The sequence below is a fragment of the Xiphias gladius genome, chromosome 14, assembly GCF_016859285.1.
Source record: "Xiphias gladius isolate SHS-SW01 ecotype Sanya breed wild chromosome 14, ASM1685928v1, whole genome shotgun sequence".
In the NCBI taxonomy this organism is placed as follows: Eukaryota; Metazoa; Chordata; class Actinopteri; order Istiophoriformes; family Xiphiidae; genus Xiphias; species Xiphias gladius.
This window is the reverse complement of record NC_053413.1, coordinates 8996285-9213800: the sequence shown is the minus strand read 5'-3', so window position 1 is coordinate 9213800 and position 217516 is coordinate 8996285. Positions and strand designations below refer to the sequence as shown.

At 41.2% G+C, this 217516-nt stretch overlaps 12 protein-coding genes across 26 annotated transcripts; 8 read left to right on the top strand and 4 right to left on the bottom strand.

Moving 5' to 3' along the window:
- The first annotated feature begins 1112 nt into the window (after nt 1-1112).
- On the top strand, nt 1113-2723 carry LOC120798934 (type III endosome membrane protein TEMP-like). The gene is made up of 2 exons (XM_040143727.1): nt 1113-1128; nt 1249-2723. Exons 1-2 carry the CDS (start codon nt 1113-1115, stop codon nt 1641-1643), a joined length of 411 nt encoding a protein of 136 aa, XP_039999661.1. The 3' UTR covers nt 1644-2723.
- Nucleotides 2724-3310: 587 nt separating this feature from the next.
- Nucleotides 3311-3997, bottom strand: LOC120799371 (transmembrane protein 125-like). The gene has a single exon (XM_040144494.1). It carries the CDS (start codon nt 3995-3997, stop codon nt 3311-3313), a length of 687 nt encoding a protein of 228 aa, XP_040000428.1.
- Nucleotides 3998-13777: 9780 nt separating this feature from the next.
- On the top strand, nt 13778-90206 carry LOC120799222 (low-density lipoprotein receptor-related protein 8-like). Of its 2 annotated transcripts, none has more exons than XM_040144209.1 (18): nt 13778-13920; nt 14614-14730; nt 41795-41917; nt 52707-52835; nt 61347-61736; nt 63919-64041; nt 65543-65665; nt 69399-69518; nt 70243-70368; nt 73727-73898; nt 75519-75746; nt 77598-77716; nt 78263-78402; nt 81433-81574; nt 82385-82537; nt 84386-84673; nt 85625-85693; nt 87596-90206. In XM_040144209.1, exons 1-18 carry the CDS (start codon nt 13854-13856, stop codon nt 87934-87936), a joined length of 2970 nt encoding a protein of 989 aa, XP_040000143.1. In that variant the 5' UTR covers nt 13778-13853; the 3' UTR covers nt 87937-90206. The 2 variants fall into 2 exon arrangements, with proteins under 2 accessions (XP_040000143.1, XP_040000142.1); XM_040144208.1 differs by having other exon boundaries at nt 84383-84673.
- Nucleotides 90207-91549: 1343 nt separating this feature from the next.
- Nucleotides 91550-106262, bottom strand: LOC120799496 (KN motif and ankyrin repeat domain-containing protein 4-like). 2 transcript variants are annotated; one of them, XM_040144735.1, is made up of 10 exons: nt 106047-106262; nt 100452-100531; nt 98838-100364; nt 97379-97454; nt 96348-96677; nt 96069-96153; nt 95375-95594; nt 95144-95286; nt 94257-94457; nt 91550-92993 (listed from the first exon to the last, which is right to left on the bottom strand). In XM_040144735.1, the coding sequence occupies exons 2-10, from the start codon at nt 100465-100467 to the stop codon at nt 92901-92903; spliced, it is 2691 nt and encodes an 896-aa protein (XP_040000669.1). In that variant the 5' UTR covers nt 100468-100531; nt 106047-106262; the 3' UTR covers nt 91550-92900. The 2 variants fall into 2 exon arrangements, with proteins under 2 accessions (XP_040000669.1, XP_040000670.1); XM_040144736.1 differs by lacking the exon at nt 91550-92993 and having other exon boundaries at nt 94327-94453.
- Nucleotides 106263-112549: 6287 nt separating this feature from the next.
- Nucleotides 112550-116710, top strand: LOC120799144 (angiopoietin-related protein 3-like). The gene is made up of 7 exons (XM_040144084.1): nt 112550-113124; nt 113620-113730; nt 114648-114768; nt 115168-115281; nt 115783-115878; nt 116112-116384; nt 116484-116710. The coding sequence occupies exons 1-7, from the start codon at nt 112618-112620 to the stop codon at nt 116693-116695; spliced, it is 1434 nt and encodes a 477-aa protein (XP_040000018.1). The 5' UTR covers nt 112550-112617; the 3' UTR covers nt 116696-116710.
- Nucleotides 116711-118523: 1813 nt separating this feature from the next.
- On the top strand, nt 118524-126472 carry LOC120799143 (phosphoglucomutase-1-like). 2 transcript variants are annotated; one of them, XM_040144082.1, is made up of 11 exons: nt 118524-118796; nt 121167-121329; nt 121656-121802; nt 122066-122191; nt 123314-123504; nt 123637-123791; nt 124055-124170; nt 124267-124402; nt 125361-125544; nt 125720-125848; nt 126077-126472. In XM_040144082.1, the coding sequence occupies exons 1-11, from the start codon at nt 118539-118541 to the stop codon at nt 126164-126166; spliced, it is 1695 nt and encodes a 564-aa protein (XP_040000016.1). In that variant the 5' UTR covers nt 118524-118538; the 3' UTR covers nt 126167-126472. The 2 variants fall into 2 exon arrangements, with proteins under 2 accessions (XP_040000016.1, XP_040000017.1); XM_040144083.1 differs by lacking the exon at nt 118524-118796 and adding an exon at nt 120498-120530 and having other exon boundaries at nt 126077-126471.
- Nucleotides 126473-128221: 1749 nt separating this feature from the next.
- LOC120799433 (leptin receptor gene-related protein) lies at nt 128222-131686 on the top strand. Of its 2 annotated transcripts, XM_040144644.1 has the most exons (5): nt 128222-128542; nt 128932-129007; nt 129720-129906; nt 130112-130277; nt 131075-131686. In XM_040144644.1, exons 1-4 carry the CDS (start codon nt 128275-128277, stop codon nt 130226-130228), a joined length of 648 nt encoding a protein of 215 aa, XP_040000578.1. In that variant the 5' UTR covers nt 128222-128274; the 3' UTR covers nt 130229-130277; nt 131075-131686. The 2 variants fall into 2 exon arrangements, with proteins under 2 accessions (XP_040000578.1, XP_040000577.1); XM_040144643.1 differs by having other exon boundaries at nt 128234-128542; nt 130112-131685.
- Nucleotides 131687-134617: 2931 nt separating this feature from the next.
- On the top strand, nt 134618-185200 carry LOC120798668 (cAMP-specific 3',5'-cyclic phosphodiesterase 4B-like). 6 transcript variants are annotated; one of them, XM_040143136.1, is made up of 19 exons: nt 134618-134671; nt 137447-137515; nt 138871-139067; nt 147702-147869; nt 151875-152122; nt 157424-157618; nt 157719-157755; nt 158700-158770; nt 159548-159597; nt 170398-170510; nt 178406-178499; nt 179940-180157; nt 180262-180360; nt 180821-180985; nt 181380-181479; nt 181732-181886; nt 182013-182135; nt 182246-182428; nt 182526-185200. In XM_040143136.1, exons 4-19 carry the CDS (start codon nt 147828-147830, stop codon nt 182901-182903), a joined length of 2271 nt encoding a protein of 756 aa, XP_039999070.1. In that variant the 5' UTR covers nt 134618-134671; nt 137447-137515; nt 138871-139067; nt 147702-147827; the 3' UTR covers nt 182904-185200. The 6 variants fall into 6 exon arrangements, with proteins under 6 accessions (XP_039999070.1, XP_039999069.1, XP_039999071.1 ...); XM_040143135.1 differs by lacking the exon at nt 138871-139067; XM_040143137.1 differs by lacking the exons at nt 134618-134671; nt 138871-139067 and adding an exon at nt 134715-134733.
- A 5778-nt stretch (nt 185201-190978) lies between these two features.
- Nucleotides 190979-197144, top strand: fzr1b (fizzy/cell division cycle 20 related 1b). 3 transcript variants are annotated; one of them, XM_040143876.1, is made up of 14 exons: nt 190979-191093; nt 191578-191757; nt 192021-192122; nt 192254-192317; nt 192440-192567; nt 193419-193501; nt 193602-193785; nt 193986-194051; nt 194168-194270; nt 194565-194746; nt 194923-195156; nt 195466-195570; nt 195974-196066; nt 196448-197144. In XM_040143876.1, the coding sequence occupies exons 2-14, from the start codon at nt 191680-191682 to the stop codon at nt 196487-196489; spliced, it is 1464 nt and encodes a 487-aa protein (XP_039999810.1). In that variant the 5' UTR covers nt 190979-191093; nt 191578-191679; the 3' UTR covers nt 196490-197144. The 3 variants fall into 3 exon arrangements, with proteins under 3 accessions (XP_039999810.1, XP_039999809.1, XP_039999811.1); XM_040143875.1 differs by lacking the exon at nt 190979-191093 and adding an exon at nt 191111-191485; XM_040143877.1 differs by lacking the exon at nt 190979-191093 and adding an exon at nt 191114-191228.
- An 11-nt stretch (nt 197145-197155) lies between these two features.
- Nucleotides 197156-206829, bottom strand: LOC120799037 (importin-13-like). Of its 3 annotated transcripts, XM_040143873.1 has the most exons (22): nt 206618-206829; nt 206344-206470; nt 205578-205703; nt 204782-205422; nt 204553-204693; nt 204316-204457; nt 204037-204203; nt 203454-203574; nt 203182-203329; nt 202861-203042; nt 202706-202732; nt 202446-202580; nt 201153-201299; nt 200752-200832; nt 200476-200613; nt 200267-200363; nt 200142-200194; nt 199986-200052; nt 199106-199164; nt 198907-198996; nt 198538-198719; nt 197156-197539 (listed from the first exon to the last, which is right to left on the bottom strand). In XM_040143873.1, the coding sequence occupies exons 2-22, from the start codon at nt 206410-206412 to the stop codon at nt 197446-197448; spliced, it is 2907 nt and encodes a 968-aa protein (XP_039999807.1). In that variant the 5' UTR covers nt 206413-206470; nt 206618-206829; the 3' UTR covers nt 197156-197445. The 3 variants fall into 3 exon arrangements, 2 of the variants coding, with proteins under 2 accessions (XP_039999807.1, XP_039999808.1); XM_040143874.1 differs by lacking the exon at nt 206618-206829 and having other exon boundaries at nt 206344-206590; XR_005708776.1 differs by lacking the exons at nt 197156-197539; nt 199106-199164 and having other exon boundaries at nt 198611-198719.
- A 267-nt stretch (nt 206830-207096) lies between these two features.
- LOC120799375 (mucin-17-like) lies at nt 207097-213898 on the top strand. Of its 2 annotated transcripts, XM_040144499.1 has the most exons (6): nt 207097-207271; nt 208089-208403; nt 210465-210752; nt 210874-211040; nt 212464-212544; nt 213004-213898. In XM_040144499.1, the coding sequence occupies exons 1-5, from the start codon at nt 207205-207207 to the stop codon at nt 212506-212508; spliced, it is 882 nt and encodes a 293-aa protein (XP_040000433.1). In that variant the 5' UTR covers nt 207097-207204; the 3' UTR covers nt 212509-212544; nt 213004-213898. The 2 variants fall into 2 exon arrangements, with proteins under 2 accessions (XP_040000433.1, XP_040000432.1); XM_040144498.1 differs by having other exon boundaries at nt 207098-207271; nt 212464-213898.
- A 105-nt stretch (nt 213899-214003) lies between these two features.
- Nucleotides 214004-216063, bottom strand: mgst3a (microsomal glutathione S-transferase 3a). Its single transcript, XM_040144500.1, has 6 exons — nt 215936-216063; nt 215564-215690; nt 215310-215383; nt 215139-215196; nt 214773-214845; nt 214004-214677 (listed from the first exon to the last, which is right to left on the bottom strand). Exons 2-6 carry the CDS (start codon nt 215678-215680, stop codon nt 214538-214540), a joined length of 462 nt encoding a protein of 153 aa, XP_040000434.1. The 5' UTR covers nt 215681-215690; nt 215936-216063; the 3' UTR covers nt 214004-214537.
- Between the last annotated feature and the right edge of the window lie 1453 nt (nt 216064-217516).

Here is a 217516-nt window from a genome sequence, read left to right as displayed (position 1 = left end):
ACAAGAAGATTTTGTGAACTGAACAATGGCATCACATTTTATAACCAGTAACTTCAGGTTTTTAAAAATTACCCGTTACCCCAATATTGTTCTCAAGTAATGTACTCGAGGTGTCTGACTTTTCAAGGTTAAGTTCCCCCCTAACAAAGGGTTATGACCATTAATGATGATGATATGTAAATCAGGGCAATCTGGAAGGTACAATTAAATCTTTTGAAAAAGAAGTAAAAAATAGAAAGCCCAAGGACTATAAAGATGAATTTGTATCTATATTTAACAATGTAATAGGTCTCTAATTTGTCCGATCAAATCTCAACATGCTTTGAGTATTCAAATGATGTTAACCCTCTGATATTCCAGTGTCTGTTTTAAGCTTATCAATAGCCCTAACACATGGGCTAATCCTTTATTGGCATTGAAATATGAAACATGAAGTATGTCACCCTCAAAGTACTGTACATGTCATGGTGAACTGTTTCGTCAGCCATATATTAAAGAATAGTTTTAAAGTTTTTTTTAAAGTTTGTTTTAAAACAAAACTGACAATCCCATATGGACATTGAAAGAATTGTTGGTTGCTTTAATTGTTCCTCCTCTACATACTGGCTTTAAATGTATCCTTCCTATAATACGATTCCAACAAGAGATAGGAAGCATCTTCTTGTTGCACGTACAACTATATTGTGAAGATCACTGGAAACTGTTCAGATCAAGTGCTTATGTTCTATAGTTATGGTCTATTTAGTGTAATTCTCCCTCTTTGTGTTTCCCCAGAGTTTCCCTGCTAAACGGGAGGTTGAGGAATATTAACACATAAAGGATATTCTGTGCTTTTCATGATCCTCAGTAAATGTGATCAGTTGACAGTTTCATTTCTTTAGGTTTTGCTACAAGAAAGAGAGATGGGTCAGTGGAGCTGCAGCATCTTTGTGTTTTTTTTCCTTTGTGGAGCTTTTCTCAGAAAAGCACATCCTGCTGTTATATCTGATGGGGGACTCATAGACTCTCAGAACCATCCTCTAATGGAAGATGATCACACCAACAGTAACAGCAGTGAAATTAGAAGTAAGTAACAAAGCGAATTCTGCTGAATATTTTACCATTACCTAACAATGTATTTACAACTAGGTGTGTCAGAGGAACTTTGAGCTCTGTAACACTTCATTTACAGGACACATTTCAAATACACTAGTGTTCACCCCTCTGTCTTTACACTTACAATACATATTTTTCCTGCTGTTTCCCCAGGTGCCGCCAATCCAGATGAGAGCCCAAAGACGCTGGAGTGGTCCTATCTGGCCGCAGCACTGGGCACACTCCTCACTATCTCACTCTTCATTGTGATGGCAGTCAAGTTTCGCCTCTTCCATCGCTTCCTGGCAAGCTACAGACACTCCCTGCTCCAAGAGGCCGACGGGGTCAGCCAGTACGGTCAAGAGGAGGGGTCTTTCCCCAACAGCGTGTCAGGTAGAATGGGAGAGATTGGAGGGACTATGAGTCGGCTGGATGAAGATGATGATGGCTTCATTGAGGATAACTATATTCAGGCCAGTGAGAAACACAGGGCAGAGAGAGGGAGAGAGGGAGAGGGGGAGGAGGAGATAGAGGACAGCGACGATGATCTTCAGTTCAGTATAGAGTGACTATATGAAGGGAGACCTCGTTAAAAACAGCTGGTTTACAACTAAGATGAAATGACACTATAGAGAGATCTTGATTTTAAGTTTAAAGCAATGGAACCCAACATTTTTGCCTTGTGACAATTTAAAATGAAGCAGTGTCCACTTGCAACCCATAATCACAGCTTGTACTGTTCTAAGAACTGTGAGCGGTTCCACCAAAGAGTGAGTTCCAACCAAAAACTCTCATATTATATCATTTAAATAATCGTTAGAGGTCAGAATAGGAAAAGTTATATATGTAGATATCACAAGAAAGAAGCCAAACTTTAAAGAAAAGTAAAAAAGAAACAAATTATTTATAGTATCTCCTGTTCCAATTAATAATTGGAAAGATTATCTTGTGACCCCTAGCTTGGGAACCACTGAAAGTGAACAGTAGATGTATGATAGATGTGAAAACCAGATGAACCACAGCTTTAATAACGATCAGACTTGAGTTCAAAATGAGCAGATTTAAATGGTATGATATGATAAAAGTAATAACAAAAATGTATAAACATCGTATAAACAGAAGCACACAGAATTTTTTGAAAAAAATGTTACTGCTTGTCGCTGAGTTCATTTGAGTATAGTATAGTAGCTGTGAAGGAACAAGTAAAGATTATCAGCACAATGGATTATAGTGTGCAGTGACCACACTTTGCTGATATCATGTTTGCCTATATATTGTATATCTTGCCCTTTGTTGTTTTGGCTTCTTACCCAAAGAAGATCTGGTAAGTCGAAATGTTGCCTGTCACACCATCTCTATATTTTCCTTTTATGCAGAGAAGAAATTGTTCCCATTAAAGCTAAAATTGTAATATTTTAAATTAATGTATTGTGTGTATATCCATCCATAAGTCGACACATTTGCACACTGAGGTTGAAGTTGCTGTTCATACGCTGTTAATGAGAAATTTTGATTTCTGATACCTGTCGATTGCTTGTGTAAAGTAACAACATGACACTCCGTCGTCTTTGTTGTGGGTCTGAATATGCAGAAAGTTACAGATGTCAGCTTAAAAGTATACAACGTGTGTGAGAGGCAGGAACTTCAATGTATTCATGCAAGATAGAAAAAAGCAATTTGAACACATTTGCATGTATAGTCTGAAATCATTTTATTTGAACATGAAATTCATGAATAAATTCATTCTGATTGAAATTACATCATCAGTCATTGCCCGCCTGGTTCTTTGAGTCCGTGCTACAGAACTCACAAAACACATCCAACACAGTAATGCTTTGATTTGATGCGAACACTTACTGAGTGTATTTTCAATCATAATTACTCAGTTGTATTAAAAATTGTGCACTCAGACAGTAAAAATGGGGGAAAATCTGTGCTTATCAAATTATTGAGCCATTGTTGACAACAGTCTGTTGCTCTGGTACAAATAATGTGCAAGTATTCTTTTGATGATGTTCAGTAGTTGTCAGTTTTAGGATAATGGCAACACAAAGACAGAAAAAAAGAGCTGTAATGTCTTAAATGGGGTACTGACAATACTGCACATTTTCCCCTAAATTCCTCCTCTTTGCTATTTTTTCTTTGTTTTCCTTTAACACCTATATATACTTGACAAATTATGCAATCATCCTTTCACAGACTCTCTTTTCTGAGTGTTTTTGCCCATTTAGCCCATTCAGATCAGGTTGGTCCTGCTCGAGGACGTCTCTCTCCTGGCTTGGCTCATCTGTCCTCCTGAGACAGTGAACAACAGCCTCCTGGCTCTGTTCATTCTCATCATCCTTCTCCTCCTCTGCTCCCTTTGCCTCTTAAGGTAGTCCAGCACACTATAGCCCACTACAGCTAGCGCCATGCCGGTCCCAGCAGTCATCAGCACCAGACCAGACACCAACATTTCCCTGCTGTCATGACCTTTGCTGCCAATTGTGGCCACACAGAGCAGCACTGTCCCACAGAGCATCACTGCCAACCCCACGGCAAGAATCAGCGCCGGGTCAGCCCTCCCGCCACTCTTCAGCTGGTTGATCCGACGACGGCTGTGCACACAGTTCATGTCCTGGATGGCAGAGCTCAGGAGCTGCTTGAGCAGAACAGCGAGGGCTAAGAGGCAGAGGGTGGTGCCCACCCCGAGTCGCCACTCCCCGGACAGGCTCGTGGTGGTGGAGAGGAGGCCCACGCCGCCAAGGCCCAGCCCCAGTATGAGGGCAACTGAGGCACAGTAACACAGCAAGGAGCGACGCGGCTCTCTGAACCACCACAGCTCCACCTGGTCTTCAAGGATACGTCTCTGCATCAAGGTGGGCTCCAGGTAGAGACTTGGGGACCGACGCACTGTGTGGTAGAAGGTCTGCATCTCAGTCATGGTAGGTCAGCCAGCCCAGACTGACCTTGTAAGATTTTGCAGAATTTGGTTTGATGATCAGAAAACAGCACTGTATCTGGATTCAAACTTTGGTGCTCAATAGAATAATCTTTAAAAAGATCATATTTACAGTTACTTCTCTGTTTCGCACAACTATGCTGACTATTACCTGGAGAAACATCCTGTGCTTCATCTCAACTTCTGTGAAAACAATTACTCACTTTCTATTGAATGCGTGTCGTGTTGTTGTCCATCCATCTGAATCCCATCAGACAACCTTAGTCAAATAGTCATTACAATAGTTAGTTTGTAAAATCCCACAGCTGGTACTGTTGTTTCATTCTGTAGAAGAGATGATGTCTGCCTTAATTAAAAATAATCCAGCTTGTAATTTTCAGTTTGTTGTTGGGATCAACTCTTCTTAGTATAGATGGTAGAAGTATCCTGACTTCAAGCTGAAGGCAGAAAAGCAGCGAGGATCCAACGGTACATAAGCAGGGACCCCCACAGTGTAAAAATCCCTGGCAGGGTTTTGTGTACGCAGCTCATCCAAATAGTTTCTCACCAAGCCTCACCACAGTGGCTGTAATGGTGTCACAGATCAATAATCAGTGCCTTCGTCAAGTTTTCTACCACAGTGCCAGGCAGACCCCCCCCCCCCCCCATCACACGGGACCACCATCTTGTCTGGTTAACTGGGAGAGCGACGGGTAACAATAGCAGTGTTGGATCATGGTTTCGACAGAGATCGGAGACATTGTCCACCATGCCCCCACACAGACAATGGGCCGACATATGAACACAATGACTGTGTTGCAGAAGGCGGGTGGTGGTGTGTGTGTGGGACATGGAGGGGTGTCGCACTGGTGTTGTGGATGGCTGAGTGATGTCAGCATGTACTGATAATGGTGTTTCTGTGATCCCAAGGATACGTCATTCACACACTGAGCTGAGCGTCTTAGATTGGCCGGAGTGAACGGTGCATCTCCTCAGGGAAACACACAGTGACCCAGGCCTGCTCATCCGTGGCTTCCAGTAACACACCTTCCAACGCTAAAAATATTTCTTCAAAACTAAACATTAGTTTGAGATTTTGGGAAATGCACTTGTTCACTGAGAAGATCTGGACCAAGCAGATATTGTGGCTGAATGGTGTTTGTATATATACATATATATATCAATATATATATATGTATATATTCTCCTGCACATGCAAACTCTATCAATTAATCCAGATGAATTCATTGGTTAAAAATAAAACACATTTAACTGCCTGTATTGTTCTTTATCTGACAAGAATCATAGCCAGTTTGTTAGTGAGTCTGTGTCTGCTGGATATGGAAGTAAGCAAGTGTTTGCTAACATGTTGGCCTTATCAGCTTTAAAAGGTGATAAGTCATGTGGTATTTACAGCTCTGCTGCCTCAGTTATATCCAGTTTGAAGTTCTGCTGCCGCAGTATAATTTCAGCTACAGACATCATTTAAACCTTCAATGGGTTACAATATTTGTAACTTGTATTAGGGTTTTTGATATCTTTCACCATTTTTGAATGATTACAGTTTAAGTTTGATGCCTCTTTTCGGTCCTTTTCTGAGTTTATGATTGTGTATTGTGCTCCTTGCGAGTGTGTCACATGACTTCTGTTGTCAGCCACTGCTCCTCCTCTGCTGTTTCGTTTTTTCATTTGATGTCTTCAACCCTAGTTGCTCCCACAACTTTCTCTTTTCATATACAATTTATACATCAGAACGTAGACAAATGTTTTCCTCTTTCACACAATATAACTATTTATGCAAAAGGACTTACAGTTTTTGAATTTTCTGCCTTAAAGCAACAAGGGAGCCCTTCAACTGCCCCATTGATTCTAATGTTATTATCACGGTAAAATTTCACTAATACAACCTATATTTTTGGAGTTTTGGCGTCTTGTTTGACAGGCAATCATTTCTTTATATAACAACAATCTCACAATCAATGCAAAGCATTTTTCTTTCTGCATTTTGTCATTTAGCTTTTCCAAAGCAAAGCTGTTCAGCCCCCTTCTTTTTAAGGCAACACATTTCAGCTAGGTTTTAAGTGCAAAGCAGTGTCGTTCATCTGTCTGCTTTTCCTGCAAAGCATTTTTCTTTCTACATTTTGAGGCAGTTGATTTCAAATTTCAGCTTTGGCAGTATATCAGTTCAATGTATTTCAGCTCTCAGCTTCTTTTGATAACACACTTGAGCTTCCAACTCTGCCAATAATACATTTCAGCTTCCAGTTTCGTTTTTGTTTTTTTGTTTTTGTCAGATACACGGTACATGCGAGCTTACAGATTTCACATTCATTTCAGATCACAGCTATTTCAAGCATTGCTTTTCAATTTATTTCTGCTGTCAGCATTCACATTCATTTTCTACAGAAAATGCATTTTCTAGTAACATTTTCCACAGAATCAGGGCATTTGAGAAGATGGTACACTTCGGTTTAGGTTTGTATTTAATCAGTTGTCTTCTATAGGCACAACTGTTGTTCAGTAGCCCCAGATTTAGAATGTTTTTGACAGCTTGTGAATACATTTGTAATTGATAGCAGCCAACATTTGGCATGTTGGCGTCTAGTAAATGGCTGCATTTATAGTCCATTTATCCAAAGTGCTTTCCATTTTGTCTCCCTTATGCCTCCATCTGGAACTCTTGTTGAACCCCGAGACTCTAGTAACAAGTCATACAAAATGACAAAGTAGAACCTCGGGAGCATGTTCACACTGATGTATGGTGCTGGTCCCATTGCCATCTAACTTTGTTTTCCTATTTTAGATCAAACTTAACAATTTGCATTGCAACATTACCAATGATGAGTTGATCCTTAGCCTCCTTGGAAATCTCTTATGGACCAGCCAGGCCCCTCACCAAAGGAGTAGTGGGACAGGGACACAAAATGCACTCCCTCCCCCTAGTGGACGACATTATTAGGCATACAATTCAGCCTTTGAATCTATGGTATATGAACGTTTAACTCAACTGAATTGAAACAAATGTCAAAAAGTCTTACATGTATTTAAAATGTTTATTTGTTATCATGAGAAAAAGAAACCTGATGAGGATAGACAAGAGGATAAGACAAGAAGAAGAAGGAACAAATGACAGGATAGATACTGTAGATGGATAAATCTTGTAACTTTACTGCACTAATAAGTAGAGACAGTTGCAGGTGGCTCTACCAGGGCTTTTGGTCTTGTTTTCTCAATGCTACAATATACAGTTTCTATTTGTTATAAATACTGACCTTGTACAAAATTCGTGGAAGCAATTAGCCCAGAAATCAAGCAAAATACAACAATATTTGTAGTAATGACCGTGACAGGTTATTATGTATTTGGCATCTTTCTGAACAGCTGGTTAATGTGTACGTCTGTCTGTTTCTTAGGCTTGTGACATAACATAATCTGTCACTTGCATGTGGCACTCTGGGAAAGACTCCAGAATACAACAGGCTCTGAAAAAAACAGAACAGGATGTAGAAAATTGACGGACAAATGGATTAAGAGATGTGTGAATAAATGACATATTATGAATTAATGAGCACGAAATACATCATTTTGCTTTTGATTAATTACTTTACGAAAGGCGAGTACAATTCTGGTATGATATGAAGAGTGCAGTCCACATGGGTTTGGACAGTTTTTTCATTCAATATCATGTCCTACTGTCCACTGTCCACAAGTTAGGACTTTTATAATTCCTACAGCACACCCTTAAACCTCCTTCAAGTTGAAAGGCGGGACTTTAACCTCATAGTCACTGGGTCATTTTAAAGAAACTGAATATAGAGCCACATCTACAGAAAATGTCAAAACTGTTTTGGGAAAAACAGTATTTTCTATTCTCTATAGACTCTATTCATTTAAATATGGAGGGTTTGTATAAAATGTATAATTTCTTGGTAGGTTCATAAATGCAACTGCTCCATTTACTGTAATAATACCTCAACAGCACGGTTATGCACAACTTCTGTGTTCCTGTGCAAAATGTGTGATGACGTTGTTGCCGAGGATCGACCTGTAGAGGGCAGCAGTCTCCAGATGTGGACAGCAGCCTGCTGGATGCCCATACAATAATAAGAACAGTACATGGTCGCAGGCGCAGTGGGGCAAGTACTCTTTTACTTAAGTTACAGTGTAAAAATACTCAGTTCCAAGTAGAGTCCTGCATTCAAAATCTTACTGATAGAAATATGAGCATCTAAATGTACTTAGTAAAAGTATTAAATATGCAGAAAACTGGCCCCTTTCAGTGTTATTATAGATTTTATTTATGGCTCATACTGATGCATTAATGTGTAATTTTCATTTTGCTGTTTGTTGTTGTTGTTAAGGTGGAGTTAATTTTAATGACAGTTGGCAGTTGAGTGGTTCAATCTATAATGATACACTTTATTTTATGAGCTTTGCATGACTGCAAAGTAACTAGTAACTGTATCTGTCCAATCAAAACCAAAAAACGTCCCTCGGAAAGGATTTGGAGCTGAAGCACAACAAAGCAGACAGTCGCCGCCAGTGGATGTTCCCTCCATGCACTCGCCGTAGCATCGCCACCGGTCTCCCGTCTGCTGCCCCAGTCAATCCCATTCAAAACTCCAAACGCTCTGGCACCGACAGCAGCGTAGACGGGCCCTTCTCCGCTAGCATGAGCCACATTTACTGTCTCTCTTCCCACTGCCCCCTTCCCCCCGATCTCCCCTCTTCTAATTCTTTCCCTTGTCCTGAGCACAAGCACGAATGGCCCCTGTTGCTTCTCGGCTGGAATGGTCTGTTGTCCGGCCCGTTCCTTGCCACTTTGTTTGTTTCCCATTTTCAGAGTGTAGAAACACCTGAATTTTTTAGGTTTATTGGATTGGAATCGCTGACTCTACCATAAAATAAACCGATCTTCTGTTATGGTTAGATGAGGGTAGGGGGCTGTATGAGTGCTGGGCAGAGACACGGCCTCCACAAACCTGCAGCAGTATGTGGTTCACAGTCTTGCAAACTGGTGTCCAAGCATGTGCAACAGAGAGATTTTGTGTGAACAGTTTGTCATTCTGGCCCAGCACTCCAGCAGCTGACTTCACTGACAGGTGCAACATCAGCCGAAGAGGATGAACTAATCTCACAGCTGCAGACCACTGGGTTAGACAAACAGGGCTTGTGACCAGAGCATCGTTGATCCGGTTTCCCTCCACCAGCTGGTGAAAGGTGGGAGGAATCATTGAGCAAATGTGTCTTTTTCATCTCTTTCAGCAGCTGTTGAGGTGTTCTTGGGAAAGGTACTTAAACCTAATTGCTTCAGTGCTCAGAGGCTATCAGTGTATAGCTAAACTGTAACTGAGCCATGAAACCTGTTGATGCCAGCTACTGCAGCCGTGTGAATGTGGAGCAGAGAGAGGAAAAAAAATAGGATGCATGCTTAGCAAATGTCCCCTAAAGGTTGATTAGATAAGAAATGTGGCCAGAGTAGAACTCACACTTTTTACTGAAATGCACTTCACATGCAAGAGTAACTGCAGATTTCCATGATCGCCGTGACTGTATGGGAGGATGATGGAAGCCGCTGCTGAATCCACAATGTTGAGAAAATGTGGCAGAAAATGTTGGTTCTGCTGCCAGTTTTTCAGGCTGCTGACAAAACGGGACACACTATGCAAACACAGGCAAACCTTACCAATCCCGAATTTTTAGTCTTCCCTACAACTTCTTCCCAAAATTATGAACTCCTGCACGGATGTAGTTTAAACCAGCTGTCACTCTGGCAGAGACAGACATCTAAAGATGTGTCTTGAAGTGACTTTATTTCAGTAACAGAAATGATAATTCTGAGTGATCTGGAATGAGCGCTACAGCAGTGTTATCTGCAGGATAATAAAAAAGTGTTTTACAGTACACATCTGAAGGTTATCCATTTGTGGGGAAATTATTAGGCAGTTCTCAAAATGCATGACAACCATACGAATAACCTCCTCAACAGTTGTTACGTGGAAAATATTGGGTAGTGAGTAATTATGGATGTGAAAACTTTCATATCTAGTTATGCTAGCAGTGTGACTTCAGAGATGGCTGTGTCGGTTGTTTGCCACTACTTTCTTCCAGACTGAAATACAGTATCTCAGCAAGTCTACGATGGATTGCAATGAAAACAGACATTCATGGTCCCCAGAGGATGAACCCTGCTGACCGTGGTGATTCCCTGACTTTTCCTCTAGCGCCACTATGAAGTTCGCATTTGTTGTTTTGAGTGATGCTTTGAAAACTACGGGGAGGATTGCCATGAAAATTGGCACAGACACTCATGTTCCCATCGGGATGAATTTTAAGAACTTTGTTGATCCCCTGACTTTTCACTAAGAACCATAATCAGGTCAAAATTTTTAACTATGGTGTATGACCAAATACCTTCAAAATAATGACATTCTAATCAGCCTCAACTGCACTTTATGTTTAGTGCTAATTAGCAAATGTAAGCATGCAAAAGCGATAAACATAGCATACACCTGCTAAACATTAGCATGTAAGCATTGTTATTGTGAGCTTGTTAGCATTCTGATGTTAGCATTTAGCTCAAAGTACAACTGTGCAAAGATCGCTACAACTTCATGAAGCTGCTAGCATGGCTGTAGATTCTTGGTCTTGTTATTTAGCTTTTTAATTGAAATAACTATGTGTTAAGAATGCAAAATCTGCTGTGTACTATTTCTATATTTCAGTTGCTTGACAATGTCTCTCTCTCTGAGATGTACCTTTTCTCCTGCTTAATCCTTGGTGTGCTCAAAGCATTGTCATTTTTCATGATAGCAAATTGATTGTAAACTCAATCCAGTCCGTGTTATCTCTGATGGGTTTGAATCAGATTAAACCAAAAACATTTCTTGTGCTACATCAATATCGCTTTCGCTTTTACTCCAGCAAGCCATATGGGCCCGAACGATAACACATACTGTACTTAACATCCTATAATTGCCCTATGAGGTACCAAACCCAAAGTGTGTAAGCTAAGAGCAGCTTGTTACATAGTGAGCCTATATTGCATTATGGGGATCACAGACCTTAAGAAGATTGAAATTAAAGCTAAAAAGTCATTACTTTGTGATTCATAAGTCATTTGCCTCACAGCTTGCAGAGTTTTTCAGATATTTAAAGCGTTGTTTGTGTTGGGATGTTTTCCTGTATGACTAAACACCCTGGTCACGCCTCATAATCAGAATTTGTTGTGGGTAGGTCTGGAACGAGCTAATATCACATTGGCTGATATTGCTAACGCAATCATTTTCAGACAGTAATTCTTGTAACAGATTTGAACACCTGTTCAACAACAACTGCGTTTTTTCCTTTGACTCTGCTCCGGCTGCCTCATTCTTGCTGGATGGGTTGCTGTGCAACCATGACAACAGTCCCCAGCTACAGTACCATGATTTTCTCCTCGTTGCCATGACTTTATCGGCTGTGAATACAATTGTATGGACAAATACGTGCATGTGTGTGCCAGTGTCTGTGTGTATTTACTATATGTTGCGGTTGGGAGGGGGATTAAGCTATCCTTCAGCTTATCGCCATTAAAATGACTGATTATGCTGTCAGCAATGCTCCTGGCCTACATTTGAAAGACAGCCTCTTTCGCACTGGCTGGGAGCCACTAGACCTTGTAAATACAACTAATGCACTTTTTTTTGCAGACAAGTATTACCTCATTGTGTTTAGTAAGAGCAATAACACTACAGTTTGGTTATGAAAGAGGTACAGGGAGGCTTTTCCTGTTTCTGCTTCTGAGAAACTGTATAGCCTGCGGTTCACCTTAGCATTCGAATAATTTGCATATAGATGAGAATCATATCACATTATCGCTTAAGGGGTATATTAATAATGGGGCTGTTAAAAAGGATACTGTGCAAGAAACTTCTGCAGATGCTGAAACAGTGTCTTCTCTCCGTCAGCTACACCATATTTCTTTGTTTTTGTTGTCCATATTTTGAGGGATTTAAGGAGATCCAGTGCCACATTCCTGAGTTGGCCTCTAGGCTAGCCACTTTACAAAGCATTTCTAAATTACTCCCCCAAAACTGAGCACAAAAGCACCACAGGGACACAAAATTGCTTGACACGCTGAACTCTTCCTATCTGCTCCTGCTAGTCCCCACCACTGTACCACGATTACCTGTCTGTCATGTTGTCATGTGTCTAGCCAGGCAGCTGCACCAGAGGACAGCTCAAACAACTTATTGGTTTGCTGTTCAAAGGGGACTGAAGGTCTCTGATAGTGTTACCTTTGTAATGTTAAGTTGATATAACTTACGTATTTACCAAATAATTATAACTTCCCAGACCCCACTAGAACAAGTTTTCAGGCTGATGTTGGAGGTACACAGTAGTTTGCGCCAATGATAGAGATAGAAATATTAAAGGAATATCATAGTCCCGTCTCCATTACTATGATAAACGAAGAGCATTTAATGTTACTGTAAGGCCTGACTACTATTGCTTGGGGCGGGAGGTAGAGCGGGTCGTTCCCTAATTGGAAGGTTGGTGGGCTGATTCCTGGCTCCTACAGTGTCCTCCTCCGCATGTTGAAGTGTCCTCTGGCAAGGTACTGAAGCCCAAACTGCCCCTGATGGCTGTGCCGTCAGTGTGTGTGAGTGTGTGTATGAATGACATGTATTTGTGTGTGAAAGGCATGAAGTGTAAAGCGCTTTGAGCGGTTGATAAGACTAGAACAGTGCTATATAAGTACAGTCCATTTACCATATTCAGTATAAGCAGCAGAAAGAAAAAAAATTGGTATTTTTGGGTTTGTTTTCAGTCATCAACCTACAAGTAAATACCACAAAATAAAATTTTTATCACATATGATAATGTAATGTATTTTATTTCGTATGTATCATTATGTTTGCCTTTTTAATCAATACCACTTTATGAACGTAACAAGGAGAACACAGGCTTGAAGTACACCAAACAGGTGTTTATTCTTAAGGCCCTTTGTCCATAGTCCTTTGTCCAAGTCTCTGGGTCCACCCACACAGGTGCTTTCACTTGTGTTGCCTGATTAGAAATCTTCTCAAGACTGTGTGGGCGTAAAAAGTTCCGAAGAGGTCTACATAGTGGGCCACTGCTGGTTTTGTGGCATGTTTTAGGGTGGCACAAATTAAGCCACTGCCACTGTTAGAGGTTCGCACACTTTGCCGACATGACGTAATTCCGCTGCAACCTGACAGTACTGCAGGTCTAAGCAGCCAGAGTCACAGAAAACACACCTGTGTGGCTGTGCAGGGTCTTTAATAAATCCAAACATTTCTGGTGAACTATGAGGTAGGTTTTGCAATAACCAAAATGTAGTGTAATATAGACAATTTCTTACTATTTAAAGCTGACTTTTTATTAATATATGAAGATTTCATATATTTTAAGGCGGACAGTTGTTCTGTTTTTTTTCTATTCTATTCGAGAAATTTGATTTAAAAAAAAAAATCAAATCCGGGACCATTTACTAGCTTTTAAAATATTGATCGAAAGCTCAGCTACAAAATGGAACTTGTGAGAGATTTTGTCAACTGCTGTTACCAGTGTCTCGAATAAAAAAAAAAAAAAAAAAAAATCAATCTCGAATATGAAATATGAAGAAGAACAAATCCGGCAATTATTGTGTCCTATTCTGACCCAGTCCCCGCCCTGCGCCGTGTCGTCACGCTCCGGGCAGCCAGTGAGGCGGAGGCGGAGGCGGAGAGACGAGGGAGAGAGGGGGGGGGGGGGTCTCACCGCGGAGGGGCAGGCAGCGGCGTCGCAGCGCCACCAGAGCGGCTACCGGGCTTTGTTTTGTGGATGTGAATGAGCTCCATCACCTCCGCCAGAAATGTGGACGGATATAAGGACACTGCTACTTTTTCATTTGTTGGTCCCGAGGCTTCATCTGTCGGAAGGTCAGTGCTATTTGTTTTTTGCCCGCGTATACGACAGGAATGACATAAAACATAGCCTAAGCGCTGGTGTGTGTGTGTGTGTGTGTGTGTGTGTGTGTGAAGGTCTGTAGAGGTGCGAGACTGGAAGCGCTCCCGGTACTGTGCGCGAAAAGACAAAATTCGTAACTGTTATCACTGAAAAACACTAAACGCGGACTTCCTTACTCTTAAATCTGCGCTATCTTGGCCCCTGAAGGAATTGGTGTGTGTTCAGGATGGGAAAAACCCCCTGCGAGTCTGTCATGTGTTTCCTGGCTGCGAGCATCCATACTGCATCCGAGGCGGTATGGATGTAGTAGCCCACACTGAATCTTTGTCTTCGTGTTGTGGAGATTTCTGTCCGGCAGACGCGGGGCCTCCCGCGCCGCCGTCTCCCTCCTTCCCCAGAAATGCTTTTAATTGTCCTTGGGAAAAAAAAAAAAAGTAGATCAATACGCGAAAGAAAAACACGGACCGTGACGCTGCCAGCGCCTCAGCCAATTGACCTGAATGAATGCTGAATATCAATTAGGCATTCATTTGCAAATGACAGTTGAACTACTTGCGGTTACTACTCCACTATATCCGTTTGTTGCTGACCCATCTGGATGCTGGTCTCCCCCTCTTGCCCCCCCCACACACACACTTCTCCTCCTCTTCTTCTTCTTCTTCCAGCAACGGATGAGTGCGAGGATGGACAGTTTCAGTGCAACAACAAAAGGTGCATACCGACCATCTGGAGGTGCGACGACGACGACGACTGCTCGGACAACAGTGATGAAGAAAACTGTCGTAAGTGTTGAAATCAGCGGGGAGACCAACACAGACAAGGGCCGTTCAACTGTGAAAAAGACTGGTGATGGTTGGGGTTATCTTGCACGTATCGCAATGGAGGGGAATGGCCTGTTATGTCGAAACAGTTCAAAATCATCATAACCAGACCACGCCAAGCCCACCTCCTTGTCTTTCCAATGCCACCCATCCAGAACAATTTAATGACACATAAAAACACCCCATTGTATTCATATGATCTTAGGTAGTCCAGTGACTATGTTTTTAACCAATGAAAAATGTTTCACAAGTGGAAAAAAACCCCCCCAAAAAACTAATTAAAGTTATATCATTAATCTCGTCTGGAGACCATACCTGGAACTGCTCCCATCAGGTCTCTGTTTGAAGCTTGACTTAATGGTCTGTTCATGACTGGAATGTTTATTGAAGCTTCTCTCTCTTAATGAGCTGTATGTTCTCAAAATGTTGAGAGTTTGAAGCAGGAAATGCACCCATGTTCCACCTGGGTCTCTGTCCTCTTATAATTACATATATTAATGGTGGATTTACTACGTTATTAGCAATTTATCTATTTTGTAGTACCTTATCTTCAGGGAGACATAAACGCTTGTTGATTACAGTTTCCAAAGAGGCACAACTAAAATCATGCTTTGAGTGGGGATTAGTTGTGTGTCTGTGTGTACGTGTACTTGTATAGACACTGTGAGGACCAGTTTGAGTTTTAAACCACTGGTGTGAGGACGGTTTGGGAGAGTGAGGACATTTTAGCCGCTCCTCACCTTCTCACACACCTTTAAATGGCTGTTTGAGGGTTAAGACCTGGTTTTAGGGTGAGGGTTGGGGTTAGGCATTTAGTTGTGATGGTTAAGGTGAGGGTAAGGGGCTAGGGAATGCATTATGTCAGTGTGTGTCCTCACAAAGATAGGAGTACAAATGTGCGTGTGTGTGTGTGTCATGAGTGGGTGATTTCATCCCGCTCTTCCTCTACTTACAGAAAGCTCAGCGAACATGTTTTCTTAAAACGAGGCTTGATTGGGTGGAACCATTTGCTAATCATCGTCAAATAAAAAGCTGCCCAGCTGAGAGACAGATTGCGAGGTGCGTCGGTCCGCTGCGCAAAACCCTGACAGGTATCCTGGATGTGTTGTTCTGCGCGGAAATGATATAGAATTCCAGTTTCCTTTCTGACTGCGAGCCAGTGGCCTATATTTGGGAGGAATGCTTACGCCGAAGCCAGTGAAGATGTGCCAAAGCTGACGCCAAGCTCTGCATGTTTTCCATGCAGCTATGTTCTTTTGTGTCTGGGTTAATTGTGGCTCGGGAGGAATTCCTGCACCTCCCCACACACGCATACATACATACGCTCTCCCTTTCTCCTTACACCTCTCTCTGTCTTTGTTTGTTCCCGTTTCTGTCTCCCACGAACTCCCGCTCACACCGAACTGCCGTACGCGACCACCTTCTGATTCCTGTACGCGGAGGTCTTGCCATTGTCCCGCTGTCTGTGAGACCAGCAGGACGTGTCCTCGGGCATGCCAAAAGAAGCAGGCCATTTGGAGCTTCTTTGCTCCTTAGACATTCATGTGTCATTGCCTCACACACACACACACACACGTACAAACCCCTGATGTTTGGAGAAAATTACTCTGCCAGGCTTTATTTCCTCAGTATTTCTTTTATGAATGAAATAGGAAATTGCCAGTGAAGTTTTATTACCCCCCGTGTGTTTTCCATCAGGCAGAGCTCCTGACACATTTAGGGTTTCGTGAAAACACTCCTCCTGAAAGCCTTTTAAGCTGAGACCTCTGTCAATCCACCATTTGATGAATATGACAATTCCAGCATTACTTGCCATAATAGTAGAAAGCGGCCTTCGCTCTGTGTCCATCTCCTTTCCTCGCGTGGCTTGCCGTATGTGCGTGGGCAGGCGGATGAAGCCGGTTTGCCTGCGCAGAGTCGGATCGGTCCCTGCGCTGGCCTCCTCATAGTGTTGGACCACTGATTGGCTATAAGGATATAGTTGATCAACTTTTACCTTGTTTGATTTGGAGAAGAAGTTCTCTGGCACACTTCTCAGCTCTGGCAATATTTAATGAATGTGGCTCTACCGAAGTCATTCTCAGGGGTTGCTTCCGTAAACCCTTTTTCCTTTTTCTACATCTGAGCAGGCTAAAGGACAGTGGGTGTGGCGCAGTGAAGTGTAAACCTACAACATATGCCTCACAGGGGGAGAGTACGGTGAGGATTTAGCTTGTACACACAGCAAATCCTGTGCTGAAATTACACAGTTAGTTTCTCGTTGACTATGAAGTGGCTGCATTTTTAAATTAAGTTTCTGAGTGGTTGAACGGCTGGTCTCACTTTTTTATCCCTCTCGTGTTCACAGTATATTATTTTACAGCACAAAGCCAAGCACAAGCGTCCAGTGACTGAATGTGTGCAACAGACCATGGTCATGAAATGTGCTGACAGGAAAGAAGCTTCGCTGCAGATCCTTATGACCGACTGACGGGTGCTTGAAGCGGAACCTCACAGAACATGTGTAAAGGCCTTAAAACACTGTTGTTGCTCGTACCGGTATCAAATCCTTTATGCATCATAATTCTCCTCCATCCTCCACCCTGTTTCCGTTAACCCCATCCCCCACCAGCCCACCCCCAGACTGCACTCTCATCCCATCCGCCCCACCATCCCCCATCATCCAAACTCTATTCCCCACTGACCAGTCACTGGCTGCATGCACCCATACATTCATACATGCATAATCACACTCATGAGTATGCATGGACATAAGCGTGGACCAGATGAATGCTGGCATAAATGCATACGTACAGAATATCAACATAAATGAATGCATACCACGAAACACTGTACTCCTAGTTTTCTGACAGAGAACTGCAAAGTTGAATCCACAGGAACCATAATAAAAACTGTATATTTTGTTTACTGGTTGCATAATGTTTCTGGTGAGGATGAGATGCAAAGCCAGCCTGCCTCTCGCCTCATCTGGAGAATTCTGCCTTGAATGCTCAAAGTCAGATTTCTGCCAACTCTGACACGGAGCTGCCGTTTAATTCTCACCCTGATTATAGCGGTATATCACCCAGTTTCCATTACATCGGCATTACCTTCAAAGTACACCATGCCTGCTTGAATTTCTTCTCATCCTTGGATGTGATAACGATCTGTTTCATCCCTGATCATGAATTTAACATCTATACCTGCAAGGAGGCGTTTCACATCGCCACGTAGAGCTCAAAGTGTTCTTTTGTTTCCCTCTGTGCTCCAGAGTCAGCAACAAATTGCGTGCCTCCTCCCTCTGTGTTTTTTTTACCTAATACATCTGCACTACTCCTTCAGAGGCAAACTCACTTTGGAAACTGCTGGCGCTCCTCCACACCTCCTGTAGTCATTGTTTATTTTTTTAATCCTAAGCCTTTCAGTGGATGCAGCCTTCTCTGCTGCAGTGTTGTACCCAAAGTCCTGCTAACACACCATGAGCAAAGTTTCGGAATTGGTAGAAAAGCTATCCTAGCACCCTTGAATAATGCTTCGTTAATGCTTTAGTCTCCAGTGTTTAAAGCGCAGCTGGCTTTTGGTCAGCTTACACCTGACACCAGTTGAGGTCAGAGTAAAACCACGAGTGTGAATCCAGTCTTTTATTTATGTTGTTGTCTCGGTAATATGCTCTGTTATTTGGGTGTTCTCCACTTTCTTGCACTGTCTGTAAACTGATTAGAAAATCTGTTATCACTTATGGCTTCCAGCCACAAGTGCATTGTTCGACTTCTTGCTGAGTTCCTGGTAGGAGCGGATCACGTTATGCACCACTAAATGGCACCAAATCCTTTCTGAGCTCTTTTTCATCACCTGAGAATAGTTACAATTGCTCACTGACCTTAACTTTCAAATCCTATCATATTTTTGTTTGAAAATACTTCAGGTATTGCTTTGGATACAATGGCAGAAAATTGAGAAACAGTCTATTCCGTGGTAGTTTAAAACAAATGGACCTCACCGTATGGGATTTGCTTTTTGTGTTGCTTATTTTTCAGTCGCCCTTCTCCTGTTTCAGAAACAGATAAGGGTTTGCTGTCTCTCTTTCTCTTCTCTTCTCTTCTCTTCTCAATCCCGAGTCCGCAGCGAAACTTGCTGCCGCATCGTGACTCTCTTTCTGTTGGCACTGATGGGCGACAGCATTGGTGGCTCTGCTTTTATTGCTCTGGCCAGCAGCAGTATTTTATAAATGTAATGTCCCCTGATTAAACATGAAGAAGCAGTTTGGCCACCTGCTGAGATCTACTTGCAAATGCCGGAGAATAATACAGTAACGCGTTCTTCTGTTTGTCATAGAGGTTTCAGGAAAAGAGAGAGACCCATCGTCCTGTGAGGCTTTTGACTAATCAGTGTTAAAAACATGTCTTGGAGTGTATTGTATTTGCCCAAAGTCGTTGCGTCTCTTTGTCTGTGTTGTGTGGAGGGATGTGTTTGACAGTGGAGAAGTGAGGGTTTGTTGACGATCTGGGACTACAAAGAGAGCAGGATAAAAATGAGTGAAGCTGAAGTGATAGAAATGGGGGAAAGAAACTATTTTGACCTGCGGGGTGAGTTGGGGAGGTTGTTTGTGTTCCTATCAAATTCTCTTCATAATCTCTACAACTGTTGACAACTGTACACAGCATGGAAAGGATTATGCCTTTATCTCTTCAACGCATTGGGGAGTGTTTTCTGTTCAGTCTGTGGTCAATTTATTTTCTGTTAACTCAGTCAGTTGCAGTTCACATAATCATGATGGAGCCTTAATTACTATAACAATTTTAAATAGCCATGGATAAAGCAAACTTTTTATGGTAAAAAGTGGTTGAATTTTGGAAACCTTTATGAACTGAGTAAGTCAAATTGACCTCTATCATAGTATCTGTAACTTTTATCTTTTTTCATTTAAGCAAGACGCTTGTGTGAATATCAAGGAGTCATTAAAGCTAAGCTGATATATAAATTCTCTGCACATTTTTATGTAAGGAAATAAAAACTATAATGATTCTTCAGCGATTGTGCTGATTACATTTCAAAAAATGTAAAAACCATTCTTGGACACGGCCTATTTTTGGAAGCAGCTTCTAAGCTCTAACTCTCTGGGTTAAAGACGTCATAGCCCCGTATGGCCTACGATACGATTTCTCCCCTTTCTTCCAACAAGCCCACATAGTTTGTGTACCGTTAGTAATTTAAGACATCTGTCCCTTAACAGCATTTGGCATGAGGGAGGGCCCAGTGTGCTATTAAGTTTGTGTTTCACATTTACCTTCCACTCAGAAGATTGAAGTTGGTTAGCTGGTAGCTGCACTGATTCCCACTAGACATTACTTTGCTTTTGTTTCAACACCTGCTGAGTCACTGGCAGTTGCTGGACACTCGGTGTTGTGTTTTTCTCTTTGGGTCCTTGAGCCGTTACGATCTTTGGCTCATGGGTCCTAATGTGGTGATGGCAAAAGACCAGACTGTCGAAACTCACCTAAAAATTAAGGCAGAACTGAAAATTCACATCCCTGCAGAACGGTATTGAGGGAGGCTCTAGCACTGCAGGAAATAATACAACTACAAATTCCTCCTTTTAGTAATGATAATTTTGACCTAATAAGTACACAAGTCAAAACACCAGAGGATAGAGATAAAGAAAAATAAGCTTCAACTATTTTGATAATCAATTAATCAGTGAAGTCATTTTTTCAGGAATAAATAACAAACATTTACAGGTTCTAGCTTTTTAATTGAGAGGATTTACTGCTTTTCTGTTTTTTATATCACTGCAGAATGAATATCTGTGGGTTTTGGACTCTTGGTCAGACAAAACAAGCAAAACAAATTGTGACTTGCATTTTTCATCATCTTCATAGACCAAACGATTAACCAATTAATTGAGAAAGTAATTGGCAGAGTAATCAGTAATGATAATAATCATTAGTTGCAGCCCTAATGTACTGATTCTTAGTAAAGAGGAATTTTAATTTCAGTTTGAATTTAAGCAAGATGCACATAGAAGAATAAAACAGCACATGTATGTAACAAAGTCATAAAATGCAAATACTTTACCTTCAATCATTAAGCAGTAAATGTGGTAATTCATGTGATTCTTTTTCAATAGCTTAATAAGGTATTAATCAGGTTTTAAATCAGCTTCCTTTCTCTGACAGCCAGACACACTGACTGGACATTTTTGAGCAGGATGCTCTGCTCTTTGCATTTTCTGGCATCAAGGGAAGGAACACTTGAAGGCTATAGCTCTTAGACAGCTTATGTCTACTGCCACATGTGTGTGTGTGTGTGTGTTTGTCTGCTGTGCGTGACTGTGTTTGTTTGCTTGGTCGCTTGGCCCTACTGGCTCGCTGCCCTGTGTCTACATGTCTCAGAGCCACCTTGCCCAAAGTCATCATTAAGAAGTCTGCAGCTCCAATCGAGCTATTATCTCAGATTAGCGTGCGTTGCTACACAGAGATGCAGAAAGAGAGAGAGAGAGAGAGAGAGAGGATGAGGGGGGATTAACGTGAGGGTATAAAACATCACTCAACCTTAACCTCTTGCACTCGTCCACCGTGTATTAATCCCCAATTCCACTTAACTTTTTACTTCTCATCACCTAAGAGAAAGCACTTGTTTGGATCATTTTAAACATTACCCCTCCCAGAAATCTCTGTTCTTTTCAAAGGATAAAAAGCAGATATTTCTCTGGGGACACTCTTAGCAGTGTGTCTTGCCTCATGAAAAATGCTGTTTCAGTTCAGTTGAATCATTGAAATACTGCCTTGGAATTAAAACAACAGTGTAAACCGTAGTCTGCGCAGCAGTGTTTTTTAAACAGAATAATCAACTTTGTGGTTTCAACACTGGATTCTTGCCTTAAATTTTAATTGTTTTTAAGTCAATTAAGACTTTGTTGTGCCTTTATTTGAATCATGTTGTTTAAAAGCTGTCACGAACCCAAGAGGTTTCGAATGCAAGATTTTGTGTCACATGCCTCATGACAGTAGATCACTCATATTTCCATTTGATCTGCCCTTCTTTTATATTTAGAGCTTCCCTGGTGGTCTGTTAACACTGCAAAATGTATCCCCTTAATAGCAGAAAAGGGTGGTTAACACACTATAGTAAATGTCAAATAAAAAATAGAGGTTGCCGACATCAAGCGGTTAATTCATTCAGATATTAACAACAACTGACAATTGTTGTAAACTTTTAAGAATAAGGACAGTTTGTATATGCATTTGGTGAAACCTTGTTGGTTTCTTTAATGAGATGAAAGCTGAGCGAGTTTTGAAATCCCACCCTTCAGTTTACATGAAAATGTTACAGGTAAAGTGATGCTGCTATACATGGCTAGAGTTTTTGTAACCGTGATTCAGTAGTGGCACTGAAATGAATCCAGGTTAGCTTGAAAATCAATAAGACACATGCTGGATGTTGGAGAGCGGCTGCCTGCTCTGTGAACCCAGACCTCTGGGCCACAGGCATCCAGCCATACAGCGCCTTTCATCCACAATCACTGCCAGAAAAAAAACAGACCCGCGAGGGAGGATGTTGGCTCATACTGCACGAGCTGTGGCCCCCAACTTGTGAGTCATTTTTGTGAAAAATGCCACTTCCTGTGACTCAACAACCGTGCTTGTGAATCTTTGCTGACAGCTGACTTTAGCTGTGACTCTAACTTTGTTTTGATTTATCTGCTTGTGGATGAGCACGCACACTCATCACAGACCTACAGAGGACATTATTCCACTCTGAAGTCAAGCCAGGGTAACTGAAAAAGTGAAAACAGCACACATGGTAGTGAATTGAAATGATGAGCAAATGGCTACGACACAGAAACAAAGCCCTCAGTCTCTTTCTTCTTATTGATGATTCAGTGTAGCTGGTGAGTGTCTTGCCTCCACATTCGCCTCCTCTTGCCCACAGTGACTCATTACATCGCCACCATCCCATTGTTAAGGCTTTGCATGCAGGCCGTCGCTGCTGTGAAATCATTCCACCTGCCTAGGTGTCTCCTCCATCAACGCAGCTATCAGGCCCGTTGTGCCTGCTTAGACATGAACTGTGACCAATGCATTTCTATCAGATGGCCACAGGGGTATAAAGACAAAGGGAAGGGGTTGAACAGGGGTTCAACTAGATGCAGCTATTTGAGATATATATATATATATATATCTCATATACCTTCATCATTATTCTATATACACTTACTGTTTTGTGCTGCAACTGTTGGTTATTTTCATAATCAGTTAATCAGCTGATGTATTAAAAAAAAAGCCCATCACAAGTTCTGTGAGCCCAAATTGAGGTCTTCAAATTTATTGTTTTGTCCAACCAACAGTCTAAAACCCAAAGATATTTAATCAGAATTTGATTCAATAGCCAGATAAATGTAGCACAAAGTTTAATCAAATTTTCAGAAATCATCAAAAACATCAAAAGAAAATGCAAATTAATGCGCAGTTCCATCCATGGTGGTTCTAATTCTGCAGTTGGGTGCTATTAAAGCACTGCAGAAGAGGACCCAATGAGATGACATAATGAAGAGTGCAGGTCAAACTTTAAATGGTGATAACCAATCAAGCCCAGCATAAAAACCTTTCTGTTATATTTCTTGTCTTTTTTTCCTTTGAGTTCTTGGTGTTTCCACTCAGATTATATTTATGCACAAATTGAAAATGCTCATAAAAACAGATGGAAACAAATGTACACAGTGATATAAAAAAGCAGCAAACCCTCCACGCTTTAGAAGCTGGAACCATCAGATGTTTGTCATTTTTTTCATGTAAAATGACTTAAATGATTAAGTAACTATCAAAATTGTTTGTTTTTATCCAAAAAAATCATTTTATACGCAATACTCATATCAAGCTTTTATGGTTTGTGTGAATTGAATTTTACCAAAACCTGGGGTGGTACAGTATGAAATACCTAAAGAAATACAATGTTTATATATTTATTAAAAAAAAGAACATGGGATTCAGTGGGATGAACATTTTATTTTGAAAATGTGGTCTAGAACACTAAATATCATCAATCCTGTAACATTAATAGATAGAACTGTGATAATTATCGCAGTATTCATTTTGACCATATCACCCACCCCTACTTATCGTCAAGCAGGAAAGAATAGCTCTTTGTTTCACATGACCTCGGTGTAATTTCATGGAAAACCTCAATTAAATCACATTTTCACAATAACATGTTATGAATGGAATGAGCACCCTGGGTCTCCCTTGCGCTGTCCATTCCTGTGTGACTGTGAAGAAAAGATGTATATAAGGCTTTTAGTCATTGTAGAAGTAAAGTGAAACCAGTTTCCCTTTCCTCTCAAGGAATGATGTGTGATAAATTTTCTGATCAAATGCAGAATTTATGAGCTATACCTAAGTTAAATGGGGATTTAATAGTGTCAAACACAGCATTACCTTAACAATGGTCGCAAATAAGAAGCCAGGCTTAGGCTAATTTACTCAGCAGTAGGGTTTTAAGTTAAGTTAAGTTTTTTAAGTGTGGGAAGCGTTGAATCCAGCCAGACAGGGACTACCAAATCATGGACCTACAAAACCAGCTTTCCAATTAGCGGAAGACTGGATCTACTTGTGCTGATCCAATGTCTAGACTACAGACTCATGATGCTTCAAACTCTGCTCAGTGTAGAGCTGTAAGACAAAAAATGTGACACTTTTTGACTAGAGGAATGTAATATAACAGACTCCGAGAACAGAGCTTTTCTGCAGAGCAGCTTTTTTTCAGTCTCCCGCAGGCCTGTTTTTACACCAAAGTGTATTTTTATGACTTTCACTCCTTCGCTCTTCTAAAAATTTGGATTTTAAAGCAGCAGCCAGCATTTGATTTTTTAGTTTTCTTTGAAATGTTCATAGTAAATGGGTGGTGTATGAATCAGAGGGAATGGAAATGTCATTAGTTAAAACACGCTTAGTTTTGTCATGATTTAGATTTAGAATATGGATGTGCAAAAACCCAGATTGCCAAATCTTTCCGAATGCTGTTGCCAGAAAGTGATTTTGAATTTGAAAAGAAGTACTTTTTCACAATTTTTATCGTTCATCAGAGTGTCATATGGAGCCTTTAAAAGATTTCCTCACCCCTTCAAGAATAAAAAGAAGTGCAGATCTCATATCAGAAAAGGTCGGCCACGCCTGTTTAACTTGGAGAGCTTATATTTAAATCATAGACTACATAAGAATTTAATGCGTTTTTAAGACTCACCCTGAATTTGTGTGTCAATATCAAAGTTGTAGCTCAGTACTTCAGCAGGCGTTTTCTTGGAAGTGTGATAAAATACATTGCTGATTGAAAGCAGAGTGTTGGGAAATGGTAGCTGCAGATGGTTCCTCTGAGTTGTGCCTGACCCCATGTGCTTTCGGGAGGAATATTGTGATCAAAGCTCAGCAGCTAAGCTCTGCCTAGTGAAAGATGTGTTTTAAATGCATAGCCATCGGCCACTGGCATCCACAGAAAAACACTGTATGTGCGCACACACTCATATTGTAGGCTGCACACCGAAAGACTCTAATACACAAACACACATACACAAGAAAATGGGGGCTGATTTATCGGTTTGTGTGTACCTATTGTGCAAGAGAAATGATGTAATCTTTAGTGACATGGATCACCAGAGAAAGCTGAACAAGAGTGATGGAGATGGGAGAAAAGTAAAAGGAGAGAAAAAAAGAGGGAGGGTAGAGGCGAGCCAAGCAGGGTGTTTTTGAGGACGGGGGGGCTGAATAGTGCTGCAGCGTCATTGATCTTAGAGTGTTAGTTTTGCAGTGTTATTGTTGTGATGCAGATCAGATAAAGAGTATCAGATGATAAGATGGACAGCCCATTAAAAATCACCTGTTACCCCTCCTTCAGAAAAGCAAAAGTGGAGGATGTGTTTTCTGTTGCACGCTGCACAATCTGGATGTTTCCATGTATGCACCGAACAGAAAGAGGTGATCTGCAGAGTTATGGGGAGATCAACCACCGCAGCAACGAGACCGCAAAGTAAACAAAGCGCACAAAGTATTGAAACCAATGGCAGTCGTTTGGTTTGAATGAAGACAAGCAGAGCATCTTTATGGGAGGCGCCAATTCACTGCAGAACATCTGCTCATCCTATCAGACAGGCAGACAGCTGGGATCACCTGGCATACATGCAGCTTTCTTGCTCTACTTACAATGCTGTTTGAAGTACATTTTCTGTATTTAACAGAAAATGTATCAGTCAAAACAGTGGCAAAGCCGGCTTCTTTTATTTCCATTTAAAACAATATCGTTTATGTATTTGAATAGCAATTAAAATGCTACAGTACATTGGCAAAACAATAGCTTGTTCAGCCTAAACCTAATAGCAGAACCTATAAAGGGTGCACATGCATAATACATTGCAATAGCCCTGCAGTAAAATCCTTATTTAAAAAAAATTCCAAATTTGGAGCTTCACAAAGATATTTGATGCAGGATTATTACCAGCAGGGACAGCGTGACTGGTATTGTTTTCACTGTGTGTGTGTGTGTGTGTGTGTGTGTGTGTGTGTGTGTGTGTGTGTGTGTGTGTGTGTGTGTGTGTGTGTGTGTGTCTGTCATCATTGCAAAATGTGTTCGTGGAGACACCTACTGTAGTGGTAACTACCAAAGAGGTGGTTTTGAGAAATTTGGGAGGTGTTTATATGTCTGTCTGTGTGTGGACAGATTTTGTCACCCCAACAGTGTCACAACTGTGTAAGATACAGTCACGAAACTTTAAAGGTTTGTAGTTGAGATCAAAATGAAGGCTGAGTTCGAAGATTGGTGTGGTCTGAGCAAGGGCGCCCAAGGTAGGGGGGTTTAAAGTAGGGAAGGGAGCATTTGTCTCCACACTGTACGCACCTGGCCCACATTCCTTTTAAGTATCCCAGGTTCGGTCATTCCGTCCACTCATGACAATATGTTGAGTTTCACACAAGACATTATGTAAAACTACAGACCATCTTGCAATGGTATCACATCAGCTGCAACACCCATCAATAATGTAGTATTGACTACTGAGCACTCATGGATTGGAATGTCAGCCTCTTGATGGTCGTTGCGGCTGGTTCGATCCCATCGCAAGATGGTCTCTAGTTTACGCTACTAGATTGCATTATATACAGGTGTTCTTCACCTACTACACCTCCTTCAATATTGACTTCTGACCCTACTCTAAAATCAGTATTTACTAAATCTTTTAATTTTTAGTGATCCTCAAAGATGTGTTTCTTCTTTGTATCCACACAGCAGAAACCTTACTTTTGCGTACCGCACTACGGCCTACTTTGAATCTTGACACCGCATATATTATTACAGGGTAGAAATAGCAGCAAAAATGCCCCAGAGAAAACCGTCATTAAATTGCCTCATGCAACAGGGAGCTGCTATTGCATGCGAAAGCCGCATCTTATTTCACACAGTGCATTGTAAAAATTGTCATGATCTTGACATTAATGTAGTAGCTGGCATTAGTTTTATGCCAAAGGCTTGTAAAAATGGCTTTGTAAATGCAGAAACTGTGCTAACAAATGTGATTCAACACTCCTGCATTAGCACTAATGTTTACAGCGGCACAAACTCATGTATTTATGGTATAGACTTGCACCTGCTTTCAAATTAGTCTTCAGAATCTTGACCCACTGGCAATGTTATGCTGCCAAAGCCATCTCACCTTCCTATGACTTTTTGAGTCAATGCCTGTTGGGAGGTTTGCTTGATCAGTCTACCCAGTACTTCATTAAATCAGTTTTCTGTTGTGCCACTTTGGTCTTCAGGAATGTAGACATATGTGGCTGTAATATTCTTCAGCCCATTAAGGCTCAAGTAATATGTTATGAAAACAGCTAATGAACCCCTTCACTTCTCTGCTATTAGTTGAAGTGGGGCCAACAAAAGTACTACATCTCCAATGCGTAACAAATGTACTGTGATTTTTAATGGAGCCATCTGAGCTATACATGCATGAAAGGAACAGTAAAGCAGTAAAGAGCCTAGTTTCTGTGTCACCTTCAGCATTTTTCGAAAGACACTCACTTGGAGATGCAGGGTACTTGTTCATACTGATACTATATGCAGCAGATGCAGATATATAGTCTTGCAATACAAAAAGATCATGTAACCAGCCTGTGCAGTAGCTGCATTGTGATACTTTGCTAATGTTCAGCTGCTCTGGTGGTGAGAGGGTAGCCTTTAGTCATGGTTTCAGTAATCTGTGTCTATGGTGGGTGGCTGCTGGACTCTTTGATTGGTTCCTTTTTACATTGGGCATTTGGTGGGCCCACACTAAAGGATACTTGTCTGTGACTTTGTTCCTCCTGTCTGGCCCCAGTGTGCTGTTTGTTTCTGTGGGTGAGAAGAAGAAAAACAGATAAAGTTTGACGCTTGAAACACGGAGATACAAGGTCTAAAGTGGGCAAATGTGCATGTGTTGTGTTTGCATGTAACTGTCGGGTTATGTTCAAAGGCAAGCAGCAGCTGGGACTGAAATCTGAGTGTCTTAATTACGCTCTCTTGTTGCTAGGGGCAGATTTTCTAGAGCAAGAAATTTAACCTCGGGCAGTATTACACTTATGCTAATTTTTGTCTGCAGCGAGAAAAGTAAAATCCTGCTCTCAGTGCCTTGTCACAGCAATTTCAATTCCTTAGTCTTCAGGCCAGTGAGGGTCTTTCTGAAAATTTGGTCTGCAGCTGGCTTTGTGTTTAGTGTTATTAGAGTTAGGTTTTTGTAGGAAAAAGAGAGAGGGATGGTGAGATGGAGAAAAGACAGAGATGTGGTTCATTCTCTTTGCAGGGTAAAAGGCTAATCCCCCAATTCCCATTACAGTCCCTCGGTTAGTAGTCACTATAATCCAGTGTGGCACACATTTCCAAATACAGGAGTGACTGCGCTGTAGGCTCCCCTAATGCATTTGGCTGCCTGTGACATAGAGTGGCAAGGCACTGTTGAGCATTTAATCTCAAATCCAGACCTATTGTAAGCTCAAAAATGAATAATGAAAGACTACTCGAAAGTAATGAGACTAGACGTAAACCTTTCTGAAGGCTTTCACCAACTATCTTATTTTTCTGTGTTGTCTTCAGAAACAGGAATGTAATGACATACTTAGGGATGCCAGCAAGAACTTTCATAGATTAATTTAAATCATTTAAGATCAGCAGTCTGATTGCAGAGAAATCTCAGACACCCAAATATCCTACAGTTATGTCTTAATTAGCAAGATGGCAGTCTTGATTACATTTGTCTTGGTAAGACACAGGGGAACACTTTTCGAAGGGGAAACAGAATTTGACATAAGATCTGGCTACATGCAAATCAGGATCGACCCTCCTGTAGTCCAAACAGTGGTGGTAATGCAACTGAAGGTAACAGAGAAAAACACCAGAAGAAGCAGAATTTAGAACTTCAGTTACAACGAAAACTCTATGTAGATACAAACTATCAAGAATTTAACAAAAACACATGTATAACTCACTTCGATAGACTTTCCTATGAGACTGAAGTTTTCCTCATCTTCATGGGCTCTCACTCATGCCATCCCCTCACCAGTGCAGCTTATAAGGGATCAGATAAACCCTACAACAGCATCTTACACTTTCTGTATGACTGTACAGTATGTATTGAAATTAGTCGAGCGGTTCTTCCTTTAGCTTTATATGTGACAGAGAGAAGGATGGATAATTGAGCTGCAATTATCACAGGGGAGAGACTCCCTAAGTGGCTATTTCCACAGATCACTCACTGACCTAGTTACACTTGGGAGGAGTACGATCATGACTACATCTTGGAGAGTTAGATACATTTAAACCTTTTCAACATTTCAAGTTCTGACTTTTGGAGACACTAGCAGTGTGGCTCTATACGTGGCACTTTTGGTCCACCATTTCGGTTGGATGGGTTGCCGTAAAAATTTGACATTTGTGAATCCTACTGACTTTGGAGAAATCCCTGACTTTTCCTTTAGTGCCACCATGAAATTTCTATTTTTGGTTTTGAGTGAAATGTTATGACAACTGTCGGATGGATTGTCATTAAATGGTAACTGCCAATGAAATTTGGTAATTAGCAAACTACAACCTACAATGGTGAACATGGTAAACAGTACCGAGACTGCGTTAACATAAGGATGTTAGCATTGTCATTGTTAGCATGCTGATGTTAACATTTAGCTCAACGCATAAAACAGCCTCACAGATCTGCATAGCATGGTTATAGGCTCTTGTTTTATATTGTGTAGATATCTGGTTTGACGTCGTTACGTTAAAAGGGGATGAACTATTCCAATCACAATCTCATGTCAAAATAACAGCCCCACCAGCGCTAAGATTGTTGCAGACTCTGTGGACATTGTCAGTCAGGTTTCAATGGTGAGTGACGGCATTTTGTCCTGGGGTTATAATTACTTCTGACAGATGGATAATGGTTGTTAAGAAGAATGTCTCCTGTGTGTAGCTACAGTACATTGAAACTGAGACGAGATTGTCCAAGGGAAGGGGAAATCGCTTTGGGATCCCCTTCGTTAATTTCCAGTCACGTGATCGCTAAGCAGCACAGACTTTCAATTCTGAGTCATACTTGTTCTCAAATTGCTGGAAACGAGGGTTAAAGTAAGAGTGAATATAAAGATAAATGTGTGTTCACATGCAAAAGCACAGTTGTAATTGTGTGCTGGGGTGTAGGGACACTTCAGATGGTAGTTGTTATCCCGAAGTCAAGATGTTTAGTAGACAGTCTTTTGAACTGTATGCTCATGTGAGTGAATTTGTGGTCTTAATTACTCTGGGAACTTGCAGTGTGTTTTACTGTAAACTCACAGTGCTGATATATTCCCCCTGAGATCTCCTACGAAGCTTTGAAAAGTTCTCTGCTACAAATTTCTTACTCATCTTTGTAGTGTAGGCTTTAATTTAAGATGTCTTTTGTAACTTCAAAACTAATTCTGAACTATATGTTTAGTAGTCAAGATGTTAAAGATGTAGTCTTCAGATATTGGAAATTTGAGCTCTACTTTTGGAAAAGTGAAATGCCCGCCCTTTATTTTCTCAGATATCTTTGAGTATCTGCCTTAAGCAAGCCTCTGAACCCCCAGCTGTGCCAGAAGAGCTGCTGATGGTAAATGTACTTCTGCTGAATAGCTGCAGGTTTAAGGTGGTGTAAATAGTTTAAATGTGAAGCAAATCATTGCTGAATAGGATTATGTGTGTGCAGTCATGCTTCCCTGAATCATTAAAGGTTAAAAACAGGGAGTCTGATTAATACATCCCTGAGGAAAAGGTCTCGGTAGATTGTGATGAGAAATACAAGACCTCAGGACTCAATAATACACAACTCAACACAAAGCAGAAGGGTGCAGCCACTGCAGAATAGCAAAGTTACGTTCACCAGGATCTTGGTTTGAAGTCCAGACTGCAGACTGTGGCGTTTCAGGCCAGGAGGAAGGAGCATCTGTGCTGCTGTGTTGATTTGGAGTCATTTCCACTGAAGCGTGTAGGAGACGCTCTGGAGGGAAGAGCAGTGGTGAATGTGTCAGCTGTTTGGCTTAGAGACCCGTCCTCAGACTGTCTCTCTGTGTTTTCTAGACCAGGGAGACCTTATTACCAAAAACTGTGGTGCGGGTGACAGACTGCACCAACCAGCTTGTCTCCTTTTATTTGGATGGCACTTAATTTGGTATGTCTCCAGCTATAGATGGGTGCTTTATTATATTTATTTGTTTAAAGTTTACTTCAAAAATACTTCTAATTCCTTTTACATTTTCTTTTTTTAAAATTCCTTTTGTTTTTGTGATTTTTGTGTGACTTTTTTTTTTTAAACTTTTTTAAAATAAGCTTTCAAGATGTTATCTTACCATAAGAGGCCCGTCCATCTGTTTAGCAGAATTAGTTTTAATTTAATTTTTAATTTAGTTTTAACGTTTCCTGTTTTCCTGCTCTTTTCTGATAAAAGTAGGATTTGGGGGGTTCACTAGCTCCAGCTGTGGAAAAGTGAACACTATCTGACCCTTGCCAAGGATTTAGAAACAGCAGTAGGGGCTGGTTCCTGCAAACACCTGCTGTTAAAACCTTGCCTGCTTCCGCCACTGCCCACCATAATTAGATTCCTCTGCCAAAAGGCTTTATTTCACTCCAAGCACAGGTTTCTCAATGAAATGCTCAGTAATTGCTCGGCTTAATCACAGCTGCTCATATCTTTCGAAGGCACAACTGTCCTCACAGAAACATTGCCCCAGTCAGGTAGAGCATTGGTGCCACATCAGCTCATTCTCAGCTACTCTACCACAAAGCCCTTTCAACACATGAAGCAAGGCCGTTAGTGTAAGGTGTATCCCTGCAGTCCCTACCTGCTGCTCTGCTGTAGACAGGTTGTGCAGTTTACTCCCTCCACCATCACAGCTTCCTCCTGTGTGGTTCCTGTCGTCTGTTTCTGGAGGCATTTCTCTTGAATATATGCCTTCCATAGCTTAGTGATAAGTGTCTTCTGGGCTCTGTTCTGACTCCCCTCGGATTTCATTGGGCTCCCCGCTGAATCATTAGAGCGATGCTGGAATTCTTACTGGGAACACCGCAGAGAGCAGAACCCGTACCTCCAAATATAACTGTGTAACCACTAGTACAACAATTTTTTTAACTCTATAGTGAGATGTGAATCTCCTGGCTGAATCTAGGTTAGACTTTCCAGCAGAAGTGGTAATTACATAGGATTGGATGACATTGCAGCTAGGTTTCATCACTGATAGTGCTTTAGAAATACCTTAATATAAGCTGTAAAGGAGGTACGGTACATTCTGAAATGTGTTGTATATTATCTCAATCACCCTCCTCTGTCTGATCTCATCTCCATTCTTAAATTTTCATAAATGTGGGATAAATAAGTAATATGGGCACTATTTCCATGTTCGATGCCTTATTCTTTGCTGATGAACAAGATGCCTCCTTTTTACATGGATACCATGTCACGCCAAATCGCATTTTCTATGGTGGCTGTATAGAACCATGGTGGAATACAACTGGTAAGCACTGTTAGTTAACGTAGGTTAGTTCATTATCTGATTGCACTCCTCTCATTCAGCAGCCTACCATGAGTCACGGGGACCTTCAACATATCTACAACATTTCCACATCAACCAAACACGTCATTGAACTCAACAGGGTTTGATTGCTTCCTCCTCTGTGTTTGATACAGAGAAACAAATGATTGTTTCCGGCAGATTTATTTTATTTCCATAACTGATCATGTGCCTCCATTCATGTCCAAGCATTTCAACAAAGTCCCTATTTTGATTCTCTAAATCAGAAAGTACAGGAGAAAGGGAGTGTAGCAAAAGGTCAAACAAATGGAGAAGGCATCATGCAGTGAAGGGCAGGGATATATTTGTGTGTGTGCACGTGTGTATATGTTTCCTGATATTCAGAGCAGTGGCAAGCTTTTCTTGTAAACAGTGATGTATGTGGTATTTCAGCAATATTTGTCAGTTTGAGTTCTGTGGTATTTGCATCTTGTGTGTGTGTGTGTGTGTGTGTGTGTGTGTGTGTGTGTGTGTGTGTGTATGTGTATGTGTGTGTGTGTCTGTTTGTATGTCTGTGTGTGTTTGGGTCCACCCCCAAGCGTGCTTGGACAAAGCTTGATAAATCACGGATTGTTGTGAGTGTCGATGTGGCTCTGCGTTGTCCTGTTGCCTTCTCAAAGACTCTGTGTACAACCACCTGTACCTCTGTCTGATATTGCTTTGTCGTACTTGAGGCATTGTGGTAAATCTCTTGGGGTTTAACAAGTTGAACCAAACCGTCTTCAGTTTAATCACTCTCAGGCTGCCTCAAAGGGACAGTTAGTTGAATTTGCCCAGTCTCCTTCTTGGTCAGGAGGTGTTTGTGCCAGAGTGACCTGACAGGGGGAGAGAAAATATGTCTTTTAGCAGGCTGAGGGCTGTAACTAGCACAGTATGTGTCTTTGACCAGTACACAAGGTCAAAAGAAATGCTGGGGAGTGAGCAGCACCAAGTAGCCTCCCTTACCTCTGGCATCCTGAAGGTATTGTGATGCAGATATGATAGCTGGCTTCAGTGTTGTTCATGATTATATTAACATTGCAATATTCAATCAAGTAATTACGGGTGGTGAAGTGCGGATATACGGTTATTTATCAGCGCTACTTTTCATTCGAATTCCGTTCAAAAAAATTAATTCATCCCTCAGGGATATTTGAGGTAAGTGGGTTTGCAAACACAAAAACAATTATTTCACACACATACAGCAATCTAAAAGTACAAAATACGACAGTGTAAAGATGAAAAGAGAGGTTAATGACAGGGACCTATCTGTGGCCTCGCCAAAAAAAACAAATTATCTATACTATATATTTCAGGTGAAATCACTTTTTAAAGTAGAATTTTATGCTGTCTTTTTAAGACACAATCTATGTCAACTTAACTCAACCAACAACTAGGACAAGTTGTTCCCTAGTAACAACCAAGAATATTGTCAACCAACCTGAGCAGGCCCTTACAGTATATCCTCTTTTATTTTGTTCAGTGTCTCTCCTGTCAAAATCCAGTACTTTTTGTGAAGTTTTCTGGCTTCATGTTCCACCTCCACAATTTTGTCTTCTGCTTCCTATTCCTTCCCAAATATACTTCTTGTTTTAGGATTCATAGCTTCTACTTTAAGTACAGTTAGCAGTTTGAGTATAAGTTTTATATGAATATGCGTATTAAGAATGGTCAAAAGGATGTACCATGATAAAATAATGCAAATCTTTGGCCCAATCAGACTAACCTTAAATCAGTTTTATTTATATTTCCCTAAATCACACATTGACCTTGATTTGGAAAAGGAAAAACTCCACCAACAAACAATTACCTGTGATTAAGTTGGCAGCCCAAATTGGTTCTCCCAGGGGAGGGTAAGAAATCTGATGTCATACCTTTAGCTTTATCTTTAACATTTGATTTGTTCAATTTGTCCAAAAGGGCAAAAGGTACAGCAGGAGAGAGAGGGAGAGCGACATTTATCTATAGATGCCACTACGCTTTGGCTCTGTTTCACATCAATACTCTATCAACCAGTGCTGATTTAGAGCATGGTCCCATGTGGCTTTTTGTCTTCCCGTTGGCTCCAGTGGCTCACTGCTCTCCACACAGGCCTGTCTGCCAGGACACAATACATAGTGACCTCCTCTATTAACAGATAAAAGCACAGAGAAAGGAATCAACAGGAGAAATGATTTACTCACTCTAAGGACACTTCTGAATTCAGCTAATTGGACATTCCAAGTATATTATAACATTTTCATATTAGAAATGTTATAATATAAGTAAAATGTATCAATGTATGCCTGTGCATCTTGCACTTCTTGCAAACCTCAAAACTCAAATTAGCCTAATTAAATTCTATAATCATTCGCAAAGGCTATTTCAAGAACAGCTTGTCCGAAGCCTTGTTGATGCCATGCTGTATTTTGTATGCAACCACGATATCCCATTAATTTTGGAAGGTTTAGTCATTTGCATGCTGCTTTAAGCCAACAGGATACATAATGTTTCCTGCTTCGACAACGCTCCCCTTCTTTACTCTGAGCTAATGAGGCCATTTGTCTTCTGATGCCCAGGAGAATGTGCTTATCACTGCATTACCTATTAAGCTTTTCATGGCCTCCAAATGGAAAGAGCTGTCATTAATATCCTTCAAAGTAAAAAAAAGTTTAGGCTGGGTGGGTGGGTGTGTGTGTGTGTGTGTGTGAGTGTTTGTGTGTGTTTTGTACAAATATTTAATACCTTTTGACTAACTTGGTTAGGTTGTATTTAAGCCCCTGTATCCTCACAATGCACAGACTATATCATTTTGTGTATCCCAGTTACTTCTGTCCCACATAGAGGGGGCTTGTTGTAACTACTTGACATTGACACACTGAGACACTGGCTGTTTGTTATGGCTGTGACCTCCTCCACTGGAGGCTCTGGCTATCTTGCCTCTACTTCTACATGTGTAGGGTCTGTACTACATCCTTGGTTGCAGTACAAGCTCCACTCCCCTGCAGTTGTGCATAATCAGCTATGCTAAAGATAAACAATAAACTATTGTCTAAAGTAGGTGACGTTTGGGTGTGACCTGTGTGCAGACATCGCCTGAATAAGGGAATACAGACTAAATGAAAGAGAATAGATTGAATGAACATAAATTCCTTCACACTTGTCGCAGTGAAAAATGTTCTGATTGTAGAAACTGAAAATCAACAGAACCAGTGTTTAAACAAGGAATATGAGTCTACAGCTGTGTCGGTGGCTTTGTGAGGCTGTACTTATGCACAGCGGTGCTTTTAGCTAAATGATAATGTCAGCCTGCTAGCATGATGCTGATGTTTCACCGTCTCAGTATAGTCTGTTAGCATGCTAACTTTTGGTAATTAACAATTAATTTATTACCTTTGCGGATATAAAGTTGTGAGACTAAGAGGAGCCATTTCAGATGCTGCAGGTTCCAGAAGCAAAATTCCCAGTCATTTTTCCCATAGACAATGTTACGTGACTAACAGTTGGAGCCCTTCTATGACTTGAGTGGGAATGAAACTTTCCCGGTAGAATCATTAGTATAAAAGATTAACAAATATATCTGGTTCTTTGTTAAAAAGTTGAAGCTGCAGGGCTGGGTACATAAAATTAATTCAGGGGAGATGTTAACTACGACTCCCTAGGTGCACTTCGGCAAGAAACATCCAACCAATAAGTTTAAAGGTTTGATTTATATTAATTTTGGGTGAATTCAGCAACAGAAACGCCAAAGTGTTTTGAATTTGCTACTGCTCTGATTTGCACTCCTAACTGGCTTTTTCTCCGTGGCAATGGTGGCCAAGGCTTATGGGTGTTGTAGTATTTTGAACGGTCTGCCATGCCAGACTGACGGATAAAACATTATTTCACAAAAACAAAGTTAAAATTATTAAAACTGGTGGCTATAACATAAAACTATGTGATTGTTACATTATCCAGGAGAGTCCCATGTTTCAATGTTAAATAACGCTGACAGTATCATTAGATTGGAATACAAAATGGGGTAAGACATTTACAGACCAAAGCGGTGGACTGACTAACTAACCAACCGAAAAGCTGACATTGCCGTTCCATGAGGCATGCTGCTGTCTTGGCTAAAAATGTAAAAAGCTGGTTAGCAGCTCCTCAGGAAGGGCTAAGACAGATTTCATTTCAGTTTTTACACTCTGACACACCTGAAGCTGCAGAGGAAAATTATCCATCAATCACATGAGCAGTGAGCCACACTGACTAGTCTTATCTGATGTTCATATACAGCAAAGCTTAACATCAAAGCAATGTAACACCAAACTCCCAATACATATAGGTGGGCCGTGCACATCCGCATGAGTGGCTTTTAAGGAAGATAAAAAGGAGTAGAACCAGTGGAATGCTGACAGCATCGGCCCCTGAGGAGAAGGCTCCAGGTGGGGCTGTCGGAGCGTGGCGCTCCTTCCCCCTGTACCTCCTCCAGGAAACATAACATGGCTGGGTGAACTCCCCAGCGCAGGGCCCTCATTCTGCCTGTGTCACATCCCATTTGTAATGCTCACCATAGGTGACACACACAAGACTGAATAGTTTTTTCTTAGAATTTTCTCATATGTACATGAGCTGTGTCTCTGTGTAGAAGTCTACCATACAAGAAGACACTGTGTGTATACTATACAGGTGTGTGTGAGAGTGAGTGGGTTTACATGTGTGCCTGTCATAGGGATTCATGTTCAGGAAGTGATATCCCTCACCTCCCTCTACAGTACAGTAATATTGCCTGTTTTTATTCAGTATCACACTTTCCATTAGGATTCCACAAAACATAATTACTGTGTATGTCACTCTCCATCTCTGCTGCTATTTCTCAATTCTGTTATTTCTCGGCTTTCTGTCTACGGAAACGGCCTCTTCTTCTCGTTCTCCTGTCACTTTCCCCTTCAGCCCCCCCCCCACACACACACACACACACACACACACACACACACGCAAGCCTAACATTTTAAAACCACTACTAATTAAAACAGAAAGTCACTCCAAGCAGATGGCATGAGATGGCCTGGGTAATTATTGCCAAGCGAACCATGACCCCTGCAGACCTTCACTGATATGAGTAGCAAGATCAGTTGGATTGGGTAAGAAGCTCAGACTCTCTGTCAGAGAAACTGCATGACGTGGGCACATCTGACCTGCAGAGGCCACGCACTGGATCAACCTGAGATTTTCAAGGTCTTTGTCACGCGATCAAATGAAGTCTTAAGCACAGTCTTAATCAGCACATACTGCAGCGCCGTTGCTTCTCAGTGCTGCCCTCAACTGTACTTTTGTTCATCTCGTGGGAGTCAGATTAATCAACACATCATTAATACCCGTGCAGGGATTTGGATGTATAGGAATGGAAGGTTTGTTTGGGAAGTTAAAATGTTCGTCTTGGTCCTGAATAAGAATTTTAATGTGCTGTATCCTCTTCCAGGATTTGTAGGGAAGATCTTATGAGTCTAATTATTCTGTTGAGGAAGGTTTTGTACTTCTAAAACTTGTACCACAGGGTCTCTCAGTTTGCCGCCCCACCTACCTACATGAGCGATAAATAGGTTTTGAAAATACGCATGCAAAATGTATGCTTGTGTAGGTGTTGTAGGAAACACCAGAGGTTTTTTTTTTTTTTTTTTAATTATTAGTTTACCAGTAATGAGTTTATACACTTGAAGGAGGTGTTGGTTAAAAGGTTGTCACAATGCTCATTTGTCCTGTCATCCGGCTTCACCTTTAACAAAGGCCCACATTCCAGCTCTGTAATGAGGACACAAGTGGCACTTAAGCTGCTGAAAAATAACAATCAAAAATATGTTTATTTTTTTTGTGGTGGTAGACTTACACAAGGGACTGGGTATTAGGGAAACGAAGTGAAGAAAAAAAAAGGAGAGACCTCCGTTTGAAGGAACAGAAGGAGGAGAGGGAATGTTTGTAGTTCAGTATCTTAATGGGGTCAGTTCATTATGTTTCGCAGGAAAGACGAGAAAGAATGTTGATTTACATTTTTGAAGTGAAACGTAACAGAGGTCGCTGATAGGGGTTACAGGCTGAAAACACATTTACCGCTGAAACACACGTCCTTTCAGAGCGACGCTATGAGGTATTTCATAATTTCTTTTGATAGCATCAACACGCCAAGATGAGCCGTTATTGGTTTGACTTTGGTACTCTGACCCAGGAGATAATTGAGAATGGTGGCAATTAAACGAGATTTAGAATTAGAAAGCAGTCTCTAATCTGAGTGCTTCTCGATGGCTGGCTGTCGCTCCGGACTGCAGTAAGAACAATTACAATCACATCATAGGTAACTCTTAGGTGACCCATACTGTAAATGTGAGAATTAGCCAGAGAAAGAGAGACAGATGGTTGGTATATAAGAGAGGTCTATGGAAATGTCCCCTTCATTTTCAGAATCCCACTTTTTTCTTCTCTACATTTAAAGGTTTGCTGTTTGATTTACTCACTAACGTCTCTCTCTGGCAAGCTGTCATTATTGAGAGAGGACTATATGATGTCTGTGTTGATTAAAATACTATAACGCTCATCTACAGTAGGTAGTAGAGGATAGGCGGTAGAAGGGAATCAATCAAAAAGAAGGCAGTAAAGGAGAGTTCAGTCGATAGAAGAATTGATTTTGTAGAGAGTCAAATTAAACATTATTGTTGCACCAGCCAAATGCAAATTTAACTTAATTTTCAGTTGCACCATCTTGACTTAATTCGCTACAACTTAACTAAAAATGTGATGTTTCATCAAGTGCAGCACTAAGGATTTTTGGGGCAGAAAGCCACTAATGACTAACATGGAAACTGAGAGTTTTACTGTTGACTTTTTCATTAAAAAACAAAGTAATATACTGTAATGTCTAAACCACACACTATAACATACTTTACAACTGTTACCTCCTTAATAATTCAGCAATCATTTATCTGTTGGACTTGGATGCCTTTTCCAAGGTGACAATAGCTGGATCACACATAAATATGCTCATAAATAGTGCTTATTTACAAGTAATCTCCTGATTATTTTCTTGATCAATTGACTTAAATTTAAAATCCAGTGACCATATAACCAAAACCGGTTTGACTTTGGGTGGGTAACTTTGTTGTAAGTCCTCCACCCTCTCTCATCCTGTGTCTGCACAGTCTCCACCAAATAAAAAGGGAAAAATCGTAAACAAAAACAGTCAGAAAATACTGAAGCATTTCCATTATAATTTCTCAGAGGTCAAAGTGACATGTTTAAAATAAATGCATTAACAAAAGTGTCTTGAAAACTTTCATCTTGGCGAAGACATTTTGGCTGAAGTCGGCACCTTTACATGTACAAGTCTCTCTTACATGCAACCAAGTGGTGCCAGTAGAAATCCCCATCTCTACTGAACGCAGCATAAAATCACATTTGTGCTCTTGTTCATTCCAAGAAATGGCGGCTGCACAACACAATACCAAGTGTACATGTCAGTGTCACCAAACGTAAAGGGAAGTAGTCTGTCACAGGAAATGTCCTCCCGATGTAAATATTGAAGAAAATTTGATCTGAGTCTTTTATCATTAGTCCCTACCATATTTTTAACCATTTCACCATGACAACGGTTAGTAAGGAATGCCTTACACATGCTCAGTCTTAAGACTATGTTGTAACTTATATAGTGCAACCCATTTTTTCTGAGTTGAAGTGTAACACTTCAGCTACACTCAAACTAATGCTGTGCTTGAACTTACACGTAGCTGATGAAACAGCCTGCTGGTCTGTGTCAGTGAGACCAAAAGGGATTTTAAGTATTTTTTCCTGGTTGAAGAACTCACCAAAGAAACCAAACCTACATCTGTGGGATTTAAAGTAGGACATAAGGAAAGACTATATGTGTCTTAGCCAACTGAGGACACCACTTATCTTTATTTCCTTCGAAACGAAGGTCAAGAAAGAGCTGGAGTTGGAGTTAGTAGTGAGAGCTGAGTGGCAGTGGTGTGAGCTGAGAGCAGCAAAGAAAGACTTGAAAAATCACTGCTTGCTCTCTTTCCCTATAACCCCTCAGCTAAGCTTAAGCTCCCTGCACATCTCTAAATGCTATATCTAATTTGAAGCATGAGAGTCAAGATGGGGCCAGCTTAGGAGCAGTTGTGGCTGTGTAACAACACCGGAGGGCTCAGCCGAGGGCCTTTCAGACAGTAATTTATTAGACCATGCTGGAGGTCCACCCAGAGTAACAGGCTAAGGAAATTGAATGGCTCTGACATCTGCCTGCTTCTGACACTCTGGTTGAGCTTGCAGCGTAGATGCTACAGGTGGACAGTGTGTTTTTTTATGTGTGTCTGGAGTACGTGCGTTACGTGACTCTGCGTGACAGTAGGTTGGGGAGATTTTGGTAGCAACTGTGATAAGCTCTGGGCTTTTATGTGAAAGTTTTGATCACTCCTCAGGTTTCTTCTTGTTGCTTAAACAAGCCTTCTTTCACATGTTTTTCATTCCCAATCTCCAACACACTTGGCGTGTTTATCAGCCCGCAGCCTTGCTGGCTTGTAGCTTTCTGTGGTAAACAGGTTTGCGAAGTAAAAGGTTTAACCTCCCTGAGCTTGCGGAGTTCGGCAATCAGAATCCATTTCGCTGCTCTGTGGTGGAAAACCTGAAGGAGAGATTAGACTGTTTTTGGAGACCAGCAGATGGAGGGTGGGGAGGCAGACAGGGGGTAGGGCAGACAGCACAATGAATAAAAGTCAAGAAAATATGGAAAGTGGAGATAATTAGTGAGGATTATCAGGAGAAACAGCTCTGGAGAGGGCTGTGTAGGGATAATGTAAGAGATGATGAGCCTGATCTCTTCTGATGAGAGGGGTGATTGCTGGGATTCAGATAATGTGTCTTTCATGACAGAGCTTAAGCCCAACTGCAGACTGACCATGCTCTCACCCTGTCTTCAACTTCCTGTTCTCACTCTGTTATTCTCCGTCTGTGCTTTTCTCTCTCTATCGGAGCAGCCAGGAAAACCTGTGCCCCTGCAGAGTTCGCCTGTTTAAATGGCCAGTGTGTCCCAGGACGCTGGCGCTGCGACGGGGAACCAGAGTGTCCCGATGGGTCTGATGAGGCAGAGGAGACCTGCAGTAAGTGAAACCATTCAGCTGCTCACATCAAGGACATCTTCAGACAATCATTTAATTTATTTAATTCTTTTTTTTCTCAGTACAACTTGAGACCGTATAACAAAGTCCGACGGGGCAAGAAATGCAAAATGCTGTAAACAAGACAACAGTTTAGTCAGTTTATCTTAATCAGTGGTTTTCAATCTAAGGGGGAATGAGTGCCATAACGCGTCGCAAGATGAATCTAAGGGGCCCTGAGAGGATTACTTATTTATATTTGATAATCATTTGAAGTCTCATATGTAGAGCCCACTTTGTGGAAGCTAATGGGGATCCAAATAAAGAGTAAAGAACACTGGTAGGATTCTCCTACATATAATCATGAATATTTTTCAGACTTTCCTCTAATATTTTGATTTTGTCTTGCGAAATACTGCATAGTTTTATCTCTTCAGGCTCCAAAAAGTAATTAAATGAACATATTAGTAAGGAAAAATCACTATGTATTTATTGACATGCCACTGAAACAAGGGGTTCCTAGTAGGTGATGCATCACATTAAGGGGTCACAAGCAAAAGAAAAAAAAATTTAACCAATTTATTTGAAGGTAAAACTGAAAGTGAGTGCACCCATACTGTTAGTTATTTTCCCATTTTGCACAGGGAAATTTCGAATCTATGGTAAGTACAGTAGGTCGAAGTTGAACTAGGAAGATGTTGTATAAAGTCTGGTAGATGCTTGAATATAAATTTGACCTTTTCTTCCAAGTAAGTCTCACTAAAAGCTGTATGTCTGACTGCTTGTGCTGCTCGCCCCACGGGACTTAGGTTTAGGACTCGTTAGTGATGTAACTGCATTACCAGATCTCAGCACTTAACCTGCTGAATAAAATGTTATAATTAGTAGAAATCAGGAAAAACCAGGAACTACAAAAAACGAATCAGGTTGAATGAAATTTCCCAATAAGGTTTTTCCAGATTATGTTATTTTTGATCTTAACTGGAGCATCTGAGAGGCATATTGGGATCTACTGTCAATCAGACTCTTTACACTAAGAAAAAAAGGAGAAGCTGTGGCTGGCTAATTATGTTGGCATTTAACGTGTTGCGTCTGGATGGGGACTCACACCTACATGTCATTTTAGACAAGATTTCATTTGACTTTCTTAGAAGCTGTATTTAGGTTGCTAATTTCCCTTGTTATCTCAGCTCCGGTGGTCGTTCAGCCGCCTCGTCTGCTTCTACTCGCCCACACACTTCAATACTCAATGCTGTCTGATGGTGAGTGCAAGAAAGGCCTCGATTACTTGCCTGCCAAGCTGTTAGAGCTGAGGATCTCTGGCTGGCTCACTTTTAGCTGGTGCCAGTGTAGTGCACCCACACACAGGCCCTGATGGGGGTTAGGCGAACTGACATCGCCACAACCAAGCAGGGACTCATGAGTGGGAGGCTTGCACCAGTTACTAATTGTTTTCTTTATTTCCTAAATGCTGATGTGTCTTTCTCCCCTGGCTGCTCACTTCTCTCTTGGGCTTCCAGAAATCAGGTGGATCTTAAAGTGCTGCACTGATATATAATGATGTCTTAGGGAAAGCTGGGAGTATCCACACACTGAAATAATAGCTATTGAAATCTGTTTCAACCCTACCAGGTCTTCTTTGGACAAACGTTAATAACACAATACACCACACTGCCTTTTTAGCTTTAAATTGTGGGAAGATCTGCACTAATAAGGAACCAAACTTTGGTGACTGATGAACAGTTGTTTTAAAGGCCTGGGAACTTTTTTTTTTTTTTTTCAGCTTCTTACTATGAGTGATGATCCTACATGAGCGAACAGCTTTTCTACCAAAATTTCAACCAAAACAGTTTGGGTTATTTCACACAAGGAATTTCTGCTTTTCTATTTTTTCCCTTCTGTTCTCTTCCAGCTGGTTTCCGGTGGGTGGGGCAAAGTTAGAAAAAGGTGATAAAAGTTCATATACTTTCATGCACCACAGCAACATTTGAAACAAATCTGATGACACTTGGTGGGTTGTCTCACCACTTTCAATCAAATCTGAACGAACCACACCCACATAGTCCTGATGAAGCACATTTGTTTAGTTTTTAAGTGCTAAATTATAAATTAATGGTATGTAAATAAGTTATTTTTTCACTTCTGTTGACGTTTATGAATATTTAATGTTATTGAGAAATGCTAATGATTTGAAAAAAGTTTTTAAAGGCTTAAACAGTCGTGTGTTCAGCTGTCTGCCCTCCACGCATCACTGCTGTTTGATGCAAAATGAACGTTTGGATACCTTCACACAAGCATTATAAATGGGTGTTTGGTCCGTACTTGGCTAAACGTGGCCTTTGATTTGGGACCGTACTTTGGCCATGACTGATGATATTTCACAATTCCACAAAAAAGTAAAAGAGAAGTAAAGAGAAGAGCACAAATTAAGAAAGGTACTATTGTCAAAAAAACAAAAAGCAGACATCACAAAAATGATACATAGAAAACACTTAAATATACTTGAAAATATTTTAAAAAGGACCTAATGGCATAACAAGGAGAAATCCCCCCAAAAAGAGGAGGAAAATGTAACTACTGATATCACAGCTACAGGATGATCAGGCATACCACCAGACCAGACAATATTTTACCAAATAAAAACAACCCAAATCTGGTGAATAATGAACCATTTATGACTTGCAGAAGAAGGACGTAGAAGAGGAGTTCACAAGAATGATTTCATGATGTGCTGTCAGAATTTGTAGCTGTAATAAAGCAGGTTGATGGTGATGTTGTTGACTGATATTGTCTAGCCTGTTTGAGAATAATATTTTTGTTCCAATCGCAATATCCTGCTTTGATCTTTGAACTCTTTCTTAAAGTTACTGTGGGATGGAATTAAAATGCATCCGACCGAGTGGGAAATGAATCTAGACAAAGCGAAATGAATCTTTCAGAGGATATTCATTCTAGTTTTGTTACATTTTACTGGCTGTGGACGTGTGGGTCGGTTCGATGAATAATGTAGCAGCCAAGCAAAGCTTCTAATGTCACCCCCAGAAAGTTGAGTGCAAGGAAGGAGACACGGATGGATCTCTGAAGGATAACAAGTTTTTTTTATTGGAAATCCAATTAAAGATAAATGAAGGAAGGATTCATCTCTTGGCTGCAGAATAAAGAGAAAGAGATCTGGGCTGAGAAGAAAGCCATTTATATGGAAATCCCTTATGGATTCACATGATGTTGTAATGTAAAAATTTTCTGAACACCAACACTGGAAAATGATGTGGTTTTTATTTTTGCTCTGCAAACAGTTCACTTTGATGCAGTTTGACAGAAATATGGTGGTTTTGTTATAATCAATGACCTTTTCATGTGTGGATGGGTCATTTATTTGCTGTGCTGTAGGCAGAGCAGAAACATTTATGTCCTCTTCCTCCTTTCTCCTAAAAGTCCAACTACAATACAGGTAGCCCTTACCCTGCAGCATGCGTCCCTCTTGCTTATGTGTTCAGATGACAAGTGATAGAGCAGGGCTGTATCCCGAACAGAGGGATTGCTAATGAGATCCACTTCATCACAGCTGTCTTTCTGTTTGACTGGATCCGAATGTGCCGTAATCACACTGAAGGAAAAAGAGGAGGAAAGAAGGACTCAAGGATGGACATTGTATGAATACAGCATGCATGCAGTATCATAAGCCACAGCAGCCAACCTACTACTGAATGGCTCTCTTATCATATGTCTCCTTAACCCCATTTCACTGAATTACCTGTCTGCGGCAGCCATTTGGAAAGATTACAAAGCTATAATGAGAACTTCACATCTGTCAGCGAAAACCTCTTGATGTGCTGCGTCTTTCTGATCCGACCGAAGAAGACGCAAAAAACATGAAAACATGAAAACTGAGCATATCCGCTCTGAAATGCCACCAGCAGTAGCATGTTGCTTAACAGCCCAATCCCATGCAACACTTCACTTTGAAATCAAAAGCTACCAAGCTTCACTTTTATCAATTAAACTTTGCTGAAGTGGAGCTTGTTTTCCTGCCTTAACAACGAAGTGAAGGGTGGAATTTCACACAGGCTGCGTTCAATCTCTAACGTGATTGCTTGCGATGAGATGAGATTGCCATTATGTAAATAGCAACTGGTGACTGCACGACTGTTTTACACGGGCTAATTACATATAACGCTGCGTACACCCTAATGCATCATGCTCTGGTTATGCTAAAGCCTGATAAGCCATGCTGCTGTCTCTCACATGCAGCGACCCTCATCTTGTATTTCATTCAATTTGCCCTCCAACTCTCCTGTACTTTCTGTCTATTCCAGTTTCACATGTGCACAAACATTACACGGTACACACTCACATTTGCACACACACTCAGCTAAGGCATTTTGGACCCAGTGCTGCAGACATCTGTGCCACGATGATTCTGGCTCACTGAGTGGATTCTCAATTACACGCTGGAGTAGCGTTACACCGCTGTGTTAAGAATTCAAATTTGGGCCACACGGAGAGTGAGTTACTTGTGAGCGCTGAAAAATGAATGACTCTTTGGAAAAACGCGATGTGCCAGAGCTCATAGTTTTTGTATTCGATTAATGTGTAATAAGGGAGGAACTGGGCCACTGCAGCCAGCTGTGCAGCTGCTTCTCTGCTCCCCAGGCAAAGCAGTGACATTTTATGTGCTCTTAGTTGCCCGAGTCACTTTTAAGGATTACCAAGAGGAGGGTGAATGTTAGCTACTTGACGCTTTCTGACAAAATTGCTGAGTTCAGCTCAGTTCTGCATGTCAGTTTGTGCTCTGTGCTTTTAAATTCATTTCTAGGAGTTGACAGGCGTGAGGAAACTTCACAGTGTTTCTTCTTCCTTGAGAAATCTTCATTATATCAGGACATAACCCTGAACTGGTGTATGGAATATTCAAACAGATGGAACTATTCTTTTTAAACCTACCATATTGTGCCTTCAATTTGGTCTTTTAGGTGGAATGTAATTTGCAGTGGATTATAGATATATCCCTGAAAGGGGTTCTATGAAAAGTTCCTTCTGGAAAACCTCCTTGTAGATATAGAGACTCAAACTCTGAGCTATTTCTGGTGGAGTAAATAATAAAGCTTCATTTTTTATTGACTCTATAATGGGGGAAGATTTTCTTTGTAAAGATGTTTGTGTTGCACATACACTGTTTGCTACATTGCTACTGCTCTGTGTGCGTTTAATCCTTTGGATTTGGTTCCATGTCGAGTTGTGGATTGTTAAATAGTATGGAAGGAAATTTTTAAAAGGTAAATTTCCTTTACGCTGTTTACAGAGACCGCTGTTTTGTGGAGACTGCCTAGAGTAAACAAACACACTCTGAGAGCACTGCAGAAACGTATCGTACATTTGCTATGTGGCTCTTATGCATAGTCTTGCCATTAAAGTGATGTAAGACTGTTGACTGTCTCTGTCTCCTCTTTGATACTTTGTTGCACAGTATACTGTTGATGTGTCACTACAAAAGTAGATTTTGCTTCAGAACCAGGTTCTTTTGCAAGTTCCAAAGTGGGGAAACTCAGGACTTCGGCTGATGACAATTTCATCGGCTGCAGAGCCCGACGACGTTGATATTTTGAGGTCAATACTGTTATTCTTATACTGTTACACTTTATAGAACAGATTCCATAAGAGCTAAACAGGTGCACTTCACCTGCACTAAACTTCAGTTGGTTTCTCTGCCTCAACACAGGAACTACAATGGGACTGTTTTCCCAATACAAAATCCGGATGCCGACGTTTTTCGGCATGAAAGTTAGGCTGTACCTCAGCAGTGTTATCACTCCATTAGTTGCAAATCAGATTCAGAAAAGTGATGAAAGGCATGAGGATTCTTTTACTTTTTTAAAATGTTTTCTTTACTTTTTAATCTTCAAAATCTTGTTTTCTGTTAACTGACAATTGACTAATGTTGATTGAGGACAGTAAAGCCTGAACGGTAATTTTGATAAAAAATGAAATCATAAATAATTGCTATGAATTAAAAAGAGGGGTGTCGTGGTGGTTCTTTGCTTAACGCTGTCGCCTAACAGCAAGAAAGTCCTGAGTTTAAACTCCCCCCTTGGCAGTTTAGTTTGAATGGTTGTCTATATGTGTTAGCCCCGTGACAGGCTGTACTCATCGCCTAGTGTCTGCTGGGATTTGAAACCAAAACACATAAAAAAATATTTTAAACTGCCAGTATATTAGTCTGGCTTTATTCAGCTAATGTATATCCCATCATACTGAGTAGGCTCAGCTACAGCACTTGATGATAACCAGAAGTGCGTGCCACAGTACATTACCTGCTAATGCACTTTGCTCCAAATAACAATTTCCTATCTTGTAGTTTGCAGCCAGCTAGTGTGTTCTCCACTGCACCCGATCTATAATTCAGAGAGGAGGACATGACCACTCTAACATGGTTTAATGAAGCAGTGAATCTGAGTATGACTCACGTTATCGGAGTGTTTTGCGCCTCTTTAAATCTGAGGCAGAGAAGCCAATTTATCTCCTTCACTATCAGAACCCTTACGCTGACATAAACAGGGGCAGTTGGTTGAGAACATGCCCACGGTACACAGACATCGAAGCCTTTATGTTGAACTGATAACTCTGCTGAAGTGAAGCCTAACTTTCATTAACTTTCATTACATTTCAGTAACTTTTGGACTTTGTATTGGGAAAAAAGTCCCATTGCAGTTCCTGTGTTGAGGCAGAGAAACCAACTGAAGTTTAGTGCAGGTGAAGTGCACCTGTTTAGCTCTTATGGAATCTGTTCTATAAAGTGTAACAGTATAAGAATAACAGTACTGACCTCAAAATATCAACGTCGTCGGGCTCTGCAGCCGATGAAATTGTCATCAGCTGAGGTCCTGAGTTCCCCCACTTTGCAACTTGCAAAAGAACCTGGTTCTGAAGAAACTTCTGTCGTGACACAACAACAATTTATCAACGAGGGTCAAGGGGGTTGCTTGGAAATAGGGTTTTGAGACTTCAGGATATTTGTCCTTAAGTGTTTAACAGTTGACTGTTTCTAAGTGGAACCAGCTACATAGAGAAGTCAGGCTGTCACAATATTCTGAGTGCACTGATTCACATCTAAGAGCTGTCAGGAACTGGCTGTAGGATGAATCACCACTGTCAAATTATTACTTACATGTAATGCTGTAGCGTAGTGTTACATTTATTGTTAAGCTGCAGTTCTTTATATCACATCAGTTTAACACATTTTTCAACTCCGCAGTGCTTATTAGGTTTTCCTTTTTTTTATATCACATGCCTGGTGACAATTGACAAATTGAAGAGCCTCTCCACTCCTTCACTGAAAGCCCGATTTGGGGTGAAAGGCTGTCGGCAATAGCAGGGTCAACTGTGATGATACAATAAAAATAGAGCTATTACACCATCGCACTGAGGAGATGAAGACTTCCTTGGGTCTTGTAAAAGGTGATGAATTGTAAATAGATCTCCTGCCAAAACGCCACAGTGGAGATGAATCCTCATTTTTCACTCTAATGGTAAATAACAACCAGGCAGTCAGTTGGTCTGTGAGTAATTGGTTTTTATCTCAAGTTGCCTCATTTTCTAGCAGAAACCCAATTACCTATGTCTCTATAAAAATCTGAGGTTTCACCAATCAATAGCTGTCATTAGAGGCAGTGAGGTACCACTACTTTGTCGTAGTGAAGTTTGGTTTCTGTGTTTGGATTTGGGGGGACGGCGTTCACGCTTCATTAAAGAGTCATCAGTTAAAAGACCAGGACAGCTCGCCGATTCTGCTAGAGTCTGCGCTCCACCTGCCTTTTCTTCCTTCATTTATTTTTTTTCTATCGATATGGATGGCTTTTATTTTGCTATAGGATAAGAATCTGAAAGGTCACGCAGCAGTTTGTCACATCATCCCTTCACCTTTATACAGTATCACTCTTGGCGTGTCTCCTTTCTTATGGATTCCTTTTATTTCTTTTTTCTTTTCCTGCTCTGCTCTCTGTCACCACCTTCTTTCATTTTGTCTGTCTGTTTCTTGTTGCCTGTCAGGTCCTCTTTGGACCTACATTTTTTTGAATTCATTCTGACAGCATGTTATTTCCACTGTCGGAGATTCCACTTCCTCGCCTCTTTCATCTCAGATATTTCTAAGAAATGTGTCCGGTATTTCCTCTCTGCCCAGCCAATATGTCGTTTGGTTTTCAGACATTGCTTTGTTTTAATCATTCATTGTAGCTCATCATTCCTCCCCCTCTTTAGTTTCCTGGGTTAGTCCCTTTATTAAGCTTGTTTGCTCACTTGACAGTCGTGTCTAGAAAGAAGTGACTCATTTTTCACTGGAAAAAAGCATCAAAGGGCATATTGGTCTGTTGTGTGTATAGAGAATTTAGCACAGCGCAGGTAACATCAAAGACTGCAACACATGTTGAATTGATAGTTTTTTGCCTTTGTAATACACTTTCTAAACTTCCTTACACGTGAAACAGAAAGAGAAGAAATTAAATATCATTTTTATGACTCGTTTATGTATCTAAGCCATGAGGGGAAAAAAGGTTAACTGTGTGATCACTCCACTTATCTCTTACTACCTTGCTTTTTTACTCACTTCACCAGTGTAACAGGAGGACATTGTGTGACAAATATAACCTTCCCTGAGTCCAAGCTGTTCCTTGCTTTAGAAACAGCCTCCAAACACTGCAGTGGCCAACATTTGTTTTTTTTTTCTGTGCAGTCAGGGCCTGGCTGCATCAGCCATTCTCAGTGCTTGGTCTCCACAGGCACCAGCTGCCTCTCCAGCCTCCTCTCCCCACATCTCTTCTGTCACCCCACCATGCTGCAGGGTCAGTAACATACCCAGGCAGCAATGAAGGGCTCAGAAACGTACCTTCATAAACAGCTGGCGTCTATTGATGGTTACCTATCGATGGTCTCCTCACTTATCTGCCAAGCTGATACATTGGTCAGAATTAGCTTATCACAGGCATATATGTTGGACGATGAGTAACATGAAAATCCAGTACAGATATGCCAGGGGTAGCGGTGTCACACCACTCCTCTTCTTCTTTCACTACACTGGCTCCCTGTTGCAGCTAGCAACGGCGAATGACAGGAATTGATCCTTCATACCCCCAAGGCAGGGTCAAACCACACTCTCCAGCCCAGCCACTGTGCTCCTTCGCCTTTACACGAGTGATTGTCCAGTCAGTCCTTGTGATTGCTCATCTCAGTCAACAATGACTGCTCTTCTCTTCTTTTCTCTGTCCACAGTGGTGGAAATAACTCTCCAATGAAATCAGGACAGCAGAGTTGCTGCCTTTCTTATGCTGCAGGCGGAAAACCGACCTTTTAAGGCTAGCACTTCCATTTGTTTTCTTTAAAAGAAACAAGCAAAACGCAAAAAAAGTGTGTCACGCAGACAAGCAGTGTCGTTTTTTAAGCTGTTTATTTGAGAGGAATGCGCTTCCAATTTTGAGTTAAAATGCACCAATCATAAGCTGCTTTGGACCAAAGTGTCTGCCAAGTGAATGTAATGTAATGTAATGTATCCAGGTGGCCTAGTGGTTGGATTATCATAATCAAATGTTTATAAATCTTGAGAGCATTGAAACTGTGATTTTTAAACACTCAGATAATATATATTGGTATTCGTATTGGTATTAACACCCAAAATTGGGTTTTAATCAGGGTATACTCTAATTGTTTACAAAGCAAATTAGAATTGTTATTCTGACTTGGAAGAAAAGGTTCTTTTCCATATAACCGTAAATAACTGCACTGCACTTCAGGGTTATTGTTATTATAAATGATTTTGTCACTGATACCACAGAACATGAATTTACACTGCAGTAAATTAAAATTAATACATCAACACACACATTAACATAAAAAACGTTCAGACTCAGGATGAAAGCTAAAACGCACCCTGCAATTTAAGCTAACTCCTTAATTCTCACGGAATATATACAGTAGCTCATTTAATAATTGAAATCTACTGCATATCGGATTTACATTAGATAGAAAGGAGTTAACTTTTAGCCTAAGTGCAGCATTCTAGTGAATGTATTTCCATTTGAACAGATGTGCTTTGTATAGAAATCTGGCTAGGCAGATCTTCTCCCTGTCAGGTCCAATTACCCACAATACAGTTTACACCTAACATTGATAGTGACAGCATCAGATATTCTGTTCTAGCCTCATAAATGGTATTCATTATGGAGGTTGTTCTCAGTCATCCTGTTACAAATGATTGTGTATGTATGGTGTTTTTTGTCAGCTTCAACAAAGCTACGTTAATTTAATGAAAAAATATATCCACGTAGAGTCAGCTGTAATCTGAACACTACGTGCTGCAATATAGGGTGCATGAAAGCTAGTTAGCAAGTGAAAAAGCTGTTGCTAAAGCTATTGCGTTATCTAAAAAAAACATGGATAAATGGTTGAACTATATTGCCCAATGTAGCCTCATGGATAAATTGTTAAAAAGCTTAGCTAAAAGTAATGTATATTATATAAATATAATGTATAATTAACAGCTAGAGCAGATTGGCGGGGGGGGGGGTCTTTTGCTCTACAGCCAACTGTGCATTTGTTGTATTTCATGATCTCTCTGCATGTCTCTTTAGATGTAGCCCAGACAGTAAAATCCATTGGCCAGAGTGGTGGAGTTTTAGATGAGTTTTAATGGCACAGTGGGGGCGACAGAAATCGAGTCCAGTGGTGGCTTAGTTGTTGCTGCCTTTATGGGACCATAAAACCACTGCAGTAATCTCCCTATCTCTTTTATCTCTTCCCACAGGCAAACAGACGTGCCCTCCGGAGAAATTTGACTGTGGGGGATCCACCAACAAGTGTGTCTCGTTGTCATGGAGATGTGATGGGGAGAAGGACTGTGAGAACGGGGCGGACGAGGAGGACTGCGCTTCTGGTGAGTTTGTCAAGTCGGGTATCAGTATTCTACAATAATCGAAATTAAATAAATGAACGATTGTTTCGGCTGGTTTTACTTCTATCTTTCAACGCTGACTGTATTTCAAAAGGGTATTTTATTTCAAATAGTGGCAATGACAGATGCTCAGATGTGCATTAGTGATTGACTTGATGAGGCTTGAAGACAATAGACTAAGGAGAAATCACATTCTTCCTTTCTTGTATTTTATAGGGTTTCATCCTTTCCGAGCTCACATATCATCCAGGGGCTTAAGACACTGAAGAACAGTAGGGAACACTCTATATAATTAGAGGGATTTGAAGTGAGTTTTCATTTAAACCAGCTGCACTCAACAGCAAGGTCCCCTTTGATGTGGAATAATTTTTGGGAGATTTTTTTTTGAGAATATCAGATATTTGCAACTTTCCAATAATGTTTGGATGCTTCTGTCATCCAATTTTGAACCTTGAGTCTTTAGCAATTCCACTGAAGGACCCTCAGGACCATCAAAAATGACATCACCTCCTACACAGCCAATCAGACAACTCAACCATGTGGCTGCCCCCACCCCCCACCCCCTGCTGGGACTATCCTTGCCCTACTTCCGAGGTGCCGTGAAGAATCGGCTCCTTCTTTTCTCTCTCTCCCTTGCCTCTTCACGTCAAGAAAATTGATTGAGGCAACAGAGCTGTAGGGGTGTGGTGTTTAGACTTTGAAGATTGTGCAAAATGGCACGTGGCGGCACATGCACAGAGGGAGAGAAAAAAGCCATCTCCTTATTATCCTATAAATGATGTTCATTTTTTCAGGCAGCTGCTCCCTTTCAGTTGTTTGTGTGTGCGTGGGTGTTGAGATTGTGACTGCCTGGCGTCTAAGCAATTCATATTTATTTGTTAAGAATATACTCAGTTTTTAGTTTTTATTTAGAGAGGATACCAGATCAATTTGGCATAAAATTAAAACATAATTTAGAGAAATGTCTTCTAGGATAGATATTTACCCTCTTCTCCTTGAAAGACATATGATACAAGTGATTTTAAGTTGTTTTTCTATAAGATATTTTTTCCAGATCAGCCTACAAGTGGTCCTTCAATGACTTCCTGTCACAAAGTGGCCCCACACACTCATGTCACAGCAAGTGGTAGCGATTCCATCAACTTTAGATCTAATGCCTTCTTAGCTAAGATGGCTTTTCACTGCGCTGTCCACTGAGACCCAGTCTAGCCTGTGCTAATCCTTTTTTCATTCTAATGTCTGTATTGATGCTGCAGTCTTAAGCTTCTCAGTGGTGACAGGAGGGTGGCCAGCAGGCCTCCGCCCACCCATGCAAAGGCTGAAATCCATCCAGAGGTAAACGCTGCTCAGCGTGACCAGCAGGAATAGGCTGACTCCATCACCAGCACAGTGCTGGATAGCATCACAAGTTAGGTCTATTAAAGGTGCTATATGTAAGTTTTTGCTATCGATGCATAGCCAGCGTTAGCATTAACAGGTGTTTACTTATCAGTCTAGAGGAAGAGTGAGTTCAGCCTAGAACTTCATTCCTTTACTCGCCCCGAGCTGTCCCCAGCGGTGGAAAGCAACACCAATGTCAAGCCTTGTTTTGCTTCTATTTCTATCACGTCTTTTCTTCTACTGAAGTTAGCATGCTAAAGGGCTAGTCCCCGGCCTGTCCCATCTCCTAATGCCACTTTGGGATATTTAGTCACTGTAGTGTCCAGTCTGCCCTCAGGTCAGCGTGAGAGGATGAAGAAATAGCACTGCCCAGAGGACGTATTCTAACCTCTTGTCTTGTAACGATAGTTGAAGCTCTTTGGGAAGTAAACAGCTGTTAATGCTAACGTTGGCTATGAAGCGATAGCAAAAACTTACATATAGCAACTTTTAAGTGCTGCTCCCAGCCTGAAAAATTATGTTTAAATCGAGGGTAAGAAGCTTTTTAAAGTTGCCTAACCGCAGAGTAGTCCTATGATACCAAGTATTAATTCTTCAATGTTATGTTTGTGGTTCAGTCCAATAACATAAGGAATGACATTCGTTTTGTACACAATTTATGTTTAACGTCAAGGGTCATAAAAACGCAGAAAGTAGTTTGTGATGTACGTATAGACCTGTAAGAAAAAGTGACACCTTCACTTTCTAAGCAGAGGTTTGCTCAACAATTAGATTAATTTTACCTTACTAATACTTATTTTTGCAAATGCCTAAACTTAACCTGAACTCCACCATACTGTAGCTGTCATGCCTGGCTAATATAAGGGTAAACAGTGGAAAAACATTGAGAGAACACTTGAATCGTTGTCCTTGAGCATAATCCAGGTTTTGCAGACTTGTCATATCAGCGATCGCAATGGTGAGCCTGGTGTGTGGTTAAAAGTGTTAAAAGTGTAAATGACACAAAACTAAATTGAATGCAAGTGAATGCAAGCTTAAAAGAAGTTATAGTTCACAGAATTAGAACTGAGCACTTATGATAATTGCCTTATTCAAAAACACTGTAGACCGAAGGCTTTAGATCTTTCACATTTACAGTCATGACATGAGGTGAGGGAGGAGAGATGGAAATTACCAACTGGTTTGAGTGCATGTCGGTATGTCTGTTTGTTGCAGGCTAGCTGTTGGCATAGGGGCAGCTGGAAAATTGAATTCAAAGTAGCATTAACTCAGCTGTATGTTTGAGGTTCAGAGGGAAAGGATGACTGAATTAAACTGTGTAAAATAATGCAGCAGTGGTTGTACAAGAGTGAGAATAAAGCTTTTTGATGAACAGTATAGGTTTATTACAAACAAACCAAGAGTTGTAGACATGAATTCCCATGAACTGACAGGTAAATCATTTATTGGAGGGTTTTGGTGACCTGGCATCCTGCAGCGCTGTGTGGACCCACCGGGGAAAATTAAAAAAAAGTTTATTTCAGTGACTGTCACATCGAGTCATGCTCCCCTTCACTGCACCTTGGCCGTGGCTTCATTTATCCTCTCTGGTGACCAAAAAAGTTCACAAAGTTACAGATATTCTATATACAGTACGTTACTCTTTCCCTTTCATTTATCATGCATGCATTTGTTTAGATTAGCCTTCAAACTCATACAAGTGTCACCGAACGTGACTAAACCAGTAAGTTGTGAAAGCATCACCATGATCTTCTTTTAGCTGTCTTTCACACTCATGCTTTTGCAGGCTTGCTCTTGCTTAGTTCTGCTCACAGTGACCAAAACATTCAAACGCACTTTACACTTCCACTTGCATTTACCCAAGTGTGAGCAGAGTGGTTACACTCCTAAAACTGACTGAGCTGGAACCCATTCAGTTAGCCTCGGCGCCCTGCCCAATCAGTAGAAATTTACAGAGTGCATAGCTCACCCCAGACTCGAAAAAGTAAATCTTGCAGAGGCATCCTGCTAATTGAGTCATCCTCATGTTGAATTATGTATTAAGTAGAATCTAGCCCTCACCAGAGGAAGCTTTCCCTGATCAACATTACATTAAGCAGCAGCTCAAGAGAGGCTCCGCAAGAAAGTTGAACTGTCCTCAACCCTCAGCGATGTGGGTATTAATGTGCACTTACCCAGCCGACATCTTTCCTGAGAACGCGTGTCTGCTAGGATGTACTGCAAGGCACAGGAGCCGCTGTTTTGTGTGTTTGTGTGGGTTTTTTTTGTGTTTGCATTGCAGCGTCAGGTTTAGTTGACTGCCTGGTGTATGCATATGATATTCCTGTGTGGTTGTATTTTAGTTTGTTTTCTTTATTCACATTTCACACTGCATGGATAGTATTAGGCAAACAATTACTTCCTGCGCTCCTTACAGCTGTCTCCCTGCCTCAGTAGTGAAACTGAACTGGCAGATACTGTGCATCACCCATTGATGAAGATTTCATGTGGGACCATTTTACAGGACAAAAGTGCTTCCACTGACAAAATTTCTTCTAATCTAATGAATAAATCTAGGTTTTCAGCATTGCTAAACAGCGGGTATTTTGTCTCGTCTCAGCACTCATTCTGTGTCTCCTTTGCCATCCCCCACTGGCCCTCAGTTAGCTCACCTTTCCCAGTCAGTAATGATAACAGAGGAGGTTAAAAACTCCCTTCACTTTGACTCGCATCTTGTCCTCTATTATCTAATCTTGGTTTTTACCGTAAAGAGAGTTGTTTCTACTCTATTGCAGCTGTGTTTGCTCAGTAAATGTGTCTGTGGCATCACAGGAAAGGTCAGCTTTTGAGCTATTTCCCTGGTGACTCACTGTGTCTGTCTGAAGTGTGTCTGTCTGTGTTTCTACTTTTCTGGGTTCTTCTTTCGTGGATGTTGTTGTATGTGTGTAAGTTCCATTGACCTTGCTGCAGTGGCTGTGGCTGCAGCGGACCTCAGCTCTCTGAGCAGAGCGGACAGGTCTGAACTGTCCTTTCATTTTAAATCTGTGAATACCTATGAGAAAGCTGAGAGGACGTTAGACTGCACAGACAGTGACCGATATTTTTGGAGGTATTCGTGCGTGTACAGATAAAAAATAAATGATTGTTTTTGCATGCTTACACTCGACCTGTATGCCTTTATTTTTATTTCACTTTTTTCATCCTCTGTCCCTCCTCCTGCACTAAAAATTATTTCCTGACATTTCACGCGTTTCCTTCATTGCACAAACACATTCACACAGCACACACTCATCAGCTGTAATGCTAATCTGAGTAGAACGACCAGTCATCTCTCGCCTCTATGTCTGAGCCACCGGTTGCTGCTGGAAAACAATCTCCCATCGTCAAAGCTGCCAGGAAAAGTAAAGCGGGTTGCACTGCCAGCTTCTGACTACCATGGCGGTAGTCATAGAAAAGGTTCTCCTACCCAAGAAATGAAACGGAAGGGGCAATATATGAAAGACTGCCATCAGTGTATTCATTATAGCTTGCCTTGATGACAAAAAGAATCAAGGTAGCTACCTTGTTTGTAGAAAACTTAAAAGCTGAGTGGACTGTTTTTGGTAATAAACAGTAAAAGTAAACTTAGAAATAAAACTAGGGAGGAGAAAAGTTGCGAGTCTATCAACAATTTCAGAAAGTTAGCACAAGTTTCTCATTTTAGAGTTAATGAGCAGCTTATGAGTAATGAGTAAACAGCACAGTCAGAAGTCATGTCAACAACAATAATGAGATGTCTGCTGTGCCCCATGACTTGTAAATGATCAGTTACTTGTGCAACATTATTCCAAAAGTAAACTGAGTCAGAATAATTGTTTACGTTTTTGTCAGATTCTTCTTTTTTTTATCTGATGCTAATGGAAAAATGTCTTTGGTTGGCTGTCACCAGAACATGAATAAGAGTCAGAAGCCACGCCGGCGGGTCTGTGAAGCTGTACTTAGGCACAGCAATGCTTTGAGCTAAATGTTTAAGTCAGCGTGCTAACATGGTCATGGATGTGTGGACAAAATTATATGGCAGTCCATCCAACAGTCGTTTAGATATCTCATTCTGGACCAAAGTGGTAGACCAACCGAGAGACCAACAAAGCCGTGGCTCAATTTGAGCGCAGAGCAGTAGTGCACACTAAAGGATACATGCAATGTATGCCTACATATTCACAGTGGCTTCAAAAAGTATTTAGACCCCATCCTATGTTGTGCACTTTATTGTGTCGTAGATTTAATTTTAAATGGATAAAACTGCCATTTTTGCCCATTGATCTATACTTAATAACCCACAATGACAAAGTCAACTGCAGGCCCAACATTTTTTTTTAGAATTTTTTGCAAATTTATCAAAAATCAAAAACTGAAATCTCTCATTCACAAAAGTATTCAGACACTTAATTCAATACTCTGTGGAACCCCCTCAGGCAGCATTTACAGCTTTGAGTCTTCTTGGCTAAGTCTCAAGCTTTGCACACCTGGATTCGGGCAGATTATCCCATTCTTCCTGGGATCCTCTCAAACTACGTCAGATTAGATGGGAAGCATCTGTGTTCTCCCATCCTCAAGTCCCTCTACAGATCTTCTTTGGGGTTTAAATTTGGGTTTTGGCTTGGCCACTCAAGGACAGTTAGAGACTTGTCCTAAAGCCACTGCAGTGTTTTCCTGACTGTATGTTTCAGGTCACTGTCGTGCTGGAAGGTGAACCGTCGACCCAGTCTCAGGTCCCCTGCACTCTGGAGCAGGTTTTCTTCTAGGACCTCTCTGTATTTGGCTGCATTCATTCTCCCACAAATCTGACCAGTCTCCCTGTCCCTACCACTGAGAAGCACCCCCATGACTTGATGCTGCATACTTCACAGTTGAGATGCTATTAGCCAGTGTAGTCATTCTATCCTAAAGGCCTGATTGATGGCGTGCTGATGAGATAGCCATTCTCCCGGCAGATTCTCCCATCTCCGCAGAGGATTTCTGAAGCTCTGTGCAAAAAGTGAAGGGGTCTGAATGCTTTCTGAAGCTACTGTACATATCCGTTTAGTGTTTAGTATGTTACGTCCTGTTTTTTTTTTCCCGATTCAATAGATGCGCGATAAATTTGACAAAACAACCCACTGAGTGAAAGGCTGGGTCCCACTGAGGTTTATTCATCATTTAAAACCCACTCACTTGTACAACATCATGCGTGGACAGTCTGCGGGCTCAAGGTTGCTCAGATGTCTTGAAATTCATTTACACAGTGCCCCCACTGGAAAACAAAGTCTCTTTCAAGTTTAACCAGGCCACTCATGTACTTTACTAATGGTTTTACCCTTGTGTAATAATGTACATGTCTATTGAATGTCCTTAATTATTTAGTGCCAGATTAATATGGAGTGAGGGTAGGGGCATAACAGGGGCAGTAGTTATAAAATACATCAGAATCAGATGGAGTTCGTTTAATATTAATGAATATAAACCCCTTCACTGAACTGGATCCACAACACTTGTTTTTCATTGCGCTATCATGACCGTAGCAGTGAATTAAATGAACACTGATGTTTGCAACAAAAAAAACACAAAAAAAAAACAGATAGGGACTTTAACATATGGTGTAATTACATACAGTAGGATAGTAATGAGGACAGTATCTGGCATCCAGTGTTTTTACTAGCTGAGGATATGTTAACCCAGTTTAACTTGGCATGGTTGATGATCTTCCATTCTACTGTGATATTTAATTCCATTCTGCTTTTAATGTTTTAAACAACCCACTAGGGACAAGCACTCACCTTATCATTACTTTTAACTGGAGCTTAAATGGTGATGCTTCGAATTTCTGTTCAGAGGAGGAAGTTCAAACTGGTTCATTCTGTAGTCATTTAAATGCTGATCCCTGGTTGGGTCCATGTATAAGTATCTGTTAAAAATGACTGTGTACACACATAAAATCTACTAACTAAAATCTACTAAATCTACTAAGTAAAAATGGATGTGCAAGACGGCTGATAATTGGGAGATGTGAGCTTTCTGCTGCAGGTCACTGTGACAATATGTTACCACTTCACAATGTGCTGGTTCTGTGTAAAATTTTTGAAAACAGCAGTACCTTCCGCGCAGCGGGTTTGAAGCCGAACTCCCTGTGGTTTGCGTAAATACCAAACTACGCTTCTCCCTGTGCTGGCCTGCTGTGGGCTCACAGTAGGAACCCAGACTCTCTTTACAGCCTGAGTGATTTCGGCCAGACGTGACTAGAGATAGAGAAAGCTGGAAAAAGCAGGGAGAGAGTGGGAAAAGGATTTACAGATGCCTTGAGGTTGGCTTTGTGAAGAGGAGAACAGACTTTTCCTTCCTGCTTAGAAACATTTTCAGTCATGCAGGAAGAAACACGGCCAGTGTTAGATAATGCTCTCAGGCTTTGTAAGGTAGAATAGCTTTTATTGTCTATTGTAACCTATAGTATGTTGGCATTTGTGCTAATAATCCATCACAGAGGGAGGCATAAGCCCGGCTGATGGCAGAGAGAGCTCTTTTGTCTTTCACTCCTCAGGAGAGGAAGCCTGTCACCACCTTCTTGTGATAACCACCATCATACCCTCTCCTACCTCTTCAGCTCTCTTTCTGTCTTTTACCCGGTTATGATTCCAATGTTGATTCACAGCCTGCCTGAGAAACTCCATTCCTGTCTCTGTGCTCCTCTATTTGAAGCTAATTTAAGCCAATAAATTTCTCACCTCATCTCATCTACCTACCTCTGGCCAGTCTTGAAGCTTCATCTGTAATTTCATGCACTGCCAACAAAAACTGAAACACTTGTGTACAAGTTTATGTTTGCAAAATTGTTTGTTACATTTCAGTCTTTCAGTTTTTATGTTGAATAGTTTTATGTTGAATAGTTACATCTGCAAAGGGATGGTTGGGTAGCTACTCATTTTAAGGCACAGGCCTTTAATCACATTCATTAGCTTCCACTTTTCAGCTGTTAAATGCGATAAGGTAACAGTATATTGAACAATCTTAAATTCAAAGTAAATGCTTCCCTGCTTCAGTATTGGTAAGACAGCAGATGCAGGCCCTCATTTGCTCTTCAAACATCTTTCTAAGCTTTTGTTCCTTCTGCTGGTCCTGCAGATGCCAAGGCCTGCCCCAGCGGTGAGTTCATGTGCGCCAACCGCAAGTGCTTGGCCACCGTCTACGTATGCGACGGTGACGACGACTGCGGAGACGGCAGCGACGAGCTCAAGTGTATCTCCCCTCTTACCTGCGGGCCCAACCATCTCCGTTGTAACACCTCAGAGTGTGTGCCACTCATGTGGAGCTGTGACGGCGACCCCGACTGCTCTGACAGTTCAGATGAGGGGCCAGAGCGCTGCGGCAGGGACGGGGTCCCGTACCTGCCTAACCGCAGGACAAACTGCACTGCTGGGGAGTTTCGCTGTGCCAATGGGGAGTGTGTGCGACTGACCTGGAAATGTGACGGAGATCCAGACTGCAAAGACAAATCTGATGAGTCTGACTGCCGTGAGTGTCTCTTCCGTTCTCTTCTCTTTGCCTCTTTTTGTCTGTCTCCACATATACTGTACTCTCCTGTGTGGCTTTGTCTCTCTCTTTTTTTATCTCGCAAGAGCTTATGCATGCTTTCTGTTGTTTCGTAACTGTCTTTATTTAGAAGGCTGTTGTTGTAATTTTAGTTATACATATGGAATACGTAACTGGTCTGAGGGATAGATTCAGTACAATAGAAAATTGTACATGTGTAACCATGGTTACATGAAGAGGCTATAGCTGTGTCCCAATTTCATATTACATACTAATTCTAAGCAGGTCGGAAAATTGAGGAACTATTTAAAGTTGCAAACATTAAATTAAATTGCAGGTGGTTGCAAAACATCTTGACAGAGATAAAAAGTCAAAAATCTTAAGAAAAAGCATTTTGTTTTCTCTTTGAGAAGTTCAATTGGCAGCGGCTTCCAAAGTTGCAGTTTGATTGATTTCTCTTGGCACACATGTTACATTATTTCCTGTTAGTACAAAAAAGTTAATTACATGGAAATTGTGTATATTAACTGAAAAGAGAAACCACAGTTATACTATGGCAATTAGTATGTAGTACATTCTGTTTACAATTAGTATGTAGGATGAAATTGGTACACAGCACAACTCTCCAGCTCGAGGCTGCTTGTAGAACCATGGTTGTGTACATGACCTTCTGTTCTTGTTTGCAACGGGCAGTTTGGTTAAGATTTCAGTGGGTTTTCATCTTATTTACTGTAAGTCTAACAGATCATGTAATGCTTGGGTTAGGGTTTGAGTTGTTGTTTTTTCCTTGATTTTATACTGTATTACCCCTACAAGTATTTTAACCAGTAGCATCTAGAGTTTCTAGACTAATTAAACTCATCTTGTAAAAATATGGCTGCAGCACAATGAAAATCCCACAACACATGCATATCAGTAATATATCTGTTTGCTTTGAGACTGGAGACTGGAAAAGCTCTCAACAAACAATATTTCCTTCCTCTTCTGAGGTGTTACTTTGTCATTTAGCATTTTTCCACTCTGCTGGGAGGTGGGGTAGATGTTTTTTTTTCTAAATGTGTCAGGTAAACACCGCGCAAAGATGGGGCTTTGTGATAAAACAGTTTTTCCTATTAGCTGGTCATGGATGGGGGAGCCCTGAAGCTCTTGTCTCACTAAGCCAGAGTGTGAAGCCCAGATAGTCCCACTATTCATTATCAAGATGTGTGGTGCACACATCAAACCCACCGCTCACACTCTCTGGTGTCATATAAACAGCCCTTAAAAGAGACTGATGTTTTGTTAGCCAACTGGATCCCTGCATCAAGGGACAGGCCTTGAGATGATTTGAGGCACAACCTCATATTTGTCCAGAGGTTACTATACATGTATGCATATCCGCTCTTCCTTCGCTACCTTTTCTATATTCAAATACTTTTATGTCTATGTGAGCATTGCCTTGCCAAAAAATTAATTCTGCAATAGTTGTGTTTCATCTGTATATTTCAGTATTTTCTCCCTGTCCGTTCTTTTAAATACACAGAATGTGCATGTGTACGTAGGCAGCAGTAGGTTATTGGACAGTCAAATCTCTAGCTTGATCTCCCAGATAGAGAGAACCACTATATAGAGAAGATGACGTTCTGTATATGTATGCGCACACATTTTGTGCATGTGTGTGGAGGCTACAGCAGCCCTGTCTCCATTACATTCCCCGTGTCCTGTTCATCTTGTGATAACACTAAATTGTATCCCCCTCAGTCATACATAGTGCCTTGTAGTGGGGTTTAGAGAGGAGTTATATGAGCATACTGTGCCCTGTTGATGAAAAGCTTGTCTGTGCTTGAGATATTAATGAAATTTGGTCTGGCTGTTTTACTATATTGAAAACCATCACTCACACCCTTTGAGGTTAACAGTCTCTGTCCTAGGCAGTATCTAACACAGGCTGTGAATGGATACAAGTACAGAATATGTTATTGAACATTTGCGATTTTCTTGACTTTACTAAACAGGCAAAAGTAGAAAGACATGATAAACACTGATGGGCTGAAATGCAACAAAAGGTCTTGATTTGGTTTCAACCTCAGGATGTTGTGTTCCTCTTTCAGGGATTAAAGGGGATTTAAATTTTGTGTGTGTGTGTGTGTGTGTGTGTGTGTTTGTGTTCGTCCACCCCTTGCAGCCCTGTTGACCTGTCGTCCTGATGAGTTCCAATGTGGCGACGGTTCCTGCATCCATGGCACCAAGCAGTGTAACAAGGTCCATGACTGTCCTGACCACAGCGATGAATCTGGCTGTGTCAACGGTGGGTACGCCTGTCATCACAGTCTGCATGTCTGTCTGCCACAATCTGTGCTCCTCTCTGCCTGTTCACCTGTCTTCTTCTTTTATGGATGTGTCTGTTTGAATCTCCCTCCCCATTTGCTGCTGTGTTTACTGTATATTTGAGCCAATGTGTCTCTGCCTTTTGTAAATGTCGACCTGAGTAGCACTGTTGATATCATTTGGCCCTGTAGCTCCTTAAAGTCAAATACTGTAAAACAAGAGAGAGTTTGCAACAGTCAGTGATGACTTTGTGGCAACAGCGCCCGTGTTATAATATATAACTGTATAATATAGTTGACCAGAAAGCCTCCCGGCTGCATTTGTTGTGGTTTTAAAAGGAAAAGTAACATTGCTTATATTACATGATACAACCCTGTTTGCTTTCTTGTTTGTTCTTTATTTTTTCCAGTTATTCTAACTTTTTGGCCACTTGGGGGCAGTGGGAACAAGCTGTGAAAACAGCACTTATATATTATTACTTTTTTATTGATGCATCTAGCAGTTGCGGGGCAAATGGATTATCATTTATTTGGAGTCAAGTTTCTAGCCACGTGATGAATTCAATTCCCGAATTCCTTCTTCTTTTAGCTCTGTTTTTATCTTTGCTAACTCCTGAGGGGAATATTTGGTTCTTTAGTTGCTAAAAGTTCCACATCAGCTAGCTGCTAGTTTTGTCTTTCTGTTGTTTGACGCTGGGCAGAGTCAGGTGATAATTCTGATTTGCTCATGTGACGCAGTATTAGTATAAAAACATAGATTTTTAGCCGCTTTAAAACAAAGAGAATATGTATTTGCAAGGAACGTCTTTGTAGCTACAAGACCTGTTTAATCTTTGTAATATGGTTTACCAAAATCTGTATGTATTTTTTGTGGAATTAAATGGAATTTGTAAAGAGTACATGGTTAATATTATATGGTCCAACACCTTCTATAATTGCTTGTCTGCTCTGTTTTCTCCCTTCAGTTAAAGTGTTTCTCAGCTTGTGGTTTGAGTCTAACTTCAGTGAACAAATGAGAAGAAAATCAATGACTATAACCTAATGGGGATTTTCTGGACATACAGTATTTCTGAATCATGTGCTATAATGACCATTGATGTTACTGTATGTTGTGTGGATCCAGCCCAGTGCTTTTTGTAAGCCAATTTCATTCCTTCTCCCTCCCTCCGACTGTGATGCATAATTTACCAGTGTGAAATTAAGCGCTAGCGCTCTGAAACTGTACCAAATTAAAGTTCCGTTTCTATGACACTAGGCTCTTTATGGGGGATAATATGAATATCTGAGCGGGAAGAATATTTTGCTGCTACTTGTTTCATGTAAGCCTTCAATAATTCGGCAAACCATTGGAGATATTCAATTTGACCTCGCACACTTTTTGATGCATGAGGTTCTGAATCCGTTTGCAGTCGCTTATGCCAATAAATGTTGATGAAGTTCATGATGTACATGCTGATCTATCACCTGCTTTTTTTGTCACAGCCACCAAATGTGAGGGACCGCTGAAGTTTCTGTGTAAAAACGGAGAGTGTATTGATAGCTCCAAGGTGTGTGACTCTGTCAAGGACTGCAAGGACCGATCAGATGAGCCCAAGAAAGAGTGCGGTAAGAGGACTTTCTCTGAACACATTTGTAATCCTCTGTCAGCTGTAACCAAAAGCTCCTGTACCCTTGACATAAATAAAGTTTATTGCTTTTTGTCTGGTCAGCTTACAGGGCAAGGCTTTTTTGCTCATTTCCCAGTTGTATGAAACGCTCAGCTGTGAAATTACAGAATCATTTGTTACATGTGTGTCAGCCGAGCTTTTGTTTCAGCCCCGTGCAGGAAGAGGGCATGTACTTATCTATTGTAAATGGATTTAAGCAGTTAATGTAGCCACGTAATCATGTTTGCCATAACAAAATACGTCTACCTCCCTCCTATTACCTTGCATTTCAAAGGCTTCGGAGGCACACTCAAATTAACAGCAGCTTCCGTTGATCATAACAAGAGCCCGCATGTACTAATTACCATCAAAGGGTAGAAAAAGGCTTCTTCTGCTCCGCGATAATCTCCCCGTTCTCCATCTCTCTTCCTGTCCCCATGCACCTTCATCTGTTAACCTATTTATTGACCATGAATAAATGAAAGTGATGTCTCAGTTGCAGAAACAAAACACTTTGTGTGTATTAATTTTCCTCTGTGTTGAAGACGTCAGGAGAAAGTTTCTGGCATCAGAGATAGTGACAAGCAGACATACACTCATAAAATGAAATTTCCTCAGAGGAACATTAAGTTGAGAAGGGAGAGGAGACAGCTGGCAGAGTAGACTGACCTCTGCCAGGGACGGAAGACCAAAACAGGTATTCCAGAGAGTAATTCTCCTTTTCTCCCTTGTCTTCCTCCACTCCTCTACCTCCCTCTCTCCTTCAACTCAGGTCTTGTTCTCAGCTCATTAAAAAAGCGTGTCCGCACACACCTAGCTCATCGCTCTGCTCACTCAACCATTTACTCACAAGATGTTCCCTGGTTGCAACACACACACACACACACCGACAAAAAACGCACACACCCAGACAATAATACTCCCCGCTGCACTGAGACACACTTTTACGTAGATGTTCAATGTGATTGCATTTTCTGCATCCGCCTCATCAAAGAAAATAAAGACAATGCATTACTCTGTTTTTTTCTGTTTCCCATCTCATTAGAAATAATGGCATATTACCACAGCACTCAATCATTACTCGCCATACCATTCATTTCTTAACGCTGCACCATCACTTTCTGCTTTGACTCAGAGAAACGGCTGAAAATAGGTAGTGCATAATGGGTCATCATGGTGAGAGAGAGAAAGAGGATGGAGGTGGAGTAAAGGAGAGATGTCATCGTTTTTTGCCCATGGGAAAGGAGAGGTGACCTCTAAATCATGGCTGTCCTTGGAAGCAGCCTGTAAAAAACTGTTCATGTTTTCACACAGGGCCTCTCCTAGGGCATCTTTGATACCCACCCAGCTCTTCTCAGAAAAAACAGGAATGAGCGAGTCCTCAAATGCAGCTCGATCTTGGTCTTTTCGTTCGTCTGCAGTCAATTCTGAACTGACAGAAGGAAAGTAGAGGGAGCTACTGTGAGTGGCAGATTGCAGTCACCATTCCAGCTGAATTAGAGATAAGAATTTAATGTGGCCGGTTACAGTGCGCACCTACGCAAAGATAAGATGCGTGTTTTCCCACAAAATTAACCTTTAGTTAATCTCTGGAGAGTCAATTTAATCTTTACTGTTGTTACAATAAATAAAAAATATTGTTATGTACAGTAGCTGAGCAAAAAATGTTATATTTTGTCTTTCCTCAATGCACCATGGGTGAGGTGAACTGGTCATCTTAGGTCCCTGCAGTCAATGTATTGCTGGTGTACTGTGTCTAACTTTGCGTACTCTCTGAATATTGGACAGTTATCAGGAAGCCAGAGAAAGGACGATGCCAATGTTGCTCCATATCTGCTAGATGTCTAAATAGGTAACGGTTTGCTAACGTGTTGGCCATATCAACTTAAAGGGTGATAATAAGTCAGCGTTGTGTTCACAGCTTTTTTACGCTGCCCCCAAGTGGAAAAAAAATTAGGTATAGTAGGTTTAAAATAAGTAATGCTTTAGCTAAAGAGTGTAAACATATCAGTACATTCCATTTAAAGTTGTTTAAAGTAACTTAACATCACGTATACAGCAAAAATACCGAAAGTGCGACAAGATAATTCATACCTTCCCAGAGATAAGTCCAGAGCAAAAGGAGGAAGTAAAGGTAGCAGAACTGCACACATACAGCTTGTAAAATAAAATGTGGTTTGGCTCTCTGTCTAAACACAAAAGAGCATATGAATTTTGCATGAAAATATTTTTTTTATAGTTAATCCCATTCATTATTCAACACAATAACACACACACTATTACACTAGCTCAGACAAACTTCCACAAAAGGAAAGCAGTAAAGATTTATGAGGTGTGAAAACGTGAAACCAAAGTGATGATATGTAAAAGGTTTGTGTATTTTTCAGTGTGCTGTTCATATATTTAACTAACGAGGTTTCATCTTGGAACCTGACTCTGTTTTAGTGGGAAATTCACTGATGCTGCTCTTTGCTCTAAGCCGACTGTTCTCACTCACTAACTCACACACGTACAGTAGCCATGCTTTCAGTTATTGCTGATATAAAGATCACTGGCTATTGACCGATGAGTTAAGCACTGTTTAAGCACTGTCGTATCGAGGAGTACACTTTCTCTTGCAGTTTAATCCATTTTTCTCTGTATTGCCCCTTTCCAGCTGTCAGTTGTTCATTGTGCAGCCATGCTTAATTGTTTATGTAAAAAGCAAAGCCTGTATGCCACTGAATGAAATGTTGGAGAGAATGTTATTTCTCTGGTGATCTTAGTTTTCACTCATTGGCTTACCTTCTGTGATGCCTTTAGACAATTGGCTTTTTTTTTTCAAACCAAACATGGACAGAAAAGTGTTTTACAGGGCATAATAAATAATTCATATACACTCCTAATAAACGCTGTCATTGCAACAGTGAAGTGATACAAAAATGCTACTATATGCACCATCTTATGATGACATTTTATCCTCAGCTATACTGACCAAATTTGTGGGGGAGATTGAAAAGCTGATCTTGAAATTTCAGCCACTGACTTCTGAGCCCTTCATGCTACGAAGTAATCCATAAACCCATTGTGTGTAGCAGAATCAAATCTAACTGCCTCTGCTTTTTAAAATGAGATGGTTATGTTTTTAAATCTTGTTTTTACTTTTTCTTTAGCTTCTGTCATTTTCAGAATGCGTTTACTCCACTCTGCCTTGGCCCAGTGTGCCTGATTTAATTTTGATATCCTAACTGTGATATATCCTTATGGGACATCTCAGAATCCCAGTTCACAGCATTAATCCCCTCTACACACATATTTCATGTCCCTGCAGATGGACGTGACTCGCCGTTAAAGAGCTTACGGCGTGTGATGTTGCACTCCTTTGATTCCTTTTCCACTTTTGAGAACATCTGACAAGGAGTCAAAAAGGATGGAAAAGAGCTGAGCACAAGAGCTGAGATAAAATGACGATCATGAAGATGATATCCATTTTCCCAAACTGAGTGCCACACGTATTTAAACACCTTTATCAAAGATCAGAATCCTTTACACTGCCCTTTCCCTCACTCAGAAATATTTTATAGTAAGTGAAGCTGAGGCCTTTTCTAAATCAGATATTGCCCTTTCAAATGACCTACTGGACGACCATAACGTCCCTTCCTCTTCTGTAATTGGCTGAATTTGACCACTGGCTCCTTCTTTTTGTCTCCCAGGGCTGAATGAGTGTGTGATCAACAACGGTGGTTGCTCCCATGTCTGCATGGACCGACCAATCGGCTTCGAGTGCCAGTGCCCCACCGGCTACCAGCTGCTGGACAAAAAGACTTGTGGAGGTAAATAAAAAAAACATACGTTTCAGATAGATAGATGGAGAAAGATGGATAGTGCGGTCGACTGGCTGCTGACCAAGCTAGTGTGTGTGTGTGTGTGTGTGTGTGTGTGTGTGTGTGTGTGTGTGTGTGTGTGTGTGTGTGTGTGTGTGTGTGTGTGTGTGTGTGTTTTTATTGCTTTGGGCAGCTCTCAGCTCTCTAGCTGTCTGTCTTTGTTTAGTGTGCCCAGCCTGTCACTCCCAAAGGGAACCTAACACAGTCATACTACTCTCTTGCAGACTCAAACACACACACACACACACACACACACACACACACACACACACACACTATGTCCTTCACGCCCCCTCTATCCTTTTAACACTACCATTTCCTCATCCCAAGCAACAAGCCTGAGATTTGCTGGAAGGAAGCAGATCAGAGAAGTCAACAGGGACACACCCTGTCTCCCTGTCGACTTCTGTCTTCTTAATGACAACATGTCTGTCTGTTTGTCCACATTGTGTTTCTCCGGCACTTACAGCCATAGATGTGCACCCCCCCCTTATTATTCATATAGCTCTCATTTTTACTGAAAAGCATTAATATATTTATATTTTAGGAATTTAGTTGCCTTTAATCTGTTGCAACTCATGAGGGTCTGTCACTGGCTGTCTCTGTCTGATTGTTTCTGTCTCTCTCTGTCTTTCAGCTGATTGATAACTTCTCTTCCCTCTTCTTTCTGCAGACATTGATGAGTGTGAGAACCCTGGTGCTTGTAGCCAGATCTGCATCAACTACAAGGGGGATTTTAAGTGTGAATGCTATGAAGGTTATGAGATGGACCCCGTCACTAAGACCTGCAAGGCAGAGGGTGAGTTACAATGATCAATGATCAGCAATGCAATTACAAGTTGCAGGGTGCCGGAGATGGTACGGTTGAAGTATGGGGCTGCTATTTTGAATCTAAATTGAGAATGCTGCAAGAACATAGGTCTGCCTTTAGTCAAACTCTTCTGAAATTCTGAGCTTTAGTTGCTTTTTGAAATTTTTTGGGGTGATTTCATAAGTGCACAAATACTGTATTTTGTCTGTTTTATATTTATGGCGTTTATAAATCCATTTAACCCACTAAGTTGCTGACAAAACAAGCTTGGTTTGTTTAGGAAAATTCGCCTACGCTGAAAGTGTAAAAAGCTGTGTTGTACTGTTGATAACAAGACAGCCTCTCAGATATTGCGCTGCCTCATTAGTGCAACCCTTCTCTCGCAGCTTCTGTGCCTCAGTGTCGAACTTTCCTCACCACATAAGCTGAAACATCATTCTGCTGTTAGGTTCTTATCATTGCTCTGCACTCGCTTTTGTACTTGACATAATTACTGAATCACAAAAAAAAAAAAAAAAAAAAAACCCCAAAAAACCGCAAGCATCACCAAGGCAACCACACACATTTTCCCCGGCCCAAATCTGACCTCCAGGGGCCCCGTCCCATTAGACAGTTTCATGAGTGACAGGCTGATGTTTAGCCGTGCTGAACACTTATAATTAGGTACAGCAACTCTTCGGGGGCACCTGGCTGAGTCACGGTGGAGGCTGATTACATCAATTTAATCCGGTCCATTGACAGACTTGTTGACAACAGTTGTGAGACTGGTGGAGAACAAAGTGAACTGCTAAGAAGCCAATGAATTTTCCTTTAACTTCCAGTATGGCCAAAAGCCATTAGCAAGAAGATTACAGAGAGAAACCAGTTTATATGTTTACACTTCATTTCCCCCAAAATGTTCATTATTTAATTGGCAAGAAACACTAAGTCAAATGAAATTTGGTGATTTGGTCCCTGTGGCTGTCAAATGCTGTGATTTTTATTACCCTCAATTAAACTGAGCTGATATCAAAGCTCAGCACTTGTGTATATATGTGTGTGTGTTTGCATTTGTTCACACAGTATTTGTGTGCGGATTGTATTTGCCCCCCTTCGTTCTGTCTGCATTTGTGTATTTCTCTGTGCATGACTGCCCAGTGTGTTTGCTACCAGTTTGTCATGGCCAGGAGAAAAATGTGCGTCTGGCTGAGTGTCAAAAGCAGCCGAAGCAGAATCGCAGTGAACGCAGCAGTTCCACCGCTTGGTTTTGAGGCAATGAAAACTACTGCTGCCGTGACAGCCCATAAAACCAGCAGGGGACCAGTTTCCACATTAGAGGGGTTGGAAATGTTGTCATTGTAATGGCCAGTTTTGGAGAACATTTAGTCCTGAACAGTGCTGTCATCGTTCAAACTTTGGGCTGGGAGGGGAAGGAAAGGGCAGAAAGAGGGAACAAGCAGAAGTATGACTCTACAATGAGGCTACGACAGAGGCTGTCAAAAGGGAAACTGAGGCAAGCGAGCCATTAATGAGAAATTTCCATATCTGCCCCTGGATAACTGACTGTAGCTGCCATCCTATTACCATACAGTGTGAGAAAGATATAGGCTCAGTAAAGATGTAAGTACTCAAAGGTGGGCTGTAGTTTCTAGGTTGAGTGATGACACCTTCCCCGCAGGCTCCCACTGTATCTGTTACCCACTTGACTTTTTCCTGTCAGAATTGTAACAGAATCAACATAAAGAAGTGATAATAATTTGTGTCTAAGGCCCCTCTGCAGATCTGATTCTAATTAAAATGCATCCTGGGTTACCTTATCACAAGTCGACAGCTCTAAAAATAGTTGTGAATGCAGCCAAAGTGAAACAAGGGCACTCTGGGATGTAGGCGTTGAGGTGCAGGGACTTGTGTCCATGCAAGGAAATGGAAGGTCGACTCTTTAGCACAATTATAGCATTACACAGCTGACAAATTAACTTTGTACACTTATCTATGACAATGCATTGTCATATCATAGTTTTGGTGATTAATATATGTCTTTTGTGTTTTTCTGTGTAGTTTTATCCAGTAGGCAAATATCCACTGCAGTCTTCATCTCTAGCTCTGTGTGCTACTGTATGTTTTTTTTTTTTTTTTACCTAGTAGCGGTCACAGTTACCCTACTGATGAAATCAAATGCTAGCGCGGATTGGAAAATCTAATCACAAGTGATCACATGAGATGCATGGAAGGTGCATTCTGCTGCCGGGTGAGACCAATCCATAGCTGCTCTTTTAATAGACGCAGTGCAGGTCTCAACATGTAACTTTATTCTGTTTCATATATGAGTTAAACTTTGTTGCAGCTGAGTTCGAGAGAACTCAGTAACTCATCATTATTTTATGTTGGCTAAAATAAGGGGAGGACATCTGTCTGATTTAACTTTGTTCAAGGTGATTTATCAGCCTTCCGAGGAAATGTGTGTGTGTGTGTGTGTGTGTGTGTGTGTGTGTGTGTGTGTGTGTGTGTATTCATTCGTGTCTATTTAATTCATTCGTGTCTATGTGTGAAAGTTGGCAGTTTGCCGTTTAAAGAGGTGCAGCCAAATGCTAAGATACTCCTGGTCTTTATTTATGAGGAGAAAAGTAATAAGGAGCGTACAACTTAATGATGCATACAGACACACTGATCAATACTCCAGCTATTCAGCAGTTTTGAAAGAAGCATTATTGTCCCTGCACTCTTGTTAGAGGAGGATGTTGAGCTGTAACACGCAAGCTTTGTTGAGTTATTTATCTGCGTTAAAGATCACATTCAGAGTATTGACTTTGGTGCTAGAAATGTGCAGCAGCAGATTAAGCTGCGATGCTTTTTGACAGTGGTGAAACGCTGGTGTTATTACTGTAGAGGAATGTCTACATCATTTCCTGACACACAGCATTTCCCATCAGGCTCAACGTTCTTGAGACCAGCACACAAACATTTCGATGCTTTGCTGAGAAACCAATCTCTCTGGTTTATCGGCCTCTTCTTTTTTTTATGTCCTTCCTTTACCCCAGAGTAGGAATGTATGTTTTGAGTTAAATCATTGACACAGGTGCAGGCACAGCCATTTGTCCTGATTTTATCGAAATCCAAACCATGTTTGCTCAGAATGTGTTTAGAACTTGATCTCACTTGGTAAAGGTTAGAATTATTTAAATGCACTGCACTTGCTGCTGAATTTAAATCATATTAGCGATACAGAGAGTCCTGCTTCAGCCCCTTTTATAATTTGCCTTTCACTGTAAAATTTAGTTGCATGCGCTCTTTGACCCTGACTTCATGATTGCTTTTGCACCCATCGTCAACAAAATAGAGTCTTAAATATTCTTTGCTTTGTGTGCAGGGAAAAGCCCTTACCTACTGTTCACCAACCGGCATGAGATCCGACGCATCGACCTGGTGAAGAGGGACTACAGCCAGGTGGTTTCCACCCAGAAGAATGCAGTGGCTCTGGACCTGGACGTGGCCAACAACCGTGTGTTCTGGTGCGATCGCTTTCACCGAAAAATCTACAGGTAAGCAAAGAACGGAAACCTGAGTTACAGTTAATTTCCTGATTTCATTTCGGAAACACGGTCATAGATCAGAGGCTTGATCTTGATTTGATTTTGTATTTTTGAATTTAGATTTAAGGTTTTAGATTCTAAACATTAAAGGCACCAAACAAAGACAAACAAACTGTTTCTCGCCAAATGCATTGTCTGTATAATCAATGGGGTAAATGTATTCCCTTCTTCATAAAACATTTGCAGAGCATATTTTTCGAGGAATTTGAAACCTACACTGTTTAGATCCATGTTCACTTGCTAGCAGTCTACTTCTTCCCTGGTTTGTCGGTACATTGCTACATTACCACCGAAAGCTTTCAATCAGTGGAATACGGTGAAGCCATAGGCTGGGTCATGTCACTCAAATGCATGGGCATCTAGTGGTCAACACCTCCACCAGGATCCTTTGGTTTAGACCACAAACTTGATCTTAGATTAAAAGTCAAAATTTTTCTTAGAGACTGAGGCTAAGTATAGAAAGGGAAGCCTCCCTATACATTGGATACATTATTTTATAAAAGCTTGACTTTGGCCCGAGTCCCGAGTGATGCATGATTTTAACACAGAAGTTTTTTGGGGGTTTTTTTTAATGCAATTATCAGATGTAGTACTTTGCATCATTAATCTATCTTTATATGTGTTCATAATCTTTTTTTGTATACTTTTCATTTAATTCTGTTAAAGTCTGCATCCTGAAAAAAAATGTTTTGGAAATTTAATCAACTGAGTCGATGGTTTAGACTTGCTATTGTTTCAGATTACTTCCACCCTTCCTATAGTTATCCCAACTTCGATGTCACCCTACAGTGTATTCTATTTGGAGCACTGTGTTCTCCTCATAAAATGGATGTTAAGAGAAAAGATCTCTGGGGAAACTAAAATTGAAATTCCTGTTCAGGAGTACATCTGCCTGGCCCTCACCACACCTCTGCTGGGGCCAAGTCATTAGCGCGCAGGGCAACTCCTGAGTGAGGCCTTGTCTATTCTGATAAGTGGTGTACCTAAGAAGGACGCTAACCCCCAGTTGAACCTGCTCAGCGCATGGCCCGAGGCTACAGCTCAGATACCAGTCCCGCCCTCCACTCTGCTTTACAGGGACAGCGGAGGATGGAGAATTAGTTTACATGTCAGCAGTGATCATACATAATCTGTATGGTATCCACTTGTCCTGTGATTGTCCTGTATGTGCTCATACATCCACTTTATATCCACTCACAGTTTATCAAATGAATGCACCAAACAGTATCATTGCATACCTCTACATTTTCTACAGTTACTTTTACAGTTTAACTACCTTTAACGAATGGTTTGTAATATGCTTTAGCTTGTAAGTCAATAATAAATGTTTTTTGCTAGGCTGCTATGTAATAAGGAGGATAATGTATACAGACTCATTATCACAAAATAAGGCCCACCAGGCTGTCAGCACCCCTCCACTTCACATCGATTTTGCAATAATGGCTGGTTTGCTGTAGATTATGCCTTACATATTCTCCTTCCTTCAAATTACTCCTTGCTCCCTCGCTGCCTCCCCTCCGCTCCTATTTCTCCCGTGTCGCCCTTTACTGCCTCATCCTTCCCTTGCAGTGCCTTCATCCATGAGGCCGGTGACCCCTCCCAGCAGGTGCCGCTGGTGGATTCATCCCTGCAGACCCCCGTGGGCCTGGCTCTGGACTGGCTCCAACACAACCTGTACTGGACCGACTCTGGAGACAAATCCATCTCTGTGACCTCAGTGGACGGCACCAAGAGACGTGTCCTCATCAACACTGACCTTAGTGAACCCCGAGCCATAGCGCTGGATCCCCACCACGGGTAAGTCGTGTATGTCAAGTGTGTGTGGGTACGGAGTATGCTAAATACTAAACTGTATGCGATAAATCTACGTAAGTTTACAGTATGCCAGCATAAAATGGTATCAGACTGTTTTATAAGAGTTACCCTCCTCTATATCTCTTTCAATATGATTTCAGACACTATACTGATCTTGTTTATTCCTTATCTATAATGCTGAAGATGATGCTTGATGACCCCAGATAAAGATTGGTGAAGCGATTTCAGCTTGGGACCAAAAAACTGAATAAACATAATTCTTTTCTGGGACCATGTCTATTGACAAACATAAGAGAACTCTTTTTGCTTTAGATGGGAATCCAGAGTAGCAAGCCTGTGACCCATATAACATCCTGACTCACTAATTTTTTAGAAATTCTGTCCTAGATGATCGCTGCTAATCTGGGAAGCTTTATGAATTTGTGCCAGCGTGTGCTTCTGCAGCTTTTGTGTTGTGGGGATCCAAACCCGGATGAAAACAAACATACACAAAAATAAACTAAAATAAATAGGCACATAGGCCCAAACAGAGGCATACACACAGCGGGATTTTCTGCACACTACAGGCCCAATCATAACTGCCCAACAGGAATCCAACACACACCAGAATGCTTGCTGTGATGCCAAATGACCTTTCTGTCTTGTCAGTAATAATCTGTGTAAATCACTGTGTGCTTTGCTGCTATGATCTCTGCCTGATTGTCCAATAACCATTCAAACCATACTGGACTCACACAGTAACAGCATTTATATTGACTGGTTTAGCAGAGTATTTACTAACACTGATGACTTAGCACAGCCACAGAGTTAAATTGAACATAAGCCTACTAATTATGACATAAAGGGCTGTTTGTCTTGGACCCATCTGGAAAGCAACTATTGCACAAGAAAATAAAAAAGTTTCCTGCTAATACATTTGAAATGTTGGGTGGAAGGAAGGGAGTAATAAACATTTTTTCACCGTGATCACATACTCCATCCAATAAGGAAAGAAGCAGTAAGGAAATAGTTAAATATTACTGTCACTTGTCAGAGGTCAGAGGCTTTATTAAGTTGTAAAATAGTAGGAAAAATGAAAATCTAAGCAGAAAGCAACTTGGAGATCACTTGACTTCAGTTGTGGTTTTGTGGTGCTGAAAGGACAGCTCCCATAAAATGCTCTCTTTACAGATCTTGCAGTTTTGCTGCTTTAATCGAAGTGTCTGTCACTACTTCTTCCATCACAAGCGGTTTCATAATATACCAGTGGCTATTAAAAGAAATTTGTCCCCTTCTGTGTCCCCTTCAAAACAACAGTTTCACAAATTTTACAGGTGGTTTTCCCAGACGTTAAATCACAGACAGCATCACCTCTGCAATACTGTTGAGTCTGAAGTTTTTAGTTTTAGCAGCGCAGCTTTTTTTCATCCTCGCTCGCAAAAGTCGTGGTGCAGTCCCCATAATAAATACAGAAGAATAATATCTGACTTTTACCTGAAAAACTGTGACATAAAGTCCAGAAAGCAACCCTGCTGGTGTCACTACCTACTGTATAGTAACTCAAAACTTCATCAACAAAAAATTCCATGAGGGAAATGTCTAAATACTGGACACACTCATTGTTTGACAGGTAATGTTAGTGCAAAGCCAACAAAGATGGGACTACTTGGCAGACCAGTGTCATCAGGGTAGTAACTACATTATTAAAGACAATTTTAAAAATGCATTATAAACAGTATAATACTTGTATACTATAGCATTATCATTTTCACATTTCTTGCTGAGCACAGCAGCGCTACATGAGCGCTCTATAATAACACAATAAATTTGCTTTTTTTTTTTTTTTCAATCCAGCTTTATGTACTGGTCAGACTGGGGCACGCGAGCCAAGATAGAGAAGGCTGGGATGAATGGAGTGGACCGACAGGTGCTGGTGGCTGATAACATTGAATGGCCCAATGGCATCACTCTAGGTGAGAAAAGAACAGCTGTTTTACCAACCCATGTTCTTGCATTAGGTGTTACACTGTGCTATGTTTTACACTTTTCTCACAATCGTTGCGTGTTGCTAGATGTGCCTGAAGTACAGTCCCAAAAGGAGCTAATGCACTCAGTCAACTCATTGTAGGTAAAGGTCAAAAGTAATCGAAATAGTAAAGGTAAATGTTGAATGATAATGGCAAAAAATTGATATATTAAGTTATCACATTTGCTTTGGAATGATATTTGAAGTGTCTCAGAAGTTATGGATCAACACAGAAAAACTTGCAGTGATGAAATTGTGCGAATCTGACATTTAAAACACAATCAATATCACCTGAAGGGATTTGCTGTTCAGAGTGCAAGAGTGCCTACTGTGAAGAAAATCAATTTCTACTCACTTTGGGAATTGGGAAAGTTCTATATATGTGTTTGTGTGTGTGTGTGTGTGTGTGTGTGTGTGTGTGTGTGTGTGTGTGTGTGTGTGTGTGCGTGTGCGTGTTTGTGTGTGTGTGTGTGTGTGTGTGTGTGTTCCTCAGACGTAGCCAACAGGCGTCTATACTGGGTGGATTCAAAACTGCACCTCATAGCCAGTGTGGACCTGAACGGAGCTCACCGCAGAACACACATGTCGTCTTCAGAGAGACTGGGGCACCCCTACGCTCTGGCTGTTTTTGAGGTTTGTGTATGTATGTGTGTGTGCCACATCACAGATTTATCTCAGTCTCTCATGTTGTAACACTCAGCGATAGATTAAAAAGATTTTGGGCAGTTGTCCATGATATCATGCAGCGTCCCACAACTCATCATATCCACATCTCTCTTATTAGCCTCTATGGGGCCTGCAGTGTAACTGGGAATTTGAATATGACTGTTGAATTCAATTTTTTGTATGCTCAGTCTGTGTGTGTGCGTGTATCTGTGTGTGTGTGTGAGATCCCTTTATAATGTCTGTTTTCCCTCAAGGGATTGACAGGCTGACTGGCACACTAAACGGAGGGACAGATATACGGAATAGAGAGCAGCCTAAAGCAACACACACACCCACACACTCTTGTGCTTTTGGTCGTCAGCCAGCTTCCCTGTGTGTGATATGTCAGAGCCATCAAAGAACTTAAATCTGGTTTGCTGCCAAGCAGTCCAGCAAATCTGCTGCCTTGTAGCGTCTGTGCTGTGTTTGTGCCTGTGCGCAAGCAAGGTTTTGCTTACAAACTCTTGTCTGGGATGACCCTGTTGTTGCAGCTGCAGCAATCCTCCAGCCAGTTTCAGATGGGTGGTAATGAAAAAAAAAGCAGAGGTGGAGCAAGAGTATTCACAATTTCTTTACTTAATGTAGCAATACCACATTGTGAAAATATTCCACTATAATTAAAATTTTATCCTAGTAAAAGTACACAAGTATTATCAGTATATTAGATATGAGTATTTTATTGTTAGTATTTTAAATGTATTTAAAGTGTCAGAAGTACAAGTACTTGTGCAGAATGACGCAGTTCAGTGTTGTATTTGTACACACTATAATATTGGATCATATTAATGCATTAATGTGTAAGCAGCGCTTTAATGTAGGAGCTGGTCATAGTTTAAAATGGAAATACTCAAGTAAATAACATGAAATTAAACATTGTAATTAAGGTTACAATCCACCACTGCTATAACGCTCTTCTATAGCAGAAACAGTATTTACTCACAAATCTTGCAAATTCGCAAAATCTTTGCTCACACATTTTACTCTTCACTATACTGTTGGTCCAGCCTGCAGCCAGCACTGTAGTGTAACTCAGAGCAATGATGATAAATGCCCTTTGGGGTAGTACATCAGTTGGGATTCTCTGCCCTCTGCCCTGTTGTGACTACAAGGTGACCCTCTCGTTCAGGAAGTTGAACACGCACAACCTCCGCTCTGTTATGGAGTCGCGCTAGTTGTAGTGTACACCATCTCAGTCTAACTGGCTCAACACAAACACACACATACACAATCGTGCGGTGAGGCATACTGTTGGGCCACTCACTGGAGATTACCCTTTAGTTTCTAAGGCAACAACTGTCTTTTTAAGCTGTTGAGGGAGTGAACTAAGGAAACAAAGAAAAACAGATCAATTAATAAACAAGTTAGGTTAAAATTTGCCTTTAAGCTACTGTACTTTAATCTAAATAGGATATGTTTTAATCATTTAAGACCTAAAACTGTAACGAATCCACAAAGGATATGCCAAATGCTTAAAACCTAGAAAAGAAAACTAAATGATAGATTGAATCTCCTTCTACAATGTGTCACTGTCCCATTTACCACGTGCCTGCTGCTTCCTGTTGCACTGCTGCTCCAACTGAATAAAAACCTGTCTTAGTTTCCACTAAACCTGCATTTCCTTGATGCATTCGTCCCCTCATAATATTTGCAGTAAAAGCCAAATGAACATCCTCTCTCCTCTACAAAAGATATCGAGTTTGACTTTGTGTGGCAACAAATATGAATTAGTGCATATTTCCTTGGTTTCATTTCAGTCATCTGTGCTCATGTTTTATTTTAGTGTTCCTCTGTTTCATTCACCCATTTTCTGTCACCTGAACATAAACATATTTTTTTAAGTAAAGTCTGTCTATCAAATAGAAGGATTCTTTACATGCACGACTTTCAGAAACTGGAGTACTTTATCAGCAGTGTCGATACATTTTTCTCTATATTGTATACTGTCAAATGTTATGAAATGTATACTTTTGTTAGTCGTATTTTAGTTTATTTGACATTATGAGGAGAAGGAACTAAAATCATAGAGGATGACATGATGAAGTCCAAGACTTACTTCCATTGTGGTTCTTGATGTAACAAGATTAAGAGTCTACATCCCTGTTAGCAGCTCTGTGAGGCTGTACAATGGCACAGCGGTGCTTAATGCTATCATAGGCATGCTAACATGCTCACCATGACAAGAAGCTCACATACTGATGTTAAGTAGACTCAGTGTTTCCCATGTTCACCATCTTAGTTAAGCGTGTTAGCATGCCGGCATAGGCTAATTGGCACTGAACACAAAAGCACAGCTGAGGCTGATAGGATTGTCATTAGTTTTTCAACTGTTTAGCATTAAAAAAAACAAAACAAATTTAGGTATTAAATTGAGCTGGACAAATTGCAGACCAGATGATGGCAATATTATGACAATCCCTCAGACAGTCGTCGACACATGTCACTTAAAACCACAAATTTTGACCTCGTGGTGCCACTAGAGGAAAACCACCAAAGTACATAGGATTCATCGTCTGGGGACTATGAATGTCTAAATAAAAAATCATGGCCACCCATGCAATAATTGCAGGATATTTCAGTCTGGACTAATGTGTCAGACTGACCGACAGACTGACATTGCCAATCCTACCCATTAGCATGGCTTAAAAACGCAAAGAGTCCAGGTGACTAGGCGACATCATACTACCAACAAGCCCAACAGAGCTAATGCCCACACATCATCAGTAGAATCACTCCAAGTCGAACAATAATATTTTAAAAATGATATGCAAATTTTAACTAGAATGGAAAGTTTTCACTTCCAAGTTTCCCAAAAGCCATAAAGTGGCCATGCTTTCTTATGAGATGTAAAGATTAGATCAGAATTCTTGTTTGCCAATATGCGCTATTGGTTTCAAGCCCAACACAACCCTGATGAACTTGTCATATCAAGGCATATTTTTTCCTGGATTTCTTTCTCAGGATCGGATCTACTGGACAGACAGAGACAGGGCAGCAGTCTTCATGGCCAACAGGCTGACCGGTCAAGACATCCACACACTAGCTGAAAACCTCAACGACCCCCACGACATTGTGGTCTTCCACCAGCTCCGGCAGCCGCAAGGTGTGTGCACAGTATGAGTGAGGGACTTGGCTTGTGTGTCTGCATGTCTGTTCGTGTGCCCCATCACACCCCATCTCATTGCGATTATGTGAGCTGAGTCGTATCTCTGTGACCACCTCCGTGGGCCCGTGTCAACCCAGGCCCATGAATAAATGATGTTGAGGCTTGTGACTGTGGTAGAGTGATCAAAGCTGTAGGAGCAGCAGTACATTTTCATGTCTGTCAAATTCCTGCCTCCAACCTGGTTTTCTCTAACAGGACAATCCAGATTTGAGTTGAACTGAACAGAGCACTTAATCATGAATGTGATGGCTGGTTGTACTTTCTCTCTGTGTCAGTTTTGATATCTATCTCTGCTTGCCTATCTTTTTTATTTTTACCTCCCAGTGGATAGTCCATACCCTTTTCTATTTGAATCTCTCACTGTATTTCATCATCATCTTTCCAATTTGATCTTCCTACATTCCTGTCTTTCCTTGTTTAAATTTAAACAGGACTTTAGGATGAACACAGTTGAGCTGTACCTGGCGCAGTAGCACAGAAACTGGTTAATATTTACAGCAAGTTTCTGTGTGTTGCCAGATTTTATTCTTTGTATTCTTTTAGATTTCATTTATGCAAAGTAATGGGCTTTGTTGAAAGGGAATTCAGCATTCTTGTCATTGGGGAAAAACAGAGTAGAGCAACTTCTTCTGTCTCTCTCTGACTCTCTACTATTTCCCCAAGCTGAATAACTGATAATCTTATTTATGTAACCATTACTGTGTAACTCATCATGTCGCTTGTCCTTCTCTTTTTCACTGTCTCCAGGCCCAGACAGCTGTAATCTGGGCAGCGTAGCTAATGGAGGCTGTGAATACTTGTGTCTTAAGGCTCCACAGATAACCGAACACTCGCCCAAATACACCTGTGCCTGCCCTGACGGACAGGACCTGGGGCCTGATATGAGGGGCTGTGTGCCAGGTGAGTGTGTTTATGAGTGGTAATTGAGTGTATTAAGTAATCATTAGCACCTAAAGGGATTTGTTGGACAGAGCGCCAGCCTGCTTACTGTGCAGATAATCAGATTTTGCGTCACTTCAGGAAGCTCTTGCTTTTTTTGTGTGTGAGTCAAGTGCCGTCAGAGAGAAAACTTTGGGGCAGTAGTCTACTATATTAAAAAGAGACCTTAGACCAGTGGTGACAAGTTTTTAGTAACTGGGTAGTGTTATAATAAGAATAATAATTAAGTTTTTATTGTATAGAACTTCTACATACAGTTATAAACTGTTTTACAGTAAAAACAATGAAGCAAAACAGAGAAAATGTAAAATTTGCTAAAATATTGAGTTATCAAGGTAGGGAATATAAATAAAATAAACACGATAATGACTTGAATTATATTCATGGCAAATCTCAAAAATGTATGATTTGGTAATCTTGCATTTCTTCTATATTGTTTTATTACCAGCTCAGTATAAGTAACATAATGTCAAAGTTTAATAAGGAGGCAAACTTTAAAATACTACATGTATCATGATTGTCATAAATCATTTATCTGTTATTTCACATTTTATCGAAGTAAGCATGTAACTCGAAATGACTGGTTTACAAGCAATAAATGGCTGTATGCATTTTGTAACAAAATAAATAAATATTTTATTTGTAGTCTGTAATTATTGATAATAACTTATTAGATATGCTCCCTCCAAGCAACATACTGTAGCTATTGTACTAAAAAAAGGTAGTTGCTAAGCAACACATACAGGGGGTGGATACAATGACATGGGCCACCATGCGACATATTGCAATCTAACACAACATCTCTGGACCAAATACTACCTTTGAATAGCCTATGAAATTTCATCATTTTGCTTCATTACATACTGTATGGTCTTCATGCTGTCACCTCAGTGTTTGAACACTAGTGTATTTTGGGTTAATGTTTTGATCTCTTTAACCTCTGTAAGCACAAGGCCATATGAGTGGTAAATGTTGATTTTTGGTTATTTAGTTGTTTTGATTATTATTGATCTTGCAGCGTAATTATGCCAATCGCAACAGATGACCACAGCCATATTTCATTTAAATATCAATATCAAAAATATCAATGAATATATTCATACGAAACATTATGTAAACAAACCACAGTAGGAGCAGATATAATAAAAGGCCCTTACAGCCTCTTACTAGGTATACATTGGAGATATCTATATTTGTGGCATTATCTCTGCACCTCTCACTGGAACATTTAAATCAAAATGTGACGACAGTTGTGGCATTGTTTGCTTATGTAGGCAGGCCACTGTCAATCAAATTTGATCCACAATCCGCACCCACACAGTCCTGATGAAGCACAGAAGCTGAGTTTTGACTGTTAATAGTAATGCCTGTAAGGATTTTTTTTTTTACCCCAAACTTTAATGTTGAGATTATTAGTTGTGATATTTAAAGAAAATTTAATGGGATAGTTTAAAATTTGGGGAAAACACACTTTTTTCGGTTTCTAGTTAAAGCACTAGACCACTAGCTTTACAGGTGCTAGGTAGATCTTGGTACCTTTGGACACAGACAGACTTGCTGTTTCCCCCTGTTTCCAGTCATGCTAAGCTTAGCTGTGACTTTGAGACTTAAATGAGAGCGGTATCTATCTTCTCATCTAAGTCTCTGCAATAAAGTGATTAATCATGATTCCCAAAATGTCAAAGTACTACTAAAGATATAGAGAGATACTTCAGACTTGAAACTGCATTCAGGGGCTTTAACACATTTACAAGAATTCATTTTCTTGAACTAAACGTTGCTACCGCGCTCTTCCTTTCCCTGTAGCAGCACCAAGAAACGACATGACACCGACGTCCACACCTCCCACTGGGCTTACACCTGGCACCAGAGCAACTGTTGCCGAAGACATTCCTCCACCTTCGGGGGGAATATCACAGGCAGACGCCACCCCCCACTTGACCACAGCTCCCTCTGGCACCCCAGAGCCCCTCACACCCCTCTCCACACTTAAGCCTGTGTCGTCAAAGGAGTCAAAGGCGCTGGGCTCCCACTCTACAGCTACCGCTATGGTCGTCCCCACCACACCTGCAGGGGATAGCAGCGTGTCACAACACTGTAAGTGGACTGTGAATTCAAAATAGTTTTTATCATTCCTGCCTGTGTGATTGCTGAAAATACTACTATAGATACTGTAAATAAGTCTCATTTACAGTTTTAAGCACTCATGCCTTGATATCAGATTTAAATTTCAAGAGGTATCACTTTAAAATCTCCAGTCCTATGTGATTAAGATTTCTAATGTGTCCCCCCCCCCCCCAGTTCTCTGTTTGATTTGGAAAGAGCCGAGTGGCCCATTCAAAAATTAACAAGAGATGGGGCCCAGTGTTCTGATAAAGCACCACTTTCACCTGAGCACCCACGTCTCCTGCCAAGCACCCCGTCCTCTAGTCCCACTCATAATGTAGCTAACAACCTCACCCTCAGTGTAATGATGAAATTAAAGTGAGATATCTGCAAGACCCAACAACCACGCTCGACTGAGTTTAACAGGAGTGATGTTTTAGTCGCTCCTGTACCTTGAGCCTAGGAGATGCCGCCTTTCCCTCCATAAATTGTGCTCTGTGTGGGCTGTGGGGTGTTGCATTTGTGCTTTTGTGTAAGTGTACGTAGTGCAGGTGTATGTGTTAGTAAGTGTGTGGTATGTAAATGAGTGTGAGCTGTGAGGTGACACTGGCTCCTGATGGAGAAGAGATGAATGAGGTGTAGAAGGTTAGGGGCTATTGTCTAGGTCGCACTCCTTATTTTTCCCTCTCTCTTTCATTTTTATTTCAACCTCTATTTCACTATCTGTCTCTCTTTGTAAAGCCTGATCAGCCGCTCCCCGCCTCACTGTTTCATCTCCACTCTCTCCCAACAGCTTTCCCTACCTGCTTATCTCTCACTCTATTTCTCACACTTTTTTTTTTTTTTTATCCTGTACGCTTTCTCACTCTTATCCTCTCTCGCTCCGCTGTGTTTTCATCCTCTTGCTCTAACTCCTCTTTCTCGTTTCATCTCTCTCTACAGCTGGAGGTGAGCATTTCCTGCTAGGTGAGAATCTGACAGTGGCTGTTTTGGGAGTGGTCATCCCCATCGGTAAGTCACCTGAGGCTTCCATGTCTGTTTGTCTCCCCACACTAAAGGCCTACAGGGCTGCATAAAGCTGCTGTCTGCCTGCTGCCTATGGCCACTCTGTCGTCCATTCACACTGACCCTGCTGCGGTAGGATGAGAAAAACCTGGACCGCAGGTCTTCCTCGCCAAGGTTTCTCATGAGTCATTTTGTGTGTGTCTGACATTGCTGCCACACTGCATTATTCACTTCGCGCTGTGTTGTTGTGTTGGGTTCTGCTACAGCCAGAGGATCCCTTGTCAGTAGACAAGGAGACAAGCTGCCGCCGCTACACCTGTCAGTCTTTTCGTTCACAGCACATATGCAGTTTACACTGATAATGGTGGCAGATGTATCCTTTAAAAGTCTCAGTAAAACAAGGGGTCCTTGATTTCAGACAGAAGTAGACAAAATCCATCGATTCTGCCAGCTAAAATCACCACTGTCGCTGGCAGGTTTTATTAGCTGTAGCTAGCTTGCGAATTAAGCTAATGTCAGCTCCATTAGTTGGTTGAAACACTGTAATTGTCCAGTGTGTTTGCAGGTAACTTGTTTTAAAATGAGAATTTTAAAAGAGATTTTAAAGTATTGGATAGCTACATATACATGATAATATGCAAATAGACTGAGGCTAAACTTGAATACCCCAGGCAAAATGGCAGCATGCTAACCAGTAAATGGTGCATGTGGAAGGCATGGAAATAAAGAAACAGCATTGTTCTTTTATTACGATGTAGAACCGGTTAATCATATAGCCATACATTATAAGAAAGATAACAAAAAATGACTGCTTAGCTTACATCTTGTTTGTGTTTTCAAGTAGTATGTTTTCACTTTTAAAGTTACAAGACAAAAGACTTTTAGGATAAAGACTATGTTTTTGCTAACTGTAACACTATTTCAGGTAACATTGCTTGGGTCGCTTGAGTGTAAACTTCCTTAAATCCAGTGAAAAGCACAACAGAGTCGCTAACATTAGTCTAAACTCTCTTAGCATCCATAACCAGCTTTCACACATTTTTGAAATACTATTTTATTGTATTAATGTGACTTGTAAACCCAATGTATTGAGTTAATGATATGCCTCTTAGCCTCCAAAGGAATGCTTGTTTACTACTGTAAGTAGGAGGCCAGTTAGCCAAAAATGTTAACAACTGCAGAATAAATTAGAGCAGATAAACACACTGTTTAATCCATTCTTTACACTTTAGGACAAAAAAGAAACCCACTTTTTAGAGGATACGATTTGATTAAAATAATCATTTCCCCAGGGAACATTTTCTCTTGAGCAAAGGTGGTCTTGCTTTGTCACCAGTATGTGGAAGATTGATCATTGCAGACGTTTCCTCTGTTCAACTAAAGTTTGAGGTATAAGCAGGCAAAACCCATGCAACACCAATGCATAAAGTATATGAGCCTGAACAAAATGAGTCAGCCAATTCATTCTGATAGACTCTTCTCATTATATACTTCATAAGTTGAACAGACAGAACAGGAGAATAAAAAAGACATGGATAAAGCATAGAAGCTTTATTAGTGCTTTATGAGAGTAATTTAAAAAAGCATTTTTAAATTACATTGCTTATTCTTATTATTACGAGTTCCAAAAGGATTGTGATATAATGTGATAGTTTAAATTTTCCTCCCCAAGGATAGTCAGTCAGGCCGCTAATGGTGCTTTGCACAGCTGACTTAGTCTTGATTTGGTTGACTCGATATTTAGCTGAGCCACACACAACCTCTTTATCGCTGTCCCCCGCCCTCTCTGTCCCCCGCATGCCTGTTCTGCTCCTCTCTGTGCCTGTCATTTCATGCCATGGACTCGTTATGCCTCGTTAACGCTCCCCCCTTCCCATTTCCCTGCCGCTGTGTGTTAAACGCATGCAGTTCCTATCGTTGCCACAGTGGTGTTCGGCCTGGTCTGTGCCGGAGTCTATCTGGTGTGGCGTAACTGGCGCCGCAACTCCACTAAGAGCATGAACTTCGACAACCCCGTCTACCGCAAGACCACCGGCGAGGGCGAGGAGGACGAGATCCACATCGGGCGGACTGACGGCATGGGACACCACGCGCACCATCACCCGTACCCGCAGGGCGTCAGCATGGGGGTTGTGGGAGCAGGAGGTGGAACTTGCCCGCAGTTCATCGCCCTGCCGCTCGGGGGCAGCATGCCCGATCCAGGGACCCACTGGTACACGGAGCAGCCCATGCTCTCCACTGCCAAGTGATCCGCAAGGGTGACTTCCGGAGAAGATGGCCGCTCAGGCACACGCACACACAGTGAGGTCAGGGGTCACTTGGACTGAGTTTGCTAAAGGGACAAACAACATATCATCAATTGTTAAATGCAGCCATTCGCAGCCACGTACTATGCCAAATCCCATTTGAAAAACACCAGTATTAAATGAAAAGGAACGATTCCTTATCTAATTAATTGCATACCTTTTCTTTGCTGGAGCTGGATCTATTTTCTCTCCAGTAAATGCTGAAAATTGATTACAGAACTATTAATGTGTGCTAATGCGTTGCCAACATTGACCTAGGCTAGAAAATGGAGTCAGACTGGTTCCTGTTTTGAGTCGTCTTTCACATTGATAACTGAGTGAGCTGTGTGCTGTGTGTCTTATATTTTGTGACACGGCTAGTGAGAGGTTATGTTTTGTCCTTGATGTATTAATTTGGGCTCTGTGTTGTTGCTATGGAGCTCTTGGAACACTGGTTAGGAAGGAGAAGGAGATCTGAAAGTGGTTCTGCACCTGCGTTGATGGGACAATCTGTACAGATTCATGTCAGAGTCAGTCATAAATGTCATTACTGAAGCTGTCCTGTGTAGTTTTCCTGGATGGGTTTTTTTTGGTTTTTTTGTTTTGTAAGATTATTCCATTCTCTGATTTTAAAAAAAAGTTACCACCCACAATGTGTGCTTTCTTGCTGGTTCAGAGCCAAGCCTGTAAGGCTGAGTTGTCTAAAATATCAGAGTGCAGTAGAACACAGTTGATTTGAAGGGTTATGTATTTCTTTGACCTCCAACACCCCAGAGTTTTGGAAGAGTACAACAAGGTTGCAGAATGAAAAGGAAAAAATGGACATATACAGTATTAAGACCTTGGTTTTCTATGAGCAAAAAGGTTGTGAGGTTAGAGAGAAGTGGAATTTTACGCAGTAGTTCTTTTTCTTTACTCTGACTTTTTTAGATGTTAAATGGTTTGGGAGAAGCAATAGGCTGCAGTGCTACGTGGTTGACAGAAATCCTTGAGTGTTTAGAATTTTATTTGATCACATGCTCTTGACTGTGACAAATGCGCATATAAATAAACACGGGGCGCTGTGATAGCAAACTCATGCTGTTCTCCAGAGGATGGACACAATGTGCACTTGCCCTCCGAAAACACAAACAGCATGCATAATTGCTCATCAAGTGACAATGCAGCCATTCATTGTTCCAGGCAAGATACACACAAATGCACTCACACATTCACAAAAGCAAGCTAGATTCTGTGCCTGCTCTCCTACTCCTGAGATGGCTGAGATCTGAGCAGACAGTTTTGGATAGTGCCATGTGGGGGGGAGCCCAGCTGGTGGCTGCATGATGAGAACGACTTGCTATGTGATGTAACCACAAAAACCAAAATCAGACTGTGATGTAATGAGGTTGAGGCCAGCTTGTCCTGTCAGTGAACATGTATCATGTTGGTTTAGTTCCGTTATTAATGCTGTTACTCCATTCATAAACCTTAAAAGTCTAGTTGTGTGTGTGTGTGTGTGTGTGTGTGTGTGTGTGTGTGTGTGTGTGTGTGTGTGTGTGTGTGTGTGTGTGTTCATTATTATGCATGTGAGTGCTAATGTTCATCCCACAGCCATATTTGAAACTGTTTTGTATGCTCTTTGTTGCACAACCCTCTTAGAATGCCTTCTGTATTGTGCATTGCATGGAAGAAAACAGTGTGTGAAGGTGTGTGGATACACAGGTGTGTAAGTGCGTTTGTGTGTTGTGTGTGTGTGTGTGTGTGTGAGAGTGTATGACACTGGAGAAGCTCTGAGGGTGCTTTTTGATTCATTGATTTGTAAATATGTTTTCATAAGGTTTTTGATAATGTATTATACAATTATGTAAAAGAAAAGATGTACATAAGATTTTAGATAAAGTGTTGACAGGTATATTAATTTATTTGTATAAAGAGCACTGCATTCCCTGATTGTTAAACATTTGGATTATCCACCAAAGTGGTTTGTGTTGTTTCTTGCCGTGCATCATTTAGCATCCTTTTTTGTGTGCAACCCTTCTTTCTTTGTTGACCCACGTAACACATGGTGTCCCCTCTCAAAAAACTCCCACATCTTTGCAACGCTTCCCAACCTCGGTGTTACTGAGACGACGATTTTTTTTCTTTGTGCCTTTGTTTAGTTTCTTCATTTTCCTGTAGGGTTTTTCATTAAAAGGACAGGGATCAGCCAACTACTGTACATACAAAGATATACTGTAATAAGACCAAACTGGTTCCACTTTTTGATTTTCTGTAATGGATTACTTTTGAATATCTCTATATATTGATACATAAAATCTGACTGAAAATTTCCTCAATGCGTTCTTTGTCATTTTTTTCTGCAAATGATCAAATATTACACCTATCATGGACCTACTGCTCAAAGAGAATTCTTTAAAGTGAGCCTACATAACATTTGCCGAACAGCGGCCATTTTTCAAGATTCTCTTAAATTAGTTGCCTCAAAGCTGCACTAGTTGATATTTTCATATGGGTCCATTGACTGTGTGTAATTTAGCCCACAAATTTACAGTTTGTTGTTATCAGCAAAAAAAAAGGTCTGATAAACCAAATAGCTGAGCATTTAGCAGCTAATGAGCCAGATATTTCCCTCAGGATTAAAAACAGAGCTAAAAAGCGTTTTGAGTATTGGCTTTACATTCGCCAGTCACCCAAACGCGGCCTCCACATGAATGCCAATATTGCTACGTGTCTGCTGGATTTGTAAACAAGGAATTATTTGCCAACACGCTATGATATGTCAAACATCTTTAGGCAACCTGAAAACTAGTGGAACCACAAGCAGGAAACAACAAACATGTATAAGGTATGATGTGTTTTCGTCTTGTTTTACTTATCAGTGAATTGCTAACATGTAGCACAAGTACATCCAGCAAAATGACTGAATAATGAACTGTTTACAGCAATTTTTCTAAGTAAGTTTGATTTGTCTTAAGTAGCTGCTACGGGCTACTGGTCATACCAGACCAAGCAAGGCTACATCAGCAAAACCCCTGCACGTGTTGAATTGAGCAAGGTGTGTTTTGCTGTTCATGAATTCACATTTTTATTTTTGAAAAGGAGGAATGTGTGATTTCTTCAATCAAAAGCTACACAGTCAGGCTTTAAACCAGTTCAGAAGCTGCTCCCCTGTTAGGACCCCACGCTGCCTGAGATGCGTTTTACATTCATCCACTGACAAAGTGATCCATCAGCAGACAGAAAAACAGTCGCAGATAAATCAATTCCATTATCATTATTAAACTGAAGCAGAGCAAATGCCTCCAGACTCAGACTCCTTGTTTTACCGGATCCCATTAGGATATTATGTAACAAGTATTTTTTATTAGTCCAGTGGTGTCTGCAGCAGGCAAAAGAGGTGTCACAGATATTCACTGGTCCACATAAGCAGAAGATGTAAGCCTTTATTCACTGTGGCGTGAAGGTCTGTTAGGGTGGGGGAGGGGGCATTTACTCCTATATATCTATGGAATGGGCAGGCGGCTTGTGTACACACATGAATACATATTGTCAAAATGCTTTAATTCTAAGGTTCATCTATAAACATAGGTCATCTGTTCAAAGCACAATGTTTTATTTGATATAGCAGTACAGATTTCAATACTTGCATCATTTTATCATAGAATTTCTCTTTTTCTGAGGATATGTATTTGCTCAGGGTCATTACAGCACCAGGGCAGTCAGACTGAAATCAAGCCTCGTCCTAGACGCTACACGCAACCCTTTTTGCCTTATCTCACAAACATAATCTCAAGTCTTCGCATCAAAACTAAAGCGCTGCCCCTTACTGTGGGCTAGAGGAACACAGGCCCACTCAGATACATCTGCTTTCATGCCTGACTGGGCCATTCCAGCTGCCGTATAGTTGGATTGCAGGTGAATTTCATTGTGTCTTCTCGCACAGTGGAATAAGTGCACTTTGGTGGGTGTCATGTTTATAATTGTCTGTCACACTTGAATTGGATTAGATCTAATCCCTTGGATATGCCCAGTTTAGAATTCCAGATTTATGTGTATCGTTTCTCTCTGTATGTGTGTTATTGTATTTGATTTGGCTGGCGGTAGCGATTCTGGAATGGAGAAGCTGTGCCACCTGCTGGTCAGGTATGTCACTACAGCAACAGCACCAAGGTGATGACTGGGTTTTCAGTGCAGCCTGACAGCTCCACCACCGCATGTAAGAGAATGCTTGCATATTTGAAATGACACAATATCATCAGTTTTCTGTCATTTTATTAAAAACAAACAACATCATTATAGGAATTGCTAGTGAGTGAAATCAACAGGTTGGTTTAGGTTTGTCTTAATTTATGTTCTCGGCATGCAGCATCGGACAAGCACTTTGCATTTCTTGATATATTTTATGCACATTTTATTTAAAAAGTGCTGAGCTGCTGCAAGAATGCAAATATCAATCTTTACTTTTCCTCTATAAACAGAGAAGCACCTGTGATAGGAAACATTTCATCATAAGCACAGACCTTTTGATAATTCTCAGCATATTCTTGTGACCAATACAATAAACATATAATAAATATATATTTTCATTGCATAGTTTGCAGAGTGAAGCTGCTACTTGGATGTGCAGAGATCAGACCTAACTATGGACATCCACAGTAACGACAATAGAAAACTGCACATTTACTGCACCAGCAATCATGACAAACACACATCTAAGGCTTTACCTGACTCACTGATGATATAGAGTCTTGTTATAATGATGTCATCCCATTCAAAACTCAAGATAATGCTCATGCAGAAGTCCAGGATTCACAAACAATATGAAAGAAACAGCTCAATCCAAGCACAGGTTATCAACCTTAAAATGCATTTCCGAGTGCCTCAGAACAAAAAGAGCGCATGTAAGAGGACCACATATCTGCAGATTCTTTTCCAGTTTTCCAGTACTACAGAGCTCGAGCTTTAGCGTGGGCCTGCAGGAGGGCAGCTGTATCACTGTGGGAACCTTTCATGGCGATACACAGCGCAGTTTGACCACGCTGGAGGACAGAGAGAAAGAAAATCTTAAATTCTGAACTCATATTAAGTTGGACACATGAGACACAAGCTTACTAAAAAACATCTGTAATTTTAGCCATGCTAGCAGAATGTCTCCAGAGATGGCAGTGTCTGTCGTTAAGTCAGTCCACACAGAAATATTTCAATAATTACTGGATGGATTTCCTTGAAATTTTGTAAAGACATTCACAGTCGCCAAAGGACAAATCCCACTGACTTTGTTGATCCCCTGACTTTTCCTCTGACGCCACCATGAGGTTGACATTTGTTGTTTTTAGAGAAGTATTATCATGTAAATGCTGACATGCTCAACTAAAGCAGTGGAAATAGGAAACATCAGCATCTTAACATTGTCATGCTTAGACGAGCATTTAGCTCAAGGACAGCTTCACAGAGCTGCTAACATGGCAGTGGTCTCTTAGTCTTGCTTTCATATGACCAGTTTCAAGGTGCAGAACTGAGGCTCCCACAGGACAGATTAAATAGCCACCTTATGAGCCAGGTTGCATTTTCAGTTCATAAGATAAATGGGTTAAGAATTAATTTCATCAGAGTTTAATTAGCCTAATTAAACTGGGTTTGTGTCAAGGTGAAATGTGTTTTAGAGTCGAGACAGTATGCCTGCAGAGCTCTCTTTTTTTCTCTTAAACTCTACTTTAAACGCAGACTGTGTCAAAAGTAGAAGATACATATGCATGCTCTTCCCTGCCTCCACTCGCTCCATACTGGCAGATAAGGTACTGTTGGCGGATTAGCTCATCTCAGCCCAGGGAGATTTGTCTTACTGTAGCCCTGATTAATCCTGGGAAAGCTCTTTTCTACTGCATCCAGACTGTCAGTCCACCCACGTTCACACAGTGTGAGTCAAAACATTCAAGCTTTCATACATCTAAGCCTCCTTTTGTGTTCACTTATGTGAGTAAAAAAGTATATACGCCACTTCGTTAAGAAATATAACAGGATTTCACAAGAGAATTGGCGTTGGTGTCATCATTTGATCTCTATGTCCTGAAATTTTATTTACTAAGGGTGCCGCCTGTAGAATTTGAAAAAGAAATATTGTCCAATTAACTGTTATTCTTTTTTTGTAATGACCATAAACAATTAATACCGCGAACAAGGCAACTGTTAGCCTATATCTCAGACTAGTGGCAGTTAAAACTTTTTATTGTTTCTCTGGTCAAAGTGTTAGATGATAATATTGAAAGTAAATAGTCCACGGGACTTGTTTGCTGCAGAATCACCTTGTCAGTGATGGTGAGATCACACTGGCTCCTCTCCAGGAGCAGCCTCGCGATGTGCGTGTGGCCCCTCTCAGAAGCGAACATCAGGGCCGTGGTTCCCTGGCTGTCCTGGATATTTGCGTCTGCGCCGCAGCTCAGCAGCAGGCGAACCATCACAACTCGGCCGTGTCTCACCGCCAAGTGCAGAGCTGTTTGGCCTGTCTGTGTGGAGAGGGAGAGAAGATGGCACAGAGACAGAGAATGAAGATTTAGAGATCTGTTCCTGCTAAAGGACCTTTTAGAGGGGCACTCTAGCAATTTAGGATTACACATTCATTATGTTTGGGATCTCGCAAGAGACAAATTTAAAAAAGAATCATCAAAATTGAAACCGCAGAGGCGAAATTATTGTGATTTTGAGTCCCTAGTGTGGGTCAAGCTTCAAAAACACCTCATCCTACCCTTCCCATAATGCAACTTAATAGTGTCTTTCATTAGAAGCTCCATGCCTGTTACAATCCTATATCTTTAGCTGCACCCCCAAGTCTGTAATAGGCTTTCTGTTGAAAATTTGAAGTCTCAAGCCCAATTTGATGTAACCTTTATGACATCCTCATATCCTCATCACACTTATTTTCCTCCCTTCATAGCCAAAAAATTATGCTTATAACTGTTTTGTACTGTTTATCACATGTAAACTGATATTCAGGTGTAAAATCAGTGGAGTTACCCTTTAACATTGTGTGGGATTGTTGGATTAGATGCACTCTTTCATTTACTACTTAGAAAACTGGAAAACAACCTGCAAAGCGTGCTGGGAGTCAAACTCACAATCTTACGGGAACTGCTCATTTTCTGTCCTTGACTCCACCCTTTTAATTCCTCAGTGTTCGCACTGGTTGCATTACCTGGCTGGAGCGAATGTTAATGTTGCCGATGTCCATTATCTTGCGGACCACCTCCATGCCACCAGGACCATCAGGGGCCGTCAGCGAGGCCAGCATCACTGCTGTGTAGCCAGCGTTGTTCTGAAGGTTCACATCGCTCACACCTGTGGTACGGAGAAAATGTCAACATTTTGGATATTTACTAGCCAGCTATTCCTATACATATTAACTCTGGTCTCATGGTACTTTTACCTGTGTCCAGTAGCAGGCTGACGATGCTGTAGTGGCAGTGGGACACACTGTAATGCAGCACTGTGTTGCCGTTGTCATCAGCCAGGTTGACGAGGAAGGCCAGCAGTGAAGGTGTGGCTTTCCTCACCTCTTTCAGGTACACAGCCACCCTGCTGGCCACTGAAGCCTCTTCTGCTACTGCACTGAACCAGTGCTGAAACAACACGACCAAGGCCTTTCTCTGGAAAATAGATGGGAAAGAAGAAAGGATACTAACTTTGGACGTAGCTTTCTGACATGGATTTAGCCAGCACAGTGTACATTAAATGTTAGAATAATAATCTTTAATTTAATAGACACACTTTAAAGCAGTATTCATTTATTTGTTTGTCTACAGAACACAACATTGATATATTATCACTGTATAAAGTTGTGATGGTGAACATACCAACAATTGCCTATTTTCATATCCAGCAAACATGTGGCAACATGAGCATTCATCTGCTGTTATGCTTCTGTCCACCCGTCCAGTGTAAGTCCAATAATCACTCTGTTTTGGTCTCCACCGAAAAACATCTGGCTCTTTAAATTTAATTTAAATATATGCTAAAGGCTCACTAGCTAGTCATTAACTATGTTTAATTAAACACCTTTAATTACTTAATTAAAATTGTTTAATTAAAAGTTTCTGTGTGAGAATCTAAATGTTACTTACCATATCATCATTGGGATTATCCATGTTGTCCATGTGGTCATTGAGAAACTGACAGGCAGCCATAAAATCTGCACTCACAGGCTCCCTAAAAGAAAGGAGCATGTCTGTTTGGTGTACCGTAGAAAGAGACATTAAGGGAAATTTTGCCTCACACCATTAGGAATATACTCCCATGAGATGAAATAAACATTTAGATTAGGAACTATTCCCCTAGGACTAAACAACACTATTACATTTTCTAAACCAACACTAATAAGGCATTTGTTCTGGTCTTCTCACCTGCCCCCTGTGGTTGTTTCTGAGCCAGAGTACCTCTCCATCTGTTCTCCTGGGGGCTTTGGTTTCGTCTTTGCCATTTTCTCTGGAGCCTCAGGTCCCACAGATGCTTGCCCTCCATGTGTAGGCCCTGATCCTGTTCCACCCGATATCATTTGTCTGTCTGGGCTCATTTGCCTCTCTCCCTCCATCCGTCTCCTCTCTGGGTCTGAATCCTGGGCAGCAGCCATCTCTCTAGGGCTGGTGCTGCCCTCCTTCTGTTCCCAATCACCAGGAATGCTCTGGTTCATGCTGTCACGCCCAAGTAGATTTCTACTTGCGGCTGCTTTACATCTTTATAAAAATTAAGGAAAAAAAATGAGGCAGGAAAATTCACTGAATTCTGGGATCTCTAAAACACTTGAGATTTAAGAATGAAAATGTTGTTTAAATCCCTCAAAAATATCACTAACTGCTTTGCATAGTTGACATTGACAGCATCAGGTATCAACACTAAAGCAAATCAGCCATTTTCCTCGTAATGTCTCATTTAGCTCATTTAGGATCAAAGTTTTTGGATGAGATTTCTGATGCATTATTCATTTTTAGGATAATTCAATCAATACTAATGGTCCTATCCTTTTAAAGTGTCAAAGGCTGGACATTAAAGACAAATGGGATGCCTGTTTCTTCATTTCAAAAGAGATAGAAAATTCATCTGATTATTACAACTAAAAAGATTTTATACTGTATATTGTTGTAATACTGAGATAGATAAATATACTCTTTGCTGTCCTGACTACTCTAACTTAGAAGGATGAAGTAAATTCTCATTTGAGGTTTTGGAAAATGGTGAATGTTCACTGTGACACTGTCATCCTAAGACATGGGAGTCCACGTTTTAGAGGGAGTGGTTTTAATTTTTCAGCTCTAAATTATGATGCTTTTCTCAGTCAGAACCATGCAACTGTAGCTTAAAGAACCTCAAGTTGAGTCGAGTAACCAATAATCATTACTTTTAAGGTTGCTAAACTCGATGAGAGTTATTTACAAACCCTTCATTAACACCCCAAGAATGTTGGGTTTTTGACGTGGAGGTACAGCCATCTTTCTTCATGATGGATTTACAGGCTGCAGGGAGGACAGACACAGAGGACATGATGAAATATCAAAATACAGCTGAACAATTTTTTTAACATGATTTATGGCTTATTATGATTTTTTCAGACACAAAAGTTTCTACACAAAAGCTGCGAGTCACCCCCTTGTCAACTATAAACACAAACTACAAAGACCCAAACCACCAACTACCATCACATTACATATGGTAAGTAAATTGTGGGTCTGATTTTGACAGAGGAACTTCAAGATGCAGCCCTTCTAAAGTAAATTTTGCAACCCTTTGAAGACGTATAGTGTGGAACATTTGGTTTTTAAACAACACCCAGAGGCTACACATCAACCTGCTCTTATTCCTGTGTTGATACAGCTGTTAAGCTGCTACAGCTGTTAGCATTGAATCCATGGAAATGGTTCCTATTTTGTGTCACTATAACTTATAACTCAAGCTCTATTTTACACAGATTTTGCACTATAGTGAGCTCCACTAGCTCATGCCATGTTGAAGTTTGGATAACCCTATTCAACCCTATGAGTCTTCTTATATAAAAGCTATAGCAACACTGTTCCTCATCCACTATGTCTGTAGTGACTACTGTATGAGCTATGATCGCATTCCTAATTAATAGAATTTAAAGGTTGATAGTAACATTTGAAAGGTTTAATTTTAGTTTTAAAGTTACAAAGTTTGATTTCAAAATTTTTAAATAATATTGTCTCTTTCATATCCATATTGTTTACAGTTTTTGCAATTTAAGTTGTTTCTGAACATGCACTCGGGAGAATACAGGAGTGTGTTGAATATACACTCCTCTCAGAGATTCACATCTGCTTTCTCAGCTTTGCATGCTGGAAAATATGACAGGGAAAGGGGAAAAGCTCTAAAACCGAAAATAAAAGCAGTTCAAAACACCTAAAACCAGCCTTAGTGGGAAATAACTAGTCGAGTCAACCAACCATGTGCTCCAATTATATACAACCCGTCAACTAACAGATTTCTAGCTAAACAAGTGACTTAAATCGCTACATTACTTCACCTTCAAGAAATGAGTGAAGTCAAGAAAGGAGGTCCAGCTATAGTGGTTGTTCTGCCTCGCAGCAAAGATATTGACTTCTTTCCCAAACCAAGTCCAAACCACAATATTAAGATACAAGTCTCCCTTCATGTAATCTGAGAGCACTGCCTCTTAGCATGAAGCCTCTAGTTCGTGAAGTCAGAGTGGGCTTCACTGTAACAACCGCAATCAAAATACTCCAAAGGCAACAGGGCAACAATCATTAGTGTCTTCATAATTCAATCAAGTTTTTTTTCCCTCTGTGTGCATTAATTACAATCCTGCAAAACAGATTAGGTCATTACATAGATATAATGTAGAATCTGTGGTATCACAGTACCTCTATGTTGACCTATTTCTCCATCACTGCGTCCAGGCTGGGTGTAATAGGAAGTGAGGATGTCAACAAGTCCAATCATCTCCTGCTGCAGGGAGTTGACTTTAGGGTCTGGGTGTTTTAGAGGTTTACCCTTCTCTCCTGCCTCCCTGTCTGCACACAAATACTCCCACTGCTGATCCAGGAGCCTCTTGATCTTCTTTATGTGGTGAATGACCACTGCTGTGTCCCCAGCTGAAGCCTCTCGAGGTTCAGCAGGCAACGTAGGACTCCTTTCAGTAGACGTGGAATCAACAGAGTCTTGTTGTTGATTTCTTTGTCCGTTTGTGGTAACAGTTCTTGCACCACTGAATATGACCGGGCTTCTTGAGGAAGACACTTTATTATAATCTGGTTCAATGGATGTCACCACCATCTCATCTCTGTCCTGATCTACCACCACCCTCTCTGCCCGGACCCATACATCAGGATTCCTGATAAGGTGCTCCATCTTCTCATCTTTCCTTCTGCTCTCCTCCTGCTGCTCCCTCAGCAGACCTAAGGCCCTCTGGAGCTCCAGGCCAGTTTCATGGAGCTTCTGCTCCAGCACAGCTACCTTAGCCTGCAGGGATGTCACCGTCAGCAGCTCATCCAGATCTGTACTAGTCCTCCACTCATGTGTTGGATTAGAGTCATCTTGGCTGACAGTGTGATTTATAGGAAACATGATATGACTTTCATGCCGAGGCCTTTTGATATCTACGGTGCCGTAGTGGGACAAGGAGTGCGGGTCTGTGGTTCCATTCATCGAAGGGGAATGGATATGTGGATTCAGGCCCAGACGGAGTCTTTCTCTTTCCTCTTGGAGGATGCAGATCTGAGCCCTGAGCTCTGGAATGACCCTCACCTCCAGCTCCAGCTCCCCCACACGTTCAAGGGCCTCAGTCAGGCGCCTCAAAAGCGCAGAGCAGTCCTGAGGTCGAGGGCAATCTGGGGTGTAGAAAACATCTTCACAGGACGTGTTTCTTCCTCCAAGGTGATCCCTTGAACTCCGGAGACTTCCAGGGTCATCTGTGGACTCTGAGCCCTGTCTTAGTAATACTGTGAGAGGCAGACTGGAGGCACGGAGGAGATGAGGTCTGATATGCTCACCTAGAGGTTGCTCATCAAACTCCTTTATTCTGGCCTCCATCTCTGCCAAGGATTTGAGCCCCGTTGGAGAAAGGGGTGACCTGTGTTCATATGCCCAGGAAGTGTAGCCATGATGATTTGCATCTGACAGCCGGGACCTGGGGCCAAGAGCTCCAGTAGATCCCCAGGGGCTTGGGCGGAAGCCACATCCAGAAGGGCTGAGGTGCCTGGGAAGAGTGCTTGCCCGGGGGCCCTTGCTCCGGCGCTGGATTGGGACTCTTTTGATGGTGTTGCCTTTCTCTATGTCATCTACATATTTCAGGAAGTCCAGGTCAAGTCGGAAGCCATAAGGAGTTTCCACTGAGTAAGGGGGCTTCCCTTTGATTCCATTCTGTGTTGTTTTATGAGATGAGATATTTCCTGTAAAGATTAAAACACTGTTTTAGTAGTCATCGCAATTAATGTCTGATTTAGTAAAATTCTGTCATGTTATGGACTTTTGTTTACCGTTTTGTCCTTCCATCGTTTTGCTCTGTTCACTTCTCCAAACAATTTGTTGTCACATTATCTGGTGGGACCTTTGGTACCTGACAAAGCAAAAAAATAAAATAAAATCAGAACAGTGGAATTAATTGAGCCAGCCACACATGATAAACACGTTAGGGCATTTTTACAAGTGGCAGAAGAAGTTATTGTGTGGTTATCTAATAAAATAATGAACATTCAACAAAGTCATGATTTCTGGTGGCACAACTGACGAATTTTGGAAATGACATTTACTTGAAGTATAGTTGTGTTATTTTTTGTGAGAGACTCAATCCTAATTTTATGATTAGATGGAACAACATTAGTCCTTTCTGGTACTCTATTCACAATCTCCCTCTTATAAATTCTCACTCATGTAGCGCAGTGCACAACACACAAACATCCAATTACACTCAACTGCTTTCTCTCTCCTTTCCTCTCATTCTCTTCTTCTCCAAAAGATTTTTGTTTTTCTCACACTCTCACTACTTCATTTCTTCCATGCATCAGGCAGCTATTATTCAACAGTAGCAGGGCTGATATTCACTTGATTACAGCCCTGCCATCCAGGACTAGAGCTGAAAATAGCTTGAGACTGGCTTAACCCAGCAGCAATGGCAAGTGGGGCAAAATCCACTCCTGCAGACACAAACACAGACAACTATTGTTCTGACTCACTACTTTCCTCCCTTCCTGCTCTCCCTTTGCCTCCTACTAGGTCCAAAGTCTTCTTTCAGAGCCTTGGTTTATTTTTACTGAACTGTTGCTGACAGTAACTTCGTTTTACTCTCTCGTGTTTCATTTAAGTATTTGTACTGCGCAGTTTTTTTCAGTACATGGCTCTACTGCCCTTTGAATCTGCTGACTTTCCTTCCCTTTTTCTCTTTAAATAGTCTATACGATAGCGAATCGTTTATACTCTATGTAGTCATTGCTTTCTCTACCTCACTCTGTCAGTGTCTCTCCCTTCCAGACTCACTTCTTCCCTCCCCTCTCCTGACCACCAGCCTTTGTGGCAGCTTTCTGTCCTCTTCAGGCACCACAGCCACCGAGCCACAGCCCCAAACAATGTCAGCTATGCAGTAAACAGACAAACACCAGATGGCCCTGCTGAGTTTTTTGTCTTCAATCATTCACACACTCTCCGACGGCCAACAATAACCAGCAACTAATGTGCAAATTACAGGCAGGGATGCGCACATTTTCACAAGCTAAGATGCAAACAAATGCGGCAAAATGCACACTGAGATATGTACATTTACATATCTCAGTGTGAATGTTGCCACTGTACATGCATGCAGGACCTGCATACATACTATGCACCACTTGTCTGGTAGTTTCCAGATGAGTGAAGTTTGTCATATAGGATGTTCAAATATCACAAGAAAATGTAGGTAATTCCAAGAAAATATCTGAAATTCAAGTTAGCTAACTTTTCCGTGAGTGAGTGTGAAGTTGCCATTGGGGCTGCATGTCATTACCACCAGCCAATATGATTTCGGCACTGATTCTAAAACAACAGTTTTTTTGATACCGCACTTTAAAACTGCATTAATTGAGCAGTTACCATTTAAGTTGATATGGTCTTTGACATTTTCACAGACAATGAACAAGGCTAGCGTTCAGCTGGAGTTGTTTCTGTCTATAAAGCTGATTATAGCAGCTGCAATAAATAAAGGGTTTTTCCTACAAATACATTCTTTTCATTTAACAAAACAAGCCTCATTCTCAAAAGTTAAGATGTTGTGCAAGCAGCCATAAAAATGGCAAATTATGATTTAATTCTGATCAAATAATAAGAAGAGAAGAATACGAACCTTAGCAAGCAACAGTGTTCCGTATTTGACAGTTTTCAATACTCTGTTCAGTCAGTTGCCAAAAAAGTGCTTAGTCTAATATCCAACCCTGTTTGTACTCTGTACGGTATGGAAAATCCCACCCATCTGGTAGCGTATTTTAAGAAAAATAAAATAAACACTTGAAATGATTCTGAATGAATGAATGAATCCTAAATCTGTTAAAATGATCTATCATAGTAGAGTTCCCTCTAGCTCTATGTTCTCTTCTGTTGTCCATACAGAAACCTAATACATGTGTTACATTGAATACATATTGCAACTGATACAGTAGGCTGTATGTTGTTATGCCAGAGGGGTTTTATAATGATAAGAGGAATCTTTCAGCACTCGATCTGAAAAGTCAAAGTTTAGCCTATACATGTGGATGTAAAGCTACATGTCAACAGAGGAGGCCCAGACATGTCCTCGTTTTACAAGCTAATAGAAGATAATTCAGTTGAACGTCCTTCGGGTAGAAGGACGAACCAGGAGGACAACACAGCATATTTCCATAGAGCTAGTGAGGCATTAATATTATGAAAAGAGCCTAATGTTGACTACAGGCAGAGGCTGTATTCAACATTGCTTCTGTCAGTCAACGCTGCACAGCAGCGCACCTGTTATTGCAGACCTTTCAGTTAGTCTCTTCGCTGGCTCTGTCATCAAATTATGAAACCAGGCTGCTGGCTGGACATCACAAGAGTGGCAACACTTCTAGGAAATTCTTTTACATTTGCGCTTTGTACTAAAAAACTCAGTTTCATCTCAACAATGGATGTCTACTATGTGAAAAATAATATAGTTAATGTTATTAGATAATATTAAATTAGAGGGCTGTAGTTAAAGGAGTAGATTTATTTGAAATGAAATACACGTCTTTTTTTTTTCTTGCTGGGAGTTATATGAGGAGATCAGTTACACTCTTACATCTGTTCATTAAATCATTAAATATGTAACTACAGCAGGAAACAGTTACCTTACCTAAGCATACACAGCTATTCTAGCTCTGGTTGCAACTAACAACCCACATTAAACCACAACTTGCCATTTGCCAGTGGCTACGAGAGTGGTGTCGATCTTCTCATGTAACCCCAAAATGTCAAACCATTCCCTAAGCCTGCCCTTGGATTTTTGGAAAATGATGTACCACAGCTAATCAAAATTTCAAAAGCTGTATATGTAGCACTGAGAAAGAGAAATGTTAGCTTTTAGGCTATTTATAGCCCACTCTCAGACAAACAAAGTGAAAACCAAACTGCAGTAGACTACATGTTTCTTAAATACAAATATAGAAACACTCATTCATTTCTTCCTGCCAGGTTACCACAGAGGAAATAATATAGCAGAATTACAGTTAGGCAATTTCCAAGAGTCATTGCCTAACTCTCTCCACATATCCGTGGCACAGAGGCAATAGGCCCACCTCACAGGAAACCCAAGAAATGAAATGTAAAATATTCGCCCTACCCTAAACAGGCCCCAGCCAAACAGTACTTCACAGCGCTACAGTACTGCTATCTCTGCACACGTTGATATCAATCCAAAATCAAACATTAAAGTGAGGTTTTTTGTTTTTTTTTTCTAAATCAAGGTTTCCTTTGTATCAAGCTAAAGCTCTTGTTGTATTTTAACCAGAGGGAATATTACAGTTTTCCAAGTGGCCATTTTGCATTATTTGAGTTCTTTTCAGCTCTGTGTTCCCACAACAGCTGCACTCCTCCTCTGGATAAATGTGTTCCTTCTCACACAGACCTTTAGGCTCTCCCTGCATCAGCATAAACCTCATAATCACAACATCTCTATCCACAGCATTCTTTACTAAAGCCACAAATTAAATATGAACTCATGACACAGCAAGAGGCAACCTTCCTATGTAGCAATGATAAATGCTTGAACCTCAGATAAGGGAAAAGGGATCATTTTAGATTTAAGGTTTAAGGTAGTAGCTGTTAAGATTAGGTTAAGTCACTCATGGTACAAGGAAAGTTTTTTGCAGTGCTCATTTTTAGTCATGCTAATGGTGTCTTTGGGGATGGCAATATCAGTTGGTGTACCGGTTGGTTGGCCCACCATTTCGGACCAGACTGAAATATTGAGACAACTATTCGATGGATTGCCATGAAATTGTGTACACACATTCTTGGTCCCCGGAGGATGAATCCCAATGACTTTGATGATCCCCTGACACTTCCTGTAGCACCACCATGAGGTTGATATTTGTTGTTTGATCGATGTCTTGTCAGCTATTAGATGGATTGCCATGCAATTTGATTCTGACATTCATGTTCCTCTCAGGATGAATTCATAATCACTTTGGTGACCTTTGATCTGGCGCCATCATCAGGTCAAAGTTTGAACATACACTCTGGTTTATGACCAAATACCTGCAAAACTAATAACATTTCCATCAGCCTCAGTGGTACTTTTTGTGATAATTAGCAAATATTAGCATGCTAACAAACTAAACTAAGATGGTGAGCATGGTAAACATTATACTAATTCTAAACATCAGCATGTTAGCATTGTCACTGTTAGCATGTTGATGTTAGCATTTAGCCTAACAGAGCTGCTGCAATCTTTTTACAACCTTTGGAATTTGTTCATACAGTCTCATATGTTTTTGGTTTAACAAGGGACGAGCTTGCAGAGCTGTCTGTTTGGATTCTCTATTACATTGTCCCAACCACCCACCCACTTGTACTCTGTGATTGGACAAAACCACCTTTTGACACAACTATACAGTGTGAATGCCTGACTTCTATCATTTTAAACAATTAACAAAATACTGAATTCTCGACCAAACGGTGAGATTTAAAAACAATGAAACAGAGCTCTCTCTCTCTCCATTTTGCCCGTGGCTCTTTTCTTCTTTCCCCCTCTCCATCTGTCTGCACTGTATATATGTCTACATGTTTCCCTGTCTATGTTCTGTTCCTGGAAAAATGATTCTTCTCACTTTTTGGCTGTACAGACTGTGGTTTTTCCAGCACATAACTCTAAACCTTGTCTTCTGGTCGGAGTTGATTTAGAAATCAAAGCCAACTGTTTGGACTCAAGCTGCCTTTCCCCTCCTGGTCTGTCTGTCTCTCCTTTTTTCTGTCAAACTCACATGTTTCACTCACTGTCTCCAAAAAGACTTCCTAGAACTCCTTCAAGTTCTATGATGTTTTTCAGTTTGTATTTCATCTTGGGATTTTGGACCACTGTCCTGGTCCTATTCCAGTAAAAACAGGGCCAGAGTTGCATTGTAGCATCTAAGCCTCATTGAGTGGTATGTGGAGCCAAAGCTCATAGGATGAAACAGCTGCCAGTGGCTTCACGCAAGGAAGAAAGCTATGGTATGTTAACATGGCAGGATTAAAACAGAAAGTGTACTGCCTGGATGAGTGTTCACATGGACATGTGTGTTTGTATTGGTTCAAGCGCATATCTATAGAGTGTGTGTAAATATAGATGTAATAAAAAGTAAATACTGTATAATTCAACATTTAATCTTTAACAGTCAGAATTATTCCCCTGAAATTCTGATTAGTATTCAGCACAGGCCCAGAGGTCCACTATGCACAATTTGTTAAACCACTTTAGAGTCAAAAGCTTTTCTGACCCTAAATTTAAATCAACCAGTTTCAGATCGAAGACTTTCAAGGTCAACATTCAGCATCTTGGGTTTGATTAAATATCCAGTCCAACAGTTCTCAACTGGCTGGATAGATGAGATAAATATTTAATCAGATCTTACCTTGTGACATATGTTCAGCAGTTTCCTCCACTTTGTCCTGCTGATGTGAGGGCGTGTTTGCCAGACAGTCCACTACAGTCTGTTCTCAGCTCAGTTCTGTTTGTCTGTCTGTCTCCTGAGAAGGCAGGGAGGTGCTGTCAGGGAGAGTGGCATGCTGCGGCTGTTTGGTAAATGCCAATGTGCAGCCCCTGCCATAACAGAAGCTGGGTTTGCTTGTGTGTAAAAGAGTGCATGGAGCAGGGAGTGGCTTGTGAACATGCCTTCCTACAGTACCCACTGTCCAACGAGACTGACAAGTGGGAGGATGGACAAGAACCACACCCACTCCTTCAGACAGCAGCCAATAGGAGTTAAGAGGTGTAGCCGGTTGGGAAAGACGACAACTCTTCTGGGACCCTGGTGACAACATTTCAAAATATGGAGTATCTGGTATGAAGCAAGATAAAGTACTAGAGTCACCTTTCTGTGTACCATCCATAATCATATCAGATTACATCAGTGACTATGCAATTACTCATAGACCTCCCAGTCACAGAGTGTTACCCTGTCCAGTGTTATGTGGTGTCTGTCCTCCCTAATCAAGTAAATAAGAGGGGAGAGCAGAGGGCTTAGTGCCATCCATGGGGGTTTATTCACTCAGTACATACCTTTCATTCTTCATGGATCTTCTTTCAGCCCATTACCAGCATCTTCCTCTTGGGCACCACCACCATGCCAGGAAAGCCTATCATCTGCCCTTTATACGGGCAATGGACCATAAGTAACAACTGTCTGGTCTTACTGTCCTTTATCACTAGATTTGTTATGAAAAATTAGAAGTTGGTTCCAGGGATGAAAATGTTGGTATGTTGAACTGTTTGTCTGTCCAACACCTTGATACAAGCTAAAATATCTCAACAACTTTTAGATGGATTACAGTGAAATTTTTTATAGATATTCATGGTCCCCAGAGGATAAAGCTTCCAGAAACTGGTGATATTCCAATCTTTTCTCTAGTACCACTAGCAGTTTTCATTTATCCAGTTAAATATCCCAACATTTATTGATGAATTGACACAAAATGTTGTTCCCAGAGGATGAATCCTTTAAAATTTAGACAACTTTAGTGATCCCCTTATTTTTCCTCCAGTGCCATCATGAGGTTGACATTTTTGTTTTTTTGTGAAAAGTCTCATTAATTGGCTGGAAATTACAGTACAGACAATCATTGTACCCAGAGGATGCATCATAATGACTTTGGCAACCCTATTTTATTTTTGTAGTGCCACCAGCAGGTCATCACTGGAATGGATTGGCACAAAACCTTGTACAGACATACATATTCCCCTCAGGATGGACTCTTAAAGCTTTGATGATCCCTGACCTTTCCTCTAGTATCCCCATGAGATTAACATTTGTTGTAATGACTGAAATGTCTCAACAAGTATTGGATGGATTACCATGAAATTTGGTAAGATATTAGATATTAGATATTCAGGTTCCCCTCAGGATCATTTTCAAAAACTTTGGCGATCCTTTGGCCATATCTGGTTTTTATATTTGTTTTTTTGTTTAATACTTTTGTTTATGACCATCATCCACTATACTTTGTGTTTAGTGCTAATTAGCAAGTGTTAGCATGCTAATATCCTAAACTAAGATGGTGAACATGGTAAACATTGCACCTGGCAAACATCACATGTGCGCATGTTAGCATCCTCACTTAAGCATTTAGTGTAAAGCAACATTGTGCCTGAGTACTTTCTCTTCTCTCCATCTCTTTTCACTGTGTCTATGTTTGTGTTGGAGTGCAAGTGGGTCAGTTTGCCTCCTAAGGCCAAAAGAAATGTATTTCCCACTGTACTGTATGTGCCCCATTGTGAAAACTGTTGATCACAGTCTCCAGCTGGCAGCACCCAACTTGAAAGTAAAATAAGCTGGGCAATGTTTATGAAAAGTCAATGACATGATGAGACAAGAGAGCCCCTCAATGGGCTGCAACCACTGTGTTGTGCCCCACCATGGATGGAAAAGGAATGAGCAAGAATTAGCAAGAAATACTCCTTTTCCATTACCCATGCAGACAACTGACTCCGAGAGGGATTGTGGTTTGACTCGAGGGAGAGAGAGAAAGAGAGAGAAAAAAAACAGTCTTTATTGGACCAAATGACTGCTGAAAGCCTGACCACATACTGCAGAACTTGGCCAAAAAGCAAAAAATGTTCTCAAAGGCGGTTTCAGAGAAAGATTTAAAGTTGCATCATATTTGAGTAGAAATTCACTTTGTAATTTAATTAAAATATTAGCTGAAAAATTAGTTGTTAATTATTAAGTTATACAAATAGATGTTTTGAGCCCACACTGAAATGCCTGAAGCAGGAGGCCTGCCAGCTGCAGGGTATTCATTTTCTTCCCATTTGACTGTTATTACTTGTGGAAGCTGCCTCCTGGTGGAAAGTATAGTTGGAGGTAATTTAAATACTGCCAAGAGGCAGGTCCTCTTTTTAGCAAAAATCATGTGCTGTTTGTGGAGATTGCAAAGTGTTCACTACAGTCTGGTGTCAATGAAATAAGCCTTAACATTTTGCAAGTCATACAAATAATTCTAATCTGTAAATTTCCATATCCATTTTATTACTGTGAATGATTTTTTTTTTTTTTGGAGGAGGAGTTGGACATTTAACTGAAAAAGCACAAAATAGATGGAAAAGTTTAAAGAAGTTAAGTCCTCCTAAAAGTTTGTCACAGCCTACATTAACTCCCATTTGACATTGACATCCATTATGTAACTGTGGCTTGTGGTCAGGGGAGTCACAGGTTGTGCTGTAGCTGCATTGGCTAACTAAAATGGTGTAGTCGTGTAACTGTGACCTGTGAATCGAGACCAAGGCCGCAGGCCCTTGACAGCTGAGGTTATTTAAAATTAAAGATGCATAAGGTTTAAGTAAAGCAGCTGGGATTCATTTGAATCTATAGATGTCAGTTGTGGGCTTTAAGTAATTCAGTATAACTGTCGAAGTTTACCTTAAAGCTGAGGCTACAGTACATAAGATGTGTTCAAGAATGGTATAGTTTGCGGATCTGTGTCATACAAATCAGTTTTAAAAATCATAGCTAACCATTAAGAGTATTATTTGTGGAAATATGTATAATAACCAAACAGAAGATAAAAAGTAGTTCATTTTCTCAATCAGACAGTCAAATCTGTCAATAGAGTCAGTGTCCATGTGATTTTTTAAAGTCAAGATTTGTTTATTGGTAAATCACTATCAATTAAAAAAAAATCATCATCTACTAACCTACTCATGTACCCACTTTTTCCATGACAGAAAACTCAAAAATCTAAATGTTGAAGGTAGTGGTTCTGTATTTGTTAATGTGAGTTTGAGGAAAATATTTCAACATCAATATTTTCCTCAAACTCAGACTATGTTCTAGGATTACTTCAACATTTCATAATATTCAGGAGTGACTGACATGTTTAAAAATAGCAGATATCTCCCTTTAGAAATAAACTTTGGACTGTTTCTTCCCAGATTACTGACCTCAAGCCAAGAAAATGTAAAATGCAGATATTTCATTGTGCTGTTTAAATCAGCAACAGTATGTGTGTGTGTGTGTGTGTGTGTGTGTGTGTGTGTGTGTGTGTGTGTGTGTGTGTGTGTCTGTGTATGAAATGTGGATTGAACACAAATGTGCCAGCTGCACAAAAATCTATTTGGCTTTGCTGGTTTGAACAAACAAGTAAACAGTCTCTGTGTATAAAAGATAAACAGTATTATGAAATAACGTGAGCTGTTATCTGTTTTTTAGCATGTGACCAAATGGCAAAACAGATAGAGCAATAAAAGTTACTGTAACAGCTAAACCTGTCTGTGCTGCTGCATTTGTCCATTTGGGCTGGAGAAAACCTGCTAAACAATTTTATTACATTGTATTATATTTGGGTCACTATAAAGAGAGAGACGCAGAGAGAAAAATGCATGTGCATCATCATATGTTCTGAATATCACTCTCAACAGTGCACCAAATGACATACTGAGCAGTCCACTGTGTACTATGTGCACAAAGCAATGCAGATGTTGCAGGAGACTTGCTTCGGCAGGTTCCTCCAGCAGGAGCTGTTTGGGAAGGCAGAGCTGTACAGTCTTGCCCCTGAGGTAGTTTTTGAAAATTCTCCATCAGATCACCACTCAGAGTTTTATCAATTTGGGGTTCGGAGTCCATGGGGGGGGGGTCACTTGCATAGACAGTTAGAGTGCATGTCTAAGACTGATGTATTTAGTTATCTTTAGTTAGATGGTATTTAGTATAAATTTAGTTGTAAATAAACCAGTTGGAAATACAGTGTACCTCCATGGGCCTTAAAATAAAAAATATATGCCATACTGAAATTCCCTTGGCAACTCGACATGTACAGTATTTGTAATATAAAAACACTATACTGTCATAATAGTATATTTGTATATATATATATATATATATAAGAAACTGAAAGAATATCATGATGTAGCATATAATAAAATCTAAAAGTACAATAATGTGACAACATAGTCATAATATATTATTATGAAATCGTGATACAATTAATGTAATGCAGTGGCATACAGTATTAGATATGTTACCACAACTCATACTACTACCCCATGGTAATAATAATGTAAAGAGTGTAGGAGGAGTTGTTTAGGATAGATTTCAGTATTGTCCTCATCCTCATCTCTAGAGTCACCCTGCAACGGAGCCGGCATTTGCTCTCATTTGGGAGAATTCTGCACGTGGCATGACCACTGTTGCCAGTGACAAAAAGTAAGACATTACATTTTCCTGTTGAATCCTGCACTACCCTGCAGCACATGGGAGAGCCACGCTGCTCTTTGAAGGCAGACAAACTGCTGCCTCATGATGAGACAATCCGTGAATAACAGGGCAATGACCACTTGTTTGACACTGACCTTCTTCTTGAGCAGGAGAGACTGGATGGCCCTACATGAATGGAAAAAAACAAAACACAATTAATTAATTTGTAATCATGCTTCGAGGCCTCCCCCTATGGAGGGGTACATAATTCACCATGGAGTCTATCACCAGTGGTTTGAGATGCCATAGAACCAGTTTCTCATCCAGTAGCTCTTGTATATGTGTTGGGTTGTGTGTGTGTCTGTATTTACAATAATCAATAGAATCAAAATCCACAATGATGAATTATGTAAATACGTATTAATGAGCTCAATACTCCATCTCCAACCCTCATACAAGTCGAGTATAATAGTCACTGGCTTACTCCCCCTTCATTGTTTATCACACTCACACCCTTGCACTCCCCATGGCCCCTCTACTGTCCGTCCCTTTGTCTTTCAAGCTGCTGCTGCTCCATTAGATGTTTCATACAATGCGCCACTGTGCACCCATACATCTTGCCTTCCAGGGAGCAGGGCCCCACGGCTGAAGTCAGGGTTGCGAACTGTGTTTACTGTGTACACACTGTGGGGATCACGCAACCCTTGTCTCATATGGGTAGTTAACATTTAACAGAGCAGAACCTAGGTCACCACCGTACAGTATGTGGATAGGTGGTTGTATCTCACTTCATACTCCCGCTGAAAATTGCAGGGAGTGTGCACCAAAATTGTGTCTTTTGTTTTCTTGCATTTTTTTTGTGTGTGTGTGTGCAGAGTGAGAGTTGTGTGTGTGTGTGTGTGTGTGTGTGTGTGTGTGTGTGTGTGAGTACTGTTGCAAGAATGCAGGTTAACCTTTTTTGCACAATAATGAATGGAATAATGTTTGATTGCAGGGCAATGAAGCAGATATTCCTTTATAAATAAGAGGCAAAATGTTGACTCGGATAACTTTTTTGTCTTCAGATTTACAGTGGAAATGATCCATGTTGCTTGATTTCATTTTCTATACTTGCATAGCATCTATACTGTACTTACCCACCACTGGATCAAAATAAAGGAAGAAAAACAAGCTCATAAGTGATATTTCTCAATCGATCCTATATGAAAACTGGGTCATCTTCCTGTTTAAAAATAAACCAGCTACACAACAATAACCGTGAACAGCCATGGCCTCAGCACAGGTAACTACCAGTCAGGAGAAAACCCCATGTCACACCATCCTGGCTCAGAAAAAAAATCATCCTCAGACAGAATAAATGAAACTGAACTTGCAGCATTTTCACTGTGGCTTAACATCGCTGCAGATGAAAAGTTAAATTACTCTCCTTTCACTAAATTCAATCATTAGATGGAGCAAAACTGTAAGCACTGATAACTGGGTAGAGCATATTAAATACAGAACAATTCCAGTGTAAACATTGCACCTAACGATAATATCAAAACTAACCACTGAAATTTGAGTATAGATGAATATGAATTAAATTTCAATAGTCCACTCAGCAGGAGGAAACTACATCCTGCGTACAGATATTGATCAGATGAGGTTAATCATTAACCTGATAGCAGACAGTGTACATTAAAAGCCCAAGATCTTGACCCAGTTGCTATTCATCCAGTCACAGAGGAGGGAGAGGGCTGCCAGTTGTTCCCCTGAAAGCACTGACACACGGCTGGTGAAGCACCAAGACACCAACATGAGAATAACACTGATTCCCGTATTGTTTGTCCTGTCTGCTGCTTGTGTCCCTGCCCTCTGTGGCAAAGAGGAGCCTCCTGTTCTCCAGCTCGGGGCCTCGGCTGAAACCCGCTCCCATTTTGCTGCTCTGGATGATGTGCGTCTCCTGGCGAATGGCCTCCTCCAGCTGGGCCAGAGCCTGCGGGAGTTTGTGCAGAGGACGAAGGGACAGATAAACGACATCCTGCAGAAGCTTAACATCTTTGACCGCTCGTTCTACCAGCTGTCAGTGCTCACCAGTGAAATCAAGGAGGAAGAAGCAGAGCTGAAGAAGACCACTGTGGTACTGAAGGCCAACAACGAAGAGATCAAAGGCCTGAGTGTTCAGATCAACTCCAAGTTGGACAGCGTCCTGCAGGAGAAGAGTCGACTGCAGAACAAAGTGGAGGGCCTGGAGAAGAAGCTGAGCAGTCTGTCGCAGGGCCTGGTGACCAGCGAACAAGTGGCAGAGATCAATGGCCTTAGGGTGAGTCACCTGTTCTCGAAACCTACACTGGGATTTGTTTAAATGTTTTTTTTTATTGTTGCTGAGGTGAAAATGTCTGCGAAAGATCATTTAGATCATGCAACAGTAAACATATGAACTCCTTCTAGGTTGGATGGCAAGTTTTCTTTGGGCTGCCTATTCTTAAGCATCGTTTCTGCACAGGAAGAAAATAGAAAAGAAAAAAAATCGTTTTATACTTATCCTTTATACTTACTTTTGAAATGTCATATGGTACCTTGTTTCAAATAGATGGAGACAGGCTTTTAGTAAGGTGCCAGGATATGCTTTTTGAATACTTAATGACACTATTTAGAAAGAAGTAAAGTGTATTTTTATCTTTAACTATGCATTGTTTTGCATTTGTTCATCCAATGTATGACTGCTATAATACTGACTCAGAGTATTATGTATATTAACAATTAAATAACACCATTGTTTAACAGATCCCATAATTCCTACTTTTTCCATGACCAGGATGTGATCCACAGCCAGGAGCAGAGCATCATGGAGCTGCTTAAGGCTGTGAGGGAACAGAGCGACCAGATCAACCACCAGAAGACGAAGATCAAGATTCTGGAGGATAAGGTACATGTTAGGGACTGTACGAAAATTATTAGGAGGGGAGAGGGGGAGGGTGATGTATTTTTTTCTTTTTGCTGAAGGGAGGTTAACTGAGCAGGGGACGGTCTTTTAAGATTTTCTCACCCAGATTCATTCTTCGCTTGTGGTATTTATTTCAAAAAAGAAAGAAAAAATCAAATAGTTAAGTCACAAATATGGCTCTCAGTTTGATATTTAAGGAGAAAAAATCCTGTAGATGCCCGTCCATGCAGCTCAGGGATCATGTAATTGATCTGATTGATGGAAAGACATCTGAGGCTATAGCATGTTCAAATCTTATTTATTTATATTATAAGTGGAATATCCACCATTTAATTCTTTTTTTGTCCAAAATATAATATTCTTATGAACATGAGCAGAGGGTATTGCTTTTTTTTTTAGGCCCCCTCCCACAGTTAAAATAGATGGTAAGTTCCACTCAAACGGGCTCTTAGTTTATTTTTTACTTATGCAAAAGTATGCATTTCTTCAAAAGTTCCCCAAAATTATTCTGCCTACTTTTTGAGTTATGAGCTGTCATCGTCAAGGCATTGCACTGACTACGCTGGTAAAAAGAAACTTTAATGGAGTCTTGCTACTGTGCTATACAATTTAGACTTTAAACCTTTGGAGGGTGCAGACATGATGAAGGAGCTCCCCATATTTCTAATAACCTCAGCCTGTGCCTGAGTGATGAATGCATTTGTACTGAGTCTTGAGAGCTGAAATAAAGATTATTACAATAAAATAAATCAAAAGCCTTGGAAAATTTCTACTTTTGCAAAATAACAACCCACAGTTTATTATGTGTGGAACTGCAACTTAATCCGCACTTTTTCTCTAGAGTCAGTCTGAGGGTTATGTCTGCACGCTCAAGTTTTTCCCCTTCAATTTTTTCCCAGCTAACAACCAACACATTAGCCCAGGAGACCATTGAGAGGATGCCTGAAATCTTCAACACAGAAGCACCCACACTCACCCCTTTCCTGACCTCAAGCTCTAGCAGCACCACCGAAATGATGAGTAAGATGGATAATAACAAAATGAGGAAATGTTGCGAGTGATATCGGGATTTGGTATCTTTTATTTAGCATACAGTGTTTCAGCAAGGACTTAGGTTAAGTATTCAGTCCTTACGTGTCAAAACTCATGATTCATGAATGTGTCCAGGCATATTCCAGCAATTTTCTGCTTCCCATTTATACAGTTTCTAAAAGTCACAGCACTGAGCTGCCTGGTACATCCACAGTACCAGTACTTACTGAGCAATCAGTTATCCAGCACACATTTCCTGTTGAACTGTTGACTCTCTGGTCACACATGTACGCTAGCTTCTCTGATCTCCAGGTCATGGCTCTGCAACTAAACTTTATTCGAGTCAGTTTCAAGTTTGACACTAACACTGTGGTGATTTTTAAATAGATCTGCCGTCAGACTGCAGTGAGCTGTTCAACAGAGGGGAGCGAGTCAGTGGCGTCTATGCCATCAGACCCAACGGATCGGAGCCCTTCATGGCCTTTTGTGACATGAACAAAGGTGCTCCAACTCTCACAAAAATTAAACTTTTCCACAGTAAAGGTCCACTTTTTAAAAAAAATATATCAAGGATAACGTTTTAATTTTTGTTCGGTGTTGTTGTAATTCTTAATGTAAAACAGCAGCAAATGTTCACTTTGCATTAGTAGTAACTTCATACAGCTGTGATACAGCTGTGGGAGAGTGAATAGTTAACGCTGAGGTCGAGAACAATGAGATAAAATAACTGACAGTTACACTGGATTACATGCTGGATCATTTCCTGTGAATCCCTCATGTGCATGAAGGCAATGTGAATCCAGCACGGGAGTGGCGGACTCCGCCTCTAACGATGAAAAGTAATATATACAGATGTAATTACAGAATATAAATACCAAGCTTTTGAATGGCTATTGCTGAAGAATGGTTAACCAAAATAATTTTTTAAAACTATTTGACTAAAATCTTACAGATTATAACTTTTAATTTAGGCATCCACCTTTTCTATATTTTTCCATTTAGACTACGGAGTAACAGTCATCCAGCGAAGGAGGGATGGTTCAGTGAATTTTGATCAAACCTGGGAGAAGTATGACAATGGGTTTGGAGATTTTCAAGGTAAGAGACACTGCTCTCTGTGCTATTACCCATCTAATGTTGGTCAATCAGTTTTCAGCGGCAAAATTAACTACTTTTGTTTCATATCATGATTACAAGGTTTGTCACTTTATAACCTCTGTAATTAAAATGACGTCCGTCCCTCTCCATGTAAGTTTGTGTGCATCACGTTTCTGCTGGTCAAGCCAGCTCTGAGCTCTCTCTGGCTCTCTCTCTCTCTCTCTCTCTCACAGGAGAGTTTTGGCTGGGTCTCAGGAAGATCCACTCTCTAGCTGCTCAGGGAAACTGTGTCCTTCACATCCAGCTGGATGATTGGAAACAGGGCAGACGCTTCATGGAATACAGATTTTACCTTGATGGTCCAGAGAGCAACTACATCATTCACCTCACGCATCTGTCTGGAGATTTGCCGGACCTCATGGGCAACCACACAGGCATGATGTTCTCCACCAAAGACAGGGACAATGACAACCACCAGGACTTCAACTGTGCCCACAATTACACAGGTACAGCAGATGTTTTATCCCAATGTTATGCAAATAAGGGGATTAATGAATGCTTGTCATCCAGTATCAACTGCACAACATGTAATTTCAATGTCCCAGGTGGATGGTGGTTCAATGCCTGCGGAGACACCAACCTGAATGGGAGATATTTCCACATGAGACCAAAGGGGCGTTCAGAGCGTAGGAGAGGAATTCACTGGAAGCCCACCCGGAAAGCTTCCTACTCCCTCAAGCTCACCCAGATCTCTGTCCACCCTGTGGCTCCACCCTCCTCCACTTCAGCTTCCTCTGAGACAGATGTCTTTCTCTGATCCAGCTTCAACATTCTCCAGTGAAAATATTCCCAAAAAAAAACCCAAAACAGCATTAAACAGTGGCCTCTTGAGGGGAGCCTTGGCAATACTTCTTGTGGGCAGCCATGGTTTTAGAAGGCTTGGGCAGAGTTTCAAGCCCTAATAGATTAAAGTGAGTCACATTGGACACTAACAAAGCTATACAATTCTGAGTGCCCCTGTGTCCTAAACAGAAATCCAAAAGAATGAGTTACCCACGATGGCCGGGATATTGTGGATGTAGTTTTTTTTTACATCGTAGAACATCAAAATGTTTTGTGAAATGTAAAATACACTAAAATGCAGTTAACTTGTTGTTAAGAACCTCATACCATGGCATAAAATATATCTTCACTCACAGTGTCTCAGATGTCAAAGGTTATAGAGAAGAAACTAAAACAGCCCGCCATATATGAGCAGTTTTTGTATTGGGTCACATTGACTCACAGTGTACTGCAGTGATTCCCAACATGGGAGGTGGGACCCACTGAGGAACATCTAAGGGGCTGGGAGAGAATTAACAGGATATGAAAGACTACAAAACATAGTTCTGACTTTTCTTTAATTGTTTCTTTGTCTTGTGAAATACTGTACAGATTTACTTCTTTTGTCCTCTTAAAATGATTTAAAAGTAACAATCTGCTTACAACTTAACATGCGCAACAAGTAAAGAGGGGTCCCAGATAGACAATGCTTCATTTTGAGGGGTGAAAAGGCAACAAAAATGAGAAAACACTGCCAGAAATAACACTCATCTTTACCTTATATGCTCTATTTTTGATACACTTGCTATATTTTATTTAACTTAAATAAATAAAAGTATGATGGTGACTTCATATAATTCTAATATGCATTTTGGTCTGGATATAACTTAAAATAGATGGAAATGTTTTCCCAGATCAGACCGTCACTGACCAAGACTATATATATAATATCCTGTTTGTTATTATGAGCTGTCAAATGTTTGCATTCCTGGCACCTGTCAGACCCAGGATGGTCTTTCTGTGTCAACAGAGATTTGGCCCAGAGTATTGTGAACTTTGTTTTTTAATGCTAGAGTCTGGTAAACAAATGAAATACATGTTCATGCTGTTACCACACACTAAAACGTTCTGTATGTTGCAGCAGGAGGTTGTGATGCCAAACTCTTGTGTACCATGTTATAAGGTACCCTGATTAAAGCAGCGTTGTGCTGTTTCACGCATATGCCTTCCACTCCGATTTGATGTTGCTTGCATAATTAGATTCAACAAATTATGTTTGTTTTTTAAACAGTCACCTTCTTAAAACCACATATCAGTTTGCGCTTCTAATGACTCTCTAATTGCTCCTCTCAATCTCTTGCTCTCACACTCAGCTTTAAAAAGAGTAAATATCCTCTCCTAAAATAGTGCTAAGTGCATCTTTGATGAGAGATGTCATCCTTCTTTTTGCATATCATTAGTCCAAGCACAGCTGCAGCCCTTGATGGACAAATGGCCCCCATAATACCTCAGTAACTCCCAGTCAGACACACCCAAACACACACATGCCTTTGTGACTGGGCCTGCAGCCTTGACAGTGATCTCCCTGCACATGTGTGAAGGAGTGTCTTCAGTTACTTCCTCTGCACACACATTAGTTTGAAAGGTTATTTTGGGCTGCAGAAGTACCACTGTAACCCTGTTCTTCCAGTGAAATAATAGGAGGAGTCTGGATTTTACCCTCCCATTCTGCCCCTGTGTACCATTCCCCATGTCCACGGACGGGGGATTTCCCTCCAAACAACAGGTTCCCTGGCCCTGTACGCCACAGCATTAGTTTGGAGCTTCCTTTTGAAACAATGGATGACAGTCCTTTGCAGGTGCTGACTGTCCCTACAGCACCCTACCCTGACCAGAGACCTGGCACCAGTGGCCTGAGGAAAAGGGTCTCTGTATTTCAGTCCAGAAGGAACTACCTGCACAACTTCATCCAAAGTATCTTCTCTTCCATTGACCTACGTGACCGCCAGGGTTCAACAGTGGTGGTGGGAGGAGATGGACGCTTCTTTAATGGAACAGCTATTGAGGTCATTGTGCAAATGGCAGCTGCCAACGGGGTCAGTGTCACCATGTGTGTGGATTTACTTGCCTTGTGTGTGTTTGTTAGTGTGTGTGCATACTGTTTAGTGTGTGTATGTGTAGTTGTGTGGGTGGGTGTGCCCATGGGTAAATGGGTCACTGTGTGCAGATCACTTCATGTATGTCAATGTAACCTGCCCTCATCACCTGTTATTATCACTTTGTTGTCGTTGGTTCTACCAGCTTAATGTCTTAATAGCATTAGTTTTTGACACAGTGTAGTATTCTGAGTATTTTGAATGAAAGATTATGTATCCTGGATGCAACATGTTAAAGGTACAATTTGTAATCCAAATGTAAACAAAACAGTAGGAAACAGATTATTTGAACTTCAACATTTATTGGCATTTTTTAAGAATATTACATTATTATAGAAAAACATGATTAAATCAAATTAAAAGTAAAATATAGTTTACACTCTGTCAAGGGACTCACTGTGTGCATAAATTCTTAATATCTGTCAGTTGTTAGAATGTATTTTTGCATTGAATTAGCTGGGATTGACAAAACCGTCTGAACTCAAGGTCCACTTACTGTCTTTTACTGGTGTTTTCAACCATATTATACCGTCCTCCTAAAGTAAAAATAGGAGAAGTCAAAAAAGTGCTATGAATGAAATCATGCAAGTTATTGATCTGATCAGACCCATGTGCATGAAAACTGAGCAAACGCCATCAGCTGATGTGAAACAGATGAAAGCTCTTGAAAAAAAACATAAGCGGACCTTGAGTTGGGTTTGCTTTGCCGAACTGCATCTGTATTTCCGAGGTTGAGAACTTTTATGCTTATGGAAAAGTTGCTTACATTAGGGAGAGAATTTGAAAGGTTAGTATATTTTATATTAGCATTGCTCTAGAGATAGCAGTGTCAGTCAGTCAGTTGGTTGGTCCACCTGTTTAGTCTGGACTGACAACTATCGGATGGATTGCCATGAAATTTTGTACAGACATTCATGCCCCCCCATGATAAATTCTGATAACTTTGGTTAACCTTTCACTTTTCATCTAACACCATCATCAGGTCAAAATTGTATAATGTCAGTACTTTGGTTTATGACTAAATACCCACAAAAATAATGACATTCTCGCATGAAAATGTATAATGTTCAGTTTTTGTTGAAATTGAGGTGTTGGTTCCACTGTATGATCATTTTGGATTCTGCAGTTTGTGGTGCCGTTGAACTGTATTACTATATTACTATTACTAACTATATTACATTACATTATATTAACTATATTACATCATTATTCAGTCATAAAACTACTATTCAATCAGAATATTTTTAATAAAATGTCCAAAGTTAGTGAACAAAAGAATAGTAAAACTACAATAATACAGACATAAAATGTACCACAGACTCAATTATTGGCGCCCTTCACTAATATTTGTTTGCAGAACCTTTGGCAACACTGACAGAGACTAAACATTTCTTGTAGCCATCTAGAAGCTTTTTCCGTCAGTCTGCTGGTCATTTGTGCCACTCTTCCATTGCTATGTGTTCAGGCTCTTTTAAGTTTGCAGCAGTCCTCTTAGCAATGGCAGATTTCAGCTCTCTCCAAAGGTTTTCAATGGGATTTAGGTCAGGACTCATTGCTGGCCAGTTTAAAACAGTCCATCTTTTCCTTTTCAACCATTCCTTTGTCCTTTTTATGCAGTAAAACCCTCATTCATTGGTTAATTCAGGTCATGTGAACAATGAAAATTAAGCACAGGTGAGTCTTTTATTTTGTTTGAGGAACTAATTTAAATTCATCAAAAGGGTGCAGATAATTGTGTCGAGTGTACATTTTATGTCTGTATTTTTTTATTTCCCTTTATGAAAGCATTTTTTGTTGTTGTTGTTCAGTAACTTTGGACATTTCATTAAATATTCTGATCATACAGAATTGTTTAATTTGCATTATTTCTGAAGATATTCTAATCTTTACTTTATCTTTATCTGTACTTAAAATTCTGTAGGTAGCTGCTGCTGTAACTGCAGCTTCTGCTCTCTTCAAAAAGAGACATATGAAACCTGCTTTGTTTTCTACTCTCTTGCCAGCAGCATCCGTGAGCTCTCTGTTGTCCTCAGGTTTAAATTACACAAGCTCTGAGCTTCTGATGCTTCCTTGGATGGATGATACACTTAGTGGGATTCAAAATACACTTGCACGTCACAAAACTTGCTCTTGATGTACCGTAACTGTCATTTATTAAATGGAATTCTAATCCCACTTACTTTTAGGAAGAAGCATGACACACCAAACCTGATATTCAGTGGCATTCCCACTCCTCCCCCACTGAGATATATTTAAGATACACAATCATGCCATGCCACACTCACACACACCTGTGTGACATTTCCTCAGGTGGGTCGTCTGATCATCGGACACCACGGGATAATGTCCACACCAGCCATCTCCTGTGTGATAAGGAAGTACAAAGCTATTGGTGGCATCATCCTCACTGCTAGCCACAACCCTGGTGGACCTGATGGAGACTTTGGCATTAAATTCAATACTGCAAATGGAGGTATGGTAACTGGAGAGGAGGATGCATGCAGGGGCATCAGCCAAGTGCAAAATAGTGTTACAAGAGAAGTCAAACATTTTAACAAGGCTGTATAAGGCCTCATTCAGATATGTGGCACAGACACAGCACTGAGAGATAAAGTTTGAGACTCTGTGTGGACATAAATCTGGACCTAAGTTAAAGCAAATCAAAACAATGAGCACAGTTTTACCAATAAAATCCCAGGTAACGCTGGATATTACCATCAGTATACTGACTGTATGTAGCTCTACAGAACACTACCTGTGAATGTCAACGTAAAACCAAAGTTTTTCCACTTCATCTAGGACCAGCCAAGGAGGCTGTCACAAATAAGATCTTTCAAATCAGCAGAACCATCGAGGAGTTTGCCATCTGCCCCGGACTTCGAGTGGATCTGACAACCCTGGGAAAACAGACCTTTGATCTGGAGAACAAGTTCAAACCCTTCACAGGTAAAGTGTCGCATTAGTCTGTCACCATTCACTTCAAATTGGGAGCCGATAGAGGCAATGAGGGAAAAACAGATATGTGGATTGATTCTAGAGCACTGCAAAATTCCCCCTTATTGTTGTATATATAAAAAATACTTTACAACTCTTACGATCAAATGTAAAATCTGACTCATTTGATTAATTGTTGTTATAAGACACAAGCTCAAATCAAAGATTCACTGACAGCTAATACAGTTTTATCTCTCATCTGTGGTTGGGTCCAGTGGAAATTGTGGACTCCGTGGAATCCTACGCTAACTTGTTGAGGAATATCTTTGACTTTGCGGTCCTGAAGGAGCTTCTGTCTGGAGAGAACCACATCAAGATAAGACTAGATGCCATGCACGGAGGTGAGAGAATAAGCATGTCATCTCATGAAGATATTCTCCATTACGTTGTTAACGAATGACAGAAAGATTATCACATTCAAATTTACAAATTTTGCATTAAAAAAAAAATCTTGATTCTGATGGTTTTATTTGCTGTATCAATTAAGGTTTTTTTTTTTTTAAATGTTGTTCTTTTAGCTCAGTTAATTTAGGGGGTGTACATATAACTCTTATGGGCTTGAAAGCAGACTGGGCCTTTGGCATCATGTCAACTTCCAATCCTCTTTCTTCCTCCTGTTCCTCCGCTCTTTTTAATTTCAAATAAAGGCAAAAATGCATTCCTAAAATTATAAAAGGGGCATACCGGCCAGGTTATGTAAATTCTTCTCACAATGTAGGCTCAGAGCTGTGTGACTTTCTGACTGAGTCATGTGTTATAAGGATAAACAACATGTTCATGATGCTTATGTTCCTCACTTGTTTGCATAAGGTCAAATGCAAGGGACAAGTCAAGCCACAAGTCAGTACACAACCGTCTGTATGCTCTCTCAGTCATCAAAACATCCAACTATTGCTTGATTTTTTAGTGTGTCCATTGACACAAGTGCTTATCAATCCCAATGCTATCGAAATACAAACCATTTACAGTAGTCATATCAGTTCTGACAATGAGCAAAGTGTGCCACTATGACAGAGAAATCAAATTCACAGAAGTTTTCAATCCTGTTAGAGAGTGTTGTTCTAGATTTTCTTCTAGCACTGGACAGGTGACATGAGGTTGTCGGAACTTCAGAACAGTCTACAATGATTAGGTTACTAAAGCTATTTCGAGTGTCCCCAAACAATGGAACTGAAAGTAGTGGTTGAACGGTCTCACCAACCCCCTCAAGCTCACACACACCCAAACCACCTCCACCGCAATGACAAGTATTGCGACTGATAGGCTAATTTGACTAGATACCACAAATCTCCGACACTATAAACCTGGCCTTACTCTCAGTTTCGATCACTCTCAAAACATAGCTACATTGTTCATGTTTGAAAACTGTTCGTACAACACCAGATCTGACTTCAGTAGTTCATTATTGTCCTTATATCAGTCTTCTCTTATCCCTGCCTCTGTCACCTCTGTCTGCTCCCCAGTGGTAGGACCATATGTGAGGAGAATACTGTGTGAGGAGCTGGGCTGTCCTGCCAATTCTGCTATTAACTGTGTGCCAATGGAGGATTTTGGTGGTCAGCACCCAGACCCTAACCTCACCTACGCTGCAGATCTAATTGACAGCATGAGTGATGGACAGTATGATTTTGGCGCAGCTTTTGATGGCGATGGGGTATGTGCGCTGATTTATTATTTCTTTATTTCTGCTCTGAGAATTTATAAAATGAAATCCAGTAAACACGATATGTCACACTCCACTTCTGGGCCTTGACTTCAAACCTCTGTCTGCCTGTCGGCTGTCTAGGACCGTAACATGATCCTTGGTAAACACGGCTTCTTCGTCACCCCATCTGACTCTGTGGCTGTGATTGCTGACAACATCTTCTGTATCCCATACTTCCAGCATACAGGGGTGAGAGGTTTCGCTCGCAGCATGCCCACAAGTGCAGCCTTAGACAGGTAAAACTTTGGTCTGGCTTTAACATATCACTGTCAAAACAGCGAGCCTTTGATTTTCCAAGTTTTGGCCAAGTCAAACTTAGAGTTCTTTAAAAATATATCTGATTATATGATTTAATCGTTGCATTTCTGTTGACGTACAATGAAGACATAACGGGCAATGTATATATTAATCATGTTGTTATTTAAATATTGCCTTCTATTGGTGTTTCAAAGGTTCTCTATGCTTTCTTAGAATACCCTTTCACACTATTTCCCTTCAGAGTAGCCAAGGCAACAAAAATAGAGCTATATGAAACTCCCACTGGGTGGAAGTTCTTTGGGAACCTAATGGATGCCGGCCGACTGTCTCTGTGTGGAGAGGAAAGCTTTGGTACAGGTACTGTAATCTCTTCAGCAAGTTATTAGTCAAAAGACGTTCCATCTCAACTGAAATACTGTGGGGGGGGGGGTAAAATATCATGTCGTCTTTCAGGTGGAGACCATATTCGGGAGAAGGATGGGCTTTGGGCCGTGCTGGCATGGCTGTCCATCCTGGCCACCAGAAGGCAGAGTGTGGAGGATATTCTTAAGGACCACTGGCTAAAATATGGTAGAAATTACTTCACCAGGTGAGGTGTGGATACTGTCACTTATATAAGAAAAACACCAGTGTTATTCCTGAGTTTGTCTGAATTCATGGTTGTACAGCACCCACCATCATAAAGCAGTGAAAACCACTGACACTGAAGAGGTCTCATACCACAGAACATACTCCTGCTGGCTACTTTGACAATTTGGGCCGAGTCTTTCCCTCATCTCACTTGACACAAAATGTTTTTAAATCACAAGGATGTAATTCAAGATGACGGCAAAAAAGAATAAGTGAGAAACAGGGGTTTAATTATTTCTGAGCAGGAATATATATATATATATTTTTTTATTATTTATCTAATACAGATGGAACTATTATAAAAGGTGGTCTGAGAATCCCCAGTGCTGCTACATGTAAAGATGCATGCAGGCCATGACTGACATCTAGTGGACAACATGTGCCATTACACATTCTTTCAGCTCTTGCACTGTACAGTAGATGAAAACTTTAAAATGATGATGTCAGGGACTCTGTGGTCTCTTAAAGATAGATGTGGATATACTTTCAACCTGAAGCTTATGATATCTGTCAGTTGAATTATCATAAATGATTTTAAAAAAAGTTTAACTGTCCTACAAATGTTTCCTCTGCTGACTTATCTTTGGTTATAAATAATCTTAAAACACTGCACTAGCAAAGAAATGTACATCTGGTGGGTATTGTAGCTATAGCTGCTCTACGGCGGCAAACGATCTTCTTGTAAAAACTATTGGGGTTCATTTGAAATTTCGGACCGTTTTCACTGCCTGAATCAAGATAAAATCACAAAGTGCTAAATACGAAACTCTGACCGTTACAGGCAAATCAATAATTCAAAACCACAATGTCTGTGCCATGTAACTAAAAGTGAACATCCAAATAAGGATTGAGATTTTAGAGCATAATAATAAAGCACTTCTAATTTTGTTATTAAAATCAGTTGTTGTTTGGTCCAGATATGACTATGAAAATGTAGACATAGATGCAGCCTGTGAGATGATGGAGGATTTGGAGATCATTATTGCCGACAAGTCCTTCGTGAAGCAGAGATTTGCTGTGGAAGACAAAATCTACCAAGTGGAAAAAGCTGACAACTTTGAGTACACAGATCCTGTAGACAGCATCATCTCCAGGAACCAGGTACATGGCACACACTGAGCTGTATTCCTATAATGATGAGGTTGTTATGTGTACAGATACAGGATGTAGCCAGTGGTCACTGGATATTTGGGCTCTTTCAGCATCAGACCCACCCAGCTGTGCCTGCAAATCCTGAAAGCCTCACATGGTCTGTGCTGGGCTGTTTTTGCTGCAGGGTCTGCGGATAATCTTCTCCGATGGTTCTCGAATCATCTACAGACTCAGTGGGACAGGCAGTGAAGGGGCAACAGTTCGAATATACATTGACAGCTATGAGAAGGAGCTCATTTTTGAAGACACGCAGGTAGAGTATCTAATTGAATGTATAGACTAATTTGGCCAAAATAGCCAAATCTTTGAATCCACAACCCCAAAAAACATGTTAATTTGAACATTCTGGAATAAAATATCTCCAAGTCAAAATACTCATATTCAATATTGCTTCTAGTTAAATACTAATGACAAAATGCATTAATGGCATATGGCAGCCAGGTGCGTAGGTCTCTAACCATATCGTCCTCCTTTGGGACAGCTGATGCTGGCACCCCTGGCAACAATCGCTCTGAAGATTTCCCAGCTCCATCACAGGACAGGTAGAAGTGGGCCATCAGTCATCACATGATTCCTTGATCATGGCTAAAGCAATGCCCTTGTTGTTTTGTTTTTTTCCAGATTTTTGTATGAACTGAGCTTAAATTCCAAGTGTAGCTGCACGACGTGCTTTCGTCTGCATTCTAGGTTGAACTATACTCAGTGGATATCCCTGTAACACATTAAACAGCTTTTTATTTTTGGTTTATGTGTGACGTGTGTGTTTTTCTCATACGGCAGCAACTAGGCTATATGTTTTGGTCCATGTGGATTTTACTTTTGTTACCTGTAATTGTAATTGGTACCAATGAGTCTCTGGCAAAAAGAAGCAGGGGTTTCAAAATCATCAGCACTCCTAGAGATCAAAACAACTAATCATGACATAATGTTGTCTTATTAAAAACAGCATGTGGTTTGAAAACACCCGTTTCATTTCCTGTCTGAAACTCTTTTATAGAAGCGTCTATTCTCACATTGTTTTCTGAAACGTTGCTTTGCACGGTCAGGGTGTCAGCTTTATGGGTTTGCAGAGAGCAGTGCTAAAAAATGTTGACAGGTTGATTTTGAAGAAAATAAGAAAGCAGCATACAGTTTCTCACATGAATAACATTTCCTCTTGCACACAGTGCTCATTTTCAAATTAAAGAACTGGGTGTTTCCTGCCATGAAGCTTCAAATTATTATTTGGATCATTCTTACTCTGTCATTCAGGGGAAATTAAGACTCATCAGCAAATGACGACCTGAAACTGAAGTCGAGCATGTGGGTGCTTGAAGATGAGCAACGACACGCCAGCTTGTGCAAGCGTAAACACAAACATATCCTTCCGTTTTTGGCATTAACTGTCCTGAAATTTACAATGAACAGCAAAAAGGCTATTTGAAGGAAGAGGTTTTAAATCATTTTGCACAGTCTATCAACAGATTTTATTGATCACACTCTGACTCCATCTTCGTTACTACACCAAGGTGAAGCAGAAGACGTTAAAGCTGTGGCAGGAAACATTTTGAAAGGAACTTATCCAGCTCTGGTGGCTACATGATTTCCATCGGGACAGCAGCAGCAGCGGACAGCAGTCCGCTAACATCTGGTCCAGCTCTGTGATCACTCATGCCCTTTGAAGTACTGTACCTTTCTCGCAGTTTCATTTCCATATTACACTGAGCCTGAAGCCCAACAGGAGGGAGACACACCGCGTTTAGCCCTGGTTCCCCTGAGGTGATTTTTACTATGGGTTTTAGTTCCCCCGATAGGTTTCAGTGGAAGTTCAACCATTTTTTGAAAAAAATAATGGATAAACTGTCATTTTTAAGGTACATAAATAGCATGGAACGTTTTAGAAAGGGAACTATGGGTTAATGGAAGAGAAAATCAAAGTTGCACCAGTACCAGAAAATAAATAAAATAAAACAAAAGTTAAATGGAATTCAGCCTTCATTAGTGTTACTATTTACAACTGTGCTTAAGATAGTGGAGATATGTGCCAATAATTCTGGCAAATAGGCCTTCTTCACAGACATTTTAACAAAAATCGTGAATAATGGTGTATACTGGCTACATATAACACACAGGAGTTGAGGAAATATCCAAATCCTTTGATAAAAAAATAGCAATGCAACTATGTAAAAATACTCCATTACCAGTAAAAGTTCTGCTTTCAGAATAGTAAGCCAAAGTACGTAAGTATTATCAGCAAAATGCAGCAAGAATAGTAAAGTAAAAGTACTCATTATACAGGAAACGGCTCCTCCTAAGGTTAACATATATTATCATAATTTATATTATATTACAAGCTTAGGCAAACGTGTTAGCAATAAGCGGCATTTCCATGTTGTAGCTGGTGGAGCTGGAGCCGATTTGAACTCACTGTTGGGTAGTTCAATCTGTAATCGTGGCATTTTATAAAATGATATGTTTTGTGTGTAAAAAAGCGAATCTGAGTTTAAAGTGGCACACGACGGAAACAATAGTAGCCCAAAACACGTACAGCAGTTGCGTAGATAGCTACGGACAAGCCCCCGGGGGGCCTCTCGCTGCATGGTCTCATGCCCCTCGGGGCGGGGGCTTTGCGGCAGCCATGGGGAGCGAACTTCACTCGACCGACGTGAAGATTCGGGTCAACCTGCCCACGAGCTGCCAATGGCGCGCGGGCGAGGAGCCGGCGGCGCCCCGTGGCGGTCGGGCGAGGCTGGACGTTCCAGCACGCGGTCAGAAGTCGCCGGCGCGCCGCTGAGCCGGGGAGCTGTAGCTTTAAGGCAGTCACCTGACGACAGAGAAGGACCCGATGGGGGAAGCAGGAAGTTCGTCTACCAAGAAAGAGAGCCCGAGCACATAAACAGTACCGAAAGAAGGGAACAAAAGTCGAAGAGAAAGTTTCACCCACTTATCGCCATGGCCGGCATCAAAGGTATTTGGTTTTATGCGTGAGTGAGGCAGTCGACAGTTGAGAGTTACGTTTGATAAGGAGACGCTTTTCTTTGGCGGCAGTGCTTGAAAAACTTTCTTCACCTAGTCTTAAAATCTTTGAAAACCTGTGCCGAATAATCTCGACAGCTATCATTACAACGCCGTCCAAACATATTAAGATTACGAGTACAAGCTATGTCATTCCACGATTAAGTCAGTGGCCGGTTTTTTAACTTTTGAGTCACTGCTGTTTTTCACAGCACATTAATTTTACACGTTCACTTAAAAACACTTCATAGCAAGTGTTACAAGTCAGCTTCTCACTTCAAGTCTGGACAAAAGCATCCCTGCCAATGTCATTTGATGAAACTAATGCTTCTCTTCTGCCAGCACTGGTTGGTTTATCCTTTAGTGGTGCCATTGGACTGACGTTTCTTCTGCTGGGCTGCGCGCTGGAACAGTATGGGTAGGTTCTTCGTGATAACGAGGCATCTGTGTCATGGTACAACCCAGACTTGACTTAACGTTGATTCTTGAGTCTTTAAGGGGCGGTACAGATATCTCTGCCGGTGAAGTGGAAATGAACAACAGCGGATAACAAAAGCAACACACGACTCATAAATACCCTTAAAGGGGCGCTCCGGCAATTTATTGTTACAGTTGAGGGACTTTAAAGAGGCAGATTAAGATCAGTGCAGCAGAAGTCCAGAAATTTAGTCCATGTTGTGGGTCAGAAATGCTAAATCCTACAATTTCCATAATGGGACTCAATAGTGTCTTTCATTAGAGCCCCCTGAATGCCCACTTCTATCAAACCCCACGCTCCCAATTTGTAATGCTCTCTGCTCTCTGTTAAAAATTTTAAACCTCGAGGCCAAGCTGAGATAACTCCAACGTCATCGGGATTATTTTGTCAGACCTTGGAAAGCGCCTCGAGAGTCCCAGAAAACATTACACAGTGTTTTGTTCACAGGCTTAATAGAACTTCTCGTGAAGGGTCAATTGAGCTTCAGTGTTTCACTCTTTTGTGCGTAGTTAAATTTTTTGAGTGGTTTGTTTTGGTGTAACATGTTTCCTGTTTTAGTTGCACCTGTTTATCAGACGCGCTGCGAACTCATGCCATTGTTCATCATAAAATGTGAACCATCCCTTTAACTGTTCTGCACCTGTTTTTGTAGGGTGTACTGGCCGCTGTTTGTACTGATTTTCTACATATTAAGCCCCATCCCGACATTCATATCCAGACGCCTCAGTGATGACACTGACTCCTCCAGCAATGCATGCAGAGAGCTGGCCTACTTCTTAACGACTGGCATCGTCGTATCCTCCTTTGGGCTCCCTATTGTCCTAGCCCGCAATAACACAGTGAGTTATCTCAACCCATGTTGAAACATTTTGGAGGCTGTTTGTCTGTTTATGTAGATACATCTTTGCCGCCCGCACCACATCCGCTGTTATTAACTAGATTAGTCTCGCACTATATCTTGTATGCCAGCAGTGCATTGTGAAAGCAAATAGGTGGCTGTCGATCTCTCTTGGCCACCCCAATTAAGATATTTCTCTGTTACAGATCCAGTGGGGTGCCTGTGGCCTGGTGATGACAGGAAACGCTGTCATCTTCCTCACCATCCTTGGCTTTTTTGTTGTGTTTGGAGGTGGGGATGACTTCAGCTGGGAGCAGTGGTAGAGTCCTCCAGAGTGACAGTGGACAGACAGAAGGATGGATGGATAGATAGGTGGGTAGGTGGATAGTTGAATGGATAAACTGCAGATTGAGGGGCACACGTGTCCTGCACCCCATGGGGATGATGATCAGGCTGCAAATGTCAAATTTACTGGACATGTTATCAGGCCGAAGTTTATATTTAGGGGGTATTAGAGACAACACTATGTACCCTATAAATGTGCCTTATGTCTGGAACCAGGGAAACACTGATGCCTATACCCTGCTTACGCTTTAACACCATCAATATCCACCTTAATCTGTGTATTTTAGCTTGTCTCGCTTTATTTCAACTCCCAAATGCTTCAGTTAATCGATATCATAAAGGGATCCTAAAGGGTAACTCTGTTTTAATGCACACCACAATGCTCACTTCATTATCTGTCCTCATTGTTCAGGGGGAAGTGACTATACTGAATTATGGCTTGCTTATTATGAGCACTATTTGCTGTTTAAAGTGTAAAGGCAGGGCAAGTTATCTTAATCCATGCTATCTGACAAGTAGTTGTAGGACTTCTAATCAGGTAAAAAGTATATTTGTATGGAAATGTTGTGTGTTTTTGTTTTCAAGGCTTTAAAGCCTTACTTTTTGTTTTGGTGCAATTGTTTACATTCTCACCAAAGATCATTTTAGACTGCAAAAATTGAGCATATTCACCACTGACCTGTAGGTTTTGATCTGTACTATGCAGCAACATGATCCTCAAAAGCTAACAGAGGCATTTGAGAAAGCACTGTGTATCATACATCTAAACATTTATGTTCAATTGTTGTGTGACCCATACCCACATTCATTTTATGTTCCTGCAGATGGCAAAGAAAATCATCATAATGTCAAAAGATCAAGTTAACAGTATGTGAATTATTTTTTTATATGTTATATGGTAAATACTGTACATCTATGTTTTAGGCCAAGTGTACTTTGTCCTAATGGAGAAGGGGTGTAGCCTGCAAACTCAGTCATGAGTGCCTGTGCAGATTGTTAATGGAAAAATGACTGTGTTTGAGATTCGAGTCAGTTTTGTGTTTTATCATCAGGGGCCACTGAAATCTGTATCTGTAAATCAATATTACATCCTCATGTTCTGTTTCATCATTGTCAGTAACTGCCCTTTAAGGAGGTTCTGATTTTTGTATTATTAGCCCCACTTCAGAGACTATCAGCGATATTTGTTGAAAATTCTGTTTCAATGTCCTTTTTAATTTCTGCTTGACTTAATATCTGATATGCAAGTGCTTCACAAGGAAAATATTATGCTCCATGTCTCACAACCAACACGTTCAACAGGAAGAAATTTTGTTCTGTTGTGCCTCCCATACCCCACACATTGAAAACGCTAACAAGTGCTGAAGAGCTCTGAAAGGTTATTTTATAAGTTCCTGACTGCATTTTGTTTTCTAACATTGATTAAAAGTCTCTGTATAGTGAAACAAATGTGTGGGCTCTGTCCTGTTGTTTTACTGCTGATGATGTGACGAGAAGAATGCCAGTATGAAAAGTGACTCTTACAGTGGTCAGTGAGGTGGATGGAAAACTTGATTTGGCTTCTGTAAAGCTCATCTCTGTCCAGTGCTGATGGTCATGCATTCAAATAGATACTTGCACACTATTTATACAGTAAAGCAGCAATAGTGACTGGAGCAAGCCTCAGTAACAGCCTCCCACGAGACACAGACTAGAAAAGAAAGAGAGGGGGTGTGTGGTTGAGTGTGTTTTGGTGGTAGGTTCATTTCTGTCTGGTCAGACTTTGCTAGCGAACCTTAGGCCTGACTCACAGAAATTCAGGTGTAAACAGCTGCTAAATAATTTAGATATTTTGCAGTATTCAACAAGCAGCATTTAAAACAGCCCCTTGTTGTGCCTTGCAGCCCATGATATTTACTGTCTGTTTTGCTCTTTGCAAGGCACACAAACATTAATATTAAATACAGATGAGCAATATGGACAGTACTGAGAAAGCTTCAAAACAAAAGTGATAAAAGCCAACATTATTTATTCAGGGTTAGATAGAATGTGATAGAAATCAACCATGCAGCGGAATCAAAATTGAGTGGATTAATTTCATTCTCCGTTCACGTGTGCACTGAAGCTGCCTCACCAATTTGCGTGTGAAGCAGAGTGCATTGCCTCCACAAACAAAAGGAGCCCACGCTCTGCAAATAAATGATTTCTATGAAAAACATCTGTGCTACCCACCTCCAGTGATCACATTTCACAAGGGGGGAAGATACAGCATGTATGGACTAACATCCCACAGAGAGGTTACTGGCTGTATCAACGCTGCTGTGTGAAAAGCGCTTATCAAGAAGAATTTCAAAGGTGAGTATGTGCAATATACAACATATGGTCTATATGGCATGGAAATACTTGGTTTGTCAAGTTTCTGAAAATTTATGACATACCAAAGATTGACAGAAAAAGGGTTGGCTAAAAGTTTGTCCAGGGATGTAGCTCAGATTCCCCAAAACATTTAAAATGACTACACAAAGGCCAAACATGCTGCCCTCTGAAACATTAAGACAGGTTAGATCTTTGGTGCAGATAGGCTCAATACCCTGTCGGTTGTCAGCAGATGTTATTCTGATGCTGGAACATCTGTAAGATAAACAGGGCCAAGTACAACTACTATATGGAACAGTGCCAGAGGAAGGGGTGACTCCTTTACCCACCGAGGGTACTCTGCAGAGGGTTTCAAAGCCAAGTTTCCACTCCTAGGACAGTATGTGCAAAATGAGGTCCATCACAAACTGAGAGAGCCCTTAAGGTGGCTGCGGATCAAGACAAACCATCTGTGTACTACATATTTCATGAAGAAAAGCTGGGGATTCATCAACTCTGACTCAGTTACTGAAGTAAGACTGGTGTTGGCTTACATTAGCGCCATTGAGATCACAGGAATTCGAGTTGTCCTATATCACACAACCCGTAACACCTTGACGGGCTACAAGTACCTGCTCAGGCACAAACTGCTAGAAGGTGATTTATTCATACTGAATTTACAGTATACACAACCTTATCTGCGTGAGTATGAGAGAATGAAAGAAAGATGAAGGTAAAGATGGAGATGAAGAAACAAAAGACCCCAGGGACACCCATTCATCTCTTTCAGGACAGCTGTTGCCTGGCAACATGAAATTATTCTAAAAGACAATGCTGAGTCTGGCCTTGAACACTACATACATATACTACTACAACACAGTGCAACACAGTATAATACACAGTATATTGCAGCCGTAGTGGGTTGCGGTGTCAAACACAACATACCGTAAAGTGCAGCCAAGTGCAACCACAGGGCTCAGTGCAACACAGCACATGATGAAAAAGAACTGAACCATGCAACAGTGCAACACATCTCAATGCAATTCTGAATTGAGGAACACACAGTGATGTAATGTAAATTATCAACACTGCAGCCCAGACTAGCACAAAAAGTTGCAACATTGCCCAACACAGGTCAACAACTTATAATATCTATGGGGCAGCTCAGGAGGTAGAGCGGGTCTTCCACTGATCTCGGGGGTTGGTGGTCTGATCCCAGGCTCTTCCTGTCCATATGTAGAAGTGTCATTGGGCAAGACCCAGAACCCCAATTTCCCCCTTGATGAAAGGCCAGCTCCTTCTGTGGCAGCTCACTACCGTCGCTGAGTGTGCGAACGGGTAAACGAGAGGCAAATTGTAAAGTGTTTTGGATAAAATTTCTATATAAATACACCCATTTACTATGTAATGTAAAGCAGTGCAACACTACAGAACCGGCAGATGCATATCTGGATAGATAGCTAGATAAAAGCGATGGAAAATGTGGTATATTTAATTATATCAGTTTTAATAACAACATTTTATTTCAGCTTGTAGCTGGAACGGCTTACTAGGCCTTCAGCAGTAACCACTGCTCTTTCTAATGAGCCACGTGAGCTGCCTGCAACATAGTATAAAACTTAAAACACTTTAATTTAACTTTGCCTCACTATATCATACCCAGAAAGACACTGTGATAACTTTCACTGCATTAGTATACATTCAACTGCTATTTCAAGAGAAAATCAACTAAACACCGCGGGGGTGGGGGGTCAATGAAAGACAGAGCCGGGAAGCTGTCGCGTCGTCTCTCTGGCGAAACAGAAGCAGATCCACAGTCCGGGCGGAAATCCAACGGACGCACGGGGGGCAGCAGTGGGACGGCAGAGAGGGCGTGAGCACTGACGGCCATTGGTGAACGGAAGGATTTGCGTGGCCGATGTCAAAGCCAATCGATGCGCTCCCGGGGAAGGGGAAGGAGCGCGAGCGGCACAAATGGAACCTGACAAAAAAAAAGGGGCGCGTGCTTCTGACGCGCGGCAGAGGAACAGGAGACCGCGCACAGTATCGCCACGGTATCGGAGCGTGGGGAAGCGGATGTGGCCCCGGTAAGAGACTGAATTTACCCGTCCCGCCCTGAAGGTTTCCTGATTGCCAACGATTTTTAAAAGTATTGTAATCTTTCTAGAGCTTTTACCGACCTTTTCCTATTTACACTGTGTAATTATGCTTTTATTTTTATCCCCTTGCCTACACCCTATAACCGCGCGACATTTTAAAAGTTTTGCTAAATTTGCACAGTAGTAAGTTTACTATGCTAAAGGGATTTCGTTGGTCCAGAGGTTTGCAAAAACTGATGTTTAGCGATGCTCAGGTGGCAGGTCTCCTTCATTTGAGCTGTACAAAAGCTATTTCCGAGGAAACATAATCGGCAGGCGAATTTCTCGAGTTGCCCTGAAAGGTCTTTCGATCCGGTCACATCACGCAGCCTTCTCGTCCGTCTCCTCATCCCTCTCTGGGGACTTTTGCTTCGCGGGCATCTCTCCTCCTTTCGACAGCCGACTTCGTCAGTTTTGTCCGTATGTGTCTAGTTTGAAAAACACGTTTCTAACTAGCGACGTGCTGCTCTGGGTACAGTTCACACAAATGTTTCCCACGAAGTACGATGATGAGATCAAACGGGGCGAAACCCATTCAACAGTTAGCGTTTCACTTGCCACGGTGGAGGAGGCGCGCATGCCGAGAAGTCCGTCAGTTTGAAATATATTTGAGCTTGCGACGGTTAAGATGTGGTTTCGGAAAAGGGGGTTATTTTTTGTAAATGCTGTTATGGAAAGCTTTGGTAAACCCAGATTAACACAGTAATGGCAGGGCTGCCGGTTTGGTCCATGAACCAAGTGTTACATTGCCATTACACGATCAATCACTGTCCATTTAGCAGTGAAGTCTGAGTCGAATGAGGTCAACGAGGACTTGCAGCAAATAATTAGCCCTAGTTAGGCTCATTATTTTACCCAGCTGGATAAATCAACATAATATTCCAATAAGAGCTTAATGTGTCTGACTTGAGTCGATACGGACACTCGAAAAGTGACCTTTAGTAATGGGTGTAATAGGGGAGACTGGAGACGACTGTGACAGTTTCCCAGTCATCCTCTCCATTTTCGTGTGTCGAACCTCTCGAAGTTAGAGCAGAGGCACCGAGGTTTTGTCAGCAAGTCATTTGACATCTTCCGCAGCATCACACACAGTGTGAGGCAAGGTATGGAGAAACCCAAAGTTACAGCAGTTACAACACTGTTCCAGTGGCACAAAAGCAGCAATTGTTTGCCACATAATAGCAGACGGCTAAAATATCAGACAGATATCAATATCCAACAGACTTAGCTGGAATGGGGATTTGTAGCTCATTACTGCCTTTCATCTGTAAATGCAGTGTTCACAATGGATGCTATTGTGAGTACAGTTTAAACATGCGTGCAGGAAATTTTAGAAATTCTTATAACGTTCCTTTACAAATATGTTATTGAAAATAAATGTGTCCTTTGTTCTCTGTCAAACATTTTTAACATTTTAAATACAAAGTCTCATTTAATTTTCATTTTGTCTTATTACAACTTTTCATTATGTGTGAGCATGTGTGTGTGTGCAACATTATTTGGTTGAGATTAGGAAGGGAATGTTAAATGTGTGTGTATACTGGTCACGCCAACGTAGACAGTGTTACCACCAGCCGTATGTCCCGCCTACACCTGTAATATTCCAACTCTACTGTGATTTATTATCTGTGAGACTCCCCTATAGGGACTCCTGCTACCAGCAGATCAACTACAGTTATTCTAAATTTGCTGCTGACTTGAACATGTGCTTGATCATCTGTTAGCTATATTTCAGTTCCACAACATAAGAATTAAAAACATAACTTTGATTCATCCCTAGAATATTATTTTGGCATTTTCTCTCTATTACAAATTTCTTTTTCAAGCGGTGCATCAGTTTGGCATCCCAGATAAACTCTTCTATTATGCCACAGTAGTTACATTTCACTGGCATGCGATACTATTATGTTACACCTCTGAAATTCAGCTGTACTTCCCTCTACACCCAGTTTATAGAATTTCTGTAGCGCGCCCAGTCATGTTGTGTGAACTCAACTGTCCACTGTCTCTTTTATTCTTTGTCAGCTCTGAAACAACAAGGCACATACGTCCAAGTTTTTGTTAAAAGGGCTCTGGCTGCCAGACTGATGACTCACTTACTGGCTACTTAATGGCTTAACTGGTGAAGTGGTTACTATACTGCCATTTCTGTTGCTTAACATTGATGTTCCCGTTCTAGCTAATGAATACATGCCATGTCTGCGCTAGGCATTTAGTGTTTCAGACTGGTTCAGAGTTTGTCATACTGGGAGCAGTGTGTGCAGTGTGTGTGTGTGTGTGTGTGTGTGTGTGTGTGTAATTAAATGTGTATGTATGTATGTATGTGCTGGATAGTAAATTGAACTGTGATTGTAATGACTGTCATGCATTTAGGAAACCATAGCAATAATGCTAGATTACTAATGTGCTGAGAAGAAATTCAGCAACTTTTACACCCTCTGACTTATCAAAACTAGTTTATACTGTCTACTATTAATTACATTGTCTGTGAAAAAATGTGCAAATATCAACGATCCCTTACATGTTTGTCAGAGAGAAGGTGCTGTGCCCCTAAGAGATTGTAATATTGTGAGGGGTCTTATTTGCCTATCTAGGATCAATCACGTAGTTTCAACCGGCCGAAATACTGTCAATCGCTCAGTTTTTGTTTTTTTTTTCATTCCAAATATTTTGTTGTGCTGTCTGATCTGTGAAATTGTAATCCAGACATTGTCTGTCCTTCAGGCTGACAGTCTGCTGATGTGAATTCTCGCTTCTCCTCTCACCACCGGCTCAAGGAGAACAGCTTCATCTGTGAGTACATTTCTTTGGTATCTGGGAGCGAATTTTGTGGTCAGAATCAGTTTTTTACTGCAAGCGTTATTGCTGACTAAGTAATGTATAATATATCTTCATTGGTTTCTAAGCAGAAGAGATCAGTTTTCCTATGAATTTGCTTGAATAAATATAAAATTGAAATGATTAATCAATAAAATCAAAAACTATTCTGATGATCAAATAACCATGTAAGTCATTTTTCAAACAAAAAGGCCAAAAATGTGATTGGTCCAGCTTCTTAAATGTGAGAATTTTTTCTTTGTCTAAAATTATGGTAAACTGAATATCATTGGGTCTTTGAACGCTGAAACAAATCAAATCAAACAATTTCCAATTTCCAACCAAGATGTCCCCTTGGTTTCTGGGAAATTGTGGATGGCCTTTTTCACTATTGTATGGCATTATATAGACTCAAAATTTAATTGAATAATCAGAGAAATAATGGGAGGATTATAAATAATTGTTAGATGCAGTCCTGATTTTGATATAGATGCAAATGGTGAAGATGAAGTGGTAGGTAAAGTGGGTGTGTGTGTGTGTGTGTGTGTGTGTGTGTGTGTGTGTGTGTGTGTGTGTGTGTGTGTGTGTGTGTGTGTGTGTGTGTGTGTGTGTGTTTGCCTCAAGAGTATCTCCAAGGAACACAGGTCAGAACTGCACGCTGATTCATTTCTGTCTCATTTATCATCGGAAGGATTAACAGCCATGTTGACATGGGGGTTGCCAGCTGGTGACAGTCACCAAAGGCGCGCTCTGTGCCTTAAATCTTGCAGACTCTGCCAAGCCTTCTGTTACCTCCTTACTCCCCACGTCATTTGTTATTTTTCAACATAAAAGCTTTAGCACCATGTAGCAGGTAATGGAAAGTTTTGTTTAGTTAATGGTTAACTGATGAAGTGCTGGCACAGACAGTACTTAAATCACAATACCTCAATGGATGTTGGGGGGGGAATTCGACAGGGGGACACTCCCTCTTAATTACTGGACTTTTTCAGCAACTCCAATCACACAGTGACTCATCCAGAGTCACAGTTGCCATGTATCTTGGCCTAACAGTTATTTATCCTTTCTTTCTTTTTCTTTTAAATAGCTTAATAAGCTCATGATGAATTTGCATTTATTCATCGCTTTCATCAAATTATAAGAAAGAAAAAAAGGATGTGATGAATGCTGAATATGACCAGTGTTCTAGCACAAAAAACGTTTTACTTGTTCACTAAATTTTAAACCAATTAAGTCAGTTTGTAAGACAGCAGCTTGAAATCAGCCTGCTTCCAGCAGCTTTTGTTGAAAGACTGTCCTCCTTCTTACATGACTTGTGATGATATTTACAGTGCCAACATGACAAACACATGGTGTGACAGGAGAACAATCCCAAAATGGTCGTATGACATGTGGCCCAGTGGCAAAAGGGGCTAGCCTGTCCAGTCTGTCTGTCTCTCTTTCCCTCTCTTTATGTCTGCACAGTTGGGCAGTGGGTTCCCTGCATGTGGCCTCCACAGTGACGTCATCCTTCAGCTGCCACAAATTGGTGTGTTGTTTCTCTCCCTCCTCAACAAACTCCTCTGTCTTCACTTGTCTGAAAAGCTCATTTCTGCTGGAATCTGCTTCACTGTGCTGAATGCAAATACAAACAGCAAAGTTTCCACTCTGACTTAATTTTGATTTTTCAGTGACAAGTTATCTAAGTGGACAAGTGTTGATTGGCATTTTGTTTTCTTCAGTCATAGAGGTGATATGGCTTTGGGGTGAGTGATTAAAAACAATGTAAAACTGTTGAATGATCTTGGATAGGTGTCTGCCCATATTACATGATAGAAGAAATTATGTTGGCGTTTAGATCCTGAGGGTTAAATGAAAATTGACAGTTTTGCTTTACGCTAATACCCTATTTGAAGACATTTTTAAAACACTAGCGATTTGGTGTATAAAATGTCAGAAAATGGTGAAAAATGTTCGTTACAAAATCCCAATGCAGAGCCCAAATTATGTCTCCAAATTAGTTTTTTCCCCACCAAAGTCCAGAACAACAAAATATTCAGTTTACTGATATTTAAGACAGAGAAAAGCATTGGCTTTAAATATTACTTAAAAGATTAATCAATTATGAAAGTAGTTGCTGATTAATTTCCTGTGAATCAACTAATCACTTTAATGAATAAAGGTGTGCTCTGGTGGACCCATATTTTGCATGCTTGTAATCTATAATGTTGTCTGTTCCTCCCAATGGAGTGACAATTCATATTTATAGATGTAACAATTTCATTACACTGGAATATATATAATAATCTATGGTTTAAATCTAAGTCAGGCTTAGCCAGTCAGTGTAAAGACACCTGCATGAGGTACAACAACTGCTCTGTGTGTAGGACATGCCCACACAAAAAGTGTGGGAAGAAGGGATGAGATTAGCAGAGCTAACAGAGTGTGTGCCTTATTGCAACCTTCCAGCACGTACTTTTCTTGATATACACTTCCTAACCTTATACATTAATACAAAATTAACCAACTAAATCTCCACTGAACACGTCTGGCCAAATATTGATTGGCATCATATTCAGTGCTGTATGAATTACATTAAGATGGATGGGTCTAAGAAGGCAATGGGCCAGGCAGGTTTTAGAGACCTTGAGCACAAAATGTCTGTAAGTAAGAAAACTAATTAACAAATGTGGCCTTGTGTACTGTCATGAATGCAGTAGAATGTTTTGTTGTTTTTGTAAAATTTCCATCTAGATATTTCAAAAATTAGAAGTAAGCTGTATCAGTGAAAAGCAGGTACTTCTATGTAGGTTAAATAGTTTTCATTTAAAACCGATTCAGGTGGTAGTCTATGGCTAGGATGTACAGTATATGTTTTTAGCCAGAGCCAAAAGATAGTGTGGAGGGAAGCGTGGTTGCAGGTGTGATTTGCATTATGAACAGTTATAAATAGCGTGTATCCTCGTGGCCATTCATCTAACACTTGCTTTCCGTTGCCTGCAGCTACATCTATAGAGCACGTTACAAAACAAATGAAACAAAAGCCTGCCCACCTCAGTATCTTGTTAATGGACTAATGAAAACAATACAACAAGCACTGTTTTCCATGCCACTTGTGGTGTTATACAAGTGACCTTGTAACGTAAAGTGTAGAGAAGTAATTACGACAGTGACTTTATTGCCTTTGTGCTGCAGGCAGCTCATTCTATGACCAGGGGGACAAAAGAGTCAAAGGCCTAGCTTCTTTTCTCTGTCTCCTTTTTCCTTTAGTTGCTTCTACGGATTGTCGATGGTGATTTTCTTTTTTTCTTTTTAACCTCGAGTTGCATTTCTGAAAGATGACATGATAAACAATAAAATGTTCACATGCCTTCAAAATGTATCAATAAAATGATTCTAATGTAAAGGCTAGATATGATAAAATACTGAAGTCTTGTCTTTGAACTGAATACAGTATAAAGTTTGGTGGCTGATTCCTGAGTGAGTTGCATATCAATTTGAAGCAGTCTTTTAAGTCAGAACCACAGCTATTATTTTCAAGGTCAGAAGGAGAAACTGTTTTATCCTAGATATATCTCTAGATATATTAAGTTAGTTCAGTGTCGGAAAATAACCCGAAGGCTCTTTTGAGAAGATTTGACAGACATTGTTTCTGTGGACACTGAACATCAGTGACTGGGACTATATTACTCGTCTATACCAATTTAAAAATTGCCATAGACGAGTTATGTCATCAGTGGACATGTTTTGTGTTTAAATCTTTATTCACACAGAGGTGTGAATAAAGAGGGTGTGGTGTTATTTAGTTTGAATAAACCTGTGTGTGCCCAACTGTCAAACAGGACCTGCTGCTGTTGTGGCAGCAGCCGTCGTGTCTTGTGACTAGTGGTGTTTACTTCCCCATGTAGCACCCGCTCTTTGACGAGTGACTATTTGAAGCCTTACATCGAATACAGATTAATCCTCCACTAAATGGCTCAAAGCTGAGTAAGTCTTAGTAACTGCATAGCATGTTTTTTGATTTTTGCTCTTAATGACCCTTAATTTAACAGTAGAATCTGACTTCTCTGGGTGTTAATGATTGACCACTGTAAAATGAATGCATCATGGTTGTGGCACATAGATGGCTTTGAACGCTCTCATTGTTGGACCACAGGGTAATTGAACGAATTATTAATGCAGTTCCAAACATTATTTCTTGAGGCTCCTTTGTTTTGGTGACACAACAGCTACTTTTGTGTGGGTGTCTGGCGATTTTATATGTATGACAGCTACTGACTCACCCTCTACAGCTCTCCATTGTGCATGGACGCCGTGTGACAAAGTTTGACTGGTCAGATGGGCAGCAATGCAGCCTTGCTTACCTCGTATGTAAAATATGTGACAACAGTGGAAACATTGGTTATCGTGATAGCGTAGCAGGTTGCCCAATTACAGTACATGCTGTCAGCATTAAGTGTGTGTTGGATGATGGTAAATGAGAGTCATATATAACGGACACCCTCAATATCCATTCATCCATCGACTCTCTATACAGGCTTCTTCCTGTTCAAGGCCACTGGGGATGATGTTGAGGGGCTGTTGTCTCTTTCAGCATATACAGGGCAGAGGGCAGGAAAATGATCTGAACAGGTCACTAGTCTATTACATCCACAAGCCCATTCACACGCAGAATTAATCCCACAGGCAAGTCAGAGTTTTCATTTCGCTTATTGTACCTGTCTTTGGACTGTTGTGGGAAACCATAGCACCAGTGGGAAATCCACACAACTCCAACAAAAACCACCAACCACACTAACCACTTACTTATTTAAATTATTGATGAATCTGCTGATAGTTTTTTTTTTTTATCAACTAATTATTCGGTCTATAAAATGTCAGAAAAAAGTTGAGAAACACCTGTAACAACATCCCAGAGCTCAAAGTAATGTATTTAAATAGCTTGTTTTGTCAGCCTAACAGTCAGAGGCTAGAAAATATACAATTCACAATCATATAATATGTAAAATTTCTCAGATTTTAGAAGCTGTAATGAGTATGGCATAATGTATGGCATCTTTGCGTGATAAATGACTTAAATGATGAATTGTTGACAGTTAATTTTCTCTCAGTCGACTGATAAATTAAACTGAGTCAGCACTATCCAAAACCCCACCATACAATGCTGTGTATCTGGTGTTTTTGGGGAAGGTGATGCTGTTAATCTACTCCAGAGTCTTTCTCTCTCCTTTGTGTCCAAAGCCAACAAACTGTACTGGTACATACTTAATTCATACTTTAAAACTTTTTTTAAACACCCCATTTTATTGGAAGAAATAATAGCCTCAAAACAAAGTTCATCCATGACCTCTGCATTGTCCTTAAGTAGTAAATTAAGCAAAAGAGCAGTCTGATTTGCTTTGTTTTGTTCCCTGTTGTAGTGATGATATACAGTCGTGGTTGAAATTATTGGCACCCCTGAATTTTAAGTACAAAATATAGAATATCTTTAGAAGTAAATTCAAGTGAACCAATTTTTTTAATAATAAAAACATTTTAATATTCTAGCCAGTTTAAAACAGTCCATCTTTTCCTTTTAAACCATTCTTTTGTCCTGCTGGATGTGTGCTTTGGGTGGTTGTCCTGCTGAAAGACCCAAGACCTTCGCCTCAAACCTAGTTTTACCTTGTTTTACTGTAGGTGGGTGTGTGTATGTGCTTTATTCGTTGCCTATAAGCAAACTGAAGCACTTCCTTCCCAAAGAGCTCTACTTTGGTTTCATCTGTCCATAGAACAGTATCCCCAAAAGAGTACAGGTGAGTCATTTATTTTGTTTGAGAAACTAATTTAAATTCAACAAAAGGGTGCCAATAATTGTGTTGAGTTTACATTTTATTTCTGTATTTTTTTATTTCACAATATGAAGGCATTTTTTGTTGTTGTTGTTGTTAAACAACTTTGGACATTTTATTAAATATTCTGATCATACAGAATTGGTTAATTTGCATTTATTTCTTAGGATGTTCTAAATTCTGTAATTAAAATTAAGGGGTGCCACTAATTTCAACCAGGACTGTACGCCTTGCACAAGATTCCCTGATGTTTTCTACAAACCATCATTATCTGAAGTTCTGCCTCGTGACCAGGCATTCTGTTGCCTTCTTCACATCAACAACCAATTATTTGTAGAGGTACAGACAGCCACCATGGGGATGACCTATTGCTGGGGTTGCAAGAATGAAAGAACACTTGAAACTTTTCTCTAAAAAGCAGAGGCAGCAGTCTGCCAAAGTGAGACCAGTGCATTCCTAATCCAGTGGGTTTTTTCCAGTCTTCTTCTTTGAATTGAGTGGTCTCTTGGGTTTTTGGTTTCAATACTCTTCAGAGTCTCATAGGTTCTTTCCTTCCCTGGATGTATTGACAGAGCTCTGACCTTTTCACTTAAGTGCTGGTAGTAGGGAACAAGCCTTATAAGAAAATAATTATAATGATGTAACAAATATTTAATCTCTTAATAGTCTTGGAAGATTCTTTTTTCCCTGAATGCAAGTAAAGCTTCAGTGGTGATTACTGCTGTGTCCTTTCGAAGTGTTAAATTACATTTTGTCAATCAGTCTCCCCTAATCAAAAAAATAATTCCAACATAACCACTGAAAATTATCCAAAATGAGACAAAAGATCATATCGTAAGGGAAGAAAAGCATTTAGTAAGCCTGGTGTAATATTAGTATCAGTACTACATTATGTATAGCCAGACAGTGTACTACAAATGTAGAGACTGACAAAATAGGGATGCTGAAATGATTTGTTGATTAATTGATTAGTCAATTAACAGAAAATTGTTTAACATTTAACAAGCAAAAATGACAATCACTGGTTACAATTAACTCGAACATTCATCAATTCTCTATTTTACATCCTTTTGAATTTAAAATTGACTGTTGGTCTGACTAAACATGCATTTTGAAGTTGCGCCTTGGGCAAATAGAGCTTCTGATGGCCATATTTTACAGTTTTCTTACTTTTATAGGCAAACAATTGATGGATTGAGTAAAAAGTCACAAGATTAATGAATAATGAAAATCATTAGTTGCAAAATAGTTACAAACCACACACACATGCCCACACATTAAGATCCAAGCTGGAAGTGTAACTAACTCATTGAGCAGAAATATGCAAAAGTCACAAGTGACATGAATGGGTTAATATAGTGGGATTCTTAACAAACATATCAGTCAGTGCTATTAACCATTTTGATTATGTAACTGTAACTGTGGCTGTAAAAATGAATGGGGATCCTTGTTGTTGATGATTGGGAGATGCAAATACTCATTCATAGAAGACCTTTGGAACTTTAAACCATCCAGGCTTTGGCTACTACAATGTTTTCCTCACACTAGTCAAGTCCTTGGAGATACCACAACCTTTGAAAACTAAGTTTTGAAGCACAGAAACAAACAATTAAATATTGAATGCCACAATTCACAATAAATGGTCTCTTAGAGGCAGACAACTCCCCAGCTGCTTGTTACAAAATATAACACAGCTACACTGTCAAAGTTAATTGAGCCTTTTGAGTGTGGTGTACACAAAGTAAGAGCTTTCTTAGCGTCTCAGGTGACCTTTGTGGAACTATCTTCTGATGATTTGTGCTCATAGTCTTAAAGCTTTAAAACCATTGTGGGATCACACGTGATTTGACATAACCTTTTACCGTCCTTCTTTTCTGCTTGTTTTTTGAAGTAATTCTCGGCTCTGGGGTTCATTCAAGCAATGATAATTTGCTTGATCCTTTTATGGAAGGACACAAGACTTGAGAAAAACCTTTTACGGATGCTGTGACAGAAAGATTGAAAACGTTTCGCCCAAATGGTTTTTTGGGGTGTTAGGCAAATTACTATCGATATTAATGCATTCATGATTTGCGCTTTGGAATGGTGAAAGAATTTTCTGATGGCAAGAAAAATGTTTTCGTTTGAAATTTCTGAAATGGTGCAATTTGAGAGGATTACAGTTTAAGCTCTAAATTGTCTGAACAAGTTGTCATTGTATTGTTTTGTAAAAAGTAACCTTGTCGTTTTTAGCCACGCTAACAACGTGGGATAGCAATGCTGGTCAGTCGGTCCCACACTTTCGTCAAGACTGAAATGCATTCATGGTCCCTTAGAAGATGAATCCGGCTGACTAATAGGCTAACATTTTTGGTTTTAAGTAAAATGTCTCCACAACTACGAGGAGATGGATTATCATAAAATTTAGTACAGACATTCATGTCAAGTCAGATATCTTGACAACTATTGGAAAGGATTTTGGTTAAATTTGCTACAGATATTCAAGGTCTGTAGAGGATAAATTCTAATGACTTGGCAATCCCCTGACTTTTAAGTGGACTTTGTGTTAAGTGCTAATTCATAAATGATAGCATACTAATATACTAAACCAAGATGATGAAGGTGGTGAACATTTTACCTGCTAAACATCAGCATGTTAGCATTGTCATTTATAGCATGTTAGCATTTTGGTGTTAACATTTATCTCAAAGCCCTGCTCTGCCTAGCTCTAACCTCACAGACTCTTAGTCTGCGAGGCTATAGCTAGGGCACATGTGAATGCCACTGAGAACTACTTGGATTGATACTATTTTTTGTGTCGGCCAGTCTACAGTCTACTCGCATTGATCACTCTGGTGGATTCGTAGAAATCTTTATCAGCCCAGCTGAAGGCTTTTTTATCATGAAAGAAGCAGAAAACTGTACCCGTATCATGAAGTAAAAAGAGTTTGAATCGTGTTCAAATGAACCCTGTAGTGGATGCAACTATCCAACCTCATACATTATTGAGATCATCTCCCTCCTGCTGAGATCTGAACCAGAAGCCGAAAAATTATCTTACAGATGCTCAAAACACTGAATCCCTGTGTGATCTACTGCCATTTTACCTCTCATGTCATTTTTTCATAATAACTGAGAACAGCAGGAAGCCTCACATACAGTATAGAGGTTTGTTTTGAAAGCTGCAAACAAGATTGGGTTGTTTGCGCAGCTGAGAAATCTCTCCTTTCGTGCCACTTGACTTGGTTGCAGCTGGAGAGCGCCAACAACAGCCTTCTTAACCAGTAATGCTACACTGACTTTAACACAAGGAAAATGTGCTTGCCAAAGAGGGGGTAATATGTGGGGTCACAGAGGGGGGATCAATAGTCACATGGAAAATATTGATTCATTTCTGTCACATAGATTATTCACTCAAGTGCATTCAGAACAGGCTGCCATGCTAGGGCTCTGTTAGACTGTTAGACACGTTGGCACCTCAGTGCTTTTGAGCTAAATGCGAATGTCAGCATGCTAGCTTTCTTATAATGATAATGCTAACATCCTGATGTTTAACAGATATGTTTACCATCATCTTAGTTTGGCATGTTACAAAGTTAACATTTGTTAATTAGCACTAAACAAAAACTACAGCTGAGGCTGACAGGAATGTAAATAATTTTGGAGGTATTTGGTAAAAAAACCAAAGTATTGGACGTTTACAAACGCTGACCTAATGGTGGCGCTAGAGGAAATATTAAGGGATCACCAAAGTTACTACAGTTAAGTCTGTGGGGGACATGAGTATCTGTACCAAATTTCGCAGTAATCCATCCCATAGTTCTCAAGATTTATCACTTATAAGCAGAAATGTAAGACCTCATGCTGTCTCTAAAGGAAAAGTCAAGGGATCACAAATTTGCAGAAAATTTCATGGCATTCCATAGCTGTTGAAATATTTCAGTCTGGGCCAAGGTGTTGGACTGACAAACTGTCAGTCCAACACTGACAAAATGTTTCTAAAAGTATGGTATCAAAAAAAGTAGTTTTTGGTATTGGTGCTTTTATAGCTTTTACTGTGTATTTTTTCTGCCTTCAAGATTTGTTTCAATTTATATAATATATGTCTACTTGTACAAACTTGTAACTGCTGAGATAGGTAATCTCTCACAGTTAATGTAATGTCTGCTTTTTTGTTAAATTTGTGTAATTTGTAGTGTAATGCAACGCAATGTAGACCTGCACAATTACTGCAGCCAGAACTGCATCACCGAGTCAGACGACAATTTCAGACATGATGTTCACTGTGAGGGAGGCAGAGTAACTTTTAGAACTGGTTATTTTATCGTTGCCACCACCCCCACCGCTTCCTCCTTTCTGTTTCCCATGTGCAGGCGTACTGGTGAGGGTTCCCAGTGCAGGACAAGCAGGAAAAAGCTGCGTTTTCGGAGAGAGTGTCAGAGACACACACACACACACACAGAGAGAGAGACAGAGTGTCTGGCTGAGCATCCCTCAGGATGAAGAAGAGCAGGAGTGCACACGGGGTTACACCAGGCGATGTAAGTATTGATTTTTCCGACCATCCATCTGTGCAACTTCGTATCCATCCATGCATACATTACATAGACGCGCATGATTTCTTTGTATCTGAAATTCTCCATCTCCCCTCTAAAGTTTACAGCCTAATTCTGCAGTTTGAGAAACTATTGTAAATTTTGTAACATTTGCCTTCCCTCTATTTTCCTCCTGATAAAATAGGAATACACTGAGGCAGTGAGGTGCAGTATGTCTGTGCGGTGGTCAGTGACTCATAAATTGATGACTGTGCTGTACACAACAGACCGCTATCCGGCAGCACACACTGCAGAGAGGGAGATGGTGTGTCTGTTGGAACTGTTGGGGGGGTGGGAAGACAATGTGTTGTGTGTTTGTGGGAGAGAGTTGAAGAGTGACGCAGAGTTTAGAAGATAGAGATAGAGCTGGAAGAGGAGGAAAGGGGTTGAAAGGCAGACCAGGAGATATTTAGGCCATAGACTGAATGGAAACATGGATAAGACATATCTGACAGAGAGGCCCATCTGTTTCTCCTCTACGCCACTGGTGCTTATGCCTGGGCAGGCAGGCCAGGTCGTTTACTTTGACATTGTCCAACAGGAGCTCAGAGGCCAGGCTTCATCCTGGATGACAAAGTTTTCCTGCTGTGACTGGCCTCCATCACACTAGATTTGTAAGAGGCTAGTAACAGAAACATTTAGGATAATGCAAAAATATTGTGAAATTCACAATTTAATCCAGTATATTCAGGAGTGATTAGTGGTGATTTTTTTACTTTAATTTCAGCAGTGATTTGGAATGAAAACCTTCAATTAATAGCACCTAAAATGCTTATTCTACTCTATTGGCAGGAATGTTTTGCAGGCTTCTGCAATTCTTATAAGGTTTTTTCTTTTCCATTGTTGTCCCTGGTGTTTACTCAGTCCACCAACCTTTATAAAGATGTAAAACATCAACAACAAATGTCTGAGATCTTTTAAAAACTAAGAAGAAAAGAACTAGAAAACTGAATCATGTGAACAAACAATTGATAACCTTTTTCTGAGAGTAGACAAGGTCGAAAAGTCATCAGATGCACAAAAAAAGATCAGCTGTCTGACATAGTTTAATATACAAATATCAATGAGGTAGCAGATAAATTATATATATATCTCATGTATTTTATCTTTCGAGTTTAAGCCATTTTTTTTCTTCATTTCACAGAAATAATAATGCAGTTCTCTAAAAATATCTGCTATACTACTCCACTCAACACCCTTGAGTGTCCATCTCCCACCTTTCATTAAGTTTCTATAGCACCTTAATAATTAAGCCTTTTTTTTTCTTTTGGCTCACAGATTCAATTCTGTTAGAGTCATCCCTTCTAAAGCTGCCTCATTTATATCACCTTCTTCAAAAAGGCTTTTTGGAAAAATCCCAGAGAACACTAGAGTTGTTTAGGCTTTGCAGCCAAGAAAGGCCTTTCATCTTCATCAAGAAAACACCCACCTCTGTTTGACTCCGGAGCTACACTAGCGCCATTTGTGATTGTTCCATCACAGTTCCTGTCCATTTATGTCCATGTTGTTCATATAAGATAAATCCCAGGTTTCCAAATTTCATGATGTTTTGAATTCTAAATTTATCAACATCCTTATCCTATTCCTGGGTTATATACAGGCGTACACTTAAAGTAAATCAGCACTATTTCCTCCTCCTAGTGCCAATCGGACCAAAGACAAGAGATCAATGGATAACTAGAATTAAATGTCCAGATGTCAGAGATGCAATCAATACACAGTTGATAATTAATTTGGTAAAACAGCAGTGGCACTATTTCACATTGACAACAGACTACTCAGAGTTGTTGGAACAGAGTTGTTTTGCCAGATTTAATTTTCAACCATTTCCATGGGACAGGAAGAATGTGTCTTAAAAAGACAGGCACAATAAATCAGACAAATTGCATTTCATAGAAAGAACAGGGGAGTCAGCAGAGCTGTGTTTACTGACTATTAGAAAGGAAGGCAGACTCCTGTCTGTAGTTTCTCTGTCTCTTCTGTTCACTCTGTTCTCCCCTCTCTCACTCAGAAAATTTCCTAATCTCGCCCTTCTTTTTGCAGTTCACTCTCTCATTCATGTCTCTCTTTCTGTCTCGGATCATCATTAGCTCTCTACCTCATCATGTGACACCTCTCTGTCTCACTTCATGCATTCACTGATTCATTTGAATTTTGTTGATTTTCATTTTGACCTTTCTTCTCTCACAGAACTCAGGACACTGTCATTTTTAAATTTCAGAGAGGAGCACTCTGTCCATGACAAACAGGCAATTTGGACTTGAATCGTCATACTTTTGTTGGTGCAGTAAAGAAAAGAAATTCAGTGGGAGCAGATGACAATGTTGTCAGCCCCCTGGGAGATATAACTCACAGTTACAGTTTTTTGGACGCTTCAGCTGGACAAGATACATGTGCATGTGCTCTCACTGTGGTCCTTCTCACTTCTTACCAAGCCTAGGTAAATGCTACTAGTCACGATTTTCCGATTCACTATGAAGTCGATTCACAGATTCACAGGCATTTTTTAGACCAAATGATGAAGCGATAAGTTGAGAAAGTAATAAGTGGATTAGTAGTAAGTAGTAGTGGAAATAATTTCTAGGTGCAGCCATGGTACCTATTAGAGCCAGACTGATAAATCGACCTGACTGATATAATGGCTGATTTTAGCTTATTGCAGATATATCGGTATCAGTGTGTGTGTGTGTTGGCCAATAAGTAACAAGATATTGCAATGCCAAACTACGTTTGAGGTAAAATAGACACATTGTCATCACTACATAACCCTTCTACCACAGATCACTTCCAACTTGATTTTTCAACTGAAATATTCTTTTTAAAAAATTTTTGTCAAGATTGTTGTATATGTTATGTGTTTATGTTAAAAATATTATTGGATGATTTTTCTGAGGATTTTTTTTTTTTAACTTCCAAATATCAATATCGGTATCTGCCTCAAAGATCCAGTATTGGTTGGGCTAAAGTGCCTATTAGCAACTAATAACTGCATTTAAGTAGACATGTCAAATTGTGTTGAGCTGTCAGCCTTGATGACTCTTTCTATTTCTCACACACTCACCCAGTGTCACCCACTTTCTTTCCCACTCATCTTCCCCGTCTACTTTCCTGCACCACACACACATAAAAGAGACACAGAATTTCTTGTTTGCCAAAGCTGCGTTCTAAGAATTCCTTGATACCTCCCTTGTTCATTTGAAACCTGTCGACGTGTTTCATTTATACTTGCATGCGGAGAACATAAAGTGGAGGGTGATGTATGCAGAATAGGTTCTGGCAGTTCACCTCTGGTTCCTCAGTGCCCTGGCTTGTTCCCTCAAGTCATTACAGCGAGTCACCCAGGGCTCCTTACTGGAACCCTTTCCCTCAGCCAGACACATTACACGCACAATTTATATTCAGCACAGCTTCATAAAAATGTCAGTTGGTAGCTCAGGTGTCAAGGGGCCTGAAATGGGCTTTGATCAAACAGCTAATTATTGTCTGTTTGATAAAGAGCATAAAATCGTAAATGTAGCCAATATACTGTATGGCACTTTGTTAAATAAGGGATATGTTCAGGGCAGGCGGATTGTTACGTTAGTGTTTAAACATTCGTACTTCTGTGACCCACTCTAAAAGAGGCATGTTTATACGTGCCAAATCTGTCTCTTAAATCTCTTTTTAAAACTTTGGTTTTTTTTTTTTTTGATTGTTTTTTTGTTTTCTTTTTACAATATTCTATTTTTGAAAATTATTTTTTTTTTAAATATTTCTATTTTTTTGATATTGTCATTACAATTTTTAACGCACTAACATTTAATTGTCCTCTTATATTTCAAGAAAAATATTAACATGCCACCCTCATTTTCTCCACATTTATTCGTCACCAAGCCTACCTGGAGGAAGAAATATGAACCCGTGTAACCCAATTACTCACTGTCTTTTTGTTTTTGTTTTTTTCCCTCTCAGGAGAATAAGGAGCCTCCTGTAGGACAACCATCCACAGCCAACACCCTCGGGGTAGAGGTGTGCAAAGTCCACAGGCGGTTTTCTGGCAACCTGCAGCTGCCTCCGTTGTCATGGCGACAAGCAGAAAAGGAGAGGGACAGGGGCAGGCCACTCACACCTGAAGAGGATCCAGTGACACGGACCAGACCCACAAGCCTGCCCATCGCCTCCGTGCCTCGCATCGACATCACACAGGCTGACCCTGACAGGTGAGCCACAGAAAAACGAAGGACAATCATCACAGTTTTAGTACATAAGTAATGCCAACGTATTATAAGGTAAGCACTGTTGCTTTGGTAGTCGTACATGTTTGTTGTCCGAGGACAATTATAACACTTTTTGTTTATATGTAGTTCTCAGCTTTTATTCTTAGTTTTTGAGAGGAGCAGATTTTTCTGAGCAACTTGTGTGTTGGTAACAGTGGGAGGCAGGTGGTATTTTTTTAGTTTTTGTCAGTTCTTACAGTAATAAATATAACCATATGCCCTGGAGACAAACACAAATGTTGCTCATTTCTAAGACATCAGATGGTCATTTAACTGAGTATGCTGTTATTGTTGTGTCTACCTTTGAGCTAGACTACAGTAGGCTGCTGTTCCATGGCAGCAGTAATTTAGGGAATATGTATCAGATGACAGTTTTTTTATGATGGCAACCACTTCACATTATTAAATGGCAATTTGCCACATATATCCTTTGTCTTTGAACAACTCTGATTGTCCCCACTAAAGCACACATGATTATGGGCTCTCTTCAGAGACATACTGTCCACTGACTCTTATCTGTTGCTTTCATCTCTCTAACACATACTCTGCTCTACTGCTTTGTAAAAGCCTGGGTTGCAATTATCTGGAATAAAGTTCAGGAGCTGGGAAACTTTTGCTCTGTTTATTTCATTCCATAACTATTGGTGTGGTATTTTCCAGCTGTTGCAGATTAGCCAATCAGCTTGTTGATGATGTTGTTTTGGATTTGCATTATAAATATTGCATGGAGGGTGTTTGTAAGATATCTACCAATCAAATGAATTATGAACTCAGAGTCATTTTCTAAGTATACGAGTGAGAACTTGTCTTGTCCTCAATATTTCTCTTCGGGACCTGATTACAATGCAATAATTTCTTATTCTTTATTAATGTAAAACGAGTGAGAAAAGGCTCCAGACTGTGTGATTGCAGCTGTTTTTTGGGAATGTAGTTGCTTTTAAATGCCAAGAAAGCGCCATCATTGTACTTGGTTGTAAAGCAGAACCGCTAATGGAAGACAGTGGAGAGAAGAGGGAGCTCGGGTTGGACCAGGCAGAGTCTTGCAGTGTTGTTGCTGTTAATCCAGGCCAGAAACTCTCCCCACACGGCTCACCAAGATGCTTTCGCAAACAGCTCGTGAACAAGCATCTCCGTCGATACAGACGCTTCACTGTAGCAAATACCTGGTAAGGATTTGGTTGGTGTGTTCGTATGTGTGAGAGAAAGAGGCTGCCAGAGTAAAAGACGTAACTCAGGTAGCTGTTTCTTCATCGTTTGTGAACTCAGTTTATTTACTATGACCTTGAAGAGCTACAGTAAGTGCATGTTGATTTAGGATTTATTTATTCACTCAAAGAGACCCTTACTTTGCATTAGTTTATTTCAAGTTGCCAAAAGTATCCCTACTCCATGGTGCTTTAGAATCCAGAATTGTGTTTTATCAGAGAAAAACACTGGTAACAGACCCTGACAATAACTTGTTGAGTCTGAGGGTAGAAAATGGCCACAATTTCCAGCATTTCTAAAGTTAAACCCAACTGATTTTCTCAAATGGCTTTACAGTGGTAAAAAAAAAAATGGTACTATATACAAATTACTCTACCTTTACACCCTCGATTCAGACAATGAATTCAAAAAAGAAAGAAAAAGAAAAAATTGTGAGAAACCTCAGGAATAGCAACAGAGCAGGGATCTTTTTCCAGGATGAACAGACGGATACTGTGGGTGAACACGTTCAGTAGACCTTGAAGACAAGTTTATCGAATAAACCTTATCCAAGGTTTATAAGGTTTATCGAATAAACCTTATCCAAATCTCACGTTGCTTTCCAGGCACAAACCATTACAGTGCTACTTTTCCTTATTTGTTGAAATGTGCAAAAGGTGATGACTTTATTTCATCATAAAATGTTTGAATATTGTTGAAACACTGAGGAGTACACGCTGAGTGCAGCAGAGCGCCGAGTGTTTTTCCTCTGGAATGAAGTGTGCTCAAGAGAAATGTCTCCCTTGACCCCTCAATAAATTCTCATTGGTGCTCATGATTACTTAGTTGAGTCGCAGTTATTGTTTTATTCTCTGGATTCTGAGTATACACCTGCAGTCGATGTTTTGTTTTGTTTTGTTTTGTTTTGTTTTGTTTAAATATATATTTATATATCAAGAAGGCCAATCTGTTTCTTTCTTCTTCTGTTTTAACTCAGATTATAATGGGAGTCTCTGGTTTTTTTCAGTCTTCCAGACATCCCTCTGTCACAACATCTGGTTTGCTTTGAGCCTACTCAGATAGCTTAATGTAAACGGACTCTACTGATGTGGATGTAGCATATAAACACTGTCAAAGTGTTAAATTAACACTGAATATAGATAATAATATATTGTTTTGTGCCAGAACAAGAACATTAATTTTATTTTAGGTCATTTTGTAAGGATCACAGTCTGACAAAGAAGTAGTTTCCAGCGCGTACAAAACACCAAAAGTACCAAAAGACCAAAGACATATCACTGAAACATGAAACGTTTACATGATCATGTTATTTTAATCCTTGATAAAGGAAAATAAGCCTTAGTGAAGTCTCTCTAATCAAAATGAGACCTGCAAAGGTGAAAAGTTGTCATCCATGATTGCAGTGATTCTGATCTTACGTAGATGTGATTTTGACCGGAGCGCCGTAGTTCAGGTGAAGGAGGCTCTGCATTACGTCGTGCAAACACAGATGATATTTTTTTTCTCTGTGATATATCTACATTACGTCATATGCACATCAGTGAAAGTTCCTAAATTGATAAATAAATGAAAATCTGGATTTTCTATTTCGATACCCTCCTTCTCACTGTAAACCCTAGTGAATATGCTTTTTTAGGGCGCCCTTAGGTGGCCAAGTTAAGGCTGGTTGGAATGATGAACGCTCTGACTAATCTGCAGTGATTTAATATAGAGGGAAAAGGGACAGGCAGTCGGATAAACAGGGTGACTGTGAGTCCATTCCCTGTGTCCCAGCCCAGATCTGCCTGTTAGCGTGCGCCAAGCCTACATTATTCCAGCATGTGGCCTCTCACTGGACAGAAAGGGGGTCTGTCAGTGTGTGTGTGCATGTGTATGAGTGAGCAGCCACAGCAGCGATGTTTTTAGTTGCCCGATGAAGAGGGAGGAGGTGGACGGGAGAGAAGAATGTTACGGAGGTCCCCTAGGTGCAGAGTTGGGCACTTTGACTTCAGCGAGGAAGTGGTCAGTAGAGCACGCCTCTCGGCCCCCAGGTGACTTTTTAGTGGTCTTCTTTGTCGTATGTCTGTCTTTTTCTCATTTCACTTTCTTTTGCAAAATTTGTAAGTTAGACTTTTTGGTATTTTGAGCTTTTCTTTCTTTTTTTCCTCTACATATCTATGTTTTAGAATGACTGCATCGGTGGTAGATTGCGACATGAAATTGTAACTTCACAGTACATTGCCAAAAGAGATAAATTTGCATCCTACATCCACTGTACCAGATTATGGCTGAGAGTTTACAGTTTATCACGATCTACAGAAATGATATTACATTAACATACTATGGTGGTCTGCCTGTGCCAGATTAAGAGGTTAGTTTGCTGTTGAAATAGCTTGTTGTTAATATTGTGTGAAATAATTTGAATGACGCAAAGTGGATGACATTTATCATACCGCATGTGTGTAAACAGAGTTTGCACATTTCCGATTTATCTGAGCTTCTCTGGCAGATGTGTGGGAATGAGAGTATCTCAGTGGGATATGTGCCCAGTTAATCCCATATGTAGCAGAAATTACAGAGGCAGGGGGGAATGTGGGGCAAGTAGTGAAGTGGCCTTTGGGACAGTCAGTCCATTACAAGATAAATTAAAGACAAGTTGGTTGAATACTGGGTGTGTTTGTGTTTTCTTTTTTCTTGTGGACACTACAAGACCACCACTACAACTGGACTAAAATATAAAATGCTGATTTGTTTTAAACAACTATTTTAAAGCGTAATGACTTATATGGGAATTACACATACTCTATCAGCTTGCGAGTACATATTATCCAAGCTAAACTCAGGACTTAGTCAAATTTTTTAGTTTTTAATTCTTTTTTTTTTTTTTGGTTTGTGCCAGCTGTTGTTCCTGCAAGCCATTGATACTTTGACCTTTCACCTCTAAACTCCAGTCCATCTAAATCTGATCATCTGGTTACACAATAGCTTGTCCATTCCTCCTGCACCCACTCCATGCTGACAAACAGATTATATCTGTCTGAGCATCTGTGGTGGTTTCACTGTGATATCAGAACACATGCTGGTCGAAAAGATTGTAGATGTTCACATTATGTTTACACATAAAATAGACACTTTATGTACAATTCTGCAGTTTGATGGTTTGGTATTTGGTTTGTTATAACTGTGTTATTACTACTACTAACACTGGCTGTTGTTTGTCTTTTCTGTCGTTTCTTATTTTTGTATTGCACATTAAATTTATTTATATAAAAGCCCCGGGAAAAGGTTACAAGTTAGATCGGGTTAATTTTTGTATTTTATACCTATTAGATTAATTTGTCAAGGACAATGTAGAAAAACATTAATCTCAAGAAATTAGAGGAGATGCTTGTATTTGGTACTGTGCTTTCCATCTGCCGTCCCTGTGCAGGTAAGTAAAAAAACTATGAAACAAAACAGATCCTGTATACATGTTTCAAAGGCCACTGGGTATGGTTGGGTATAAAAAGAAATAAATAATAATAAGCAAACACTACAGTATGCCCGTCATCACACTGTAAGAAGCTAATCTCTCTCTGTGTGCTGCTCTCTTGCTACTCAGAAGGGATAAATGAATGGAGCTGTTGTTGACACTGAGACACAGACCAGACAAGCAGTTTCCAATAAAGCCACCCCACCTCTCACTGACCAGCAAAGCATACTTATTTAATGAGCACAATAGTTTTGTTTTTAGGCCATGGATGGATGGGGCGGTAATCGTTTTAGGGTTTATGCAACCATCTCTCTGGGATTTTTGGACAAGTTGCGCAAGTCATCACTTAGTTGCAGCTTACTGAAACTCCTTAGTACACGATGATGAGGATTTGAAAGTCAAATGATTAGACTGATGATTGATCAGACTTAGACATGGCAAAATTAATTATTTAATTTGACTTGCATTCACTTTTTTTCATTTGATGATAATAGGCACTCTCCAAATTCCCCTTTTTTTTCAGCTGCAGAGCCTCCTCTCTTCTCTCTTTTTGTACCGATTACTGTTTCTTATCTCTCTCCTTCTAGTTTTGAAGTGGAGAATGGCCCATTGTTGTGCTGCAGTCCTTCAGACCCGCAGGTGTCCCCGGGCTCAGGTCTGGTTCTACACCCAAACTTGGCAGGCCATGGCCAACGCAGAGAGTCCTTCCTGTACCGCTCTGACAGCGACTACGAACTGTCACCAAAGTCCTTGTCTCGAAACTCTTCCATTGTTGGAGAACTGTGAGTTGTTTCCATGACAGCGTGATAGTGTCAGCTTCACTATGAATAACTGTGTATTTTTGTGTATAACTGTCTTTGCTTTCACCACATCCCATTTCAGGCATGGAGAGGACTTGATTGTGACTCCATTTGCCCAGGTAAGAGCTGACTACTAGTCAAGGAATCTGCTTCAGCAAACATCAGTTATCTTAAAGATGTTTTGCTAAGTAGCATTTATTGAAAAACACATTTTCCCAAAGGGCTTTTAGATGTGAAGCACCTCATGGATCCAGAAAGTAAATCACTCACTTCTCTGCCCCCTGGTGGCCCTTAGTAGGCACGGCAAGGTCTGCTTATCAATGACAGGGTCATTGTAGACTCATCCTCCCAAACTTAAAACTTTAGTTACATTAGTCCTGTTTATTCCGTTCACTCTAATGGTTGCAATAAGTTCCAAGCAATCACAATGCCATGTGATGAAATTCTCTTTTTGAACATTAGATACTTAGTGCTGCTGATCATAAGGTGCACTCTTTGAGATTGCACCCTTATCAATGCAGCAGCTATAGTTTCCTACATTGTTGCAACATATTTTAGAGAAAATACCAGTTTACAAAAGTGCTGAATCTAAACTAATCAGTTAGTACTGAAGGTTAAGAATTGATTTTGATTGTGCTGATCTGGGTGGGAGTGGGTGCAACAAGCACCATTAGCACTGAGAGGCAGCTGCAAAGACTGCGTTGAATTCACCGCTAATGAATTACTGAAATGATTCAGATACAACAGTTAGTCAACCAGTCTGCATAATCAGCTGCATTTCCAAGTAAAGCATTTAAAAGAATACTTCAAAATACAGAAAACTCTTGCTTGTTTTTGGAGGAGCTATCACATTGTCACAATGCTATGATTATGTAAGTGAAAACTTCAAATTATCATTGTTTATATTCTCTCAACTCTCCTGAGTGTCAATTTGTAATCTTCATTTTTCTAATTATCTTTTTTACTTTTTGTCTTTTTTATGCAACTATTCCTCATATTTCACCCCCACCTTTGCCACATGTGGCTTCTTCTTCTCATCCTTCTTCTTATTTTGTTTTTTCAGGTTCTGGCAAGCCTTCGGACTGTCAGGAACAACTTCACCACCTTGACAAATGTACAATGTGCATCCAATAGGTATGGCATCCCATAATTGTATTGTAGTATCTGGTTGTGTTTTGTGAGAGTGACTACATGCTGCAGGAGGTTTTCAGCTATGCAATGAAGGTTTCTCTGTACTAGGAGCATTATTGTCATTTGTGTGCTGATGGAAATCCTTGGGGAAAAATCCACAACAGGATTTTTTTTTTTTTGTGGGAAATCTACATGTGAACTGCAGGTTTCAGGTTATTTACTGTAGATGCTACAGTTCAAGATGCCTAAGTGCCTCACTTGGGGGCGCCAGTGCACCAAAAAAGGTTCTAGTGCTATGGTCTCACGGAGGAACCGCTCACATGAAACTAAGTACAGATTCAAACATCCGGAGAGTATTTTGTTTTATTGTTATAGCTGGTTTGCAGCAGCACCACAGGAATCTTGAAATGGACACAGTGCCACAGTGACATCATCTCATTTGAGTGCATGAAAGCTCTCTCTGTTCACTGAGCTGGGTCAGTACTATAGCTGCACTTGCATCAGGTCTGCCAGAGGTGGACACATGCTCAATACGACCCCAGAGAGAGGGGTCAATGTCAGCCGAAACTGAATTAGACATGAGAGTGTCACACGGTAGGAAATCTGACCTGCGACCAGTTCAGAGAACTGACAGGGCATCTATTTAGTGTTTGTGCTGGGGCAACAGTGACTGCTGCTGAAACCAAATAACACTATAGGAAAAAAAAATTATACAACCATTTGTTAAACATCACAGCTCTTGGTTTTAATTGTTTGTGACTTGTTTCTCTTTGGGTGCAGGAGGTCTCCTGCGGCAAATCAACCTTCTGTGACCAAAGTCTGTCTGTCAGGTGAGTACAGTCACAAGCCTTCCAGCATATTTTGAGGGGAGTTTAAATACACCCTCATCAGATGGAATGATTCTGGAAATGTGGAGAACTGTAAAATGCATGCAATGCTATGCAGTTCTGCATTTATTTATTGTGACAGTTGTGTAAGATCTAAGAAGTCAAATGTCAAAAAAGCAGCTGGTGGAGGACACTGCTTTGCTAAAGATTGGAAAGACATGAAAGAATGAAAGATAATGATCCAAAGAATAAATACGCTGTAGCCGGTATTCTCCACTAATTTTAATACCAATACGTGCAGTTTCATGCATAAAACCCAGAGAGATGTTTCACTTGCATGTGATTATAATCTCCACAGTAGTCGACAACATTCATAGTTTGAAGGAAGTTTAATTAACACTGAATTACAGTGGCATACAGTGAGTTACTTGTCTCATAACTGTGCATGCCTGTAAATAAAATAGAGTGTGGCTTTGCAAACAGTGCACATTCAAAGTATGCATTTGCACACAGGTTTCCGCATGCAAATACTTAATTAGTGTAGACAGACTTTGGATAGAACTACAATTCCTTATGAAAATGTCCATGTAAATATTGTAAAATGTGTTTGCACTGCCAGCAACTATATTTGAGCCTTTTCACACATGGAAACGGAAACTGTAATATCAAGAGTTATTGATACAGGAAACTATAACTTGATAACAACGCAAAAATTCCCATGTATTGACGTTACAACTTGTCAGAAGGAAAGAAGGAGGATGAGAGCCACGGAAAGAGATTTAATGGTCTGGATTCAGATCAGGTAGATGTGAAGGAGGGAGAGGACAAGTGAAAGAAGGGGAGGAGGGAGGTTGGGATATTAGTTCCTGCTGCACTGGTTCTTCAAGCCCGATTGACGTCAGCACAGCCTGCACACGGGTGCTCTCCACTTCCTATCAGCACAAATGGGCTGCTGGTAGCGTCCCGCAGCAGGAAAAAATATAAGACAAATGTGAGTCTTTTATTGTTCTTCCTCCTCCACACTTCTCACAAACCTTGACCTTAACCAAGTAATCGCTGACGAGTGAAACCATCCCATTATTTGCTTCCATAATGACGCATCGGGAAGATTAAAATGAGAAAAACAAAAATGATTAAATCTGTTTTAATTTGTTTGAAATCTCTGTTACACATTATACAGCTTTTAACTCAAATCCCACCATAGAACATCACCGTCATAAACCTTTCCTGAGCATACAAAGAACATACAGTACACCTGCCCCTATATAATGGTTATTGTTCAGATTGTTCAGGAGGGCTACAACAATTAACAATATCACAAGGAAAGATGCCCTCATATCCTCCTTTGTGCTGCTCTCTGTCTCGTTTTCGTCAACTCTTTGACCGGAAAAGGAGAACAGATTTTTCCTGTTTTGCGTCTGTGTTTTCAGTGAGGCAATATTATCCCCAATAGTGGAAAAGATAAAGTACCTGCGTCTTTTTGGGCATGAGCTCAGCGTAGATGGCTGAGTATGAGCTCTTTGAAACTTTGAATACCACTATCAAGGGATTTGGACACAGTGAAATAGAGTGAAAAACATCTAAAATCAAGAGAGAGTAGTGGTGAATTCCTATAGGGAGATGGTGATTTTTAGAGACAGAGATTGACTGGGTTCAAGAAAGAGTGAGAGATTTACCAGATTGTTGCAGGGAGTGAAATAGGAAAGAAAGAAAAACACACCAAAGGTCAGAACAAGACGTCACAGTTTTTGAACCTTTTAATCAGATGCGATCTGGGAGAAGCAGAAAAAAGGTCAAATTGGATGAAATAAACAAAAAGAGCAGAAATGTGACTGCAGTCATTGGGTGAAAGTGCACACAAAGTAGCAAAGTAGGGGGTAAACTAAAAACCAGCTCAGCTGCAAATGCGTCAGTGCAGGCTGTTTACACTATTAAACATCTTACTCCAGTAACGTGAGGGGATTGTAGTTTTCCCCATGTGAGTTTGCCATTTACGCTTCACAAACCATCTTGGCCCCATCACAGGGAGTCCCGTGAGCCGGGCAGCCAACAAAGGGCTCACTCTTCCCTGACTGATTCAGATTATAGGCTTTGCTCTATATTATGCCTGATAAATACCACTTTTGAAGAAAATGTTGATTATGACGTGCATAACCGTCAAGGACTGATGATTAATCTGTAACGGTTATTAGCTGAATACTGTCACAGATGCCATGACTCTAGGGTACATGGTTAGTCATTTGACCACGAAGGGGATGTGCAACCTCATCATGTTCTTAGAGTGAATGTTCCTTCTGACTGGCCTTGAGAAATTAATGTTTACACAATGCCTTGAAATTAATGTTTAAGGCAACGCTACCCAAAGTGGAGCCTGTGGGCCAGAGAAGGCCTCCTTATTTACCCTTTGATTTGACCCACCATATGAAAATAGAGAAAAAATAATCATGTGCCACATCTTATGATTTTGTGCAAGTATGTTTTCCATGATTCTTCCTTTTTTTTATATTGTGTGCTTTCTTTGATTGGAGCTTAATATCAGACATGCACTATATCTTTAATTTCCCTCAATCCAAAAAATCTGGCAGACTCACATGTGTGATGGGAGCACAGACTAATGGGGTTTTGTTTATCCTGAGCTGTAATAAATGTTACATAGTTAAATGCTGGTTCAACATTTTTAGGAAAAATGCTTATTTGCTTTCTTGCCAAAAGTTAGATCTATACCACTCTCATGTCTGTGCGCTAAATATGAAGAAGCCAAAAGAGTGGAAACGGGAAAGGAGCTAGCTAGCCTGGCTCTGTCCAAAGGTAAGGAAAATCTATCTCGTATGTTTAATTTGTACAAAAGCAGAAGATAAAAATTACAAGTTTTTGTTGTGGTTTTTCTGTTTTGGTTACATGCCCAACTATTTATAGGTCAAGTCAGGTAGATAAAACTATAAATTATCGTTTTTACACTCGTTTTTGTTCTATAAGAGGTGCTGGTACAGTGATTTTGTTACATTTGGATAAAGCCAGGCTAGCTGTTTTCTCTTGTTTCCAGTCCTTATGCTAATCTAGCTAAATGGCTGCCATCTGTAGACTTATATTTAACATACAATCATGAGAGGGGTATTGATCTTCTCATTTAACTCTCGAAACTCTAACTCAAGAAAGTGAATAAGCGTATTTCACAAAATGGTCAACTATCCTCTAAACAATCTCTACATCTATTGCAGGATTTACAGTCCTGGTTGAAATTATTGGCACCCCTGAATTTTAAGTACAGAATTTAGAATATCTTCAGAAATAAATGCTAATTTACCAATTTTGTATACAATCAAAATATTTTAATAAAATCTCCCAGGTTAATGAACAAAAGAAAAAAAAAAAAAACTTGCATAAAACTACAATAAAACGGACATAAAATGTACCCCAGGCCCAAATATGGGCACCTTTCACTATTATTCAGTTGCAAAACCTTTGGCAACAATGACAGCCTCTAAACGTTTCTTGTAGCCATCTAGAAGCTTTTTCCGCCAGTCTGCTGGTCTTTGTGCCACTCTTCCATTGCTATGTGTTCAGGCTCTTTTAAGTTTGCAGCAGTCCTCTTAGCAATGGCAGATTTCAGCTCTCTCCAAAGGTTTTCAATGGGAATGAGGTCAGGACTCATTGCTGGCCAGTTTAAAACAGTCCATCTTTTCCTTTTCAACCATTCTTTTGTCCTGCTGGATGTGTGCTTTGGGTCGTTGTCCTGCTGAAAGACCCAAGACCTTCGCCTCGAACCTAGTTTTCTGCCACTGGGTAGTACATTTTCCTCTAAAATGCCTTGGTAATTTTCTTTCTTTCATCACTCCTTTTGTACATTCAGTGCCTCCCATATCGAAGACAGCAGCAAAGCAGCCCCGCAGATTGATAGAGCCTCTACCATGTTTTACTGTGGGTGGGTGTTCTTTTCCTTATGGGGCTCATTTCGTCACCTGTAAACAAACTGAAGCACTTCCTTCCCAAAGAGCTCTACTTTGGTTTCATCTGTCCATAGAACATTATGCCTGAAAGAATGTGGCTTATCTATGAAAGTTTTTGCAAACATCAGTGGTCAATTCGTTCATCAAAGGGGTGCAGATAATTGTGCCAAGCCCACATTTTATGTCTGTATTTTTTAATTTCACTATATGAAAACATTTTTTTGTTGTTGTTGTTCAGAAGCTTTGAAGTTTTATTAAATATTGTGATCATTCAGAATTGGTTAATTTGCATTAGTTCAGAAGATATTCTAATTTCTGTACTTAAAATGCAGGGGTTGCCAATAGTTTCAACCAGGACTGTATTGTACTGTGGCTATGGTTCAATTTCATAGGAGGTACTATGGACAGTATGTTCTTAGGTGAATCATATTTTACTCAGTAAATCCTACAAAGTTGTTTTAAATCATATTGTATTGGAATAAATTAAGGTAGCTGCAACATATTTTGTTTAGTAATGCAGTCTGTAGCAATGCCTTTTCATCAAGTTTCATGGTAAGAAAAAAAAAAAAAAACCCCATTGTGTCCAAGGGTTAAATCATCTAAATATGTTAGGATGATTTTATCGGTTTATATAAGTTTAAAGTGGTTCTATCTTTTTCCTCATATACAAAAAAAAGGATTAATGTGCCAGCTGTTCAGAGAGTCTATTCCTAAGGAATCTGCTGCAGTTCAAAATGAATTCAGTATGGCAGACAACTGCATTCATATGTACACACTCTCTGCCTTGAAACTAAACAGACACGTGACTTTGTGCGTAAACTGCCCAGGGTGTGGGGCCCAACACAATAAGCATTACTCATTCATCTATTGTCTAATTTTGTAAACATGTCCGGAAAGAAAAGTAATGAAGGATAAATTCAAAACAGGTTATTCTGACAACATAAAAAAGAATAAAAGCAAGTGTCAGTTACAGTAAATCTGCACTTAGATGACAAATAACAAGGAGTAATCACTTTATAATCAGCCCAAGTGTTGCACTCTTGTTAGTAGTTGTAGTAGTGTATGTGTAAGTATGTGTCTGCATGCATTGAAGTGTACCATGAAATATAGAAGCCAGCTGCAAGGACAAAGCAAAGCAGTGGTGTCTATAACCAATGGCCGGGTAAACTGTTCAGTCTAATATCTCAGGTGAAACTGTTACAACCAAACCTGCTTTAGCTGCCTGTATTGCAGGTAATATTTATTGCAGTGTAATTAAAGTTATGAAGTTTAATTAGTTTTGGCATCTTTGTCTGGTTTTACAGACACTTTGACACTAGGATAAATACTGGATCCACAATGCATCCAAATATTTATAATTAAATACTTAAATATCTGCTATCTGGTAACATTGTGGTATCATTTTGATCAAAGTGGTTAAACAACATAGTGCGTTTGGGTGAGGTTTTATTTATTCAAGCTCTTTGCTTTTGTGTGGGAGACAGGTTTTTAAATATCATTCATTACCTGCTGTCTTTGACAATATGATGAAGTGTACTTCCTCACATTTAAAATAATGAATAAACAGATTTGTGGATGGACACACAGACAGACGGCTGGCGACACACACGGACGGCCAGAACAAATTTGACCTTTGTCTTTTTTAGTCTGGGCAGTCCGCTCCGCTCCTGTCTGCAACAGTTACTCTGCTCCACGGCAGGAATCCATGTCAGGTTTTCCAGGCTTGCAGCCAAAGGAGAGGATCTGTAGGGCTGGAAGTGTGCAGCCTGGTTAAGTATTTGAATTATGTCATTGACGTCAGCACAGTCATAAACCTCGCTGTGGCCCATCCCTCAGACTGGCCCATGCCAACACAGCTCCATGGTGCATTGTGAAGGAGCTGTCAAACAGGCCTTGATGAGGTGTGTGTCAGTGTGTGAGTGTGTTCGTATAACTTCTGAAGCTTTTTCTTTTGATCGGAGATTATGCCACAGTTGTAAACTATGAAGCGACATAATCGGGAGTGAGGGTTTATTGTGACAGAAGACAAAGGGTGATAGTGTGGTTTCAGGGTCGGATTTACTGTAAATGTCCACCACACCACAGGTTCCCCAGAAATAACTCCTTTAAAAGCGACACCACACTCACAGCATTTGATCAAATTCTGTCTCACCTTTTTTATTGAGTTATCAAAATAACACACCTTTCATATACTGTAACTCTTTACTTTTTGATCTGACAATCAGTAAATGAGAAGAGGGCATCTGTTTCTGTGACTGTGATACATTTTCTTCATAATCTGATTTAAAAAAAAAAAAAAGATTAGACGAGATGTTACTAATCCTTCTGGAGAAGCTATTCTGGGTCCTGCAGTTAAAAAAAAAGTAAGCAAATTATACACACACACAAATACACTAAAAATAAGTTATATCGTAACAGCTGAAATGACACAACTATTTCAAATATTCTAAAGTAATAAAGGCAATAAAATACAATATGACATTATTATCTACATATCTGTATACCTGCGACAATGTTAAACAGACTGCAAAAGGATTTATGCAGCATATGAATGGATTTACCTTTTTTGTTAATAATATGTCACTGATAATCTCAAGAAATATACATATGAAAAGCACTCCAAATTCATATGTAATCCTCCAAAAGAAAATAAAAGCAATACAGATGTTGAGAATTTTTTCATCTGGATCTGTACTGTTATATATAAAAACATTTCTTTACCAATAATATATAAACTATAATTTAATTCATATGTATAATTTACATTCCTTTTGAAAATATACTCTGTGTAAAACACAATATATGAATAAAATACATCAATATCTAAAATGAGGAAGCAGATAATTTCTGAATTTGAAGTAGTGTACACTATGCAAATGATTTACTTAAAGAGCAGTTAAATTTGCTGTCTTCATATTTACATTTGGTTGAATTAAGATTTTTCTTTTTTTTTATTTCTCTCTGTTTCATTATGTCATACTTTTTTTCTGCTTCTCTTCACTTGTGAACAAATTGACGTACATTGAGGGTGATACAAAGGTGATTCAGCCAACCGGCCACCCTGTCTGTCTCAGCTCCACGTGTAGTGCGAAGTCAAACACAAACAGCACTGAGTATTTGCACGTATCAGTGTCTAAGTGTGCGCTTTATCCTTCATGATGTGGTGAGATCAAGTTGAGGAATGCATGTTTGCGTACATGCAGATAGCTCGGAGCTGTTTACAATTTAACTGACGGTGGTGACTCAGGTCTTTTTCATTGACCCTCTGTTGCTACATTATTCCCTGAGAAGTCCAATTAGTATGAATAAACAAAACTTAAGCCATATTAGTCACTGTGCTCAAGTCAACCTCACCATGAAAAATCAAATACTGCATGAAAACCTCAACTGTATGTCAGGCCTGTAAAGCTGCTTACACATAGAAACTTGTGGTGGGAACTGACTAAGTACATTTACTCAAGTACTAAAGTACGTTTTTAGGCACTGGCACTTAAGTTTTTCCATTTCATGCTACTTTATGCTTCTACTCCACTACATTTCGGAGGGAAAATGTTTTTCTATTCCACTGCATTTATTTGAAAGTTATAGTTACCAGTTTCTATGCAGATTTTGATTTAACAGACAAATATATGATACATTCTTATAGATATATCTACCAAACAGTACAAGTAATTATAATTAGATTCCTCTTGACCTGCTCCAGGTATATGGTAATGCATTGGTAATGTAAACCCAAAATCTCTGAGAGGGGTCACTAAGCTTACTGAGCACTTTTACTTTTAATACTGAAGTACATTTTTCTGCTAATATGTCTGTGCTTAAGTAACATTTTGAATGCAGGACTTTTCTTGTATTTAAATATTTTTTCACCGTGGTATTACTACTTTTACTTGAGTAAAAGATCTGAATACTTCATCCATCACTGACTATATGTCATCAGTAGTGGGTATAATAGATGAGACAGGACAGTTCTGCAAACCAAGTTTAAGCCAAACAGCAAGAGAAACAGGTTTTGGGGGGTAGGATGAGAGCACAGAGAGGGGCAGTGTGAGGTGGAAGTGAGCGGAAGGTGTCTTGGGTGGGAATGGATGTCGAGGGTGGGGGAGTTTGAGCCCAGCCCTGGTCGTTAGTGCACTTGATGGCTCTCACAGAGGTCGGTTTGTGGCCCTATAGGGGGAGAGAGATGGAGGGAAAGGGGGGAGAGAGGGGAGGCAGACAGGGTCTGTCTGCACACTGAGGTCTGTTGTCCTCTGGGCAGCCTCCAGCATATGGCCAAAGCATTAGGACTCACTGAAGAAAAAAAAATAGACTTCCACTGAAAAACAGGCTGGAAAAGTACCTCGCACTCTGTCTGGGAGCAGGTTTTTCAGACTGAAAGTTCGTCACGCCACCTTTGACTGGTGACATTGTGAAATGTCTGTCTGCCCATTTAGCACTGTATTTATGAGTAACCAGAGGTGATGATGGCTTCAGCAGTCCCATCTACTCTTACGTTGTGCGTGTGTGCACATAACTTTGTTTTATTTACAACTTCAACTCACAAATCTGATTATTACATGAGTCATGTTAGTGAAGCGTGGCTCCAGGTCCAACTGTTTGTCATTCGAAGGAAACAAAAGAGATGAATGTGTGAAGCTCTGCTTCAGTGCTCGTGCTGTATGCAAGTGGTTTGAAGCCAGAGACCAAAACCAGTAAACTTTTGTTCTGCAGTCTACATCTGAATGGTTTACTGCCATCAAGTTCTGGACTGTGTGTATGAATCAGCTGCCAGCTTCAAAATGACCTGAATCCTGGTCATACAGGCATTTTGGAAGAGCCAACCCTTTGATATTCACCAACTGCCCTGTAAAAATCTCAAATGTCTCTATATACCCTCATCAGAGGGAGCAGGGGCAGGATGTGGTCGCACCTTCTTGGCAACATCTCTCTGATCCTATGGCTCAAGACGGCTGCACATGGGTATATACTCAGTTTTAGCAGCTCACCACCTTGTGCATGAGCTGCTTTGATGTTGGACTTTCTGCTCTGTGTCACTGATTTTTACATGGCTCGGATGCCAGTGGTTCCTGTGAATAGTTTGGACCACGAAGCTTGGCGTCCAGTGGTATATTGTAGCCAATGGTTCTTTGAATTCTCCAACCTGGATCTCAAGTAAAGGAAAACTGGTCTGACCTGAGGAATATGGATACTGCAAGCAGTCTTCCTCTTGTAATCTGAGGAGCCAGTGGTCTGATTTCTAAAAACCGCAGTCAAACTTAAACATCTAAAACTTGACTTTCCTTTGTGATTCAGAAAAGTCACCCTCATCATGTTGTTCTGATAGATTTTCAATGGTGGGAGATTTCCTTCAGTGCACATATATATCATCTAAGATTTCATTGTAGTTCTTTGTTAAACACCTGTGGTTCAGAGTCTGTATGCCATCACTGTGCTTTGAAGTGCTTTGATCCACTATATTGACGTAAATGGGGGAGCAGCACGCTGGCTGTCCTGTTGTGTTAAGCATATGGAGTAAATTTCTTCCATGTGTGAAGCCCTATGAAGTAGAGATTAGTCTTTTCCATAGAAAAAGAAATATGGTGAGATCCAGATGCGCAGAATGTTTGCTAGCTCCAGGTAGAAATTTCTTGAATTACCATTCTCCCTGGCATTCAAAATATGCTTCTTAATTTGTTTTCTCGTGTTTTATCATCTCGGTGTATTTCTGATAAACCCCTTTTTTTTTCTTCTAAAACTTGTCCGCCTACCACGTGTGAGTCATAGCTGCAAACGACAAAGCTATTTCATCAAATGACAGCCATGATTGTCCTCAGCAGTCACTCTGCCATTCAGTAATTCCACTCCATGTTTTGTGTGAGTTCAGGGCCAAAGAGGAAGTGCTTTAGTTTCTTTGGCACACAGCGAGACCCTGGCTTGGCCTCCCCCCAATTCAGGGAGTCAAAGTTTGCCTCTCATGTTGCTTGTGCAAACACAGAGCTTGGTGTTTGATATAATTTTTTTTCTCCCTCAGAGAGGTTCAGAGAGGAGAGAGCCAGTTTGTGAAGCATGGTGGTGTGGGGTGAGCTGCTGTTGCAGTTCAGCAGAGTACAGCCTTGAAGTGGTCTGCATGTTTCAGAAAGGAAGTCATCAGGAGTGGAGTGAGTTGACAAAGTGCGTCAAACAAGTTAAAGCAGGTTTTTGTCAATGCTTTCTCTCCCTGACTTCTCTCTTCTTGTTGTTCCTATAGTTTTAATATATTAGTTCACGACTGGAATATAAAAAAGCAAAGCCAGATGGATCTCTTTCCCTAAAAGTCTCTCCTTAGGCATTGGGGTTGTGTACCGTACCTCTATGTACTCACAGTTCATATGTGTTTGAATAGGGATGGGGGGGTCGTCACAGACACATCAACATCAACAGCAGGAGGCAGCAGACCGCCTAGTTAGCAAGCCACTCGTTCAGTAGATTGGTACTGAGATGGGGGCATAAGCGAACGGGAGAGAGGCATAGAAGGGGTGGGGGAACCAGACATAGTGGGAGGGGGTTTGCAGAGCGCATGAGAGCGAGGGAATGAGGGGGTACGGAGAGAAAGAGCCTACAGAGAGAGAGAGAGTCAGCAAACAGTAACTCTAGCCTCAGTTTGTCTGAGAGTACGACTTCCCTGAACTTTCTGAGGTGGTGGCGCGTAACAAGATGAAGGAGCTTTGTGTACACACCTCCCCCTCTTCCTCTACGTCTCCCGGATGTCCTGCCGGCCAGTCCTCTGTACGATCAAGCCACTCTGGGACCCTCGGACCTGCATGCATGGTGTCGGGGGGCTCAGCTATGGACATGGATCCTCTTGGGCCTGATTACGTGTCCATGTGTCTGTTGGCAGATGAGTCGTACCAGAAGCTGGCTATGGAGACCATGGAGGAGCTGGACTGGTGTCTGGACCAGTTGGAGACCATCCAGACCTACCGCTCTGTCAGTGACATGGCATCCAACAAGGTAGGACAATTTAGCCTATATATTTTTATATCTATAAATGCAAACAATGCATTTAGTAGAAAGTTTTTGCATCCATCTATCCAATTTTTTTTTTTAACATTAAAAACCTATTCACTGATGGATGGGACTATTGCAAATGGAACTGCAGTTGTTAATGCTGATCCTCATTTGAGCTTCTTGCTATTCAAGATACATTTCTCATCTTCAAACGGAACATTTTCATATTTTTAGCTGAAGGGAATCACATATGAGGGGATCTTGGATAAAAACCCTATCTCCAAAAGGTCAACTCTCAGAAAATAGGGAGTTTAACATTGTTTTCCACTTAACAACTGATAGCTCTTTTTGCAGAGGAACCTGAAATCTCTAAATTTCAAGTTAAAAAGTTGACAAACCACAATAATCAAAGATTTAGATCAGAGATGATAATTTCACAGGTTCAGTGATATATCTAATAGCTGTTTAATATAACAAAATTATTATTACGGTATGTATTCTGTAATGTGCCGTCAGAAGACATTATATTGAAACTGAACTTGTGACGATCACTTGACCGGCCTATGATGACTTGACTGACTTGTTCACATTTGTACAATTGGTTTTTGTTGCAGTGTGGTTGTCTATTTGCACAGGGTATGCAAAATGTAAATTACTTTTTGCCACATTGACGCACTTGCAAAGTAACAGCTGTTCTGTGGTAGTGTATGAGCTGGCATCATCATTTTATGGATCTCCTGTTAAAAAAAAAAAAAAAAAAAAGTATGAGCAGTGTTTGTTTTGCATACATGAATACTGAGTTCCTATTATCTTTGAATAGCATAGCGGGCATAACATTGCCTGTCTTCCACGGAGAACGTTGTTCTGCTTCAATTTCCTTACTGTATTCAAACTACCTGAGACACATGGTATGTTATACAACAGGCTGGGATTCAAGAGTACTTATAGTGTGATATAAACTTCTCACAGATGGCATTTGTCATTCTTTTTAGTGTGGTTTGGATGTTGGCTCTGTTGTTATGTTGAGCTCAGTTGGACATGGCCACACTTTCTTAACTGATGTCATCTGAAAAGGTCACATTCAACTGATAGACATCAGTTTGTCCAGACTATAGTTTAAGATTAACATAACATAATAAAATACTAATTAGAGGAAAGTTCACTAGGACTACTAGACTACTCTTTTCAACCTTTTCAACCTGTCTTCTTATGTTAAGTAAAGTAAGTACAGTTGACACATTTTTTTGTTGTGCTTTTATCTCTGTATTGCAGAAGGGCCAGGTAAAAAAAAAATCTTCATATTCTAATTTTTTATAGTAATTTTTAGCTAGCTATGGAGGAAGGAAGGACACCTCCTCTCATTTTTTTACTTTTAAAAAAAAAAGAATAACATAACAATTATTTTTTTTTTTTCAATTAGTTTGTGTCGGAGTAGTGTCGGACCGAACATTTCTACTTTGTTAGAAAACTTACAAACGCATACAACGTTGCATGTAACAATGCAATATACAAAAAGTGATTAGAGGGCAAACAGTTTGATCAGTCAAAACAGTAAATGTTCCCATTTTAATTTCACCTACTAACATGTCAAACCAGAAATGCTAACACAAATGTTGGCAAGCTAAATCCTTCCGATGTAGCGCTACTTCCTTGTTGACAAGGGGCCGAAGTTGAACATATTCTCTTTTGCTAGCTCTGATATGTAGCTTAACTGCATCAACTGCATTGCTATACATTCTGCATATTAATGGAATGAAATGGGAATGACTTAAAGTTTCTTTTGAAAGATTATTTTTTTTATAAAAAGAAAAAAAGAAGTGGAGCAGGTTACAGTTTGCACAATGAAAACATGTATTACAGTATTTTGTGTACTATGTAGAGCCTTTACAACACTGCATTTCTGAAATTCATTCTTACCCTGACTAATACTCTACAGCCATAATAGCAGCTCTGTGAGGCTGTATTTAGGCACAGTGGTTCTTTGACCTAAATGCTAAAGTCAACGTGCTAACATGGTTACAGTGACAATGTTAACATGCTCATGTTTAACCATTATAATGGTTACCTTGTTTACCATTGTAGTTTAGCATGCTAACATTTGTTAATTAACACTGAACACAAAGTACAGCTGAGGCTGATGTGCATGTCATTAGTTTTGATCGTAAACCAAAGTTTTTGGCAAATTAAAATTTTGATCCAATGATGTAGCTAGATGGAAAGTTATGAGATCACCACAGCCATTGCAGTCATCCTGAGGGGAGTATGAATGTTTGTACCAACTTTCTTTCCAATCCATCCAATACTAATAACTAATAATACGAATAATATTTTCACTAAAAAACAAAAATGTCGACCTGATGATGACACTGGAGGAAAAGTCAGAGGATCACTAAAGTCACTGGAACTCATCCTCCAGGCACCACGCATGTCTAAACCAACAGACATTGCCATCCCTAGAGAACCCTGGTTGTGTGGCTAAAAAGATAACAAATCCACTCTCATTAAATGGCATGACAGACAGGATAAGTCCAACTTATTTTAAATTTAAGCTTTCTGATTTGTTTTAAGTGAAGCTAAATAGTCACATTGTGGTACAGCAAGATTACACAAAGCAGCTATTTAGAACTAATTACTTCCCTTTGCTTTGATGCACATAAACGTTTCTCGGTGCATATTTCATTTGTGTAGAGCTCAACCAAGTTACTATACTCTGCACAGTGGGCCCATTACTCAGCCCCCGTGCAGACAGTTCAGACTCTACGGCGGCGTCAGGTTCTAAACACCCAGGGTGGCGTTGTCCATTTCCGCCTGTCTTCCACACTGTGGTCTGAGGGCAGATTGGGATGGGGAGGGGTGTTGTCATACCATAACGGGTGACTGTGACCGTGACACCAGTTTCCTGTCTCTTTATTTCCCGTGCCCTCCACTGCCCCCTCTCCTGTGCTCCCTGGTTACCAGACGACAATAGTGGCGCTTTTACTCGGCAGCCAGGTTGAAACTTTACAGATATCAACGTCACTGGGACTGTCAAGACAATGAGCACAAGGTCCTGCAGGCACACTGCAGTACAGCTGCCCGGTCAGAGTGGCCGGGCACATTATTCACCATGACTCAGAGTACTCTCAATATGACCCAATGCCAAAACTAAGCATTGTTGACCAATAATGGTTTTGAAAGAGTGGAGGTCAGTTGTTTATGATGTTAGAATTTAGATTTGTAAGTGGATTCAATTGTGCAAGGCTGGAAAGAAATGATTTATTAGTACAGTCACGTTTTTATTGCAAAATTGGTGTCAAATGGGTTTATAATATTGCACCATGAATGCAGACTTTTGCTCCTTCCCAGCATTTATATGACATGATGCTTGACAAAGAGCCCATTTCTTTTCGGAACCAGAGAGGATGTAATTGAACCCACGATCAAACCCAGGGTGTCTCCGCTTACAGTGTCCAAGGGCACAGGTGTATCCGGGGCTAAGGGACCACACACCCTGCTGACCGCCAGTCTGGTCGCTGTGACCTCAGAGCGGGGAGCTGCTTCCCTGCCCCTCACTATCATTAGCCTCGCCACACTTCCATGCCGATGCTGGTGACGGCCTTGGACAAACATTGCCATCTGAATCCAGTTAGAGGAGTTTAGCGTTTTGCGGGTTAGCGTGCGAGCAAGCCCCCGAGCAGAGCGCGAGCGGGTAGGAAACTTTAACTCACGTGTGGTCACTTCAACTTTGAAGCACCACCGTCTTCAGTGGGGAAAAAATGACAAAACTATTGAAACAGATGTAGTGGTGGGTCTGTAGCTGTAGCAGGGATAATGGACATTAAATTATAGTGTTGTTATTCCTTTTGACTGAAAGGGTGGTGAGGAGATCAGACAAGCTACAGTAGTGATTATGGAGCCTAATTGTAATTAAAAAGTTTAACCTCTGTAATCTGCTGTTATCATGGAAAATGAGGCAGAATAAGTGAGGTAAATATGAAACCTGTGTTTACTGTAACCCTGTTCTTATGTACTTTTGATCAACACTTTCTAGGAAATATGTCTTCTAACGTTACTAAACTGTGAAAAGTCGCTGGGCATAATCCACTGTGTGTTGACACTGTACACAGCCACACATGGGACAGAGGCAGCATTGGCTCACTCTGGGCGTTTGTCAGATTGCACAGCCGTGGTATTGCAATATCATGTCAAGCTGTTCCTGTGCAATCACATTTCTGCTTCTGCTGTTTCAGTCAAGGTCATAGTGTGCTGTACGAACCGAGCCAACTTTCAAAGACTTGTCCCAGAGGAATACATGCATACGTTTTTCCACCACAACACGACAGCATGGAAGTCTGCTAAACCTGTTGTTTGGGACTTTTCAGTGATGAGCTCAGGTATGTTAGTTGTTTGGTGCCTGAGGCCATGTTAGGAAGCAGGATGTCTACCAGTAAATGACCTCAGTGAATTACTCTATCAAGTAAAAGGGAAGTAGGTGGGAACACATGCTCGGGCCTGTGTGGGGGGGAGGAGCCATCAATCTCTTGTTAGACTGTGTAGGCCAGTCAGTCAAGTCGGCTTTATCACTGTTTCCTGCCTGATGCCACTTCAGAAAATAGAATAGAGAGAGGAAGCAGGCAGAGTCTCAGACACGCTGAAGACAGTAACTGCTCGTGGAACTACAGGATTTCGTTTGTGCTGTGTTTGGTTGTTTTAAGTAACAATGGGATTATGTTGTTCTGAAAAGCAGAAGAAAAACTTTGGGATGCTTACTAGTTGGAAAAAGGTACGTAGTTTTGGAGCTGCCTACATTGTGCTGTGAGAGCGTGGTTTGCCATGTGGAGAGTGATTTATCCAATAGTATATTAATTGATTTCCTGTAAGTTGATTTATCACCTTAGAAAACCATGATTAAATGTTTGAATTTAGTTTCTTTTTATACTTATTATGTTGAGAATCTCCCGCCTTGTTTTTGGCTTGGTTATTTTAGGATTCAGGTCAGCAAGACAAAGCTTGCATGTGGCTTAAAAGTATTTTAAAACACTTTTTGTGTTAATTTTAGGTGTTAATAGTGTTTTAGCTTACACCCTAACTTGTCATTTACTTGTACATTTTGCAAGACAATGGCTGCAGTATGCACCTATTTTGAATATCCAAACTTTATGAGGCATCAGCTCATCAACTTTTGTGAACTAACCACAACTTTTTTTTTGGTAGACTTTATGTAACTTCTCTTGGTTTCCTAAGTTGAGAGTTTTGGTCTGAGTGTATTCGCTCTCTGCTAACGCAAAAGGATGTATGAGTTAATGCCATGCCTTGAGTAATCTATTCTCCTGAGCACGGTAAACTACTTCTCACCATGCTGTGAGTGTATGCTGTGTGTCTGAGCTGAACTACATGACCCTGGGTGATTGATATGTGGCTTTGTGCCTAATTCATTTCCTAGAGGTCACACAAATCCACACTGTTCCGCCGCTTTAGAGAATCAATTACAAGTTCCCTTTGAATGGAATAAAGCCGCCTGATTCCAAGCTCAAATTTTTGTCCTTACGAGCTCTCTTTGATTTTTATGGACTGCCTCTGGCAGTCTGGGTTTTGAGTGCAGCCAACACTTTGAAAGCGGTGTTTAAATTTCACAGTCAAGTAGATGTTAGCTGTCTGCTTGACAGCTATTAGACAGCGGTTGAGACCAGAGAGAGTCTGGTCCAGTATGAAGAGAAAAGAACCCATTGTAGGAAATAATCAAATCTCTGGCAAAAGGCAGAATCATGGTTGATTTATTTTCTTACAATGTTTGAACACATTATAGAAACAGGAAAGCACAATCACATTTTCAGAGCATATCAAAGAACTGATTGCACCATTATTCCATTGTATTAATTATAAAGAGTTTGATGTGGTTTTCCAGTACCATTTTGCACCACTGGTCAGATTCTGTGTTCTGTGACAAAGAAATTGTTGTTAATTGGGGGTTTTTGCAGCCTGGTTGTGTCTGTCTAGAGCACCTCTGCTGTGGATTGCGTATTATATGTGTGCGTGGTTGTATATGCCCGTGTGTGTGTGTGTGTATGTATTTGATGTGATGCAATGAGTTTAGAGTAGGGACCACTGTGAGAACAACGGAGGGGGCCACGTGACTCTGTTGCCATGGCGTTCAGGTTGTCGTGCAGTTGGTGGTACACTGGTGGGCTGCAGACTGAGCCCTCTCATCTGTTTGTCTCCCATCGTCTCTATTTGTGTCTTAAATGCAGAAAACTGGTGCAGTGAGACAGGAAACTGTTTGGAGTTAATATTGTAGACAGTAGCTGATACTGAGAAAAATACAGTATAACATAGTGATGACGGACTGAACAGCGGCTTACAATTTACATAAAAACGACTCAAACCCAATCTGGTAAATTAATAGCCAGCATCTCCTCACATGTGATAAACACTCTGGTGCTTTGAAGCCTCACATTGCGCAGTATGCGTTGGATCTGTTCTGCATTACTGAGCAGGGGGAGCAAAGCAAGAAGGGAGGGAGACAGAGGTGGGGGGGCGAAAGAGACAGTGGGAGGGGTTTTGCAGAGAGCAGAGGAGTGAGGGAGAAAGAGAGAAATAGCTAGAAAGAGAGAGAAAAATGTGGAGGGATTCTCCAAACTCCTGTTTTCTGCAGTGCTGTGCATGGCTCAGTGTTTTGCAGGGGTGGGAGGCAAAGAGAGAGAGACTCCACCAGTCTGTATGCCACAGGGGACACTTACAGCTAGAGCGCACCCCCCTCCTCCTCCTCCTCTCCGCCTTTCTCTGTCCCTCCTTTCCTTTTCTCCCTCTGTTTTAGAGCTTGCCCTTCCTTCCTTGCTTAATCTGGGCTTGGGAAGGCTGGATTTCCCCCCTATGTCTCACTGGATAACATTTGGATGGTGGCAAGAGGAGAAAGAGGTTTAGAGAGACGGACGGAGGCAGCAAGAACAAGAAAAAAGGAAAGGAAATTGATTGCATCCTGGGGATTCCATCACTCTCACCAGTGGCTTGCAATCCTGGAAAACGGTGGGCGACACTATGAGGAGGCGCATTTGGCCAGGGATGTAGGGGTCCACCACAGCCCCTCTTTAGAGAGTTCAGCTGGGGCGTTTTTACCAGAGTCGGCCGTTTGAAGGCGGCGATTTGGTGGCGCCTTGAGCTTCAGGCAGTAGGGCTGAGCTCAGCCTTGGGGGTCCACTCAGAGAGGAGCATACAGGGCTTCTGCTGGGGAGCGCCAGGGGCTCAGCACAGCTCAGCACCATGCCTGAGGCCAACTACCTGTTCTCTGTGTCCTGGGGATACATCAAGGTGTGTCCCAGAGGAGATTCGCCATAGATGGGATTGTGTGTGTTTGTGTTTGTGTGTGTGTGTGTGTGTGTGTGTGTGTGTGTGTGTGTGTGTGTGTGTGTGTGTGTGTATGTGTGTATGTGCGAGCGTGCGTGTACATACTGTATGTTCGTGTCATTTCAGCACAGCTGGTGAAATGTCTCAGATTACCCAAATTGATTTTATTGTATTTCGATTACACACTTGTATATGTTTGATCAGATGAGACTGATTCTGTCATCATGCTGCAGATCAGTGGTTGCGTGCACTGAGAAAAATCTGGCGCATTTTGTTTTCCTGGAATAATCCTGCATAAACATTAGCATTTTGTATATTATACATTACTGTACTGTTTGTTGAATTGCTGAGCGGTCAAGTGTCTTAGTGGCTAACTCAAAACAGGACCAAGAAGACATAAACACAGACCTTATATGGGGCATAAAAAAACAGAGGCCATGTTCTCATGGGACATATTCCAGTGGAAAATAACAGGAAATGCTTCGTCCCTTGGAAACAGCAGTAAAATGATTTAATGAAGATGTATTTCTTTGTAAAATTATTGAACCTTGTGTATTTTTTAACCTCTTTGCCTCCAGTTCAAGAGGATGCTGAATCGGGAGCTAAGCCACCTGTCTGAGATGAGTCGCTCAGGCAACCAAGTGTCAGAGTACATCTCCAACACCTTCCTAGGTGAGCACTGCAACACACACGCACACCAAAAAACACAGACAGACCCTCACAAAATGTACTGTATCCATCGCTGCAATGTAAGACTCAACTGAGCCAACATCCTCCAAGAATGACACAGTCTGTATGTGGCAGAGGTTGTGAGGTTACCCAAAGCATGTGGTAAGTAGCGGAGAAAGTCGTAGTTGGTCTGCACCACTGCTCTGAAACCAGTCTGATCTGGTCTGGGAGAGAGAGACAGAGAGTCCCCTTGCTCTAACTGCAAAGAGGAGTGGGGGGGGGCAGGGAAGACTTAACTCTGGAGAGATCAGGGCAGTGAGTGGGGTAGAGGGAAAATGGTTGTGTGCATACAGTGCCGTCACTGCATTATTCATCAGGAGGACAGCAGTGTTTCCTTGTCTCTTACAAGCCCGGCGGCGTTTCGTGACTTGCAGCCAGTCAGCCAGCTCGCTTGCCCTGCAAACAGCCAGCCAGTCTGCCCCTCAGCTTTTCTACCTTCCCATCCAACAAGGCGATGGTCGCCTGATAGAGAAACTAGACCTTTCCTAACAATAGAAGTGATGCAGTGAAAGCGGTTTCTGCATGATACAGCTGCTTAGGTAGAAGAGACGAGCACGAAAAACAGAGAGAAACTCAGCTTGTCTTTGAAGTGTAGCGGTTTTTGATGTCACCTGCATTGCAGCTAACATCCTTCAGGTGTAGAGAGATCCTTTTCTTCGTGTGCTTTGTGGAGGATGATTTTTTTTTTTTTTTTTCTTTTCTCTCTCTCTTCTCCCTGCGGTGTATGTGGTGCACATACACAGACCGAGGGAGTCTTGCACTCACACACGCTGTCAGCTGTGTGCAGCATGTGAGTCTCACACTCAGCCAGCGGACAGACTTGAATCGCATGCTGCAAACAAACCCGCATACTAACAAGGCCCTCCTCTAAACATTTCAGCTTAATATGAACCAGTTTTCCACAATTCACTGGATTGTTATTATAACATGGCTCGGTTTCTCAGAATGCACGGACCACTGAAACCTTGTCAGATTTCACAACATCCCATTAGCACTTCCTGACCCTTAATGTTTAAATGACATTCTCATCACTTTTGTATTGGAATATTTTTGTCTATAATTAAAGTTACATTTTTGGTCTTTGCTGCTGGCAAAAGAAATGTATTTTCAGTAGAGAAGACTGTAACACAGGGATTGCTTTCTTATTTAATGATTGTCAGTGCAGCTTTAATGTGTTGTCACGTAAGTGTGAGAGGTCAACTATCTCCCTGTGTTAACTTTGTTTACTCAGTACAGTGGTATTACAAGCCAGGATCCGTATCCAACAATCTCTACCTTCATTTTTTTTTTTTGTCTCTGGAGGATCTGAAAAACATTGTCTTAATCTTTTTTTTGATCACTTTCCCTTATTCTTTTTGGGTCTTCTTTTTCTATTCTCTCCAGACAAGCAGAATGAGTTGGAGCTTCCATGTCCAGTCCCCAAGTCCAGGGAAAGGAAGAGGAGGCAGGGCCAGCAGCAGCAGCAACAGCAGCAACAGCAACAGGGTGGGATGATGAATCAGATCAGCGGGGTGAGGAAGGTCAGCCACACGCCCAGCATCTCCGGGAACACCGGCAATCGCTTCGGGGTCAAGACTGACCAGGAGGAACTGCTTTCGAAGGTAGATGACTGACAGATTATACCGCAAAAAAAAAAAAAAAAAAAGACCTGAAAATCATGTGATTTGCTGAGACACTTCCAGTCATCCTATCTATTCTCTAATAGGACCTGGAAGACATCAACAAATGGGGACTTAATATCTTCAGAGTGGCTGAGCACTCCCACAACCGACCGCTCACATGTATCATGTACACCATCTTTCAGGTCAGTACCCTGCCTCTTCCTCCTCCTCATCTTCCACCCACAAGTCAGAGAGAGCTTTTTAAAAACGTGAGAAAGCATTCAATGGTACGGACACGGCAATAGAAGGCATGAAGCACAGCCCACGTCAGTGTGTACAATATGTCCTCTGTTATGTTCCGCTGCCAGTGTCACTGCAGGAACACCTGCTAGAGGGACCGTAGCAGATGAAATTGATTTCTAGCTGTACATCATCTTGGCAGGAGAGCATTTTGTTTTCATTTTTCAGCCTTTTTTGTAGTATGTGATTCACAATTTGATGAATATGGTTTAAAAATTGAATTTAAGTTCAGATCCTTAGTGTGCCGGTGGATACGTCTACTGTAAGAGATGCTTGACAGGACAAACAATATGCCGTAAAATTATTACTTAGGAATCACTAAAGCCTTGTTTATCTCATTTTCTTCCTCTGTGTCACATGCAGGAGCGAGACCTGATGAGGACGTTCAAGATTCCAACGGACACCTTTGTGACGTTCATGGTGACCCTGGAGGGCCACTATCACTCCGATGTGGCCTACCACAACAGCCTGCACGCCGCCGACGTAGCCCAGTCAACACACATCCTCCTGTCCACCCCCGCACTGGATGTAGGTTACTTAACATTTGCTTCAGTTGACATTCTGCTCCTGTGTTGTCATAGCTATTGTCCTTGATCTGATTATGCCCATGCAGAATTTCACTACATTCAGTATCAAAGCACAGTTAAAAGGAGTTACATTTAGTTAATGGTTAAAACATGACACCGCTGAAATGTGGCAACATCGCCCACATCTTTTTCTCATGCTATTTTAGCATGATTTAAAGAGGTGACTAGCATTACTGTCATCAATACCGGCATGCCCCTGAAACTGCATTCCTTAGATAATGACACGCGGAAGTATCAGCCTCAAATCAGTTGTCTGAAACCCTCCCTTGTTTTCCCAGATTATTAAATGTGAAAGCTCATCTCTGTTTATTCTTGTACTTGCTCTTGAAACGCAGGCGGTCTTCACTGATCTTGAGATCCTGGCAGCCATTTTCGCTGCAGCCATTCACGATGTGGACCACCCAGGAGTGTCCAACCAGTTCCTCATCAACACCAGTAAGTCCTCTTTACTGCCACTTGTCTGTCGCAAAAGTCAAGAACACTAATTTATTTAGTCTACATAGGCATAATCGGCAATAAATAGGCAGAAATATTTGCATGGTGTAAAGGGATATGTCTCCAAAGGCAACAACGTGGGCTTTAGGACTTTGAATGGTTACCATAGTTACCTGACCTGAGTTTAAAAAGCTAGAGCTCAATTTAATTTCTCCCTTCCTGTCATTTCTCCCTCCCTCCTCTGCCTTTTAGACTCTGAGCTAGCTCTGATGTACAACGATGAGTCAGTGCTGGAGAACCACCACCTTGCCGTGGGCTTCAAACTGCTGCAGGAAGACAACTGCGACATCTTCCAAAACCTCACCAAGAAGCAGAGGCAGACGCTCCGGAGAATGGTCATAGACATGGTGAGGAAATGTCTCCATATCTGCCTGATGCTGCAAGCAGGTTTTAGCTGTCAAACGATGTCTTACTTTATTGCTCCTTTCCTAAATTCTGTCTTACATAATTCTCAATGTCTTTCTGCCTTCTAGGTATTGGCAACTGACATGTCTAAGCACATGAGCCTGCTGGCCGATCTGAAGACGATGGTGGAAACCAAGAAGGTGACCAGCTCTGGAGTCCTGCTGCTGGACAACTACACAGACAGGATGCAGGTAAGAGGCATGCTTGTACACACACACGATATAGTTACTTACATACCAGAGAAATACAAGATGCTTAAATTGTCGTTTTTTTTTTTTTTTTTTCTTTCTTTCTTCTGCAGGTTCTGCGGAACATGGTTCACTGTGCGGACCTGAGCAACCCCACCAAACCTCTGGATCTTTACCGGCAGTGGACGGACCGGATCATGGACGAGTTCTTCCACCAGGGAGACAGAGAGAGGGAGCGGGGGATGGAGATCAGCCCAATGTGTGACAAACACACGGCTTCAGTGGAGAGAACACAGGTAGAGAACACACACATCCATCTCCAAAAATAGGATGTTAATATTTTGGTTATCTTTCATTTTTCTTACTGACATCATCGACTGTTTCTTTTTCCAGGTTGGCTTCATCGACTACATCGTCCACCCTCTGTGGGAAACGTGGGCCGACCTGGTCCACCCCGACGCCCAGGACATCCTTGACACGCTTGAGGACAACAGGAACTGGTACCAGAGCATGATCCCCCAGAGCCCCTCCCCTCCCTTCTACACCAGTGATGGAGAAGGAGGCCCGCACGGGGAGGTGGAGGGGAGACCCGTGGCAAGTAAATTTCAGTTTGAACTGACGCTGGACGACCAGGATGGACGGGTTGGAGACAGGGAGAGCGGGATGATGGAGACAGCTGACGGATGTGACGCTGTGACACTCCAAAACCATCCCTCTGATCAGGATGGGGTAGAAATGGCGACACGTGACGTCTCCCCAGCGGAAACATAGCCGAACTGACAGTGTTCTTAGGGTGCGGCACGTTTTGCTGTTTTTGGCTGAATTCATTTTATTGCAGTGGAGCAATCCTGCAATCTGGCTCTTTGGAGCTGCCTGGCTAAGAGGGCCTGACTAAATGTGGGGCACCCCTGCAAAGGAGGCTTGGAAACCCTGTGGCAGTTTGTTTTTGAGCCCTAGAAGGGAGCTGGAAGAGTGTAGCCTCTGTTCTTTAAAGAAGGGACCACTGTCGGACTGCAGAGGCAGTGCTGAATCTTGGTCCTCGCAGGCAAAAAAAGGTGAAGTGGACGATATGAATCCGTGTACTGGGACAAGTAAAAAATCCAAAACTTGCACTTCAGGACATTTTTTTATGTTCATTATGATTCTTTGTATTGTGTCGGGAATGGATGCCAACTGGTAAAGCATCCAACCAAAACTACTGGTCATCAAGTTATTTGTACCCAAGTAGTTTTTTCTAATACTTCAGTCTAAAAAAAGAAAAAAAAGTTTTGTGCCTTTTTTTTTTTTTTTTAAAAAGCCGTGTCTTTTTGTAAGTGTTTTTATAATTTATTGAACACATTCATGTAGCTGTAAAATGTGTCAAATTTTCTACAAGAAGGACATCTTTGTCTCACACAGTCTTCCTAATGTTCTGGCAATAGTATAAGCTTGTTCTCACAAAAGCATTCAGCGGATGTATTTCTAAAATCAGTTGACTTCCCAGCACAATTTGCACTTTGTGGCATACAGAAAGAGGGAGAGAGTGTGGAAAGCATCGGTAATTTACAGAATTGATTGCTTTATCCAACTATTTTTTCCAATAATTCATTACATAAGTAATTAAATAACTCATAGATCAGATTTCTTGAAAGTGAAAAAACATTTGTTATTTTTGAGCCCAAAATAAATAAATAAAAACACCAAAAAAAACAAAAAACTCCAAAGATCCTAAAAAGATAGAACTGTCAGATAGATCCCTCACATTTTCCTGTAGCTAGATAAAAAGATCAGGCAAATTAAAGTGACTTACTGAGTAAAATTGCACCAAAAATATCTGACAAAAAACCTCCATAACCTTGTATTGTACTGAGCTTCCGGTGTGGGAAAACTGTCTCCACCTTGTAATTCCTCCTTTCATTAGCTCTCTCACACACGCGTGCACACACACACACGCGCACACCTGTAGTGGTTAACTGCATTCCATCCTCGTGAATATGCTTTACATAACGTAACTCATGTTGAACTTTTGAATGACTGTAAGACTGCGTGCACATTTATAAAGACACCTGTCAGTGATATGATAATTGTATCTTGTAGTTACTATTGCAGCACTTTGAATATGTCGACAGTTCTGCAGCTGGTTGCTGATCTGTCCAACACTACCTTAAAGGTACCACATTGTAAGGTGCAACCTACAGAATAAAGGGGAGGTCAATATTGTGTCATGACATTATAGCTCCTGTGTTTGCGTGTGCGTGCGTGCAAGCTTGTTTTACTATACTTGTGGGGACCAGAATGCTGGACCTCATAGGTTTAAATGGCTGTTTGAGGGTTAAGACTTGGTTTTAGGGTGAGGGTTGGGGTTAGGCATTTAGTTGTGATGGTTAAGGTGAGGGTAAGGGGCCAGGGAATGCATTATGTCAATGACAGGACCCCGCAAATACAGTAAAACAAGCGTGTGTTTGTGTGCATGTGAGTGTGTATGTAAGTGCTTACACAGTTGCACAATCTTGTTGCACCCAGCTGTGTTGTGCTGACCCTTCAGCTGTTCGTAACAGTGTATTTATTATCTTTTCCTTGTACATGATAATATTGATATTGATTGATAATATTCACTGTATATTTGTTATTATTTATATGCACTACCACGTGTCAGATCACAGTTTGACTGAACTCGTCTGGTGGTTCTGATTTATTGTATTTTCAGCAAGCTGTTTTGCTGTAACATGAAGTTATGCAGTTCGTTTTTTGTTTTTCTCAAATTTGAAACGTATGAAACGTTTGGTCTGAGATTCCAGCCAGAAAAGTTTGTACAGTCTGAACCTACGGCACCTCACATGAGGTGCAGACGAAGCTTTTTGTTTTTGTCTTTTGTTCCCGGCGGATTATGAAGGCTGGATATTTACTGCAGTATATTGTGTACGGTGACGGGTCATTGTACAGCTATAGGAATATTTGCTGAAATATATAACATTGTTTCAAATGTATTTTTTCAGTGTTTTCCTCACAATATATGGTAAAATGGTGTATGTAGTGCTCAACAAATGTTTTCTATCAGATTATTAAAATGGGCATGTATTACAGAATGATTCGGTCTGAGTGTTACTGGAAAACATCAACAAACAGGTGATAAGTATTTGTCATTATAATGAGTATTATTTTATTGTCCTCTGATCATCCCTCTATCAACCTGGAGGACTAATGAAATGTTAAAATGGCTTAAAGGTGTGTTTCACTATGGTTTTTCCCGGTGCAGTGAAACAGTCAACCACAGCGCAATTAAAATGAATTTTCTGAGCCACATTCACAAACATGATCCTGCGATTACAGTATACCAGCCGATATGGTTTCGGTTATGTAGCGGTTCCAGTTTTGCAACTCGGAGGGCAAAACCAGGTGTAGCTGACAGAAGGAGGAAAACACCTTGACTCAGTCTTCAGTCACTTCCCTACAGTGACACCAGTGACATCTCCTCCCTCTGGTATGAGTTCAGTGGTGCTGGACACCGAGCCAGCAATGTAAACAGGAAGGGCAGAGATAGTGCTGCTATGTGCTGGGCCCTTAGGGCATTCACTCTCCCATAGCCGAGAGCACCTTGACCCACCGATAAGCATCTGGAATACGTGATCAACAGGAGGGCACACTGAGTAAAATTAGCATGAAGGCAGAGATGACTTTTACAGATTCCAGTTCCTGACAAAGTACAACAAAACAGGGGAGAAGACTTAAGTAATGACATTTACTGATGTAATCTCATCTTCCCTGCTCATGTTCTGTGTAAACTCAGTAAACTTTGTGCTGATAGACTGTAGATTTTGCGGGCATCTCTTTAGGGTTGATGAACCTTGATGAAATACTCACGAATAGTTATACTGTTATTTAGTTCTCAGCCGAGCTCAACATTTCTTGTCTTTTAAAATTCTACCAGGTAGTTTGGTGCATTCGTCTGGTGACCAAGGTTTGAAAAGGCACTCCTCAGTTAGCTAGGAAAACTACATGGTAGGACAAAATTGGCAGTACTCATGGGTCCGCGCTGAGGAAGGCTGTTGTAGCTGTCCTTTGTTCCTGACACAATGCAAAGTGCGCTAACCTAAAATGCACTACGCGTGTGACAAATTTTGGAGAACACATTAGACTCTGTTCACTTCGGAGTGTACGGATGCCTGGGTGACAACAGGAGACCTGAACCGTCCACCTCTTCCTTTAGATTCAGCAAAAATGAGCTAACTGTTTAGGGTAAACACCAGCACAGACAGCGACTAGTGTTTTCCATGATGGTGGTCCATAGCGCCATAGCAATGGGCAGCGAGTTTGTTTGAAAGTCTAACACAAGTCTTGTGGTCTGTTGGTGACTGACGTCAGCAGGGTGAAGGCGGACTTCCCCAGCCCTGGCAGCAGTGTCTATGAACCGCCTGGGTTCAGGCTGGGCCGGAGGCTGTCACGGCCAGTGGATCCAGCTGACAGCCAGTCAACCTCCTTTCTCCGCTCTACCAGCCAGGCCCTGAAAGGGCCCACGGCCTGGGGCCAAGGCAAGAGAGGAAGAGAACCACTTCCAGCAAAACAAACCCGCTCTCTCCATATCCACTTTATAAAAACAAATGTCTTCCTGGAGTTTCTCCTGGCCAGCTGCTGTTTGTTTTTAGTTGGGTTGACAGTAAGGACTGAAGTCAACTGGGCAGTCAGTGGGAGGAACACAGGCTAATATGGGGCATTCCAGGATAATTCAATAGCGGTCCAGGCGTGTGTGTGGATGGCAGAGATCAGCTCAGAGTGGCTGAGACGGATGGGTGAGGAAGTGAGCTGAAAAAGACAGTTCTGCCCTGCTCTAAAGAAAATAATGAATCTGGAAAAGATCAGATGAGGCAGCTAGTTCATCTAAGGCCTCTTGTATGTGCGTGTGTATGTGTGTCTTGTGTTTCGTGGACTCTAAAATGCAGGATTAGGACAATAACAGGATGCGTCCTTCCCAGAAAATGTCACAAATCATCGAGTTATCGAAACATGGCGGCAGTCATCATAGATATGGCATTGTTTCTCCAAAGTGTGGTTTTGCCTTTGCATGCAATTGTCTTCTGTATCTTCAGATATACAGAATGTGTATGGCAGCACTTACATAATACACAGAAGGAACAAATGTCAAAACAAACCCAAAGTGTAAGACAAGGTTTTCTGACCTTTCCACGGGGTAAAGGAGGATTGTGCATGCAGTGGTTAATACAAACTTCGAATAACATTGATCAACCTGAAAACTGAACAATATTATCCGCATTTAGATATGTGGAGTACAATCATATCACGGTAATTCTGTGTGATAAATGCATTTTTGAAAAGAACATGCTGGTGTTGGATGTATGTGATTAAAAAATAAGTGGATCCTTGGACATTCGCCTGTGTATAAAAAACCCGTCTGTGTCAAATCACATTTAGTCATGATGCATATAAGGACATGGCAACAGACTGACATTTGTGCTGATTCCCCAGGGCTCTTTACCCAGTGTGCAGCTGGCCCAGGAATTGTTCGGACAGGGAAGGGAACATCCCTGTGGGGACGCAGCGGCACACAAGAGCACACTGTCATCTTTGTCTGTCAAAAAAAACTAAAACCCACAAAAAAACAAAAAAAACAAAAACAAAAATCGTCCCTTGGATCATACATGAATACTCAAAGATGGCACATTCGGGGGCACATGCATGCTTACACACACACAGAAACACAGGCTGAAAATTGTGACATGGCAGATGAATAGATGTGACACTTGAAGATGGAGGGAACCCACCACACCTGGGGCGAGCGGGAGCGGGAGAAAGATGGAATAGTGAATACTGATTGTGCTTGTACGGACACACAACCGCAATCCACACATCAGATAAACACACTCTCAGATACAGCGTGGATTTCAGACTTTCTATCAATGTGCTGCCATTGCAGCTGTGCAGAATGTTGGCTTTCACAACGAATAATCAGCCTGTCTGTGAAATTTGGTTCCACGGTGGGCGGATCAAGATAAAGGTCTACTGTAAACCAAATCACGTTTAATCCACATGTCCTTCGCTTGATTTTGACCAGATCAATAATTGTCCTTATTTGACACAAAGACGAAGAGAGACAGAGATAGATAGATAGATAGAGAGAGAGAGAGAGAGAGAGAGAGAAACAGGGGAGCAGGCAGATCTGATGCTCTCCGGTGTGTCAAAGTAAGCAAGTGCGTGGGAGGAAGTTCTCAGCATGCACTGCACTGGCACAGTCTGTGGTGGAGGAAAAGAAACTGAGAGAGAGAAAAAGAAATGGGAGGCCTACACAATACGAAAATATCAAATATGTTACATCTATAGGGGTGAGATAAACAAAACAATCTCGCTGCAGCAAAATGTAAACTCCTGAGATGCTATCAAAATGCACGTAGCTCTAGGTCCAAGGCGCAGATCTGAATCTGCCCCTCAGCCTTTATTGTTTCATGTTGTCCCTCTCGCCAAAACGTGTCTGTCTACATTTTTTTTTTTTTAATCTGTAAAAACTAAAAGGACTCTTTAGCTTGTATAATGATTTTTAGATGCCACCCGAAACAACTGGTAAATAAAGTGGGCTTTGACTGTGTACCTGACTCATAAAACAACATGTGGCACTGCTGACATGATTTAAAGATAAGGTTGTTGTTTTATACAATACCGTTTTGCAGTGTTTCCCGGACCCCAGGTTATTATGCTTCAGCATTACCTTTCCATAACAACTTTCTCTGAGAGGAAATGAACAATAAAGCTGCACGTTTTCCTGGAAAAAGGCTGAGCCTGCGTTCAACACCTACAGTGTTACAAAATAAACTTTTTGCCATTTTTTTTAATCATACCGAAACTATCATTTTTCTTGTCATCACACAAGAAAGGAGATAAGTCAGAGTCCTGCTGTTGTTTTGTTGTGAATTCCAGTAAGGATCTGAGAGCGTCACAGTCTGCAAGCACTGACCCAGCTTCCTCTGTGCCCACTGAACTGCACTGCATTACAGGAGCGATAAGGCCGCAGCATTTCCCACTCCACCCTGACCGGGGCAGACAGCGGCTCTACAACCCCAGAAGCTGCCCTCCACGTCGGCATCGGGCTTCTAGAACGTGGGCCTGGCTGCACGTTGCTCCTGTGTGGAGCCGATGGAGGATGCAGATAAGAGGGGCTGTTGTGACTGGGCTGTCTAAAAGCAAAATGAGATCATGGTCAGATTGCTCTTTGTAAGAAACACGGGCGTTTGCGTACCTGTGTGTCTGCATGTGTGGGGAATGTGTGCATGGCAAGTGCTGTGAATGTACCTATAGTGTATAATGTACAGTGGCGGAAGAGGACTCATATCGCTTACCCACAAGTAAAAATACCAATGCAACAATCTAGAAATACTCCATAACAAGTCCTGCCTTCAAAAGTGGCCATCGAATGCACCTACAGTAACAAAAGTAGAACAAAAAAACTGGCCTGACTGATATATTAACGTACAATATATTACATACTTAGTTAACTATACGTATAGTACGATATTATTCTGCAAAATGTAGTGGAACAGAAGTATAAAGCAGCATAAAGCATAGAGGTAGAAGAGCATCAAAATTGTACTTAAGTACTGTAGTTGCACCACCACTGATAACGTGCATATGAGCTTTGTCTGTATGGAAAACAGAGACACCAATAAGCAAAGAAAGGAAATCAGCGACAATCTGTAAACAGTGTCTGTGTGTGGTTTACTTCAGGTCTGCTCACATGTAAATGGAGAGCGTCTCAGTACGTCAAAGACGGGCCTACGTGCAGATCGGCGTGCCACCAAAGATGCCATGCCTTGTCTCCACTCTACCATGTCAGCCCGTCTCATTAAAACCCTGGCAGCAAGGGGCCACTTTTCCTGTCTCTCCCTATCTCTCAGTGTTTTAGTGGTCCGGAACAAAAAACACGCATGAAAGAGTTCAAAGAGCCTTTATCTGCTCCGTGTGCTCTGCTGCGCTATTAGCAGGTGGATGGAAAATTTTGTATCAAATCTTTATTTACTTTGAAGTCACACTCACACGGGGGCCCTTGGGCAAGCATGTGCTATCAATACTCCCATTCTCTGCATGACACACAGCTGTGTTGACGACAGCACAGATGGTTTGCGAATGAATGCGAGAGGTTGGTTGTAAAAGTTAATGGAAGCGTATTCACGGGAGAGTCCGGGGCTTTTGGGGTCCTTGGTGATCTTGGGAACTGTTTTCCCTACATACCTCCTCAGTGACCCCACGTAGGTATAGTGCGAGGACTATGTTTGACATTACTTCCTCATTGTTTGGGTTCCCACACAGCCCAGGACTGAATGTGTAAAAATAATATAAAAATTGCAAAATCGATATATTTTATATATATATAGCTCATCTTTTTGTGAGGAAGCATTGGGGCGCTTCCACCCCCTTCTCTGTGGCACAGTTTGGGTTTTCACATTAGATGAAAATATGGAATGACCATTCAGCATTGTTACCGCACCACAATGCGGAAACACTTCACGTTTTGTGTCTCGTACGGGCCCCGCGTGAACGAGTGTGTGAAATATACATTCTGAAACACGTGATCAGTGTAAAATCACGTAGACAGCCAGGCCAATCGTTAGAGTTCAAGAAGTGTCAAGCTGAAAAAAGTGCGAAGTAAAAATGTTTATTAATGGGGCCATGCAGAACGTTAAGCCTCACACAGTGGATCTATGTTTTTATGTTATCTTGTTATCCTCAACACACGCATGTGTAATATTGAGGAAGCCTCTAGGCGCTTGCGAGCGACAGGATCTTCGCAGTGCAGCAGCGGGGCCGCGTGGCCACATGGGGGACAACCACGGCGCGGGGCATCAGCTGCACGGGGCGTGCGTCGCCAGTGGGCGTCGCTGTTGAGCGCCGCTCCGGCCGCACGGGAAGCAGCGGCCGACCGACGAATTTCTGCCACAGCTGACTCGGTCGCCATCTTTGTCGCGAACATAAACAACGCCAGTGAGTGTGCCGCTGTCCGGGCGGGGGCGGGGGCGGGGGGAGAGAAACGCGACGACAGCTTTCCCCGCCGCAGCGCCGATCTTTCCCAACCAAAGATGGCTGCGGCTGTGGTCACCTGAGCCGCCGTGTCAGTCGGTAAGAGAGCGTCGGTCAAAGCAGCGGGGCCGTCAGCTGACGGCGGCACCGATCGCGAACGGGTTGCCGTGTGCGCGAGCATGATGCCATGACAACGGCGCGGCGCACCGCGAAGCTGTCCAGCGGTTTTACTTCGATAGTGGCCCGCTTTTAGCCAGCAGCGAATGCGGACTTGATCTTTAAACCAAGCGGACGAGAACAGTAACGCAACCTGCATGCGCCGAAATCCGCAGACGCCAGGCTAACCGGGCCGTTGGGTATGTCTTCACCTAGCCAGGACAGCTGCCCGCGTCTCCGGACGCTCCGCACTGATTTCTGTTCTGAATTTCCGCCCCCCTGTATTTTGCAGAGATGGGGATCCTGTGCGGGCTTCCTCGCCGGGTCGGAGCGGAGGTTTAAAGGGGGCGGGGAGGGCAGCGGAGGGGCCTTGCTGCCCGTCAGCCCTGAAGAGATGGACCAAGAGTACGAGAGGCGGCTTCTCAGGCAGATCAACCACCAGAACCTGCCCACAGGGGCCCGCCTGTCAAAGGTTTGCTGGTGCACACGCCGCTCTTAAGACATGGGCTCAGTGTAACAGAAGCTGACCTGATGTGACATCAGGTCAGCTTCTGTGACGCAATTGACACCATTTGAGGGAAACTCTTCCAGTGTGGTGTGAACAGAGGTGTCCTGGGTCGTTTCAGGGGCCCCCTCAGAAGTATTGCCCTGGGCCATCTCTTAATCACGATGGTTATAACCCTGCTCTCGTTTCTATGGCTTCACTGTCTCTCTCTCTCTCTCTGACCCTCCCAGTGTGTAAGTGCCACCTGCAGTCCTGTCAGTGTGAAGTCCGGGGACCGCTTCATTCCCACCCGAGCTGGAAGCAACTGGAGCATCAACTTCCACTACGCTAATGTGAGCAGTTTATTATTTCGTCTGTTTTGTCAGGTGTTTTCTTGACTTGTCGCACTTTCCCCACTAAAACAGGTGCAGCTTGGTCGCCGGTGCCTTGATCACGGTTAAAGTACCTTCCCTTTTCTCCCCAGGAGAACTGCCGCTCTCCCAATCAGAACCATAAAGCAAAGGACGCCAGTTCAGATTCCAGCAAAGGTCAGAAATCCTCCTGGGACACTTTGACGTGAGGCTGTAGATTTCTTTAAGAACTGTAATCCGTTCTAATGTTTTGACTCTGGGGTCACATCTCTCCCCCTTCTGTGTTTCCACCAATGCAGACACTGTGGCGTATGCCGCCCTGTTGAGGAATGAGTTGCTGGGGGCAGGGATAGAGACCGTGCCGGACCCTCACACGGACGACCGGCGGCACACGGTCCTCTCTCAAGACTCTCATGGCCTTTTTAGGGTAAGAATCTATTCAGTTTCCAAAGGCATTTCTTTCCAGATATCTTTGAGACACGACTAAAATTGACATTATTACGAGGAAGTCGTCAATCTAAAAGTAATGATAGTAACACTGCGTAGTATGGAGATATGAATGGATTTCGGTGGGATGACAAAGATCTAATGTAAAAAAATGTTGCGTATCTATCCCTCTTAGACAATTTGACACGTCTTTATACATTGTCCCTGCTTTGAAAACGGGTAACCTTGCAACAATATCATCGACTGCTATTTGAAGCCGATTCAAAGCATTTCGCTTCATTCACAGAGTCATTTTGATGCAGCTCAGATTTGATACAGATTTATGTTTTTATTTGATCACCTGTGGTGACTGAATGAAAAAAGGAAACATCAGTATGTCCTCAATTCAAATTTTTTTTAAACTTTAAACATTTATTTTAATACGTGAACATTTTATACAACAACTCAACACATAAAACTACATTATAAAAATTCATTAACAATAGCAGTATAATCTGTCTAGCGCTTTCATTTGGTCGAGAGGTAAAGCTGCAAAATCTCCAACTGTATTTGTGTAAGTCACGCATCATAAACAACGAGAGGAATTAATAAAGAATCCTATAGAGGGCAGGTGCTCGACATTATGATTTAATACTAACAATTGTTATTAATTAGGACAGTATAAGGAAAAAAATGGGCATGATCTACCTTCAATTGCTATTAATCCTTTTGTACTGAATAAGTAAGAGAGGAAACTGCTAAAAAAAGAAAAGTCGTAAACACTGAAGTCGATCAGCTTTGCAGTCAGCAGCTTCTTACTGTGATTCTGCTTTGTTTGTGCATTCTCTGCAGTACACTGTCCACACTAAGAGAGTGCCTTTCGATAGCGATAATGAAGTCTCACCATACTCACTTTCTCCACTTAGTAACAAGAGGTACGGTATATCTCATTTACTGCCGACGGAACAGAACTGGTGCCTAAGCTTTCGTCTCACATTCCGGTTTGTAAACGTTTTCTTCTTGACATTCCTGCAGTCACAAGCTGCTCCGTTCCCCTCGTAAACCGGCCCGAAAGATCTCCAAGATCCCCTTCAAAGTGCTGGACGCCCCGGAGCTGCAGGATGACTTCTACCTCAACCTGGTAGACTGGTCAGCGGGCAACCTGCTCAGCGTCGGCCTGGGAGCCTGCGTCTACCTGTGGAGTGCCTGCACCAGCCAGGTCAGAGGAGGGCTTGAAGACATTCATTTACAGTTTTACGGTTTTATTGTGAAATTTCTCCTCTGTTAGCAATTGGGAAGGAATAAAGTTTGTGTGTGTGTGTCAGCTTCTACTGTTTCTACTTAAAATGGCTTTAGTATAATGTACCAAAGAGAAAAGTGAAAATGCTACATTTGTGTACTTTGTTTCTGTCTTAACAGGTGACAAGGTTATGTGACCTTTCAGTGGATGGAGACTCTGTTACATCAGTTTGTTGGAATGAGAGGGTGAGGTGCCAGAACTTAATCGACTGCTTGTTTATGTGCTATAAGTACCAGAATAAGGGTTTGTGGAATAAAAAATATACAAAAAATAAAACATTTGATTGCTCTGGTCCTATCAGGGAAGTCTAGTCGCCGTTGGAACCCACAAAGGTTACGTTCAGATCTGGGACGCGGCTGGAGGGAGGAAGCTGACCAGTCTGGAGGGTCACTCAGCCCGTGTAGGTCAGTCATAGCTGGAGTAAATTGGAATTACACACTGCTGGTGAAATAGTGTTTGAGTCTGCAAAAGGTAAAAAGGAGAATGTCCCAAAAGAACTTTGAAAAAGAATTTAGTATTGCCCCTCGACCACAGGCTTTCCAGCAGTTATTTTTTAATAAGTAACTGTCAATTCCATCATGTACTGCATATATTGTACCACCACGCCTTGTGTTATGTGTCATATAAGATACACCAGCTGGATTTTTGATAGTTACAGTGAAATATGAGACCCTCCCTTCTTACCCCGTGTGCCCAAGGTGCCCTGGCATGGAATGGGGAGCAGCTGTCGTCGGGAAGTCGGGACAGAGTGATCCTCCAGCGGGATGTCAGAACACCCCCTTCTGCTGAAAGGAGGCTGCAAGGTCACAGGCAAGAAGTGTGCGGTCTCAAATGGTCTCCTGACCACCAGCACCTCGCGTCCGGAGGCAACGACAACAAGGTGAGAGAAGCTTAACTTTTCCTTTTTTTTTTTTTTTTTTTTTCAGTGGCTTTTGAGTAAATGAATTGGTATTCAGTCTAGGTTCTGCTAGGGCAGCATCCTAGACTATTTTAAGGGATCTATGATAGTAAAATTGATTATCTTCAAGATTCTAGCTCCTGTTTTTTTCTGGCCAGTTGCTTGTGTGGAACAGCTCCAGCCTGCTCCCTGTGCAGCAGTACAGCGACCACCTGGCAGCGGTGAAGGCCATTGCCTGGTCGCCCCACCAACACGGGCTGCTGGCGTCGGGGGGCGGCACGGCCGACCGCTGCCTGCGCTTCTGGAACACTCTGACGGGTCAGGCGCTCCAGAGCACAGACACTGGCTCCCAGGTCTGCAACTTGGCATGGTCCAAACACGCCAATGAACTGGTGAGGAGGCACACACTCGCACACGCATTCACAAAGATGTACCACCCTGCGGATGCAGTCCTTGTGCGCAGATATTGGCCAGTTCTTAAGCAATTTCTGTGTCATTAAGAAGTTTCGGGACATTTTGCTACATTTTGACCAGTTAATATGCACTTGGTTTCCAGTTATTCAGCACTGGATGGACTAAAAATTAGTAGCATTTTTTAATATAATGCAGTTAGAGACAACACAACAGAATTCCAGACAAAGTAAAAATGTACGTTTTACTGTGTTTACATTTAGAGGAGTTAGTTATTTCTTTTTTCCCAGGTGAGCACTCACGGCTACTCTCAGAACCAGATCCTGGTGTGGAAGTATCCGTCACTTACACAGGTGGCCAAGTTGACAGGACATTCCTACAGAGTGCTGTATCTGGTACGACGACAGGTTTGAATGAATGGCTGTGCATGTTCAGGGTCCTAACGGGACGACCAACTCGTTGCTGCCTTTAGTGTCAGAAATGCATAGGATGCGTACACACGTTTTCCTACTGTTCAAACTGTAGACTGATCCAGTGGTAGAAGTAGTAGTCAGATGCTTTGCTAAAGTAAAAGTCCTGCATTTAAACTTTTGTTAAAGTACCAAAGTTTAATCCGAAAAAATGCATTTCAGATTAAAATGACAGGTTATACACCTACTGTTCATTTCACCAGTGGATTTCTTTCTTTGTCCGGTGAAGTCTAGCTTTTCCTCAGCACTTTGAACAACCATTACCCAACATACATGTTCAAACTTTTTCACCCCCTCACCAGTTTTTCCCTTTGTCCTCCCTTCTCAGGCTGTGTCACCAGATGGGGAGGCCATCGTTACAGGAGCCGGGGATGAGACACTACGTTTCTGGAACGTCTTCAGTAAGACACGCTGCACCAAGGTACAGTATATTTGTCATCTACAGTATGTACGGCTCTAATGTCTTTGTTGTTTGAGGTTACTGAATGATGTCTTGAAAGTTCTTGACGTTTGTCTAATTCCCGGCTCTCTGGAAACGCTGAGGGCCCTCTATTGATAAATCAACAGTTTGAAAGTTGACTTCACCCTGATTTTGTGACAAAATACGTAAATAACATATCCTATACTGTATAATCTCTAATTTGAAGTTCTTGAATTTGACCAAACAAGACCTTGAACGTCATGTAAAATTCCTTGAAATTAACGTTCACCTGACAGACAGAGGCAATTGTGGATTCAAGGACAATCTGACATACTTTAATGCTTCTGACAAATTTAAATATCTTTTTTTTTTTCCCCTCAGGAATCAAAGTCAGTGCTGAACCTCTTCACAAGAATACGATAGTGAACGGCCCTGGTCAGTACTGATTCAAGAGGAGCCTACTAAGCTGTGGTTGAACTGCACAGTTACCCATCAACACTCAGACTAGCCATTACACCCCTCTCATCTCAGCACCATTCTCAAAAGCCACCAATACGACGGCACTTCTTGACTCCACTTTTTCTACAGCCCCAACTTCAAACGACAACTGCCATCCCTCACAGTGATGTCACTGACTTAAAAAAAAAAAAAAAGAAAGAAAGAAAAATAAGCAGTCTATTGCCTGGACATGTTGTCTGCTCACAAAAGTTGGTCTTGTTTTCTTTTCTGTTGTGGAAGTGATGAAATTGTTTTACCATATATTAGCAGAAGTATACATCTACAAGAGTTTTAAGCTATCAAATGTAACAACGTCACATTTTTAAAAGGCTCTCCTTTGTAACAGAGAGAAGAAGAAGAAGCCTGGATTGGGTGGGGAGGGTTTCTATATTTTGATAATGTGTGAATGTGATATACAGGAGTGTACAGAAGAAGAAAAACAATAAATAAGTGAACACACACACAGAGTTGCTCATGCAGCTGCAAAGAAAGACCTGTTTATTGGTGTTTTGTCAGTTGTCCAAAAAATGGAGCGTTGGTTTTGTGTATCCATGCCTGGAGATAAGAAACGGGCACTGTGACACTTTTTCTCTCATTTTATCCTGCTTTGGAACTGACAGTGGTACTTTATGAAAAACATGTTGCACAGAGGTCCATTTATCCTCATAACAGCCCACTTATGTGTTTTTTGCTTTGGTTTAGTCCATGTATTACGGTTTTTCATAGTCCAGTGTCACCTGCCCAAGTCCAATTTGGCACTATTTGTCATGGAAACAGATTCAGACCATCTGTTTTTTTTGTTTTGTTTTTTAACTTTATTTTGACCTTTCTCAGTGACCCACTGAGGAAGGAAAACTCAGATGCAGCACTAGCAGCTCAGGCTAGTAATCTGAGTATCCAGACCCCTGCAGGCCTCGACAGAGCAGAGAAAACTCCTTCACAATCTCCTTAATGCGACGCTTGTTGGTTTGCTCCCTGGAAGAAAGACAGAGACAAAGAGAACAACATTTCTGACTGAGACAAATTAAATATTCCACAGATATATAGAGTTATAGTTTGAACAGCACCCAAGTCCTGGGATGGGGCTAATGATCTTAATTTTTTTTTTGTGTGTGTGAATTCAATAAATTTAATTCCCCAGTTAAGCCTGCAATTCATCATACGGACAAATTTTATTTCCATTGCCGACAGGCACAGCAGTGTCTGCCTCTACATTATCCAGTAATGTGGAGGGTTCACATATAACAGCTGTAAAATATGAGGGCACTTGAAATGGTACAGCATCTTTTATCACCACAAATGATAACATTCTTTTGCAATTTTACATTCCCATTTTTCAAATCTGCAACATCTGATTTTTTGACCACATGGGGGAAACAAGCTGTAAACACAACACTGACATTATTGCCTTTTAGGCTGAAATGTCACACTCGCTAGCAAATAGTTGTCTATTTACACATCCAGCAGTTACAGAGAAACATTAGCACTCATTTGGAGTCATGTGTCTGGACATCGTCCAGTATTCACTCTATGGAGCTCTGTTTTGCGTTCCACCAAGTTCTGTGGGAGTTATGTGGTTTTTGTAGCTGCTGAGTGCCCCAGTGTGTTCACCAGCTCCGTCTGCCGTTTGGTGCTGGGCAGGTAGTGCACAGTGGTTTTATTCGAGCTTTTTCACTGCAAACGGCTGCCTGCTGCAGCTGGAAAATTGGGATTTCTGAGAATAGTGAGATTGAACCAAAACAGTGAAGTTGGCCAGAAAACCAAAACAATGAGCTGAAAGACGCCAAAACGCACTGTAGCGCTCGAGGGGAACTGTAGAGTCAGGTGATAATTCTCTGTGGGTTCATCACTATGAGCAACCCCTTTTCACGTACAAGTACTCAGGTGATCCATTGTTAATAATAAAATATTGGGTATAGCGGCTTTAAAGTAGATAAATCACTTGCCTCTAATATTAATAGAAGAGCTTTTACCTTAGAAGCTGCTGACTGAAGGTGTGTTTCTGCTCCATGGAGACCTGGCCAGAGGGGAATCCTGGAGTCTGTAGTGTTTCTTTCAGCCACTGGGACAACAGAGCTGGACAGTGTCTGTTTAGACTCAGCAGCACCTCAGAGAAATGCTCTGTGAGACTGCGAGGAGACCCACCTCCAACCGCCTGAGACAGAAATAAAAACATACAGTATGCCACCACTTGAAGACAGTTTGGCGACAGTTTTAAATGAGACAAAATCCCAGGGAGGAAAAGCATTCACTGGATTGGAACTAAAAGCTAATAGTTCGAGTGGTTATTCTCCAATTCTCCATTTGTTTTCATATTATGCCCTGTCAAAAGCCTGGTTCACCTGGAGTATGGTCTCTGTCAGGAGCTTTCCATCCCTCTGCAACACTTCACCAAGGGATGGCATGTCTTTACACCGAGGCAACAGCTCTGTCTGCCAGGGACAGGGCAGAAATAACAAGAATCTATGAGCTGACCAACTGAATTTACACAAAAAAAATCGGGTGTAAAATGAAACCTTGCTCATTTCTGCCTTGACTTACAAAGAACAAACTGGCAGCTTTTACTGTGGGTGTCTCTGGAAACTTGAGCGATAGAATCCCTGGAGAAAACAGGATAATTTTTTTTTTTTTTTTTTTAAATGTTTGCTTCAGCTAATGAGTCACAGAAATGTGGCTGAATCAGGCAGAAATTCGAGGTCATGCAAAAGCGACAAAAGAACAACAAAAAATAGCTGTGAGAAAAGTTGACCCAGTATACAGGGGCAAGATAAAATAAGGAAGCCTTTGGCGTTATCTGGCTTTTTGCATGAATCGGTCATAAAATGTGATCTGATCTTCGTCTAAGTCACAAGTCTAGACAATCACAATGTGCTTAAGCTAATAACACAAGGAAGGAATTTTGGGACCTTTCTTCCTGAAAATCGTTTCACAGCATCCTTGTCAGGTTAAAGTCTGTCTACTGAGCTTCAGCTGGTGGGCACATACCTTTTTTTTAACCTTTTGTTTGAATGAAGTATTCACTGTGAATAAGAATAATGCAATGATCTGTGTGTTCTTAGTTTAAATAGATTGCGTTAGTTCATAATTGTAATGTAGATAGAGATCTGACCATGTTTTAAGACACATTCCTACATAAATGCAGATAATTCCAAAGCATTCAGTTACTTTTTTTTCACCCCTGTATATTAGAAAGACCCAAAATTGAACTTGACCAAAGAATGCATCACATCAAACATGCAAAAGGAGTAAAATCATGCAATACCATTCATTATAATCATTTTTGCAATTTACTGGTTGTCAAAAGGTTGAAATATTCAATAAATTCACTTTTTGTTTATACAATAACATTTTATTTATGTACAAATTTGTACATATCTGTGAGAATCACCAGTGAACAGTACAAGAATGTGATGATACTCACCACAGTAAAACAGAGCTTCTTTATCCAGCTGGTCAGACAGGTACAAATCAGGTTTCCGTTTAAGAATCTAATGGTCAAGAACACACAGGTACTGTAGATAGGAAGAGATTTCCTCTGATGAAGATGTGCATGAATGGACAAGTGCATTCGACCAACCTGAGCATGAAGGTGCATAAATGATTCTGCAATATCAGGATGTTCCCGCGGGCCTGCAAAACAAATGTAAGATGAGCAAGATGAAAGGCAATGCCTAGAAACAAGTAGAAATGTCCTTGCATTACCTTGTTGAAATAGAGTGAGTGTAGCAGAAGTCAACACTTCAGTGAGGCCTTTGATGTTAGAGATGTGATGTTCGTCTCCAGCAAATATGTGAACCATCTAAAAACAAAAAGAAAGAGAATGACATCTTGATCCCAAAAGCACGTTAAGAGCCTTCATTACAGCTGGAGGGATAAAGCTTTTATGCAGGCCCTGTTCTGTGGGGGCGTACCTGCTGTGCCAGGTCCAGTGCAGAGGCTTGAGGGAAGGTGCTGTAGATCTGCCCCAGCATCTCGCTCAGCTGGTCCACCATGGGCCCAAAATCATGTAGGAGGGTTCGAACCGATTTGTCAAATACCCCACACACTGCCTGAAGGGGCAAATGGAGCGCTACGAGTGAGTGTGAGTCAGTGAAGACACGCACAGGCAAATCATACATGCACACACGCACACGACATCATACGCATGCATAATTACATATTTATGCAAGCAGTAAAAGCCCTCCTACCTCTACTACCTCCGAGTCATCGAGCCACTTGCTGAGGATGGTCTGGATCAACGTGAACACTTGTTGTAGCACAACCACAACCTAAAAAAATCACATAAAAACGATTAAATGTATTTAATGGTATATGCAAATACATCATTTTCATATATTTGATATAAGTATGTTTGGATTCATTTCAGCATATTTAAACATTTAGCCTGTTCAGAAAGACTAATGCTCCGGGTCCATTCTGAAGGATGATAAACGAACCCCTGTATAACGAAACAACTAGGAAAACAGTTGAGGTAATCTAATGCTTGTTTTACGTTCCAGTACCAAAATACAGTAGCTGGTACGGTACATGATAATGGAGCTAGTTTCTATGACGGTTTTTGTATGCTGTTGTTTTGACCTGAACTCACTGGATTTTGTGTGGTCTGTGAGGGCGTGAGCCTGGGACTGGCTCCTCCCTCTAAGCCGTCTGCTTGCCTGTTGATGTCCAGAGTGGTAAAGAGATTGGACAGCATCCCCAGGATGTGGACAATGGACTGTTTACTAGTGGGGTTAGGCTGTAGAGGGAGACAAAGTGGCTGGGTTTGATGTGAGGCCTTGTAATGACAGCGAACCCTGATCTCCTCACTGACCGCCACCCTGGCTAAGGGGGTTGATTCGCTCATTAAAATGTATTTTATCTCCACTCTCACAACTGTGCACTGCATTATGTTGACCTACAGTGTATTTTGTGAGAACACAATTTTAACAGCTGAAGCAGTGTTGCTTAAAAGTGCCCTTATATTAAGTATACTTTTAACTGATAGAGAATTAGTGCAAAGTATATATTGAGCAAATTTTAAAATGTGATCAATTTTAAAGCTATTCCATTATCATTATTTATATTCAGTTCTATTCCCAGTATACTTGTATTTACACAACTTAATGTACACTTTAAATCTACTTATCATATACTATCTTGTACTGATTTGTAGTGTACTTATTTAAAGTGAAGTAGGTTCACTTATTAATAGGCTTAGTTTAACTGCACTTAACTACTTGAGTAGTAGTGTATTTACGGTATAATTTTTGAAAGTGTAATAACCAGCTTTTTAAAGCTAATCCATCAAAACTAATACTACTGATAAAATACTTACACAAACTCTTGGTGTACTGAAGAATACTTTATTAACTGTGATTATTTTACACTGCAAAGTGTGAATTTGATGCACACTTGCCAAGAACGCAACCAATAACAACTGAAGTCTTATTAATTATGCACTCAAATACTATTTTTCTGGAGTATTCTATTTAAAAGATACAGCTACAAATGTGTATTTCTTAAGGCCACTGAGTATACTTACTTATAGTATTTGAAACCCCTTTTTAATTGTACCTTTATTTAAGCTAGTCAAAGCATGCTTTTAAATAGTATACAGTATAACCTGTTTACTATTTTTAGGATACAGAAACATTTAAACCAAAATGTGAGGACAGTAGTGGGGTTGTTTGCTTATTGCCAGCACTGCGATGATGCAGAACTGCTCAGTTTGTGAGTTTTAAAACTCTTAATATATTTCTCGCCCTTAAATTGAGCACTAAAATAACAATAAAATATACAGTGTTTTATATACACAATATAACATAGTGTGCTTTACTGATTCTTGGGCACAAACGCATCTACTGAACTTATTTTTTCAGTTTTAAACTAACATGAGTGTTACCTCGTGTTGGGCCAGTGTATCCAGCCGCTGGACGTGAGGAGTGATGAGGGAGTGGAGTCTGCCCAGAATCTCGTCTACCGGCAAAGCAGACAGCAGGAAACCCAGGGCCTGCATCAGCCACATGCACTGGCTGCTCTGCACACAGACACACAGAAGCACACACCGTACACAACATACATGATGTCCTCGGAGAGACGGTCGGTGCATTCCTGCTTACAGCATAAGATGGGACTGGGAAACGCTGAAGGCTGTTTACTCACCTTATGGGTTTCTTTAACCAGTACATCCTACAGACAGAAACACAAGTGTCAGTACGTTTACAGAAACAGTAATCACGCTATGGTTAAAAATAAACGGAGCAACTTTAAAGATGATCATGATGATTTTCGGAATCACTTGAGGCGTTGTGTCTGACCTGTGACACAGTCAGGATGTCCTGCGCATAGGGGCCAAGGTCATGCCTACACTCCCGGCAGATCCTCTTCAGAGTAGATACACTGGACACAGACAGCTCTGGCTTCACAAGACCCTGGAGCACCATGGGCAATATGCCACCCAGCATCACCGGGTGGTCAGCCAGCCACTCAGCCAGGGATCCTGGGCAACAAGGAAAATGCAGTGAGGGCACGCGTCATGGAAACTGAACGTAAATGGCATGCATATCAAACATTATTATGAATGAATTGTAAGAGAAACGTGGAAAGGAAAAGAAAACCGGCGGTGTCTGGGTATGTACCTATGGTGTACATGACAGTGTCGGCCAGCATCACATTGCTGATGTTGATTCTGGGAATCAGACCAATAAGGCCGGGGATAACATCCGAGTAGTTCACATCTATGGTCTCAGCTATGGACTGGAAGCCAAATAACAGGGCCTCTGTGTCCTTGAGAAGGAGAAGATGTGACATCAGATCAAGAGAGGAGGAGGAGGAGGAAAGACGATCTAAAAGCGGCAGGTATAAAGACCTGCACAAGGTAAGAAAGGAATAGATCAGAGTTGTTAATTACCTGCCATCTTGCCGACTGTTGGGGGTCCATCAGCTGTCTGCCCAGCCGGTCGTAGAGGTTACTGAGCAGCTCTGCCCCCAGCATTTCGTACACATACATCAGAGTGTCAGAGATGTCTACCCTATAAAGCAACGTGGCCAAGGAAACATAGTTAAAGATGCAAACCAAAGCTCAATCTGTAGCTACCGCTTTTAGCCGCGTTGGCAGAAATGTGTCGACATCATGGAATCCGGTAGCGTTACAGACATTCACGTCTCCCTCGAGATGAATTGTAATCCCTTTGCTTGTCCTCTGACTTTTCATCTAGCAGGCCAAAACGAGCATTTAGCTTAGTCTTTTTTTCCCTACTACATAAATTGTATAGCCATACACCAAGGGAGGCTGAAATGTATTTGAGGACAGTTTTTTGGAAAGGAAATAAATGATTATTCCAAAGTAGTTCTGTGTGAGGATGTGTATAATATAAGGAGACAGAAAGCTGGCCTTTCTGTCCACTCAGATCCAAAGTCTTTATTTCTTGTGAGGGAGGACTACAAATCAATTTTAGGGCTTCTTAAAGGCTTCCATCTGTTTCCTGTCTTACCTGTAAATTCTGAACTGCTCCTTGTCATCAGAGGACCAGGACGTGTATTCCTCCTGGGAGGGATAGTGGGATTTATGTAGCAGCACGTCCACCAGTTGGTAGTAAACCGGCCTGTAAACCTGCAGGTAAACCGCCTGCTTCTCCTCCTCAAACGATAAGATGTCGTCCTGAACACGCAACAAGCAGATAGGAGCGAAAATGTGGCAAGCCCCATGTATAAATCCTTTGTCAGGCACGAGTTACACAAAAATACTCTTGGATGTTTAATATACACATTACCTGCAGAGTGTACCAGAAGGTGAGTGTGAGGGAGCTGGTGGTCTCACTGACTGGGTAATGACCAGGGATACCAGTACAGTACAGAATCATGTTGACCAACGCCAGATACTCCTGCCAGTGATCCACCTGTTCCAACAAAACCCTGTCATACACAAACACAGTGATACAGATTAAGAAATAAAAGCCATGTACAGAGGTTATTGGCTGTGAGTTGTGAGCGTGCGCGTCTGTGTGTACCTGGAGTGTGTTTCGCCCATAGCAACAGCGATACGGCAGATACCATGTGAGGTTTCCATGTCCCCACCCTGAGCCGCTGTCTTCAGCTGGTCATGAAGACCCAGCACCAGAGGCACCAGGTTCACCAGAGCATCGATGTACCTGCACACACATTTTCTGATTCACATACCTGAAAATTAACCTTATGACCTTATGACCTTATGACCGTGTGATGCGGCATGTTTCTCACCTCTGGCAGTCAGGCTGTGAGATGGCGTTCACGATCGTCTCCACAGCCGTGTCAAACAGCTCTGGATTGGACAGCGTGGCAAAACAGTCCTGGACCAGTTCATGACTCTCCCCTAGTGGCACATCCAGCCCCACCCAGCCGGACAGGCAGCGCAGCACCTTATCCTTCACCTGGTTCGATGAGTCCTGGCTTTGAAGGAGCTGACGCAGCATGGGACACACCACCGCCCACTCCCCAGCCAGGGCCTCTCTCAGCTGGGCACGGCGAGCCTGAGCCAGCCGGCCGCTCTGGAACTCCTCCGGTAGTACAGTGAGGAGCTCCAGCAGTGCGAGGCAGTGTGCGTGGGGGTCCTGAGAGGCCTCCGCACCAGAGCCACCCTCAGATTCAGGTTTCTGCGGTTGGAAAGCCCTCACCATGTCCGCCACCGGATGAGACCAAGCCTGGGGAATTAAGTTAAGAGCCATAGAAGCCAGGGCTACACACAGACGAGTCAGCACCATTTTGGGCCCCGAGGAGAAGTGCAAGATGTGAGAGAGGAGCTGCATCCTGAGGCCCTCATGCTGGTCTGTGGGGAGGTCGTTCCAGTGACGGGAGATCTTGGTGTGGAGGGTGCTGGCACCAAAAAACTGAACCTCTGGGAGCTGCAAAGAGACAGGCTCCGTTACGAAGATACTGTAACAGATGAACTAGCTGCTTTGAACTAAACATGGCCAAAACATTCATACTTTCCAGTTCGGAATAGCACTCTGTGGGGATCTTAACCACACAACACTGCTTAATGTCCTGTTCAACAGACCTTGTCAGGGCTGAGCAGAGCCCAGCAGAACTGCCATGCCTGTGCAGAGCCCTGGGCCTGGGTCAGCCACTTCTGGGCCACATTCTTACGCTCCATGTCTGGATCAAAGTAAAGCTGGTAGAGAGCCTGGAGGACGAGAGACAAGCAAAGGAAATGAGGACTCCTAAACGAAGGGTGGCAATGACAGGTTAGGACACTGGTCAATATTGATGAGGAGCATCAGAGTAGATTAATCAGCACTCCCACAGCAAGGACAACAAATACGCAAACCCCTGTTTCATCTTGTGCAACAGGCTGATGCCAGATCCCACAAGAGTTTATTTCAAAGTTAATTGCACAGCTGCATGTTCAACAAGCATCAATAATCATGCATACTGGATGACCAATTGTTTGAATGGAGTAAAAAAATGTGTAGTCATGGCAACTAATCCCAGGGCACATGGTGTTAGTTATTATTAGGACAGCATATGCTTATAGCTGGTATCATGTTACAAAAGGTCCAGCCTGTCTACTGTCCTTATGTTAAACTACAATTACAGTTTTTCTATCTGTAGAGACTGCTGATGTTTTACCATCACTTGAGTTATTGCATCAAATAATATTTGTCCGTATCAATGCGAGGTGATGCCGCAGCTCTTCTCAATCACAAGCCCATGGATTCAAATTAGCAGTAGTGTTTCAAGTGGTGTTACAGAAGTCGCATCTGCAGGCTCGACTCAGTAAACAGTCATTCGGTCAACCGGCTGATTACTGACGACTAACTCACCGATTCCACATTCTCCACCGTTAACTCCGACTCCGCCGGGCTGTCTCCCGGGTTGGCTGGAGGCTCCATCTGGCGCAACGCGAGGGTTTCTTCCTGCTGCCCCCGGAGATCCTTCAGAAATAAAAGCCTGATCGGTAGAAATAAGTCATTAGAGCGAGCTCTCGCCGTCCTCTAAAGTGTGCCAAAGCACGCTGACAGAGGACGCGGGCGGGTCATTCAGCTGCCGACACAGGACACATGTGGGCAGTGCGCTCAGGCGTGACGACATACTGACCTCCGCGGGCACCGAAAAGTTGTCGTCTCACGCCGGCCGCCAGCAGGACCCCGGCGCCCGTTCAACCGTCCGCTGCCCGAGCCGACTTCTTACAAACGTGCCCACGGCTCGGCGGCGTGTGTTCAGCGCCGCTGCGCTCCACGACGGGCGCTCCGGACGCAGACAACTGCGCCTCTGACGCACTGACATCTGATTGGAGCGGCGGAGCGAGAGCGGCTGCAAACCGATGCATGTCGGAGGAACAGATGAGGAGCGGAGGGGCTGTGAGTGTGTGTGTGTGTGTGGGGGGGGGGGGAGGGCGTGGAGGGCGAAGCTTGCGTCTGCAGTGGGAGCAGTGGCACTTTTGGCTCCTTCGAATAAGTCGCATGTGTCACTTCGCTGCTCCCGCCGCCGCCGCCGCCGCCTGCCGTGCAGCCCCACCCCTGCCTCTCCTCTGCCCGACTCCCTCAGGATATTTTTAGCGCCGATGATGTGCCATGTCAAATCACGTAACGGAAACAAACCTCAGAGCTAAAACAGCAGAGCTGCCGCCGAGAGCCCGCGCGCTCAGTTTTATTGCGATCTGCAGGGGCGAGGCCGCGGATGAGATGAAATTGGAAATTCATTCGGTGTTTTTCGTGTTGGTGGTCCTTACCGGCTCATCGCAGACAAGAGGTAAGGTGTCATCCCCGGTGTCGGTGTCTTTGTGTTTGGACAGACTTGACATCCTGCTGACGTGAGCTGGGCTCGTTATCGATTCAGCACAGGATGCTCTCGACAGTCTACCGATCTTATAGAAACTTCTTACAGGGCCTCTACATAGTACCTCCTTTTTATTCCGATTTGGGTCCATCAGTGTCCTATTTTATTTATTCTCACTTTTAATAGATGCATAGTTCATTTAGACCTCTCAGTGTATCTCATTTTCATAAATAAGCAAATTCAATGCATGGCCATCAGCGCCAAAATACAAAACAGCAACCGGGCCACATAGTTTCAGCATTAAAATTGCAGAACGTGGCTATCAGAAGACTGCAGTGCGTGACTGCAATGAGTCATTTCCCAAGCAAAAATGTAATAAAAAAAAAAATAAAAATCTCTGGTTCTGGCCTCTCCAGTGCGAGAATTTTTTTTTTTCTTTTACAATATCAAACTGAATATCTTTGGGCTTTGGACTGTGGAGCAGCAATGATTACTCAATTAATCGATTTGATAATCAATTAATCACCATTTTTTTTTTAAGAAAAAAAAATAGCCAAAATTCTCTGATTCCAGATTCTAATATTGAAATATTGCAGTTTTTTTTTTGTCTTCTGTGACAGTAAACTGAATATCTTTGGGTTTTGGACTGTTGGTTCAACAAATTGCTTAATGTTCTGGGGAATCGTAAGGCCATAACTTTATTGTAAAGACACAATTTCATAAACAGAACCTTTAAATCATTTAATGAATTTCTGTCCCTTTTGTGTGATCTATCTTTTTTCTTTTACAGGTCAGAGCAGTGCTTTGCCCCCTGTCCTCAACCCGGCTGACCTCCCAAGTCATTCTGGCACCTCGACATCTCCTGACCTGACAGAGGATCCTGGGAATGAGGTCCCAAAGGGGACACATAATCCTGCAGGCAGGGATGCAACCTCAACTGAAACCACAACCATTACCGAGACCGAAGGAAGAGTCGGTTCAGAGACCGCGACAAATGCAGTATTGAACACCCACTTGTTGAGCACAAGCTCTGCAGCCGAAACATCCCAACACACCAACGTACCCGTTGTCACGACCGCTCACACGGGCACTGCCTCCTCTTCAGGTAATCAAGACAAACCTGCATGCACTGCTTATATGTCGTCTCTTTTCTAAAAGTCCTGGCCTTTATAGGAAGCGGTTATCAACACGGAAATTATGGTCATCTTTTCATCCATATGTCTGTAACTCTGCAGCTATAATTTTCCTGTCCGTTCTGTTTACTTTGTCCAGACTAGAGTCTTAAAATAAAACTACCCGCACACTAAAAGCTGCCTGTTTGCAAACACAGACTCTTTCCTCAGACTCAGCTCCATTGCCAGCAGCGTTCCAGGAGCGTAGTCCTCCCCTGACCCCCACATGACTGGACTGAGATTGAGAATGTGTGTCGTAACCTCATTTAGGAGATTCCCTTTTATAGATCAGTTATATATAACCCCTTGGCGGATGCCATGTTGCCTCTTTGAGGAGTACAGAAATGACAAACAATATGACATACCGCCGTCCAGATCACACTTGTGCCCCCTCTTTAGCTGTCATCGTCACCTCTCTCCCCCTCTCTGTAGAATACTGTGGATGTCGTCAACTTTAAAAGCTAAAACTTGCATCGCTGCTACTTTTTTGTGCTTTTGTTTTTAATGCAAAACGTGTACTTTGTTGTGTTTTTTGCTTTTTGTCCAACAAAGTCCAGCATCGTACAGTCTGACCTGTGTTGTTTGTTCATTTTTGAGGCTGCACTTTGTTTTGCTGGGTTGGATTGCATTAGGACTACTAATGATTAATGATTATTTTCATGACTGATTCATCTGCAAACTATTCACTCAACTGATTAATCATTTGTTCCACAAAATGTGAGAAAATGGTGAAAGTAGACATTTTCTGGACATTGCTTGTTTTGTTCAACAAACAGTCAAAAATCAAAAAACAAACAAACAAACAAATTAAGATAATTAAGACAGAACTTATTCAAGTAACAAGAGCTGCAGTGGTGTTTCTATTTTCCTGGTCACTTAGTTTAAAGGGGCACAGCACCAAGTTTACAAATGGAGTTCAGTTTACTCGTCACAAGACCTGCAACTTAGACTAGAAAACAGTTGTATAATGTCCTCTGTGGTTTGGGAAGGGAGCTTTCCAGCGTCTGAAAAATGACCCAGACATAACTATGAAGAGTACGGTCTAGACGTGCTCTACATGAAAAGTGCCCTGAGATAACCTCTGTTATGATTTGGCGCTGTATAAATCAAATTGAATTGAATTGATGTCATGAGGGTAATCTTGGCTAGGGATTGAGGTTGAAATTTTTTTTTTTTACCAAAACACCTGCTTTACAGACTGAAGATGTGAGGTCTGAACGAAGTGGACTTTTAGCCGACAGGGAGGGTCCAGTCAAAAAGACACTATTTAGTTGCTGCATGAGAAATGTGGGTTCCAGCGATTTTGGAGCTTGACCCAGGCTATCAGTCTGGATATCTTGGCCTCCTCTGCTGCTCCAATTTTGACCATACTTTTTTTTTTTATATCCGTCTCTCATGAGTCCCCCAACTTTATGGAAGTGCAATACAAAATCAATGTAGTACCCCTTTGAGTCTGTGAAGCCCACCATTTGAGTCGCAGCCATACAGGTTTTAGATATCCCGATGTTTAACATTTATTCACCCATTTTAGTTTTAGTTTATTTAGTTATTTTAGTTTGCCTATTTACATTGTTGCCCCCTCCAACAGCAGAGCCAAAACAATGTTCACAATGGTGGAAAAAGTTTGTGTGTATGCCTGTTGTTTGTCTAAATCAGCCACTACAACACTTAAAGTTGCAGCAGCGTCAAACGGTCAAAGCCACATTATTACGAGGTGGATTTCATGTGTGAAAATACAAACAGTGTGTGAAACAAGTCATCGCTTCTGCTTTGAACAGAGTTTCTTGGCACTGTCGAGCAGGACAGGCGGGCCCTGACAACAAAAACATTATGGACAGCAGCTTTAATGTCAGTGGGAGTGATGTGCTTTAATGAACAGGGTGGTTTATAGTTACAGTTACTTCTGGCTGCTGTGTGTATGGTCCATTTCCTTTGAAGAATTCTCTGTACTGTTTTGAATTGATACAGCACTACCCTCACATCCCCACTTTTAGCTGCTGCCGACAGCCTTTCATCCACACCAGCGCTACGGAGCACCGCCCCTCTTCGCGGCGCCTCCACCGCCGAAAGCAGAACGCTCCTGACCAGAGATCCCACCACCACCTTTTCATCTCAGCCGGCCCACACAGTGCAGGATGCAAGCTCCACAGCCCACGCCTCCACCACCCAGCCACAGGCTGAATCACAGACCACAAACCTTCCTCTGACCTCAGCTCCAGGCCAGGGCCCTGCTGGGACAACACACCAGGAGGTCCCATCTGAACTTAATATTGGAGATGAAGGTGAGGTGATGGACAGAGAACATGGGAGAACATTACTTCAGGCCTCCTAGATTGGCTTTATTTTCTCATTTCGTCTTAAAATGTGTTTCTTTTTATGTTTGTCCATTTCTGTGTCACGAAGACTTCAACGGGTCCAAGTACCACTTGAGCTCTCCGTTAGACCCCCTGCTGGCTGGTCTGCTGTCACTGTTCATTGTCACCACTGCTATCGTCTTTGTCATCCTCTTCCTCAAGTTCCGCCAGCGGACTAACCACCCAGAATTTCATCGGCTGCAGGATCTCCCCATGGTAAGACTTTTCTGTGCATACATCACAGTGAGGTTGGTAAAGATACCCTCCCTGATTTGGTGAGGAGTTTTACTCAGCAGTTTACTCAGCAAACAGTCGTACAATGTCTACTGTGCTTTTAAAGGGAGCTGTGAAAAGTTTGTAACATAACGCCTGGGTTACAAACTGCGGGTGCAGAGTTTGAAAGTGACAGGAAGAGGCTAATGAAAGACACTATCCAGCTGCATTATGGGAAATGCAGGATGTAGTGTTTTGAAGCTGGTGGTGGAATGTAACTCTGTATATTTACTCTATTACTATACTTAAGAACAATTTTGATGTTCCTGTACTTTATTTAAGTATTTCCATGTTATGCTACTTTCTGCTTCTACTCCACTATATTTCAGAGGCAAATATTGTACATTGTACTCCGCTACATTTATCTTAAAGCTTTAGTTGCCAGTTATTTTGCAGATTCAGATTAGTCATATGAAATATAAATCAACTAATACATGATGCTATATTATCGTGGATTAAGCTAGCCGGCAGTATGTAAGGTTTTTAAAATTAGCTCCAGCTGCAACGTTAAAGCCTGTGAAACCCACATTACACCTTAGTGAATCAATAACTATAATCCAGTAATATATTTGATAGTGAAATAGGCCATTCTGCATCATGAGTACTTTTAATTTAAGTACTTTAAGTATATTTTGATGCTATTAATACTTTCCTACTTTTACATAACTAGGATATTGAATGCAGGACTTTTACTTGTAACAGAGTATTTTTAAACTGTGTTATTGCTACTTTTACTTAAGTAAAGGATCTAAATACTTCTTCCACCAGTATTTGTAGCTTCACCCATACTAAAGGTCAGGATGTCTTGTTCTGTAACACCATTTTTGACCATTCTTTTTTAAATATCAGTCTCTCAGAAGACCACCAACCTTATTCAAGTGCATTACTTAGCTGCTGTGCCATCAATTGCATTCCGTCATCACCAAATTTTGTTCCCAGCACACTGCTGATGTTTCGAAAGTTAGCTGCATGCTTGTTGAGTTTTTCAAAAAAAAAAAAAAAAAAATTAACCTTAAGGAAATTTTGGAGCATAACTTCTCCACATTGTCACCAGTTTAATTGTTCTCAAGAGGGTCAGTGGCCCAGAGAAGTAGACATAAACTATAACCTATAATCCTACTGAATCCCACTATTCAGTATTGCCAGGTATTTTTGGGTGTATTAGTACATATTGTACAAGAAGAGATTTATATATGTAGATAACAGAGCAAAAGTGACAAAATAATTTATGACCTGTTCAATAAGTGTAAAACTGAGCTTATTTGCAAGTATGATGTCATTAATTAAGGCTCTAAAGTCATTTTTAACAACTCTACTCCTCTATAAGTACAACTTATCTCTAAGTTTTGTTTTAATAATCTTCCAGGATGATTTGATGGAGGACACGCCACTCTCCAGATACACCTACTGATGGAAGCGTCCTGTCCATCCTTTCAACCACTCAGAGGTAACAGAAGCAAAGCAGACACCAAACGAAGACCAGTGTGGATGTGAGCAAAGCCTTTTCCTGATGCAGCTGCAGCTCTGCTGATGAGTTTCCCCTTGTGACTGAGGTTTTTGTATCGCTTCAACTTTTTTCCACATTCCCTTTAAAGTTAAGGAGATCTTCAGTCTGGTGGGCACCTTATGTTTTTTCTGTATCCCTGACTTGACTCCTTATGTACGCACAGCACTTTAAATGTGGCACTAATGGTCACAATGCCCTCTAGGGGACATATGAGGTCATGTGGATCAAGGTTGCATTAAGTCCTCCAATGTAAAGTAATTAACAAACCTCAGGTTCTCCAGTAAGAAATAAGACAGTGATGGACAAAGACAGAATGAGGATATAAAGTGGTTTTTAGACACATGGAAAAGTTGTCAACATGCCCCAAACAATTGAGGAATATTAATTTTGATCCCGCAGGTGACCAAGTATTAGTACTTTCACACCAAACTGCCAGGTTGCACGCGTTGTCTTAAAGCCGAGGTCCTGCAGAAAATCTACACCAAATTCAAAAGAAGCAGGTGATTTCACATTTCAAGATTTTCATCTTTAGAAGAACAGACCAGTTCTCTTCCAGTAGAAGCCTGTCATCATTCAACTGCTCAAATTTCCCCAGATTATATGTGGCAAATATTTATTGTTGCTGCCTTTAATGTGTAGTTATACATGCTTTGGAAGTTGTATCATCATAGTCTGATGCTGGTATATAAAACTTGAATTGGCTATTCTGTTCTTAATGATGAATATTTAATCCACCAATGGACTTTAATATGAGTAAATTGTAAAGGTAAAACAAGCTCTTATTGTTAAATGTGTTCACTTTCATAGAGGATGTATTTGTTTGCACGCATAGCATTTGTTCAGAGGTGGAGACAATGAGAAGCAGCATCAGGGAAGTTTGTTATTACCTGTATCTGTATTAATTGGAGTATCATTCAGATAAACTGTTGTATTTGAGTTTTTACCTAGTGTGACTTTACTGTTAAGTGCCAACACTGATGTATGGTAATGTGGCATTGAAATGTAGACTGTAAGATTTTATTGATATAAGGATTTCCTGTTTAATAATAAAACAGAAACCACTATGAAGCCCCAGGTTGCACATGCTTAACAGGGGTGGGGTGTTTTTTTTTTTACAACACTAGTGATATGAGGGTGAGCTTTTAAACATTATGCTTTGTCACTGTAACTTGTGTGAAGGCCAGTTTCCTTTGTCAAATATGATTAAGTTGTGCAAGTACTTTAAGATCAATAGCTCTGCAGTTACTGAATCTGCCTGGATGATTAATGTGGACTTTGAACAATAACTCAGCTTAAAGAAATAAGAGAAAGCCACTCCCTTAAACACTCTCCAGTTTCCATGCCCTTACTTTCAATCAATGCCCCGTTCAACTCCCAATAAAAAAAGCACAAGCTTATGTAAAATCAATGTGTAATATTTAATATAATCCGTTTTTCAGTATGAGAAACAAAATCTCGTGAAAAATAAAAAAGATAATTATCATAATTGGACTGATGGAGTGTTTTTTACTGAACAGCAGCATTACTTTTGACTAGCCAGACTTGTTTGTTCATGAATGTACAAAATTAGGCTTTTTCAGATAACCAAAGGCAAACGTAAGGTGATATTCTGTCCATCAAGCACGGGAGGCTAATTTTCCTCTGAAGTTTCCCTTCTTCAAAATCAGGGAGCAGGGGAAAAGGCCATCCAGACAAACTGACAGATCCTACATGTAGATGGAGTGTTAGTCTGTAAAGACACCACATCCATGATCCTAAATGAGGTATTTCCCCTTAGGGAGAACCGGTCAGGTCACCTGACAAAATGAACTACTGGCTTCAGCGGTTACACTGATCAGAGGTTAGCGCGCACACTTCGAGATACATGGTTTATGTAGAATGGTCGTGATCATGATAATGATTAAGTGAGCCCAGCCTAAAGTCTTTGCGCTGATTAGCAACAGTGCGCTTGACGGAAGGGCCCCATCCGTGGTCCCGTCCAGCCCAACAGGTGGCGGCCAAAGTTGACTGTGGTCAGAATCATCCCGAGCAAGGCCACGTTCCCAAACGCTCCCCGCATTCTCTTTTTAGGATCTGCATGGGATTAATACGAACAGTAACATCCTTTGAGTGTAAGCTGAAAGAGCAGAAAACACTGGTGAAACATGGACTGCCCGGCATTTTCTTACCTCCTGTAGAGTACCCGTGGGCGTACACCTCTCTGCTAATAATCCATACAGCTCCAAGTCCACTGGCTAGTCGCTGTGCCACACACACACACACACACACACACACACACACACACACACACACACACACACACACACACACACACACAAAGATAACACATTCAGATACGATAAGATTTGACAAGAAGAGTAAACATTCCTCTCACGATCCCTGCTTACAGTGGTCCTATAATTTCGATCCAATCCTATCACAAAGTCTTTTAGTCAAGTTCTGTGTCAGATTTGCTAAAGAATGTCTATGTAACACCGTGTCTGGGAGTGGTGTGTTAGTGCTGCTGTAGTATGACAGTGCAAAAATAAACTCACGGGACAATGCAAACCGCCAACGGCCAGGCAGAAAAGGAAGGCAGGGTACAACTCCAGGCTAATGAGAGGTGACAACAGCCTGTTACTACGATTCACCAAAGCTCGGTGCGACATCAGAGTCACAGGGTGCCAATCTATGTTGTTTATTTCCATATTTCAGTCTCTACTTACGTATTCTGGTGTGCACGCTGGATACAGTTGAAAACGTTTCCAGTGTCCGGGTCATCGCTGTACATCCGAGGATACTGCAAGGCAAGGCAAGTTTTATTTGTAGGCGCCGGCACCTCTCAACAAGCTACCTCGAAGTGCGGTGTCAACAACCTGGGGACTCGCTGAGACAGCGATCGGTGGCCACGAGTAAGAAAAAAAAAAAAAAAAGTGGATTCTGTTCTGCTACATAATTGAAGAGCGACACTTCTGCTCACCGGCACGCTGTACGTCTTGCGAGCCTTGCCGACTTTAATCGCCAGGTGTCCGACCATGACCACGCTGGCGACACCAGTCAGCACCACGTATCCATACTCCTTGGAAAGCACAACCATCCTGACAAACCTGAGAAGGGGGGAAGAAACAGCACAGGCGTCACGCGCGCTCTGCCGCTCGCCCGCGTCCGTCCGTCCACCTGCCGGAGAGGAGGACGGAGGGCTGTAAAAGCAACCGCGAAGAGCACGGTCGCCTTAAGGACTGGGGGGTCAAATGGGGGTTCGAGCGGGCGCCATTAATACTAGACCCACGAGTCGGAGAGCAAACGGTGAGGCCGGTAAATCGGCAGCCCTCACGAAAACGCAGGGGTTTACCTCGAAGACGCGACCGCCGTTGACGCCCCGACTGAAGCCGCTGCGACACTGACAGGACCACGCGGAAGCTTCCGCCCCGAGTACGTCCGTGTGCGCAGGGGGCCCGACGTCACGCGCCGGCGGTCGCTGCGCAGGCGCCCCGTTTCTACGGGAGACGGTCTTCTCGCCAGTTGTCGTGGCCGGCGCGCGCTCCGGGTCTCCTCTAATAATCTGCTCCACTTACAACACTAGTCCAGATATAACGCAAATGAATAGTAACACGTTTAAAGTATGCTGGTTCAAATGAGCTCCACCTCAACCTGCTACATTAATAGTAATCTTAATAATAAAGAGATAATAAAGTGCATGGATTCAGTGGCATGACAATGACAGGGGCTATTCTGCTGTCTGGGTACTTTTACTTTTGATACTTTAACTCCTTCTTGGTGCTAATACTTTTGAACTTTTCCTGAAGTTAAATTTTGAATGCAGGATTTTTACTTGTAACAGTTTGTTTGTTTGTTTGTTTTGTTTTTTTTAGCATTTGATTCTACTTATGTAAAAAAAAATCTGGTGTTCTTCCACCACTGTATAGATCAAACAACCACATTGGCTCCACCTTGACCAGCTACAACACTGAAACGCTACTTACATGATAATGCATTAATAATAATAATCTAGTATATAATTGAATGAACTCACAGATTTTCATCTATCTGCATTACGAATACTTTTCCTTTCAATCATTACAGTACATTTTGCTGATATGTACATTTGCTTAACTGAGATTTTAAATGTAGGAATTTTACTTGTAATTAGGTATTTTTTATTTTGCAGTATTTCTTCTTTTACGTAAGTAAAGGATGTTAATACTTTCTCCACCACAGCTTTTAGATAAGTAGTCCATAGCGGTGATGTGCAGGCTGGGGGTTGGGACCCATCCAGATAAATCTGGGGGATGCAAGATGATTCATGTGAAGATAAAATCTCAGTTGCTGCTACATAAAATTGAATTAATTGTTTGGACTTAGCTCTATTCTTTGCTCTTTTTTGTGCTTAGATTTACCTCTTCAGGTTTTGAACAATTATTCAAATGACGCATTCTTAGAAGTTTAGGGGTGGAAACTCTCATCTCATAGACCTGAGAAAAGGGGGTTGAAAGTAGACACTACTTAAGATTTAGAGCTCCCAAGCCAAAAAAGCTGGGGAGCCAGGGGTGTAAAGTACATCTTCTCTGCCAAGGAGAAGCAGTGGTTTCCCCTCAAGGAAACATCCAGTGAAATTTCCTACAATGTAAAAAAAAAAAAAGGTATTAATCCCATAAAACAAGTTTTAAAAAAGACCAGTTTTGGGGAGGATGATGTGATTGTATGTGGGTAATCATCTCCTCCTCCTCCTCCTCCTCCCTGGTTTCTTCCAGAGCTGGAGGTAGTCTAAGAATCCAATTACCTAAAAAACAGGATTTGACCATATTTGACCGATCGTCATATTCGACAAGACATCCTTTTACCTGAGAGAGTCAACCTTTACTGCCGAGTTACAATCCTTTTTTTTATAACAGACTTTTTGACTTGGCTTAACAGGAGATGCACAGCTGCAAGT

Bases quoted from the DNA above. Each gene is read 5' to 3' on its own strand.
- LOC120799371 (XM_040144494.1), bottom strand. From the start codon at position 3,997: ATGACTGAGATGCAGACCTTCTACCACACAGTGCGTCGGTCCCCAAGT.
- LOC120799222 (XM_040144208.1), top strand. From the start codon at position 13,854: ATGTGGACGGATATAAGGACACTGCTACTTTTTCATTTGTTGGTCCCG. The intron at 77,717-78,262 runs GTGAGAAAAGAA...TGTGTTCCTCAG, and splicing joins GCCCAATGGCATCACTCTAG to ACGTAGCCAACAGGCGTCTA. The intron at 81,575-82,384 runs GTGTGTGCACAG...CACTGTCTCCAG, and splicing joins CCAGCTCCGGCAGCCGCAAG to GCCCAGACAGCTGTAATCTG.
- LOC120799496 (XM_040144735.1), bottom strand. The intron at 96,678-97,378 runs GTTTGTAAATAA...ATTTTTATAAAG, and splicing joins TCTTGGGGTGTTAATGAAGG to ATGTAAAGCAGCCGCAAGTA. The intron at 92,994-94,256 runs GTGATTCTGCAG...TCTGTCCTCCAG, and splicing joins ATCTCACCATCACTGACAAG to CGTGGTCAAACTGCGCTGTG.
- LOC120799144 (XM_040144084.1), top strand. From the start codon at position 112,618: ATGAGAATAACACTGATTCCCGTATTGTTTGTCCTGTCTGCTGCTTGT. The intron at 113,125-113,619 runs GTGAGTCACCTG...TTCCATGACCAG, and splicing joins CAGAGATCAATGGCCTTAGG to GATGTGATCCACAGCCAGGA. The intron at 113,731-114,647 runs GTACATGTTAGG...ATTTTTTCCCAG, and splicing joins TCAAGATTCTGGAGGATAAG to CTAACAACCAACACATTAGC.
- LOC120799143 (XM_040144082.1), top strand. From the start codon at position 118,539: ATGGATGACAGTCCTTTGCAGGTGCTGACTGTCCCTACAGCACCCTAC. The intron at 118,797-121,166 runs GTCAGTGTCACC...ACATTTCCTCAG, and splicing joins AAATGGCAGCTGCCAACGGG to GTGGGTCGTCTGATCATCGG. The intron at 121,330-121,655 runs GTATGGTAACTG...CACTTCATCTAG, and splicing joins ATTCAATACTGCAAATGGAG to GACCAGCCAAGGAGGCTGTC.
- LOC120799433 (XM_040144644.1), top strand. From the start codon at position 128,275: ATGGCGCGCGGGCGAGGAGCCGGCGGCGCCCCGTGGCGGTCGGGCGAG. The intron at 129,008-129,719 runs GTAGGTTCTTCG...CTGTTTTTGTAG, and splicing joins TGCGCGCTGGAACAGTATGG to GGTGTACTGGCCGCTGTTTG. The intron at 129,907-130,111 runs GTGAGTTATCTC...TCTCTGTTACAG, and splicing joins TCCTAGCCCGCAATAACACA to ATCCAGTGGGGTGCCTGTGG.
- LOC120798668 (XM_040143135.1), top strand. From the start codon at position 147,828: ATGAAGAAGAGCAGGAGTGCACACGGGGTTACACCAGGCGAT. The intron at 170,511-178,405 runs GTAGGACAATTT...CTTTGCCTCCAG, and splicing joins GTGACATGGCATCCAACAAG to TTCAAGAGGATGCTGAATCG. The intron at 180,361-180,820 runs GTCAGTACCCTG...TGTCACATGCAG, and splicing joins TCATGTACACCATCTTTCAG to GAGCGAGACCTGATGAGGAC.
- fzr1b (XM_040143876.1), top strand. From the start codon at position 191,680: ATGGACCAAGAGTACGAGAGGCGGCTTCTCAGGCAGATCAACCACCAG. The intron at 192,318-192,439 runs GTCAGAAATCCT...CCACCAATGCAG, and splicing joins CAGTTCAGATTCCAGCAAAG to ACACTGTGGCGTATGCCGCC. The intron at 193,502-193,601 runs GTACGGTATATC...ACATTCCTGCAG, and splicing joins TCTCCACTTAGTAACAAGAG to TCACAAGCTGCTCCGTTCCC.
- LOC120799037 (XM_040143873.1), bottom strand. From the start codon at position 206,412: ATGGAGCCTCCAGCCAACCCGGGAGACAGCCCGGCGGAGTCGGAGTTA. The intron at 205,423-205,577 runs GTCTGTTGAACA...GTCTCTTTGCAG, and splicing joins CTCTGCTCAGCCCTGACAAG to CTCCCAGAGGTTCAGTTTTT. The intron at 204,458-204,552 runs GTACACACAGAC...TGTGTATGACAG, and splicing joins ATGGGCGAAACACACTCCAG to GGTTTTGTTGGAACAGGTGG.
- LOC120799375 (XM_040144499.1), top strand. From the start codon at position 207,205: ATGAAATTGGAAATTCATTCGGTGTTTTTCGTGTTGGTGGTCCTTACC. The intron at 207,272-208,088 runs GTAAGGTGTCAT...TTTCTTTTACAG, and splicing joins CGGCTCATCGCAGACAAGAG to GTCAGAGCAGTGCTTTGCCC. The intron at 208,404-210,464 runs GTAATCAAGACA...CCCCACTTTTAG, and splicing joins GGGCACTGCCTCCTCTTCAG to CTGCTGCCGACAGCCTTTCA.
- mgst3a (XM_040144500.1), bottom strand. From the start codon at position 215,680: ATGGTTGTGCTTTCCAAGGAGTATGGATACGTGGTGCTGACTGGTGTC. The intron at 215,197-215,309 runs GTAAGTAGAGAC...ACCTCTCATTAG, and splicing joins CAGCGTGCACACCAGAATAC to CCTGGAGTTGTACCCTGCCT. The intron at 214,846-215,138 runs GTGAGTTTATTT...TGTGTGGCACAG, and splicing joins TTGGCGGTTTGCATTGTCCC to CGACTAGCCAGTGGACTTGG.